At 36.6% G+C, this 264,297-nt stretch overlaps 1 protein-coding gene and 1 pseudogene across 2 annotated transcripts; both read right to left on the bottom strand.

Moving 5' to 3' along the window:
• Positions 1 to 28,888: 28,888 nt before the first annotated feature.
• Positions 28,889 to 217,923, bottom strand: SLC26A7 (solute carrier family 26 member 7). Its single transcript, XM_082601743.1, has 18 exons — positions 217,704 to 217,923; positions 178,481 to 178,591; positions 172,565 to 172,737; positions 126,590 to 126,754; positions 99,456 to 99,608; positions 96,178 to 96,260; positions 93,403 to 93,550; positions 91,276 to 91,389; positions 82,769 to 82,846; positions 81,489 to 81,584; positions 73,658 to 73,764; positions 72,602 to 72,668; positions 67,396 to 67,533; positions 62,471 to 62,519; positions 35,482 to 35,582; positions 30,219 to 30,273; positions 30,033 to 30,136; positions 28,889 to 28,955 (listed from the first exon to the last, which is right to left on the bottom strand). The coding sequence occupies exons 1-18, from the start codon at positions 217,894 to 217,896 to the stop codon at positions 28,920 to 28,922; spliced, it is 1,971 nt and encodes a 656-aa protein (XP_082457869.1). The 5' UTR covers positions 217,897 to 217,923; the 3' UTR covers positions 28,889 to 28,919.
• On the bottom strand, positions 69,560 to 72,432 carry LOC309791802 (serine/threonine-protein phosphatase PP1-gamma catalytic subunit A-like; annotated as a pseudogene). Its single transcript has 2 exons — positions 72,358 to 72,432; positions 69,560 to 70,565 (listed from the first exon to the last, which is right to left on the bottom strand). The product of its transcript is annotated as a serine/threonine-protein phosphatase PP1-gamma catalytic subunit A-like (transcript).
• Positions 217,924 to 264,297: the final 46,374 nt, after the last annotated feature.

Here is a 264,297-nt window from a genome sequence, read left to right on the forward strand (position 1 = left end):
CTCCCATATACTTTAAATTATCTCTAGATTACTTATAATACCTAATACAATGTAGATGCTATGTAAATAGTTGTAAACGCAAGGTAAATTTTGAGTAAATGGTTTCTGGTGCAGGGCAAATTCAAGTTTTGTTTTCTGAAACTTTCTGGAAATTTTTTTTTTTTTGATTTGTGTTTGGTTGAATCTGCAGATGTGGCAACTGAGAATACAAAGGGCATACTGCACAGAACACTACTGAATTAATGGATGACTGTGATGACTTTGTAAAGTGTCCACTTCGCTGAACTATGTTTCCTAGAATTCTCTTTTTTTGGTACATTTCCAGTTGAAGTGGACTGGTGATTCTCTTGCTAGAGATAAGGGAGCAGAATGGAAGTGACAGCTATTTTGTTTTGTGGCCAAATATGTGGAGAATATTCAATATGTTCTTGAGAAGAATATCTATTCTGCTCTTGTTGGGTGGAATATTCTATATATGTCTATTAGGTTCAATTGTCTATAGTGTTGTTGAAGTCCTCTGCTTATTGATCTTCTGTCTGATTGACCTATCCATTATTAAAAGTAGAGTATTGAAATCTATTATTTTTTACTATTTCCCTTTTCAATTCTGTCAGTGTTTACTACATATGGTTGGATGCTTTGCTATTTTGTACATAAGTGTTTATAAGCATTATGTCTTCCTAGTGAATTGATTATATATGATTATATAATGTCCTTCTTTGTATCTTGTAATGGTTTTTGACTTAAAGTTTATTTTGTCTGCTATAAGTATATCCACTCCTACTCTTATTTGGTTACCATTTGTTTGGTATATCTTTTTCCATCCTTTTACTTTCAGCCTTTGTATGCCCTTATATCTAGAGTGAGTCTCTTTTAAACAGCATATATCAATAGACCTTGTTTTTTCACCCATTCATACACTCTATGTCTTTTTTATTGGAGAGTTTAAACCTTTTATATTTGAAGTACCTGGTGATAGGAAAGAAAACCTTGTATTGTCATTTTGTTTATTGTCTTCTGTATGTTGTATAGCTATTTTGTCCCTCTTTCCTCTATTGCTGCCTTTCTTGTGTTTAATTGATTTTTTGTAAAGTCAGACTTTGATTCCTTTCTTGTTTTCTTTTGGGCATCTTCTATAGGTATTTTCTTTGTGGTTACCATCTGGATTATATAAAGCATATTATAGCTAAAACAATCTATTTTAAACTGATAACAGCTTAACTACAGTGACATAACAACTCTACTCCTTTAAATTTTCCCCACTACTTTACATTATCAAAGTCACAAATTACATCTTTTTTATCCATTAACATATTTTTATGGGTACATTTTTATGTTTTTATAATTTAAATTCTATACGTGAACTGAAAATTATGTACCACCACTACAATATTACAGGATTCTGTATTTGTCTATATATTTACCTTTACCAGGAAGATTTATATTTTCACATCCTTTTATGTTCCAGCCTAGGGTCTTTTATTTTAACTTGAAGAACTTCCTTTAGCAACTCTTGTAATGCATGCCTAGCTGTGATGAACTCCCTCAGCCTTTATCTTCGAAGTTCTTTATTTTTACTTAATTTTTGAAGGTCAGTTTTGCCCCATATAGTATTATTGGCCGGCAGGTTTTTTCTTTCAATACTTCAACAATATCATCCCACTCCCTTCTGGCTTGTAATGTTTCTTCTGAGAAATCCTCTAATAATTTATGACTTGTTATATGTAACAAGTCACTTTTATTTTGATGCTTTCAAGATTCTTTGTCTTTAATCGTGTGTCTCATGCATTTATCCTCCTGAGTCAACTCACTGATGGGTACACTGAAAAATGAAATTCCTGGACATATAAACCCAAGAACAAGACCATACTTTCCTAATCAGTTTATTTCCCTAGGAGGCCCTATCTTAACAGCAAGCTGTGAGTTCCTTGAGAGTATCTTCCTTCCTTTTAGCTGACCTAGTTACTGCTCAGTCAATATTTGTTAAATAAGTGAATGAGTAAATGGCAAGCCAGCATCTTTAAATGATTGGTCTATAGTCCAACTCAACAATATGGATCATATTTGGAGGATTTTGAGTTTTTTGAAAGAAGAATCATTTGAAACCAAGGGAGTGTAATGAAACACAGCATAAATAATATTAATCTCTTTATTGTCTTAGAAACATTTTTCTAACATCTTGCTTTCTTTATGAAGACAATTCTCACAAAAATTGTTCAGCATTTGATAATATGGTTGCCCTGATACATTATTCTCAGAAAGAGGTGCTGAACCAGAATATGGCTTTAGCTGTTGTAGGGTGTGATGGCACCCTCTCAAAGTTCTGTGAGCTCTGATCTCCTGTGGGTTGTTCTGTAGAGTCATGGACTTAGAAGTTAGGTCCACGTTGGTGTAGATGTTCTCCTAAGTTTTAATGTGGGTGTTGAATGACTTCTATTTTTTAAAAAGTTCATTTTTCCCCATTTTTGTCCTACACAAATAATATTGGTTGTCAATTAGTTGTCCAAAATATGTCCTCCAAAGTACTCATCCTGGCTCTTCAATACAATTCAATGTAATATCAGGTAATATCAGTAATATCATTGAGTAGATAATACAACCCACTCACTAAGTGAGTTTCTTTAGGTATCATGACCACAGACAAGAGAATTTCTTATTTAACTTCTAAAAATAGTAATAGAAAACAGTGGTTTCTTGGTGATATAATCAACTTAATATCCATAATCTTCAATACAAAACCAGTATTAACTAGAATTATGAATGGATTTTCCAACTTTAGAAAAAAAAATCCAGTGTACATTTTAGAAATCTTGGTCAATTTGGATTAAATGAAATTTATAGATCAGGCTATCTAACTTATCTGGTTTAGCTAGTGTATGCAAAGTAAGTTGATGCAGCTGAATGAATCACAAGCTCAAGCTAATGTTTTTTTGCATCCTTACTAATCAGGCTAGGATTTCTGTTCTATGAATGTAAACACAGAAAGTTCAACAGTTTTGCTAGGGGCATGTTCCAAGTCATGGGAATTAAGTGAAAAGTCATCTTTCACTCCCTTGCTGGACTAAAAACAGACTCAATCCTTAATACTGAGTTTTAGATAATGTGGAATGTGCTGTATTCACAGAGCATATACTTTCTAAGCAACAACGAAGGTCATTATAGGATTGTCGGCCAAGTCCACAATGGTTCTTTGAATAGTGAAAAGTGGTTTTGCATATTATGTCTTGGGATATTTCTTTACTTTTTTCCCCCCCCCAAGAAGATTTTGTGGATTGCGATAATGCTCCACATGCTGATTTTTAGTATGAGATTTACTACTTGATGTGCCAAAGGTGATGGACAATAAAGCAGACAGCTTAAATTAATTTAGAAAGTTTGTGTTTTTCTCTAAGAGAGAAAATATTATATTACTTTAGAAGCCCTTATAAAAGATAGCAGTTGGGAAATTACATAAAACAAAGTTCTTCACTCTTAAAGTTTTAGAATGTAACAATTTTGAATAAAAAAACACAAAACATTGGTTGAGGTTTTGCATTTTAAATTTCTATTACCACAACTCCTATATACCACAAACCCATCTTGCTCTCTTAAATACATCAAAACACCAGTGATTTCTTCTTCACTGTGGTGACTATAAGGCTTCATAACATCAGCCAAAAGAATTTCATGTGAAAATACTCCTCAGCTCCAAATCTGTACAATAGCTTTAGAAAACCTATTTCACTCAAATAATTGTGCAACAACTAAGAAATACTGGAATGTGATTCTCTTCTAATTTCTATAACTTTACGTTTTTGTCCAGTTTTCTGATATTCTGGGTATTTGGCTGTTCATTGAACATGGTAACTCTGCCTAAGGTCACCCAGGGCATTTGAAAACCACAGTACTCATTTGTTAATTATTTTATTTGTTCAACCATTGAACAAATGTTTATTGGACTCATCTTCAAGCTAATCACTGTACTAGCGAACATATCTTTTCCCAAATGCTCCAGGTGCTATTCCTGGGAGGTCTCATCTCCCTCTGACACAAGTGATTCCCTCAGTTTTGCCCAAATCATGCTTCTCTGGCATTCTCAACAGCAGTAAGCCCAAGGATACATGGATAGTTGCTGCTTTCCAGTGGCAATGGATTTTATTATCACTATTAATATATTGCTCACCCAATTGCCCTTCCAGATCCCAAAATATTGCCCACAACTGAACCAAAAGGCATCCCCCTTATCTAAAGAAATCTGTGAAGTCTTATATATTCACTGTGCCCAATTATCCCATGAAGCCAACAATGTGTCCAACGGAAGTTAGACCCTCTCCCTTCCCCAGCTTCAAAAAGACACTTGGCTAACACTCCAGCTTACACCAGAAGAAACACCAGCAAACAGCTATTGCCCTCCTGGGATGGAACTGCCACTGTTAAGATACAAACACAGAAAGTAAAACTTCTGCCCTTGAGGGGCTCAAAGCTTAGCTCAGTCACTGCTGTGTTACTTACCACTGCCCTTGCTTTATACCCTCTCACATATCTAGGTCTAGAGCTTCCTGATGCTCTGACTGGTACTCCCACTTGAGTCTTTTTAGCTCAGCTGATCACTGGAATTTGAACACTTTATCCCAAAGATCTCTTTGGGTAGCAGATCTGATCTCAGACACTTTGGCACCCAGATTGGCAATACAGAATAGATGGACCCATGTGCAGTCGGCCAAGAGAGATACCTGCATGCCTGGCACTAAGGTACCTGAGTTAATGGCACGCTTGTCATGGGCTCTAGGAGTGGCACATAACCCCTAAGCCTTACTAGGCTGAGGATGGGTCACCTGTATCATTCTTCTTTTCCACTTATTCAGTACCTATCAGGACTCAGGCTTAGTCCCAGGAATTTAGCATTCATTAGTACTAATCTCCACGAACAAATTCTTCTACAACATAGGTACAAATAAGCTTTTGTCACCCAAGGACACAAAGCCAAAATTCCAACCTCTTTAGCTTTCTGGTTGTGGTACTAATTCCCTGATGGAATTGATGTGCTACCTTGAAACTAGCCCATTCGGCTGGTACTTGTGTAATCTGCCTGATTCTTACCAATTCCTTTCTCTAAGACAGAAACCTCTTCCCTAATACCCCAAGACATTCTCAAAGACCCTTATATTTGATAGCTTTTATTTGGACAGACTCTATGGGTCCTGATGTTGCAGTTTACCTGGCTGAAAATATCTCCATCATCTGACTGCTTCTGACTTCACCCACTAGGTCTAACTCCTTGGATGATGATGATGATATGAGTGACATGGGAAACCACTAGTTTTCAAAGTATCAGACTCTATATAGGGCCTTTGCATTTAGTAGGTAATTTATTGATCACAAAAATTCTATGATATGGACATTGTCATTTCTGATTTATGAATGAGGCCCAGAAAGTTTAAGCCATTTGCCCAAGTTCTGTGACTAGAAACTGGATTCAAACTCACTGTAGTACTCCAAAATCCATATTCTGACCCTTAGGAAATATTATAATATAGGGCTCCATTTAGAGGATCAATCTCTCTGATTTAGGATGACCCATCAGCCTGATTCTCTGGGACTATCCTGAGTTTAACTGAGAAGTGCCTTTTTTTCTCCGAGGAAACCCCTCAGTCTTGGAAAAGCCAGTACTATTGGCCCCTAGCCTGTGTTAGAAGCCTTAACTTTGGCTCTTCCTCTTTTTGTTTTACTACATGGTCAGGCCTGCAGTAGACCCAATGTAGCATTAGACACGTGAAGGCCACAGTAACTCCTTCCTGGTGTAACTTAGGAAAGATTAGAGGCTTCTAGCCCTCTGACCTCGAGAGTTACCCAATTCTGAGACTGTTTTGAGTTGTGTTGGTAAGGAACTAGGGGAGCATTGGGAAGCAATGTCCTTAACTCACATATTTTTTACTTTGTACTGTTGGCTTGTTTCTCAGTAGTAAACAGAAGAGACAACAATCTTCAGCTGAGCCCAGTTGTCACTCTTGGCAGTCTTAAAATCTGAACCAGTCTTTGGTGAAATGGCCTTACTTACCTTCGTTAGCCCCATTCTCTATCCCATACAAGGCTAGGTTTCTGGAATGTTTTTACCGTGGGAGCTATCTATAGCTTCAGAGCCCCCATGCTCTTGGGATGGATCATGGTTGGATTCCTCCTCAGGTGGGCAGCAGAGGCCCATTTACCATGAAGTTATTGAAGCTTAAGCTTCAAGGTCCTGCACCTGCATGAGTCTTTTCAGAGTCCCTGAGAATGACTTCAGTAACGTATTCACATGATGGAACTTTTTTTAAATAATATTTTTCAAAAGTAAGACATTTTTTAAATAAATTTATTTTATTTATTTTATTTTTGAGTGCATTGGATCTTCACTGCTGCATGCAGGCTTTCTCTAGTTGTGATGAGTGAACGCCATTCTTCATTGTAGTGTGTGGGCTTCTCATTGAGGTAGCCTCTCCTGCTGTGGAGCATGGGCTGTAGGTGTGTGGGCTTCAGTCATTGTTGTTCGTGGGCTCAGTAGTTGTGGCTCACGGGCTGTGGAGTGCAGGCTCAGTAATTGTGGTGCACTGGCTCAGTTGCTCCACGATATGTGGGATCCTCCCGGACCAGGGTTCGAACCTGTGTCCCCTGCATTGGCAGGCAGATTCCCAACCACTGCGCCACCAGGGAAGCCCAAAAGTAAGACATTTTAACCTCAATTTATTAAAACAGGTGTCTCTTTCCATTCCTATGGCTCCTGCGTATATTGTAACTTTGATGGGTGAATTTAGCATAGCTGTGACTATATTTTAGGATCTAGCTAAGGAAAAGGCAAGCTGGGAATATGTTGTATTAAATGAAATTTAGAAGGATGTTTTAGAAAGTTTCAATAAAACAAATGGAAATTACAGATAATTGATTTGACCTTATATTTTGTCTGTTTTAAAATTTACCTATTAAATATGTTTTTTTAACTCAGATTAAAAATTAATGGAGTAAGAAACAGAATAAAAAATATGTACAAGGAAATTAAGACAATGATTCTACAAAGAGAAATGAATTGCAGCACAACAAAAACTCACATAATACCAAAATAAGAATTATTTGTATGAGGGGATCATTTCCAAATAGAAATAATGAATAGACACTGGCTTATTTGAGAATCCAATTAATGAAGATAAGTAAATCATATTAACACATTTGAAGAAAATATTTAAATTGCCTGCTGATTTAACCAATATGAACAATGAGAAAGATAATAAAATACTCAGAATACTACAGTATAACAAGAACACCAGTGACAAATTGGTTAATGCCAATTGTCAATTCAATGGCCACTTGAAAGTGCTCACTGCACAAGAAAACTTGAAATGCCCTGAAATGAGACAGCTAATATATAAAATAAATTTTGATAGAGATTTTCACAACTTTGAAAACTATCCTAAATGTCCACATAACATTATTAATACCAAATCACAAATCTAAAATATTTTCAAAATTACCAACACAAAAATACAATTATTACTCAACCATGCTAAAAGAAATAATAAATTTTCTATGTTTAAAAATTTACACTCACAGTCATCTAGAAGTTCTTGATAAAGAACAACGTTATCATTTAAAAATGCTGGAGAGAAAAGAGATGCCTAATGGAGCAAGGTCTTTTGGGTGATGTGACAGGAGGCACCAAAAGGAAGAAGAGTTGAACAGAAAGCAATGTTGCTTCTTCTGGGATTAAAGACAGGGAGGAAGGTTGGACCAGAGACAGTAAACTTGGAGGTGTGAGCAGGGCCAGCTTCAGGGGCCTGCGACTGTGCGGTGGCAGGGGCTCACCCTCGCAAGGAGCCTATGTTTGTCCACTTTCAAATTCTTAATAATGTTCTCTTTGAACTTACATCTCGTATGTGGAGTCCAATGGGACCATGAAGCACGCACATGAACTGAAAAGGTACGCCTGGCAGCTGTGCGCACACACTCAAGTTCAAGCCCACAGACACAACAGTCAACAGGCAGCCCACTGATATGCATTAAAGCATATCAGGAAGTTATTAGAATATTTCAAAGAGTTCAGAATTTCTGGGTTTGAAAACTGCAAGGCTGTCAAGCAAATGTCCATTAAATTGCCATGGTATAAATTTACATAAAATTAAATTCAGACTTAACACAGAACTGATTTGTATGAAGAGTTAAATCTTTTTAGAAAAATTGTTCCACAAGAATCATCAGCTCTAGATGTACTAAAATTTATATTTCAAAATAATTTGTCAGAAATTTATCTCAATACTGTCATAGCCTATAAAATACTCTTAAGAGATCCCAAATTATCAAAAACTATTTGCAATCTTGCATTGGAAAAGAGCAACTGATGTTGCTTTCAATTATATTGTTTGAAAATGAAGTTGCTGAAAGTAAAAATTGTGCCAAGCTAATTAATGAACTTGTAGAAAAGTGAGCCAGAATAATCTTGTGATTAGAATGTCACATTAATAAAATATTGTCAAGTATTGTATTAGATACAATTATGATACCAAATATATTATTTTTATAATTTGTAAGCTTATGATTTTTTCATCTGTCACTATTACTCCTAATACATACTGCAGTTAATAAAATATTTTTAAAGGAAAAAATTGACATAATTACTGTCATTTGAAGTGGTGATTAAAGAGTATGCAGGGAAAAAATGTTTTAAAAACATTATAGAAGTGGGATTTCCCTGGTGGTCCATTGCTTAATACTCTGTGCTTCCAATGCAGGGGGCACAAGTTCAATCCCTTGTCAGGGGACTAAGATCCTGTGTGCCTCGGGATGTGGGAAAAAAAAATATGGAAGTGAATCCAGAAGTTAATTAACTAAAAATAATATTTTTTTCTACGTTTGGTGGTGTTTGTGATATTTGTCAGTTTTGTTACATTTAAAAAATGTTATTTAACTTTTTTCTCAGTATAAATAAATACTTATTTTTATACCTAATTTCATAATCTTTTCCTGGATTTGAGAGGTCACTTCCCATAGTTTAAGCTCCAGATCCCACAGAGCCTAGACCTGCTTTCTTCTTACTTGCAATGCCTGAGGGCTGTAGATTCAATCAACCAGGCCAGCCTGGGTTATTTCTGTATGCAGAGTCAGAATCCATCTTACGTAACTAGAACTTCCACTTCTTTCTTCAGGCACTAGCCTGAGAATTAAAACTACTCAAAACTTTCCCATTTTAAACACAGAAGATAGTGATTCTCCAAAACGACGTTTTGGAAGTATACTTATTAGTATACAAAAGTGTCCACCACTGCTATTTCCCCCAGTACATTTTAGAGTCTGTTTCTGAAGTTTTGGCTTAAATACTACAGAGCCCCAATAGATGTTCAATCATGTATTAATTATTTGCATGCAGTTAGAGGATTTGACAGTAAGTAAAGTTTTATAAATTTAATCAGTCTGATAGTAGAATCAGCTGGTTTTGCTTTATTTATTGTCACTATGTTACTGTAGTAGCATTACAACTGGAAAAATCTTAAATATGAGATATCAAATATACCCAAATATACTCCACCCTATCCACCTCAGACCATCTGGCCCTTCACTTAACCTAGATTCTACTCATTTATCTATAGCATCAAAGAGTCTGACAAAACTAGATCCTATTGTATAAAAAATTGAGGTGAATTAAATGCATCATAAATCAGTTTACTTAAAATCATTTCAACCTTTTGGGGACTATCTAGTTATTTACTAATATGAACAATCAAGTTTATTTGAAACATCTACCTTATTTATTAGAAACAGCCTAGGCCCAATGACAGTGAAGTTTGTTCAAATTATGACTTATTTCAAATGTATAACTTATGTACAACTTATGATTTCAGAACAACAGAGCAATAAAATGAAAAGGGTACAAGAGCCACACCAGGAAGTGAAAGACTGAATTCCTGAGAATAAATGTTTTAGCACATGAAATTTATATCAGGAAATAAAACTAATATAAACTATTTAAAGCAGTCTTTCGTCTTAAGGCAGCTGAATTTAGACTTTGTGAACACTGGATTAGGAGTCAGTCAGAACTGGGTTTAAAAGCTATCTGACATGGCCAAGTTATTGAGTTAGCTACATCTAACTTCCCTGGTATGTAATAATAATAATACTGACCTTATAAGGATATTGAGAAAAATGTACATAATAGACACCAATAAATGGGAGATATCTTTAACCCTGTTCTAATAAAAGTTATACAATGATTTTTAAAAATAAGAGTGGTGTCTGTATTATCTATGTAAAATAACTTCCATTGTTTATTGTACTTCGTTTACCAATGTACAATTTTTAAATAATTAGGAGAAAAACTTGGATGGCAGGGAGGATCTTTCAAAATATATTTGTCAGGGAGGAATCTCAACCTTATAAGAAGGGAGGGAACAAACTTGCTACCATTCCATAGACACCGAATGTAGATGAGACAGTTTATCACTCACAGCAGAGCACACAGCAGGGACATCAGCATAGTGGTGCCAGATCCCAGGTTCCCAAGTCCCATGGGCAACAGCATGGGCCCAAATGGATACCTAGAGCCAAGGGACAAGCAATCCTTGAGCAAGCAGCAAACAAGCCAGTCCTACTCCACGAGGGAATGAGGCCATTTTGTGGTCATCCGAACCTGCTTAGTGGCCCAAGTGGCTAACTATGAAGACTGCTCAGAATCAGGAGATGGATAAACCTTGCAGTTTATACACATGGCAAGAATATTCAGGGACACTCAGGGCCCCTGGCCAATTGCTTTCCCTGACAATGTTATTTTCAAGAAACAACAATCTTCCTTTGAAGTTAAACACTAACTGGAGATGCTATTGTTTACATAATCTAATTCTGATTCGACCTTTTTACAAATTAAAGTTTATGAAATGATGAAGAAACTTCTTCTCTTCCTACCTGTCTAGAAGTTTAGACTTTAGAATTTAACTGGTATAGTATAGTATAAACTGCTCTTGTAATACAGACTGACCATTTCATTTTGGCTATTGTGTTACCCTTTCTCATCTACACATGTTTTTTTCCAGGTCAGTTTCTTCTTCCATCTTCTACTCAGCAACAGGATGATGTGGTAAATGATGATACAAAAATACAAAAGTCCAATAACAATCCACAAAGCATTAGCAGTTAAAAAACAAGTAGGTTGATTTTAGATTCTCTCATTGCCCCTTCACCTTAGTAAATTGTTGGCAAAGTTACTGTAAGTCTCAGAACAATTTTTAACTTCTACAAAGCAAAAGATGAAAAAAGTATGTAAGATTATGCTAAATATCATTTAACACCATAGATTTTCAAAAGATCAACTGCCTTATATGATGTTAAATATAGTTGAATGTGGTCCCACATCTCTGCACCACTTGCCAAGTTTCCGTCGGATGTGATTTGCAACAACATATTAAACCTCCATAAATAGTCATTATAATGTAAACACTGAACACGCCTTATTGCAGCAGTGAAAGCAGCCTCTCCAAAATATATAAAACAGAAAACAAATCCTTGAATTTCATCTCAGGGCAGAAGGTGGATTTGAATTTGGAAACATGCCAAATGGTAATTTTGGGCACAAATATTTCAGACAAAGCTGATCCATTATGAGTAATAACAGCATATGTTAGTTTCTAAGTCAGTTTATGCATGCCACAGGAAGCACACCCAATTAGTATGTGAGGCCATTTACACTTCAGCAAAGTTCTGAAGAGTAAATCATAACAATGTAGGTATAATCAAATTATACCTTCTATTTTAAATATGCATAAAAATCAGACACAAAAGCAACAATACAGAGAAAAAGAGAATCTTAAATGAATTAAATCAGCAAATTAACTTCTTTTCTTTCTCCTTCTTCTTCTTTTATTATTATTATTATTATTATTATTATTATTATTATTATTATTGTTATTATTTTATTTTCACATAGCCAGCTGCTATGGCTCTTGACAGTTTCCTTTTAGCTAGCTAAACCTCAGAGGATTAAAGAAGACATTTGGCCTTTATGGTCTTCTGTGTCTGAATGTGTATGTCCTGAGGAAAAAAGGAGCTGTGCAAGAAGCTATTAAGCCCCAGTGAGCGAGCACGGTTGTGGAAGACCCGAGTTATGTTCACTGAAACAGATGGCGTGTCCTAGAATTCCCTGAGCTGCCTCAGGCTTTTGCTGGTGTCAACCCTGTGGTAAATGGGTTTTCATAATGAATTTACTGTTAATTTTCACACACACACACACATACACACACACACACACACCATTAGAATCACATTAAAGGGCTGACTAAATGCCACCAATACTCCAAGCATGACTGTCTTTTGTTCATTTGGAAGAAGCTCTGAAGAATCCAGAATCTCAAATCACTCATTCATGATAGCTTGTGGAGAATAGCAGGCCTCCCTATAAGCTGGAGAGGGACAAATACTTTTGGGGGTTCCCAAATCCCACTCACTAGAGCAAAGCTTCTATTTTTTTTCCAGATAATCACAGTAATGATCACTGCTCTCAATACCAAATATAGGGTATCTTATCAAACTAACTTGATTTTAAATTTTTGTTTAGTCATTTCTCTCTAAAATATGTTTTAGCAAATAAAGCAAAACATCTTTGGTTGGAATAAATAATATAAATGTATTAGAGAAACACATATTCCACAGAGACTACCAACTATGTGTGGAATATCTAGAGGATACAATAGCTTAATATAAATGCTCTGAAGGTAAGTATAAAAGCAATAGGGAGAGTCACAGAGACTGACAGAAAGACAGACAGATAAGAGCATTATCAAAAGGGGACACTCGAAGTGAGATCTGTTTTTCAGAAAATAACAAAGCCACTAGTACTGTTAAAAATAATAAAAGACAGTAATCACTTCTGTTGATTGAGCACCCAATATGTTTCAAGCACTCTACTAGATGGTTTTCATACATTACCTTGTTTCTTTCTCATAAAAATGTCAAGAATAAAAGCTAAAAGCATTTGTAAATGCTTCCTTCATGCCAGGCTCTGTTGTCAACACCCACACCATCACCCCCAAGCCATACTGTTGTCCTTTCAATGTTTTAACACTTGAGATTTTTCTTGCAGCTGAGTTTTCCTCTTTGGAGTCCTCTTGTGTCAGCTTCACCTACCCTAAACTTGCTTTTTTGGGGGTTTCTCCCTCTTCTCCATGACTTCTCACTTAAAAATCATCTCCTCTAATAAGCGTTAGGTTCCCAATTGTCTCACTCAATCCCTCCTCTCCCCTCCTCCTTCCCAATCCCTCCTCTCCCCTCTTCCTTCCAGCTGTGTTATTCTCTATCATGGTGGTGACTTGCTTAGTTCCTCAGGGCACTTTCTCAATTTGTAAGTATTTATTTGCCTTATTTTTGTCTTACTGCAGTAAAAGATCTTAAGGTCAGGTTCCAGCTCCTTTTCAGTCACCAGTCAATACACAGCACATAACAAGGAATGTGGTGCATGGTTGGTACTCAATAAACATTCATTAGATGAAAGAATGTGTTAAATGTCTTGCATTAATTATCTCATTTAATGAATGATCTTCCTGTGAGCTTACGGAGGACAATATGCCCTTGCCCACACAACTAATAAATGCCTATGGTAAAATCCAAAGCCAATTCTGTAGGACTTCAGACCATGACCTTATCCATTATATGCCCATTTGACAATCTCACAGATTCATAGAATCAATTTGGGACACATTTAAGATTGTTTCGTGTTTTTTTTTTTTTTTTAATAATCTTTCACAATTTTGGCCAATACACAATCCTTTTCAGTTTTGCTTTACCACTACTGCTCTCAAGTGTTCATCAGCTACATTCAGCTTAGTAGCTCCTCAGCAACTTGGAGTAAAGTAGATCAAGAAAGGAAAAGGCAAGATGTATAGTTTCCACAATATATAGCTCTCGCTGTATACAAGCCCAAGGAATAAAAATCTCACCCTGTTTTAATACCTCAGTATGGGTTAAAGCCACATGAAAGATAAGGGGGCTTTGTTAGATGGGGCTTTGGTTAGAACCTGAAAGGAATCATCGTTCTATTTTACTGAGGTTTCTAACTTTAAGCTACTATGATATATGTTGGGTTTTTTTTTCAAGAGAAAGCAATGAAGTTTCTATGGACTGAATTGTTTCCCCCACCCCACCCCCAAATCATATGTTGAAGCTTTAACTTCCAATGTGATGGTATTTGAAGGTGGGGCCTTTAGGAGGTTTAGGTGAGGTCTAGATGAGTTTAGACGAGGTCTTTAGAGTGGAGCCCTCATGATGGGATTTGTGCCTTTATAAAAAGAGACATCACAGAGCTTGCTTCCTCTTTCTCTCTCTGATGGTAGGCACCAAAGAAAGGCTGTGTGATGACACAGTGAGAAAGCAGACATCAAAACCCCAGAAACTAACACAGTATTGTGAAGCAATTATACTCCAATAAAGATCTATTTTAAAAAAAAGAAACAAACAAACCCAAGGAGAGAGCTCTCACCAGATACCGACCCTTCTGTCACCTTGACCTGGAACGTTCAAGCTCCAGAACTCTGATAAACAAATTCCTACTGTTTAAGCCACCCAGACTGTGGTATTTTGTTATGGCAATCCAAGTTGACTGGGACAGTTTCCACTGCCAAAAGCAAAACCACATATAGTGTGACTACTTGATATTGTTTCCCATACATCATTTATTTGTGACTTTAGGTCATGTCCTTATGCTACTATCTTCCTCATAGTCATTGACCTTTGGGATATTGGGGAAATTTAAAGAAATAGAGACTACTTGCATACTGGCTTCTAAATATTTTTTTTGGTGATATAGCATGTCCCATATTTTTGGAACTGAGCATATTTCTATGCTAGGAAAAAAATTACATAAAATGTCTTCACAAAACCATTAATACACCACAGCATTGTAATATTATCTCATATTTTCTCCCAATCCCATCTTTATTTTATACATATAGGAAAAATGAACATAAGAGATTCTTAAATATATCTTGTCTCCTAGATAGTCTAAGATTTTTATCTCTGAATTTGTCCTTATGCTTTGAAAACTAATGATTTCAAGCTCTATAGCTCCATAACTTTCAGAAAGTAACCCTAGGTATAAACCAATTATACAGAAGGGGAAAAAGCATAAACTAAAGCAAAATTGTGTATAAATCCAGCTAATTTTGCCCTTAGAATAAATAGATACACATGAAGATTAAAACAGAGGAGAAAATGTGGATATTCATGGAATTTTCAAAGAAGAATATTCAGATTCTTGGTCATCTTAACCAGAGTTTAAAAAGATGAACTTTGGGGAAAATTTTCTACATCGTAGCATTGCTTTAAGTATTAAATTATTATAATACTTTAAAGTATTTAAAACAGTGCTGACACAGGAGGTAATCAATAAATGAACATTTATATTTCACCCTTTAACATTTTAGACACACTCCTGTGTGGCTGAACCACACTGACTCCAATTTGTCAGCTCCATCTTCGGCCCCAGTCCTAGCCCCACCCCCTTCCACATGACTGACCTTTAGCCTACTCATAAGTAATGTACCCAAGCCAGATAAGTTCCCTATCAATATTTACTCTGCCTTTATCTGATATGAAAACTGAAGAATGCCTTTTGCTGATGCAGATAGTGGCCATGAGACCCCTGGTGGGGGGTGCAGATGTGTCTCTCCCTAATAGTCAGATTCTACTTTTAGCTTTGACCCCTTTAGATACACCTGTACCCTTTTCAGCACAGAGTGCAGCTGCAAAATGCCTCTGGACCATCGTCAGCCCAATCCTCCTTATATTTAAGTTACCCACAATAATCTTCATAATTGCATTTTATGGAGTTGCCTGCCTCATTTTTTGGTATCAAATTTTCTTCTCATTTGGGAGGGTATTATTCAATATCTTCACCTTCCAACACTCTTATAAAATGAATCAATCAGGTGTATCTTATAACCTAGAAATACAACCAGCTCTTTATATCCTCAATTACTTTGTCACTTTCAATATTGATTTTGCCTCCTCTTAACATTGGTCAAGGTGAAGAAGAGAATAATCTCTGGACATGTTATATTGTTTTATCAACAGTGGCTTGGATTAGTTTTTTTTTTTTAAATTTGTTTCTCCTTGATGTGCCTTTCCACTCCTAATCATGGAAAGAAATAGGATGCTATGTGGATATCCTGACCAAAGAATTTTGCTATGAAATTCATGAGATGGGGCATGTATGGCTGTTAGCATAACTGACACCATCTTGGGCCCTTACAGTTTCTTCTGTCCTTTCACTGACTCTACTCAAGACTGTATTGTGAGTAAATCACTCTCTGTCATCAAGGGCATTGTAGTTAATATATATTGTTTGTTAATCATTAGGATCAAGTAGCCTCTATGGTCTATTAGTCCCCAAACAATGATAAAAAATTTCACTGACATATTCCCAGTGCCCACGAGACTAGTTATCAATTCATAAACTTTGACTTAGGAATGTACATTCTGTTTCCAAACACCCACCTCCATACCCTAGGTTAACTATGAAATTATCCCAATGGCCACTTGGTAGTGTGGAGTGCAGCTGTGAATGCTTCTGGATCATTGTCTGCCTGATCTTGATCTCACTCTGTAAGTTACTCAACTGACCCATTGATTATATGGCTATGATGCTCAGTTTAGTGGGCACTTTTTGTTCCCTCTGTCCTCCAACAAGGTGAGGCAACTAGTTGTTTGGGTCACAGATTGGGAAGTGGGAGTTGTCAGGTCGGGGAGAGGAGAAAATAGAGGCTGGAAGGAGGCTTATTAGTGGGGGCTGGAAGAGAAGTGAGGAAGTGTTGTTGGAGACTAGTAAGAATGCAACTGAGTTACATAGTGGCAGAACAACAGAGAATATTGTCTGCAGGAATTTGAATATAGAAAATGAATTTATGGATCTGGCTAAGGAGAGTGTCAGGTAGCACTGAAAATGCCATTTGGTTTTCGTTTTTGTTTGTAGGTGCATCTTGTAAGGTGAGGGAAAGGAGAGTTGAGTTAAGAGAGAAATGTTCAGTTTGAAAGCAGAATGTAAAGGAGATATAGAAAAGCTAAGAATTGCTTGGTTAAAATATAAAACCAATTCACATTTCCATCCTGTAGAAGATTCTCATGTAAGAGATGATCTATAAATATATATAAATATAAATATCTATTTAAATATGAAGTTATAAAACCCCTTGCTAAGATCTCAGAAAGACTAAAGGTGGTGGCTAGTTGACCCCTAATCAGTCAAAGGTTTTCTAAAAATCAAGTGTGTTGTCCCACAGCAGTTTTAGATGATCAAAGTAGATAGAGATCTGTTCCAAAAAGAATTATTGGGCTTCCCTGGTGGCGCAGTGGTTGAGAGTCTGCCTGCCGATGCAGGGAACACGGGTTCATGCCCCGGTCCGGGAAGATCCCACATGCCACAGAGCGGCTGGGCCTGTGATCCATGGCCACTGAGCCTGCACGTCCGGAGCCTGTGCTCTGCAACAGGAGAGGCCACAACAGTGAGAGGCCCGCATACCACAAAAAAAAAAAAAAAAAAAAAAAAAAGAATTACTTATATCACTTTTGGGGCATGGCATCAACCCCAATAAGATTCATGACAATTTGAAGAGAATGATATTGATGCAAACCCTGCCTCCTTGGACCAAAAGGAATGGAAACAGGAAAAAAAAAGGCCTCTGGAACTTTAACTTTCTGTGAAAAATAATGCAGGCTAAGACAGCTACTCAACTGCAAAAGCAGCTATTTCTATCAAAAAGAGAAGACTTCTTAGACAGCAGAACCAAAAAGTCTGAAGCTGAAGTCAAGATCCAAGAACAATGGATTTGAGAATCACTCCCAGGCTGCAGAACTTGACCCTAATTAAGGAACTTGCCTTGCTCCCAGAGGAGGGAAAGCTGGTGACATGTACCCAATTGTTTTTCAAAATTACAAGAAAATCATGACTGCTATGTGCTTCCCACTATTAGTCTCTTTGTTTTTTTTTCTTAAAGTTTTAAAAAATTTTAGATTCCTTTTATATTTACTGAAAAGCTGCAAAGATAATAAAGAATTCCCATATACTCCTCATCTACTTTCCCAACCTATTAACATTATACACAACCATGAAGCATTTGTCACAACTAAGGAACGAGTATTGTAATTACAATATAGTAATATAGTAATAACACTACTAATAATGAAACTCCACAGTGTTTCATTATTAAATAGTGAACATTTTCACTATTTCCCCCGCTGTCCTAATGTTCTGTTTCAGAATATTTTGCAAGATACCACAGTGCATTCAGTCATCACGACTCTTCTGTTTCCTCTGTGATGGTATCTTAGTCTTTGCATTTGATGACCTTGACAGTTTTCAGGTGTACTCTCAGGTATTTTGAAAATGAACTGGGGGTCTTTGACCCTCTAAGTTTTTCAGGTTTTTTTTAATGGACTAGAACCAGTCGTCTCTCCAAGGAGCTCTGGTTCCTTCTATTGCTTAATAGAATTAGAAAGCAAGATGTGGGTGTTGAATATTCCCATTGCTCCATTCTTACTTTTTTCTGAATAGGAGTGTCTATTATGGTTATTCTGCCCCTCTCTTACCATTGTATACTGCGGTGTGTGCCTGGAAGATCATTTGTATTTCTAGTTCCCAGCTCTTAGAATCAAAAGAAGCTGCACCTGAGGAACTGGACCTGAGGAGCTTCACCCACACAGAACCAGACACTGGTTATGAGATACTGAACTCAAAACCTGATGCTATAATTAGGGTGAGAATTTGGAGTCCTTGGATGTGAGTGAGCATATTTTGCATGTTGAAGGAATGTGAATAATTTGTGTGACCAGAGGTAGACTCTGATACATTGTTTGATGGTTAAAACATTATGCACATCCCTTTGCAAAGTGGCTCTGCCACTCCTCCCATCCAGAGATAAAGTCTATTTCTCCATTCCCTTAAAATTTAACTGGCCTTGTGGTGGAAGAAATGTGGTGGAAGTGACATTTTTTTGAGTTCCTGAGCATAGGCCTTAAGAGCCTTGCACCCGCTGCCTTCATTCTCTTGGAATCCTATGACTTCTCTAGGCTTGTGAAGAAGCCCAGCCATCCATGTGATCCCAGGTGAGCCCAGCCCTCAGCTAACTCACCAGCTGGATGCAGCAACATGAGTGAACCCAGGGGAGCCCAGCAGAATCCAGCCGACAAATAGAATCATGAGAAATGATAATTCACTATGTTTTGTAGTAGTTTGTTAAGAAGAAATGGATAATTAACACAGTACAACTGACTACTAAAAAAAGATCACATTTCTGTTTATCCAATGTGTAAGTTCTATTTACCCAAGCAAGTCAGGGTTTTTGGTAGGCAATAAAATATAGTCAATTGTAATAGCAAGTTAATATCTTAATTTTCTCTTTTCATTTTATAGTATTTTTACTGATGACATATGGAATTAATGCTTTGCTGGAAAAGAGTTTTATCAGTAAAAATTTTGAGAATCGTCACAAATTGGCAAGGTATTTGGAGAATTGAAACTTCTGATTCCCTCTCAGATGTCATCATAGAGACACCTACTTACTCCACTTGAAACTAGAGATTAGTTCTCTGGGAGTCAAGGTTAGGACACTGCAGTGTAATTGTGACTGGAAACTGGCAGGCTTATATTGTTCCATAGAGACAGCAACATTTTCATGAAGAAATTTCTATTTACCTCTCCAGATTTACTTCAAGTTACTGACCTTGTTTATTCTGTCCTAAACACACTGGCCTTCTGAGTCCATTGAAGATAGATGCAAACCTCTTTTCCTTAGTTAATTCCTAGGTTTTTAATATTTTTACATAGTGTTAATTTGGATTGACAGCATTTCATTCATCTCTTCAACAAACACATATTAAACATAACATTTAATGAACCAGGGATACAACAATGATTACTATATAGCTGATGCCTTTAAAATGACACAAATGAAAAGGTATCATGAAATACTGTCAGTGTAACCTTAGAGGAGGGAATGGGTAGGCATCTAATGTAAATTGGGTGAATTGTAATAAAGACTCTAACTCCATTATTTGACTACTGCTGACAGCTTTTAAACCAAACACCTTTCTTTTCCCCTCTGCCCCACATCTGGGCAAACTTATAGGAAGGCTTGAGTGCTTCTTTCTTTGTTATGAGAGGTTCAAGAACACTTTCCCTAGCCACACCCACTAACCACCATAAAAATCTCAAGCTAGTCTCCTTCTCTTGGTCTCTCAAATCATTTTTTTTTTATGAGGGTAGGAGGCCCACCCACTATCCCCAGAAAGCTGATTATGTAAGTAACAAACATTTTCAAACCTTCCTTGTGCCTGTGTGGAACCATCATTCTCAAGCCAAATTTTGAGAAAGGGTAGCCATCTTGTCTCTAAAGAGTGATCACAAAAGAGGTGATCATGAAAGGTAGCCTGCATGATATTTGAATGGCATCTTAAACTGTGTATACTTAACATGTAGGATTATAATTCTCTTTTTACCTATTATGTCTTGCCCGGAAGTAACTAATAATAATAATTTCTTTCCTTAAAGGAAAGAAATTACTCATTCTTGTATCCATATCAACCAGCATGGTACATGGAATGTAATAGATGTTCAAATACTTTTTGAACACATGAATGGTTTTCAGACGCCAAGAGAGAGCACGATTTTAAGGTAGAGAGGGTAGTTGAGAGTATGAAAAGCAAAGAGGATAAATAAGAAGTGTATTAAAAAAGTAGCTACTGAATTTGGGAATTTAGAAGTAAATGATCATGTTTTTTCAGAATACTTTAAAGTGTGATGAGGGCAAAAGTCAGACTGCAAAGGCCAGAGATGGGCAAGTTGAGACAGTAAATGTTGACTACTGTTTTAGCAAATTGGAATAAAGATTATTCAGGCAAGACTGAAGATAAGCAGAGAGAAGAGCCAGAAAAGAAAACATGGCCAGGTGAGGAATTTTTTTTTTTTGAGGAGGGGAATAAGATAACAAAGTTTTTTTGTTTTTGTTTTTTTTTTAATAAACTATGGTTACATCCAGTCAAGCAAAAGAGATTAAGACACTAGAAAGAAGAGTTAATCGATAGATTTGCTGGGAAAGGCAAGATGGAAGTTTTGGATTTTAAAAAAATGAAGCTAAACTAACAAAGAAAGGTAGGGAGGAGAAAATTGCATGTGGCAGATTTGATCTTGATTAGAAGAAAGTATACAACTCAACCAAATATACTCAAACAATGTAAGTACATATGGATATGGATGTGTGTATCTTTTAGGTGGCTAGGATCAGTAGGACATTGAGGGAGAAAATGCATAGTGGCTTCCTAAAGTGGTGGAAACAAGGTTATCTGTGGAAGGCCCTGAGGAATGGGATTTAGAAGGGGAATTAAGGAGGTGGTGATGGTTTAGAACACTGGAAAGTAAGAATGGCAGAATCATTGAGCACAGAGAAGTGAAAGCATTGACAGACAGCACACAAGGCCCACCTTGTGGTAGAGAGTAGGACTTTTCAGGGACACTAATCTGCAGAAATGTGACATTTTCTCAGTCTGTATATACCATAAGAATTGGGATCCAGGATCTCAAGACTATACATATTAGATTCCCCTCCATTTTCACTCAGACTGCAACTAATTTTTCTAACAATTATTATGTCCTGTTTTGCTTTATCCTCTCTCTCCCTCACATTGGTGTTAACCTGGATGGTTTGTCCTGGGCAAGTAAGGCATGGGAAGATGTGCAGAGAGTTCCCCCTCACAGCTCGTCTTGGACTTGGGTTGCAGAACATTGCTATATAACATTCACTTTAGAACAATTTCTGATTTCTTTAAAAAGACAGAAATTAAATAAAGATTGAGATGGAGTCCAAATACATATTTTTATTAATTTTTGGATCTTCTGAACATTTAATGCAATTAAATCAATTACCCATAGAAAGAGAATCACTTTAAAATGTGGATAAGGAATATACTAAGGCAAGAATATTCCAGAAAAATGAAACCTGAAGACATACATTCACACATCTGGCAGTTATTCATAATTGAATATTATTTTCTCTGTAGTTATGATGGTTTACATCAACCCCATTCCCAAACTAAAAGTAGCTGAGTAATATTACTGACACCATCTCTTTATCCTAGCTCCATACGTGCAGAATAAAAGATTTTAATTACAATTCACTCTGGTAGCATTACACAGGAAATTTCAATGAAAGTGCTGAAAGAAAATAATCACCCATGGAGCCTTAGGCTGGAAGGGAAATCTCTCTCTCTCTTTATGAAGTGTTTCTAATAGATATGTGTGAAGAGCAGCTTGGAGGATGAGACCATTTTCTTATATGACTATATCAGTATCTTTCAGAAACAGTATAAATTTGTGAAACAAGGAGGAGACTGAAATTTTCCATGATGAAAGATATTAAATACAAAATCCCTGTCTTAGGAAATTCACACAAGAGTATATGAATAGGGATAGTATGTTTCAGATACTTTCTGACTCTGACAAACTCATATTGATCAAAAGGTATGGTGAATTTGACACAGTCCTTTACCATGTTATGCCCAGTTCTGGTAACTGAAGAATAGCAATGTAGATCCACTATATATCCACAACACACTGTGACTGATGCACAAGCCCAAATAAAACAAGTGGTGAACACATATGTGCCTAAGACTTAGAGTACAGGGCTTCTTTCTAATACCAGACTAAAGAAAGCCTTTGTGACAGTGATTCCAAACTTTAGTGTATAAAATGAAAGTGGATGATTTTTTAAAAAAAAATTCTTATCCACAAAGTCACCCCAAAGAAATTCTGATCCACTAGGTTTGGGGTAGGGTGCTTAAATCTACATATGTAGAAAATACCCATGATGATTCTTGTGCAGATATTATAAGGGTGACATTTTAAACAAGATTTAGGAGAGAGCTGACACCATCATTTTCTTTGTTTTAATTGATTAAGCCTCTACTCTGTTAAGTGAGACCCTCACTACTTCAATCTTTTCATTGGCAGAGTGAAGAGGAGCAATTGAAAAAAAAAAAAGGTTTACACAAGGCAAGAATTGTATGTCAATTCCGTTTTTGGCAGTTACACTGCTATTCTCAAATTTTAATTCCAGAGCCAAAGCCGAAGGCATGGGTCCAAGCTCCAGGAAAAGCTGATATGTGGGAAGAACTGTGTTTGGCTTCCTAAACACCAGTTCCACCACGTCTGTGTCTTTGGAGTGAGGTGAAGGGGTGAGGGCCTGGCCACCCAGTTATGCCTGAGGCACACTGTTCAACCTGTCTCCCAAAGCCACATTGCCATTCTCATCCCTGCCCTCAGCAGCACCCTGAACTCCAAAAGAGATTTTTAACCAGCCTTTCCTCATCAAAATTCATTCTGTGCTTTGTTTTTCTCAGCCCTTGATGACCGTGTCATAAGCTTATCAGATGAACTAGTTCTTCCTAATGCTAACACAATGCATGGCAGGACTTACATGTGTTCTTCCTTTCTTATAATATTTACTCCATCCTAAATAAGTGGCTAATGCTGAGAATCTCAGGCCCCTTGGAAGACTGATGAAGTATATATTTGGACTCAGGAGACAGCTAGATATTCCTAAAATCATAGGGTTTGCCATGCCAACCAACCTCCTCCTCATCTACTCACTACCCGCCTTTATCCTCAGCCTTTCCTCCTCCCCCAAAACCATCTAGTGCCTAGGCATTGCATTCACTGCCCTCTCTTCCCCATACTCTCTCAGGCTTCATTAACCTAAGGAAAGGCACCTTTATTTAAACAATAGATCCCTTGTTACAAATTAAGAAAATAGGGAGCATGGAAGCTTGAGAACTCTGTAGCATATAAATCAAGGTGTAAAGAAGTGTAGAAATAGGGCTGTTAAATATGGAAGTTGATTTGGAAAACATATTACAGTCGAACAGAGTCTGTCTTTCTTTACTTTTCTACCCTCACAAGGCCAGAAGTTGCTTTAAAACAAAGAAGGGAAAAAAGGCAGCTCTAGAAGCAAAGGAAATAAAGATACAATTCTATTTTTTTAATTGAAGCATTTTGTTTTTTTAATGCAACAATTGTTCTTGTTAAGTATAAATTCTTACTGGACTTATTCATTAACCAATTTCTAAATGTGGCCATAAAAACAAGGGGCTCCAAACAGGAAAAAATACTAAATACTTTCTATAATTAGTAGAGAGACTGGTCTTTATTATTTAGGACAGAAAGGAAATATGTTTGACCAAGATAACCCTCCTGTTGCTGGATCAATAGAAAATGAGTGAGGATTTTTACATAATGAGCACTCTGAAAGCCATAATTTCAGAGCACTTAGCTAATTTGTAGTAACCTAGTATTCTTTCCTTCTTAATAAACAAACAAAAGAAAACACAAAGAAACAAACAAAAAAGTGGAAAGCTCTCACTGCAGTTAGCATCAGGACTCTGTTCTGCACCTGTCTCTGTGACAACTGTTAGAATTAAGCATGTCTCTTGTTATTTTCTTTAACAATATGATAGTTAAGGGAAAGCTAACTAATTCAATTCTATCTTCAAAACAGGGTGGCTAATCATTAGAAACCATCACCAGAATATAATGTCTCAGCTTCTGAACAACCACTGGTATACCGCAAACCCATTCTGACCACTTCACATGTTTCATGGACAGAATTTCATTTCAGTAGCCAGGTATGGCTAATAATATCTATACTAACCTACACGTCCTAGCACTGAAATGCTTTAACCAGACAGTTCACAATTATTTCTCATGTTTTTGATGCAAAAACCTCACATTATATTAAATATAAATAAAATTCTAGTAAGCCTAATTTTCAGACATAATAAAGGAATTGTTTAATATATAAGAAATTTATAACTCCCTGCTATGGACTTGTGTCTCCCTAAAATTCATATATTGAAGCCCTAACCTCCAATGTGACTGTATGTGGAGATTGAGCATATAGGGAAGTAATGAAGGTTAAATAAGGTCATAAGGGTGAAACCCTAAGCTTATAGGTTTATAGGATCCTTTAAAAGAGGCAAGAGAACACTCTCTTTCCAACATGTGAAGGACACACCAAGAAAGTAGCTGTCTACTACTAGCTACAAGCCAGAAAAGAAGCTCTCACCAGAAAATTGAATCAGTTGCCACCCTGATCTTTGACTTCCCAACTTACCAAACTTTGAGAAATAAATGTCTATTGTTTAAGCTCACCAGTCTGTGGTATTTTATCATAGTAGTCTGCTAAGACATTCCTGTTATCACCATTCCTGCCACCCTATCTCAGGACACAACACCCACTTTTCTGCCATACTTTCTATCTTCTTTCCTTAGTTTATTCTTATTCTTAGCACATATTATCATTTAACTTATAATAAAGGTATTTAAAGTTTATCCAATTTATTTTGTCTTCCCTTGTTAGAATGTAAGTTCCATGAGGGAAGGGATGTTTTTTCTGCTTTATTCATTGCCATACCTCCAACACCTAGAAGAGTGACTTATCTTCTTGTTCTTTGAGCAGTAACCTTTAAAATTCTGGAGAATATTGAACTCAGCCTAGAAACTCAGGAAAGACAAACAACAGTATATAAATGAAGAACCCAAACAAATTTAAAAAGTAAATTATATATTAATTAAAATTAGAACACAAAGGATTTAAACCTGGTGTAAAAGGATTGTGTAAATGTAGTGTTGCAGCAAAAAGTAACTTTATTATCCTTCCATAAATTGACATACTATACCTTACAATTTTAGGTTTAAATTTTGTAAGAACAAATTACAAAGAATATTTAATCCAGGAATTGTCAACACATTAGACTGTGGTCAGTCTAAGACAGCAAAATGTATTATTTGCTTTACAGGAGGGTAAATAATTTGAAATAATGGACACAAATCCACTTAAGCATAATAGTTACCATATTTCAGTTTATTTCCATGTAAATTTGTTGTTATTTGCTGAGTCAGTGCAAAGGATTATTTAAAAGATAATTAAATGCATTGAAAAATATAAAAATATGTGTGACATATTAGATGATATGATTTTTAACTAAAAATCTTAAGATTGTGCAAGCCTCACTTAACTCCCTATTGAAAATCTGGCAACAAAATCACTGCCAAAAAGCATATTTTACATTGAATTAGATGATCATCCCCCAGAATGCAGAACATGTATTTCTAAGCATATGTATGTTCAAAAACATACTAATATATTTTGGTAACCACTAAATGTCAAACATTATCCATACAGGGTATTAACACATTAATGTTTTCATTAAAAAAGAGAGATTTCTTTCCTCATTACATTACACATTTATACAGTAGAGATCTGTCACATAAATTACTGCAAAGTAATTCAAGTTAGACTTTATAACACTTGAATCATATAATCAGGGGAAAATAACCTTTAAAATGAAAGACAAATGGTAAAATTTAAGGGCATTTAATTTGCATAAATATAATGTTAACAGTCTTTTTCCTGGTTACACACTTTATGGTTAATTTATATATGTCACTCTATTAGGTCCTTAACTGGTCTTATAGGTCAGTTTTAATTTTTCCCAATTTTATTTTACCATAATAAGTAATATGAAAGTAATTTATCATATACAAAAATAAGGTAATCTCATAAAACTAATTCATCATGACTAGAAACAGTCTAGCATCAGTGCCATATTATAGTTCTTCTGTTATTAATGTCTGCTTTGAAATAAACGTTTATGTTTTAGAATCTTGTGTGCCTGAAACTCATATTCAGTTATTGAGCTCTCAAAACTCAATTCCAGGGTTTCCTACAGGTCTAGTCACTGGGATCTTAGTATGCAGGATAAGCCTTAGAACAAAAGGTTATTTATGGTACATGTTTTGGTCTTCCTTTACTTTGAATATAATAACATTTAACACCAAAGTTATTAGCTTTTAAGTTTTATCCATTAGCTGTCTACTATAAACACTGAAATGAATTCAAATACATCTTCTCATACAACTAGGTGTCAGCTTTTTTAATAAAATAGAAGAAACCATCCATTGATTACCTGTAATGATTTTAACGTCATCTACAGTCCATAATCTCTAACAAATTAAAAAATGCCTACAGTACATGCATTTAATAATAAACTAAATTTGCACAGAAATACATTATTTTATACATAACAAAATATATTTCTTTCTTAACTTCCCTTGACCCATGGTTATGTGCCAATGACCAATGGATTAGCGATGGTGAATATTGTCACCATCCACCATTGGAATAATTTAATCAGAAAAGGAGAGTGAAATTCCTTCCTTTAAGGAAATTTTACTTCTAATTATTACTTCCACATTTTCTTGGAACAGTATTTGATGGGAAGAAAAGTTGGCTTCACTCATTTCAATCCAAATTAGTGATGAAAGGATTGAAGCCTCCTGTGGGACAAAAACTACCCTTTGTAGTTCATGTCAATCAGAATTGACATGGCTAAATAAGTTATGAGAATTTGAAATGTTTATTATTCCCCTTTCATTTTATTATATTGTCTGCCTAGGACTCAATGGTAAAAATAAGGGCCATGTGAATGTTTACTACACATTTGCTAGGAACCATTACATCACATGGCAGATATTAGAATTTACTCTTACAGATGTTCTCAAAAACACCTAAATTACCAGTCTTTTAATTTTGTTTTCAAACTACTTCTCAAACTCACTTTAAAGTACTTGGCTTTTTGCTAACTGGTAATTTCTAGAACAGTTAAAATGCCTTAAGACTAAAGCATGCATCTACATCTATCTTTGAAAGTGAGATTTCTTCATAGGTAAATCAAATTGTTAGATAAAAATATGAAACTATATAATTGTATGTGATTGAAAATATATGTAAAAACATGAAAATAATATCTTATACAAGTTAGCCTGGCCTGTGATATTTATTTGTCAATACCCTGTTGGTTTAGTGGGTTTAAAGATAATCACTTACCTAAGCTCCCTTCTAACAAAAGAAAAAAAAAAGCATTCTAAGGAGATCTATCTATCTATAGGGATATAGATAGGTAAATGTATTATATTTTATTGACTATCTCTCTGAAATAGGAAAGTCCCAAACTACTACAGTTAATCCTATATTGGAAAAGTACAAAGCTATTCTACTGGTGATATTTTCTCTTCTAAAAATCGTATTTGTGAAAAAAACATAAAATGTTCAACTTCCACATTCTCTGGCTCCAAAAAATCTAAAGCTGAAAATGGAAATTTTATGAGGTGGGAATGTGGAAATTAGGGCTATAAGGTCTGAAGATCCTAAGCATTTCCAATATTCATAGCAAAACAGACTAATGTCAAGGACATGGTTTCACTGGGATATTATTTATGTTGAAAACATTCCTGAAGACATCCATGCATGGAAAGGTATGGAGAAGAATGGTTTCTAGTTTGTCATTTGTTTTTGTTTGACTTACTTTCTGTGAATTTCATAATCATATTGCATGAAGTAACATTTAAGCTTATTGATATTTAATGGCTTGGTTAAGAAAAATGGCACACTTGCTAAGTTGTTTTTATGTATTAGTTACAGATGATCCTGCATTTTTACAAGTGGCTTGCAAATGTTCTAAATCTCTTATCATATGACAAAGTATTTCTCACTTATACAAATGAACTACAACAAACTGAATTAGCACAAAATACTCTGGTATGAAAAAAGGAAATAAATTCATGTTTACCTTTCAGTACACTAAAACTAAATGCATACTGATTTTTATAAAATAACTATACAATAACCTACAAAGTGAATTTGCTTACTAACAAAGATTAGATAGATTGTTGGCAAACCTTGAGCAGTAGTTATGTGGTTACTAAGTCACATCACACATATTTTAGTAGAGGTCATTTTTAGGATCTACACAACAAAAAATGTTGTGAAAATACTTGAGTGTGGCCTCTTCGAGGCAGTTGCTAAAGAAAAGAGCTGTACTGCAGCAAAAGAGTCTCAGATTTCACTGTGGTCACTGAGTTTGCTCAAATTCTGAAATAGAAGGGGAAGAAATTAGCAATTGCTACTTACTTAACCCTTAAGTTGATATCATAGTCAAAGAACAGTAGTAATGGAAGCAAGCTGTCCATCCAAGATAAGAAAATGGATATTCTCTGAGGCATCAGAGTATACAAGTTTAAAGCTCCAGGTCCTAAGTCAGACTGCTGACTTTGAAACTGGCTCTACCACTTACAAATGGTATAACTTCCCTGGATCTCAGTTTCCTTATTTCTAAAAATAGGTTCAATAATAGTATCTACTTCATGAGGTCGTGGTAAATTTAGTGAAGTAACATAGGTAAAGCTCTTAGCACATTCCTGGAACATAATGAACACACAGTGAATGTTAGGTATATAACAGTAGTAGCAGCAGCAGCAGCAGCAGTAATAACAGTAGTAGAAATGATAATAATAACAATAATGTTATTATTATTATTTTGTAAATACATACTGTTCTAATTGCACATAATAAGAATGACTCAGAGAGATAACAGATGCTGTTCTAGGGATAAGGAAAGGACAAACAATTCAAAATCAAAGAAAAATTATGGGAACTCAAAGTTCTAGGAACAGTTCTAAAACTAACCATACAGCCCGGTATTGGAAGGTAACTTTGACACTTCAAACCATGTGAGTGTTGGGCTCTGCAAATAGTATTTCCAAAGGTGGCAGTATGAGCTTAGAGTAAAGGCTATGAGAGCAGCAAAAAGCTATAAGGCTATATTTAGAGTTTTTGCATTTGACAGAGGTGGATTCCAATTCCCAGGATAGTGGATCCTGGAAGATGCATTTATTTTTATAAGCAAACAGTTTGCACTTAATAGGTGATCACCAAATCCTCTAAGCAGTGATATTGTTGGAAGATCCAAATTATTAAATAGTTCATAACTTGTCCAAAAAAGGAATGAAAAAAATTCCTTTACTTGTAGCAGAGGACTCTGAGGAGGGGCACATTTTAATAGGTTTTTAGATGTCAGTGGGATAATAGGCTAATATTAAAAATGCAAAACCCTTGCATTCTACATTCCAATTTTCTTATAATTCTGGCATGCAAACTTGCTCAACTCACCTTATTTAAGTGGATGTTACCTAGTGCAGCAGATACTGATTCAAAAAAAATTGGTTTCTCTGAATCTAGGTTTCCCCAGTATTTCATTGCTTTTATCAAGGAAGCTATAAGGAAACAGAAGTGATATAAGATTACATGGAGCAGCAGAAGGATTATGTCCAATGTTAGCCAAGGATACTCCCTTACCTGTACAATGGACTAATGATACATCCACACTCTTGTTCTTGCAGTCCGTGTAAACCTGGAAGAATTAAAATAGTACACCCACAATTAATTCAGGATAGCTGGCAGGAAGGAATAAGATGAGCTTCAGAAGGCAGAATTTCTAGTAAAGAAAAAGCCAATGTTTATGATACCACACCACCAGGGGGTGGCATTGTAACACATTCAGGCATAGTCTGACCCACTTCTAAAAGAGATGGTCTTAGCAAAGGAAGATGAACGCCAGCAAGGCATTTACCTTTTTTCTTTCTTTCTTTCTTTCCTTCTTTCTTTCCTTCCTTCCTTCCTTCTTTCTTTCTTTCTTTCTTTCTTTCTTTCTTTCTTTCTTTCTTCTTTTTTTTTAATAGATCTTTATTGGAGTATAATTGCTTCACAATACTGTGTTAGTTTCTGTTGTATAACAACGTGAATCGGCTATATGTATACATATATCCCCATATCCCTTCCCTCTTGCATGTCCCTCTGACCCTCTCTATCTCACCCCTCTAGGTGGTCACAAAGCACGGAGCTGATCTCCTTGTGCTATGCTTCTGCTTCCCACTAGCTATCTATTTTACATTTGGTAGTGTATATATGTCGATGCTACTCTCACTTTGCCCCAGCTTCCCCTTCCCCCTCTGTGTCCTCAAGTCAATTCTCTATGTTTATGTCTTTATTCCTGCCCTGCCACTAGGTTCATCAGTGCCATTTTTTTTTTTTTTAGATTCCATATATATGCGTTAGCATACAGTATTTGTTTTTCTATTTCTGACTTACTTCACTTTGTATGACAGACTCTAGGTCCATCCACCTCACTACAAATAACTCAATTTCATTTCTTTTTATGGCTGAGTAATATTCCATTGTGTATATGTGCCACATCTTCTTTATCCGTTCATCTGTCGATGGACATTTAGGTTGCTTCCATGTCCTGGCATTTACCTTTTATGTAACTAAGTTTTGTTGTTTACATTTTCCATTTTATTTAATAAAAATAAAAACACCACCTTTCCTTCCCTATAAGAATGATATAAAATTGTTTTCAACTATCTTTATTGAAGGTCAAGGACCCATCTGTGAATATGATGAAATTGCTTACCTACTCTTACTTTAATATTTTACAACAATTTGTACATATTCATGGATTCTCTAAACCCCATCCATGGACAGTAAATTGAGAACCTCACTATAATCAAAGCCAAGTTTGATAGCCCAACTTCCATTTTTAGGGTCCACCAAGATGAGAGATCCTGACTAATTTTTGTGGCATACTGCAGGGTCCTGCCTTCTTTAAGTCCTAGAAAATCTCAAGTAGTAACAACCTTACTGAAGTCCCGGATCTTAAATTCACCCAGACCAAAGTCAGCTGACAAAACTCAGTAAATCCAGAAGTTTTAGTAACAGTAGGATGGATTTGGTTACATAATAGTAAAGTGTCATACATATAAAATGTAGAATGCTTCGTTTACAAAACATTTTAAGAGTATGCATGATACACCCAAAAATTTCTCTTATATTCTTCCAGCAATAAGCAGTTATCTCTATGGTAGAAGAATTGTGGTATAATAGGAGACATCACTCTGAGCATAAATAAACAAGCAAATAAACAAATAAATAATACATGGTCTGGGACTTGCTATTGAATAAATGGCTCCTGTTTTTGTAAGTTAAAATGACAATTCAAAGTGATCTGTCAGTGTTTTACTTTTTCTTAAGCTCAATGAAGCACAAACACATTGCTATGGGTGGTTTATTGATGTTGATAAACATATTCTCTAGTTCACTAAGTAGAAGTGTCCTAAGTAGAAGAATATAGAACTCACTCCATTTTCTTCAACCTATAACTCTTAGGAGAATCTTCCTTATACCAAAGTGACTAAGAAAATAATCCAGGGAGTGTTTTGGGGAAGCAGGAAGACACGCATGGCTGAAAGACTCTGTGGCTCTTTAGTCTCGACCCTAGTTCAGGGTGGCAGGAACTAAGAAATAGTATTAGTTGCAGTGATATTATTTAAGAAATGACTTTTGCAAAATGAGAACAAATAGAAGCTAGCATTATTGAGTACTTACTAACTTCTAGAAACTTTTTAGATGCTTTATATACAATATGTCATTTCTAAGCTTCACAACAACTTAAAGTATTTCTACTTCCAGTTTACAAAAAAGCAAACAGATACTTAAACCCAGATCCTAGAACTAGTTATGTGGCTAATATTTGGACCTAGAATTTGTCTATATTTAAAGCTTATGGTCATAACATACATAATAATTTACTGTAACCATGATGAAATAAATTAAATAGTAGTAAGGAAACTAAAAATAACAAATTGATACAAAACTTCTGGTTTTGTATATACAGAAGGGCAAATGTCATTTTCTGCCAATTTAAAAATAAAATGCGTCAGTTGACTTATTCCTTCATTATGCTGTGTAGTATTTTAAAACCATTAAGATGAATTCTTAAAAGTTTCTTTCTCCCCATGCCCAAAACCTAGATTATTTGAATTCCTCTGAATTTTCAACCTTAGATCTTAAACTCACTGACAATAAGTAACCATTTCCTCCTCTTTATTAACACTAAGTACTGATTTGCAATATCTAGAGAGGACAGCTAATAAATACTGGAGTATATTCAAAAACAAATTTTAAATACAATTAAACAAAAAATATACCTACTGACTTTTCTCAGTAAAAGGACAATCTTAGTCTAGTGTTGCTCAAAACATAATCCTTGGACAAACTACATTGTTTAAAATGAATATTCCTGGGCCAGAACCAGGACTCAGAAAACTGCATTTTTTTCCTTCCGGTTTTATTGAGTTATAATTGGCATACATCACTGTATAAGTTTAAGGTACACAGCATAAGGATTTGACATACATACATCATGAAATGATGACCACAATAAGTTTGGTGAACATCCATCATCTAATATAGATACAAAATTAAAGAAATAGAAAAAAGATATATTTCCTCTGATGAGAACTCTCAGAATTTACTCTCTCAACACCTTTCATCTATAACATACAGCAGTGCTCATTCTATTTATCATGTTGTACCTACATCCCTAGTACTTTTTATCTTATAATCAGAAGTTTGTACCTTTTAACTGCCTTCATCCAATTCCCCCTCCCCTCACCCCTTGCCTCTGGTAACCATAAATCTGATCTCTTTTTCTATGAGTTTGTTTGTTTGTTTGCTTTTGGAGTATAATTGACCAACAACGCTGTGTTAGTTCCTGTTACATAACATAATGTTTCAAAATTTCTGTACATTTCAAAATGATCACTCCATCAAAAGGCTGCATCTTAAATAAGCTCCCCAGGTGATCCTTATACACATAGGTTTAACAGTGCTCTTCTAGACCTTCTCAACACAGTAAATAAAAGTGCTGAACACAAGAAGACCTGCAATGATGAGGGACTCGCTGTTTACAGTCAGGATTTATATGCAAGAAAAGTATTGAGGTTGAACCCTATGCCAATTGTGAGAAGTTTTTATGGTGAGCAACAAGAAATTAAAAGCATACTACACGTGGAAAAGGGTGATTTACCAAAAACAGCCACTAGATTTAAGGCCTAGGATATTTAAAATTCAATTCTTTTGCATAATTTATTTCTTTTTTGAATATCTACTAAATCTGAAACAAAATCCACCCCCCATTTTTACAAAATGAATAAACTGAGATCCAGACAGGTTAGACAATTCTCCTAACACCTCCCAGAGGGTGTGATAGATCTGAGACTACACTCTGTCATATAGTAAGCTGCTTCTCTTCACATAGTCCCACCCCATCTTCACAGGAAAGCCAGACTGAAGCTGACCTTTGTATTACCTTGAGTTTGAAAGGTTGGACATTTCAAATTTAAAATATGAATGAATAGAGACAGTTACGCAACACCATGAGAAAGCAATCAAAATCTACAATGTGAGACCTTCTAAGGACTACTGGTTTTAACTCTTTAAAAGTCAATGTCAAATTTTGACTTCTGGCCATGAAGAGTAATTAATATAAAGACTATCCTATCCTCTGTAAATAAGTAGACAAATGGAGAAAATATATAAATTGTTTTCCGGCAATGGGAACAGGCAGCAAAGGACTGAGTTCTCTGAAAGAAAGAAAACAAACGAGGTGAGCTCTCAGATCATCTCAGCGTTCTGCTGCAAAACAGTTTGTGGACCATGACATGATGAGGGGGCACCCAAGCAAAATGCAGCCACTTCACTGAGCTGAGAAGACAGAACTGGCATTCCGGAAGGATTGAGTGGGTGAAATTTATGGGAGAGAGTAATGGAAAGAAGGGAAATATGCAAGGAAAGAGCTCCAGAAATTGCCATAGGTTATGATTAAGTTTTTGGATGGATAAAAAGCCTCACACAGCAGGAGACTCTATGAAGCCAGGGTCAGAGAACCGCTGGGGAGCAAACAGCCAAAGGCGAGGTGAACCATGTTCCACACAGCAGAAGTTAATGGAGGACTGAGGAGAACTGAGAAATAGACATTGCTTGATCCTCAAGATCCTCCCTCATATTTAGGGTATTGAGGAGAGAATAAATGGAAATAAGAAAGGGAGTACATTCCTTGTTGACATAGTATTTACTCAAAAAAAAAGGAGGAAACAATTCCAGAAGTGTCTGAGTTTTACTTGAATTGGCAAAATTAGGTGTTCCATCTAACTAAATGGAGGCTTCAGTTTTAAAGAAATAAAACTTTTATTTTTTGCAACCAGGATCATGGAGATCCCGTGGAGATCATGAGGTAGAGAACACCATTGTCTGAGAGAATGGAGAAAGACCCCTACACTGTGTATTATTTCAGAGACCAGGAATGGTTTCAGGTCAGACTGTACCCATCCACGATGTGAGAGACAACATCCTGCCATCATCAGGCCACTTGCTCATGGAGGGGAATTTTCTCCTTCTTTCTAGAAGCCTAGGAGCTGACTGCCCAGCATCTGCTATACCCATTACATCTCAAGTCTATGTTCTGTTCTAACACCCCACATGAATACCCACCTCTACTCCTCCCACGCCCTCCAGATTCACACACAGCTAGAAACTTCACGGTATCTCCTGAAAAGAAATCTACAGTAGTGGGAGTAATAAAGTCTATGCCCTTTGGGGAGAATGGGTGAGATGAGTATTGAAACAAGCAGGATTAAAACCGCAGAGCTGAGAGAGAGGTTGGTGAAACTCTGTTACTAAAGGGAAGGGAAAGAATCAGTCCAAACACAAGCTGTGCAAATACCTCAACAAGCATGGAGACTCCAGAATAGTCAGAAAAGGTCAATCCACTGCAATCTAGGATTAAATAACACTTCTGATTCAGGCAGGGCTGTGTTGCTTCTTCTGTAGGAGGAACAGAGTTGAGTTAGGGAGAATTCTTAGAGATTTTTACTGTTGATATTGTTGAACATTGGGAAGATTAACGGTGGCCTCGTGTTTAACAAGGTCAATTCCAAACACTTTTAATTTTTACATTTTTCAGTTAATTACTAATTATTTTTGAACTCTTTCATTTTTGAATATTCAAATGTTATCTCAGGTAATTATTACATAACTCAGATAGGAAGATGGGCTAACTTAATTACCAGTATCATTTCACAGATAAACAAACTGAAGCTCAGCAAGTTTAGAAGATTCTGAAAGGAGACCTGGCAAGTTAATGCCAAACACAGCCCAGAATCGAGGCCACTAGACATCCTCAAAGTTCTCTTTGCACAATATCCCACATTTCTTTCATGTGTATGCCCAGAGGTAGAGTCTTATTTTGTGGTGTCTGAAGTTTATACAATTTTCGTGTCACACTAAGGAAAAGATTCCATCTTGGACCTTGTCCCTCAGACTTAGAAGGATTCTGTGTGAGGGGCCTGAAACTTAAGCTTCATTTTGTTCATAGTAACTCTGACTCTGAATTCACCTGGTGGGAATTTTGTTTTTAATTAGGAGTTCATGACCTCTTTTTCACTAATGTCCTCAGGGCCACAGTTTTCTTGTGTGAAATGACATATTTCTAAACAGTGACAGGCCACCACATCTGAGGTCCCTCTAAGGAGTGATAAGGTTCTGAGAGCAAATCATGTAGGCCAAGATTCCCCCACCATTAGTAGGGAGAATTCAAATAAACTCCAATTCATTCATTATTATGAAATTCTCTGAAAATATAAATTTTAATTGGAATACTTTTGCTATTTAAAATGTCCATGGTTTTCCTCTATAGTGGCTACAGAAAAATTGGAATATGGTTGTTTCTCAATTAGCATTGAAGGGAAGTATGAGGGAAAATTGGTATTTTTAAAAACTAAGAAATGCTACAAAGTAATTTTTAATGTATTTTAAGAGTGGTATTCAAGTATAGGATTTGTTTCCAAGTTTCATCTTTAGATGTATATTCATATTTATTAATAGAAATAATAACTATAGAGCATGAGTATGTTCAAGAAATTTTTTGAAATGAAGTGAACCATACAAATGTACAAGATCCTATCCCTTTCTTCTAGGAGTTTATCCTTGAGTGTCAAGGATAATATTGGTAAATAACACATGATTAAAAATGAAAGAGAATGGAAATTTAAAAGAGGAAGAAGTCTCTTTGGAGCAATCAGGGAAGGCTTCACACAAAAGTAAGCTTGAAGGGTATGTTTACTTCCAAAAAGTAGAAACAGGATGGAGTTATAAGCATTCTAATCATATGGACAGCTTTAATTAAACACTAATGATAGTCTAAGATCTCAAAATTTTCCTGCTCCCAGTCAATCAATATTTATTGGGGGCCTACCTCATGCCAGGCACTCTAGTAGTGCCTTCTGTTTCCCTTTTTCTCCCATGAGAAGGAGGGCTGAGGGTAAGTATAGATTCAGGCTATGATACTGGCTCAAAATGGTAAATTAGAAACTCAAACAAAATGAAAAGTGACCACAACTTAGCTCTTCCACTGACCACTCGGTAGTAACAATTATAATTCAATATTTGCCTAACTAAAATAGGACCTAGCCCTATTATGCCAAGGCTCTTATTTATAGATTCAGATATAATGTGTCCTGCTCACTATCAGAGATTGGAGAGAGAGTTTAAGAATACAGGAAAAGGGCCTCCCTGGTGGCGCAGTGGTTGAGAGTCCGCCTGCCGATGCAGGGGATACGGGTTCGTGCCCCGGTCTGGGAGGATCCCATATGCCGCGGAGCGGCTGGGCCCGTGAGCCATGGCTGCTGGGCCTGCGCATCCGGAGCCTGTGCTCCGCAACGGGAGAGGCCACAGCAGTGAGAGGCCCACATACCGCAAAAAGAAAAAAAAAAAAAAAGAATACAGGAAAAATAAAAATATGTATCCTAAGCAAAGGTAAACAGTGGAATGTTGATTGGTATTTATTCCTTTTATCTCCTAGTCTCACAAACACACACACACATGCACACACATACATACACATATAGGTTGGCACTACATTAATTAGTTTAGAGATACATTTATTCCACCTTATAGAATTACAGAGGCAGTATTACTAGATCAATATTAAAAGATTTGTTAAGACATTTGACCAATTATTTGTTTGTGATATGTATTTCCTTGCAAATTTTTTATGATTCATAAATATATTTTTATACAATTTGGAAATATTTTATTGAATTTTCAGAGTATAAGAATCTATAACAATTAAATATCAGATAAGCTTTCCTACAGAAGTTCAATAATTCACAAGATAAACATACATAAAAAATATATAATGGATTAGATATTTCCTTACAAACTTAGATATAAAAAACTTTAGTAACACTAAACGTTTGCAGTGTACCATGGAGTTCAAAATTTGAAGGGTTTGTATGCAAGTCTCCTAAATATATCTGGTTTAGAAAATAAACTGTATATGATTTTTTAAAAGACATTTCAGACCAGCTCTGTTTACATCTTTTAAGAACGTCAATAGTGTACATATCTTTTCAAGCTCTATGTTTAATGAAAACATATTTATACCATGGATATTGGCAAGTGCAACAAATCAGTGCTTTCCCACCATCCCATGCCATAACCTCCACCCCAAGAGTTGTTTGTCAAAGACTTACCAGCACATCACTACGTAAATCTATGTACTCTTGTTAAACAAAGAAAATCATCAGTAATGTTTAAAAATTCAATGGCTTGGATTAAATAAATAACTGAAACCTCTGACATATTTAGCAATAGATCTTAAAATGACAGTGATGTTCTACACACAGCCTGCTGTCTCCACCTCCATCTTGAGTTAAGATGCTGTGCAACTACTTTGAGCTAGAAACTCTGGTCTGAAGGTGCTGGGTTTGAGCTCTGTGCACACTTCACCCTATAAGCCAGTGAAACTAGACAAAGTGCAAAACAAAAGAAAAAAGAAAAGTGGCCTGGAACTGTACTAGCAATATTTTCAAGGTCCTCCTGTATACAATTTGATGAGTTTGGACACATGCAAACACTCATGAAAACATCACCATGATAAAGCTGAAGGTGTCGTTACTGTGATCTGTGGGATGATTCTGCACATGAGCCGGTATTTCTCTTTCCTCTCATCAGACTTGGAGCCGTGTGGCTGGCAGGGTCTTGGTGCTCCAGCCAGGTGTCAGCTCTGTGTCTCTGAGGTGGGAGAGCTGAGTTCAGGACATTGGTCTACTGAGACCTCCCAGCTCCATGTAATATCAACCAACAAAAACTCTCACAGAAATCTCCATCTCAACCCTAAAACCCAGATCCACTCAGCAAACTGTAAGCTACAGCACTGGACAACCTATGCCAAACCACTAGCAAGACAGAAACACAAATCCACCTATTAGCAGAGAGGCTGCCTAAAATCATAATAAGGTCACAGACACTCCCAAAAAAGCCACCGGACACAGTCCTGCCCACCAGAAAGACAAGATCCAGCCACATCCACCAGAACACAGGCATTAGTACCCTCCAGCAGGAAGCCTACACAACCCACTGAACAAACCATAGCCACCAGAGGTAAAGACCAAAAACAATGGGAACTATGAATGTGCATCCTGTGGAAAGGAGACACCAAACACAGTAAGTTAATCAAAATGCAAACACAGAGAAACACACAGCAGATGAAGAAACAAGGTTAAAACACACCAGAAAAATAAATAAATAAATAAATAAATAAATAAATGAGGAAATAGGCAGTATTCCTGAAAAAGAATTCAGAGTAATCATAGTAAAGATGATTCAAAATCTTGTAAATAGAATGCAGAAAACACAAGAAACGCTTAACAAGGACTTATAGAACTAAGAGAAAACAGAAAACAATGAACAACACAATAAATGAAATTAAAAATTCTCTAGAAGTAATCAACAGCAGAATAACTGAAGCAGAAGAATGGATAAGTGACCTGGAAGATAAAAAAAAGGGAAATAACTATTGCAGAGCAGAATAAAGAGAAAAGAATGAAAAGAATTGAGGACAGTCTTAGAGACCTCTGGGACAACATTAAATGCACCAACATTCGAATTATAGGGTTTCCAGAAGAAAAAGAGTAAAAGAAAGACTCTGAGAAAATATTTCAAGATATTATAGTTGAAAATTTCCCTAACATGGGAAAGGAGATAGTCAATCAAGTCCAGGAGGCACAGAGAGTCCCACACAGGATAAATGCAAGGGAAAACACACCAAGACACATATTGATCAAACTATCAAAAATTAAATACAGGGCTTCCCTGGTGGTGCAGTGGTTGAGAGTCCGCCTGCCGACACAGGGGACGTGGGTTCGTGCCCCGGTCTGGGAAGATCCCACATGCCATGGAGCGTTTGGACCCGTGAGCCATGGCCGCTGAGCCTGCACGTCCGGAGCCTGTGCTCTGCAATGGGAGAGGCCACAACAGTGAGAGGCCCGTGTACCGCAAAACAAATAAATAAATAAATAAATACAAAGAAAAAATATTAAAAACAGCAAGAGCAAAAAGCAAATAACATACAGGGGAATCCCCATAAGGTTAACAGCAGACCTTACAGCAGAAACTCTGCAAGCCAGAGGGAGTGCCAGGACATATTTAAAGTGATGAAAGGGAAAAATATACAACCAAGATTACTCTACCCATCAAGGATCTCATTCAGGTTTGATGGAAAAATTAAAAGCTTTACAGACAAGCAAAAGATAAGAGAAGTCAGCACCACCAAACCAGCTTTAAAAGAATAGTTAAAAGAACATTTCTAGGCAGGAAACACAAGAGAGGGAAAAGACCTACAATAACAAACCCAAAACAATTAAAAAATGTTAATAGGAATATACATATCGATAATTACCTTAAATGTAAATGGATAAAATGCTCCCACCAAAAGACAGAGGCTGGCTGAATGGACACAAAAATAAGACCCATATATATGTTGTCTACAAGAGGCCCACTTCAGACTAGGGATGTATACATCCTGAAAGTGAGGGGATGGAAAAAGATATTCCATGCAAATAGAAAATCAAAAGAAAGCTGGAGTAGCAACACTCATATCAGACAAAATAGACTTTAAAATAAAGACTATTACAAGAGACATAGCAGGACACTACATAATGATCAAGGGATCAATCCAGGAAGAAGATATAACAATTGTAAATATTTATGCACCCAACATAGAAGCACCTCAATACATAAAGCAAATGCTAACAGCCATAAAAGGGGAAATCGACAGTAACATAATCATAGTAGGGGACCTTAACACCCCACTTTCACCAATGGACACATCCAAAATGCAAATAAATACGGAAACACAAGCTTTAAATGATACATTAAACAAGATGGACTTAATTGATATTTATAGGACATTCCATGCAAAAACAACAGAATATGCTTTCTTCTCACGTGCTCATGGAACATTCTCCAGGATAGATCATATCTTGGGTCACAAATCAAGCCTTGGTAAATTTAAGAAAATTGAAATTCTATCAAGTGTACTTTCTGACCACAATGCTATAAGACTAGATACCAATTACAGGAAAACATATGTAAATAATACAAACACATGGAGGCTAAATAATACACTATGTAATAACCAAGAGATCACTGAAGAAAACAAAGAGTAAATTAAAAAAAAAAAAACTAGAAACAAATGACAATGAAAACAAACAGATCCAAAACCTATGGGATGCAGCAAAAGCAGTTCTAAGAGGGAAATTTATAGCATTACAATCCTACCTCAAGAAACAAGAAACATCTCAAATAAAAAAACCCCTAACATTACACCTAGAGAAATTAGAGGAAGAAGAAGAACAACAACAACAAAAAAAACCCCAAAGTTGGCAGAAGGAGGAAATCATAAAGAACAGATCATAAATAGATGAAAAAGAAATGAAGGAAACCATAACAAAGATTAATAAAACTAAAAGCTGGTTCTTTGGGAAGATAAATAAAATTGATAAACCATTAGCCAGACTCATCAAGAAAAAAAAAGGGGGGGAGAAGACTAAAACCAATAGAATTTGAAATGAAAAAGGAGAAGTAACAACTGACACTGCAGAAATACCAATGATCATGAGAGATTACTACAAGCAACTATATGCCAATAAAATGGACAACCTGGAAGAAATGGACAATTATTTAGAAAAGCACCACTTCTGAGTGTGTACCAGGAAGAAATAGAAAATATGAACAGACCAATCACAAGCACTGAAATTTAAACTGTGATTAAAAATTTTCCAACAAAAGAAAACCTAGGACAAGATGGCTTCACAGGTGAATTCTCTTAAACATTTAGAGAAGTGCTAACACTTATCCTTCTCAAATCTTCCAAAATATAGCAGAGGGAGGAACACTCCCAAACTCATTCTACAATGCCACCATCACCCTGATACCAAAACCGGACAAAGATGTCACAAAGAAAGAAAACGACAGGCAAATATCACTGATGAACATAGATGCAAAAATCCTCAAGAAAATACTAGCAAACAGAATCCAACAGCACGTTAAAAGGATGATAAACCATGATCAACTGCAGTTTATCCCAGGAATGCAATGATTCTTCACTATATGCAAATCGATCAATGTGATACACCATAGTAACAAACTGGAGGAGAAAAACCATATGATTGTCTCAATAGATGGAGAAAAAACTTTTGACAATATTCAACACCCGTTTATAATAAAAACCTCTGGAAAGTAGGCAAAGATGGAACTTACCTCAACATAATAAAGGCCATATATGCCAAACCACAGCCAACCTTGTTCTCAAAGGTGAAAAATTGAAAACACTTCCTCCAAGATCAGGAATAAGACAAGTGTGTCCATTCTCACTACTATTATTCAACATAGTTTTGGAAGTTTTAGCCACACCCATCAGAGAAGAAAAAAGAAATAAAAGAAATCCAAAGCAGAAAAGAAGTAAAGCTGTCACTGTTTGCAGATGACATGATACTATACATAGAGAATCCTAAAGGTGATACCAGAAAACTTCTAGAGCTAATCAATGAATTTGGTAAAGTAACAGAATACAATGGTAATGTACAGAAATCTCTTGCATTCCTATACATTAATGATGAAAAATCTGAAAGATAAATTAAAGAAACGTTCCCATTTACCACTGCAACAAACAGAATAAAATACCTAGTAATAAACCTACCTAAGGAGACAAAAGACCTGTATGCAGAAAACTATAAGACACTGATGAAAGAAGTTAAGGGTGTTACAAGCAGATGGAGAGATATACTATGTCTTGGATTGGAAGAATCAACATTGCAAAAATAACTATACTACCCAAAGAAATCTACAGATTCAGTGCAATCCCTATCAAAGTACCAATGGCATTTTTCACAGAACTAGAACAAAAAAATTCACAATTTGTATGGAAACACAAAAGACCCCAAATAACCAAAGCAATCTTGAGAAAACAAAAAACAAAAAACAAAAACAAAAAAATAAATGGAGCTGGAGGAATCAGGCTCCCAGAGTTCAGACTATACTACAAAGCTACAGTAATCAAGACCATATGGTACTGGCACAAAAACAGAAATATAGATCAATGGAACAGGATATAAAGTCCAGAGATAAACCCATGCACATATGCTCACCTTAGTTTTGATAAAGGAGGCAAGAATATCGAATGGAGAAAAAACAGCCTCTTAAGTAAGTGGTGCCAGGGAAACTGGACAGCTACATGTAAAATAATTCAATTAAAACACTCCCTAACAGCATACACAAAAATAAACTCAAAATGGATTAAAGACCTAAGTGAAAATCAGACACTCTAAAACTCTTAGAGGAAAACATAGGCTGAACACTGTATGACACAAATCACAGAAATATCCTTTTTGACCCACCTCCTAGAGAAATGGATATAAAAACAAAAATAAACAAATGGGACCTAATGAAACTTAAAAGCTTTTGCACAGCAAACGAATCCAAAACAAGATGAAAAGACAACCCTCAGAATGGGAGAACATTTCTGCAAATGATACAACTGACAAAGGATTAATCTTCAAGATTTACAAACAGCTCATGCAGCTCAATATCAAAAAAACATATAACCAATCCAAAACTTGACAGAACACTTAAATAGACATTTCTCCAAAGAAGGTATACAGATTGCCAACAAACACATGAAAGGATGCTCAACATCACTAATCATCAGAGAAATGTAAATCAAAACTACAATGAGGTATCACCTCACAGCAGTCAGAATAGCCATCATCAAACTATCCAAAACAATAAATGCTGGAGAGGGTATGGAGAAAATGGAACCCTCTTGCACTGCTGGTGGGCATGTAAATTGATACAGCCACTATAGAAAACAGTATGGAGGTTCCTTAAAAAACTAAAATAGAACTACCATAAGACCCAGCAATCCAACTACTGGGCATATACCCTGAGAAAACCATAATTCAAAAAGAGTCATGTATCACAATGTTCATTGCAGCTCTATTTACAATACCAGGACATGGAAGCAACCTAAGTGTCCATTGCCCGATGAATGGATAAAGGAGATGTGGTACATATATACAATGGAATATTACTCAGCCATAAAAATAAAAATGAAATTGAGTTATTTGTATTGAGGTGGATGGACCTAGAGACTGTCATACAGAGTGAAGTCAGAAAGAGAAAAATGAAAACTGTGTGCTAACACACACACACACACACACACACACACACACACACATATATATATATATATATATATATATATATATATATATATATATGGAATCTAACAACAATAGAAAAATGATTCTGAAGAACCTAGGGTCAGGATAGGAATAAAGATGCAGACATAGAGAATGAACTTGAGGAAACAGGGAGGGGGGAGGACAAGCTGGGATGAAGAGAGAGAGTGGCTTAGACTTATATATACTACCAAATATAAAGTAGATAGCTAGTAGGAAACAGCCGCATAGCTCAGGGAGATCAGCTCAGTTCTTTGTGGCCACCTAGAGGGGTGGGATAGGGAGGGTAGGAGGGAGATGCAAGAGGGACAAGATATGTGGATATATGTACATGTATAGCTGATTCACTTTGTTATAAAGCAGAAACTAACACACCATTGTAAAGCAATTATAATCCAATAAAGATGCTTAAAAAAAGACAGTGATGATACAATTTGATAACAAAATTAATGACGTCTTTTTTTACATCTCCTTAAACAGCATTGTTCTTAACAAATGACTTATGTCTTTTATAATATATTACATATTTCAAAATAAGCTAAATCTAAAATCCTTAGTCCAAAAATTATGTAGAAAAAGTTATCATTAATATCTAATCCCCCAACTTATATAAATTATGAATTTTTGAGATCTTTAAGCCTTGTTCTTTATTTACTAGAAAACATAATTGTTATTGGCAATATTTAATATAATTAAATATATATATTCAATATAATCTGAAAAATATTAACAACTATTTTATTTGGAAAATGTCAATGCATTGCTTTTCCTGCAGGAGGTACATAACTTATTACCCATAACTAACCTTATGGCATGCATTCTATCATCCCCATTCCTTAGCAAACCAAACATGGCTAATCAACCATGGTAATTTTTCCACTTAGGTCAAAGAAGACCTCAGAATTTTTATCAATTCAGTGCTGCACAAAGTCACTACTAGTTCATAGGAAATTTACTTGTTGATCTAAACATAATATTCCAGTGGAAAAATTCTGTATATATTATTTGGAGAGATTGATCACTAGATCCAAATGATTAGGAAATGGTGGTTAAAAGGTACAGAAAATTATTTAAGAAATAAGTTTTTTTCTCTTTTCTATCCTATCACATTTATTTCACTTGTAACTTACACTTGCCATTCTCTGCATTTTCTTGCAATTATTTCATTATTTAAGTGATGATAGATTGTTAACTATGAAAATGTTTGGGTTTAATCGATAGAGAAACAAAAATTTTCCTTCCATTGTTTCAGTGTGCTTGCTTTGTCTTTCATTTTTACATTCAAGTTTCCCCTTTTCTGCTCCTTTAATCAAAATGCATGCACATTTTCACATCATCCAAAACAAAATAAAAGAAAATAAAAAAATTGTGCCATGTATTTGTGGATAATCATTTAAGTAAGCTATATTAAGAGAAGCAATTCATGATATTTTTTGTAAATAAAAGACATTCTTAATGACAAAGTTACCATTTCACTCCAATGGAAATTTAAATACAATGGACATTTCTGAAATCTTTCCAAAAATAAGTGAAATTTTCTTTTACATCCTCAGTTCTGCCATTGTGATGATTTTATGGCTATATCCTTGTGTTCTAAGCTTCTAAGTAAATCAACCAATGCAATAAAAATCACATTGTTATAGAAAAGAGTAAAGTGAATGCACAGTTAATATCCTGCCTTATGCAAAATGAGGTAAGCTTGGAGCATGTACAAAGGAGACAACTAATCTGTACCCATGTGGGATGTGGTAAATGATGGGCTTTATCTACAAAAAACAACATTTCAGAAAGAAATTAACAACCAGGTGTGGGTGAGCAATTAACTCCAGACTGTGCAAGCCAGCTCTTTCCTGTGGAATATTCATTAACTCCTTTTATTAAAAAGTATTCATAGTTGCATAATTTAGGAGTGTTTCTTTTATACTTCAAAATGTTCTTGACAGTCTCTGAGTCATTCATAATTTTTTAAAAGAAGGCATTTTCTGTTGATATCAAGTAACTATTGAGAAACAGAGTTACATCTCAAACTTCTCAAGAAAACAAGGATATCAGAAATATTTAGGACAAACCAAAACACTATCTTTGGAAAACATGTGCACATATTATTGAGCATCTCTCTAATTAATTCATTCATTCAAGTAGTCAGTCAATATAGAAGTATTGGGTGCTTAGTCTAGGCATTGTCCTAAGAAATACAATCAGAATGATGGACAAGAGAGATGATGGTCCTTACCCTCAATAGACTCACAACCAAGCTAGGAAACCAGTCAGTTGAACTAGTAATCTGAAGTATTACAAAAGCTGGGAAAGTTATGCAGAAAGTGCTAAGGATGTACAGGGTACACCTGATATTATAGACAGAATAATGACCCCCAATTATGTCCATATCTTAATCCCTAGAACCTGTGGAATATGTTGCCTTACATGGCAAAAGGAATTTTGCAGACTTGATTAAATTAAGGATCCTGAGATGAGCGGATTACCCTGGATTTTTGTGGTGAGGGAGGTCCAATGTAATTATAAGGGTTCTTATGAGAGGGAGGCAGGGGGGTCAGAGTCAGAGAGGAGATGTGGTGATGGAAGAAGAGGTCAGAGAGATATGAAAATGCCAACACTGCTGGCCATGAGCCAAGGAATGTGAATGGCCTCCAGAAATTGAAAAGGACAAGGAAGTAAAAGTGTTCTCCCCTAGAGTCTCCAGACAAAATACAGCTGGTTTGGGGAACAGGAAGTGGGGGGGCGGTTGAGGGAGGGGAGCTAATTTAGGTTTCAGCATTCATGATGACAGAAATCATGCCTGCTTTCTTCATCCTTGAATATACAGCATCTGTCGTTGTGCCTAGGACTCAGAAGATGCCCATTAAATACAAAAATATTTGCTGAGTGAAAAAGGACATGATAATACAGGAATGAAAGGAAGAATGGGACATGTAACCTGAGGTTTGGAGGATAGATTGAAGTTAAGCAGGTAAGAAGGTGGTGGAGGGAGACTTTCAAGATGGCAGAGGAATAAGATGTGGAGATCACCTTCCTCCCCACAAATACATCAGAAATACATCTATATGTGGAACAACTCCTGCTGAACGCTGACAGAAGACCTCAGGCCTCCCAAAAAGCAAGAAACTCCCCTCGTACCTGGGTAGGGCAAAAGAAAAAACAAAAAACAGAGACAAAAGAAAAGGGATGGGACCTGCACCAGGGGGGAGGGAGCTGTGAAGGAGGAAAGGTTTCCACACACTAGGAAGCCCCTTCACGGGCGGAGATTGCGGGTGCCGGAGGGGGGAAGCTTCGGAGCCACGGAGGAGAGCACAGCAACAGGGGTGCAGAGGGCAAAGCAGAGAGACTCCCACACAGAGGATCCGTGCCGACCAGCACTCACCAGCCCGAGAGGCTTGACTGGTCACCTGCCGGGATGGGTGGGGGCTGTAAGCCGAGGCTCAGGCTTCAGAGGTCAGATCCCAGGGAAAGGACTGCAGTTGGCTGCGTGAACACAGCCTGAAGGGAGTTAGTGAGCTATGGCTAGCCAGGAGGGAGTCCGGGAAAAGGTCTGGAACTGTCGAAGAGGCAAGAGACTTTTTCTTGCCTCTTTGTTTCCTGGTGCACGAGGAGAGGGGATTAAGAGTGCTACTTAAAGGAGCTCCAGAGACTGGCGCCAGTGGTGGCTATCAGCGTAGACCACAGAGACAGGCATGAAATGTTAAGACTGCTGCTACAGACACCAAGAAGCCTGTGTGCAAGCACAGGTCATTATCCATACCTCCCTTCCTGGGAGGCTGTGCAGCCCACCACTGCCAGGGTCCCGTGATCCCGGGACAACTTCCTCGGGAGAACACACAGCATGCATCAGGCTACTGCAACGTCACGCTGGCCTCTGCTGCCACAGGCTCGCCCTGCACTCTGTACCCTTCCCTCCCCCCAGCCTAAGTGAACCAGATTACCCTAATCAGCTGCTCCTTTAACCCTGCTCTGTCTGAGCAAAGAACAGCAGCCCTCAGGCGACCTACATGCAGAGGCAGGGCCAAATCCAAAGCTGAATCCCAGGAGCTGCTGGAACAAAGAAGAGAAAGGGAAATCTCTCCCAGGAGCCTCAGGAGCAATGGATTAAATCTCCACAGTCAACTTGATGTACCCTGCATCTCTGGAATACCGGAATAGACAATGAATCATCCCAAATTGAGGAGGTGGACTTTGGAAGCAAGGAGATATATATATATATATATATATATATATATATATATATATATATATATACTTTTTCTCTTTTTGTGAGTGTGTATGCATATGCTTCTGTGTGTGATTTTGTCTGTATAGCTTTGCTTTTACCATTTGACCTAAGGTTCCATCTCTCCATTCTCTTTTTTTTTTTTTTTTTTGTATAGTTTTCAACACGTTATCATTGGTGGATTTGTTTTTTAGTTTGGTTGTTCTCTTGTTTCTTCCTTCCTTTCTTTTTTTAAATTAATTAAAACAATTCATAAATAATTATTTTGTTTTTTATTTTAATAAATTTTTAATTTACTTTAATTTAATTTAATTTTATCTTTTTTTTTCTTTCCTTCTTTTTTTCTCCCTTTTATTTTGAACCGTGTGGATGACAGGCTCTTGGTGCTCCAGCCAGGTATCAGGGATATGCCTCTGAGGTGGGACAGCCAAATTCAGGACATTAGCCCACCAGAAATCTCCCAGCTCCACATAATATCAAATGGTGAAAATATCCCAGAGATCTCCATCTCAACGCCAAGACCCAGCTCCACTTAACGACGAGCAAGCTACAGTGATGGATACCCTATGCCAAACAAATAGCAAGACAGGAACACAACCCCACCCATTAGCAGAGAGGCTGCCTAAAACCATAATAAGGTCATAGACACCCTAAATACATACCACCAGACATGAACATGCCCACCAGAAAGACAATGTCCAGGCTTATCCACCAGAACACAGCCTAAAGCCCCTCCACCAGGAAGCCTACATGATCCCTGAACAAACCTTAGCCACTGGGGGCAGACATGAAAAACAACAGGAACTGTGAACCTTCAGGCTGTGAAAAGGAGACCCCAAACAGTAAGTTAAGCAAAATGAGAAGACAAAGGAACACACAGCAGATGAAGAAGCAAGGTAAAAAACAACCAGACCTAAAAAATGAAGAGAAAATAGGCAGTCTACCTGAAAAAGAATTCAGAATAATGATAGTAAAGGTGATCCAAAATATTGGAAATAGAATGGAAAAAATGCAAGAAACATTTAACAAGGACCTAGAAGAACTAAAGTGCAAACAAACAATGATGAACAACACAATAAATGAAATTAAAAATTCTCTAGAAGGGATCAATAGAAGAATAACTTAGGGAGAAGAACGGATAAGTGACCTGGAAGATAAATAGCTGAAAAAACTACTGCAGAGCAGAATAAAGAAAAAAGAATGAAGAGAATTGAGGATAGTCTCAGAGACTTCTGGGACAATATTAAACACACCAATGTTCGAATTATAGGGGTCCCAGAAGAAGAAGAGAAAAAGAAAGGGAAAGAGAAAATACTTGAAGAGATTATGGTTGAAAACTTCCCTAATATGGTAAAGCAAATAGTTAATCAAGTCCAGGAAGCACAGAGAGTCCCATAAAGGATAAATCCAAGGAGAAACGCACCAAGACACATATTCATCACACTATCAAAAATTAAATACACAGAAAAACTATTAAAAGCAGCAAGGGAAAAACAACAAATAACACACAAGGGAATCCTCATAAGGTTAACAGCTCATCTTTCAGCAGAAACTATACAAGCCAGAAGGGACTGGCAGGACATATTTAAAGTGATGGAAGGGAAAAACCTACAACCAAGACTACTCTATGCAGCAAGGATCTCATTCACATTCAATGCAGAAATTAAAACCTTTAAAGAAAAGCAAAAGCTAAGAGAATTCAGCACCACCAAACCAGCTTTACAACAAATGCTAAAGTACTTCTCTAGGCAGGAGACACAACAGAAGGAAAAGACCTACAATTACAACCTCCAAAAAGTAAGAAAATGGTAATAGGAACATACATATCAGTAACTACTTTAAGAGTAAATGGATTAAATGCTCCAACCAAAAGACATAGACTGGCTGAATGGATACAAAAATAAGACCCATATATATGCGTTCTACAAGAGGCCCACTTCAGACCTAGGGACACAGGCATCCTGAAAGTGAGGGGATGGAAAAAGATATTCCATGCAAATGGAAATCAAAAGAAAGCTGGAGTAGCAATTCTCATATCAGACAAAATGGACTTTAAAACACAGACTATTACAAGAGAAAAGAAGGACACTACAAAATGATCAAAGGATCAATCCAAGAAGAAGATATAACAATTGTAAATATTTATGCACCCAACATAGGAGCACCTCAATATATAAGGCAAATACTAACAGCCATAAAAGGGGAAATCGACAGTAACAGAATCATACTAGGGGAATGTAACACCCCAAATTCACCAATGGACAGATCATCCAAGATGAAAATAAATAAGGAAACACAAGCTTTAAATGATACATTAAACAAGATGAACTTAATTGATATTTATAGGACTTTCCATCCAAAAACACCACAATACACTTCTCAACTGCTCATGAAACATTCTCCAGGATACATCATACCTTGGGTCACAAATCAAGCCTTGGTAAGTTTAAGAAAATTGTAATCATATCAAGTAGCTTTTCTGACCACAATGCTATGAGACTATATATCAATTACAGGAAAATATCTGTAAAAAATACAAACACATGGAGGATAAACAATACACTACTTAATAACCAAGAGATCACTGAAGAAATCAAAGAGGAAATCAAAAAAATATCTAGGAACAAAGGAAAATGAAAACACGATGAGCCAAAACTTAAGGGATGCAGCAAAAGCAGTATTAAGAGGGAAGAGTATAGCAATACAATCCTACCTTAAGAAATAAGAAACATCTCAAATAAACCATCTAAACTTAAACCTAAAGGAATTAGAGAAAGAAGAACAAAAAACCCCCAAAGTTACCAGAAGGAAAGAAACCATAAAGATAAGATCAGAAATAAATAAAAAAGAAATGAAGGAAACTATAGCAAAGCTCAGTAAAACTAAAAGCTCTTTCTCTGAGAAGATAAACAAAATTGATAAACCATTAGCCAGACTCAGCAAGAAAAAAATGGGAGAAGACTCAAATCAATAGAATTAGCAATGAAAAAGGAGAAGTAACAACTGACACTGCAGAAATACCAAGGATCATGACAGATTACTACAAGCAAATATATGCCAATAAAATAAGCAACCTGGAAAAAATGTACAAATTCTTAGAAATACTCAACATTCCTAGACTGAACCAGGAAGAAATAGAAAATATGAACAGACCAATCACAAGAACTGAAATTGAAATTATGATTAAAAATCTTCCAACAAACAAAGGCCCAGGACCAAATGGCTTCACAGGCGAATTCTATCAAACATTTAGAGAAGACACCTATCCTTATAAAACTCTTCCAAAATATGGCAGACGGAGGAACACTCCCAAATACATTCTACGAGGACACCATCACCCTGACACCAAAAGCAGACAAAGATGTCACAAAAATGGAAAACTACCAACCAATATCACTGATTAACATATATGCAAAAAGCCTCAACAAAATACTAGCAAACAGAATGCAACAGCACATTAAAATGATCAAACACCATGACCAAGTGGGGTTTATCCCAGCAATGCAAGCCTTCTACAATATATGCAAATCAATCAATGTGATACACCATATTAACAAACTGAAGGAAAAAAAACATATGATTATCTCAATAGATGCAGAGAAAGCATTCAACAAAATTCAACACCCATTTATAATAAAAACCGTTCAGAAAGTAGGCATAGTGGGAACTTACCTCAACATAATAAACGCCATATATGACAAACCCACAACCAACATTGTCCTCAATGGTGAAAAACTGAAAACATTTCCACTAATATCAGGAACAAGATAAGGTTGCTCACTCTCACCAGTATTATTCAACATAGTTTTGGAAGTTTTAGCCACAGCAATTAGAGAAGAAAAAGAAATAAAAGGAATCCAAATTGGAAAAGAAGAAGTAAAGCTGTCACTGTTTGCAGATGACATGATACTATACATAGAGAATCCTAAAGATGCTACCAGAGGGCTTCCCTGGTGGCGCAGTGGTTGAGAATCTGCCTGCTAATGCAGGGGACATGGGTTCGAGCCCTGGTCTGGGAGGATCCCACATGCCACGGAGCAACTAGGCCCGTGAGCCACAACTACTGAGCCTGCGCGCCTGGAGCCTGTGCTCCTGCAACGGGAGAGGCCGCAATAGTGAGAGGCCTGCGCACCACGATGAAGAGTGGCCCCCACTTGCCACAACTAGAGAAAGCCCTCACACAGAAACGAAGACCCAACACAGCAAAAATAAATAATTTAATTAATAAACTCCTACCAACAACATCTTCTTTAAAAAAAAAAAAAAAAAAAGATGCTACCAGAAAACTACTAGAGCTAATCAATCAATTTGGTAAAGTAGCAGGATACAAAATTAATGCACAGAAATCTCTTTCATTCCTATAAACTAATGATGAAAAATCTGAAGCTGAAATTAAGAATACACTCCCATTTACCATTGCTACATAAAGGATAAAATACCTAGGAATAAACCTACCTACGGAGACAAAGGACCTATATGCAGAAAATCATAAGACACTGAAGAAAGAAATTAAACGTGACACAAATAGATGGAGAAATATACCATGTTCTTGGATTGGAAACATCAACATTGTGAAAATGACTATACTACCCAAAGCAAGGTACAGATTCAATGCAATCCCCGTCAAACTACCACTAGCATTTTTTACAGAACTGGGAGAAACAATTTCACAATTTGTATGGAAATACAAAAGACCCTGAGGAGACAAAGTAATCTTGAGAAAGAAAAATGGAGCTGGAGGAATCAGCACCCTGACTTCAGACTATACTACAAAGTTACAGTAATCAAGACACTATGGTACTGGCACAAAAAACAGAAATATATATCAATGGAACAGGATATAAAGCCCAGAGATAAACTCATGCATATATGGTCAACTTATCTTTGATAATGGAGGCAAGAATATCCAATGGAGAAAAGACAGCCTCTTCAATAAGTGATGCTGGGAACATTGGATAGCTACATGTAAAAGAATGAAATTAGAACACTCCCTAATACAATACACAAAAATAAACTCAAAATCCATTAAAGAACTAACTGTAAAGATAGACACTACCAAACTCTTAGAGGAAAACAGAGGCAGAACACTCTATGACATAAATCACAGCAAGATCCCTATTGACCCACCTACTAGAGGAATGGAAATAAAAACAAAAATAAACAAATGGAACCTAATGAAACTTAAAAGCCTTTGCACAGCAATGAAAAACATGAACAAGATGAGAATACAACCCTCAGAATGGGAGAAAATATTTGCAAATGAAACAACTGACAAAGGATTAATCTCCAAAATTTACAAGCAGCTCATGTAGCTCAATATCAAAAAAACAAACAACCCAATACAAAAATGGGCAGAAGACCTAAAGAGACAATTCTCCGAAGAAGATATACAGATTGCCAACAAACATATGAAAGAATGCTCAACATCATTAATCATTATAGAAATGTAAATCAAAACTGCATTGTGATATCCTCTCACACAGGGCAGAATGGCCATAATCAAAAAATCTACAAACAATAAATGCTGGAGAGGGTGTGGGGAAGCGGGAACCCTCATACATTGTTGGTGGGAATGTAAATAGATAGAGCCACTATGGAGAACAGTATGGAAGTTCCTTAAAAAACTAAAAATAAAACTCCCATATGACCCAGCAATTCCACTACTGAGCATATACCCTGAAAAAAACATAATTCAAAAAGAGTCATGTACCACAATGTTCATTGCAGCTCTATTTACAATAGTGAGGACATGGAAGCAACCTAAGTGTCCATCAGGAGATGAATGGATAAAGAAGATGTGGCACATATATACAATAGAATATTACTCAGCCATAAAAAAATGAAATTGAGTTATTTGTAGTGAGGTGGATGGACCTAGAGTCTGTCATACAGAGTGAAGTAAGTCAGAAAGAGAAAAACAAACACTGTATGCTAACATATATATAGAGAGAATCTAAAAAAAAGAAAAAAAATTGTCTTGAAGAACCTAGGGACTGGATGGGAATAAAGATGCAGACCTACTAGAGAATGGAGTTGAGGACATGGGGAGTGGGAAGGGTAAGTTGGGACAAACTGAGAAGGTGGTAGTGTATATATGGACATATATACACTACGAAATGTAAAATAGATAGCTAGTGGGAAACAGTCACATGGCACATGGAGATCAGCTCGGTGCTTTGTGACCAGATAGAAGGGTGGAATAGGGAAGGTGGGAGGGAGGGAGATGCAAGAGGAAAGAGATATGGGGATATAAGTATATGTATAGCTGATTCACTTTGTTATAAAGCAGAAACTAACACACCATTGTAAACCAATTATACTCCAATATACATGTTAAAAAAGAAGAGAAAAACAGGGAGAAGACTCAAAACAATAGAATTAGAAATGAAAAAGGAGAAGTAACAACTGACACTAAAGAAATGCAAAACATCATGAGAGATTACTACAAACAACTCTATGCCAATAAAATGAACAACCTGGAAGAAATGGACAAATTCTTAGAAAAGCACATCTTTCTGAGACTTAATAAGGAAAAAATAAAAAATATATAAACAGACGAAACACAGGCACTGAAATTGGGACTGTGATTTAAAATATTCCAACAAACAAAAGCCAAGGACCAGATGGCTTCACAGGTGAATTCTACCAAACATTTAAGGAAGAGCTACCACCTGTCCTTCTCAAACTCTTCCAAAGTAGAGCAGAGGGAGGAACACTCCCAAATTTAGTCTATGAGGCCACCATCATCCTCTTACCCAAACCAGAAGATGTCACAAAAAAAGAGTACTACAGTCCAATATCAGTGGTGAATATAGATGCACAAATCCTCAAAATAATAGTAACAAACAGAATCCAACAGCTCATTAATAGGATCATACACCATGGTCATGTGGGGTTTATCCCAGGAATGTAAGGATTCTTCAATAAATGCAAAACAATCAATGTGATACACCATATTAACAAATTGAAGCAGAAAAAAAACATATGATCATCTCAATAGATGCAGAAAAAGATTTTGACAAAATTCAACACCCATTTATGATAAAAGAAAAAAACCCTCCAGAATGTAGGTATAACGGGAACTTACCTCAACATAATAAAGGCCATATATGACAAACCCACACCCAACATATTTCTTAATGGTGAAAGACTAAAACCATTTCCACTAAGATCAGGAAGAAAACAAGGTTGCCCACTCTCACCAGTGTTATTCAACATAATTTTGGAAGTTTTAGCAAGAGCAATCAGAGAAGTAAAAGAAATAAAAGGAATCCAAGTCAGAAAAGAAGAAATAAAGCTGTCACTGTTTGCAGATGACATGATACTATACACAGAGAATCCTAAAGATGCTACCAGAAAAATAGTAGAGGTAATCAATTACTTTGGTAAAGTAGCAGCATACAAAATTAATGCACAGAAATCTCTTGCATTCCTCTACACTAACAATGAAAGATCAGAAAAGGAGATTAAGGAAACACTTCCATTTACCATTGCAAGAAAAAGAATAAAACACCTAGGAATAAACCTACTTAAGAAGACAAAAGACCTGTATGCAGAAAACTAGAAGACACTGATGAAAAAATTAAAGATGATACAAACAGATGGAGAGATATACCATGTATTTGGGTTGGAACAATCAACATTGTGAAAATGACTATACTACCCAAAGCAATCTACAGATTCAATTCCATCCCTATCAAACTACCAATGACATTTTTCGCAGAACTAGAACAGAAAATTTCACAATTTGTATGGAAACAGAAAAGACCCCAAATAGCCAAAGCAATCTTAAGAAGGAAAAACAGAGGTGGAGGAATCAGGCTCACGGACTGCTGACAATATTGCAAAGCTACAGTAATCAAGACAGTATGGTACTGGCCCAAAAACAGAAATATAGATAAATGGAACAGGATAGAAAGCCAAGAGATGAACTCATGCACATATGGTCCCCTTATCTTTGATAAATTAGGCAAGAATATCCAATGGAGAAAAGACAGCCTCTTCAACAAGTGGTGCTGGGAAAACTGGACAGGTATGTGTAAAGAATGATATTAGAAGTCTCCCTAACACCATACACAAAAATAAACTAAAAATGTATTAAAGACTTAAATGTAAGTACAGACACCATCAAACTCTTAGAGGAAAACATAGGCAGAACACTCTATGACATAAATCACAGCAAGATCTTTTTTGACCCACCTCCTAGAGAAATGGAAATAAGAACAAAAATAAACAAATGGGGCCTAATGAAAGTTAAACTCTTTTGCACAGCAAAGGAAATCATATACAAGATGAAAAGACAACTCTCAGAATGGGAGAAAATATCTGCAAATGAAGCAACTGACAAAGGATTAATCTCCAAAATTTACAAGTATCTGATGCAGCTCAATATCAAAAAAACAAACATCCCAATCCAAAATTGGGCAGAAGACCTAAATAGACATTTCTCCAAAGAAGATATACAGAATGTCAACAAACACATGAAAGGATGCTCAATGTCACTAATCATTAGAGTTAGGCAAATCAAAACTACAATGATGTATCACCTCACGCCAGTCAGAATGACCATCAACAAAAAATCTGCAAACAATAAATGCTGGAGAGAGTGTGGGGAAAAGGGAACCCTCTTGCACTGTTGGCGGGCATGTAAATTGATACAGCCACTATGGAAAACAGTATGGAGGTTCCTTAAAAAAACAAAAATAGAACTACCATGCGACCCAGCATTCCCAGTACTGTGCGTATACCCTGAGAAAACCGTAATTCAAAAAGAGTCATGTACCACAATATTCATTGCAGCACTATTTACAATAGCCAGGACATGGAAGCAACCTAAGAGTCCATCGACTGATGAATGGATAAAGATGTGGCACATGTATACAATGGAATATTACTCAGCCATAAAAAGAAACTAAATTGAGTTATTTGTAGTGAGGTAGATGGACTTAGAGATTGTCATACATAGTGAAGTAAGTAAGAAAGAGAAAAATAAATACAATGTGCTAACACATATATATGGAATATAAAAAAAAAAAAAAGCTCTGATGAACCTAGGGGCAGGACAGGAATAAAGATGCAGACATAGATAATGGACTTGAGGACATGGGGAGGGGGAAAGGTAAGCTGGGATAAAGTGAGAGAGTGGCATGTGCTTATATATACTACCAAATATGAAATAGATAACTAGTGGGAAGCAGCCACATAGCACAGGGAGATCAGCTGGGTGCTTTGTGACCAACTAGATGGGTGGGATATGGAAGGTCGGAGGTAGATGCAAGAGGGACTACATATGGGGATATACATATATGTATAAGTGATTCAATTTCTTGTAAAGCAGAAACTAACACACCATTGTAAAGCAAATATACACCAATAAAGATGTTAAAAAAAATAAGGTGGTGGAGATGAACATGAAAAATCACAGTGCTAAGAGAGACGTTGACAGAGTGTCTCTTGGTAATGGCACAATGTGACTAAAGTGTTTTGGAACACACCATACTAAACATGTTAATGGAAGATTTCTTCACATTTGTGTTTTTTTTTTCTTTCAGAGAAATATGATGACTTCCATCTTATTATTTACGTAGTTTATATGTATTTACATATTTTGATTATTCAATCCAATCTTCCTCTTCTGTAAAGATTGTTGGGAGAGGGTATTTTTTATTCTCTTTCCTCTTTCCTACTCCCTTTCCCAGCTAATATCTCCCTTTGCTTTAGTTACTTCCAGATCTCTTCAGTGGTCCCCAAAACTCATGGATGTCTCCTGATGGTCTCCCAGTATCTTAAATTCACCATCTCCTAAAATAAACTTCCCTTTCCTTTTAGCTACCCTCCTGGATTTCCTGTTTATCCCAGTTTGAGCGTTTCAAAGCTTCTAATCATCATTTGTATTGCCCTCTCTCTTCACAAAACACCTAAACAGTGCTGGTTATGTTAATTACATACTGAAATCTCTTTTAAGTCCATCCTCTATCTCCATTTTTGCAAGCTTTCAACCAAAGCAGAGGAAGATGGCACTGTCTGTTACCTCCTTTTCCCTGTATTAGCACCAACCCACCCTTCTTGGTTGTGTTCCTGCAGACTGCATCTGGCTCAGAACTCCCAAAACCCAGCTTTAAGCACCCTTTCCTGTACACATGTCTGTCTTCGACAGGGACTTGAGTTCCTCCTCTTTCCCTAACAAACTGCACAATCCTGAGCAAGTTAGTTATCTATGTCCTCAACATTTTCATCAGTAAAATGAATAGTATCCTATTACCTATTTGAAAATGGAAATATAGTTACCAACTATCTATTTCAGTTATTCAGAACAATGTCCTTTGAAAACTTGGAAATGCTATACAAATATTAGCATTGTAATTTTCATTCACTGACCTTGTGTTCATTGGACAATGAAGGATAATGCAATGGAAATTTAAAATACATTTCTTCCCTTAAAAATCTAGGTAGGAGGAAAATATGGATGAATGAAACAACTTTATAACTATGTAAGTTGATATGTGACTGAGTGAGGCATGTGGTAGTCTCTCCATGTTACTATGATTTCCATCTTACAGCTGAAGACACTGCATTCCAGGCTGCACTTGACTGTATATTCCCCTCTATGGATCTGGCTGACTTCTTTGTCTACTTGATATTGCCAAAGAGTGTGTCCCTTCAATTTACTTTACTTATCTATTAAACCTTGAAGAAAGTATAGTATTTGGATCGGCAAAAAAGTAGATTGTTCTAGAAGGGAGAATATACATAAAGGATCAGATCCAGGGACAATAAAATTAGATGTAGGGGCCATGAACTGATTCATCTGATTGGGATAGAGAACTTGTGTAATGTGTAGTAAAAGGGACGTAAGTTTGAGAAAATAAGGAAGAGTTTTAGGTGTCAAGATGAGAAGTGGGCACTTGATCCTCAGAAGGGAACCTTTATAATCTCTAATGCATAAGAAGCCTTTTTTAAAAAGGTGATTTAAGATTAATGTATCATTACATCACAGAATAGAATAAAGCTGGGATGGCAACTACATCTCAGCTTGTGTGTCAACACCAACCATTTGTAGCAGCTTCTTGCAACTGCCTGTTTAGAAGATTCTCAGGTTACTTTGGTTCATAGGAGGAAGTGCCTTGATTAATTAATTCTGTCTGATGTAAGCATGGGAAACTGGGTATTTTCTATCCATGGAGTAAGACAAAGACTGTCTCATAGCAGAAAAATAAATATGAAAGTCATACTAATTCGTTTTGAATATGATTAAGGACAGAATTAGAGTCACAGAAGTGAAAATGTAAAGGCAATAAAACCAAGAGTTATAGGTTTTACTAGTTAAATTGAGAGAGGAAACCAAGAACATGAGCAGTAAGTGAAACCTGAGGATTTAAAGCACAGGGAAGTGAGAACAGGAGGTTGTCCCTGAAAAAGAGTGAGAGATGGGAGAACCTAGGATACTTTGGAGTGTCAGAAGAGGGGAGAGAAGGAAAATACCAGAAAAAATATTCTGGTCAACCAGTCCTGGCTACTATAAAAGGGCCACTGGCTTTTAAAATTTCACAAGGACACAGCAAAGGTGACCATGCCCATCAGCTACTACCCTGTGCAAAGTGAGCCTGATCTAGTGATGTAGAGGTGAGAATGCCCTTAAAAAGTTTCCAGATTAGCAGAAAAGTGAAACCTTTAAGAAATGATCATTAAATAAGTACAATACCAGTATTATACAAGCGTCCTTTGAAAGCACAATGTAAGAGAAAGTAAATTTGCTACAAAAAGTCAGAATAGACCAGAGAAGCTAACATCTGAGCTGCATCCATGTTGATGTGGGTCATGCAATTAATTAATATATTTATATGGTATTTATTTTATTCTATTCTATATGTTATACATTTATTTAGAATACTTTACATAAAGTAATATAATAGATATTATATGTATTTATTGTAATATGTATTTATATAAACATTCCATATGTTCTTTATCCACTGTACTGTTAATAAATATTTTAGTTGTTTCTGCATTTGGGAGAATTATAAACAAAGCTACTATGAACAATCTTGTATATGTTTCCAGGTACAAATAGTAAAAGATTCCATTTTTATTGTCTTTAGAAGAACAAAAATCAGTATGTCACCTTTTTTTTAAGTTTATATAATGGAATTTGAATTTAATGTTTTCTTTCATCTTTTTATTTTTTCCCAATTAAGTTTATAAGACTCATCTAGTTTTCATTATTGTATATGTATATAGTATAATAAATATATCAAATAAAAATTCAAATGTACAAATATTCCATAGTTATATAGACCTGATAATTTTTTTTTGTTGAAATATGAGCTGATTCCAGATTTGTGTAGTTACAAAAAATACTGTGTGGACATTCTTGTTTATGTAACTTCCTAGAATGTATAACTGGGAGTGGAATTGCTGGTCATATGGTATGGTATCTTCAACTTTATATGACATTGCCCAACTGTTTTCCAAGGTGGTTGTAACAGTTAACACTCCTACTAGCACTGCAAGAAACTTTTTGTTGCTGTACATCCTCACCAATACTTGGTATTGTCAGACTTTTAAAAATATCAATTATACATATATATATAGAGAGACAATGTTATTTATTATGAATTTAATATACATTTCCTCAATAATTATTATAAATCGCAATAGTTAACTTAAGCATATTCTCATATATTTATTGGTATATTTGAAAATGTCTCATTTTGTGAAATGTATGTTCATGTCTCTTGCCCATTTTCCTAACAAGCCATTTGCCATTTTTACTCTTTGATATCCTGGGGAGTGCAATTCTTTCTCCATTTTATTTGTTACAGCTCTCTCCTTTTACTCTGGTTTATCTTTTTATGCTTTATATGATGCCTTTTGGTAAATAAAAGCTCTTGATAATAATCTAGTGAATTTTAATAATAATGTTTAACATTTCTTATATATATTCTATATTATCTTCTAAATTTATATTTGTCTACCACTCCAAGGACTTTGATCCAGCTGGTACTGATTTGGGGTATGGTATGAGATAAAGGTCTAATTTCATTCATTGTGGATACATGATTGTCTCATCATTGTATATTAACAAGACTGTCTTTTACTTACTGCTCTGCAGTGCCACATTTGTCACAAATAAAACACCAATATATGTGAGATTTTTTCCTTACTTCTATGCTCTTTACTCTGTCCTATTGATCTGTTCACTTATCTTTGAACCAGTACCACACTGCACTGATTATTAGAGCTTTATAATACATCTATACATACATAAGAGAACATGCTCTCCCACTTGTTCATATATTTCAACAGTTGTGCCTATTCTTGGCCACTTGAGTTTTTGTACAAAATTTAGAATGAGCTTGTCAATTGCCATTAAAATGTCCTATTGGAATTTTAACTGTGATTCAATTTATATCTATAAATAAATTCGAGAACTGACATCTTTTCAATATCGTACATTCTGATCAGTGAACATTGTATTTCCTTCCATTTTTACAAAAAAATACCATTAATTTGTGTTTCAGGTATTCTTAACGCCTCATAATAAAGTTTTACACCTTCATCTTTTGTAGGTTTATACCTCTTAAATTCACTTCTAAAAGTTTAGGAGGATGAGAGGGAAGAAGAAGAAAAGAAGGAGGAAGGGGGAGGACAGAATAGGAGAGATAAAAGAGAAAGAAGGAGGAAGAGAGAAAAAAGAGAGGAGGATGGAGTAGGCAAAGAGGAGTGAGATGGAGGAAGAGAGAATGGGAGGAGGGAGGAAGAGAAGGTGGAGAGGGGAGGGAGGACGTAGATCGGGAGGAGAGAGGGAGGACAGAAGTAGGAGGCAGAGAGGGAGAAGAAGGGGAAGAAGATTTCATTCTCTGGTCTATATTCAAGTCAGAACACTTAGGGTTTTTTTTAAGCTAACTCACCATTGCAAATGCCATTGGATAGAGAATTGAGCAATGTGTTTTGTTCACACTGAAATGAAAACAAATATAAAGAGAATAACATTATAAAAATTCATTTCTGTCCCTGAAAAAGAACATCAGTCTTTTCTCCATAAATAACAAAACTAGTCTCCAATAATTATTTTTCCTAGCTTTTTTTTCAGAATGATAAATACAACAAACTAAAGTAATAAAATAATTAGTTCTAAGCTTATGGTAGCTCAGTACATAATTTAAATTATCAAGTCAGACTATCTTCTTTAGAACTTTTTCTGCAAGATTAAGTTTGTTTTGATATTTGATCAGGAATTGAACATTTGTACTTGTTTTTCATTGTAGTGTATCCAATCAGAACTTAACTTCATTAACACAGCACTCTCAAAGAGAGACTGCCAACCACATATTTCATATTATACAAAAGTTAGCTGTTCGCTTAATATGATAAATTCTAGGTCCATCCATGTTGCTGCAAATGGCATTATTTTATTCTTTTTTATTTACAAAACAGAAACAGACTCATAGATATGGTAAACAAGTGTATGGTTACCAATGGGGAAAGCATGGGGGAAGGACAAATTAGGATTTGGGGATTAACATATACACACTACTATATATGAAGTATATAACCAACAAGGACCTACTGTGTAGCACAGCGAACTGTACTCAATATTTTGTAATAACCTGTAAGTGAAAAGAATCTGAAAAAAAGATACATATGTTTGTATAACTGAATCACTTTGTTGTAACCTGAAACTAACACAAAATATTATAAATCAACCATACTCCAATAAAAATATTTTTTTAAAGTTAGCTGTTCATCTGAAGCTCCATGAAAATGTTCAAGAAAAAACATTCCTGATTTATGGAAATGCTGGGGAATGAAAATGACTGTATATCCTACAATTAAACTTCTTTGAAATTAAAAGTAATTGATGCCTCTAAAATTAAAACATGCTATGTACTTCTCAAAAATGTGTTATTTTTATTACTGTTAATGATGATAGCAATTGTTATTTCTTGAGTACTTACTATATACCAAGAACTTTACATTAATCATTTAATCCTCAGAATAATCCTGTGAAGTTACTGATCTCATTTTTCATCTGAAAGTTGGAAAATTTCTGAATTTGGAAGACTTCTAAAGATTGAAATGGTTAACTAATTTGACCAAAGTCACAAAGCTAGTAAGAACTGAGTTAAAACCTGAGCTCATGTCTTTCCACTCTGCACCTCATGCTTCAAACTTCTACATTATATTGCTTTTCCCATGAAATCAGATTTCATCTTAGAGGGTGACCACAAAGCATCTATTTTCCCTTCTTAATCCAAGTGGTTCAGCTTATATGTTTTAAGTCTGATTCTGACAGTTATCAAATAATTTTCACCAGGTTATTTTACATTTCTAAGTCTCAACCTTCCTTTTTTGTAACATTCAGGTAAAGTCAGTTACATCATGGGGCTGATGACAATTAAGTTAGATAGCCCACTTAAAGGGACTTGCCCTTGAGAGACAGTCAACAAATGTGCTTCCTTTCCCTCCTCTTAAAATACCTTGTCTGAAATCTCTCCTGCAGAAGAATTTTAAATCAGATACTCCACCCTTGAGAAGGTGGAGAATGACTCCACACTCCTTAAGTACAGGCTGCACATAGTGACTTGCTTTCAAGGACTACAGCATGGAAAGGGGAAAAAAGAGTAACTTTACAGTGAAGAAACCTGACAAATACTATCTCATCCGGGTGATCAGGGTCAACATCAACAGTGATAAATCATGTTTATATTATGTACCCTTGAAACAATGTGATGAAAATGGCACTTCACCTCTATAGTTTTCCTCCTGAAGACCCATATCTCCAGTCCTACCATGAGAAAAATAAGAGATAATTCCACCAGAGGGGCATTCTATAAAATACCTGACCAGTACTACTCAAAACTGTCAAGGCCATCAAAAAAGGGAAAGTCTAAGGAACTATCACAGCCAAGAGAGCCTAAGGAGACAGGACAACTAAATGTAATGTAATATCTTGGCTGGAATTCTGGAGCAGTAAAAGGACATTAGGTAAAACTAAGTAAATCTGAATAAAGCATGGACTATAATTAATGATAATGTACGCATATTGGTTGATCGATTATAATAACTATGTCCCACTAATACAAGAAATTAATAATAGAGGAAACTGTGTGTGGTGTGGGGTATATAAGAACTCCATACTAACTTCTCAATTTTTCTCTATAAATCTAAAACTGTTCCAAAAACTAAAGTCTACTTTAAAAAAAAAACATTGCCTGAGCAAAAGAAAATTTTAGGTAAACAGCAGATTGAAACTTTTCTTGCAAAGTGAGGCCACAAAATGGTGATAATATTATAGTGAATATCTGTAGCCTATATAATAATGAGCATGAATCCATCAAACGCTAGCAGCCTAAGATCCTTCTAAGCTTCCACATTCAGGGAGATATTTAATAGTGATATACAGGAAGTATAGCAGTATAATGATAGAAGTATATCATTACATAACCTAACAGGGGATCCTTTTTCAGTTTATGTTTTGAATAGGATGTAAATCTTCCTTTTCTGGAATGTTTTAAATGCCTTCCCATCACTGCTATCTGTTGAAAATTCAGCTGTCAGAGAAGAGAAGATCAAGTCCCTGGCAGAGCACTCCAGTTCAAGGAACAACTGTAGACTGCTATGTTCAGCCTGATAAAGGTAGGCAAAGCTGCAGCAGAGATTAATTGATGCAGGCTTGTTACTCCAAAACTGAAATTACAATAAGTGCATAGTCCTTAAAATAAGTAGATATCCTAGACAGACAGTGTGTGACAAGGACAATATGAGATGCCCAAAAGAGCATCCATGCTCAAGACTAACCTTTTAAGCATTCTGAATAAAGGTTTACCCCAGGTTCCTCTGAGAGGAGGAATTCCAGAGTGCCATCTGAATCCTTGGTGTGTCCTTTAAAATTCATAATATACAAATATACATACAATATTTGCTTTATTATCATTAGAGTAGAGCTCAGTTTTAACAAATTCTTTCTCACCATCATGAAGTTCTGAGTTAAAGAATCCTTTTGGGTGCCATTATGTACCAAAAACCTAGATTCAATAAGCTCTATTTGATTTTTAGACTCAATTTTCTGAAGTCCCAAGTAGGTAAAATCATATATGTAGAACCTTCTCACAGAAGACTGTGTTAATGAGATTTGCTTCTGAGGTATACTACAAGGCAAACACATGCCAATTTGCAATTTCTGAAAACAAGTTGTAGCAACCTTAATCTTGCAGGAAAATATTCTAAGGAAAATACTATCAACTATCGATAATTTGTTATAAGAATCCTCATGTCAGGTACTCTACTAGAAATGATAAATCCCAGACACTAGTATATTATTCAATAAGTAAATTTAAATTTTGGTAAAATAAGACCACAACTTCTTGTGGGTTAATTAGGTTATTTGACACTCTAGACAGATTTTCCCACAATACTGTTACACATGGTGGTTATAAGCTTAACCTCAGCCACAAGAACCTACCTCTCTCATAATACAGTTTAACACTATGTAAGGTATAGAATGGCTTTGTGATTAAAAACAGGCCTAATATACAACTTGAACAATTAGGAATATATCTCCGCCTTTGGCATAAGAACAAGTTCTTCTCACCCCAAAATCACAGGTGGTAGCTCCTAATATTCCAATGAAAGTGACATCCTAAAGATCATGGTGAGGGGTAAAGAAGGTCTGGAGATATATAGACAGGGGCAGCTTCATGGGCTTTAGCCCTGTGTATAGGGCCCCATACTTAGAAGGGTCTCTCATTTGGCTTAATGCTCTGTTGTCACCATTTTGAAATTCCTAACAATTGTTGAACAAGGAACTTCACATTTTCATTTTAAACTGTGCCCAGCAAATTTCATATCTGATCTTGTATTTAGGACCTCTGTTGTGTGAATCACTATGAGGCCCAGAGGCAGAATCACGAAGCTGCAGAGACAGGAATGTGGAACTAGCTCCTGAGACACCAGAAGTGGAAGGGCCAAGGTCTCCTATGCATCTGACTGACTGGGAGATAGTATATGCCCAAGGATACAAGAGAAAAAAGAGATCTTTGTTATCTAAAATAGTCAAGAAATGCTTCATTGAGAGGGCATTATTTGCACTCAATCAAACTAATGATACTAGTTAAGATTTTATAGTATTGAGTAGGCCAGGCACTATTCTAATTTCTTTGTGTATATTAACTCATTTAATCATCTCTAGTACTGATTAGAAAACTGAAACAGAAGAGATTAAATAACTTGTTTAGGGTCCCACCGTTCCTAAGTGGCTCACCCAGGCAGCTTAGCTCCAAAGTCCATGCTCTTAACATTGCAGAGAGCTTAAGGATTCAAATGATTACAGATAGCTCATTCACATGAACTCATCCTGATGCACATTTGATTTGTTATCTGTGTTAATTGAGATAATTTATGGAGATAAGGAATGATGGCATTTTAAAATAACGTTATAATGATGGCAACAGTTTATATTTCTCTGAGTCATTTACCATATTCTCTTTTAGAGGTAGATCTAACTCTTCTTTCTCTTGGTAAAAATATCCTTTGATTTAAGTGATTTGTCTTATTTATTCTTCCCAGGGTTATAGCACTTAGTACACATGTCCATTAGATATATGCTGGATTAATGAGTAAGTGAACAACTGAACAAATGAATGAACAAAAGTGATTACCTAAAAGCTAACTACAAGAGCCAAATAAAAAGTATAATACAATATAAGGTTTTGTTCAGGAAAAGGTCTCTAAACATTTTTATAACGTATTATATTTACATGATAAAGTTTTTGGGACATAATGATATAAGGTTTTCTGTAGCATGATATTGTAATCATGAAAGAGTTGACCCTACCTTGCTGATTTCATCAAGTGGCTGGTTGCTGGCATTTTCTTTTTGGATTATGTTCATTAGATCAGTATGAAACTTCTTTACATTCAGAAAAACAAGTGGGTTGTTTATTGAGATAATTTTCACCTGCTGCAGGGTTTCCTTTTACAAGAAAAAAAAAAGGAATAGATTCAGAGTTCTGAATGAAATAAATCCTACAATGAATTGAAATCCTACAAGTCCAAATGCCACTCATTTATGGAAGCAGTCTCCTGGCTGGTGTTTTCATTAAAATTTCTTTGGAGAATTTAATATACTATCATACTTCTCAGGGAAAATATGTACCTCCTCTTTATTAAGAAACATTAGTAACCATGAGATAAGTCTGCAGCTTTTCAGAAAAATGGTCCTTATTCCTACTAATTCAGTTTTGGGGAGGCAACAGCCTAGACTATCCAAAGAGTATCATGAAGACTTATCCTCCTAAAAGTACCTCTTCCATTCAGTCTAGAAATTTAAAATTCCTTTACCTAGCCATCAGTATTTTTTAAAATGAAAATATGTCCTAAAGGGTCACTGTCAGTCATTTACCTCATAATGACATAGTCTTTCTTAGGCAGGAATATAACCTTACAAGTGACTGATAGTTCTAACTGAGAGAAAGAAACCAAGAGGTATTATCAGGAAGGTAATTTCACTTTGAGCAGGCCTAGATTACATTGGATTTAGGATGTAGGCAAGACATGAGGAAATGGGGAAGGAAAAATTTCAATACAAAATGTGTCTGCTTTGGTCATTTGCCCAGGTCTTCCTGGCAATATCGTCTTCTCCATGAACTTTGGGGGAGGGATGTGTCTTAGAAACTGAGAGGATGGTAAATTCTATGAAATGATAACTCCTTACCAACTAAGTAAAGCAATATTCCTTCAGACTTGAGTACTCACATAGAGGAGGAGACACATACAGGCAGAGATAGAAAGATAAAAGAAAATATCATATATATGAATTTGGACAATTAGTTTAACCTCTCTTAGATTCCTTGTTTTTTAAAGTAGGTAATTTTTTAAAACAATTCCATCATTTAATAAGTCTGAATTCATTTTTACCACATGGTATTGTACATGGTCAGCTGTTGAAACAGATTTCTTTTAAACAGATCTTAGTTTTTAAAAAGTCATAGATACTGTGAGTTCTGTATAAACTGGTGGATAGTAAGTTAGTTCCTTTGTTTTGACTTATAAGCCTCAATTTCACCACAGAATAAAGAAGGTAGGCCAAAGAAAGCATAATCGGTCACTCATATAGAACAGTATGATTTCTATAATTTGAAGCTTTCTGAATGGACAGGTTCAAGCCTGATATAACTGTAAAAAGATTACTTAATGAAAAGACTATATGGAAATCATACAAAATGTTATTAACTTTAATCAATAGCTTAGACAGCACTATGTTACTAATTGTTATTCAAACTCAAAAACCTGTTTTTGAATCCCCATGAAGGTGGCAGGGGTACACAACCATGCCACCTTGTACTTAGGGCTTTAGGAAAGAGTCACAGACTTTAAAATAATGGCTTTAATTGTCATTTTCAGTATACCACAGGGGAAAGTGTGCTTTAATTAAATATATATACCAGTGATGCTGGTAAGGTTGAAAGTTACTCCTAATTTTGATAGCTATAAAAACTAATTTGTACATGACAAGACAATGAGAGAAAAACAAGCAATTCCTTTGAAACAAACAAACAAAAAAGTTCACAGTGTTTAGTATCCAACAGTATGCATTTTATGACAATAACATACAGATTGAGCACACTAAGTCTCCATATGCTAAAGAAAATGAGCATTTCCATTATTCATGGGCTGTACTGAATTTTTAAAAAAGATCAACTATACACTCACCCCTTACACAGGATAAACTGTCCGGGGCTGTATAGCTTTAGCACCATCACTAAAGTTGTTTGCAAAAGGAACAGAGAACAAAACAAAACAAAACATTTTTTCCTTGGAAGTGGAGAATCTTTCATTTGCTGTTATAACCAGAAAATACCATTCATTAAGTCAAAAATGGAAGAGAGGAGGCCCATAAACACTATTTGAGCAAGCTGACCAATATGCATTTCAGTTTTAAAAATGAAGGATATATAGTATATGTTACAAGTCTCAAGTAGGCAGTGTCAAAATGACATCTATTTCTTTGCTTGCTCTGTGATCATACCCCTTGGAGGTGTTATGGGTCTCATGGTATTTGGTTTCTTTTTCTCTGCAGGATTTAAAATCTGTAAAGAACACATTAGTGTTTCATCCACACTCATCATGGCACCTACATTGTCAAACCCTCCACAACAAGTGGGTGCAGAAAACAGAGTGACCAATTGTCTCTTTGCAAAAAATTTATATCTGTCTTCAACCACTTGATAGGCTCTACATATAAGATCCAAATCATACTTATGGAGAAATTTTGCAACCACTTCTGCACCAAATGTGAAGGGCATGCCTCTGTCATTTTCAACCCAGGCTAAGACATCTTTATCAGTGTCAGACCACAAAAGATCACAAAGAAGACCTTGATCTGGTACATCAATTGGTCAAATAATTCACTGAATCTGCTCCATAGACTGAAGATCCTGGTGATAAACCTCCATGACAGCAGAATATTTTCTCATCCATGATGGCTGCTATCGGTAAACAGTTAAAGCAGTCTGTGACAGTTTTCCATAGTTTAATGTTGTATCTTCTCTTACATTCATCATAAAATCCATAAATTCTATTGATGCTGGCACATTTGTAATTTCCTCTGAGAAGAAAAAAATTCTCGAGATATTTGGTTTTGTAAGGCAGTAAGAGGCAGAGAGTCTCCAATGACTGCTATCCCCTGTCCACATAGTCCCCAAGAATTAGGTAATTGCTTTCCGGCGGGAAAACACCATACTCAAAAAGTAGAAGCAAATCATAGTATTGCCCATGGATATCACCACATATTTTGAGTGGTGCTTCAAGTTCCAGTAGGATAGGCTGACTTTGGAAGATCTCTCCGAACTTTAAGCAAAGTCCTCTGATTTCGTTCTCCTGTAGCTGGACATTCTTACCAGGCTTGGACCCTCTTACTTCCAGCAGCCATTGGATGATGTTGTCGATGTTCACTTTATGTCTTCCATTACATTCCCACCGCCAACCCTCCCGCAGCGGCAACAACTACGGCTAGTGCCTTGGGATTCACGCCTCATTTCCCACACCACCAGCACAGACATGGTGGTGGCAGCGGTGGCAGGGGCTCCCTGCTTCCTCCTTCTCTCCCCACTGGAACCACGAGGGCTAACATAGGTAAATTTTTGAGCTAGATAATGTCAAAAAGTTTCTATAGCTACACAACTGTTTAAACTCTAGAAAGTTAGAAGATTTGCTGCAAGTAAACAATTCAAGTAAACAAAAATGCTTAAGTTACCAAATTAACTTTTAATCAAGAGGAAATCTCTTATAAGCCAAAAATAAAACAATTATTTGGCCTGTCAGGTTTAGTTATGACAAAGACCCACATCTTAAATTGACTCACTAATCACACCACATGTTTGTGCCAATATGCTTTAAGATAATATACTTTTTAAAGATAGGTATTTATTAAGGAACAGAGACTCAAATGGGGCAAGAAAAGAAATTCTCAATAGAGTTGAATTCACTGAGTGAGGAGGGGTCTTCCAAATTGAGAATGAGTGTTTCATGTGAAGAAGGGGTGGGAGCATGCATAAACAGAAGGGAGGAGTGACAGATCACCACTACTTTTGAAGTTAGCTAAAAATTCCACCTAAGAGTTCATATTCAAATCTTTCTCTGTCTTAGTGTTTTCCCTCTTAGTTTTGATACAAAGCATTAAATAACTAGTGAGGTGTAATATTCTAATAAAGTTAAGATTTCCATATGACAGTTATTATTCAGGTAGGTGGCTAGACTGGAACAAATCAAGTTTTAAAGACATGGAGAAATTTCAGCACTTTCATCTTCCTACAAATCCCCTCATTCACTTCCTCACATATTTAGCTTGAGAAGAAGGTATGAATTAGGTAGAATTTATTAGCCAGTGATCTTTAAACTGAAAAATACCAAACTTGAATTCTGTTTCAAAGCTAAGAATGTCAAGGCTATGGTACATGGCTCTATGTGTGGGGTGGATACACTGAGGACTTTAGAGGCCTGAGTCAGTCTGGGACTTTGCATGAGCATTAAATTCCCATGGAAAATTTAAAGGAAGAAAAGAAAGGGATAGGAAAGGAAGGTAGCATTGGTGGAAAACTTGAGCCTGGGACACCTTCAAAGTCTTTGAACTCCAATAGCTCTCTATGAAGCAAATCTTTCCATACTTGTTAAAAAATACAAGCCATTTCCCTAGGTGTCACAGAAGGACTCCTGTTGCTACTTTCTACTTCCAGTCTACTCAGAAATACCCTGACACTGATCCTTCTGAAAGGAGGCCAGTCCTCTCTGTTCTGAGGGCAATCATGAGGTATTAAAACAAGTAAAGATGAAAAATAAAGAAAAAAAAAGTTAGTGAAACATCACAAAGCAGGTTCAAAGTAAGGCCAATTTTTTAATTGACAAAAATTCAAGTTGACATTTTCTTTCTTCACTTTAAACTTGTTTGGGTCATCCTTCAGAATAAGAAGCTACAACTCAAACATAATTGGCCTGCCTAAACATGGATTGAGTGAGACAATTTATATGTTGTTTCCTTAAAATGGTGTCCACTGTGCAAGAAACAAATCCTAGTGACATCAATTACCCTCTGCTAATAAAACAGAGGGTCACTGATTGTGTTAACAAATACCATGACCCCACTTTGTTTTATTCCCTTCCCTATTCCCTATCTTCCTCCATCATTTTATTTGGAATAGACTATTAGTTTAGCTTGACTGTTTTATGTCAACTTAATAATGGAAAAGAGGTTCCCAAATAACTGAACTAGTCTGGACCATGATTATTCTGTGAACTTTACATCTATGAACCATGCTATCCTCTTATCTGCATGGTGACACAAGATTTCTGTTGTTGTTCTATTGATTTGTTGCATGTTGATTGCTATATATAAGGTGGTTATACATGCCACTGAAAGTTCAAACTAATCAAAAATAGAATTTTCATTTTTAAAGTAGTAATTTATCTGCTTCTTATTGATACCTTGAAACTATCTGACCTACAAAAATTATTAATTGCATGAAGGAAAAGGAAACTAAACTTACATCATCCATTTCTGTCTTCACTTTAAATTCCATTTCTTTCATATTTTTTATACTCAGAGTCTTTGCTCTAGAATTAAGGCAGATATAAAATACAATGTCATTTCCAAATTACTACATTAACCATGAAGAAATAAAAAGGATAAGCCATTTTATTTTAGCAATTAGAACATATTTAGAATGGTTTAGATGCTATATCCCATTTGTTCACAAGACACTGGTAAATGTGTATCTCTCTGGGATTCTCAGAAACAGAGACATCTAAATAGAGATTTAAAAATGTAATTTATCTCATCTGGGCTCCCAGCTACCATATCTTCAAGCCAAAGAGGTGGGTTGCTAAAGAAGAGCAATAAGGGAGAAGGCTAGAAAGTATACAGTATTTAAGAAAATCTTGTTTTAGGGTAAAGGAAGTAAAGAGGGAATCAATGGCAAGATCGGACCACATAACAATGAATCTATATATAGAGACTTCATAAAGATAGAACCTATAGAAGTAAAACTTAAAATTTTAAGAATATATTATTTCACAAAGAATTTCAAGGGAAGTATGAGAAGTGAGTAGAAGCATTATCGGATGATGAACATTGGGAAACAAAAAGAATTGATCAAAATATGGAATGGTTTACAGATGTGCACTAAAAAACAAAAAGAATGTGTTCTTTAATAAATTATCTAGAAAAAAGTAGCTAGATTAATAAAGCTTCTGAAAAATTAAATTTTTTGAGGTTATTTAACTTTTCAAATGATTACATTGTTATATGGTTTGTGTCTCATTAAATACTATATCCATTCACTTAAAAAATAGCTCTGTGATGCACTGTATAGTTGTGGGGTTAATTTATTTACTTTAATAGATTTTATATATTCTATTTTATAGTTCTGACAAAATATTTCTCCTCATTAAGACCAGTATTGTTATATATCACAGGTAGATAAAACCTTCTATATAAATAAAACATGAGAGTGTAATACTATCTATTCCACAGAAATAAAAGTAACTGGCAACAGTATATTTGCTGCTGTGTCAGAATAAACAGCATTTAAATAAGATCTTACCTTGGGAAACGACCAATCACAATAGCTATGGTACACAAAACACCAAACAGCAGCCCCACATTGGCAGCAAAGCATATTGTAAATATATATGTACTGACCCATATGCCCTGAAAGAGAAACAGGAAACAAGATATGGGTCCTTTGTTTTCTCATTTTTCTCGTTATTGCTAAATTCCTCACAATCTTGTTCTCTACCATTCCTGTGATGAAATCTCTCAGCAAGAATATATTACTCAAGCAGCGGTAAACAGAAGACCAGGAACACAGCAACAAATCCAGGCCCCAGCGGACTCCCGGTGACAGAGGTTAAGGGAAAGGCAAAGGGAAAAGGAGTATTCTTTTTATATAGATGCTGCTAACCCTTAGTTCAATTCCCAACAAACTTTCTATTTAAGATCTGTAAATAGTTGGTTGATGTGCTTGGTTCAAAAACATTCCATAATTTCCTACTGTTTTCTCATTTGGTCTAATAATATTACAAACAAGTGTTTGTAGATTTTTGGTCATTCTCAGTAATATTCTCTTTTCTGGGATTGCTATAAATAGAACTAAGGTAGTTTATTACTATTGATACATAGGACTCTCAAAGCCTATTGTTAAAATGACTGACTCTAACAGCACGACCAAAGCCACTTTTAGACCAACCACTATAAAAATATTTATACTTTTATTTCACTTCTTGTGAAATTGTGAAAGCTAAAAACTCAAGGCCAACTTAGTTCTTGGGAATATTTCAAAAGATTGCAAGAAAATTCTATTTCTCCTTTAATTGGGATTCCAACAATATTGCAGTTTTGTCTACCACCTGAAATTACAATTTGCAACAGGATACTGTATTATATTGGCAATTCTAAGTTTATTTCTGGCAAAAATAGCTTTAAAAGGAAAATAATTTGTGAAATCCAGAAAGTTATATTTTCTAAACACAAAATTCTGCATTTAGCAAATAGTAGACCAAAAAATTTTCAGACTCTCTCTTTTCTCCCAAATTACCTGCATTACTTTATGCAAGTAATTCTAAGTTGATTTCTTTCTGTCCCAATAGCTGTATTACCATTTTAAAACATTTTTAACAACATAATTCAATTCCATATGCTAATGAAAGACAAATTTCTCTATAATCTGAAAACAGCACAGATTCTTGGAGGGGTATAGTTTTTATTTTTCCAGACAAGTTTGAAACAAATGTTTCTCAAAGCTATTTTATAATTTGAAATTTTTTACTTATCCTTTGTCTGTATTATTTATCTACACTGAGCTTGAGTGGTTCTTAATGTTGAGCTATTTTCAAAGCCTAAGCCCTTGGAAGCAAATGGACAGATGTTTATCTGTAAAATTCCTTTTTGATATAGAAGAAACAAACATTGGGGAATAAACAAGAAACTATATTTTAAGTGTTCTCATGTTAAGATCCATCACCTACAAATGTAATGATGTTAGCACTTATTATTACACCATCCTGTCATCTAATAGGTTAGACACTGAGATGTTTTTCCTCTATTCAGGTGAATGGAGAGTCATTTGAATCTTCTATTTGTACACAGTGTGTTTTTTCCTTCCCAACTTATTACACCAGACTTGACTGTGTACAAAATAAGGCTGCAAATTTTTGATCGTTACTTCAACTTGCCACGATTGCTCTGTTTCTCACTCATCCCCTAATGCTTACTGAACATGCTTGGGTATGGCAGAATAAGACCTCACCAAAAGCTTTATAAGTCCTGTTCCTCCTGGCCAACCTCCATGATTCAATATAACATGGGGAACTGAGGATCCTGGTCCCCACCATTTAAAAAAGCAGAGAGTCTGGAGGCCATGATTCATCAGAGTGACCAAAAATGTTGGTACCTTCTGGTTCTATTTTTAAAGCGAATTTACTCTCCCACAATATCATCTATTGTAAGTTGGGCTTATAATGCTTAGTTATTTTCCATTTATAACTGAAAAAAATATCAAATAGAAATTAGTAACATAGACAAGTAAATAGTTCCACTGGTTAGAATTAAGTCCCAACAGTATTCTGTAACAATTCCTAATAAAGGTCCAAATCCTAGATGTCATAACTATAAGGAATTGGGTTCTTGAAACACTTTTTTTTAAAACCTTAATTTTTGCATTATGCATTCTTACTTGATCTCCTCCCTATTTGGCACTCACAGCCCCTAAACATAAGATAACCCAAAAGTTGGCCTCAAGTAGGGAACACATAAACTCTTCCTTTTGTAGAAAATTTATCAGTGTAAAACACAGTTCAGCAGCTACTCAATCACTTCACTTCTCTGCTCCATCTGTTATGCTGTTTTGATGATTGATCCATATTATTAAATTTCTGTAGGTCTTAATTCTATCTCTACTGTTCAGTTACTCAAACTCAGTTCTAAGTCCATCAGTAAGGCTTCCATTTTGGATCCCTATTTCCTCATTATCTCAAAGAGGGTTTTGATCTACAACTCAAAGTAGAATTATTATTAAACTGTAAAATATTTAAATAAATAACATTTTCTAATTTTTCTTTTTTTAACATCTTTATTGGAGTATAATTGCTTTACAATGTTGTGTCAGTTTCTGCTTTATAACAAAGTGAATCAGCTATACATATACATATATCCCCATATCTCCTCCCTCTTTCCTCTCCCTCCCACCTTCCCTAACCCACCCCTTTAGGTGGTCACAAAGTGCCTAGCTGATCTCCCTGTGCTATGCAGCTGCTTCCCACTAGCTACTTATTTTACATTTGGTAGTGTATATATATCCATGGCACTGTCTCACTTCGTCCCACCTTACCCTCCCCATACTCCGTGTCCTAAAGCCCATTCTCTACATCTGTGTCTTTATTCCTGTCCTGCCCCTAGGTTCTTCAGAACCTTTTTTTTTTTTTTTTTTTTTTTAGATTCCATATATATGTGTTAGCATATGGTATTTGTTTTTCTCTTTCTGACTTACTTCACTCTGTATGACAAACTCTAGGTCCATCCATCTCACTACAAAAAACTCAATTTCATTTCTTTTTATGGCCGAGTAATATTCCATGGTATATATGTGCCACATTTTCTTTCTCCATTCATCTGTGATGACTACTTACATGTTTTCTTAAACTTTCAACCTTCAAACTGCTTTACACATACATACATCTTTGGTAACTTTGCTTCATATTTAGGTATATTCTACCTATTGAGTTATCTGGACACATTCTGTCTACTGGGTGATCTAGCATATATCCACAAAAGTCTGTGCAATATTATCACTACAAATGCTTTGCCCAGATCATATTCCAATAACCCATGGCCTCTCACTGTTGAATTCCTTAACAACTAGAGATACCTGTCCACTTCAACCACAGGAGGCCATTGTCAAGCTAAACCCAACATCGCATTTAATTATCATGTACCTGCTATATCCGTGTCAACTTTCTCAAGATTATTTCCTTCCCAAACCATACTCCCTACTTACTCCAGGTTTTCAACTATTACCTCTATGTAGGAGCTTACAAATTATGAGCCATTAAAGAAGTTTCAAACAGTCTACCAAATACCTTCAAACTCAATGTGTCCAAATGCAAACTCATTAACTTCACCCCCCAAGTCCTCTTCTACTGTTCTCTTTCAGTTATAACACTAATATTCTTCAAGACACTACAATCAGAAACCTTGGAATAATATTCTTCTATTTCTCCTTTTTCATCTACTTGTCCAATCACTTCCAAGTCCTATCAATTATTAATAAAATATATCTCAAATTATGCCCTCTTCTCAATTCACTGATAATGTCCTACTTTGCTATTGTTCCCTTAAACTGTTCTAACAGCCTCCTACTTAACTATCTGCTTTTGTTATCAGCATTGTAAACCATTTGTCATACTGCTGCCAGAATAACCTTTCTAAGTATAGATTTGGATATCAGATTTAGATAGTGTATTAAAATCATTTTTACTTTACTCCCCTCTATTAAACTCCACCCAAAGCAATATAAAAATGAATATATATGGAGGAAAATCCAGCTTTGATGAAACAAGAACATGGTCACACTCCTAACTATAAAATACAATGTAGAGTTGCAAAATTTGTAAGATATCAAGGACACTGGAAGCCAACAAATTTATCCTCAAAGTTTAATCAATTATAGATTTCTCCATGAATGTCACAGTTTTTAAAATTCTATACAATAATCTTCTGATAAGAGCTTTAAGTTCTAGGGGCAATAATGGACCACCAGAGAAGAAGGAAAGGTACCCGTATGGTATCTATTTGATACTATATAAAGAAGAGCAGTAAGATAAAATGCCATTTATATCACTTACAACCTAGCTTCCTAACCAAAGGAGACTGACAGAGATGAAACAAGGTGAAGAAGGTAGAGGAGACAGCTAGTATCAGATCATCAGAGAGCCTGTGATTTATGAGGCTTTATTTCAACTAGAGACAAATCTTCAGATGACACAGTTAAATCAGAGCCATGGGATGTTCCACCTCACTTCCTACCTCCTGCCCTCCCCACATTATTTTTCAGCAAATAGCTACGTCCACTAAAGATGCATCATAACCATAAAGGAATAATAAAGGAACCTATTTATAAAAATTGGAAAAAGAAATAAAGTAACAAAATAGAGACAGAGGATAGGTTTAGGCAATAAAACCTCAGGAAAAAACTCTCAAAAATAGATATGAAGAGTCAAAGAAGAATAACTGGGAAAGAAATTGGATGGAAACAAAAATATTACAGAGATAAAAGCCATATTTAAAATTTACTAAATAGGATAATCACAATAAGAAATACATAATCAGAGATACAGTGAATAGTCCAGAGAAGCCATATGCACACACACAAACACACACATGCACACCCCAAAATAATCACGGGAAAATGTACAGATTTTAAGAAACAAATTAAATTAAAAATACATAATTCATTAAGAGAACAGAACATATATTTTTGAAAAAAATATTCAAAGACATATTAGAAGAAAAATTCTGTATGTAATTCTTGATTCTGAGATCACAAGGATATGTCACTCTCTTAGAAATTTGATACTAACTGTTCAACCACAAGAAATATTCTGACAATATTACCAAACTTTATGAGCAAGAAAGAAACTCACTGATCATCCATTTAGAAAAATAATCTCACATTAAATAGTAAAAAATTATGTTGACCTGTGATTTCTCTGCCTTATCCCTCAGTGTCTGAAGATAATTCAAGCTTAAAACGCCTGGAGGAAAGCATTTTAGACTCAGCCAAAACCTTCCTTCTAGTATAAAAAGAAACATGTTTTCACCATGAAGTAGCTCTGGGAATATAAAACACATGAGCCCTTCTTGGAAAACTGCTTTGTGATAACATACAAAATACAGCTAGAGGAACTGAAATAAATAACTCAGGAATGTGAAACTGTATTTTTTTAAAGACTAAAGGTAACCACCAAATGCATTTAAATAAGCTTCCATATTCTATAATTCAGTGAATGACATCATTTTCTGCCAGTGATGTTCCTAACTGAAAACTTAGGAGCCACTCCAGACTGATGCACTTCATGTGATGAATTGGTGATGAGGGATAACTAATGAAACTGCTTTAGTATTTTTCAACTCTATTCCTTCCTCTTGAATCTCAAGTGTTAGTTGTGGTCCAGGCCTTCCTCATTTATTTGCCTGAATTATTAAAGGAGTGCTTCCAATTGTTGCATACTTCATCAGTTTGATCCATCTTCCTCAAATTACTTATATGACCTTTCTAATACATAAATCTTATTCCTATTACTCCTTTCAGTGATGCCTCACTGCCTTCATGATGAAGTCTAATCTTTGCAGGACGTAAGCAGGCTCTCTCAGTCCAACCCTTTCTTAACTTTCCATCTGTTACTGCTCTCACCTTCATGCTATATGTTCTATCCATCATTTCCTTTAAAAAGCTTTCCCTGACACCTCTCCCCTTCCATTATGGTAATGTGCTCCCCCTTACGTGATTAATGAGTTCCTTAGAAATACCTTTATCATGGGGTTTTCAATAGCTTGTTAAATAAGTTTACATCTTCTCATTTTTCTGTTCCCATGTGCCACCTCACATATATCACCTTAAAAAAGTCATTATCCTCCATCAACCTAGTTAATTTTGGTCTCTTGGACTGCCTGTTCCTTCAAGTCTCAGTTCATATTTCAGCTCTGCTGTAAGTCTTCTGTATTAACCCAGTCCAAATTAAATGTTCCAGCCTTTATTTTTCTCCAGTACTAAGATTTTTTTTTTTTGCTTCCAGGTTATGATGTATCTTGCCTCATATAATAGTTACTGTTTCTGTGCCTGCATCCTGCACAAATATTAGTGTCTAAAGAAGATAAGTACTTATTTATTTATCTCTGAATTCCACATGACACCCACTATTGTACCTTGGTAGAAGCTCAATAATATTGAGACTTAAGAGGAATGTTATCTTTTTTTAACATCTTTATTGGAGTATAATTGCTTTACAATGGTGTGTTAGTTTCTGCTGTATAACAAAGTAAATCAGCTATATGTATACATATATCTCCCTATATCCTTTCCCTCCCACCCTCCCTATCCCACCCCTCTAGGTGGTCACAAAGTACCGAGCTGATCTCCCTGTGTTATGCAGCTGCTTCCCACTAACTATTTATTTTACATTTGGTAGTGTATATATGTCAATGTTACTCTCTCACTTCATTCCAGCTTACCCTTCCCCCTCCCCATGTCCTCAAGTCCATCCTCTATGTCTGCATCTTTATTCCTGTCCTGGCCCTAGGTTCATCAAAACCTTTTTTTCTTTTTTTCTTTTTTTATGATTCCATATATATGTGTTATCATACAGTATTTGTTTTTCTTTTTCTGACTTACTTCACTCAGTATGACAGACTCTAGGTCCATCCACCTCACTACAAATAACTCAATTTCATTTCTTTTTATGGCTGAGTAATATTCCATTGTATATATGCGCCACATCTTCTTTATCCATTCATCTGTCGATTGACCTTTAGGTTGCTTCCATGTCCTGGCTATTGTAAATAGTGCTGCAATGAACATTGTGGTACATTACTCTTTTTAAGAGGAGTATTATTAAAGTACGTGTCAGCATAAGTAATCCTCCAAAGTCTTTCAGAGCAAAGGCTCTGAAGGAGGGAGAATACATAAATAATTGCGTTTCAATATGGTAAATGCCATAATAGAGCTAAACAGAGGCTACTCATGAAATAATTTACCCATATAGGAGAGGGAGACAATTTTGGATGTCCATGCATAGAAACATTTCTCTAGAACAAGTATATTAAACATTTATGTTAGTAAAATTCATATCTTATCATTGTTCAATATAATTTAATCTGTTCCTAGCAATATCCTATTAACATAATGCTCATCTCAATGTAACCCATTTAAAAAACAATTCATGAGACTCTTTGTATTTAGAATGAATATGGTCACTATTAATATGTTTACCCTATATTAATGCAGCATACATTTCTTAGCAATTAATGCTGGTTTTTCATATATGTTATAAATAGTCATATTTCTACTAGCTATTCTTTGATAAACTTCACTTCCAGAATCAATTCATAATGGAAACTGGGAATCCCCAAACCACTCAAGTTAGCTAGCATTTCTTTAAAAGTTCTTAAACACATCAATCAAAATTTGACAGAATTCCATTTCTGTTTCTTATAAAGACATTTTACATTTACATATTTTTATTGAGTTTGAAAAAAGATAGCTTGTAAAATGTAAGTCTCAAATGGCTAAAACCATTTTTTTGCAAATGGAACTATTAAAGTTTATTTTGTAACATGTGTTTAAGCCAAAGATATTAATTTTAGATCAAATTTCTACTTACCCAATCAATTTTATCCACATTCCAATATTTTTTTAAATCTCGAAATTGTATTAGCATTCCCTTCAGTCCCACGACAATAATACTTGCAAGAACACACTACAAATAAGAAATAAGTTGATGAAGATGCAAGATAAAGATTTTAATCTAAATTTAAAAGAATCATGGTATTTTTATGTCTTTGTCTTTGAAGTACTTACTAAAGAAAAGCAATAACCATTTAGAAGACTGAAGTAATATTCATTTTGTTTAGAACTAACCTATTATTGTACTTTAGGAATATAATAGCAATTCTAGAAAATCACAGGGTACATGTTATGGCATTCTAAAAAAAAAAGGAAGAAAGAAAAAGAAAAGTAGTGAATTATAAGGATGAATGTTATAAGGGTGAATGTCCTCTTAACTTTATAATAATTATTCACTACCTTTTGTTTGAAATCTGTTTGTTGCAAAAATTAAATATTTATATAATATATTTCTTTACAATTGTCTTGGGTATCAATTTTCTGGTTTCACCTTAATATATTTATAACTCTCTTGAAAAGTGAACTTGGTTATTGGGAGATCCTCTCATGAAAGTGATCTATTCTTATTACATGAATGAAGAATTAGAACAAGAAACGACTGACACTGTCTCTGGATCTCTGAAGACCAGGATCTTACTCACATCACTCTAGTTCCCCAGGCTTCTGAAAAGCAAGGTAAACATGTGTACTAATATTCTGAGTAACTTTTTATAACCATGCATCAAGGGTGGCAAGATGCATTTTGTTGCCTACTCTCTTGTCCAACATGCATTTTCTAAGAGCACAAATTTCATAAAATTCTTCCAAAGTCTACTTTTTATAACAGATTTCCCTGGTGGTCCAGTGGTTAAGACTCTGTGCTTCCACGGCAGGGGTTGCAGGTTCAATCCCTGGTCAGTAAACTAAGGTCCAGCATGCCACATGGCACAGCCAAAAAAAAAGAAAAAAAAGAATGGTATGTACTTCTTATAACAGAGATTGCCTAGTTCCACCTTCCAAATTAATACAGAATAAATCTAATTCCATGATGTAATTTTTATACAAAAGCCTAAGAATTAGAAAACAACCATGGTACCCTCCCATATCTTCCCCATCAAATGTGGGCTCTTTCTACCTTTCCTCCATTCAGCCATTACTTATGTCACATAAGGTTTCAGATTTAGGATCATTGAGGTTGTTCTTCAAAGAAATTTTTAAAATACAATGATTCTCATTAAAAGTAAAGTTTACAAGTAAATAATAAAAAGCACTACTTACCATGGGCAGCCAGTAAAGCAAGGGTCCTATTACATAGATGACTATCAGGATGAAAATGCAAGATATTAGACAAGCCACCTGTAAAATACAAGACAGACAAAAAAGAAAGCTTGAACTTTCTTATTATTCCAAAGTTATAGGGGGAAAAAGATAATTCTTTGTTCTTCTTGATAAGAAGAAACAAAATGTTGGCACATGATTGTTAAATTAAATAGACAGTCATCTATATTTTGTAGCTGAAGAAGCCCAAATGTGACAGCTAACAAACTGGTGCAATCAAATTAAGTCATCAATGACAAAAAAAAACAATTCTAAACAAAGAAATAGGACACCATCAACTTTTATCACACATCACAACATGGCTTTTTTGTTTGTTTGTGAAGCAAACAAATGACATTTCAGCTAAAAGTCCTTTAGCCTATAGTTGTTCAGCCTGGTCCCCCTTCTCCTAGTTGTTTCCTAGTTGTTTGGGTAATAACTGAATATGCAGCTTAGGGTTTTTCTGTGCTGATGACAAATTTCCACAGAAGCCTTTACTCTCTTCGTTGGAGTCCTTTGTTAATATGAAACAGTTATATGGGATTAAGGAAGCAGTCTCTGCAGTGAAACAGACAATTTTATTAATCCTGAAAAGTCATTAGTATTGTGTTCTAACCAACTCAACTTGTTGACAAAAGGTAATTCAAAACAGCTCACTCCTAGCTATGCTCCACTTAATGGAGAACAAATTTCACATAAGCAAATGCTTATGTCTTAATAGAAACATTTAGCCAAACCGTCAGCTTAACAAGAGGAAAGAAGTCTTTCACAGGACCAAAAAGATACCTAAAATATCTTTATGGAAAAATCAAAGGAAATAAAGCCATTAGTGTGGCTAAAAATAAATATATAAACAAATAATCAATAGCAAGAGCTGGCAAGGACTCAGAGCAACTAGAGATCTCAGACACTACTAGTGGTAATTCAATATGGTACAGCCACTTCAAAAACAGTTTGGCAGCTTCTTATGAAGTTATGTATGACCCAGAAATACCTAAGAGAAAGGAAAACATACACCTATGAAAATACTTACATGTAAATATTTATAGCAGTTTTATTCATAAATACCAAAAACTGTAAATAATTGAATTGTCCACCAATTGGTGAATAGATAAGTTTTGGGACATCCATACAATAGAATACTACTCAACAATAAAAAAGAACAGACTATTGATACATGCAACAGCATGGATGAAACTCAAAACCATTAAACTAAATGAAAGAAGCTTGATACAAGTTCCTTCCATATTTAGTGGAGCTCATCTACAGTACTCCCCAGCATATAAAGGGGGAAAAGTTCTTCTGTGGGAAATAAGTCATTAGAGAACAAAAGATTGTCCATAAAAGAAGTTATAGTACACAAAACTGTCACTAAACTGATTATTTAGGAGTAACTGGTGATGTTACATGATAATAATTTTTAAATAACAAAATATTATGCCTGTAACTCCACTAGACTGGAGAGAGCTAGTTGTCAGAAGGCAGATTACAGGATTCATTCAGATACCCGTGTGACTCAGTATATTCATGTTTATGTGGAAAGAAAAAGACACCAACCACTAAGGCACACTTCATATCAAAAGACAATGGCATGAGGAAGACTTTCAAAGATGGTGGAGGATTAAGATGTGGAGATAACCTTCCTCCCCACAAATACATCAAAAATACATCTACATGTGGAACAACTCCTATAGAACACCTACTGAACGCTGGCAGAAGACCTCAAATTTCCAAAAAGGCAAGAATATCCCCACTTACCTGGGTAGGGCAAAAGAAAAAAGAAAAAAAAAAGAAAAAAGAGAGACAAAGGAACCAGGATGGGACCTGCACCTCTGGGAGGAAGCTGTGAAGCAAGAAAAGTTTCCACACACTAGGAAGCCCCTTCACTGGTGGGGCAGGGGGAGCTTCAGGGTGTCAGAGGAGAGCACAACAGGGTGTGGAGAGCAAAGTGGAGAGATTCCCACACAGAGGATCGGTGCCAACCAGTGGGTGGGGGCTGGGGCTGAGGCTTGGGATTTGCAGGTCAGACCCAGGGAGAGGACTGGTGTTGGCTGCGTGAAGACAGCCTGAAAGGGGCTAGTACACCACAGCTAGCCAGGAGCGAGTCTGAGAAAAAGTCTGGACCTGCTGGAGAGGCAAGAGACCATTGTTTTGGGGTGCACAAGGAGAGGGGCTTCCTGCTCTGTGTGCCTACAGACGTCAGAGCACCGCCTAAGTGAGCTCGAGAGATGGGCGCAAGCCGCGGCTATCATCTCAGACACAAAGGCAGGCACGGACTGCTACTGCTGCTGCCACTGCCACCAAGAGTCCTGTGTGCAACTGCAGATCACTACCCACACCTTCCTGGGAGCCTGTCAGCACACCACTGCCTGGGTCCCATGATCCAGGGCCAACCTCCCTGGGAGAACACACAGCACACCTCAGGCTGTTGCAACCTTACACGGGTCTCTGCCACCACAGGCATTCCCCATATCACAATTGTGACTAGCGTACCCCTCCCTCTCTTCGGCCTGAGTGAGCACGAGAGCCCTAATCAGCCGTTGCTTTAACCTTGTCTTGTCTGGGTGGGGAAGAGACAACTGAGGGCAGCCTACACACAGAGGCAGGGCCAAAACCAAAGCTGAACTGCAGGAGCTGCGCGACAAAAGAAGAGAAAGGGAGATCTCTCTGTGCAGCCTCAGAAGCAGCAGATTACATCCCCACAATTGGCTTGGTAAACCCTGCATCTGTGGAATTCCTGAATAGACAACAAGTGTTCCCAAAATTGAGACTGTGGACTTTGGGGGCAACTGTGGACATGGGGTTTAATTTCTGTGTTTGACTTATTTTTGGTTTTATGTTTATCTTAATTTAGTTTTTAGTGTTTCTTTTCATTTGTGGGTTTGTTTATTGGTTTGGTTGCTCTCTTCCTTTTTTGTTTTCTTCTCTTTTGTGAGTGTGTGTGTGTGTATGTTTCTTTGTGTGATTTGTCTGTTTAGTTTTGCTCTTAAAAAAAAAATAAGCACTTATATAAATACTCAGGGATATAAAACTGGCCAGAAGGAATTTGGGGTTCATGTGATCTAGAAAATATTCAACATTAAGCTGATATCTGGTACTGAGGTGGCTTAAGCTTGTTGATCTAATTAATATAGACATGTCTTTAGTGTCATTAATATTAAGCATAATACTTTATTGTACCTAGGAATGAAATAAGACCTTATTACATCTGTTGCAAGGAAAATAACTTGATAGGATGAAATTTTAAATGTAAATGAGATAAAAGCTTTCAGATAAATGCTATAGGAATAATTATGTTCTGAAAATTATCTAAAATAGTGTCTCCAGATTTTGGTAGCTATTACTTGCCACTTGGTTTTCACTAAAAATTAAGGTTTTTAAGAGTTGGGGACTCTAATTTAAATATATAATTAAAGCTACTAAAATTTTAAAAAAATCTTTCACTATATAATAGGAAAGTGGGACATATGTTTTGAGTAAAAAGGAGTTTTATGCATGGTCAGACTGAGATTATTTTAAACTTAATTAGGTAAATGAATTTTGTTATTAAAGGTAGACTGGTGCAGGACCAGACTTAGCTCCTCTCTGCTAAGAGAACAAGTTTACTTAGAATGATGCTTTTTTTTTTTTTTTTTTTTTTTTTTGCGGTACGCGGGCCTCTCACTGTTGTGGCCTCTCCCGTTGCGGAGCACAGGCTCCGGACGCGCAGGCTCAGCGGCCATGGCTCACGGGCCCAGCCGCTCCGTGGTATGTGGGATCTTCCCGCACCGGGGCACGAACCCGTGTCCCCTGCATCGGCAGGCGGACTCTCAACCACTGCGCCACCAGGGAAGCCCTAGAATGATGCTTTTGATAACATATTTTGTGAACTATCTTGCCATTAACTGAGCTGTATTTGTTCTTAAATATTCTATCTGACCAAATGCTTTTTAAGAAAAAGCTTTTTGATATTTTGGATGAATTTCCTATCAAATTCTAATTAAAGTTCTTTTGACTTCAGCTAGCTTTGGGATGCTTCAGAGGGCCCCCAGAGAGCCTTCCTTATTGCATAGGTTTCACCTGTGGTGGAGCGTTGATTGGGATTTTCCCTTTTGAACTAGCCTTGGTCATTCATTCAGCTTTATCTCCGATGGGGCATTGGTTGGGGTTCTTCCCTTTTAGATTGATGGAATATTGGTTCAGAATCTTCCTTTTTGTGGCTGAGGAACTGTGACCCCGAGAGACTGATTTGATAACAGGACTCGTGTGTGACAACACCAGGGTATCCTTCCTTGCTGCATTGGTTTTGCCTGTGGTGAAGCGTTGGTTGGGATTTTCTTCCTTTTTGGGGGGCCAGGGAACTGTGACCCTAAGGCACTTCAGAGGGAGAATATATATATTAAACTGACTAGAATTGGTTGGCATGCTAAATTACATGGAAAGCATTGTCAAATGAGCAATAAGCATCCTCAGATTATATGGTATGAACAAATGTTATTAAAATAGATTTTCTAAAAATTATACAAAGTTTCTGAAATTTGCATATGTTCTGGTATAATGCTATACTTTTAGTTGTTATCTTAAAATGCTGTATGTCACAACAACTTGGATAAGCTTCTTTGCCAAGAAGAATTCTAATCAGATCTTTATCCTTGCCATTTTAAGACTTTTGTCATTCATAGACAGCTTAGGTGATGATTTGCAAAACTGCCACATCTTCAAGAAGGCTCATAAAAAGGAACTTTTTAAAACAAATATGTTTCTGATAGCCTTTAGATAATACCACTAGACTGGGTAACAAATGACAAATCTGGATGAACTGATTACTTCATCCAGATCAACAGGAATTAATTACATGGGACTGAATGAACTGGTGAATATGATTTATAACTATATGACTTTGGGAAATATACTAGCCTTAACCTTTGTTTTCCAGAATAACCTTTTCTCTTATGTTATGACCTACAAGTTGATAAAGTATATGCTTGTAAACAAAGACAAAACATTTATCTTTTTCTCTCTACCTAATCCTGCCTCAATTTGGCTTCTCCAGTTGGCTCTCCTGTGGACTTGATGGTTTATTGTAACTGGATTACAACCAGTTATACGAAGCATTGTTTTTGCTTATTCTTTGTTTCCAAATTGTTTATGCTTTGTGTCTTCCTGCTGCACTATGACTTTGTCAGTGTTACTGCCTGCATTACTTATATCCTGTTTATTTTATAAGATTGTTGTCTCTTACAGTGTGTAATCAGGCCTCCAACAAAATTGATGATGGTTAAACATACTGAGGAAACAGATCACATTTATGACTTTTATAGAATAATTGTAATAGTATGATTCTAAGTATGGGAAGAAGCAATAAGGGAAAACATTTCTTGGATCATAATAGACTAGAAAGACAGAGGATTCAGAGAATCTTTAATTATCAACAGGTCCTAATCCAGAAATTAACACCTGGAGTGGCATATCAACAAGAACTTTGCCTGACCTGGGATGAGCCTCCCAGTGCTGTGGGACAAAATTTGGTCATGAAATGTCTCCCAAATACTGGTCAAATTCCAGATCAAGAGGAAGATCTGAGAAATTGAATATTTCCATTAGTCTGCCATCTTCTCAGACGCCCATCTTTCTGAATGAAGTCGCTATTCCTTGCCTCAACACCTTGTCTCCCAATTTATTGGCCTGTCGTGTGGTGAGCAGAGCAAGCTTGGACTTGGTAAAAGTATCAGCAAAATTGACTGGCTTTATAATTATCAGATACTTTCATTTTTCATTAATTCTTTCCACACATAGTTATTGAACACCTACTATGTGTTAAGTCTTGGGCTGGACACTGAGGATATGGTGAACCAAAGTAAACATGGGCTGTCTAGGAGCTGAAGTCAAGAGCAGAAGGCAGACATCAATCATATAATCACACTGATGAACACTTAATGTCCAACAGAGCTAAAGTCTCTGAAGAAAAGAACACAGTTGATCCAAAAGTGTCAGTGAGATCTGAAGGATCGGAGGAGTTAACTTAGAGGAGGCAACAACAGAGACAAAAGGAATAGACACTGGAGCCCACGAGGAAGGAGGAGCTGTGACTGGTGAGCTGAGATTGAGGTGGAGAAGAGTCCAAGATGAGGCTGTAGGGGGAAGCACTCAGTTTTGGTAACATAAAGGTCTGAATTCTAAGACCTATGCAAAACCTTTTATAGGCTCTAGGAGGAAGTAACAAGATCATATTTGTATTTTAAAAGATATCTTTCTACAGAAATACTAATAGTGTTTCTGAACAAGAAAGAATCAGTTGGTGAAATAATTGACAAATGCAAGGTGGTTCCCACTGCTACTTTGATTGACTATCATTAGCCTAAAAGTTGAAGGGTTTTAATTCTTCTAGATTAACTTACTGGGTATAAATCTAGCACCTATGAGAGACAGAGTTATTTAATGGAGTGCTTTGTGAAGTCTTGTCACATAGAAAACTGGTTTCACAGCCTATTTAGAACAAAACTTTTAAGACTTGGCTTGCCCAGTGCCTTCTTCAAATCATGTCAGTTATCTCCACGTAAACTTAATAGTTGTAATGCCAAAATGAATACCATGGGAAAGCATCCTCGATTTGGATATGCACATTAAATCAGATTCCTTCTCTGTGCAATTTAATGGGAATTGTTGAGCAGATTAGCGACAATCTCAACAAGCAGAACAGCATGAAAATACTGTGCTGCCAAGCTTTGTTTCCCTGAACCAGTGTTTTGTTAGGTACCTTTTGTTTCTTCTGAAGTCTGATGAATAGAATACCATGCAGAAATGATGAAAGGAAATCTAACACACTCATCCTTGTAAGAAACTAGGTGGAAACCACTATAGAGTCCTAGAATTTTATAGATAGAAGGGTCTCCAGAGTAAGGAATGATACTTGAGTACACTATGTATTAAACATTCAAATTTAGGTTACAAGTATGTGAGAGTTTGCAAAAATGTTTATGCCAATACACATGATGAACTTATGCTTTAAATCACGAACTGTGTAAAAATCAATCAAATTGTCATGTAAAACAATGTTGAATAAGAATTACACATCTTTGATGATGAGTTGTGGCAATAATATGTCAAATTATTATAGATTCAGAATTTGTTGCTGCTTCCCCTCTGCTCCATGGTACGTTCATCAAATTTTATTAGTTAATTTTACACAATATTTTAATGTTCATTTACCCATCTTTCTCTGGCCACTTGCCCCCAACGTCAAGAACCATATCCTTTTCAAATTTACTCTTCTACAACCGCCAAAAAGGACTTAATATAAGGTAAACTCCTAATAAATGTTTAAATTATCACATAAAATGTTTTATAAATTCTCATTCAACTCCAATTTAAAATAAATGTGAATTGTTTTATAATGGTTAGCTGTTAATGTTAATTTATTAAATTAACATATACATGAATTTTCTTGTATAGAACAGTAGTTAAGAATGCAAGATTTGGAGTAGATCTATCTGGGTTCAAATCCCAGCTCTGCCACTTACAAGCTCTGTGACTTGGATAAGTTAGTTTAACCCTCTTTCCCTCAACTTTTTCATGTGGAAACCTAGCATAATAATTACACCTCCTTTATAGAGGTACCTAAAAGATTAAATTAGTTCATTTATATAAAATGTATGGGGCTTCCCTGGTGGCGCAGTGGTTGAGAGTCCGCCTGCCGATGCAGGGGACACGGGTTCGTGCCCCGATCCCGGAGGATCCCACATGCCGTGGAGCGGCTGGGTCCGCGAGCCATGGCCGCGGAGCCTGTGTGTCCGGAGCCTGTGCTCCGCAACGGGAGAGGCCACAGCAGTGAGAGGCCCGCGTACAGCAAAAAAAAAAAAAATGTATGACATGCATATAACTCAATATATGCTTCCACCACCACCACCACCATCATCATCACAGAAACACCTTTATTACTACCATCGACATCTTATCAGTACCAAGCATAATAACTAGTATATAAAAGGTTCTCAAATGTCAAATTGATTTGAGTTCCTAAAAATACATAATTGCTTCTTTAAACCAAAATGTGCACAGACATCGTATTATTCATTTACATACATGTACATCTCTATAGACAGGAATGTCATTGTCAAGGACTGATTTTTCATACAGTTGTTTTCATTTTATTTAAAGGAAGTGAACAAAAATTTTAAAATTTCAAATTGACTGGTTAGATTAGCAAAAAGTACAATCAGAGACACCACTAGAGGGAGCATTTGTTCAAAGATTGACAACAATAAAGCTGCAATTAATACAGGATTTTTTTTTTGTCTGCTCGTTGAATCATTCAGCTTCTCAAGGATCTTTCCTAAGAAAGAGAAGAGATAGAATTCCTTGATACTAGTTTTAAGAAATTGAAGAAGTAAAAATATTCTCAGGACTTTAGAGAGAAGCTCATTCTTCCCATTCTCCAAGGAGAGTAAAGGCCCATCAGTTCTTTTGTCCCTGCTGAAAATAAAAGTTACCTGTGTCTTTGCTCCTGTACTATATAGGACAGCGGTCCTCCCCATGGCAGCAGCACTTGGTATACAGAAGAAAAATGAAGGAATCACATTGCTGAGGCCATGGGCCAAAAATTCCTACAGTAATGATAATAGGAGAATATATCATTTCCTAATCACAATCAAATTTTAGAGACCACAGGTAAAACTTGTCATGGAATGAGACTTATTCTGTATTCTATTTCTGTTCTCTCCACTGGTCATAATTTAACCATTATTTTAAGAATAGCTAACATTTACTGAGTGCTTACAATGAGCCAGAAACTGTTCTAAGCACTTCATTGTTTAATCCTTACAAAAATAACAACCTTATAGGGAAGTACAAGGTATTTATTGTATCTGTTGCCAATTTCTCCACTTTCAGGTCATTAGAATCAAGGTTTTGTTCCCACCACTCCATCAATGACCTCCACAGTGCTAAATCCAATGGTTAATTCCTACCCTACCTGGCCTAAAATTAGCATTTGACACAGTTGCTCACTTCCTCCTCCTTAAAGGCTCCTTCTAGGACCTCTCACCCTCCTGGTTTTCTCCTACCTCCTTGGCCACAACTTCTCAGTCTCCTTTGTGCTTCCTTCTCATCTAACCAATCACAGATATTGGGCCACTTCCCTTTCTACTCTTAACTACCCAAATACACGTTGACAGTCCCCAAATTTATATCTCCAGCCTAGACCACTCTTCTGAAATTCAGACTGACATAACCAATCTGCCACTCAGCATTTTCATTTGGATGGTTAACAGGTATCTCAAACTTACCTAATCAGGCTATGCTCTATATATTTCCACCCTGGTTCTCCCACATCCTTCCCTGTCTCAAGCTCCAGTTGCTTGGGTCAAAAGCTTTAGAGGTAGTCTTGACTACCCCTTTTCCCAGATGGTTTCCACATCCAATGCAGAATTTGTCCCTTTCTCATCTCCTTCACTGCTACATCCTGGTCCAAGTCATCAAGTGTCATTTGGATTATTGCAAAAACCTCCTAATGTTTTTCTGCTTCTGCTGTTGCCAGTAAATAATACAGACAAAAATCCCTGCTCTTACAGACTGGAGTTCTAATGAGGGAATGCTGACAATAAACAAGATGAATATGGAAAGTAAAGCAGAGAAGGGAGTGGAAAATATTGGAATTTAGGATTTTAGCTTACCAAGGAAGGACTCCCTGAGAAGGGAACATTTGAATAAAGGAGGCATGCAGCTACCTGAGGGTACAAAATTCCTGGAAACAAGGACAGCAAGTACAAATGTCCTGAGCTAGAAACATGACTAGTGAACTCAAGGAAAAACAAAGCAGTAAGTGTGGCTACAACTATAAAAGAAATATGAGATCATAGAGGAAAAGGGATGGTGGCAAGGTCAGGTATGGCCTTGTAAGCCTTGGTAATAGGCTTTTAATCTGAGTACTATGGGAAGCCACTGGGAGGTTTTGAGATGAGGAAAGACATGGTCTGCATTATGTACCATTGTATCCCTTGTTCCTAGACCAGTACCTGGTAAATAGTAGTGTTCAATACACATCTGTTGAATGAATAAATCTGCTTTTTTACAGATGACAAAACTGGGGCACAGAAACAATTTCAGAGTGAGATTTAGATATAGGTGCTTTGGCATTCTAAACACTATTCCATAGCTATCTCTAGAGACCTGTGCAGAAATGTAGGGCCACAGGGCTTGAGACAAGAAACTAGCAGAGGTAGATTCAGAAACATGCTCAATAAAATCTACATCCCTTGGTATTCTAAGAATAGACCCTTGCAACCTTTAGTTTTTTTACTAAGAAGAGTAATATTAGTGTTCTTTGTATTTTGAAATCCAAAATTTTAAGTCAGCATGCAATGATAAATACATTTAGATTCTCTCCAAGATGCCCCTCTCTAAAAAACAGAGTGAACTATAACCAATCCAAGAAAGTCAGATTTTCACCTTTCTATGAATGACTTAGATATTTTCTTTTGTTTTCTTCTACCCATTTGTGTTATATACTAAGAAAGTTGTATTTTTCATAAGTTCAACATTTTCAGGATCTGGGAGTACACCGTACAGTGATACAATAGCTATGAAGAGGTGTGGAGAGGAGTTGAGGCGTACTCCACCTGGTTGTCATCAACTGAATATTGGAATTTTTTGGCAGATCCTTGAGCAAGAGCCAGTGAGGCCACATAGCCTACAAGTGCCACTCCAAAAGCTTCAGTGATTACTGCAGAGAGGATGTTCATTGGGGGAGCTCTAGGTGGAGGAATTCTGTTGAAAGAAAGACCATATTGAACTCATCAACTTTCATGTTATTTCTGTAACAACTTGAAGTGAATTCAACTATGACAATGACTCTGAAGTTTATATAGAATACATGAAATATCCTTGAGAAAACCAAGCAACCTTGCCCTTAGAAGCCTTTTGTTTTCAACATTATTTAGCAGAAAAGCAAAATCACAAAGAACACCACAAGGACAGCTCTGTGCATCTAACTGGCATTCACTCCCAGAGAATCAGGTTATAGCACAGAAAATTTGACTCAACAAAAATTTCCTGTATCAGAACAAAAGCAAATCTGGAGCATTCTTTCATTGAATCTTCTTAAACTTTTATTTGGCTGGCATTAGAAACTGTATTTCCTGCCTTGAATACTGCAGTGCTGTATGCAAACACTAGTTTACTGTGAGCTACGATTCTTGAGCTAATCCTTAAATTTTCCATTGAGTTTATAATCTTAATTATGTTTTTTCACATGATTATTTCACAGTACACTTAACTATTGTTAAAAAAGAGACAACAGGCCCACAATGGAGTCACTTGTGCTAAGCCCCATGTAAGCAAACCAAGAATTAATACCTAATTTAAATGCAGTTTCAGCCTTTCCCAGGAATGTAACCTTAGCCAGTCAATCTAGAATTACCTGGTCAGCACTAGCGACATAATTGCCCTTCTGTCTCACATAGGAAAGTGACCTTGCCTGAAACAATCCAATCTTTGCTAGAAACTTCCTTTACCTGCCCTTCCCCTTCTGACTATAAAAGCCTTTCATTTTGTACAGCTCTTCAGGGCTCCTTTTGATTTGCTAGATGGGTTGCTGTTCAGTTAAGGAATTGTTGAACAATGTCAATAAGACCTCTAAATGTACTCAGTTAAATTTTGTTTTTTGACTCTATGTATCACATGTTAAGAAAAATATCTATAAAGTGTCCAGCTACACTCTGTTGCAAAATACAGGACCACAGTTAGCTGTTTCTCAGTCTTAAATAGCTGTTTAAAATATTTCTTCCAACTAATACACAGTCATTGTCTTTTTGAAAACCACTTGAGCCCAGTATCATTGTTTATTTATCCCTGATGATGGTTTGTGACACTTACTTCCCCTCTTAAAAAAAAAAAAAAACACTCTGGGGCAAAAATAGAAGAAAAAGGTAAAATAATTGATGCTGATTTAATACTGAGCATGTAAATTGAATGCTCAGCACTTTCATATTAGCAGTTTTATTTAATTCTCCCCACAATCTCCAGACCAAGTACCACTAATGCAATGTATAGAGGAGAAAACATTTTGAGAAATGTATCTAAACCACAAAATGAATTCAAGCTCAGCTCCATTTCTTATCAATGCCATATTTTTTCTATGATTCTTTAAGAAGATGGGTCTGGAAATGTTACTCAAAATAAAGAAGAATTAGACTGGATGGAGGAGAGGCATGATTTTTTTTTTACCCACCCCCTCAAGTTTATCCCCAAGTCAAATTGATTTGTACAATTACAAGCCCTAAGATATATGATACATAAAAGTGCTACCATTTCAAACTATAAGAACGTTTGTTTCATAAAAAAATTGAGCTTTTCTAATTATTAATAATGATAAACTAAGTTAGAGAAAAAAATAATAAACTAAATTTGAAGGTGAAAAGTAGAGAAGCCTTTAGAAAACACAAGTTGATTCCAATAATCACTATTAGCCTATATCTTTAGCATAAAGGCTAAAGACAGGATTTTTTAAATTATCTTTTTAATCTCTGAGAATTTTTCTACTGTCCCTCCATTTTAATGTAGTTAGAAGCCAAACTTTGGGACTGGAAAATAAAAATATAGAAGACTCAGCAACTCTAACTTTGTCCCAAATTTATAAATATTGGTGAATAGTACAGCCCATTAAAAGAGACAACTCCTTTCTCCCCTAAGATGACTTTATTTTCTTTCAGGCTATATTTGGAACAACATTTTGTCTTTTTAGGGTGAACACTTCTTGTTAATCTTCCTCTTAGTGTCCTGAGGAAGGCTTCAAGACAGGTGGGGAACATGTCCTCGTCTCCACTTCCACCCTCTCTTTCATGATTGTACACCACTCATGCCTATAGGTTTGCTATTTCAGATGATGCTTGTGTATTTTTACTATGTTTTAAGTGAAATAAAAATAGTCATAGGAATATGTAAGTGGAATAGTGAAGACTATATCCTAGAGCATGACTCTAATTTGGAAATTCAATGTCTTGCTTTCTTTTTCAAATAATATTCATGTAATTTCCAAATATTTTACCTGAAGCGATGCTGTATAAAATAGTTATCAACTTCCTAAGTAATTGATAAGCAGTCTGAGTTATTTTTTCTTTATTATGAACTGTTTTTTTCTATCATTGTAAAATAGAAATTAATTGGAATTTTGTCCCATAGAGAGCCTTTGAAAGAAATGAAATTCTTATCCACCTACCCCCAGTTGCTTCCTCCATCAAAAAACAAATGAAAGAAGAAAGAAAGAAGGAAAGAAAGAAAGAAAGAAGAAAGATAGAAGAAAGAAAGAAAGAAAGAAAGAAAGAAAGAAAGAAAGAAAGAAAGAAAGAAAGAAAGAAAGAAAGAAAGAAAGAAAAAATTTAAAAAGATTACATTACCCTTTTGGAATATGACCAACTACTTCTAATCCATATGTGTTTTCCATATTGGTACAATAACAAGTAAATGATGCAGCAATAATCTGTGTGGTTCCATTTGAAAAAAGAAAAAGAAAATTATTCCTGGCTTCTCAAACATCTAAAAACTATTTTAAAAAGTAAACATTGTTCATGTGCCCTATGATTTTCTCGAGTAATATAGCAGTGGCACAGATTTTTAAAGACTAAGAAGAATTTTAAAAATCAAAAAATCCCTCTGGAATTTGACAGCACTTAATTTGCAGTCTCAAAAAATAAATGGCATTACAATAATACAACTTTTCTTATATCCTTCCCAATTGTATCTGATTCTGAAGGGGAGCAGAACACAGACTATAGGAATGTGTGTGTGCATGTGTGCATGCTTGTGTATGTACAGATACCACAATCCAACCTAAATACTTGTCTCTTGTAATATGAAGGGATGCTTTATAACACAGAACGTTTTCCCTCCATTGCAGCAACCACCTAAGAGTCTAAGATGTTGCATCAATATTCCTAATGTAGGTTAGTAATCAATGATGATTTACAGTCTCCTTGAATAATTTTGAGTTTTGCTATTTCTTGAAGTAAAATATCCTAGTTAGTAATGTGTCAGACTTGATACTTTTGAAATTACCTCCCTGGAGTCTCAGGTGCCTGACCCTCAGTTATATGATATAATGATATATAATAAGTGAAACCAAGTGTTTGCAAATATCCATGATCACCTTTAAAATGTATGTTCAGAATTCTGTTCAGCATTTGTTTTTACCAGCCATGCCACCTTAATGTTTTCCATCCATTTTCACATTTTTTTCATTCTTCTGATAATTTAATAGGTGCTGTAAATTTCACATGGTTATCATATCAGTTTGATATAACTATTTATATACTACAGTTTTTTGTTTAAAAGAGACACACTAATTACCTATTTAAAGTACAAATTTACCATATACATGGTCAGAAAAAAGATATAACAGAATCACACTAGCAAAATAAGGAATATCTAACAATGCCCAATAATATTATTTTGTAGGGATTTTTCCTGTGTATTTCTGTTCTCTGTGATGATATTTAACTCAATTTATAGAAGTTTTTAAAACATCGAATAGACTTAAAAAGCAAAAGAGCCTTGAGGATATTTTTTAAAGGCAGCAAAACTCTACAGGTTATACTTTAAACTTTATAAGATATTGTGCTATAATTGTATTTTCTACAGAATATAGTAGTAGTTAAAAGTTCAGACTATTAGGTTGGAATCAGAAGTATTAATGTATTCAAAAATTTCTAAGCCAATTAATACATTTTAATTGTTAATAATTTTCATGAAATATTGTGAGCTGTAAAAGAAAATACACAATAGCTACAAGATGCTGGATCCTTATTGAAAATGGAAGAATACATGGTGTTTAATACACATAGGCAATATTAAAATTAAGTAATCTAAGTCACTAACTTGATCTTTCAGGGTTCTAATCTGGTCATCCTCCAACTGTAGCTCTCCCCATAAAATGGGAGTTTTGTGGGGGCAAAAGGAGATACCCAACTCAAACCTGGACTCCTCTTTCTGGACCACACCCTGAATCGTCAGGAATCTATAATTTCCTGCCTAAATGGCTCCAAGTCTACTTCCAGAATACCTTCCTCAGGTCTATACTTCCAGTGTAGCTCAAGGAAAGGCCAAGGGACAGTTGTGGGGCAAGGGTATCCACAATTATACTTATGAATCCCACTGTAGATGGGATAGACCTGAAGTAGGAAGAGAAGAGGCAGGCCAAGGGACTGGCTTTCCCCTTGCTGCCACATTCTGGCAGAACCCAAAGGATTAGGAGAATTCTCTATTTTAACCTGACTTTCAAGGTAATCACTAAGGTGTTTTAGTCAAGAGAGGAAAATAGAACCTATTTTATTTAACATTTTGATCTACAACTCTTAAGTATTTGGGCCTGTATTATTATTTTTGCCTTAGGTCTTACACATATTAGGGGCAACACTGTATAAGGAGTACCTTTTATTTTTTGTAAGGATAATTCTTACAATTTTTGTATTGAATGAACAACTGTCTTATTCAGTGTTTTATTCAGTATTGAATAAAAGAGTTCAAGATTCTTCTTCCCCAAGGTTATTTTCAATTTCTGGTTTCATGAAACATATAATCAAGCTTCCCAGGATATAATAAGTATTTCTTAATACCTATAGGACTTTGGAATAAAATATGTTTCACAGTTGTCTCCATGAAAACTACTAATAATCATAGTACCCTCCACTTGTCTGGCTTATTTGAAATACACACACATATACAAGCACACACACATTATATCGATTACATATGTTATATGTATCTCTACAAATTATACAAGGCCTAATTATGGAGAGAAGCCTTAGTTATGCAGAAAAAAAGTCATATCCCTCAGAGACAGTTGCCAATGTGCTAGCCTTATACATTTACATAAACCTATACCATTTCAACAGTATGAAGGGATATTTCAATAGGTGAAATTATTTAGACACCACTTATCATATACATGTATATAATCCAAAGACCATTAAAAAACTAAAGCCAATTAATAATAAGTAAGTTAGTAGACTGTGGTTGGCTTAACATTTCATTTTCAATGTAATGCTTTGTTTAGTTAAGAGTTCCAATTAGAGGCACTTAATATTTCAAAATGTATTTTTTAATGCCATAAGCCTTAGGAGCAAAGTACGATTTGTTGCTTTGCCAAGTACAACAACAACAAAAAAATCTTACAGAATCAGCCCTGGCTAGTGAAAATCATGAGTATCCTTTAATAAAGCAAAATTGGGTCAATGAAAACTGTGTCAATAAATTTATCAATCATTAATGGACATTTGTCTGTTGATAATATTTCTATGCATCATACCATACAAATAAAATATCAATAGGATGTGGTATCACTTTTTGTTGCTTTAGAAGAATCATGCCAGAGATCTTTTGGGTCGCATACTTAGACATGTCTCCTTATTTAAAATCTTAAGCTACATGTTTTCTTATTTACCTAAAAAAAATACAAGCATCTGTGAAAATTAAAAACACGTCTGCCTCCTTTTTAAAATTATTGGCTCAACATATTTCCTGTCTTTACATTAATGTATAGCCACGCAAGTTAGCCCTGCTTTAATGAGAGACAGGATTAGCTGTGGCTTACTTTAGACAATAATGTGAGCCTCTGCAGGTTACCCACAGCAACTGCAAGCATTGCAGGGCAGAATGCTAAATGTTGATTCATACTTACCAAGACTAAGTCAATAGGAAGAACAATTTTAATTTTCCTTTTAAACCGTTCATTCAGCTCTTTAACAAGAACAAGCACCACGATGCTCAGCAAGGATAAGAGCAGTGCTTCCAGTTGCACAGACTTGATGTTTTCAAAGACATATGCATAGATCTACAGTAATGAGGAAAAATACAAACAAAATTCAGGATCACCCACAATATATCAAAACTAAAATCTGGCCCCCAAATGAACTCAGTGATGTTTTGCAAAAAATAGCTGAAGGGGTGGGAAGTGGAAAGGTGGGGCATAGAAGGGTAGTCAGTGCTGATACAGAGCAAGGTATAATTCATTTGCATGTAGAAAATTGCTTTGCCCTTGATTCTTCCACCAAACTCAGCGTTTGTTCCTTCCTACATAAGGACACTACTACACTTCCAGCTCCTCCCCAGACACTTATGGGTGGAGATGCTAAAACTCATTAGCTACATGCAGATTCATCATTAAGAGCAAGTGAGGGGACTATAGGATCCCTTGAACCCCACCACTCTTCTTCAAACCCCAGAATCAAAATACACACATACTTTAAATATCAATGGATACATCTGGAAGCTAATAGCTCTGTGTAAGGAGATATCTGTGTTAATCTGTATCTTCCAAATTTTCTCTTACAAAGATATATGACTTGTATAATTTTAAAGGTTTCACATAGGCCTTAAATGCTTATCTTCAAAATGTCTCAACTCCTCCTTTTCTTCGAATATGTTAAATCTGATTTTTATAAACTCATTTCTATTCATCCACAGCTGATTTATTAAGTCTAGTTTCAAGTGATAGAAACTAGTTTTTATTTTAGCATACAGACAATTCTTACAGTAGCCCAAATTGGTGGTGTTCTTTGCCCTCTCTTTTTGGTATCTCAAACATAATTTGACCACAACTAAAAATATTGGATTAAAATACTATATAGACAACATATCAAAAGAATTTATATAGACTATGTTCCTAAGCGTCTCCTAAAATTCTGCTCAGTAGGTTTCCTCATTGAACCCATCTGATCCAGGGATCAGGAACATACCTGGAGTAAATGAGGTACATCAGGTTATCTAACATGGATTCTATATATTGAATATTATCATTAACACTGTAACTCTTTCAAACTAACAAAGAAAATATACTCAGTTAACATGGAGCCTTGTTGGGTGAAAGGGATTGGGGTAATGTAGAATCCAGAATCTCCTTTGTCCACACAGTTAGAAAAAATTTGTTGTGTAATCAAATACATTAAGGAATAATTAGGGGTCAGATAGCTTTACTTGTTACCCTTTTCACAGCATTCTAGTATTCCACACTACTTGGAAAGAAAATCAGGTACTACAATATTATGGTTATCTGAGATGCAGACAATAATTTTCCTCTCTGCCTAAGCTGTGGATAATAACTCTTCACAGAACTCCTATAGCAAGTGAAGAAGCAGGTTCCATTTCTCATAGTTACCCCTTACTCAAAGCCCAGGACAAAAATCCAAAATGCTACTCAAAGAAATATATTCTATAGTGGATGGAGTCAGAGAGATGTCAAGAAAATTTGGTCCAAATACACAGCTTTCTGATGATTTATTATGATCCAAAGATAAAATTGAGACTATCATTCAGATGATTTGCCAAGAATAAAACAAACATCCAAACATTTAAAAATATTTAGAGGATTATTCCTTCTGTTTTATCCATGGTATTAAAAGTATGCCATGAAAGTGCCTGTATAAGAACTCAGAGAAATGTGAAAAACTCGCAAGCCATACCAAATTTGCTGTAATGTGCATTTCTAGAACATGTGTTTGCAGTAATAAAAATAGCCACCCCAGAATGAAAGGAATGAGAAACTCTCCCCCAGGGTTTTTATTGTCTGTCTGAACTAAACTACAATTTGTAGAGCAAATTACATCGCACAAGATGCTCCAGAAGAAGATGGGGGTGGGCAGAGGCTTGTTACAACCAGCACGAAGAACACAATAGAAAAATAGGCTGATGAGGAGTTATACTAATGACTATCATGTGGACCCACATGGAGAAATCACAGCTAAAGATGGCTTGTAGGAGATGGGTGGCATTTGGAGATAGAAATAGGGACAGGGACAGGCATGTGCAAACACACACACACACATGCATACATTTACACATGCTCATTTAATATAGGTCTAGGCCTCCTAAAGATACATTGACATTTCTCATTTCTAATATAAATCGAGTCATTTGGATATGTTATCACACACTACACTTCAGTAGATAAAAATTCCTATTGAAGATCATCATTCATTTCCCAGACCTCAGAGAAGCAATGATAGTTTATATGTGTATAGATAAATAAGTAAACTATTTCATCAGAACTGACCAATCTGTTTTATAAAATAGGAGTTTAGTTCAGTTTGAGACTATAATATTAGTAATTCTTTAAACTGGTCATTTAATATAACTTGACATAAATTGAAAAGTATCAATATATATAAACAAATGCATTTTGAGATATTTCAAAGAATGAAAATAGACTATCCAACATATACATATATTATTTTTTATAATTTTCTTTAGAGAGGAGACTTTTCTGAAGCACTTAATGTACATTTACACACACAAACACATTCATACACACCATTACTTATATAATATGTTTTTATCTGACTTGGACATTCTTAATACATTTTTCATTTCACTGATGGATTCTCAACTCCTAGAATAGTGTCTGGCAGATAGCAGGCACTCAATAAATACTGTTGAAAGAATAAAAGATTTGGTCTAACATAGTAATAGTAAACAATAAATCTGTAAATAGGAATAGATGTTACTTTGAATAAGCAGAATAATGGAAGAACTCACATTCCTCTTTTCTCACTATCAATACTTAGCTATATCATATGAAGGGGATTTGTAGTTATCATTTATTTATTCACTCAACATATATTTTTGATGTTCATTCTGTCTATATTTTTTAATTTTTATTTTATATTAGAGTATAGTTGATTAACAATGTTGTTAGTTTCAGATGTACAGCAAACTGATTCAGTTATACATATGCACGTATCTATTCTTTTTAATATTCATTTCCCATTTAGGTTATTACAGAATATTAAGCAGCATTCCCTATGCTATATGGTAGGTCCCTGTTGGTTATAAATTTTAAATATAACAGTGTGTATAAGTCAATCCCAACCTCCCAATCTATGCCTCCCCCTCTACCTTCCCAACTGATAACCATAAGTTCATTCTCTAATCTGTATGTTTCTGTTTTGTAAATAAGTTCATTTGAATCATTTTTTTTAAGATTCCACATGTAAGTGGTATCATATGATACTTATGTTTCTCTATGAGACTTACTTCACTTAGTATGATAAGCTCCAGGTACATCCATGTTGAGGCAAATGGCAATATTTTATTCTTTTTAATGGCTGAGTCATATTCCATTGTATATGTGTACCACATCTTCTTTATCTTTTCATCTATATATGGACACTTAGGTGGCTTGCATGTCTTGGCTATAGTAAACAACACTGCAATGAATATCGGGGCACATGTATCTTTGCAAACTATGGTTTTCTCTGGATACATGCCCAGGAGTGGGATTGCTGCCTTATATGGTAACTGTATTTTTAGTTTTTTTAGTTTTTTTTTTTAACATCTTTATTGGAGTATAATTGCTTTATAATGGTGTGTTAGTTTCTGCTTTATAACAAAGTGAATCAGTTATACATATACATATGTTCCCATAACTCTTCCCTCCTGTGTCTCCCTCCCTCTCACCCTCCCTATCCCACTCCTCTAGGTGATCACAAAGCACCGAGCTGATCTCCCTGTGCCATGCAGCTGCTTCTCACTAGCTATCTATTTTACATTTGGTAGTGTATATATATCCATGCCACTCTCTCACTTTGTCACAGCTTACCCTTTCCCCTCCCCATATCCTCAAGTCCATTCTCTACTAGGTCTGTGTCTTTATTCCCGTCTTACCCCTAGGTTCTTTATGACCTTTTTTCCCCCCTTATATTCCATATATATGTGTTAGCATACAGTATTTGTTTTTCTCTTTCTGACTTACTTCACTCTGTATGGCAGACTCTAGGTCCATCCACCTCACTACAAATAACTCAATTTCATTTCTTTTTATGGATGAGTAATATTCCATTGTATATATGTGCCACATCTTCTTTATCCATTCATCCAATGATGGACACTTAGGTTGCTTCCATCTCCTAGCTACTGTAATGGAGCTGAAATGAACATTTTGGTACATGACTCTTTTTTTTTTTTTTTTTTTGCCATACGCGGGCCTTTCACTGTTGTGACCTCTCCCGTTGCGGGGCATAGGTTCCGGACCCGCAGGCTCAGCAGCCATGGCTCACGGGCCTAGCCGCTCTGCAGCATGTGAGATCTTCCTGGATCGGGGCACGAACCCATGTCCCCTGCATCGGCAGGCGGACTCTCAACCACTGCGCCACCAGGGAAGCCCTGGTACATGACTCTTTTTAAATTATGGTTTTCTCAGGGTATATGCCCAGGAGTGGGATTGCTGGGTCATATGGTAGTTCTATTCGTAGTTTTTTAAGGACCCTCCATACTGTTCTCCATAGTGGCTGTATCAATTTACACTCCCACCAACAGTGTGGGAGGGTACTTTTTTTCCCACACCCTCTCCATCATTTTTTGTTTGTAGATTTTTTGATGGTGACAATTCTGACTGGTGAGAAGGGATACCACATTGTAGTTTTGATTTGCATTTCTCTAATAATTAGTGATGTTGAGCAAGTTTTCATGTGCTTTTTAGCCATCTGTATATGTCCTTTGGAGAAATGTCTGCTTAGATCTGCCCATTTTTTTATTGGGCTTTTTGTTTTTTTGATATTGAGCTGCATGAGCTCTTTGTATATTTTGGGGATTAATCCCTTGTCGGTCTCATTGTTTGCAAATATTTTCTCCCATCTGTAGGTTGTCTTTTCATTTTTTTAATGGTTTCCTTTGCTGTGCAAAAGTTTTTGAGTTTAATTAGATCCCATTTGTTTATTTTTGTTTTTATTTCCATTACTCTAGGAGACAGATCCAAAAAGATATTGCAGCGATTTATCTCAAAGAATGTTCTGCCTATGTTTTCCTCTAAGAGTTTTATAATATACGGTCTTACATTTAGGTCTTTAATCCATTTTGGATATTTTTATGTATGCTGTTAAAGAATATTCTAATTGCATTTTTTTACATGCAGCTGTTCAGTTTTCCAAACACCACTTATTGAAAAGACTGTGTTTCCTCCATTGTAGGGTCTTGCCTCATTTGTTGTAGATTAATTGACCATAGGTGCATTCGTATATCTCTGGGCTTTCTATCCTGTTCCATTGATCTATATTTCTGTTTTTGTGCCACTACCATACTATTTTGATGATGTAGCTTTGTAGTGGAGTCTGAAGTCAGGGAACCTGACTCCAACAGCTCCAGTTTTCTTTCTCAAGATTGCTTTGGCTATTCATGGTCTTTATGTTTCCATACAAATAGTAAAGTTTTTTTTCTAGTACTGTGAAAAATGCCATTGGTAATTTTATAGGAATTGCATTGAATCTGTAGATAGCCTTGAGTAGTATAGTCATTTTGACAATATTGATTCTTCTAATCAAAGAACATGGTATATCTCTCCATCTGTTTGTGTCATCTTTGATTTCCTTCATCAGCATCTTAAAGTTTTGGAGTACAGGTCTTTTGCCTCCTTAGGTAGGTTTATTTCTAGGTATCTTATTCTTTTTGATATGATGGTAAATCTGATCATTTCTTTAATTTTTCTTTCTGATCTTTCATTGCCAGTGTATAGAAATACAACAAATTTATGTGTATTAATTTTGTATCCTGCAAATTAACTTTACTCATTGATGAGCTCTAGGAGATTTATAGTAGCATTTTTAGGATTTTCTATGTATAGTATCATGTCATCTGCAAACAGTGACAGTTTTACTTCTTCTTTTGCAAATTGGATTCCTTTTATTTCTTTTTCTTCGCTGATTGCCATGGCTAGGACTTCCAAAACTATGTTGAATAAAGGCAAGAGTGAACATCCTTGTCTTGTTCCTGATCTTAGAGGAAATGCTTTTAGCTTTTCACCATTGAGTATGATGTTAGCTGTGGGTTGGTCATATACGGTTTTTATTATTTTGAGGTATGTTTCCCTTATGCCCACTTTTTGGAGAGCTTTTATCATAAATCGCTGTTGAATTTTGTCAAAAGCTTTTTCTGCATCTACTGAGATGATCATATAGTATTTATTCTTCATCGTGTTGATGTGGTGTATCACATTGATTGATTTGTGTGTAGTGAAGAATCCTTGCATCCCTGGGATAAATCACACTTGATCTTGGTGTATGATCCTTTTAATGTATTGTTGGATTCAGACTGCTAGTATTTTGTGGAGGATTTTTCTGTCTATGTTCATCAGTGCTATTGACGTGTAATTTTCTTTTCTTGTGGTATCTTTGCCTGGTTTGGGTGTCAGGGTTATGTTGGTATCATAGAATGAGTTTGGAAGTGTTCCAAACACTGCAATTTTTTGGAATAGTTTCAGAATGATAGGTGTTAACTCTTATCTAAATGTTTGATAGAATTTTCCTGTAAAGCCATCTGGTCCTGGACTTTTGTTTTTTGGAGTTTTTTTTTATCACAGTTTCAATATCAGTACTTGTGATTGGTCTGTTCATATTTTCTATTTCTTCCTGGTTCAGTATTGGAAGGTTGTATCTTTCTAAGAATTTGTCCATTTCTTCTACGTTGTCCACTTTATTGGAATATAGTTGCTTGTAGTAGTCTGTAATGATCCTTTGTATTTCTGTGGTGTCCATTACAACTTCTTTTTCATTTATAATTTTATTGATTTGAGCCCTCTCCCTTTTTACTTGATGAGTGTGGTTAAGGTTTATCATTTTTGTTTATCTTTTCAAATAACCTGCTTATAGTTTCATTGATCTTTTCTATTGTTTTGTTCATCTCTATTTCATTAATTTCTGCTCTCATCTTTATGATTTCTTTCCTCCTACTACCTCTGGGTTTTGTTTGTTCCTCTTTCTCTAGTTGCTTTAGGTGTAAGGTTAGGTTGTTTATTTCAGATTTTTCTTGTTTCCTGAGGTAAGACTGTATTGCTGTGAACTTCCCTCTTAGAACTGCTTTTGTGAAGATGGTGGTGGGGCAGGACACAGAGTTCATGTCTCCCCACAACTAGGACACCTGTCAGACCCTGTTGGGGGACCTCGATGCCCAAAGGGATGGGAGGAACCCCCGAGTGACCAAATAGGATGTGGGGGGAGTGAGGGGGTAGGAGAAGTGGAGGCTGGACAGGACTGGTGCCCCTGAGGGGTGGCTGGGAGAGGAGGGTTTCCCATGCCTGGAGGGACCCTCAAGGGTCTCGGTGGATCACAGGGGAGCATGCCTAGCATTTACCCTGCCCAACTGCACCCCAGGAAGCCTGCAGGGCTCCAGGCTGGGTCCTCCATTCTCTGGGGCCCCCTCTGGCCTCGTGGGTCCTAGGGGCTTGGAGGGAGGGAGAAGGGGGAAGAGAAGGAGAAGCAAACAAGGAGGGGCCCTCTGGGATTGGAGGATCAGGGGAGGTGTGGAGGGCATTTTCCCCACCCTCTTGAGCCCCAGGAATGCTACTGGGCTCCTGGGTCTGGTCCTGCATCCTCTGGGGCCCCCTCCAGACTCATGGGTCCTAGGAGCCTGTGAGGGAGGGAGGTGGGGGGAAGAGTAGGAGAGGCAGATGGTGGGTGGGTGACCTTCTACAACAGGAAGATCAGGGGAGGTGCAGCAGGCCTTTCACCTGCCCACACAGCCCTGAGAATCCTGCCAGACTCCCAGACTGGGTAACCTGCCCTCTGAGGGCCCCTCCAGGCCACGTTGGTCCTAGGGGTGTAGGAGGGAGGTGGGGGAGAGGAAGAGAGGCAGACGGACAGGGGCCGTCTGGGATCTGAGGATCAAGGAAGGAATGGAGGGCACTTCCCACACTCAGTTGGGCCCTGGAAAGCCTGCTGAGTTTTCAGGCCTGGTCCTCTGTCCTTTGAGGCCACCTCCAGCTTCAGGGGTCCTAGGGATGTAGGAGGGAGGGAGGGAGGAAAAGGAAGAGAGGTGGATTGGGGAACCCTCTGGGGCCGGGGAATCAGGCGAAGCACTGCAGGCATTTCCCCCACCCACTCAGGCCCAGTGAGTCTGCTGGGGTCCTGGACCTGGTCCTCCACCCTCCAAGGCCAGAAGCACTTCTGGGCGCCTCGTGCTACACTGAGCTGAAGCCCAACTCCCTAGCCCCTTTAGCCGTGTGTGTCTTAAGCATAGGCTCCGCCCACTACCTAAACCCTGCCCCTTCCTAAGCCCTGGCCCACACAGTGAAAGGCTTTTCTGACTTTTTTTTCTCCTCTTTTTCATTATTGTTTTTCTGTTTTACCTTCCAGTTGTTGTTTCATCTGTATTTTTATTTTTTATCTTTCTAACATATCTGTTATTTTCTAATCTTATTTTATTTTTTACTCTTTGCTATTTTCTGCTCCTTTTTTTCATTTTTTCTCAACCCTGCATGGCTTGAAGGATCTTCAGACATGAGCCAGGTGTTGGGCCAGAGCTCCTGCAGTGAGAGCTCTGAGTCTGAACCATTAGACTAACAGAGAACTTCAGACCACAGGGAATATTCATCAGAGTGAGGTCTCCTGGAGGTCCTCATCTTGGCACTGAGACCCAGCTCTACCCAACAGGCTACACACTCCAGTGCTGGACGCCTCAGGCCAAACAACCAATAAGACAGGAACACAATCCAACCAATCAATAAAAAAATGAGATGACAAAAAAATATGTCACAGATGAAGGAGCAAGGTAAAAACCTACAAGACCAAATAAATGAAGAGGAAATGGGCAAGCTACCTGAAAAAGAATTCAGAGTAATGATAGTAAACATGATCCAGAATCTCAGAAATAGAATGGAGGTATGGATTAAGAAAATAAAATAAATGTTTAACAAAGATTTAGAAGAACTAAAGAACAAACAAACAGAGGCAAACAACACAATAAATGAAAACTACACTAGAAGGAATCAATAACAGAATAACTGAGGGAGAAGAACAAATAAGTGAGCTGGAAGACAGAATGGTGGAAATAACTGCTGAGGAGCAGAATAAAGAAAAAAAGAATAAAAAGAATTGAAGACAATCTCAGAGACTTCTGGGACAACAGTAAACTAACAAATATTCGAATTATAGGGGTCCCAGAAGAAGAAGAGAAAAAGAAAGGGTATGAGAAAATTTTTGAAGGGAAAATAGTGGAAAACTTCCTTAACATGGGAAAGGAAATAATCAAGGCCAGGAAGTGCAGTGAGGCCCATACAGGAAAAACCCCAGGAGAAACACACCAAAACACATATTAATCAAACTAACAAAAATTGAATTCAAAGAAAAATATTAAAAGCAGCAAGGGAAAAGCAAAAAAAAATAAAATAAAATAAGATACAAAGGAATCCCCATAAGGTTATCAGCTGAGTTTTCAGCAGAAACTCTGCAGTTCAGAAGGGAGTGGCAGGGTACACTTAAAGTGATGAAAGAGAAAAAACTACAGTCAAGATTACTCTGTCCAGCAAGGATCTCATTGTGATTTGATGGAGAAATCAAAAGCTTTACAGACAAGCAAAAGCTAAGAGAATTCAGCACCACCAAACCAGTTTCCTTCTTCTTTTTTTTTTTTTTTTTTTTTTTTGCAGTACGTGGGCCTCTCACTCTTGTGGTCTCTCCCATTGTGGAGCACAGGCTCTGGACGCACAGGCTCAGCGGCCACACCTCACGGGCCCAGCCGCTCCGCATCATGTGGGATCCTCCCGGACCGGGGCACGAACCCGCATCCCTTGCATTGGCAGGCAGACTCTCAACCACTGCACCACCAGGAAAGCCCCAAACCAGTTATATAACAAATGCTAAAGGAACTTCTCTAGGCAGGAAACACTAGAGAAGAAAAAAACACCAAAAAACGGGCCTAAAACAATTAAGAAAATGGTAATAGGAACATACATATTGATAATAACCTTGAATGAAAATGGATTAAATGCTTCAACAAAAAGACACAGACTGGCTGAATGGATAGCAAAACAAGATCCACATTTATGCTGCTTATAAGGGACCCATTTCAGACCTAGGGACACATACAGACTGAAAATGTGGGGATGGAAAAGGATATTCCATGCAAATGGAAATCAAAAGAAAGCTGGAGTAGCAATATTCATATCAGACAAAATAGACACTAAAATACTGTTACAAGAGACAAGGAAGGACACTACATAATGATCAAGGGGTCAATCCAAGAAGAAGTTATAATAAATATAAATATTTATGCACCAAACATAGGAGCACCTCAGTACATAAGGCAAATTCTAACAGCCATAAGAAGGGAAATTGACAGTAACACAATAATAGTAGGGGACTTTAACACCCTACTTACACCAATGGACAGATCACCAACACAGACATAAATGAGGAAACACAAGCTTTATATGACACAATAGAACAGATAGATTTAATTGATATTTATAGGACATTCCACCTGAAAGTGGAAGAATATACTTTCTTCTCAAGACCACATGGCACATTCTCCAGGATAGATCACACCTTGGGTCACAAATCAAGCCTCAGGAAATTTAAGAAAATGGAAATTGTATCAAGCATCTTTTCTGACTACATACTGTGAGACTGGCAATCAATTACCAGAAAAAAAAACCTGTAAAAAACACAAATACATGGAGGCTGAAGAGTGCACTACTAAATAACCAAGAGATCACTGAAGAAATTGAAGAAGAATTTTAAAAAAATACATGGAAACAAATGAAAATAAAAACAAGACAACCCAAAACCTATGCAATGCAACGAAAGCAGTTCTAAGACAGAAGTTTATATCAATTCAATCTCACCTCAAGAAACAAGAAAAATCTCAAATAAATAGTTTAACCTTACACCTAAAGCAAGTAGAGAAAGAAGAAGAAAGAAAACCCAAAATCAGTAGAAGGAAAGAAATCATAAAGATCAGAACAGAAATAAATGAAATAGAAATGAAGAAAACAATAGCATAGATAAATAAAATTAAAAGTGGGTTTTTTGAGAAGATAAACAAAATTGATAAACCTTCAGCCACATTCATCAAGAAAAAAAATGGAGAGGACTCAAATCAATAAAATTAGAAATGGAAAAGGAGAAATTACAACAGACAACACATAGAAATAGAAAGGATCATAAGAAACTACTACAAACAACTATATGCAAATAAAATGGACAACCTGGAAGAAATGGACAAATTCTTAGAAAGGTACAATTTTCCAAGACTGAAATGGGAAGAATTAGAAAATATAAACAGACCTATTACAAGTATTGAAATTGAAACTGTGACTAAAAATCTTCCAAAAAACAAAAGTCCAGGACCACATGGCTTCAGATGTGAATTCTATCAAACATTTAGAGAAGAGGTAACACCTATCCTCCTCAAACTCTTCCAAAAGAATTGCAGAGGGAGGAACACTTCAAAGTTCTTTCTACGAAGCTACCATCATGCTGATAGCAAAAGCAGGCAAAGATATAACAAAAAAAGAATATTATAGACTAGTAACACTGATGAACATAGATGCAAAAATCTTGAACAAAATACGAGCAAACAGAATCCAACAACACAGTAAAAGGATCATAGACCATGATGGAGTGGGGTTTATCCCAGGAATGCAAGGATTCTTCAATATACACAAATCAATCAATGTGATACATCATATTAAGAAAATGAAGAATAAAAACCATATGATCATCTCAATAGATGCAGACAAACTTTCAACAAAATTCAACCCCATTTATGATGAAAACTCTCCAGAAAATGGACATAGAGGGAACCTACCTCAACATAATAAAGGCCATATATGACAAACCCACAGCAAGTACCATTCTCAATGGTGAAAAACTGAAAGTATTTACTCTAAGATCAGGAACAAGTCAAGGGTGTCCACTCTCACCACTATTATTCAACATAGTTTTGGAAGTCCTAGCCATGGCAATCAGAGAAGAAAAAGAAATAAAGGAATACAAGTTGGAAAAGAAGAAGTAAAACTGTCACTGTTTGCAGATGACAGGGTACTATACATAGATAATCTTAAAGATGCCACAAGAAAACTACTAGAGCTAATTAACGAATTTGGTAAGGTTGCAGGATACAAAATTAATGCACAGAAATTTCTCACATTCCTATACACTAATAATGAAAAATCAGAAAGATAAATTAAGAAACAATCATATTTACCATTGCAACAAAAAGAATAAAAAAACCTAGGAATAAACCTACATAAGGAGGCAAAAGACCTGTATGCAGCAAACTATAAGACACTGATGAAAGAAATCAAAATGACACCAACAGGTGGAGAAATATATCATGTTCTTGGTTTGGAAGAATCAATATTGTGAAAATGACTATACTACCCAAAGCAATCTACAGATTCAGTGAAATCCCTATCAAACTACCAATAGCATTCTTCACAGAAGTAGAACAAAAAATTTCACAATTTGTATAGAAACACAGAAGACCCCAAATAGCCAAAGCAATATTGAGGGAAAAAAAACAAAAAACAAAAAAACAGAGCTGGAGGAATCAGGCTCCCCAACTTCAAACTATACTACAAAGCTATAGTAATCAAGACAGTATAGTACTGGCACAAAAACAGAAATATAGATCAATGCAACAGGATAGAAAGCCCAGAGATAATCCCACACACTAATGGTCACCTAATTTATGACAAAGGAGGCAAGAACATACAATGGAGAAAAGACATCTTCTTCAGTAAGTGGTCCTGGGAAAACTGGACAGCTACGTGTAAAAGAATGATATTAGAACATTACCTAACACCATACACAAAAATAAACTCCAAATGGATTAAAGACCTAAATGTAAGACTGGATACTTAAAACTCTTAGAGGAAAACATAGTAAAAACACTCTGACATAAACCACAGCAAGATCTTTTTTGACCCACTTCCTATAGTAATGAAAATAAAAATAAACAAATGGGACCTAATGAACCTTAAAAGCTTTTGCTCAGCAAAGGAAACCATAAACAAGCTGAAAAGACAACCCTCAGAATGGGAGAAAATATTTGCAAATGAAGCAACAGACAAAGGATTAATCTCAAAAATATAGAAACAGCTCATGGAGCTCAATACCAAAAAAAAAACAAACAACCCAATCAAAAAATGGGCAGAAGACCTAAATAGACATTTCACCAAAGAAGACATACATATGGCCAAGAGGCAAATGAAAAGATGCTCAACATCACTAATTATTACAGACATGCAAATCAAAACTACAATGAAGTATCACCTAACACTGCTCAGAATGTCCATCATCAAAAAATCTACAAACAATAAAAACTGGAAAGGGTATGGAGAAAAGGGAACCCTTTTGCACTGTTGGTGGGAATGTAAGTTGATACAGCCACTATGAAGATCATTGTGGAGGTTCCTTAAAAAACTAAAAATAGAACTACCATATGACACAGCAATCCCATTACTGGGCATAGACCCTGAGAAAACCATAATCCAAAAAGATACATGTACCACAATGTTCATTGCAGCACTATTTACAATAGCCAGGACATGGAAACAAATTAAATGTCCAACAATAGATGAATGGATGAAGATGATGTGGTACATATATACAATGGAATATTACTCAGCCATAAAAAGGAATGAAAGTGGATCATTTGTAGAGATATGGATGGACCTAGAGTCTGTCACACAGAGTGAAGTAAGCCAGAAAATAAAAACAAATATTGTATATTAATGCATATATGTGGAATATAGAAAAATGGTACAGATAAACTTATTTGTGGGGCAGGAATAGAGATGTAGACATAGAGAATGGACATGTGGACATTGGGGGTAAGGGGAGGGTGGGATGAACTGGGATATTAGGTTTGACATAAATACACTACCATGTGTAAAATAGATAGCTAGTGGGAACCTGCTGTATAGCACAGGGAGCTCAGTTCGGTGCTCTGTGATGACCTAGGTGCATGGGATGGGGAGGTGGGAGGGAAGTCCAAGAGAGAGGGGATATAGGTATACATATAGCTGTTTCACTTCATTGTACAGCAGAAGCTAACACAATATCGTTAAGCAATTTTACTCCAATAAAAATTAAAATTAAAATTAATAAATAAATTAATTTAAAAAAGAATTGCTTTTGCTGCATTCCTTAGGTTTGGGATCATTGTGTTTTCATTGTTATTTGTCTCTAGGTATTTTTTTATTTCTTCTTTGATTTCTTCAGTGATCCATTGGTTGTTCAGTAGCATATTGTTTATCCTCCACGTTTGTGTTTTTCTATAGTTGTTGCCTTGTAGTTGGTTTCTAACTCATAGCATTGTTGTTAGAAAAGATGCTTGATATGATTTCAATTTTATTAAATTTACCATGGCTCGCTTTCTGGCTCAACATTTGATCAATCCTGAAGAATGTTCCATGTGCACTTGAGAAGAATGTGTATTCTGCTGCTTTTGGGTGGAACGTTCTATAAATATCAATAAAGTCCATCTGGTCTAATGTGTCATTTAAGGCCTGTGTTTCCTTATTGATTTTCTGTCTGGATGATCTGTCCATTGATGAGAGTGGGGTGTTAAAGTCCCCCACTATTATTGTGTTTCTGTTGATTTCTCCTTTTATGCCTATTTTATTTGCCTTATATATTGAGGTTCTCCTATGTAGGGTGCACATATACTTACAATTGTTATATCTTCTTCTTGGATTTATCCCTTGATCACTATGTAGTGCCCTTCTTTGTCTCTTGTAACAGTCTTTATTTTAAAGTCTATTTTGTCTGATAAGAGTATTGCCACTCCAGCTTTCTTTTGATTTCCCTTATCATGGAATAACTTTTTCCATCCCCACACTTTCAGTCTCTATGTGTCCCTAGATCTGAACTGGGTCTCTTGTACACAGTATATATATGGGTCTTGTTTTTGTATCCATTCAGCCAGTCTATGTCTTGGTTGGAGCATTTAATCCATTTACATTTAAGAGAATTACCGATTTTGTATATTCTTTTTTTTTTTTTTTTTTTTTTTTTTTTTTGCGGTATGCGGGCTCTCACTGTTGTGGCATCTCCCGTTGTGGAGCACAGGCTCTGGATGCGCAGACTTAGCGGCCATGGCTCACGGCCCCAGCCACTTCATGGCATGTGGGATCTTCCCAGACTGGGGCACAAACCTGTGTCCCCTGCATCAGCAGGCGGACTCAACCACTGCACCACCAGGGAAGCCCCGATTTTGTATATTCTTACTGCTATTTTCTTAATTATTTTGGATTTGTTCTTGTAGGTCTTTTTCTTCCCTTCCTCTTTTGTTCTATTGTGATTTGTTAACAATTTTAGTGCTGTGTTTGGGTTCCTTTTTCTTTTTTGTGTGTGTATCTCTTGTAGATTTTTGGTTTGCAGTTAACATGAGATTTTGATACAGTAGTCTATAAATAAACAAGATTGTTTTAAATTGCTTGTCTTTTATTTTCAAATGCACTTCCAATATCCTGCATTTGTGCTCTTCTCATTGCACAATTGCTGGTTTTGATATATTTGTGTGTGGATGATTTCCTACCTTTACTGTATGTTTGCCTTTACTGGTGTGCTTTTCCATTTGTATTTTTCTTTTCAATAGTTGTGGCCTTTTCTTTTCCACATAGAGAAGTTCCTTTAGCATTTGTTGCAAAGCTGGTCTGGTGGTGATGGATTCTCTTAGCTTTTTCTTTTCTGTAATACTTTTGATTCTCCATCGAATCTGAATGAGAGCCTTGCTGGGTAAAGTATTCTTTGTTGTAAGTTCGTCCCTTTCATCATTTTAAATATATCATGCCACTCCTTTCTGGACTGCAGAGTTTCTGCTGAGAAATCAGCTGATGACCTTATGGGAATTCCCTTGTTTGTTATGTTGCTTTTCCCCTTGATGCTTCTAACATTTTTTCTTTGTTTCTAAGTTTTGTCAGTTTGATTACTCTGTGTCTTGACATGTTCCTCCATGGGTTTTTCCTGCCTGGGACTTTCTGTGCTTCTTGGACTTGGGTGACTGTTTCCTTTCCTATGTTTGGGAAGTTTTCATCTATTATCTCTTCAATTATTTTCTCAGGTCTTTTCTCTCTCTCTTCTCCTTCTGGGACCCCTGCCATGCAAATGTCAGTGACTTTACTGGTTTCCCAGAGGTCTCTTAGACTGTCCTTATTTCTTTTCATTCTTTTTTTTTATTCTCTTCCACAACAGTGATTTCCACCATTCTGTCTTCCAGATCACTTATCCATTCTTCTGCCTCAGTTATCCTGCTATTGATTCCTTCTAATGTATTTTTCATTTCAGTTATTGTATTGTTCATCTCTGTTTGTTTGCTCTTTATTTCTTCTAGCTCTTTGTTAAACATTTCTTATATTTTCTCAATCTGTGCCTCCATTATTCTTCCGAGATCTTGGATAACTTTACTATCATTACTCTGAATTCTTTTTTGGGTAGATTGCCTATCTCCACTTCACTTAGTTGTTCTTCTGGGGTTTTATCTTATTCCTTCATCTGGAACATATTCCTCTGCTAGCTTATTTTGTCTAACTTTCTGTGATTGTGGTTTCCTTCCCACAGGCTGCAGGACTGTAGTTCTTGCTTCTGCTGTCTGTCCCTTGGTGGGTGAGGCTGTCTAACAGACTTGTGCAGACTTCCTGATGGGAGGGACATGTTTCTGCCCACTGGTTTGTGGAACTGGGTCTTGTCCCTCTGGTGAGCAGGGCTGTGTCAAGGTATATGTTTAGCAGGAAGTTGTGGGCTCAAGAAGACTTTAAACACCCTGTCTGATGATGAGTGGGGCTGTGTTGCTGCCCTGTTGGTTGTTTGGCCTGAGGTGTCCCAACACTGGAGCCTACAGGCTGTTGGGAGGGGACCCCTCTTGGTGGAAAAATGGCAGCCTCCAGGAGTGCTCATGCCAGTGAGTACTCCACAGAACTACCACTGCCAATGTATTTGTCCATTCAGTGAGTCACATCCACCCCCTGACTCCACAGGAGACCCTCCAATTCTACCAGCTAGGTCTGAACCTGGCTCTTATGAGGTCACTGCTGTTTTCACCATGTCCTGGTGTACATGAGACCTTGTATGTGCCTTCCAAGAGTGGAGTTTCTGTTTCCCCCAGTCCTGTGGAATTCCTCCAGTCAAACCCTACTGGACTTCAAAGCCAGATTCTCTGGGAGCTCGTCCTCCCATTGCTAGACCCCCAGGTTGGGGAGCCTGATATGGGGCTCAGAACTTTCACTCCTGTGGAAGAACTTTTGTGGTATAATTATTTTCCAGTTTGTGGGTCACCCACCCAATGTGTATGGGATTTGATTTTATCACAATTATGCCCCTCCAACTGTTTCATCGTGGTTTCTCCTTTTACTTTGGATGTAGGATATTCTTTGTGTTAGGTTCCAGCATTTTTTTGTTGATGGTTATTCAGCAGTTAGTTGTGATTTTGATGTTTCTGTAAGGAGAGGTGAGCTAACATCCTAATACTGCACCATCTTTCTGAGGTAGCCCCTGGAAACCTGGATATCCCATCAGGACATGGTTACTGCTATTTTTTGGAGAAGCAATCTCACTCAACATGTTTATTAAGGTTCTACTTGTACAAGACATTGATCTAAATTTTAAACCTATTATTACAGTAAATCTCAAGTAATCCATCTTTGATATATGCTATTTGATCTAAATAATCAGATGTTAAATCACTCTGTTTTTATAAGAATGAAGCCAAATCCAAAGCTAAAAAAACCTCATATTCACGATTTAATTAAGAAAAAAGGAGGCCATACCCTTTAAATAGTTTCCACGGTCATACTCATTCAATAATTTCTCATTGTACAACTGTTACTGAAGTTCTAAAGAAGGCCCTGCATAGAAACACCTGTGCCCAGAGAAAAATAGGTCTGTGTTTCACTAGAGAAACAACAAAGTGATAGTATAACCAACAAAATTTAATAAATCTGACAGTACACTACTTTATAGTAGGTACTAAGTGCTGATCTGAAATCTATGAATCTTAATTCCCAATATATGACTTTGAGTCAGTCATCGACCACAAATCCAGGAATATCTCCAGAAAAATGGTAACATTCATACATGCTTGTTATCATGTGTTCAGACTTTGGTCTGAAAACACATTTGGCATAATCTGTGCATAGACATTTGTCTAAAATCCAGTGACCTGTACCCTTATAGGAGACAGAAGAGGAGCAGACACACACACAGAGGGGAAGGCCATGTGGTGACAGAGGCACAGTTTGGTGTGATGCAGCCACAAGCCAAGGAATGCCTGGAGCTACCAGAAGCTAGAAGACAAGGAATGATTCTCCCCTAGAACCTCCAGAGCATGTGTGGCTTTGGTGGCACCTTGATTTTGGACTTCTGGCCTCTGTAAATGAGGGAATAAATTTTTGTGTGTTGTTACCATGTTTATGGTAATTTATTACAGTAGCCATAGGCTACAAACACAGTTACCAAGTAAAATGCTTCTCACTGCTGAGACCATTCAAAGAGGGTGTTATGGACTCAATTGTGTTTCCCTAAAGTTCATATGTTGAAGCCCAAATCCTCAGTACCTCATAATGTGACTCATAATATTTGGAGACAGGGCCTTTAAAGAGGTAATTAAGTTAAAATGATGTTTTTAGGGTGGGCCCTAATCCAATTTGACTGGTGTCTTTATAAAAAGAAGAGCTTAAGATAGACAGAGAGACACCAGGAAAGCACATGCACAGAGGTGCTACCATGTGAAGAGGCAGGAGGGTGGTCATATACAAGCAAAGGAGAGAAGCCTCAGAGCAAACCAGCTGTACTGGCATCTTGATTTTTGACTTCCAGCATTCAGAACTGTGAGAAAATACATTTCTATTTTTTAAGCCAACCAGTCTATACAGTTTGTCATGGCAGCCCTAACAATACAGAGGATAAAGCGACTCACAGCTGTTGCCTTTGGAGTTCCCTATATACCCTAGTAAATTCCTTCCTCTTCAAGTTAACAAAAATAAAAGTAACAAAGATAAAACACAAAATGAAACTAAACAGAAAGCTTTTAGTAACAGTGACTAAACAATTAGTACCATTAAGAGAGACAGCCAACTGATTAAGCACCTGTCACAGATAAATAGGCATGATGGATAGTTGTGGTAAGGATTTCAACTACAGTGCCTAACAAAGGCAGTATTTAGAATACACTTGTCAGAGCTAGGAAGACCTTAGAAATCAACCAGTTGAATGTACTCATTCTACAGATGTAGAAACCAAGGCTCCAAAGATTTGTAACTTACCTTATCCTAGGAGACTTGGCTTGTGAGTGACAGAGTCAAGACTGTGACTCAGGTTCTCTGAACCCTAGAGCAACACATTCATCAATGCCTCACACAGTATTCTCTTCTTTCAGTCCAGCAAACAATTTTTCCAAACTTCCCTGGTGCTTCCTTTTTCCCTTGGGATATATGGAGGGGAGATGCCACCCTTTGAAAGAGAGACTATCATGGAGCATGGAATCTTTGATTTTGTTTGTTAGTGGTGGGATTCAATGGCAACTATCTGCTTCTCAGACAAACAAGATCTACCCACCTGCTGTCTTGTGACTTTAACACCAGAAGCAGAATCATGTCAATCCAAGGGAAGCAATAATGCCTTCCAACTTTATTCTAAAAACTGTGAGAACAGGAACCATGACTGTTTTTTCTTAACATATACACATTTGGTGAAAGTATACTTGTATCTATACAGTGCATTCACCTTAGTTCCTTCTCTCCACCTAGAATGGAAAGAATTTTTTATATTATCCCTACCACAAACATATGGTGGGAGGGCAGACTGGGATGGAAATAATGGGAGAGATTGTTTAAAATTCATCACTTTCTAGAAGAGTGGGGGAACTAACACTTCCAGGCACTAGGCTAGCCAATTGTTTAAAATTCATCACTTTCTAGAAGAGTGGGGGAACTAACATTTCCAGGCACTTAGGCTAGCCAACTTATATGCAGTGACTCATTTAATTATTCAATTAATATAAGGTGAGCATAATCAATTCTTCACTCTATCACATTATCTGCTTCAATTAGACTGCCTGGTTTCCTTCTTTAACACTATCTGAGATTATCTTGTGCACCAATTTTTCTCCTCTCTTCCTACTCCACATCACCCCTGCCTCAGCATTTCAATAAAACTCCATGAGAACAGGGATGTTATTTCTCAACTATATTCTCATCACCTATGAGGTGGTCAATTAACATCTGTTGAGTAAATCCATTATAGTGGTTCTTAAACTCTTGAATCAAGGATGCACACTAATCTTTTCCCATCCATGTGTAGATTATTCTGTTGAATATTTCTGATTTTGAAGCCTCACATTTAGTTCAACTCTCCCACTTTTCAGATGAAACTGAAGTCTGCTGTGGGCCCTGGCTTTTGTTTTTTAAGGTAGCTTTCACATCCTTGGAGCCTTTAAACATGAGTCACAATTGCCCAGGTACACTCTTTCCCTGCCCCAACTTGCTTTCAACTTGATTATATTTGTCTTTTTTTCTTTTTATGGTTTTTTTTTTTTTTTGGCTGTGCCATGCAGCATTCGGGATCTTAGTTCCCTGCGCAGGGATCAAACCCATGCTTCCTACAGTGGAAGCAACAACTGCTCAGCCAGGAAGTCCCCAACTTAATTATATTTGAATTCTACCTCTAAGCAGATCTAGATTACTGCTCAGGGACCATTAAAACCATTTATGATAATTCCAAAATTGATGTTGGCACAAGTTCTCTCTGTTCTTCAGAATTTGATGTCTCCTATAAACTTTGCCTGCATATCTTTAAACAATTTAGAATGGTTATTGTTAAGATCAAGCTCCCCTAATCCCTCTACTTCCCAAAGTAGCACACACTAATAGAAAAACAAGACTAATATTAAGTTTAAAGCTCAAACATAGTCTGTGTTTTCATGAATACAAACACAACCCCAAAAGGAAGAAAAAAAATACATCATTCTATTATTCTTTACATCATTTTATATGCATATTTCTGATCAATAACTGCTTCTTACACTGGAAATTTATCCCAATAAACTACTGCTTTAAGGGATACATTAAGTTTCCAACCAAAATGTGATCTAAGGGAAGTATGGTATGTTAAACAGCTAGAGACAGCATGGGTGCACAAAACTCACTTGCACCAAACTCACAATCAAGCATGCCAAGGCCCAAGTGGCATCCAGCCATCCCTTGTTTAGAAAACCAAGTTTAATTTGAATTACTTAAGCAACTGGATTTTGTGCTGATGCATTTTTCAGTGAATTGCGGGGGATGGAGAGCTTAGCCCAAGATAATTGAATTGCTAAAATATTTGCCTTCTGATTTAGAATTTTAAAGTAACCTTTGTTACAAATTCCCATATAATTGTTTCATATACAAATTAAACCTGCCACATTTTCTCTCCCCTATATCCCTGATTGATTCAAGCTGCAGATTAACATTCCTTTTCTCTCCCCTTCAATTCATTCTGTCCATTTTTCAGGGTGTATTGAACATCCTCACAATTCACAATAGAAATATCACCATAACTTCAGAGAAAATGTGGGTTGTCATAAACTACCAAAGCATGTTCTTGATTCAGAGATCCCAGAGGGCCTGTGTCTTCAAAGTAGATTTATTCTCCACATATAAGTCTCATTTGTACATATTTAATTGTGATCTCATTCTCTATGGAAGAAAATGTTTCATTGGTTCTGATTTCCTTTTGATGTTTCTATCCCAGTTTGTTAATATTCTTGGTTCCTGCTTTGTAGCCTTCAGAGCTACCCAAACTAGAAAAATGCTTTACTTGTACTTCAGGGATGGGAGTGGGAATGAAATTGCTTTCTGGTTCTGAAACTCTCAATTTTAAAAAAGGAAATAAAAACTTTCCAAAAAAGGTAGGTGAATATATTGCCAAGCTTGCCTTGTGCTCTTGGCTTTAATGTACAGAATTATTTAGAAGAGTTCTTATATAAAGCTATGCCAGTGAAAATAGCTTTGTCAAATTTATCATAGGCTGCTACAGGCTGAGACACTGGTGCCACCTCAAAGAAATTCACATTTGCTAATATGAACTAGTAATTTTTGTTTTATTGTGCCTTTTGGGGGGAATCATCCTTTCTAATAAAAAGATACATCATCATTTCTCAGTATAAAAAATCAATTTTTGTACTGACAAGAATAATTAACATTTTCCCTGTTATTTGTGTGGGACCAGCTATCAGTCAAAAAATTTAAATTTGATAAAAAATTTTATTTGGTCTCGACCTGCTATCTTCCTGCTCTCTGATTGCCTTCTCCAGAAGCTTTTAGTCTTCAAAAATTCACATAGTGAGACGTTTTCTCTAGATTTTGGTTTTACCAATTAGAGAATTTGCCTTCTAATGAGTATTAAAATAAACTTCAAAGTTATTTTTCTTTTTAAAAAAATCTCTCAAAAGGGAACCCTAGTGCACTCTTAGTGGGAATGTAGATTGGTGCAGCCACTATGGAAAACAGTATGGTGGTTTCTCAAAAAAACTAAAAATAGAGCTACCATATGATCCAGCAAGTCCACTTCTGGGTATTAATCCCCCAAAATGAAAATGTTAATTCAAAAAGATACATGTACCCCAATGTTCACAGCAATATTGTTTACAATAGTCAAGATATGGAAGCAATCTAAGTGTTAATCAATAGATGAATGAATAAAGAAGATGTGGTGTATACATATATAACATATATATATGTATGTATATATATATATATATATATATATATATATATATATATATATACACAATGGAATATTACTCAGCCACACACACACACAAAAAAATGAAATTTTGTCATTTGCAACAACATGAATGGATTTGGAGGGTATTATGCTAAGTGAAATAAGTCAGACAGAGAAAAACAAATACTTTATGATGCCACTTATATATGGGGTCTAAAAAATAAAGCTAAAAAATATAACAAAATAGAAAAAATTTAATTTGAGAACACAGGAATAAAATGATTTAACTGGTGAGCCAGGGTCCAAAGACAGAAGCGACTCATAATATTATTGCTTCTGCTTGTTTTACAATATATTGCAGAACTGTTTATAATTTATTAAATGGGTTTATAACTGGTTGGGGGGAGATTGAGCTGAATAGATGGAACTATTTTAAAATAAAATTAAAAACATAGCATTTCTTTACTTCTGATGACTAAGCCTCATTAATAGCAGATACTTTTTATGTTTTATAAATTTTGGACTCATCTTTATTTGTAAGTTGAAAAAAAGATATAATTTTGTTTTATTATTTAGATTTGCTTATCTGATTAACAGTCCTCTAGAGAGGAAAAGGATTAGTATCTATTACTTATATAGCACTTTTTAAAGTGCACTGACATAGAAAACAAACTTATGGTTTCCAAAGGGGAAAGAGAATGGGGGAGGGATAAATTAGGAATCTGGGATTAACAGATAAACACTACTATACATAAAACAGGTAAACAAAAAAGACCTGACTATATAACACAGGGAACTATATTCAATACCTTGTAATAATCTTAATGGAAAAGAATGAAAAATAATCACACCTGAAACAATGTAAATCAACTATAAGTCAAAAAAAAAGGATCTATTGGAAGTCTGTTCTATAATCTGAGAGGGAAGAAATGAGCATGTAACACTAAACTTATCTGATTCAAATTAATCCTTTAAAATGTTCCATGGAAGCAAGAACATCTGCCAACCCTAAGTAACCAAAGAGATAGAGATTTTAGCTAATCAAACTAGAGAATTAGATTCTCTTAGTAGAACAGAATCAGGCATCCACCATGAAGAAGACGCTGTAAAAACCATCACAGTGACAGATGGAAGATACCTCAATATGCAGTGACCTAAGAACAGGATAAAGCCAAAGGCTATATTTTCTCTCAAAGTTGATCAGAAGCACTACTATTACTGAAATTAATTAATGCATATTTTGATTGGCAAATTCTGAATTGTTTTAGGAAATTTGAGTGTTCCAGCTGAGATTATTGGGAGTGGTGACTGGCTCATTGTAAAAGAGTCTCAAATAGTCTAGATGTTAATTTCTGTTCCTAGGAATATCAGTAACATATTCTTTATCCTTCATCAGCCTGAGTAGCTTTCATAAAGGATATAACAGTTTTGAAATCTTAGAAGCAGAAAAAAATCCAAAAATGTGTTAAATCACTCTCCTCTAGGTTCTTTGACCTGATGACCAAGGCCTCTATTTTGTCCTCTGTTCTATACCTCTGTGCTGAGTTCAGCTCTCCTCCTTCACATCCCACCTAAATGATCCATGGGCAAGTTCAGATTTACATTATTATCATCAGATTCTTTTTTAGCCTAACTACACCAAAGCACACCTTCCAAATGTCCCAATGTGACCTATGCATGATGCAAAATCTATTTCTTAATCTAATGTTCAGATCACAATTTTTGACATTGCAATATCAGCATTAATTTTGAAACTTTGGCAAGAACCAAAGCATCATTCTTACCTAGGTGCCTAACAGTGCAGGGCTCTGAGACTTTGAAAAGCAAGAGCAACTTTTCTTTGTTTTCCATCTACACAAAGCATACCAACTTCCACCAAGTGAGTAATGCAAATTTAGTCAGCCATCTAACAATATTTCTAAATCTGATTACATTTCAGTATGAGAACTTACAAAAGACCCCGAAAAGTCACATTACAGTGTCTGATCTACAAGGCAAAGAAAAAGTAGCTTGCAGTTTACCTTCCAAGAAAACAAAATTTAAAAAGTCATACACAAAACACTTCAATGTAGCATTTTATGCACATTGCCACCAGATAAATGAGCTGAAAGACCAAATGTTCTCGTATCCGACTATCTAGCCTCCTTTAGCACAAACAGTGAAAAGAGGAATGATTATTTGTGTAATGTGAATATGACTGAAGTGACCAACTTGTAACCTGCACTCATTTCTTTACACTGCTCATGCAACGACAAGCATGCTGTTCCCAGACAGGAGATCAGGAGAGAATCTAGTACTGATTTGGTTCTGTTGTTGCACACCTGGCATCACCAAAAGTTTTAACTCAGGCAGTCACCTGATAACTTACAGCTATTTTGGTCTACTTTTGTTTGATCTGGAGCTTGGAATTATATTGTTTCCACTTGCAGTTTTAGTGTTCTTGTTTTAGTTTTATGCTTTCTTCTAATGAATGAATCACTGAGCAAGATATTACCTAAATAACAAAAATTCAGAATAAGCTTCCAGCTTTGTGTTGCCAATTACTATCTATTTTAATTACTTTACCAACTAATCAGAGAAACACACAAACAAAAATGATACTGTTTTTCACATAACAAAATGGCAAATTTTAAAAATAGTAATAATCAGAGATGACAATGATGAGAGTAAATATTAATTGGTATAGCTTTTCAGATTGATATTTGGCAAAAATATTTTAATCCAGTGATTCCATAACTAGGAATTGATCTCAAAGAAATCATCAGGGATGCAAACTAGAGCATAGGAATAAAAAAAATCTTCAATGAGCTGTGTATAATTGTGAAATACCACAAACCACCTCAATAACAGGACTTAGATAATTTATTACACTTCTATATATTGAGCTACTATTCAGCCATTCCTTGATTAAGAGCAAGAATATTAAGAATAGGAATACTCTCATTATAAAACATTAATGTAATTCAGTATAGAACATTACATTGTAGGAGACCAGAATATGCCACTCCAAAATAGGCCTCTTTGGTATAAGAATTATTTTTAGCTTATTTTTTTGAGAAACAACAGATACGGGGAACCTCTGAGAACAGTGTAAGTTACCCTTTCATAGAGAAATTTATATTTATATAGAAAAACTTTGTTTGCAAGGGTGACTTCCCCTCAGTACCAGGAAGAAAAACATGACTCTAATTCACAAGAGATTCTTACCAATGGAGAAGGCACCGATTTAAATCTGCATAATAAACCTTACCCATGTTCACTGTATTTTTCATGGTCACCTTCTCATAACGTGATTCCCCCAAATCTTATTCCTTTGTTTTAACTGAAGATGGTATTTAAACCCAAATCCTAGCCTCTTCTTTTGAGTCACTAATCCCGGAGTTTCTCCCATGTGTATATGAAATATACATGCTAATAAACTTGTTTGTTTTTCTCTTGTTAGTCTTTTGTTACAGGAGCCCCAGCTCCTCAAGGATAGAAGGAAAATATACTTTTCCTCCTCTACAATATAAAATTAAATGAAATGAAGTATGGTTGCTCTCAACTTCATTAACAAGACATTGATTTCTTATAAAACTCCAATAGGGGGCTTCCCTGGTGGCACAGTGGTTGAGAGTCCGCCTGTCGATGCAGGCGACATGGGTTCGTGCCCCGGTCCGGGAAGATGCCACATGCCGCGGAGCAGCTGGGCCCGTGATCCATGGCCGCTGAGCCTGCGCATCCAGAGCCTGTGCTCCGCAACGGGAGAGGCCACAACAGGAGAGTCCCGCGTACCGCAAAATAAATAAATAAATAAATAAATAGAAACTCCAATAAGATGTGACTTCCTGAGCAGTCACAGAGGGGAATTATTAGGATAATATGTTGAAACTGGACACATGTTCCTCTCTCAGGTTCAAGTGACTTTTAATAACTGATTGTCTGCTATTGGGACTCCAGACCCCAATTTTGACCAAGCCTCTGATTTGATCTATACCAGGGTTCACAATATGGAAAGAATGTGGTAAGGTGTACTGTTGTTACACTGGGCCACAAGCCTGGTAGATGGCTTCCATTAGAAGTTAGCAACATATCTGGTCACAGAAAAATTCAAGCTATTTTTTTCCAACCATGTTCCCAAATTTTACCATATTTAATTGTTTATTACAAAGAATTGCTCCCCAAATTAGTAGGTTTTACTAATTAGTTTCATACCCTTAATCACATTAAAAATGTCCTAAAAGATTTTATTTAAGCCCAAGTTGCTTTAAAATAGAAAAATCTCAGCATTGTAATTAACCAAATTTTACTATGTGAAACACACACCCAAAATATATGAACAAAGACATACGGAAAAACTCACATAAAAGAATCCAAGTGGTCCAGATATATATGGCATTTTCATTCCCAAGAGATATTTGACTTGTGAAGTCACGACATGGGTGGCAGCCCCAGTTGTCATCGCACTGATCACAGGCTCTGTAAGCAGGAATGTGGCACTACCCAGTTGTAGCACAAACATGGCCACCTAAGAGGACAAAGGAAGATGAAACTTCCCAAGCTTCCTAGAAGGATTAATATCTGACACATTTTCATTTTCAATACACAGACATAGGACACTGATGTGAAATGTGCTCTTTAAATTTTATATATTCAATAGCTTGAGTTTTCTTGAGAACATTACTAGTTTCCAAGATTTCCCAGATGTTTTGGGGTACAATTACAAGTGCTTCAGTTAAAGTTAACACAGTTTTTTTCTGAATATTGACTTTTTTTCTCTTTTCCTCATCATATATGTTACAAAAAAAGGAAATATGTTCAAATCAGTTAATATATGGGGTTCTATGGGGAAAAATAAAATTTGCATTATCATATCTATAATTTTTTAAAAATCTAGGGCTTCCCTGGTGGCGCAGTGGTTGCGAGTCCAACTGCCAATGCAGGGGGCACGAGTTTGTTGCCCTGAGCCAGGAAGATCCCACGTGCCACGGAGTGGCTGGGCCCGTGAGCCATGGCCACTGAGCCTGCGCGTCTGGAGCCTGTGCTTCGCAACGGGAGAGGCCACAACAGTGAGAGGCCCAAGTACCGCAAAAAAAAACAAAAACAAAAATAAATAAATAAAAATCCAAAGGACATGATTCACTACTTTACACCCAGTAGGCTTAAAACTTCAAAAGCATTGAGGAGAAAAAGCCATTTCTTGAGTTTTTGCCAGGTTCTGAGAAATGGAAACCTACTGTTTTGACTAGATACTCTATCAAGTAGCTGTAAAGGGCAAATATGAATAGGAAAACACCACGACTTATGTGTATATGGAGAAGAGCAAAAGACAGAAATAGGTTAAAGGAATATGCCTTAAGAAACCCAGGAATCAGTAGGAAAGTCATTCTCCTTAAACTTTTCCTTTCTGCTCCTAGCATCATGCTCCATTGCAAAACTATTTCATGGCCAGACAAAATAATCTCATCTGAGTAGAAGCTGTGCATTGAGTTCTGCTGGGCAAAAGATGGCAGCAAAAATCAATTCTCTTTTCTCTACTAACTACTAACATTGCAATGATTAGTGTAGAGAAAGAACTTTTAGGAGATGGCCCACTCTTTGACTGAATGCATCCATGTAAACTCAGACATAGAGATTTGCTGTTTTGAAAGTAACATTAAATTACATTCATGAATATCCACACTGGAAAATGAACACAAAGCGAGTCACGCTGATATATCCTCTTAATGTGTTAATTATAATATTTAGGTCAGGTCTTAAAATTCTTGTTGGAAAATAAGATTAACTATTAAAGAAATCAAAGGAAAGAATAACAATGAGATCTCCTTCTATCAAGAGTTCACAGTGATAAAAATGAAAAGTATAAAGTGCTATCTAAGTACCACCAGAGCATACATTGCAAAATATATAATTTCCATCATATCACAATGTCCCTTGGCCAAAAGCAGTAATACTCTAAACTTGTATTAGGGTGGAGTTTTCTGGGCTCAAATCTGAAAACTTAAGTTCTGATTCTGGCTCTACCACATCCTAGTTTTTGTGACTATAGAAAATCTGTTAAAAATTTCCAAGCTTCATGATCTATAAATAATTAGAATGATGTCTGCCCTATTGATATTGCAGAATTGTTGTAAAATGAATGTGAATTAACATATGAAAGACCTTTGAAACCTGTAAAATGTGCAACATATGCGATGTATGTTGAATGTCATAAGGTGCCGTATATATTTACCCAGCATGGAAAACTAGCTACGAGATTTCAAAATGTAGAAAAGGCCACACCATATTTTCCATTTCTGGAGAACATGAACAAATTTATCAGTGCAGAAAGAAATGTATTTGAACTGTTTATATCTATGTGTCAGTTTGTCCAATAGAAATGTCCCAAGGGAAATACCCAATAAATCAATAGTATGGGTACAGTTGGAACACACTGATTCATAGTGTGTTGATCTTCATCCTGAAAACACAATTAGTTAAGAAAAATACTGAACCATTTTTTCCCAAGTATCTTTCTACTAGTTAGTTGCAAATTATGACACTAACTCTTAAAGGCCATGAGGATGAAATTAGCATATTATTGGGGTAAGATGAACTCCAGAGAGTTGGATTTTCGTTTCAGCTAAATGCAGTATACAAGCAATCCAAATCTTTGAAATTGTGAAACCTGTTTGCATATATGGAATTTTATGCATACATGGAATGTTAGAAAGTTCTTATCTGTATGACAATAAATCTTATTTTCATTTATTTTGAGAAGCAAACTCCTTTGGGATGCCTCGTATAGATCATCACCATTTTACTTTCTGGTTTTTATTTGTTTCCTACCCAGCATCTAATTAAAAGGGTTAATGATTTCTCATGTCTGAGAAACAAACATCACCTAACCTGAAGTGATACACCAACAACTTCCAGCTAACCACCATCTTCTAGTAGCAACTTCTTTGTCATTTCCACAACCTGAAAGTTACAAATGGAAGGGTATGGGAAAAATTCAAGATATAAAGAGTTCAACCCTTTCAAATGTTCAAAATATATGTACCTACCTTACAATATAAATCAAAAAGATTTAAAACGTATCCAAAGACTCAAAGTATTTTTGTAATATTCTACTCGTGCAGTTTTATACTTTAAAAAAACTCTTCCCAGCAACAAATAAATTCCTAAAATGGATAATTCTTGACTTTGGAAGTTCAACAAGCCCCTTAAGACCTCATTTCTGATACAAAATATTGTGTATGTAAAGGATGATTGCAAACATGTGAGATTTAGTCAAAGAGAAATTACTTTCTTCTGGATGACAACATTCTCCATAACCCAAAACAATGGCAGACATTTTAAGAAGGAAAAAGAGGAAGAGGAGGAGGGGGAGGGATAGGACAAGGTGGAGAAAGAGAAGAAGGAGAAATTTAAGAACTTCCCTTTCCCCAGCGCCCAAATCTCAACAGTTTATTCACATCAAAATTAGGGATCTAGCATACAGAGGCTGAGGTATACAGGTTGAAGGCAGCAAGTACCTGTGCAACACAGGCTTTGTTAAGAGGTGGCCACAGATGGAACTGTTGTTCTCAAGATTTTTCTGGAATTTAAGTATGTAAAATAAGGATCCTTCTAGAATATTTCGCTTGGAGGCCTAGTGTTTAAATTTTATGCCAATGTTAAACAATTTTTAAGCTAATGACTTAATAAAGAGCTACATCAATGCCTTTTACTAATAATAGGAATGATGATAATTCTAATCTGGCTAGCTAATTCCCAAAAACTTGCCCATGCAACATTTTATGGGAAAATAAATTTCTTACAATATATTTCAGCTGTTTGTAGTAATGTTGATGTTCTGGGCTAATGCTGAAAACCTCTGACACACATTATTAAGGTTCACTAGCATGATACTATTTGGTAATGCTTTTATAAACACCATATGCTCTATATAAATTGAATGTATGTCAGATTTCAGGCCATTTTTTGCACGTGGCCTTCAAGTAGTGAAAAAAGAAAAGAGTGCATAGCAAACAACTATACTACCTAAGTGGATGGAATATTGCATGCATTTCAGGTTTTGTCAGTTTGTCTGCAATCTGGCTCTCCCATTATACCAAATCACTTATTTGTTTGTTCAGTGAATATTTATTGAATGCCTACTAGGGGCAAGACACAAAATTGTTGCAGAATACAGAGATAAAGATATAGCTCACACTTTGAAAGACCTTATAAGCTGAGATGAAATGCTGATGTTGGGAGCAGGAAATGTTAATCAGGAGCATAAAGAACTGTAATGTAGGTGTTAATAGGAAGGTAAGGTCTAAGAAGCTGTTTGAGTGGGAGCTAAAAATCTAAAAGCCCTTTGTTCTCTACTGAGTATGGTATGCAGGTGTGAGGGAGAGAGGTAAATTGCTCGTGATAATAGGAGAACAACTGAGTACTGTGTAGGGATATGGCAGAAAAAACCTCTCTGTGGCAAGAGAACATGAGACAAAACTGTCAGATGGATACCTATGAGGTTATATGCTGTGGAATTCAGAATATAAAGCTCTTCTCTATACTATTCAGTAACAAAAAGGAATGGACTATCAAGCCATGCAAAGACATGGATGAATCTTAAATGAATATTGTAAGCAAATGAAGACAGTCTGGAAAGGCCACATACTGCATGATTCCATTTACATGACATTCTAGAAAAGGCAAAACTATAGAGACAGGAAGCAGATCAGTAGTTGCCAGGGGCTTGGGTGTCGAAAAGTATGTAAAAGGTGAAACATAGGGAACTTTTTAGGATGGTGAAACTATTCTGTATGATACTATAAGGGCGTATATATGACATTAAGCATTTGTCAAAACCCATGAACCTTAATGTGTGCAAATATTTAGAAAATCATTTGGAGGTCAGGAGACCCCAGGATGGAATGTAGAATGTGTCAAAGAATCTAACTGATGACCAATGCATCATTTACTCTCTATATATGTTTTGCCTTTTCTAGAGTGTCACTTAAATGGACTCATACAATATACAGATTTTTCAGACTTGCTAAATGTATGAACAAACCCCACTGAAAGGAATGCAGAAAACGTACTCATGTGAATAACTCTGGAAATTGGTAAAGAATATAAAACCAAAGGCAAAAAAGAAACACTGTACTTGAGTTGATAAAGTTATTTCCCATGGGAGTAGAGGTTAACAATTCTGAAACCACTATAAATATACACCGGAATTGAAAAATCAAGTAAATGGATGGTAGTCAGTGGGAGCAAGGTTTCTCACTATTGCATAAGTTATAGACAAGCAAGGAGAGAAGGCTAGAATGATTAGTATGGGAGGGATAAGAGTTGCAGACATCAGTAGGAAACCCTGTTTAGTTTAACACAGATACAGATGGATACATTTAGAAATATATAGGTATGTTTACATACTTTTGTTGATATACACACATATATGTCCTTGCTGTGTCAGCTGAAAGGGCTTAGAAGCAAACAACACCCCTGTGGCACACCTCACACCCAGATATTAATCTCTAATACCATTGTCCAATGAAAGAAACCAGATCTCCTTAGAAGAATGGCTGGGGATACGGAGGAAGATGGCGGAAGAGTAAGACGCCCCACAGATACATCAGAAATTCATCTACACGTGGAACAACTCCTACAGAACACCTACTGAATGCTGACAGAAGACCTCAGACCCCCCAAAAGGCAAGAAACTCCCCACATACCTGGATAGGGCAAAAGAAAAAAGAATAAACAGAGACAAAAGGATAGGGATGGGACCTGCACCAGTGGGAGGGAGCCGTGAAGGAGGAAAGGTTTCCACACACTAGAAGCCCCTTCGCGGGCGGAGACTGCAGGTGGCGGAGGGGGAAAGCTTCGGAGTAGCCGAGGAGAGCTCAGCAACAGGGGTGCGGAGGGCAAAGCGGAGAGATTCCCGCACAGAGGATCGGTGCCCTCAGGCACTCACCAGCCCAAGAGTCTTGTCTGCTCGGCCGCCGGGGTGGGCGGGGCTGGAAGCTGAGGCTCGGGAAACGGGTTTCGGTTGGAGTGCAGGGAGAGGACTGGGGCTGGCGGCAGGAAGAGAGCCTGAAGGGGTTGGTGTGCAACGGCTAGCCCGGAAGGAGTCCGGGGAAAAAGTCTGGAGCTGCCGAAGGGGCAAGAGTCTTTTTCTTCCCTTTTGTTTCCTGGTGCACGAGGAGAGGCATTAAGAGAGCTGCTTAAAGAAGCTCCAGAGATGGGCGCAAGCTGCGGCTAAAGGCGTGGACCCGGGAGACGGGCGTGGGACGCTGGGACTGCTCCAGCCGCCGCCACAAGGCCTATGTGCGAGCGCAGGTCACTGTCCACCACCCCCCCTTCGGGGGAGCCTGTGCAGCCCGCTACTGCCGGGGTCCCCAGGGACGGCTTCCCCGGGAAAGCACACGGGGCGCCTCGGGCTGGTGCAACATCATGCCGGCCTCTACCGCCACAGGCCCGCCCCACACGGTGTGCCCTTCCCTCCCCTCTGCCTGAGTGAGCCAGAGCCCCTGAATCAGCGGCTCCTTTAAACCCATCCTGTCTGAGCGAAGAACAGATGCCCTCCGGCGACCTATGCGCAGAGGCGGGGCCAGGTCCAAGGCTTAGACCCGGGAGCTGTGAGAGCAGAGAAGAGACAGGGAAATCTCTCTGTGCAGCCTCGGAGGCAGCGGATAAAAGCTCCATGGTCCGCTTGATGTGCCCTGTGTCTGTGGAGTGCATGAATGGACAGCGAATCATCCTAAATTGAGGAGGTGGACTTTGAGGACAAGATTAAAGATTTTTTCCCCTTTTCCTCTTTTTACAACGAATTATCCCAAATTTAAGAGGTGGACTGAGAGCAAGATTTTCGATTTGTTTCCCCCTGTTCTCTTTTTGTGAATGTGTATGTGTATGCTTCTGTGTGAGATTTTCTCTGTATAGCTTTGCTTCCACCATAGGTCCCAGGGTTCTATCCGTCCATTTTTTTTTTTTTTTTTGGTTTTGTTTTTCAAAAATTACTTTTTAATTTTTAATAATGCAACTATATTTTATACTTTATTCTATTTTACTTTATCTTCTCTCTTTCTTTTTTCCTACCTTCCCTTCCTCCCTCCCTCCCTCCACCCCTTTCTTACTTTCTTTCTTTCCTTCCTCCCTCCCTCCCTCCTGTCTGTCCTTCTTTCTTTCCTTCCCCCCTCCCTTCTTCCTTTCACTCTTTCTTTTTCTTCCCTTCCTCCCTCCCTCCTTTCTTCCTTTCTTTCTTTCTTTCTTTCTTTCTTTCTTTCTTTCTTTCTTTCTTTCCATCCTTCCTCCCTCCCTCTCTCCTTTCATTCTTTCTTTCTTCCTTCCTTCCTTTCTTTCCTTCTTCCTTTCTCTCTCTATTTCTTTCTTCTACTAATTCTTTCTTTCTATTTTTCTCCCTTTTATTCTGAGCTGGGTAGATGAAAGGCTCTTGGTGCTGCAGCCAGGAGTCAGTGCTGTGCCTCTGAAGTGGGAGAGCCAACTTCAGGACACGGGTCCACAAGAGACCTCCCAGCTCCACATAATATCAAGTGGCAAAAATCTCCCAGAGATCTCCATCTCAACACCAGAACCCAGCTTCAGTCAACGACCAGCAAGCTACAGTGCTGGTCACCCTATGCCAAGCAACTAGCAAGACAGGAACACAACCCCACCCATTAACAGAGAGGCTGACTAAAAACATAAGGCCACAGGCACCCCAAAACACACCACCAGACGTGGACCTGTCCACCAGAAAGATAAGATCGAGCCTCAACCACCAGAATACAGGCACTAGCCCCCCCACCAGGAAGCCTACAAAACCTACTGAAACAACCTTAGCCACTGGGGACAGAAACCAAAAACAACAGGAACTACGAATCTGCAGCCTGAAAAAAGGAGACCCCAAACACAGTAACATAAGCAAAATGAGAAGACAGAAAAACAAACAGCAGGAGAAGGAGCAAGATAAAAACCTACCAGACCTAACAATGAAGAGCTAATAAGCAGTCTACCTGAAAAAGAATTCAGAATAATGATAGTAAAGATGATCCAAGATTCTATTTCCATGATCGAATATCTTGGAAATAGAATAGACAAAATGCAAGAAACAGTTAACAAGGACCTAGAAGAAATAAAGATGAATCAAGCATCAATTAAAAACACAATAAATGAAATGAAAAATACTCTAGATGGGATCAATAGCAGAATAACTGAGGGAGAAGAACGGATAAGTGAGGTGGAAGGGAAAATAGTGGAAATAACTGATGCAGAGCAAAATAAAGAAAAAAGAATGAAAAGAACAGAGGACAGTCTCAGAGACCTCTGGGACAACATTAAATGCACCAACATTCGAATTATAGGAGTTCCAAAAGAAGAAGAGAAAGAGAAAGGGACTGAGAAAATATTTGAACAGATTATAGTTGAAAACTTCGCTAATATGGGAAAGGAAATAGTTAACCAAGTCCAGGAGGCACAGAGAGTCCCATACAGAATAAATCCAAGGAGAAATACGCCAAGACACATATTAATCAAACTGTCAAAAATTAAACACAAAGAAATCATATTAAAAGCAGCAAGGCAAAAACAACAAATAACACACAAGGGAATCCCCATCAGGATAACAGCTGATCTCTCAGCAGAAACTCTACAAGCCAGAAAGGAGTGGCAGGACATAATTAAAGTGATGAAGGAGAAAAACCTGCAACAAAGATTACTCTACCCAGCAAGGATCTCATTCAGATTTGATGGAAAAATTAAAAAGTTTACAGACAAACAAAAGCTGAGAGAGTTCAGCACCACCAAACCAGCTTTACAACAAATGCTAAAGGAACTTCTCTAGGCAAGAAACACAACAGAAGGAAAAGACCTACAATAACGAACTCAAAACAATTAAGAAAATGGGAATAGGAACATACATATCGAAATGACCTTAACTGTAAATGGACTAAATGCTTCCACCAAAAGACACAGATTGGCTGAATGGATACAAAAACAAGACCCATATATATGCTGTCTACAAGACACCCACTTCAGACCTAGAGACACATACAGATTGAAAGTAAGGGGACGGAAAAAGATATTCCATGCAAATGGAAACGAAAAGAAAGTTGGAGTAGCAATTCTCATATCAGACAAAATAGACTTTAAAATAAAGACTACTAGAAGAGACAAAGAAGGACACTACATAATGATCAAGGGATCGATCCAAGAAGAAGATATAACAATTGTAAATATTTATGCACCCAACATAGGAGCACCTCAATACATAAGGCAAATACTAACAGCCATAAAAGGGGAAATCGACAGTAACACACTCATACTAGGGGACTTTAACACACCACTTTCACCAATGGACAGATCATCCAAAATGAAAATAAATAAAGAAACACAAGCTTTACATGATACATTAAACAAGATGGACTTAATTGATATTTATAGGACATTCCATCCAAAAACAACAGAATACACATTTTTCTCAAGTGCTCATGGAACATTCTCCAGGATAGATCATATCTTGGGTCACAAATCAAGCCTTGGTAAATTTAAGAAAATTGAAATTGTATCAAGTATATTTTCTGACCACAATGCTAAGAGACTAGACATCAATTACAGGAAGAGATCTGTAACAAATAGAAACACATGGAGGCTAAACAATACACTACTCAATAACGAAGTGATCACTGAAGAAATCAAAGAGGAAATAAAAAAATACCTAGAAACAAATGACAATGGAGACACGATGACCCAAAACCTATGGGACACAGGAAAAGCAGTTCTAAAGGGGAAGTTTATAGCAATACAATCCCACCTTAAGAAACAGGAAATATCTCGATTAAACAACCTGACCCTGCACCTAAAGGAATTAGAGAAAGAAGAACAAAAAACCTCCAAAGTTAGTAGAAGGAAAGAAATCATAAAGACCAGATCAGAAATAAATGAAAAAGAAATGAAGGAAACCATAGCAAAGATCAACAAAATTAAAAGCTGGTTCTTTGAGAAGATAAACAAAATTGATAAACCATTAGCCAGACTCATCAAGAAAAACAGGGAGAAGACTCAAATCAATAGAATTAGAAATGAAAAAGGAGAAGTAACAACTGACACTGCAGAAATACAAAAGATCATGAGAGATTGCTACAAGAAACTCTATGCCAATAAAATGGACAACCTGGAAGAAATGGACAAATTCTTAGAAATGCACAACCTGCCAAGACTGAATCAGGAAGAAATAGAAAATATGAATAGACCAATCACAAGCACTGAAATTGAAACTGTGATTAAAAATCTTCCAACAAACAAAAGCCTAGGACCAGATGGCTTCACAGGCGAATTCTATCAAACATTTAGAGAAGAGCTAACACCTATCCTTCTCAAACTCTTCCAAAATATAGCAGAGGGAGGAGGACTCCCAAACTCATTCTACAAGGCCACCATCACCTTGATACCAAAACCAGGCAAGGATGTCACAAAGAAAGAAAACTACAGGCCAATATCACTGATGAACATAGATGCAAAAATCCTCAACAAAATACTAGCAAACAGAATCCAACAGCACATTAAAAGGATCATACACCCTGATCAAGTGGGGTTTATTCCAGGAATGCAAGGATTCTTCAATATATGCAAATCAATCAATGTGATACACCATGTTAACAAACTGAAGAAGAAAAACCATATGATCATCTCAACAGATGCAGAGAAAGCTTTTGACAAAATTCAACACCATTTATGATAAAAACCCTGCAGAAAGTAGGCATAGAGGGAACTTTCCTCAACATAATAAAGGCCATATATAACAAACCCACAGCCAACATCGTCCTCAATGGTGAAAAACTGAAACCATTTCCACTAAGATCAGGAACAAGACAAGGTTGCCCACTCTCACCACTCTTATTCAACCTAGTTTTGGAAGTTTTAGCCACAGCAATCAGAGAAGAAAAGGAAATAAAAGGAATCCAAATTGGAAAAGAAGAAGTAAAGCTGTCACTGTTTGTAGATGACATGATACTATACATAGAGAATCCTAAAGATGCTACCAGAAACCTACTATAGCTAATCAATGAATTTGGTAAAGTAGCATGATACAAAATTAATGCACAGAAATCTCTGGCATTCCTGTACACTAATGATGAAAAATCAGAAAGTGAAATCAAGAAAACACTCCCATGTACCATTGCAACAAAAAGAATAAAATATCTTGGAATAAACCTACCTAAGGAGAAAAAAGCCCTGTATGCAGAAAATTATAAGACACTGATGAAAGAAATTACAGATGATACAAATAGATGGAGAGATATACCATGCTCCTAGATTGGAAGAATCAATATTGTGAAAATGACTCTACTACCCAAAGCAATCTACAGATTCAATGCAATCCCTATCAAACTACCACTGGCATTTTTCACAGAACTAGAACAAAAAATTTCAAAATTTGTTTGGAAAAACAAAAGACCCCGAATAGCCAAAGCAATCTTGAGAATGAAAAACGGATCTTGAGCAATCAGGCTCCCTGACTTCAGACTATACTACAAAGCTACAGTAATCAAGACAGTGTGTTACTGGCACAAAAACAGAAAGATAGATCAATGGAGCAGGATAGAAAGCCCAGAGATAAAACCACGCACATATGGTCAACTTATGTTTGATAGAGGAGGCAGGAATGTACAGTGGAGAAAGGACAACCTCTTCAATAAGTGGTGCTGAGAAAACTGGACAGGGACATGTAAAAGTATGAGATTAGATCACTCCCTAACACCATACACAAAAATAAACTCAAAATGGATTAAAGACCTAAATGTAAGGCCAGACACTATCAAACTCTTAGAGGAAAACATAGGCAGAACACTCTATGACATAAATCACAGCAAGATCCTTTTGGATCCACCTCCTAGAGAAATGGAAATAAAAACAAAGATAAACAAATGGGACCTAATGAAACTGAAAAGCTTTTGCACAGCAAAGGAAACCATAAACAAGACCAAAAGACAACCCTCAGAATGGGAGAAAATATTTGCAAATGAAGCAACTGACAAAGGATTAATCTCCAAAATTTATAAGCAGCTCATGCAGCTCAATAGCAAAAAAACAAACAACCCAATCCAAAAATGGACAGAAGACTTAAATAGGCATTTCTCCAAAGAAGATATACAGACTGCCAACAAACACATGAAAGAATGCTCATCATTAATCATTAGAGAAATGCAAATCCAAACTACCATGAGATATCATCTCACACCAGTCAGAATGGCCATCATCAAGAAATCTAGAAACAATAAATGCTGGAGAGGGTGTGGAGAAAAGGGAACACTCTTGCACTGCTGGTGGGAATGTGAATTGGTACAGCCGCTATGGAGAACAGTATGGAGGTTCCTTAAAAAACTACAAATAGAACTACCATATGACCCAGCAATCCCACTACTGGGCATATACCCTGAGAGAACCATAATTCACAATGACTCATGTACTACAACATTCATTGCAGCTCTATTCACAATAGCCCGGAGATGGAAACAACCCAAGTGTCCATCATCAGATGAATGGATAAAGAAGATGTGGCACATATATACAATGGAATATTACTCAGCCATAAAAGGAAACAAAACTGAGCTATTTGTAATGAGGTGGATAGACCTAGAGTCTGTCATACAGAGTGAAGTAAGTCAGAAAGGGAAAGACAAATACCATATGCTAACACATATATATGGAATTTAAGAAGAAAAAAATGTCATGAAGTACTTGGGGTAAAACAGGAATAGAGACACAGACCTACTGGGGGTGGTCTTGGGGATTTGGGGGGGGCTGTGATGGGGCGGGGGAGAGGCATGGATATGTATACACTGCCGGGCGTGGGGTGGATGGATGGTGAGAGGAGGCTGCGTGGTGCGGGGGGATCGGCTCGGTGCTTTATGTCCACCTGGAGGGGTGGGATGTGGAGGGTGGGAGGGAGGGAGACGCAGGAGGGAGGGGATGTGGGAACAGATGTATATGTATGACTGATTCACTTTGTTGTAAAGCAGAGACTAATAAAAAAAAATGAAGAAGAATGGCTGATTCTCGGACTAGGGTAGGAAGTATACACTATGAGCCTAGATCATCTTGTAGTGCCAGAAAGTGAAAAAAAACTCCAAAATTAAATAACAAACAAATAAGTAAATAAGTGGGAATATATTAAGGAGGGACATAGAAGCCAACTGAAAAAAAGCTCCCAATGTTCAAAGCTAGAACAATCTGAAGAACAACATAAAATAGTACTGAATTATAATCCAAAGGATAAAGTAAACATTCTTGAATCCATACTGATATAAATGATTGATTAAATTTTAAAATGGGAGAGCTGGAAAATTACTGTTCAGAAGAATTCCAGTAATTTATGTAGATAATCCCCACTCTTTATCTTAACTCTCCTTTAACATAACTCTCACATGTTAAGAGTGGGCTGTGCATATTGACTTCTTTCCAAAAACTGCAGTATGGAAAAGTGGAAAATGAGTAACTTAGAGAAACCTAACAAACTAACACTAGTTCAACCAGGTCATCCAGGTTAACATTAAGAGTGATAAGTTATGTTGATAGTCTATACTATTAATAAGATATGATGAGAATATCACTCTGTCTCTCTCATTTTCCTCCCAAAATACCACAACCCCAGTTTAATCATAAGAAAAACATCAGACAAATCCCAATTGAGGGACATTCTAGAGAATACTGACCAGTAGTCCTCACAACTGTCAAGATCATCAAACACAAGAAATGTCTCAGACATTTTCACAGTTAAGAGGAGCCTACCGGGAGACAAGACAACCAAATGTAATGTGGTATATCAGATGGGATCCTGGAACAAAAAAAGAACATTAGGTAAAATTTAAGGAAATCTGATTACCATATATGGACTTTACTTAACAGCAAGGTATCAATCTGATTCATCAGTTGTGACTAATACACCATGCTAATGTAGATATTAATAATAAGGGAAACTGCGGGTAGGTGGGGTATGTGGCAACTGTGTGTACTATCCTTGCAGCTTTACTGAAAATCAAAAATTACTCTAAATCAATATTTGTTTAAAAAAAGAAAGAAAGAAAGAAAAGAAAAGAAAACCTCCTCTACCTCTCTCACAGAGACTTCAGGTAATTCTACATTTCTCCAACATGCATGTGTTGTTTAATATGAATTCCTGAGTTCTGCATACATGGGGACAGGGGAAAAGAGGGACTCTAGAAGCTCCAGGCAGCTGGGTTTCAGAGGCATGATATGTGTAAATAACCACACCAAGACAAGTCTGCACACATATAAAAGAGAGGAATAGAAAACGTGCCACTAGTTTTCAGAAGGAGAATGAAATACTGCTGTACAGGGATAAAATTTTATCTTGACACTTAAGGAATCCAAGAAGAAAGAAGTTATTAGAAAGAATTTCATAAAGAGGGAAGAATATTAGTATAAAGCAGGACAGCATGGGATATGCTTAGAAGACACGACGTTGTTAGTTTAGAAGAACAACTAGCCAAAAGGGAGTAATAAAAAATAAAGCAAGACATTTTGAAGTCAAAGTATGGAGCACCTTAAAAGTAGTGAAAAGAGAGTTTTCCAGGTGTGAGGGACATCATTCTTCCATACATTTATTAAGCACTTAATTTTGCAAACAAGTGTGGTTCAAAACACTGGCTCAAAAATCAGAGCTGTGCTTTGGTAGGATCAATCTGATGATAAAATGTGTAACAACTAGCTGGTTTAAAATGTTAGTATGAGAAGAGTAGCAAGAGGAAAAAGGACCAAAGCAGCTAAACTGGACATAGCAGGAATGGAGAACAGATATGAGACAAATATTGGATTATCCAGTATGCAGACTTATCATATGCTTAGGAAACAAACACAAATTATTTTTATTTGATTTTTTATTGTGGAATATATCAGAAATTCACAGGGCTTAAGAATTATTTTATATGGAATTGCATGTTTGAAGGCAGCCTCATAATCTTTTCAGTTCTCAGAATTTTCTAGGAAAAAAAAAAGCCTCTAAAGCAAGAGGCAGTGAGAATCAGAACTGCTAGGGATGGACAACAATTTGACTCTTCTGCCTTCCATTCTGCCCTAGCTAAAGAAAATGACAAAGATTTAAAATGGGGTGATTGGAGCATGATATTATTAGCCTTGGTGTGTGCATGTGTCTTCTTGTGAGGGATGGAGGGAGAAAATGATAAATTAGAAAAGGTAAAAATAAAATCTCAATTTAATTTTGGTTATTTGACATAGTCATACTACTAGCATTAAATTGATCTTATTCTTATACAAGTTATTCAACTCATGTTTAATCTGTACCAGCTGTTAGAATTATAGAGCTCGACAGTCTCTGTTCTATAGAAACTAACAGTCCAGAGAGACATTCAAGATGGCAGAAGAGTAAGACGTGGAAATAACCTTCCTTCACACAAATACATCAGAAATACATATACATGTAGAACAGTCCTACGGAACACATATTGATGCTGGCAGAAGACCTCAGACTTCCCAAAAGGCAAGAAACTCCCCACATACCTGGGTAGGGCAAGAGAAAAAAAAGAAAAACAGAGACAAAAGAATAGGGATGGGACCTGTACCACTGGGAGGGAGCTGTGAAGGAGGAAAGGTTTCCACACACTAGGAAGACCCTACACTGGCAGAGATGGGGGGGGTGGAGAAGAAGCTTTGGAGCCACATAGGAAGCACAGCAACAGGGGTGAAGAGAGCAAAGCAGAGAGATTCCTGCACAGAGGACCAGTGCCGACCAGCACTCACCAGCCTGAGAACCTTGTCTGCTCACCTACCAGCTGGAACGGGTGGGGGCTGGGAGCTGAGGCTCGGGATTTGGAGGTCAGATCCCAGGGAGAGGACTGGGGTTGGCTGCGTGAACACAGCCAGAAGGGGATTAGTGCACCACAGCTAGCCAGGACGGAGTGAGTCCAGGAAAAAGTCTGGACGTACCTAAGAGGCAAGAGACCATTGTTTCGGGGTGCACGAGGAAAGAGGATTCAGAGCACTGCTTAAAGAAGCTCCAGAGAGAGGCGCAAGTGGCAGCTATCAGCGCAGACACCAGAGATGGGCACAAAACGCTAAGGCGGCTTCTGCAGCCAACAAGAAGACTGTGTGCAAGCACAGGTCACTATCCACACCTCCCAAGAGCCTGTAGAGCCCGCCACTGCCAGGGTCCCGTGATCCAGGGACAACTTCCCTGGGATAATACACAGCACACCTCAGTCTGTTGCAACGTCACGCTTGTCTCTCCCACCATAGGCTTGCCCCACATTCTGTACCCCTCCCTCCCCCACACCTAAGTGAGCCAGAGCCCCCTAATCAGCACCTCCTTTAACTCCGTCCTGTTTGAGCGAAGAACAGATGCCCTCAGGCGACCTACATGCTGAAGCAGAGCCAAATCCAAAGCTGAATCCCAGGAGCAGTGTGAACAAAGAAGAGAAAGGGAAATCTCTCCCAGCAGCCTCAGGAGCAGTAGATTAAATCTCCACAATCAACTTCATGCCCCTGCATCTGTGGAATAACTGAATAGACAACTAATCATGCCAAAATTGAGTTGGTGGACTTTGGGAGCAATGATATATACATTTTTTTTTCATTCTTCTCTTTTTGTGAATGTGTATGTATATGCTTCTTTGTGTGATTTTGTCTGTATAGTTTTACTTTTACCATTTGTCCTAGGGTTTTGTCTGTCCTTTTTTTTTTTTTTTTAAGTATAGTTTTTAGCGCTTGTTATCATTGCTGGACTTGCTTTTTGGTTTGGTTTCTCTCTTCTTTCTTTATTTTATTTTTTCTTTTTTTATTACTTTATGATTTTTTATTTTTAATAATTATTATTTATTTAAATAACTATTTTATTATTTTTTCTTTCTTTCTTTCTTTCTTTCTTTCTTTCTTTCTTTCTTTCTCCATTTTCTTCTTAGCTGTGTGGCTGAGAGGGTCTTGGTGCTCTGGTCAAGTGTCAGTCCTGTGCATCTGAGGTGGGAGAGCTGAGTTCAGGACACTGGTCCACAAAAGACTTCCTGGCTCCATGTAATATCAAATGGTGAAAGCTCTCTGAGAGATCTCCATCTCAAGGCTAAGACCCAGCTCCACTGAACGACTAGCAAGCTACAGTGCTGGACACCCTATGCCAAACAACTAGCAAGACAGGAACACAACACCAACCATTAGCAAAGAAGCTGTCTGAAATCATAAAAAGGTCAGAGACAGCCCAAAACATACCGCCAGACACGGTCCTGCCAACCAGAAAGAAAAGATCCAGCCTCATCCACCAGAACACAGGCACAAGTCCCCTCCACCAGGAAGCCTACACAACCCACTGAACCAGCATTAGCTACTGGGGCAGACACCAAAAACAACGGGAACTATGAACCTGGAAAAGGAAACCCCAAACACAGTAAGTTAAGCAAAAGGAGAAGACAGAGAAACACACAGCAGATGAAGGAGCAAGGTAAAAACACAACAGACCAAACAAATGAAGAGGAAATAGACAGTCTACTGGAAAAGGAATTCAGAGTAATGATAGTAAAGATGATCCAAAATATTGGAAATAGAATGGAAAAAATACAAGAAACGTTTAACAAGGACCTAGAAGAATTAAAGAGCAAACAAACAATGGTGAACAACACAATAAATGAAATTTAAAATTTTCTAGAAGGAATCAATAGCAGAATACATGAAGCAGAAGGGATAAGTGACCTGGAAGATAAAATAGTGGAAATAATTACCTCACAGCAGAATAAAGAAAAAAGAATGACAAGAATTGAGGACAGTCTCAGAGACTTCTGGGACAACATTCAGTGCACCAACATTCGAATTATAGGGGTCCCAGAAGAAGAAGAGAAAAAGAAAGGCACTGAGAAAATATTTAAAGACATTATAGTTGAAAACTTCTCTAATATGGGAAAGGAAACAGTCAGTCAAAAACAGGAGGTGTAGGGAGTCCCATACAGGATAAATCCAAGGAGAAACATGCTAAACAATTATTAATCAAACTATCAAAAATTAAATATAAAGAAAAATATTAAAAGCAGCAAGGGAAAAACAAGAAATAACATACAAGGGAATCCCCATAAGGTTAACAGCTGATCTTTCAGCAGAAACTCTGAAAGCCAGAAGGGAGTGGCAGGACATATTTAAAGTGATGAAAGGGAAAAAAACTACAAACAACATTACTCTAAATGGCAAGGATCTCATTCAGATTTGACAGAGAAATTAAAACATTTACAGATGAGCAAAAGCTAAGAGAATTCAGCACCACAAAATCAGCTTTATAACAAATGCTAAAGAAACTTCTCTAGGCAGGAAACACAAGAGAAGGAAAAGACCTACAATAGCAATCACAAAAAAAATTAAGAAAATGGTAATAGGAACACACATATTGATAACTACCTTAAATGTAAATGGATGAAATGCTCCAACCAAAAGACATAGACTGGCTGAATGGATACAAATACAACAAATACAACATATACAAGACCCGTATATATGCTGTCTACAAGAGACCCACTTCAGACCTAGGGACACATACATCCTGAAAGTGAGGGGATGAAAAAAGATATTCTATGCAGATTATAATCAAAAGAAAACTAGAGTAGCAATTCTCATAACAGACAAAATAGACTTTAAAATAAAGACTATTACAAGAGACAAAGAAGGATACTACATAATGATCAAGGGATCAATCCATGAAGAAGGTATAACAATTGTAAATATTTATGCACCCAACAGAGGAGCACCTCAATACATAAGGTAAATGCTAAGAGACATAAAAGGGGAAATCAACAGTAACAATATCATAGTATAAGGGATTTTAACACCCCACTTTCACCAATGGACAGATCATCCGAAATGGAATAAGGAAACACAGCTTTAAATGATACATTAAACAAGATGGATTTAATTGATAATTATAGGACATTCCATCCAAAAACAACAGAATACACTTTCTTCTCAAGTGCTCATAGAACATTCTCCAGGATAGATCATATCTTGGGTCACAAATCAAGCCTTGGTAAATTTAAGGTAATCGAAATCATATCAATTACCTTTTCTGATGACAACGTTATGAGACTACATATGAATTACAGGAAAAAATCTGTAAAAAATACAAATGCATGGAGGCTAAACTTAACACTACTTAATAACCAAGAGAACAGTGAAGAAATCAAAGAGGAAATCAAAAAATACTTAGAAACAAATTACAATAAAAACACAATGACCCAAAATCTATGGGATATAGCAAAAGCAGTTCTAAGAGGGAAGTTTATAGCAATACGATCCTACCTCAAGAAACAAGAAACATCTCAAATAAAAAACCTAACCATACACGTAAAGTAATTACAGAAGAAGAACAAAAAAACCCCAAAGTTAGCAGAAGGAAAGAAATCATAAAGATAAGATCAGAAATAAATGAAAAAGAAGTGAAGGAAACAATAGGAAAGATCAATAAAACTAAAAGCTGGTTATTTGAGAAGATAAACAAAATTGATAAACCATTAGCCAAAATCATCAAGAAAAAACGGGAAAAGGCTCAAATCAATTGAATTAGAAATGAAAAAGGAGAAGTAACAACTGACACTGCAGAAATGCAAAGGATCATGAGAGATTATTACAATCAACTACATGCCAATAAAATGGATAACCTGGAAGAAATGGACAAATTCTTGGAAAAGCACAACCTTCTGAGACTGAACAAGGAAGAAATAGAAAGTATAAACATACTTATCACAAGCACTTAAATTGAGACTGTGATTTAAAAGCTTCTAAAAAAAGCCCAGGACCAGACGGCTTCTCAGGTGAATTAATGAAACATTTAGAGAAGAGTTAACACCTATCCTTCTGAAAATCTTCCAAAACATAGCAGAGTGTGGGAAACTCCCAAACTCATATTATGAGGCCAAAATCACCCTGGTACCAAAACCAGACAAAGATGTCACAAAGAAAGAGAACTACAGGCTGATATCACTGATGAACATAGATGTAAAAATCCTCAAAAAAATACCAACAAACAGCACATTAAAAGGATCATACATCACAATCAAGTGGGGTTTATCCCAGAAATGCAAGGATTCTTCAATATACACAAATCAATCAATGTGATATACCACATTAAAAAATTGAAGGATAAAACCATAGGATCATCTCAATAGATGGAGAAAAAGCTTTCAACAAAATTCAACACCCATTTATGATAAATACCCTCCAGAAAGTCGGCATAGAGGAAACCTACCTCCACATAATAAAAGCCATATATGACAAACCCACAGCCAATATCTTTCTCAATGGTGAAAAACTGAAACGATTCCCTCTAAGATCAGGAACAAGACAAGGGTTCCCCCTCTCACCACTATTATTCAACATAGTTTTGGAAGTTTCAGCCACAGCAATCACAGAAGAAAAAAGAATAAAATGAATCCAAATCGGGAAAAGAAGAAGTAAAGCTGTCACTGCTTGCACGTAAAATTATACTCTACATACAGCATCCTAAAGGCTCTACCAGAAAACTACTAGAACTAAGCAATGAATTTCGCAAAGTAGCAGGATACAAAATTAATGCACAGGAACCTCTTGCTTTCCTATATACTAATGACGAAAAATCTGAAAGAGAAATTAAGAAAACACTCCCATTTACCACTGTAATGAAAAGAATAAAATACCTAGGAATAAACCTATCTAAGGAGACAAAATACCTGTATGCAGACAACTCTAAGACACTGATGAAAGAATTTAAAGATGATACAAACAGATGGAGAGATATGCCATGTTCTTGGATTGGAAGGATCAACATTGTGAAAATGACTATACTACCCAAAGGCATCTACAGATTCAAGTCCATCCCTATCAAACTACCACTGGCATTTTTCACAGAACTAGAACAAAAACTTTCCAAATTTGTATGCAAACACAAGAGACCCCAAATAGCCAAAGCAATCATGAGAAAGAAAAGTGGAGCTAGAGGAATCAGGCTTCTGGACTTCAGACTATACTACAAAGCTACAGTAATCAAGACAGTATGGTATTGGCACAAAAGCAGAAATATAGATCAATGGAAGAGAATAGAAAGGCCAGAGATAACCCCCCACACACACACACACATATATATATATATATATATATATATATATATATATATATATATATATATATATATATTTATTTATTTCTTTTTTTTTTTTTTTTTTTTTTGTCTTATGCAGGCCTCTCACTGTTGTGGCCTCTCCAATTGCAGAACACAGGATCCGGACACACAGGCCCAGTGGTCATACCTCATGGTCCCAGCCACTCTGCGGCATGGGGAATCTTCCCAGACTGGGGCACGAACCCATGTCCCCTGCATTGGCAGGCATACTCTCAACTACTGTGCCACCAGGGAAGCCCAGGTCACCTTATTTTTGACAAAGGTGTCAAGAATATACAATGGAGAAAAGACAGCCTCTTCAATAAGTGATGCTGGGAAAACTGGACAGCTACATGTAAAATAATGAAATTAGTACACTCTCTAATGCCATACACAAAAATAAACTCAAAATGGATTAAAGACCTTAATGTAAGGCCAGACACTATAAAATTCTTAAAGGGAAACCTAGGCAGAACTCTCTATGACATAAATCACAGCAAGATCCTTTTTGACCCAACTCCTAGAGAAATGGAAATAAAAACAAAAAGAAACAAATGGAACCAAATGAAACTTAAAAGCTTTTGCACAGCAAAGGAAACCATAAACAGGATGAAAAGACAACCCTCAGAATGGGAGAAAATATTTGCAAATGCAGCAAATAACAAAGGATTAATCTCCAAAATTTACTAGCAGTTCATGCAGCTCAATATCAATAAAACAAACAACCCAAACCAAAAATGGGCAGAAACCCTAAATAAACATTTTTCCAGAGAATATTTACAGATTGCCAATAAACACATGAAATAATGCTCAACATCACTAATCATTAGAGAAATGCAAATCAAAACTACAATGAGGTATCACCTCACACCAGTCAGAATGGCCATCATCAAAAAATCTACAAACGTTAAATACTGGAGAGGGTGTGGAGAAAAGGGAAACATCTTCCACTGTTGGTGGGAATGTAAATTGATACAGACACTATGGAGAACAGTATGGAAGTGCCTTAACAAAACTAAAAAATAGAACTACCATACGACTCAGCATTCCCACTACTTGGCATATACCCTGAGAAAGCCATAATTCAAAAAGAGTCATGTACCACAATGTTCATTGTAGCTCTATTTACAATAGCCAGGATATGGAAGCAACTTAAGTGTCCATCAACAGATGAATGGAAAAAGAAGATGTGGCACATATTTACAATGAAATATTACTCAGCCATAAAAAGAAAGAAAATTGAGTTATTTGTAGTGAGGTGGATGGACCTAGAGTCTGTAATAGAGAGTGAAGTAAATCAGAAAGAGAAAAACAAATACCGTACTCTAACACTTACATATGGAATAATAAAAGAAAGAAAGGTTATGAAGAACCTATGGGCAGTACAGGAATAAAGATGCTGACATAGAGAATGGACTTGAGGACACAGGGAGGGGGAAGGATAACCTGGGACAAAGTCAGAGAGTGGCATGGACTTATATATACTACCAACTGTAAAATAGATAGGTAGAGGGATGCAGCTGCTTAGCACAGGGAGATCAGCACAGTGTTATTCAACCACCTAGAGGGGAGGGTGAGAAGGGGATGCAAGAGGGAGGACATATGGTGATATATGTATATGTATAGCTGATTCACTTTGTCATAAAGCAGAAACTAACACACCATTGTAAAGCAATTACTCTCCTATAAAGATGTTAAAAAATTGGTATTTTTAGCTATTGATTCTAAAAAAATAAAAGAAACTAACAGTCCAGAAAGGAAGGTAAATACATGGAAAATAGTTTCTGGTAGATTGAGAAGTACTGTAATGTAAGTTATGAGCAATGTTTCATAGAGAAAGTAAGGATAATCAGTTAAAACCATATTCAGAGATATCAGTGAAGGTTTGTCTGAGATGATTATATTTAAGCTGAGCCCTGAATGACATACAAGTGTTGTCATATAAACGGCGTTAGAAAGGACCTTGAAGGTCTCAAGAATGGCAAGTACACAGATGTACAGCCAAGTCCATTGCCCTACCAGACAAGTCATACCTAGCACACAGACTACTGTTACTCTTAAGGAGATAAAATGTTGGAGCGAACTAGCACAATGCCTGGCCGGAGCAGGTGCTGGACTGAATTTCTTTGCTTCCTTTCTCAGTATTAGTTTAAAAAGCTGTGTAGGGCCTCCCTGGTGGCGCAGTGGTTGAGAGTCCGCCTACCGATGCAGGGGACACAGCTTCATGCCTTGGTCCGGGAAGATCCCACATGCTGCAGAGCGGCTAGACCCCTGAGCCATACACGCTGGGCCTGCACGTCTGGAGCCTATGCTTCGCAACGGGAGAGGCCACAACAGTGAGAGGCCCGCGTACCGCAAAAAAAAAAAAAAAAAAAAAAAAAAAAAGCTGTGTAGCATAGCACTTAAGAGACTGTATACTTGAGTCCAACTCCTACCCACCAATTCCTAACTATGATATTCTAAATAAGTCGCTTAACTTTCAATATGTTCATCAGTATATTGGGAAGTATAATATTATTTATTTCATAAAATGCTGATGGGGATCAAATATATGAATACATGCAGTAAGCTTAGAACAGAGTTTGGCACATAGTAGGATAATAAATATTATTACTGTTTTTAATATGAGGAATTTTCAATCTATAATTTTAAGGATGTTATAATCCTAAATTTATTAAGTGAATTGTTTCTTAGATTTGCCAGGTACAAACAACAGCTGGAAAGATTTAGAGTAAACAGAGTAATGGCTTCCTGTCTGTAATGTTTGTGAACTAGTAAAACATCATCAAAAGGGACTTTAGATTGTCTTCCCCAGCTTTACAAAAGAATAAATTCGATTTTTCTGGAAGGAGTAAGAATGATGTGTTGAATAAGCAGGTTAAATGAGTTAACATCTTAAATCCTTTCCATACTCATGATACTATTATTTAGAAAATACAAAACAATATTTAGTACAAAATCAAAAGTAAATGGAAAATCTCTTATTGGGTCTGCAGCTGGTTTTTATCATTTGTGAAGATGTAAGACTATGTGTTTCCAGAGTGTACCAGTATGATAATAAAAGGCTCTGTCACTAAACACTCCCACCTATGCCACCCCATGCTTGTGCAACTGTTGAACAAAGGAGCCGTATATCCCCACATCCTCCAGGGCAGAAATCTTGTCCTGTGGTTGCTACAGAAAAGTAAAGCTTGGGGAAATTTCCAAAGGTAAATGGATGGGGGACAATCCCAGACTCCTCTAAGTTCTTGGAAAAAGGAATGGACAAAGTGCCCATTATGGAGAATAATAAGAGCTACAGGAAAAGAGAACAATGGTTTTTAAAGTGCCATAATTTTTAATGAGTGTTTGTTTCCCCAACAAAAATGCTTATTGATACTGTCATTTTAAATGGTTCCACCTTGGCTTGAAATTAACACCTCATTGCTATAAGCAAGCAATCAATTCCTCTCTTGGCTGCTAAGGTTTTTTGGCCAGAAAATTTTCTCTTGTTTTGAAAAGTAACAATAATAGTGCAAACTTTTATCAGTAACATTAGTGTTTCTTTGTAAAATGAGACATTTAATGTATCTTATAAATAGATGACAGAAATGGAAATAAAAATATTCCCAGAGCAGTCAGTTCAGTTACAATCAGATAGTGCCTGAGTTCTACTCACAGAGGTCCCTACTGTGTTACAAAACCATTACAATAAAACTAGAAAATCAACAACAATATAGTTACACAGAGGGAAAGAAACCAGACAGAAATAATACAATGGATACATTTTTATAAATCTCTAGAAAATATAAATTAATTGATAGTGCTTAGTGGTTGATGAGAAGGGGATTTCCTAAAGGAGGGAGAAGAAGGTCAAGTGTCAGGGGAATAATTTAAGGGAGTGACAGATATTTTCATTAAATTGATTGTTGTGATGGTTTCATGGGTATATCCATATATCAAAACTTACTCCAAATATGTGGAATTTATACTTTGATAAAGATGTTTTTAAAGAGCCCATAATGTAATCTACAACATAGAAACGTATCATATTACATCACTGTGGTGTAAAAGTACACTTTATACTAGGAACATAAAAGAAATAATAAGGGAGAAGAGAAATAGGAATGATTTATTTTACATGAATGACAATGAATGAGAGGTATTTGAATGCATTATGACTCACATATGTACAGTTTACCTAAAAGGTGATCAAACTACTACAAGGCAACATCTGTTTATTTTGATGAAGGCAACCTACAGTAATGAATGAACCATTTTTTAATGCAAGAAAGATCAAGTAGACAATAATAATAATAATATTAAAGAGGTAACAACATAATCAGTAAGGTAGAACTTATAGCTAGACACTAAGAGACACTTTTTCCCCCAAGTGCTCATGAAACATTCACAAAAATTTATTATATATTAGGTTATAAGGAAAGTGTTAGTAAATTAGAAAATGTAGAGCTATTACAAATAATAATCTCTGACCACAATGCAAGAACAGTTAAAATTATAGACAAAATTGAAAAAAAAAAGCCTCATTCTTTTGGAAATTTAAAACCCTTTTCCTAAATAATTGTTGGGTGAAAGGAGAAATATGAACTGATATCACAAAATTTCTAAAAAACATCAATATTGAAACATAATCATAATCTACAGAAAATATTTCAAGCGATGAGCATAGGAAAATTCATAGTCCTAAATATTTTAATAAATAAAAATTTTTTAAGTTATAATAAATAAATTGAATTCTGAGCTCAAAAAATAAAAAAATAATAAACTAAAAAATAACAAAAGGAAGGAAATAATAAAGATAAAAGCAGAGATACCAAGAGAAAAAAAAAGATCTACTATTTCAAAATCCTGTTATTTAAAAAAATAAAGAATTAACAAAAGAGACAAACCACCAGCTAACTTGTTCATGAAAAAAGGATAAAAGCACAAATATAAAAATAAGATATGACAAAGAGGAAAAATGATTAAAATAAGAGATTATTTAAAAATCATAAGAAACTAAAGACATACATACAAATGAATTTGAAAAGCTACATGAAAAGGATAGTTTTCTACAGAAATTTTCTAGCAAAATTTCAATTGCCAATTTTGACAAATTAGAGATAGAATGCTTAAACTGATCAATTTTTGTAAAAGAAATAGAGTACATTATCAAAGTCACCCCAAAGAGTACCAGGGATCAAATGATTTCAATGGGAGATTCTTTAAAGGAGGATTCTACAAAACCTTCAAAGACTAGATGTTCCAAAAGTGTGATACATTGCTTAAGAGCATTGGAAAAGAATGTTAAGAAGAAAGAAAATAATTGATAACTAGATCTGATAAAGATAGTACAAAAATGAAAACTATACACCAATACCACTGAAGAAGAATAATGCAAAAGTACTAAATAAAAATTTAATAAACAGAATCCAAACCACAATAAGAATAAAATAGAGGTGTGGCCAAGATAGTGTAGTAGGAAAACCCTGAACTCACCTCCTCCTATGGGCACACAATATTACAACTATTTACAGAGCAACTATCTATGAGAACAACATGAAGAGTAGCAGAAATGATGTTCCACAAACAGATATGAAAAGGAAACCACAATGAGATAGGTAGAAGGGGCAGATATGCAGTACAGTCAGGAACCACACCATAGGTACAAAACTCACAAATGGGAGGACAATCACAATTGCATGGGTTCTCCCCAAGAAGTGATGGGTCCTAGTCACACATCAGGCTCCCAAGTCTGGGGGTTTTACACCAAGAAAATGAGCTCCCATAATGTCTAGCTTTAAAGACCAGGAGGACTTGCATACAGGAGAGCCCAGAGAGTTGTAGGAGCATAAACTCCCTTCTTAAAGAGTGTTTGTGAAGTCTCACATGTTCCAAGTCCCAGCATGAAGGCAGTGATTTAAAATGAGACTGGGTTGGATCCAACTGCTGATTTTTGAAAGTCTCCTAGAGAGGCAGGAGGTAACTGGGGACACAGATGCTGGAGTCAGCCATTTTTTGGAGCTTGTTCTACCACAAGGACACTGGTGCTAGCAAGTGACATTTTGAAATCTTCCCTCTAGTCTATTAGTCCTGAGGGAATACTTATCCACCAGTGGGCCAGCACCATCCTGGGCCCATGACAGCTAGCCAACTGGGAATGCAGCCCTGCCCAACCGTGACACTGAACCACCCCAGGATCTCCCAAACTTCATGGCCAGGTATCCCACAACCAATACATGAAGCAGGTTCTTAAAACAACCAGGCCAGTGGCTAGGCCCACGTATGCCCTAAAAGGACCCACACAGCCCATATAGGAGGAAACCTTCAATCATATACCTCTGGTGACCAGAGAGGAGTGTGCTGCTGAGCCCCACATGAAGTCTCCTACATAGTCACTTCTCTAAGATACAGAAACATAACTGACCTAATAGGTGGAAAGAAACACAAGGATTTGGGCAAAATGAGGAGACAGAAGAGTATGTTCCATGAAAGGAGTAAGAAAAAAGCCCAGAAAAAGAACTAAACAAAGTGGAGATAAGCAATCACTTGATAAAGAGTTCAAGGTAATGATCATAAACATGCTCAATGACCTTAGGAGAAGAATGGATGAACACAGTCAGAATTTTAACAAAGAGTTGGAAAACATAAAGATAACCAAAGAGAGATGAATAATAAAATTAATTTAAAATACACTAAAAAAATTCAACAGAATATTAGATGGTACCAAGGAAACGAATTAGTGAACTGGAAGACAGGTTAGGGGAAATCACTCAAGCCAGACAGAGAAAAGAAAAAAAAAAAGGTTTTTTAAAATAAGGAATGGAGAGAGAAAGGGGCAGAGAACTTATTTCAAGAAATAAATAAATTAGAAAATTTCCTAATCTGGGAAAGGAAACAGAAATCCAGGTCCACGAAGCGCAGAGAGCTCCAAACAAGATGAACTTTAAGAGGTTCACACTAAAACACATTATAATTAAAATGTCAAAACGTAAAGAAAGAACTTTAAAAGCAGCAAGAGAAAAGCAACTAGTTATATACAAGGGAACTACCATAGAGCTATCAGCTGACTTTTCAGCAAAAATTTTACAGTCCAGAAGGTAGTGGCATGACATATTCAAAATAATGAAAGGAAAAAAAAATCTATGACCAAGAATACTTTATCCACCAGGGATATTTTTCAGATTTGAAGGAGAGGTGAAGGGTTTTACAGACAAGCAAAAGCTAAAAGAGTTCAGTACCATTAAACTGGCTTTAAAAGAAATGATAAAGATACTTCTCTAAGTGGAAAAGAGAAGACCACACTAGAACTAAGAAAATCACAAAAGTAAAATCTTATTGGTAAAGATAAACATATAGTAAAGACAGTAGATCAACCACTTATGAAGCTATCAGAAAGGTTAAAATACAAAAGTAGTAAAATCCTCTATATCCACAATAAGTAGTTAAGAGATACACAAAACAAAAATATGCAAAATAAGATTTCAAAGAAATTAAGTGTGGGGGGTTATGAGTAAAAATGCAAGGTTCTTCAAATGAATTTGAACTTAAGAGATCATTAACTTGTTATATATGAACCTCATGGTAACCACAAAGCAAAAACTTATAATATATACACACAATAAAGGAGAAAGGAATCCAAGAATAACACTAAATATAGTCATCAAATAACAAGGGAAGAGAGCAAAAGAAGAATAAAAATAACTACAAAAATAATCAGAAAATAACAAAATTGCAATAAGTAGATAACTATCAATAATTATTTTAAAAGTTAATAGACTAAATGCTGCAGTCAAAAATCCACTTCACAGAGTGGCTGGATGGGTTAAAAAAAAAACAAGACTCATATATATGCTGCCTACAAAAGACTTTTCAGAAGTAAAGACACCCACAAACTGAAAGTGAGGAAATGAAATGAGGAAATGAAAGTAAGTAAATGAAAATGAAAAGAAAGGTGAGGTAGCAATATTTATATGAGGAAAAATAGACTTTAAAACAAAGACTGTAATAAGACACAAAGAAGGAAATTACATAATGACAAAGGGATCAATCCAATGAGAAGATATAACAACTTTAAATATATATGCACCTAACATAGAAGCATCTAAATACATAAAGCAAATATTAACAGAAATAAAGAGAGAAATTAACAGTAGCTCAATAATAGTGAGAGACTTTAACAACCCACTTACATCAATAGACAGATCATTCAAACAGAAAATCAATAAGGAAAACTGGCCTTAGATGACACATTAGACCAGATAAACTTAATAGATACATAGAGAACATTCCATCCAAAAGCAGCAGAGTACACATTCTTTTCAAGTGCACATGGAACATTCTCCAGAATAGATCACATGCTAGACCACAAAACATGTCTCACTAAACTTAAGAAGATTGAAATCATATCAAACAGCTTTTCTGGCCACAATGGCATGAGATCAGAAATCAACAAGAAAAAAATGCAAAACCACAAACACGTGGAGGCTAAACAATATGCTACTAAAAAAACAAATTGATCACTGAGAAAATAAAAGAGGCAACCAAAAAATACCTGGACATAAAAAGGAAAAACAATGATCCAAAATCCATGGAATACCAGAAAAGTAACTATAAGAGGGAAGTTTATAGTGATAAAATCCTACCTCAGGAAACAAGGAAAATCTCAAAAACAATCTAATCTGTACATAAAGGAAGTAGAAAAAGAAGAATAAACAAAACTCAAAGTTAGTAGAAAGGAAAAAATCATAAAGATCAGAGCAGAAATAAATGAAACAAGATAAACAAAATTGGGACAAACCTTTAGCCAGATTCACTAAGAAAAAAAGAGAGAGGGCCTAAATAAATAAAATAAATAGAAATAAAAGAGAAGATACAACCAACACCACAGAAATACAAGAGGTCATAGGAAATTACTATGAAGAATTATATGCCCATAAAATGGACAACCTAGAAGAAATCAATAAATTCTCAAAAAGTTCAATCTACCAACTCTAAATCAGGAAGAAATATAAAATATGAACTGACCAATTACCAATAATGAAATTGAATCAGTAATTAAAACAAACAAACAAATAAAAGTCCAGGATCAGACCACTTCATAGGTGAAGTTTACAAAACATTTAAAGAAGAGTTAACACCTGTCCTTCCCAAACTATTCCAAAAAACTGTAGAGGAAGGAACACTTCCAAACTCATTCTATGAGGTCAGCCTTACCCTGATACAAAAACTAGGCAAAGACACCACAAAAAATGGAAATTACAGTACAGTATCACTGATTAAAAATGATGTAAAAATTCTCAACAAAATAATAGCAAACCAAAATCAACAATACAGTAAAAGGATCATATACCATGATCAAGTGGGATTTAACCCATGGATATAAGGATGGTTCAATATCCACAAATCAATCAATGTGATACACCACATTAACAAAATGAAGAATAAAAATCATATGATCATCTCAATAGATGCAGAAAAAGCTTTTCATAAAATTCAACATCCATTTTTTAAAAATCTCAACAAACTAGGTATAAAAGGAACATACCTCAACATAAAAAAGACCATATACACCCCACAACTGACAACATATTCAATGGTGAAAAGCTAAAATCATTTACTATAAGATCAGAAATAATACATGGATACCCACTGTTGCCACTATTATTCAACATAGTATTGGAAGTTCTAACAACAGCAATTAGACAATAAAAAGAAGTAAATGAAACCCAAATTATAAAGGAAGAAGTTGCAAATGACATAATACTGTGTATAGAAAATCCTAAAGACACCACCAAAAACTATTAGAACTAATATAGGAATTCAGTAAAGTTACAGGATAGAAAATTAATATGCAGAAAGCTGCTGTTTGTATACACTAACAATAAACAATCAGAAAGAGAAATTAAGAAAACAATCCCATTTACAATTGCATCAAAAAAGAATAAAATACCTAAGAGTATATCTAACCAAGGTGGTAAAAGGACTGTCCCCTGAAAACTATAAGACTGATGAATGAAATTGAAGATGACACAAAAAAATTGTAAAGATAATACTGTGCTCATAGATTGTAAGAATTAATATTGTTAAAATGATCAGACTACCAAAGGCAATTTACAAATTCAGTCTTTATCAAAGAATCAATGACATTTTTCAAAGAATTAGAACAAGTAATTCTAAAATTTGTATGGAAACACAAAAGACCCAGACTAGCCGAAAAATCTTGAGAAAGAAGAAGAAACCTCGAGGTATCATGCTGCCTGATTTCAAACTATATTACAAAGCTGTAATAATCAAAACAGTATTGTACTGGCACAAAAACAACACATATAGATCAATGAAACAGAATAGAGAACCCAAGACCTCACACTTATATGATTAAGTAATCTACAATGAAGGAAGGAAGACTATATAATGGGGAAAAGATAGACTCTTCAATAAATGATGTTGGGAAAATTGAACAGCTAAATACAAAAGAATCAATCTAGACTATTTTCTCACATCATATATAAAAATAAACTCAAAATGGTTTAAAGATCCAAATGTAAGACCTGAAACTATAAAACTCCTAGAAGAGAACATAGGCAGTGCATTCTTTAACGTCAGCCTTAGCAATATTTTTTTGGATGTCTCCTCAGGCAACAGAAATAAAAGCAAAAATAAACAAATGGAACTACCCCAAATTAAAAAGCTTTAGTATAGCAAAGGAAACTATCAACAAAGCAAAAAGGAAGCCTACTGATGGGAGAAGATATTTGCAAATATATGTCTGATAAGGGTTTTATATCCAAAACATATAAAGAACTCATACAACTCAATATTGATAAACAAACAACCCAACTAAAAAATGGGCAGAGGACCCAAAAAGGCATTTTTCCAAAGAAGACAAACAGATGTCCAACAGACACATGAAAAGATGCTCAACATCACTTATAATCAGGAAAATGCAAATCAAAACTACAATGAGATACCACCTCACACCTGTCAGAATGACTATTATCAAAAAGATAACAAATAACAAGTGTTGGCCAGGGTGTGAAAAAAGGGAATCCACATGAAATGTTGTTGGGAATATAAATTGGTGCAGCTACTGTAGAAAACATTATGGAGGGTCCCCCCAAAATTAAAAATATAATTACCATTTGATCCAGTAATTTCACTTCTGGGAATTCACTTGAAGAAAACAAAAACACTAATTCAAAAAGATATATTCACACTAATGTTCATTGTCACATTATTTGCAATAGCTAAGATATGGAAGCAACCTAAGTGTCCATCAACAGATGAATGGCTAAAGAAGATCTGGTATGTATATACAATGGAATATCACTCAGCCACAAAAGAGAATGAAATCTTGCCACTTGTCACAACATGAATGGATCTAGAGGGTTTATGCTAAGTGAAATAAGTCAGACAGAGAAAGACAAATACCTCATGATCTCACATATATGTGGAGTCTAAAAAGCAAAACAAAGAAAACAAAATAAAAACAGACTTATAGATACAGAGAGCATATGGGTAGTTGCCAGAGGAAGGCACGGTGGGAGGTAGAGAGTGAAAGAGTTTCAGGTGATTAAGAGGTACAAACCTCCAGTTATATAATAACTAAGTCACAGGGATGTGATATATAGCATAAGTAATATGGTCAATAATACTGTAACAACTTTCCATGGGACAAATGGACTAGACTAATCATGGTGATCATTTCATAATGTATACATATGTCAAATCATTATACAGTACAACTGAAACTAATTTAATATTGTACATGAACTATATTTCAATTTTAAAAAAGAATAAAATACGCCATGATCAACAGTATTTATTTGAGCAATATAATGTTGGTTCAATATTAGGGAATCCATTCATATAATATACCACATAATAGATTTAAGAAGAAAAAAATCATATACTTGGCTCTATATATGCTGAAAAAGCCTATAACAATATTCAACACTTTTTCAGATTTCTATTCAAAACACAAAATTATAAAACAATAAATAACTTCTTAACATAATAACATATATAGACTTTATTTTTAAGGCCAGCATCTTAATTGGGATGCTAATGGCATTTTGAGTAAGCTTAAGAGAAAGACAAGATTGCCCACTGTTTCCACTATTATTTAACATTATAATAGATTATAACCTAATGCAATTGGACAAGAGAAATCAAAAATTATATGAATTTGTAAAGAAGTAAAAATATCTCTAGAAAATACTAGTGAATCAATGAACAATAAAATGAACTTAAATAATGAACTCAATAGGGTATCAAGATATATATAAAAATCAATAGCTTTCATAGACACAAACAATAACTAACTAGATGGCATAATGATAAAGAAAACCTCATTTGTAGTAGCAACAAAGATGATTAAATACATAGGAATAAACTTGATAAAAATGTGCAAAACCTACGAGAGGAAACATTCCTGAAAGACACAGAATTATGGTTGAACTAAAGGTAAGACATCCCTGTTATTGCACAGGACAACTCAACATCATAAATATGTCAGTTTAACACAATCCCAATAAAAATATCAACACACTTTTTTATGGAGCTAGACAAGGTGATGCTAAAGTTTATAAGGAAAAACAAACCTATAGGAATAGCAGGAACATACTAAGAAATAAAAACTACAAAGGTGGATTACTGCTGCAAGATATTAAACCATACTATAAGTCTCCATCTCTAGAACAGGGTGGTACTGCCACGAGGATCTTATGTATAGACTAATAGAATAGAAAGTCCTGAGCTAGATCTAAATAAATATGGATATAATGAGGGTTTCATCTTAAAACATGGAAACAAAGATAAGCTTCTTAATAAATGTTGCTGGCATAACTGGCAATCCATGTAGAAAAAAAGATAAAGTTAGATCCATATCTCATGCCACACACAAGAATAAACTCCACACTGATCATGAAAGTAAATGTAAAAGAAAAATTATATATAAACATATATATAATAGAAAATAATTTAATAAATTAATGTGGAAAAATATGGTGAATTCCTCTGTAAACTCAGTGTAGGAAAAAGATTTCTAATGCTGACTCAAAATCTGGGGGCAAAAAAAGAAATAATTCATCAATTTGACTATATAAAATTTTTAATGGCATGGTAAAATAAAGTTAAAGAAGAACTGTCGAATTAGAAGAAAACATTTGCAGCATATGTCGCAGATAAAAGACTAATATCCATAATACATAAAGAACCCATAAAATTTGAGAGGTAAAGGATCAAAACTGTGATAGAAAAATGGGAAAGATATATGAGCAGACAATTCACAAAACTGATATAAACTGTCTTAAACATATGAAAAAGTGTCAAACTTCTCATAATTTAAGAAACACAAATTACCCTTGTAATATAATTTCTCACCTACCTGATTGGCTAAAATTGAAAAGTCTCACAACACATTCTGTTGGTGAGGCTGAGGGAACTCTCATACATTTCCATGGGAATGCAAACTGCTACAACTCCTTTGGAAGGGAATTTGACAATATCTAACAAAGGTACATATACACTGACTTTTTGGATCCAGGAATTCCATTCTAAGACTTCATCTTGAACAGATGCCATTAACATTATGAAAATTCATGTGCACATATATAGCAGCATTGTTTACAATTGCAAAATATTGGAATCAACCAAAATACTCAAATATAGATGTGTTGAATCACTATGATATATCCATATATTTAAGTATTATGCAGTAATAAAAAAGCATGAAGGACCTTTCTATGAGCTGACATGGAATGATTTCTAGGATATGTTGTAAAATAAAGTAAAATACAAAAGAATACTACCTTTCATATGACAAAATGTGGCAAATAAGAAAATACACATGTATCTTCTCATTGTGCAATAAGAAAAACTAGAAGTATAAACCTGGAATGAATGAGATGGGTTACCCCCAGAAGGTGAGTGAGACTAGGATAGAAAGGATGAGGATATCGGGGTGAAGTGTGAGGAGACTGAAATTCTCTGAGTGTGCCTTCTTTTAAAATGCCCTCTTGATATAATCATAATTAAAATCAACAAATGTCAGACTCAATTATTTTTTTAATCACAAAATTTTTACCTGGCATAACATTTGCTATTTCTTAGGTTTCAGATTCCTGAACTAATATAGGCATATCTCATTTTATTGTACTTTGCAAATACTGTGTTTCTTTTAAAAATTGAAGATAATGTGGCAACCCTACATCAAGCAAGTCTGTGCCATTTTTACAACAGCTTTTGCTCAATTCGTCTTGCTGTGTCACATTTTGGTAATTCTCTCAATATTTCAAAAATTGTCATTATTATTATATTTGTTATGGTGATCTGTGATCAGCGATCTTTGATGTTACTGTCACAAGCCTCTGAAGGTTCAGGTGATGGTTAGCATTTTTTAAGCAATAAAGTATTAAATTAATGTATGTAATTGCTTTTCTAGACATAATACTATTTAACACTTAATAGACTATAATATGCTGTAAACATAACCTATATTTGTACTTGGAAACCAAAAACTTTGTGACTTGTTTTATTGCAATATTCACTTGAGGACCTGGATCCAAAAGATCCAACAGACCATAGGGTTTTTGTTGACAACAGACAGATGGCTTTGGAGGTCAAATAAAGTCCAGCCATTTGTTTAAAAATTGGCTAAAATATAGGTCACATGTCCAGGATCAGAGCTAATGACAAAGGAAAGCAGATGCTTGATGAAGTTACAAGACAAAATATGTTAACTCTGGATCAGATCTTACATGTAATAAAAGGCTATGAAAACCAAACTATTTTTACTATCTTTGATAATATCCTGTTTTAATCTTGTGAGTCTATGGAGTTTCATTCTGGGAAATGAGACATTTATTTTTATGTTGCTAGAATTCTGGCATTTACATTTATATTTTATTATCATTTAAATTCTTAATCCAGGAATCAACCTAAATGTCTATTTACAGATTAATAGATAAAGAAGTTGTGGTACATATATACAATGGAATACAACTCAGCCATAAAAAGGAACAAAATTGGGTTATTTGTAGAGACGTGGATGGATCTAGAGACTGTCATACGGAGTGAAGTAAGTCAGAAAGAGAAAAACAAATATCGTATATTAATGCATATACGTGCAATATACAAAAATAGTTCAGATGAACCAGTTTGCAAGGTAGAAATAGAGACACAGATGTAGAGAACAAATGTACGGAAACCAAGGGGGGAAAGTGGCAGCAGGGGGGTGGTAGTGTGATGAATTGGGAGATTGAGATTGACATATATACACTAATATGTATAAAATGGATAACTACTAAGAACCTGCTGTTTAAAAAAATAAATTAAATAAAATTCAAAAAATAAATAAATACATTCTTAATCCAAATTGTCTATATAATAGCAAAATACCTGGTAATTGTTTTAAATTCACAGAAAATAGTTAAAATGAGAATAAGCAGAGGTTGCTGGATCTTATTGCTAATTATATATGCTCTTAGACTTTTAAAAAATACTATTATATACCTAAAACTACTTGCTCCATCCATGCTGAATGGAATAAGAGAAGGTCCAAACCTAAGAAAAATCATAAATTCAAAGAGAAATATGAATGGAAAACAATGGGACAATAAGAAGTAGTGATAATATCTTTGCTGTGTTAACACAGAGATTTTTATTTTAAATGAACATAAATTAAGGAAAATCTATACCAAATCTATGGCAACATATCCAAGTCTGAATCACCAGTTCACATGGCTGATTATTTCTGAGATGGACACGGATAATAGATTCATGAACGGGAGTCTCACATAGACCAAGCTAGGAGGAAAAGGCCACTAACTTTGCTTTTGCAAGTCTCAGTAATAGGCTGACATCATTCATGTCATGTTAAAAATGAATAGCAAATGTTATAAGGTACACAGGCAATAGGTTTGTATTTCATGAAAGCATAGACTCAGCCACAGAATATATCTATTGGCCTCTAGTCTGATAATCTCCTAGGTAAAGCTACCACTCAGATGATCTGTTTTCTGAGGAACTGTGAATGCTGGAGTTCTTTGTCTTACATCCTTAATTCTTCTATCCTTTTTACATAGCTAGAAGACAATGTAACTCTAAGAATTTTAATGTTTCTTTCCCTCTAGGTTATATTTTTCTTCCTACCATATAATTACAGGCAATCATCAACCATTTTTCTCTTCTTGTAATTTACACCATCTTTGACATTGTAAATAAATACTGTAATACTGTAAAATAGAGCCTCTAGCAACCCAGAAAACAGCCACCAAGGAAGTTAATGTATACCTAAGCCAGTTTAAAATGAGAGAGTAAGCCAAAATGGCTATCAAGTAGGCAACCCATGTCTAATAGTCAGTACTTGCCTACATTTATTTTATTTTCACTTCTGAGTTATCTAATATTGACAACTGATTAAAAACAGTAAATTACATGGTTTGAATTTTTTTTATCTTCTAAATTTATTTATTTATTTATTTTTGGCTGTGTTGGGTCTTTGCTGCTGTGTGAGGGCTTTCTCTAGTTGCAGCGAGTGGGGGCTACCCTTCATTGCAGTGCCTGAGCTTCTCATTGTGGCAGTTTCTCTTGTTGCAGAGCATAGGCTGTAGGCGTGTGGGCTACAGTAGTTGTGGCGTGTGGGCTACAGTAGTTGTGGCATGTGGGCTCAGTAGTTGTGGCTTGTGGGCTCTAGAGTGCAGGCTCAGTAGTTGTGTCACATGGGATTAGTTGCTCTGTGGCATGTGAGATCTTCCCAGGCAAGGGCTCGAACCTGTGTCCCCTGCATTGGCAAGTGGATTCTTAACCACTGAATGACCAGGGAAGCCCCCATAGTCTGATATTTTGAAGAAACAGAGAGACTAGAGCAGATCTGGCAACAACAAACATGCTTGATGCTGAAAGGGGCAAAGACTGGTACAGATCTGAATACCAAACCCTCACACCAGCAAGCCTATGGCACAAACTAAATACCATTTGTTAACTGATATAGACAGTAAAATCATAAGATATGAAAATTGGGAAGGATCCTAGCAATCTAGACATGTCTCCTTCCCATTGTAGGAATTTCTCCTACATTATCCTATGGTGATGATCTGATCCCTGTGTGAATACAAGGACTACTTCATTGCCTTACAAGGAAGCCCATTCCCTTAAAAAAAAAAAAAAGCATTTTTTTAGGAAGTTCGTTCTTGAAAAGTCAAGAACTCCTTCCCTGTAACTTCCATTTATTGATTTTAATTCATTTATTCAACAGGCACTTATAAAGAACTACTCTATTTAATAGGCAATATTTTCATAAAGATAAAACGCATCTGCCCTTTATCCATGTAGAGAGACAAACCCATGAACAAGAATAAAAATAAAGCAACAGAGTAAGTGGCCAAGACGGGGGAGTTCGGAGACCCTGAGCTCACCTCCTCCCACAGGCACATCCCAAATTATAACTATATACGGAGCAACTATTGATGAGAAAGACTGGAAGACTAGCAGAAAAGATCTTCTACAACTAAAACTATAATGAAGGAATGACAATGAGATGAGTAGATGTGTGGAAACACAGTATAGTTGAGACTCACACCCCTAGTAGGTGACCCACAAACAGGAGGATAATTACAATTGCAGAGGTTCTCCATAAGGAGTGAGGGGTCTCAGTCCCACATCATGTTCCCTAGCCTGGAAAGAAGAGCACCAAGAATGTTTGGCTTTGAAGGTCACGGGGGCTTGTTTTGGGGAGACCCAAAGGACTGTGGAAATATAAACTCCACTCTTAAAGAGCACAAACAAAACCTCACACACTCTGGAACCTAGGGCAGAAGCAGTTATTTGAAAGAACCCTGGGTTGGACACATTTGCTAACCCTGGAGAGCCTCCTGTAGAGGCAGGAGGTAACTGGGACTCACCCTGGAGACATAGACACTAGTTGCAGCCACTTTAGGGAGCTCATTCTACCATGAGGACACTGGTGCTGACAAAGGACATTTTGGAATCCTCCCTCTAGCTTATTAGCACTGGGACCCAGCCCCACCCACCAGCCTGTAGGCACCAGTACTAAGATGCCTCAGGCCAAGCAGCTAATCAGGCAGGGACACAGTCCCTACCACCAGCAGCACTGCTGCATTAAGACCCTATGAGCCCATAGCCACTGTGGGACAGGTCCTACCCACCAGACAGCTGACACACCCATGCAACCATACTATCCTGAGGCCACACCCCCATGCCTCACAGCCAGAAATAGGAACCCAGCCCCACCCACCAGTAGACCAACATCAACTCTGGAAAACTCAGGGTCCTGAAGCCAGAGACCCTGGGGCCCAGCTCTGCCCACCAGTGAGCAGGCACCAGCCCTAGGACCCACTGAGCCCTGGCATCCATTAGTGGGCCAGTACACCAACGCCAGATACCCAGGGCCCTGCAGCCAGAGACCCTGGGAACAAGCTCCACCCACCAGTGGGCCCACACTAGCCTCAAGAACTGGCTTCAACCACCAGTGGGTGGACACCAGCCCAGGACCACCATGACCCTGCAGCTTGCAATGTCATGATGCAGCCCACTCACCAGCAGACCAATGCCAGCACTGAGACACCTTGGGCACCTCAGCCAGCCACCCCAGGAAACTGCCCCACCCATCAGAAGGTTGATACCAGTTTTGGACACCCCAGACCCCCTGCCAACAGTGTCAGGAACAGGTTCTGTCCAGCAGTGAGAAAACTCCAGCTCTGGAACCCTTAGGGCCCTGTAGCCAGAGACCCCAGGACCTGGCTTCACCCACCAGTGAACTAGCACTAGCCACTGGACCCCCAGAGACAAGACCCCACCTACCAGGAGGCTGACACCAGCTTTGGGAAACCCCAGACACTGCAGTCAGTCACGTCAGGAACTGACCCCACCCACTAGCAGGACAACACCACATCCAAGATTATTGAGCCCAAAACCACCCACCTCAGAACCCAGCTCCACATACCAGTAGGCCAGCACTAGCTCTGGGACCACCTGGGGCTTTGCAAACAGCCACATCATTAACAGGCCCTGCCCACCTGCAGCAGGCACTTTTCCCGAAAGGCAGGGCCTAGCAACCAAACTGGACAGACCACCTACAGTAGTCAGTCTGCAAAAATAGAAGGATGCATACAACTCAATAAGGGGCACACCTAACAATATATAGAACTGGTGATCAGAGAGTAGTGTGCTGCTGGGACAGATAGGACATCTCCTACAAAAAGCAACTTCTCCAAGGTCAGGAAACATAGCCAACCTACCAAATACATAGAAATAAAAATAACAAATTAGGCAAATAGAGGTAACAGAGGAATATATTCCAAATGAAGGAACAATAAAAAAAAAAAAAGTAAAGTGGAGATATGTAACCTCCCAAATAAAGCTTAAAGGTAATGATCATAAAGATTCTCAGACAACTCAGGAGAAGATTGCATGAAAAGAGTAAGAAGGTAGAAGATTTTTAGCAAAGAGTTAGAAAATATAAAGAAGAACCAAACAGATGAAGAATACAGTAACTGAAATAAAAAACACACTAGAAGGAATCAACAGTAATTAGAAGAATGGATTCGGAAGCTGGATGACAGAGCAGTGGAATTTACTGAAACTGAACAGAAAAAAGAATAAAAAGAAATGAGGACAGTTAAAGAGACCTCTGGGACAACATCAAGCATACTAACATTCATATTTTAAGGGTCCCAGAAGAAGAGAGAAAGGGGCAGAGAACTTATTTGAAGAAATAAAGGCTGAAAATATCCCTAACCTGGAAAAGGAAACAGACATCCAGGTCCAGGAAACACAGAGAGTTCCAAACAAGATGAACCAAAATAGGTTCACACAAAGGCACATTAAAATAACAATGTCAAAAATTAAACATAAAGAGAAAATATTAAAATAAGTAAGGGAAAGGAAGCTGGTTATGTAAAAGAGACTTCCCATAAGGCTATCAGCTGACTTTTTGGCAGAAATTATACAAGCCACAGGGAGTGGCATGATAAATTAAAGTGATGAAGGAGAAAACCTTACAACCAAGAATACTCTACCTGGCAAGACTGTCATTCAGATTTGATGAAGAGATGAAAAGTTTTAAAGACAGGCAAAAACTAAAAGAGTTAAACACCACCAAAGCAGCTTTACAAGAAATGTTAAAGGGACTTCCCCAAGTGAAAAAGACCACTAGATATATAAAAATTGAGAAAGAAAAAAATCTCATTGGTTAGGGCAAATACATAATGAAGGTAGTAAATCAACCACATATAAAGCTAGTTGGGAGGTTTAAAGACCAAAGTAGTAAAATGATCTAAACCACCATAAGTAGTTAAGGGATATTTTTTTTTAATTGTAAAATATGAAACATTAAATGTGGGTTGGGGGATGCAGGACTGTTAGAATGCATTTGAACTTAAGAAATGAACAACCCCAAATAATCACATATACATATAGAGATTGCTATACATAAACTTCATAGTAACCACAAACCAAAAACCTATAATAGATACACACTTAATAAAAGGGAAAGGAATCCGAAGGTAACACTAATCATAGTTATCAGATCACAAAGGAAGAGAACAAAAGAAGAATAAAGGAGCAAAAAACAACCACAAAACGATCAGAAAACAATTAACAAAATGGCACTAAGTAGAAAAATATTAATAATTACTTTGAAAGTCAAAGGACTGAATGCCCCAATCAAAAATCCACTCCACAAAGAGTCACTGAATGGATAAAAAAACAAGACCCATATATATGCTTTCTACAAAAGACTCATTTCAGAAATAAAGACACCTGCAAACTGAAAGTGGGTGTTGGGAAAAGTTATTCCATGCAAATGAAAATGAAAAGAAAGATGAGGTAGCAATATTTATATGAGTCAAAATAGACTTTAAAACAAAGACTGAAATAAGAGACAAAAAAGGACATTACATAATGATAAAAGGATCAATCCATGAAGATATAACAACTGTAAATATATGTGCACTCAACATAGGAACAACTAAATTACTAGAGCCAATATTAGCAGACATAAAGAAAGAAATTGACAGTAACACAATAATAGTGGGAGACTTTAACATCCCACTTAAATCAATGAATAGATCATCTAGACAGAAAATCAAAGAGTGGCCTTAAATGATGCATTATACCAAATGGACTTACTAGTCATATATAGAACGTTCTGTCCAAAAGCAGATGAATATACATTCTTTTCAAGTGTACATTGAACTATATTCAGGATAGATCCCATGCTAGACCACAAAGCAAGTTTCTGTTAATTTAAGAAAACTGAAATCATTTAAAGCATCATTTCCGAACACATTTTGAGACTAGAAATTAATTACAAGAAAAAAACTGCAACAACACAAACTCATGGAATCTAAACAGTATTCTACTAAGCAAAGTTTAAAAATCAAAGAGGAAAAAATCAAAATTAAAATAAAAAAATATCAGAAGATTAATGGAAATGAAAAGACAAGGATCCAAAATTCTATGGGAAGCAGAAAAGGCAGTACTAAGAGGGGACTTTAGAGTGATACAAGCTTACCTCTGGAAACAAGAAAAATCTCAAATAAGCAACCTAACCTGATACTTAAAGGAACCAGAAAAAGAAGAGCAAACAAAACACAAAGTCAGCAGAAGGAAAAAAATTATAAAGATCAGAAAGGATATAAATTAAATGGAGGCTAAAAAAAAAAATTGAAATGGTCAATGAAACCAAAAGCTTGTTCTTTGAAAAGATAAAGTATCATAAAAGATTACTAAGAAAAACTATATGCCAATAAAATGGACAACCAAGAAGAAATGGACAAATTCTTAGAAATGTACACTCTCCCAAGATTATACCAAGAAGAAGTAGAAAATACAAAGAGACCAAATACCAGTAATGAAATTGAATCCATTAAAAAAACAAACAAACAAACAAAGTACCAACAAACAAAAGTCCAGGACCAAACAGCTTCACAGGTGAATTCTAGCAAACATTTAGAGAAGAGTTAACATTTATCCCTCTCAAACTACTCCAAAAAATTGCAGAGGAAATAGTGCTTTCAAACTCATTCTATAAGACCAGCATCACCTTGAAACCAAAACCAAAGGTATCACACTAAAAAGAAAATGACAGGCCAATAGAACTGATGAACATAGATATAAAAATCATCAACATAATATTTACGAACCCAGTTCAATGATACAGTAAAAGGATGATACAGCATGATCAAGTGGGATTTATCCCAAGGATGTAAGGATGGCTCAATATTTGCAAATCCATTGATGTGATACACCACATAAACAAAGTGAAGAATAAAAATTGTGATCATGTCAATAGATACAGAGAAAGCTTTTCATAAAATTCAACACCCATTTTTGATCAAAACTCTCATCAAACTGGGAATAGAGGGACATACATCAACATAATAAAGACCCTATATACCCCACAGCTAACATCACATTCAATGGTGAAAAGCTGAAAGCATTTACTCTAAGATCTGAAATAAGACAAGGATGCCTACTCTCACCACTTTTATTTAACATAGCATTATAAGTCATAGTCACAACAATCAGACAAGAAAAAAGTTAGTAATTCAAATTGGAAAGAAATAAATAGAACTGTCACTGTTTGTCCATGACATGATAAAATACATAGAAAATCCTAATGACACCACCGAAAAACTACAAAGAATTCTGTAAAGTTCCAAGATTAAAAATTAATATACAGAAATCTGTTATATATTTCTATGCACTAACAATGAGTGATCATAAAGAGAAATTAAGAAAACAATCCCATTTACAATTGCATCAAAAAGAATAAAATACCAAGGAATAAATCTAACTAATGATGTAAAAAACCTGTACTCAGAAAACTATAAGACACTGATGAAAAAGTTGAAGATGACACAAACAGGGACTTCCCTGGTGGCACAGTGGGTAAGGTGCCACACTCCCAATGCAGGTGGGCCGGGTTCAATCCCTGGTCAGGTAACTAGATCCCACATGCATGCCACAACTAAGAGTCCTCATGCCACAACCAAGGAGCCCATGAACTGCAACTAAGGATCTCACCTACCACAATCAAGACCCAGTGCAACCAAATATATAATAAATAAATATTTTTTTAAATGACACAACCAGATAAAAAGATATACCATGTTCATAGATTGGAATAATTAATATTGTTAAAATGACATACTATCCAAGGCAACCTACAGATTCATTGCAATCTGTATCAAAATCCCAATGGCATGCATTTTTCACAGAACTAGAGCAAATGATCCTAAAATTTATATGGAACCACAAAAGACCTCTAATACCTAAAGCAATCTTGAGAAAAAAGAACAAAGCTGGAGTTATCACACTCCCAATTTCAAACTATACTATGAAGCTACAGTATTCAAAACAGTATGTTACTGGCACAAAAACAGACACATAGATTAATGGAACAGAATAGAGAGCCCAGAAATGAACCCACACTTATATGGCCAATTAACCTACAACAAAGGAAGCAAGAATATACAATGGGGAAAAGACAGCCTCTTCAATAAATGGGGTTGGGAAAACTGGACAGCTACAAGCAAAAGAATTAAACTGGACTATTCTCTCACACTATGCATAAAAATTAACTCAAAATAGATTAAAGAGTTAAATGTAAGACCTGAAATCATAAAACTCTAGAAACAGGCATTATGTTCTTTGGTTCTGTTTTTCTTTTTTTAATTAAAAAAAAAAATTCAGGTAGTATGCTGTTTGACATTGGTCTTAGTAATACTTTTATTGGATATATTTCCTCAGACAAGGGAAACAAAAGCAAAAACAAACAAATGGGATTCATCAAACTAAAAAGTTTTGTACAGTGAAGGAATCTATGAACAAAACAAAAAAGGTCACCTACTGAATGGGAGAAGATATTGCAAACAGTATATCTGATAATGGTTTAATGTCCCAAAAAATATTAAAAAACTCCTAGAACTCAACATCAAAAAACAACATGCAACCCAACTAAAAACTGGGTAGAGGATCTGAACAGACATTTTTCCAAAGAAGACATACATTTGGTCAAAAGGCACATGAAAAGATGTTCAACATCATTAATCATAAGGGAAATGCAAATCAAAACCACAATGAAATATCACCTCACACCTGTCAGAATGACCATTATCAAAAAGACAACAAATAACTAGTGCTGGTGAGGACGTAGAGAGAAGGGAACACTGGTGCACTATTTGTGGGAATGTAAATAAGTGCAGCCACTATGGAATACATTAGGGAGGGTCCTCAAAAAATTAAAAATAGAAATACAGTATTATCCAGCACTTCTACTCCTGGGTATTTATTCAAAGAAAATGAAAACACTAATTAGAAAAGATATATGCACCTCTATGTTTATTGCAACATTATTTATAATAGCCAAGATATGGAAGCAACCTAAATGCCCATCAGTAGAAGAATGAATAAAGAAGATGTGGTCTATGTATACAATGAAATATTACTCAACCATATAAATAATGAAATCTTGCCATCTGCAACAACATGGATGGACCTAGAGGGTATTATGCTAAGTAAAATGTCAGACAGGAAAGACAAATACTGTATGATTTCAATTATATATGGAATCTAAAAAACAAAACAATAAATAAACATAACAAAACAGAAGTAGAAATATAGAGAGAACAAATAGGTGGTTGCCAGAGAGAGGTGGGTGGGGAAAGGAAAGAAATAGGTGAAAGAAAATAGAAGTACAAACTTCCAGTTGCAAAACAAATGAGTCACAGGTATGAAATACACAGTGTGGGGAATATAGTCAATAATTATGTCATATCTTTGTATGGTGACAAATCTTAACTAGACTTATTATGGTGATTATTTTGAAATATATAGCCATATGAATCACTATATTATGTAACTATAAGATAAATAAGTACAATGTGATAAATGTAATTAATACTGCTGTATGTTATACATGGAAGTTGTTAAGAGGGTAAATCCTAAGTGTTCTCAGTACAAGAAAAAATACCTTTTTTCTATTTCTTTAATTTTGTATCTATATGAGATGATGGATGTTCATTAAACTTAAATTCCATGATGTATGTATGTCAAATCATTATGCTGTACACCTTAAGCTTATATAGTGCTGTATGTCAATTATCTCAATAAAACTGAAAGAAAAATTCAATTGGCAAGAAAAGTTGAGTTTAATAAATAAACCACCAATTGCCTTTTCTTTGCTACTGTCTCCCTTTCTTTATTCCCAAGTTTCAGTATACTTACCTGAATCACACCTCCCAAGAAGGAAACAGCTGCAGCAACACCAATCCTTTGCATCTCAAAGTCAGATAAGCCCAGCACACTTGTGTTACTCTGTGTGGTAAGGTTCTGACTGTTCAGAGGGACAAGCCGTTCCACTGCATTAGCTGATATTAAGGATGTCAAGGCAAAGGTGCCTAAAGCGGGTAGGGGGGGATCTTCTGTTAGTAACAGACTCAAGAAACATTATTGGATTCCACCATTAAAGTTGAACCCATGTTGTAAAACCAAAACAGATCTATTAGAAGCACTCTCCTCTGCACCCCCACTATTCCACCCTTCACTCCATGGAATAAACAGAAACTCACCTTTTTATATACACATTTCTTCCACATACAGCCATGCCATCTACTTGCTATTCCCTCCTAGGCCATACATTTTCCTACCTCTCTGCAGACCTACATAGAGAATGTCCTCAGAACAGGGATTAAGATCATGGTGTGGATTTGAATCCACCTCCTCCATTTATCACTATCACGATTTAGAGCACATTACTTTGAGTCTAAAATGCCTCATCCATAAAATGCAGGTAATAATCCCTATGTTTTAGAGTTTGAGGATAATATAAATGAGATAATAAATATGAAGGCCTCAATAGGCTCGGTGGAAAATATGACTCTTTGCTGAATCTGGAGCTCATTGACTGAAATTCTTGCTCCTCCAATCTACTTATGAAAACATCCTTGTCTTTCCTGGTCTGGCTCAGATTCCATATTCAACATAGATCCATCCCAGATCCCCCAGTCCAGGTTAAATATTTCTATTCCCTGCACTCTCATAACAGAGTACACCTTTATTATAGTATAAAAACAACATGCTGTGGCCCATAAAATGATGAAACATACCATTTCTGTCTACTGTAAATAGGTAAGTTTCAAAGGTATTTCCCAGGAATTGTCCTGGCCTCACACAAATGCAGGACCATTTTCAGTGTGTTCCCCTCTTCCTGCCAAGAGTTCTGATGCTCTTATCTTGGCACAGCATGTCTGAGAATGTAGCCACACCGGCAGGGAAATGTCATTTCCCAAAGAGAGGGTTCAGCAATTTTGGATTAAAGAAACAAATTGCAGCATGGTAAAAACATTCCCCTAACCCTTTACCTAAAGACCTTACTTTGCCCCAGGTCATAAATGACACTGTGTAAAAAAGGGCCTGCCACAAGATGTAGACATTCTCAACAAATGGTATGCAGCCTCATAGGGCAAGAGAGCCAAGTCAGACAGAAACAAGGTCTCAGTGGAAAGCCGACACAGACAATCCTTTGGTTTTACAGGATAAGCGAGGCAGTATGTGCTGTGATTCAGAATAGTATGGTGATTGTGGTCTCCAATAAACCTCACCTTAAATCTCAGTACCGCCATCTCGATCTCTTTATCTAAAGACAGAAAGCATTCCTCACCCAATGGGGTTGTGATGAGACTTAAATGAAATAATGTATTATACCACATATCACAATATATTTCATGTAGCTGACACCTAAAAAAGGTAATTCTTAATAAGATTAAAACCAGAATGTTATGTTATAGTCTGTTATTCAATGTTCACTCTTCCACTGAATTGATGGTATATAAATACATAGAGCAAGTTGAATAAAGTTCTCTTAGGGAGCTAAGTCATTCTCAATAAATCATCGATAAATATCAACTGTCATGATCACTGTTCTCCTCATAAAGTACTAAATTAAGAACACATCAAGGACCAAATATATATAATGATTAGAGACAAGATTCTGACATCAAGGATGGGCAATGCCAAATAAGGAATATTTGCCATAGGATCTGCCCTTGCCTTATTTTTTCAAGATATGCTACAACAGAATTTCTCAAAGTCTGATATTCCTGAAAGTAAAGAAGTGTGTATTTTGGCCTTTAAATCTAGAACATAGAGCAAAATGGTTTGTACAAAAGAACTGAGAACAGAAATGATCTAGAGTTAATTTTTGAGTTTAGGCCTAGCTTTCCTAAGACTTGAAAGAAGATAAGAAGGAATTGAATGGTAAGAGAGAACAGCCATCAAAAATGTTTTGTTGAGAAAAGAAAAGTGAGTCTCACCTGTGTGTGTCACATCCCAAGAACTTCTCTAAAGAGAGACATTGCCAACAATGGATATGGGGTTACTTACTGTGCCAACATGGTTATGGCAGTATTGCCTCTTTTCAAAGGAGGACACTTTGCTGTCTCTGAGACAGTTGAGAACAGTCAAGGATGTTGAGGCTGCTGGTGACTATATGACGGTGTTGTGAATGACATTTTACCTTCTCTATCTTATTGGTCTTGCTTTGTCTTTATGTCCTCCCTACTATTCCTCTGCTCTTTCCTTCAATTTCTCAACTTTTCATTCTGGTTAGGCTTTAAACCTACTAGTGGTACCCTTAAATACAACTAAACCCATCTAGTAGCTTAAGAGTGGGTGGCAAGACCTAATAGGAAGTGAATTGGGGCCTCAGAATTGGACAAGTCTAAGTTCAAATTCCTGGTCAAGTTACCTAACCTCTCTCAGCTTGCTTATTTGTAAGATGATGATAAAATATCTAGCTACAAAATCTGGGTAGAGATTAAGTGATATTTCATATATAAAAACATCTGTCACAATTCCTACCACATTTGGTAAATAATTGTTTGCTTCTTTTCTTTTGTTCTACAGAGTATTCTATTGTCTCCCTAATCTTTTCTCTAAATTAATGAACATATTTTTCTCTTTAAAACTTTTTTCTCTAATTTAGAAGATAATTATATCCTACAAATTGTCACATATGGGTTATCTTCAACAATTTTGTTTCCACTGGATTGATACCCAAGTTTCTATTCTTTTCCTTTTTATTCTAAGATATGTTCTTTGCAATTCACAAGAAGCAATCAATTATTTATTCTTTTTTAAAATATATATGTATTTTAAATTAAAATAAGAAAATTGTGCTGTTAAAAATACAGCACATTTGGTGTCTTTATATTATAGCTTTTGAATTATTTGTTTTTAAAGATACCTCAAGCATTATTTATTATTGCATTTAGTAATTCATTATTGCATTCTAATTACCTGAGTTGGAGGGAAAATCCCAGTTAATGTGATTTTTCTTTATGAAAGCAACATCAATCTCTTAATAGTAAAATGGAAGTAGGCATTCCCCCACACATATATACACCAAAATAAAGTACAATAATATTATTTAAAAGAAAAATATGTTCTCTATACTAAATGTTTGCAGAAAATTTAGGTTGGTTCCTATAATTAAGATCATAGGAAGGTCAAAAAAAATTAGTTTGTATATTTCTCCTGATACATATATTATATTTAATATTATTAAATTTGTTAAATACAGAGCCTTATGCAAGTGGTAATGTGTATATATATAAATATAATACCATGAGAAAAAGGATCACTTCTTTACTGATTCTAAAGAATTCTAAATCTGTTGGGATAAAAAGAGAAATGAGGAGGTTCAGCTGGCTCTGTCTTTTGGAGAAGTGCTTATGCAGAAATAAAATGCCTTAAGCATTTATTGTGCTATACATTATCTATAATAAAGCCTGTAAATTATATGTATTTTGAAATGTATATTATTTACCTAATAGACTACAAGATTCCTATAGCTGTTAATAATATTTGTTAAATACAAAGTTTTATATAAATGGCAATTTCAAAACCATGTCACCAGTAAAATGTTTATGATTCCTTAGGAAATAAAGTGGTTTATGTAAATACATACTTAGGTATATCAAGTTAAGTATTTTTGACTTCTTAAAGTAATTATGGTCTATTGGGAAATATGTTTTACCTTTTCTTTTAGCCTTTGTTTAACAGAGGAGATGTTTTGAGTTCAGCTCTAAAAATAATCTGCTTTTTCTTGCTAATAACATATTTAAATGTTTTGAAGAATGAAAATAAATTTCCCTAGGAAATTAGGGAGCAGGAAATTTTGAATATAATAGGCTTCAAGAACTTCTAATTCATTATTGTGCTTTTCTCCCTTTACATCAACACAAAAGGAAACTGCATTCTTGAGCAGCTGGTTGTAAAGAGGAAAAGCTTGGGCTTCAGATTTGGCCACACCTGGGTTGTAATCCATGCACCTGCAACTTAATCTGTGCTCTCACAGAAAACTTTATGAAATTAAGAGGTGTTTTTAACCTAAATATGAAAATAATGATGTCTATTTAAAATAATTGTATTAAGATAAAATAACATATGTAAAGCTCTTAATAAAGCATCTAATAAATAGTACACCTAAGGTTCTCAAATTTAAGTACATATATACACATACATGTGTAGATAGATAGATATGTTTTTTAAAAAAAAAACTGGAGATTGTGTGAAAATGCTGATTTGGATTGAATAGATCTGAAGTGAGAGCAAAATTTTGCATTTCTAACAAGATTCCACATAAAACTGATCCTGCTGTTTCGTGGACCATATTTTAGGTAACAGTGTTGTAAATGTCTGATAATTGTTGATTCTATCCTCCATGACAAAGTTGATTATATAAGAAGCCAAATTTACATAAATAAGACATTATTTTATGGGTTAATTTCTGCATGAGACAATGCATGTATCAATGTGGTAGGCAGAATTATGGCCTTCCAAATGTACCCACATCCTGTAAATATCTTATGTTACATGTCAAAGGGTAATTAATGTTGCAGATGGAATTAAGGTTGTTAATAAACTGCCCTTCAGATAAGGAAATTATCCTGGATTGTCCAGGGGTACCCAGTGTAATCACATGCGTCCTTTAAACATGGAGGATGGAAGCAAAAGATCAAAATCAGAAAGAGATTTCCCTGCTGGCTCTGAAAATGAAGCATTTGAGCCAAGAATTCAGGAAGCCTCTAGAAGCTGGAAAAGTTAAGAAAACCAAATTGTTCTCTAGAACCTCCAGAAAGAAATGCAGCTCTACTGACATCTCAATTTTAGCCCTGTGGGCCTCATTTCAAGCTTCTGATCTCTAAAACTATGGGATAATAAATTTTTCTTGCAGGAAATAAAGTTTCCTCAATAACACAAACTGACCACTAAAGAAATAGACACAAAATGGTATTACTTGCTTATAGACTGATATCTTGCATAAACAAAATGGATAAAAATGCCTCTATGGATATTTCCTCTTGAGTACTTTTATTATTATTACCATAATCTTTAATATTAAGGTATCATTTCTGTAATGATAGCAGCTTTTATTAATTTTTATGTAGCAAGTAATAAATTAGACACTTGTACATCAATTATCTCATCAATACAATCATGATTTTTTTGACATTTTACTATCAAGAAAGCAGAAAATAGACCTTTAAAACTTTGCCCAAGCTCATGCAGATAGCAAACACCAAATGTGACACACATCCAGGTCTATCTAACTTCCAAGCCCTTGTTTTTAACCAGGCTGTTCTATTATCAGATTACTTGTTCACATTTTATTTGGTAATGAAATGCTAGGTAATGTAAGAGATATACTAATTAGAGGGCATTGTAGAACCTAGCTTGGAAGAAACTTAAAAGATTGTTTAATCTAAATATTAATTACATGGAAAATAATTTGCAATATTTGAGTAACTAAATATTATAGTCTTTTCCTCAGAGTGCTTATTTTCATTTCATTGTAAATTCAGAACATTTATCCTTCTCTTACAGTCTTTTAACAACTTAAAAATGAACAGAATCTTTAACAATAACCTTGGTTACATAGTAATATAGCAATAAATCACAGTATGTGTTGAGGCACAGAAAGTTAAATGTCTTGCCCTAATATTTGCTGATAATATTGACCCTAATATGTTCAGTAGTAAAGTAAGAATTACATTGGAAATATAATCAGTAACAAATGATCACTTCTGAGTCCCCTTCATTAGTAATATGAGAAACATAAGCATAGACAGAAATGATTACCTGTGGCAACATGACGTCCCATTCCAAATATGGCATAAATGATGGCAGGAAACAGAGACCCATACAAACCAAACACGGGGTGCACAGATGAGAGAATAGCAAAGGCCAGCCCTGTGAAGAAGAACCAGGGTAAGTAGGACCATCTTATAACCCCAAGATACAGTCCATTACAAAGTAGAAGGGGTATTGGTTTATTTAATGATGAAAGGAATAATGATTTCATTATTCTACTTGCTCAGTGAAAGACTAGCATCATTGTCCTAAATAACAGAAAATTCACTCATTAGCTCATATCTACATTTCAATTATAAAACCATTCTTTTTGACCTACTACTTTTTACTTGATTACAGATATGGCTACAAGAAGACATTAGCTCAGAGTGTCTTCCTGGTAAAAGTGAGAATCATTTTCTCATGTTCATTCTATTCACACAGTAGCATCTGTGAGATAGGCAGAACTAGTAGCAATACCACTGACAAATAAGAAGCCTGACGTGAAAGGTAATTAAGGCTGGGGCAAAAAGGATGCACACATTCAAAGGTGCCTCGTTGGCTGGCTAGCTGGCTGGCCTAAGATTGTGTATCCCCGTGTTGGGCCAGTGTGTGAATCCATGCATGTCTCATAACTGGACCCCAGCCTGTATTCAGGTACAATTTCTTAGAGTGAAAAAAAAATCAACTTCGTTTATTCAAAGAATAAGTAATGTGTACCTTAAAACTGTTCATTTTTGTTCTCCTTAGATACTACTGCCTGCACAGTTTGTTTGTCACAGGCACATAGAAAATTTTCCTAGACATGTCTAAATTACCACTAGCCATTTAAACGTGACCAAAATGTGCATGAGTATAAATTGATTAAAGTGATCTTGTTTGCCACTGATCCTTGGCATTAAACAGCTAGTTCTGAGGCAGGAGATAGATGGGCCCCAGGATACATATTTACAACTTGCCCGCCTGTTTACATTCCTTGGGGAGAGAAAAAGATGAGCTTCAGGCTGGACACTTACAACTAGCTTCCTGTTTACATTTCCTGAGACAGGAGATAGGTGGGCTCCAGGTTAGATATTTATAACCAGCCTCCTGTTTGCACTTTGAAATAGAAATAACAACAGAACAGGGTAAATAGCTAGGCTTTGTCTCCTGAGGACACTCTAAGGTAACAGTCATGGCAGGAACAGAGAGGGGCTAAACCCTGTATGAGTAAAGATCAAGAGGTCATGCATTTCCCATCCTTGGGGCAAGGGAGACACTGCACATGTGCAGAAAGGCTCAAAAAGGAGGGGGCACCACCCCATAATATGTGACGCTAAGGCCACCCCTGGGCTGAAATCCATTTTGGAAAAAAGTTGGGCATGCATATTGGGAAGCGTCCTACAGCAGGTCAGGTGTGGAAGAAGAAACCAGATAATTGGCCAAAGGTAAACAAAAACCCTGAAGAACTGCCCTATATAAGTGACTTAACCACCTCTTTACCGCTCTCCTCTTTAGGGAGGAAGCCCACACCCTTTCTCTCTGGGTATGCGTCTCTGCCTTGCTTCTATCTTAACTAAACAATTTCTTTGTGTTCTATCCCACTTGTTCTGCTATGTCTCTAATAATAAACTTTGTACCTGTTTTTACAGTTTTTGCCTCCATGAGAAATGCATTTTTCACTGGGGGCGAGAGCCGAGGAAAAATAACTTCTAGACTCTAGCCCTTGATGGTCTGGTGGCTAAAGTTCCTGGTTTTCATCCAGGCTACCCAGGTTCAATTCCTTGGCAGAGAATTAAGCCACCACTCACTGCTGCCTCTCCAAGATCAGTTCAGCTAGGTTCTAATAATCTGTTCAAGTTTACACGGTTTAATGATAGCCATTTGATTGAGCATAATGGACTTGACAAGCTACAAAAAGATTTGAGGAAGGAGCTGGCATTAGAACCTAGATTACTTGAACATTAGGCCAGTTAATTATTCACACTATGGAGCCTGACAATCTGGTTCCCATATCAGTACTTTTTACTGTTTAACTTTTACCATTTTAAAGTTAAGTTTAATCTCTTTAAAATAAATAAACTCTAGTTTTACATCAAATATTTTGTTTCAAGAAGTACAAGATATTTCAGTTAAAATTAAAATACATGAAAGATCTACCAATAACCAGTCCCTTCTTCAGTGTTAAAAACCTGCTTGGGTTGCTTGTTTGCTGAAAATGTATTCCTAAAAGTCTGGTGAAGACAAATAAAAAGTTGTTATAGAAGAGTCAGTGGCAGAGGCTGCTCTAGAATTTCACACAGGCAGGATGAGAGGCAGCAGTCTTGCTGTTGAGAAAGGTTGTGTGAAAGCGCAGGTCTCCAAGCCAGGTTAGCATTATAAAGCTAAACTTTCCCCCACCTCAATAACAAACACCTCCTGGCATTTATTATAGTGTAAGCAACTGTGTAAGAACATTATGTGCATTAAATCAGTCATATGGAAAGCTAAAAAGCAACTTTTTCTCATCCATTTTCAGAATGAGTTACCTGATAAAAATTATCTATCAAGAGACAGAAATACAGAGTGCTTCCAAGTAAGAAAAAATGTTGCCCACATTTCAGATCACCCAGATCTACTAAATCAGTGATGGGGGGAAAGGGAAATATGCATGTGGCATATTTAACAAAAGCACCTTGGCTGAATTGCATGGACACTAAATTCTGAGAGATGTGGTAAATACCAACAGAATCAAGTTTGCCGGAAATACACTATTTGGCTACATTTCTACTCCACCTGCAACAGCAAACATAAATACAAAACTAGAAGCAGCTGGATTCTCTCCTCTTGCCTTGTGAATAGGTGCTTTTTGTTTGCTTTATTACAAAACTCATCTCTCTCTCTCTCTCTCTCTCTCTCTCTCTCTCTCTCTCTCTCTTTCTCTCTCTTTGTTCATTCCGTGAAGTCTATAAAAAATTAGTTCAAAAACAGAATTTCTTTGGATCTCATATTCCTATCAAATTAAAATAGGAACAATCATGGAAAACATTTCTAACTGCAATCTTTAAAAGATCTCTAGACCTATACATGCAAAATATCACTTCAGAAGATTTTACAAGAACGATCTCAAAGACCAGACATCATGTAGACACTTCCTTAATCTCAAATGACACTGATACTGAGCTTTCACATTAAGCAAGTATTGTACACTCTCAGTGAGAATCTACTTCTCTGCTAATATGACAATGAACAATGGCCAAAAGGAAGGAATGAACTAATTCAGAAATACAATGGTTTAAAATTTCAAGTACCCCTTCCATAGATAAAAACTAAAAAACCCAAACCACCCTCCCATACTCACCTCCAAAAAGGAGAGGAAACTGCATAAAGTTTTCTTTCTTTGGCTCATTTATTATTCTGGTTCATACTGTAACCAACATACATATTTTCATACAAACTAAAATATGTTAAATCCTCCAAAAATAATGAAAATACTAACTAGTTAGAGTCACTTACAAATTAGTAGAATTATCTACACTTTTCTCCATGTTTAATAAAACAGGGTGTTCAATTCAATCAGAGCAGAATTAGAACTCTCTATTACTTTTGGGGAAAATTGCTGCAAATACTGATAGGTCTTTGTATTGTTTAATCTCAGATAAGAGCAAAAGCAACACAACAAACAAAAGTATAGAAGAATAAAAACAAAATGGGGGGCTTCCCTGGTGGCGCAGTGGTTGGGAATCTGCCTGCCGATGCAAGGGACACGGGTTTGAGCCCTGGTCTGGGAAGATCCCACATGCCGCGGAGCAACTAAGCCCGTGAGCCACGGCTTCTGAGCCTGCGCGTCTGGAGCCTGTGCTCCGCAATGGGAGAGGCCGCGATGGTGAGGGGCCCGGGCACAGCGATGGTGAGGGGCCCAGGCACAGTGATGGAGAGTGGCCCCCGCTCGCTGCAACTGGAGAGGGCCCTCGCACAGAAACAAAGACTCAACACAGCCAAAAATAAATAAATAAATAAATAAATAAATAAATTTATTTAAAAAAAAAAAAAGGGTATTAGGTCAAAGGGTGCCAAAAGGGAACAGAGGAGGAATGAGAGGAGAAACGGAGAGAGAGAGAGAGAGAGAGATTGATTGATTGGAGGAGAAAACCCATAATGAGATCTTTAGATAGCTGATTATTTTTAAAAATCAAAAATCATGTATTGGTAATGCAAGTCTGATATACCCACTAAGAATGGTCACTAGAAGACTTTGAAAGATGCAATTTTTAAGAAAACATGTTTTATAGGTGTGATAGCGGTTATTAAAGTAGAAGAGACTCCATATTCCCCTGTCAATATTATCAGCAGTTTCAGGGCTTATGAACACTCCGCACCTTTTGAGGGACCCTGAGTGTGAAGTTGGACATTTACCACTGGCACCCCTTGCCCCTCCAACACAGGCTACAGTGAAAATGGCTTCCCTAGACAGAGTGTCTGACCTCTGCCAAGGAAGAACACAAAAGCAGGTAGTTAGCTCACTCTTCCTCTGCACTTACGACAATCTCTTGGCTGAGATTGTTAGAAAGTGACCAATCACTGCTAGTGAGAATGAGAACTGTTTATCACAGAGATGATATTTTATATTTTAAGATACATATTTTTATTTCAGCTTCAGACCAGTGTTATTTGGATTTGTATGATAGCAATTATTTAGAAAATTAAAGAAAACTGGAACTGCAAAAGATCATGTCTAGAAATTGAATAGTGTATCTGAAGTTGTTAATTGGTGCTGGAATTACATATAGAGAGCTGCTCTATTGGGGACTTTATATTTTCTTGGCTTAGTGACCTCACTTCTTTATTGAGAGCCCAAGCAGCTAAGACTCAGAAGCACTGGTTTATTCCCCTCAAGCATGAATACAAGAACAGCAGTATTTCATAGACTGTAGCATTTAGTTATGGAGCTTCAAATACTACCCAGAAAACTACAGTTACCACAACTCAATGAAACAACTATTCCAGTAGAATTCACTGCTCCCAGAATGTCAATCCTTTTCATGAAACACCTGTGGGCTTTCTTAGGGGTTGAACTGTTCCCCACTCTGATTCATATGTTGAAATCCTAATTCCTAGCCCCTCAGAATATGACCTTATTTGGAAATAGGGTCATTGCAGATGTAATTGTGTAGGATTCAGTCATCCCAGAATACAGTGGGTTTATAATCCAATATGACTGATAAAAGAATGACATGTGAATAAACATAAGCACACAGAAAGAATGCCATACAAAGATTAAGGCAGAAATCAGGATAATGATTCTGCGTGCCAAGAACACCAAAAGTTGCCAGCAAACCACCAGAAGCTAGGGGAGTGGCACATTAACAAATTCTCCCTCACAGCTCTCAGAAGAAATCAACTCTGCTCATACCTCGATTTTAGAATTCTAGCCTCCAGAACTGTAGGGCAATAAATTTCTGTTGTTTAAGTCACCCAGATTATGGTATTTTGTTACAGGACCCCTAGCAAACATACAAGTATTAGTTTTTGGAGGGAGAAGAAAGTAAGAGGTCATTCGATGCTGTGGTGTTCAATCTCACATTCTGAACAGGACTGAAACACTTATCCTTAAAAAAAAAATTAAATAATATTACGAACTTTGAACTTCCAATTGATAATCCCTAAATATATATAATATCATTAAAAATTTGTATTTTGAATCATCTAAAATAACATCTATGCAATTTAGCTCCTAAATAATGAGTGTCTAGAAATTAAGTTGCTAAATGTTAAAGATAGTCTTCTGAAGACTGCTTACTCAAAACTCAGAAGTGAAAGGTAAAGTCACATTCAATCTCTATTATACATGGTACCATCAGTAGAAGTTGTGTTGGCAGGAGTCTCAAGGGCACTATTCTTAGTACTCAGCTTCTATAACTTTAAGGAAATGGAGCTTACTGAGTGTCTAAAGCAAATGTGAGTAAATTTGGGCCAACCACATTTGGAAGAGTGGTCAGTCTTTCAAGGCTCTGTAGAACTGAGTTTCTACAACAAGTAACTTCTTCCACAAGAAGTAATACAAGTTAATTGTCTCATTAGTTTCTCCAATTTCTAGTACACAAGAAAGAAAATAGTTGTAAAAATACTAAGAAAGCTGAACCCATGCTGACCTGCTTAAGCAAAGCCCTTACAGGCTCTTGGCCTCTGCAGCCTGCCCACATCTAACCTCACCTGCTGCTAGATCATTCAGTAGGCTTGTGTAAATTAGAAAAAGGGACCCCCTGTTAGATGATCTAACCAAACTTATTTGTGAACAATGACTGAGGAAATGCCACTCTCCAAAAACCACTGATAGCTTCCCCCTATCTTCTACAAAAATAGGAAGCTTTGGTCAATTCTGAAAATGTTCATTTCTCAAAATCATGTTAAAGCACTGGATTCATGTTTTGGAAGTTGCCAAAGAGAAACCAAACAATGATTTTCAATTCTAAATGTTGAGCTCACAGGTGAATTACGCATTTGGCTATAGTAAAAGAGGAGATATTTATTTTAAAACCAAAGATAAGATTTTTATCCTAATAAGTCAGACTACATGATAAACATAGCATTATCCCACCAGAGTGCATCCCTGTGCACAATCACAAGGGATCTAAGCTAGATCCAGGGAAGAGTCCACCATCATTGAAGAGCTTCCTATGCATTCCTGTTCACATTTGGGAGGGGGCAGCTCAGTGGTGTGGCACCAACATCTCTGGCCCTGACCCAGCCTCTAACCAAGGTGCACACACTAGGGAAAAAGTAAAATCAGCATGGAAGTGCAGCCCCAAGCCCTCAGGCCATAGCTACCTCCCACCTCCACTTCAAACCAAGGTGGAGACTGCCATCACACTCGAGAAACCCAACTTTGCTACTGCTCTAGCCCCTCAGGCCCCAAACCCAATTGGACAGTGATGACCACTGAGCATAGTAGAAGTCTGACTTGCACCTAGCTCTGGCTCAAGCCCTTCCAATCCAGACCACCCACTAAGATGGTGGCTGCCAGCACAGTGGAAGAAGAGCTCACGATCACTTCAGATACAGTTCTCCCACCAAAGACACGGGCACATGCAGACTACATAGGGATGCTCATACACAAGGATATTGGGAACATGCAGACTTCATAAGGATGCCTTCAAGATCAGGATAGGTAAGTGTTTCACATCATTTCATAGAGTCAGAGAAAGTTAAACAAATTAAGAAGACAGAAGAATATGTTTCATATGAAAAAATAAGAAAAAAGTCCTGAAGAAAACCTAATGAAACAGAGATAATTTACCTAATAAAGAGTTCAAAGCAATACTAATAAGAATGCTAACTGAACTGGAGAAAAGAACAGATTAACATAATGAGAATTTTAACAAAGAACTGGAAAATATTAAAAAGAACCAGTCAGAGCTAAAGAAAAAATAACTGAAATTAAAAATACACTGGAGGGAATTAATAGCAGATTAGGTGATACAGAAAAGTGCATAAGTAATCTGTAATACAGAATAAAGGAATTCACACAGTCAGGAAAGCAAAACAAAAAACAAATTAAAAATAATGAGGACAGTTTAAGAGACCTCTGGTACAACATCAATCATACTAACATTCACATTATAGGGGTCCCAGAAGGAGAAGAGAGAGAGAAAAGAGTTCAAAAAACATTTGATGAAATTATGACTAAAAATTGAAGAATTAAACAGACGTCCAGGTACAGGAAGAACAGAGAGTCTCAAATAAGATGAAGTTAAAGAGACCCACAAAAAGATATATCATAACTAAAATGGCAAAAGGTAAAGATTTAAAGACAGCAAAAGGAAAAAAAGAGTCACATACAAGGGAAACCTCAGAAGACTAAAAGCTGATTTTTCAGCAGCAACTGCAGGCCAGAAGGGAGTGGTGTAATATAATTAAAGTCCAGAAAAAAAAAAAAAAAGTACAACCTAGGATACTGTCTCCAGCAAGGTTATCGATCAAAACTGAAGAAGCTATAACTTCTTAGAGAAGCAAAAAATCAAAGAGTTCATCAATACTAAATTGACCTGACAAGAAGTGTTAAAGGGTCTTCTTTAAGTGAAAAAGAAAAAGCTACAACAACAAAAAAGAAATTACAGGAGAGGGAAAATTCCACTGGTAAAGGAAAATTTAAAGACTGTGGTTCAACGATTGAAATAAGCTAGTACAAATGTTAAAGACAAAAATTGAAAAGTCAGCTATGATTACAATAAACAGTTAAGAGATCAACATGAAGATGTAAAATATGACATCAAAAACACAAAGCACTGTTGTGGGGGAGGAAAAATGTATGGAACTTTTAGAATGTGTTTAAGTTAAGTAAGTATCAGTTTAAAATAAGTAGATATAGTTATAGTTCAATATATATGAACTCCATGGTAACCAGAAATCAAAAACTTACAATAGATATACAAAAACTAGAGAGAAAGGAACATAAACATAACACTAAAGAAAATCATCAAACCACAAGTGAAGATACTAAAAGAAGAAAAGAACAGAGAAGAACTACAAGAAAACAGATAACAAAATGGCAGTAAGTATATAACAAACAATCAATTTAAATGTCAATGTACTAAATGTACTAACCAAAAGACATAAGGTGGCTGATTTTATAAAACAAAACCAAAAACAGCATTCTATATGCTTCCTACAGGAGATTCACTTCAGACCTAAGAAACACACAGACTGAAACTAAGGGGATGGAAAATGATATTCCATGCAACAGAAAATGAAAAGAAAGCTTGGGTAGCACTATTCATATCAAAGTAAACTTTAAAACAAAGTTTATAATAAAAGACAATGAAGGACATTATATAATAACAAATCAAAAAGATGATACAATATTCACAAACATATATGCACCTAATGTAAGAGCACGTAAATATATAAAGCAAATATAACAGACACAAGGAGAAATTGACAGTAACACAATAATAGCAGGGGACTTTAACACCCCACATACATCAATGGGCAGATCATCCGGACAGAAAAATCAATAAGGAAAGAGTGGCCTTAAATAACACAGTAGACCAGTTGGACTTAATAGATATCTACAGTACATTCAATCCCAAAACAGCAGAATACACATTCTTTTCAAGTGCACATGGAATTTCCTCAGCATAGATCATATGATAGGCCAGAAAACACGTCTCAACAACCTTAAGAGGATAGAAATTATATCAAGCATATTTTCCAACTACAATGGTGTGAAACTAGAAATCAATTACAGAAAGAAAAATGGAAAAACACAAACATGGGGAGACTAAACAACATGCTACTAAAAAACCAATGGATCAATGAAGAAATCAAAGTGGGAACCAGAAAATACCTTGAGATGAATGAAAATGAAAACACAAATTTCCAAAGTCTACAAGACACAGTAAAAGCAGTTCTAAGAGAAGTTTATAGTGATTAATCCCTACCTCAAGAAATAAGAAAAATCTCAAATAAACAACCTAATCTACCATCTAAAGGAATTAGAAAAAGAAAAACAAAAAAAAAAGCCCCAAAGTAAGCAGCAAGAAGGGAATAGGAAAGATCAGAGAGGAAATAAATAGAGATGAAAAAAGCAACAGAACAAAAAATCAATGAAACCAAGACCTGGTTTTTGAAAGGATAAACAAAATTAATAAACCTTCAGCCAGGCTCATAAGAAGAAAAGAGAGGAATTAGAAAAAGAACAAACAAGCGCAAAGTCAACAGAAGAAAGGAAATAATAAAGACCAGAGAATAAATAAATAAAATAGAGATCAAAAAGGCAATAGAATAGATCAAAGAAAATAAGAACTGGTTTTTTGAAAGGATAAACAAAATTAATAAATCTTTAGCCAGGCTCACTAAGAAGAAAAGAGAGGACGCTAGTAAACAAACTAAGAAATGAAAGAGGAGAAATAACAACCAATACCACAGAGACACAAAAAACTGTAAGAGAATAATATAAACAGTTATATACCAACAAATTAGACAACCTAGAAGAAATGGTCAAATTTCTAGAAACATACAACCTACGAAGACTGAATCAAGAAGAAACAGACAATCTGAACAGACTGATTGCTAGAACTGAAGTTGAATTTGTAATAAAAAATTTCCAGCAAAAAAAGTGCAGGACTGGACTGCTTCACAGGGAAATTCTACCAAAATATAAAGAAGAGCAAATACATATCCTTCTCAAACTATTCAAAAAACTGGAGAGGATAGAACACTCCCAAATTCATTCTATAAGGCCCAATTACCCTGACACCAAAACCAGACACTAAAAAAGAGAAAAGAAAATTACAGGTCAATATCTTTGATGAATATAAATGCAAAAATCTTCAACAAAATGTTAGCAAACCGAATCCAACGGTATAGAAAAAGATCATAAATGATGATCAACTTGGATTTATCCCAGGGATGCAAGGATGGTTCAACATCTGCAAATCAATCAGTGTGATACATCATATTAACAAAAGGAAGGATAAATATTATGTGACCATCTCAATAGACACAGAAAGAGCATTTGACAAAAATTCAACATTGATTCATGATGAAAACTCTCATCAAAGTTGGTATAGAGAGAACATATCTCAACAAATAAGGTTATTTATGACAAACACACAGCTAACATCATACTCAATGGTGAAAAGCTAAAAGCCTTTCCTCTATTTTCAGGATAAGACAAGGATGCCCACTCTCTCACTTTTATTTAACATAGTATTGGAAGTCCTAGCCACAGAAATCAGACAAGAAAAATAAATAAAAGGCATCCAATTTGGAAGGGAAGAAGTAAAACTATCACTATTTGCAGAATGGCAGGACCCTTTATATAAAAAACCCTAAAGTCTCCACCAAAAACTACTAAAACTAATATATAAATTTAGAAAAGTTGCAGGATACAAGATTAACATACAGAAATCTGTTGCTTTTCTATACACTAATAATGAACTCACAGAAAGAGAAATTAAGAAAAAAATCCCATTTAAAATCACATCAAAAATAATAAAATACCTAGGAATACACTTAGCCAATGAGGTGAAAGACCTGTACACTGAAAACTATAAAACATGAAGGAAATTGAAGATGATAGAAAGAAATGAAAAGATATCCTGTGCTCTTGGATTGGAAGAATTAATATTGTTAAAATGGCCATACTACCTAAAGTAATTTACAGATTCAATGTAATCCATATCAAAATACCTATGACATTTTTTAAAACTAAAACAAATAATCCTAAAATTTGTATGGAACCACCAAAGACCCCAAATAGTCAAAGCAATCTTGAGAAAAAAGAACAAAGTTGGAAGTATCATGCTCCCTGACTTCAGAATATACTACAAAGACACTGTAATCAAAACAGTATGTTACTGGCACATAAACAGACACATAGATCAATGGAAGAGAATAGAGAGACCAGAAATAAAGCCACACACACATGGTCAATTAATCTATGATCAAAATGTACAATGGGGAAAAGACAGTCTCTTCAAAAATTGGCAATGGAGAAAATAGACAGCTACTGTAAAAAATGAAGTTAGAACATTTTCTCACACCATGTACAAAAATAAATTCAAAATGGATTAAAGACCTAAATGTAAGACCAGAAACCATAAAATTCCTAGAAGAACATAGGCAGCATGCTCTTTGACATAAGTCTTAGAATATTTTTTTTGGATCTGTCACTTCAGGCAAGGAAAACAAAAGTAAAAATAAACAAATGGGACCTAATTAAACTTAAAAGCTTTTGCACAGCAAAAAAAAACCATCGACAAAATGAAAAGACAACCTAATAAATGGGAGAAGATATTTACAAATATGTCTGATAAGGGGTTAATATCCAAAATATAGAAATAGGTCATACAACTCAACAATAACAAAAAAAATAAATAAATAAACACCCAATTTTAAAATGGACAGAAGACCTGAATAGACATTCTTCCATAGAAGACATACAGATGACCAACAGGCACATGAAAAGATATTCAACATCACTAAGCATTAGGAAAATGTAAATCAAAACAACAATGCGCTATCACCCCCACACCTGTCAGAATGGCTATAGTCAAAAAACAACGAATAATAAATTTTGGTGAGGATATGGAGAAAAGGAACCTTAGTTCACTGTTAGTAGGAATGTAAATTGGTACAGCCACTATGGAAACCAATATGGAGGTTCCTTAAAAAATTAAAAATAGAACCACAATATGATCCAGCAACTTCACTCCTTGGTATATATCCAAAGAAAATGAAAACACTAATTAGAAAACATATATACACCCAATGTTCATAGCAACATTATTTTTATAGTAGCCAAGATATGGAAGCAAACTAAGTGCCCATCAACAGAAGAATATAAAAAGAAGTGGTATATATACAGAATGGAATATTACCCATTAAAAAGAATGAAATCTGGACCTAGAGGGTATTATGATTAGTGAAGTCAGTCAGATAGAGAAAGACAAATACTACATGATCTCACTTATATGTGGAATCTAAAAAATAAAATGAATAAATATAATAAAATAGAAACAGACTCATAGATACAGAGAACAAAGTAGTGGTCACCAGTGGGGAGAGGGGTAGTAAGAGGGACAAGACAGGGGAAGTGGATTAAGAGATGCAAAGTACTAGATACTGTGGACAAAGAATTTTGCCTGCCATATCAGTAAACAAAAGATGTTGCAGCCATCAGGCCATCAGCCACTGCAGCTGCCATTCCCGAAGGTGCATCAAGGAGAAAAAATAGGACACTGGCTCTAAACAGTTAAGGTGCATATCAAAGGAATAATTTCATTAAGGCCAGACTCTTGCATCTTCCCATACATAGAAAAGTGTTAAATTCAATAGCTTGAGATGTCCTTTTTTTTTTTTTTTTCAAAAACTCCTATATATCCTGCTCCTCCCATCCCCTTTGAAACAGTCCCTCAGAGCTATCTGAGAGGCTGTCTCCTGGGCTTTAGTCCTCAGTAAGTATGCTGAGTAAGTCATAATTCTCAACTTTTAGGTTGTGCATTTTTTTTGGTCAACACTATAAAATAAATAAGATACAAGGATATAATGTACAACACGGGAAATATAACCAATATTTTATAATAACTTTAAATGGAATATAACCTATAAAAATATCAAATCATTATGTTGTACACCTGAAACTAATATAATGTTGTAAATCAACTATACTTCAATAAATAAATAAATAAATATTTTTAAAAAATCATAGCATTATCCAAAAAACACCCCCTCATTAAACGTATTTCATATGAATAAAAGTTAGCCATTGACAAAAACTTATTTCTTAGAAAGTCTGGGTGTTAGTAGTGGAAATGACAGAGTGATATCTTGAATACTGAGCATCAGAGGTATTTTTGTATGCTTCTCAGAACTTATTCTGAGCCTAGAATTGCTAAAAATTTATGCACTTAAAAGTTCTCAGGGACTTCCCTGATGGTCCAGTGGTTAAGACTTTGCCTCCCAATGCAGGGGGGGCAGGTTTAATCCCTAGTTGGGGAACTAAGATCCCACGTTCCTCGTGGCCAAAAAATCAAAACATAAAACAGAAGCAATATCGCAACAAATTCAATAAAGACTTCTAAAAAAATGGTCCACATCAAAAAAAAATTTTTTTTTAAGTTCTCATTGCAAGGAATAAGGGCTAAGTACCAATAATTCCATAAATAAAAGAAAGAGTTTAGAATTGGAGAAAATACTAACAATGAGACCCAGCAAAAGGAAATGAAAGATTAAATCCTGTGCTGCATTCCTTAATCGCTGACTTAAGGTTCATATGGAAGGCAAGGTGAACCTGAGACACTTTTCTAGGTTAACAATTAGAAAGAAGGAGGTAACTTAAGGAAATATGAAGGTATCGTGCAATTCTCTTCTCCTTCCCTCCAACTCTGCCTCCCTCTCTCCCTCCTTTTTCCTCCTAACCTTCTTCTCTTTCTCTGTTTTTAAACTAGTTTTATATTTTCTCTGATTCAGAGGAGGTGGTGGAAATATTTGGAATCTCTTAACATTGGAACAGGGGAAGATAAAAATCTTGAGTCACTACAAATGGCCTATCAGCTACACATTTCATTTCTTCTTCAAATGAAGTTATTTGTCCCAGGAATAGAGGCAAACTTGATGCATTTATAAATCTGATAATGAAAGCTAATTTTGGATATGTGCCCACACACACACATACAAAGTCAGGAGCTGCACACCGTGTGGAATGCTTCTGGGCAGGTTACTGACAGACTGAACAAAGGACATTCCGTGTGCTACACAGGCCACTTACTTTTAGCTCCTCCAGAGAAGTGGGCCTAGACATACCCTTACTCGATACATGGATTCTGTTTGGAAAAACCTCTGACACCTTAGAAATCAAAGTTAATTACTTACTGCTGACTCCTACATGTTGCTGAGACTATGCACTTCTCAATTCTAGATAGGGTATATAAACTTTATAGGGTAAATAACCTTTAGAGTGTAGACAAAAAGGACATGTGTTCCACGTTGATCAAGTTGCCCACCATAGCTTTAGGCTAACTGAACTTTTCTTGAGTCAGATTTTACTAATAAAGTGATACATGTATAGAACTTCAAAGCCTCAGTGTTTCTGTTCTTCCTATGCTCCCATAGGATGAAATCCTTGTCTACAACATGGGAACAATGTCACTCACCTGCCTCAGTGTTTGAACAGGCCATTAGCTCCTGTTACTGTAAGATGTTTGCTATGTTTTAGCCACCCAACTCCATTCTCCCTTCTTTCATTAGCAACACACCAATTTCCTTCAAGAAGTCACTGTTTCCACCTGAAGTACATGGGCTGAGAATAAAGGAATTGACCTCTACCCCAAATCTAGACATGGCCACATGACTCAGCCCAGCCAATAAGAGGTTTGCACTCCCCTCACCATAATATCTGGTTTAGAGAAGGGCACAGGATGCATGTATGTTCAGTGAAATCTCATTATGTTTTTATTGGAACTGTTAGATGAATACATAGTTACATAAGAATTACATTGGAATGTATACCTGATGCTGTGTATTACGATACTTTATGTGCTGATTAAACATGGAAATGACCTGAATGTCCATCAGTATGAAGATGGTTAATAAATTCTGGTACAATGATGTTATGGAATATTATGCAGCTGTTAAAAAGACTGAATTAGAACCATAGCCATTAATCTGGAGAGATGTCCACTATATATTGTTAGACATGACAGGGTTCAGACATATTTTTTTGTATATAATTTACATAAAAATCCAAGAACAAGGCTACTGGTGTTTCTTATATATCTTTGAAAGATATTTTTTCACCTTGTACAATGAATTCATAAACCTATACAATTTGTGTGTGTGTGTGTGTGTGGTACGTGGGCCTCTCACTATTGTGGCCTCTCCTGTTGTGGAGCACAGGTTCCGGACGTGCAGGCTTGGCAGCCATGGCTCACGGGCCCAGCTGCTCCACGGCATGTGGGATCCTCCCAGACCGGGGCACGAACCCGTGTCCCCTGCATCAGCAGGTGGACTCTCAGCCATTGCACCACCAGGGAAGCCCTACAATTTAATTTTTGGTATAGAATTTTTAAAGCAATCTGAACATTATCATGAATGTTATAGAAGCCTTTAGAAGATTTTTTTCTAATGGAAACAAGGTAATGAAATTTCCTTTTTAAGTGATCAATGTAACAGTTATATGGAAGACACACTAGATTGGTGGAAAAAAAGAACAGTTAGGAAGTTACTGCTGATATCCAGGTAGTCACAGTAGAGAAAAAGACACCATTTCTCTAGGAAATATAGTTCCATCATATATAAATAGATGTTACTCAGACACATTTAAAAAAACAAATCAGTTCCATTGCCCTTGGCTTTAGCAGAGAACACTTTCTTCCTAGAACATGTCAGAGGTCTAAAGTTGATTGATTAAATATGAGCAGGAAATGACAGGAACCTCCTAAAAGACAACTAAAGTCCTGGATTAAGTCACTCAAAGAGAGTGGTCAGATTAGAGTAAGATGAGCAGAAGGCTGGAGGCCTTGGTCAACATCAGAATTCAAGGAGTGAAGGAATTGTCAGATGCATAGAAAAAGAACTAGAAGAAAAGAGTATAAAAAAACCAGGGACAGGCATCTGCAGCAACTCCACAGAAATGGTATTCATGAAAAAGAGCAGAAGTGTCTGTTGAATTGATAATACAGGGCTCTGGTGACCTTAAGAAGAGCACTTCTTGGGGAATCGAGGGTGTAGGAACCAAGTGGGAGCAGTTTAAGAAATAGATATGAGTGGAGGGAGAGGAGTCAGGAAACATGAACTAGTCTTTGAAAAACCTTGTTTCTGAAGAGAGGAGAGGGAAAGGCTTGGGGCCAAATGAGGACATGGGATAAGAAAAGTTGTTTGTTTATTTTTTTTATTAGTTTTCAGGTAGGATAAACGAGCACAGGAGTGATCCAGGTTTTGTGAGCCCTAAATCCTATATATCATAGGGGCTTCCTAGAAAAAAGATAAAATTACAATATAAAATTAATTACAAAGGCAATGTATTTAAAATGAGAAATCACAACAAATTATAAATTTTAAAACGCTGGCAAATTCCATGATCAAATATCCAGAAAAAAATATAATGTTTTTATTAACTATTTGCCTGATATACCTGTATAATACATTTTCCCCTTACAATTTTAGGTTGTATATTCAATGATTTTTGCAATATTTTCTATAGATAGAATAGAAAGATAATTTTGGCTTTCCTCTTGCATATCAGATATTTCTAATACATTTCAGTGTGGTTGGTGCTGCCTGTTTCTTGTAGCTCTGCAAAGGCTGTCTGACTTCATGTGGTGCAATCTGACAGCTCCTCTTTTTCTCATACTCTAGGGTTTCCCTGTTAACACTTGCTCTGGGATTCAACTGTTAATGCCCAGACTCACCTATGCAAACTCAGAGGAGCACTGAGAGGTGAGCCTTTGACCAATGAGAGAGTGAGCAGTCCATGTTTCCTCTTTTCTCCCCACTGAAAGATGGTTTGGAGGTACAGTTGATACCTACTCAGGGGTATGCTCCAGTGATAGAGCCATCTGCCTCCCTTAGAAGCAGCCAGCCCTGTAACAGGCATTCTCTGCCCCCTGTCCCTCACTTCTGCTCTTTGGGCTTACCCTCCCTAATAATAAAGTAGTACATAAGCCCTCTGTCTCAGGCTCTAATTTCTGGGGAATCAGAGTAAAGTATATTTAAGTTCATTTTTCATATTAATAGATTAGAAAGTTTTATTTTAGCTTTATAACTAGTTAAAAATATCATGTGAAATTCAAACTGTCAAACTGAAAACCTCTATTAGAATTCTTGGTAACTATAAAATTTCAAGGCATTTCAAGTTTTCTTATGCAAAACTTAAATATTATTTGAAAATTACAGACAATTAACCAGGTCATGACAATGTCCTTTATACAGTGCCATACAATGAGCTTTATTTGATCTGCATCAAGTCAGGTTTTTGTGGCAACTTACTCTTAATCAGACCCCAAAAATATCTGCAGCCACTCCAAAGCCACCAGACATAAGAAGCATGGGGGCTTCCCTGGTGGTGCAGTGGTTGAGAGTCCACCTGCCGATGCAGGGGACACGGGTTTGTGCCCTGGTCTGGGAAGATCCCACATGTCATGGAGTGGCTAGGCCCATGAGCCATGGCCACTGAGCCTGTGCGTCCGGAGCCTGTGCTCCACAATGGGAGAGGCCACAACAGTGAGAGGACTGCGTACCACAAAAAAAAAAAAAAAAAAAAAAAAAAAGCATGATTCAAGGGAAGTTGAGTTGGGAAAAGAGAGTACTCTTAATTTCTGTTAAAATATCTTTGGAAATTCTACAAAAATATATGACCATGTGAAGACAATTGACCTTGGAAGTGGCACATGCAAATAGAGATGAAGTACTGAACAAGATATGTATTGAGCATGTAAATATAAGTGTGCTATGTTTCATACATGAATTATCAAGGGCAATGGAAGAACGATTAGCTTCCACTTGAGAGGGGTATTTGGGAGATAATGCCCTTAAATGAGAGAATCAGCTTTTAAGAAAGGCAAACAGGATGTCTTGTGAAAATTCTGAAAGTTCAGTTATTCCCTAAGTAAGAGTGGTTCCTCCTGCTACACTGTTGGTGGGAATATAAGTTGGTACAACCACTATAGAAAACAGTATGGAGGTTCCTCAGAAAACTAAAAATAGAATTACCATATGATCCAGCAATCCCACTCCTGGGCATATACCCAGACTAAACTATAAGTTAAAAAGATACATGCACACATACATTCATAGCAGCATGATTCACGATAGCCAAGACGTGGAAACAACCTAAATATCCATCAACAAATGAATGGATAAAGAAAATGTGATATATATATATATATATATATATATATATATATATATATATATATATATACACACACAATGGAATACTACTCAGTCATAAAATAATGAAATAATTCCATTTGCAGCAACATGGATGCAACTAGAGATTATCATAATAAGTGAAATAAGTCAGAAAGAGAAAGGCAAATACCATACAATATCACTTATATGTGGAATCTAAAATATGACACGAATGAACCTACCTACAAAACAGAAACAGAATTACGGACATAGAGACCAGACTGGTGGTTGCTAAGGGGGAGAGGATTGGGGGAGGGACAGAGTGGGAGGTTGGGGTTAGCAGAGGTAAACTATTATACATAGAATGGATAAACCACAAGGTCCTACTGTATAGCACAGAGAACTATATTCAATATCCTATGATAAACCATAATGGAAAAGTATATTAAAAATGTATATATGTATATAATTGAATCACTTTGTTGTAGAGCAGTAATTAACACAACGTTGTAAATCAACTATACTTTGATTAAAAAAAAAAGTGGTTCCTGTGGGTGCCTTAGTAAAGGCTTGCTGTGAAGCTATCAGTGGAAGTGCAAGCCAGGGAGGAGGACACACATGGCAGTGTCAGAGGGAAAGATGACTAAGAAAGGGCCTGATTTCATGTGGTGACCAATGATGACATGAAACAGAGACAAATGTGCAAGTATATACTTAATTATACATGACATATGCCATTTTTCTGTCTCTTCTTACCATATTTATATTGGACTCTTAAGACCTCCTGATTAGAAAGAGAAAGAGACTACCATAATGGTTCCTGGTTTTCCTGGTCTTGAAGTAGGTCAATCCGAAGAACTTTTTCCTTGTCACTCTCATCTTTTAATATTTTTAATGAAAGAGATATTACTTATATATTGTCAAACTTCTAATTTTCAAAGAAATAAAAAGAAGTAATCTCTTAGCTTTAGTGTTACAATTATATAAGTAAATATCAGACCATGAATGTAAGCAGACTGGGCAGACCAGTGCAGAGAGCTGCAGTCAGGCTGGCAGTCCCTTGTCACAAGATGCAGCCTTAAAGAAGGAGGCAGCTTGGCCACACAAGATGGTGCCAGGGCAATGATGATGATGCTTCTCTCTGTGCAGTGCCATCCTCTGGCAATACCCCAGTTTAATGAAAATGGTCATGGACCTATAGGATACAAATAACTATTAAAATGTTCTTTTACTCAATCATGGATATAAACGTTGGTTCATGTGCCTAGAGACCCAAACAGAATGATGCAATGAACTTAAAATGCTAATTAGGCTACATGGCATCTCTTCCCACTCCCTTTAGGATTTGTTTGTTTTCATTTGTTTCTATTTTACCTGGGTAGATGGGGCAGGAAGTAAAGGACAATGAGACAGAGATGTGTATATTCATGCAAAGACTACCTCCAGATGTTAAATGATGTCTGTCTAACAATTGACATTTGTAGTAGCTAAGATTTGGAGAGAAAGGTTCAAAGTATCTGTCCTTGGCAAATTTGGGAGGGTGCCCTTGACATTTTTTAAGAGACCTAGAATTTCTCTAATTTACTTGTTTTGAAAGATTTTTTGTGACTTCCCTGGTGATGCAGTGGTTAAGAATCTGCCTGCCAATGCAGGAGACACGGGTTCGACCCCCAGTCCAGGAAGATCCCACATGCCATGAAGCAACTAAGCCTGTGCACCACAACTACTGAGCCTGCACTCTAGAGCCCGCACGCCACAACTACTGAGCACATACACCGCAACTACTGAAGCCCACACACTCTAGGGCCCACGTCCCACAAATACTGAACTTGTGTGCTACAACTACTGAAGCCCGCACGCCTAGAGCAAGTGTCCCACAACAAGAGCAGTCACCACAATGAGAAGCCCTCACACTGCAACAAAGAGTAGCCTCTGCTCACCACAACTAGAGAAACCCAGTGTGCAGCAACAGAGACCCAATGCAGCCAAAAATTTTAAAAAAAGGAAAGATTTCTTGCAAACTGATATTTTCCACCTTCTTACCCTCCTCTTATCTTCAAGTAGCAGATTTAAAACCTAGAGGTAAAAAATATCTGCCTAGAATTATACACCTACTATGTGCCAGGCACTTGAGATAAATCAATTAACAACCCATGTAAAAATCCCCACCTCCATGGAGTTTACATCTCATGAGAAATAGAAGATGGTAACAATAATAACATTAAAATAAGTCTTTATGGAATACTTCTTTTGTACTAGATTCTGCCCTGAGTTCTTTATTTTCTTTCCTTTACTCTTCAAAGCAATTCTGTGTACTAAGTATTATTATCCCCATTGTACACATAGGAAGACTTAACCTTAGAGCAGCTAAAGCACTTGTCCAAGTGATGTATCTGGAATTCAAAAGTGAGGTTTTTGACTGTTAGCCTACAAGTACTCATAAAGCTCTTACTATGTATCCAAATCCACTTATTAAATCCCATGAGAGATTTAAAGGAACATGAAATATGAACTATAAGGTCCTTGCCTAAAACAAACATTACCTAACATTAAACAATTATATGTGCAGTTTATAGAACAATCAGTGTAGTCAAAGTTTAGAGAAGATAGAGAAATTATGAGAGACATAATCACAGAAACTTTTATTGGAAGATTATAATTTAAGTGTGGGTTGAAGGATAGACAGAATTTTTACAAGTTTTTTCCACAAATTGCCCACATTCCTGAAGAGTTGTGAAGCACTTTGTTCTGGTACAACTGATTTCGTCATTAAGAATATTTTCCAGGGCCTTTTGTTGAATTTTACATTTTTCATTTCTAAGCATTATTGCTTTAATCCTGGAAACACTATTTTTCATATATACATTTTACACTGTCAACCATACCTTTCTTAAAGATCTTATCCATTGGCTTACAGAGCACCATGATGTTCATGGACCATGTCTTCTCATTCCTCTTTGCCAGCTCCTCAGCCACTTAAATATCAGTGTCTCTCAGGGCTTATTCCATTCTGATTCCTCTTTTTATTGTACACATTAATCATGATTATCCCATCCATTCCCATGACATTAGTCATAGGATCTTAATAAATATATCTTAATAATATGCCTTCTAAACTCCAGATCCAGACATACATCAACTAGTGATCCCACAGGTGGGGGAGGAGTCAAGTTGGCAGAACAGAAGGACACAGAATTTGTCGCTTCTCACAAGTTCATCAAAAACACATTTACGAATGGAACAATTCCCACAGAGCTCCTGATGAACAGTAGCGGTAGACTTCAGACGCCTAAAAGAATGAAAGAAAGAAGAAAAAAGAAAAGAGGAATCAAAAAAAGAGATGAGCAACCCTGGTGGGAAGCTGAAGGTGAACAGAGATCCCCACATTAAAGAAGATTCCCTCATGGAGGGGAAATCAGCTGGGACAAAAGAGGAACTTCGGGGGATCAAAGGAGAATGCAGCAGATGGTCTGTGGAAGGCAAGACAAGGTAAGAACTGCATGCATGATCTATACTGCAGCTCTGTGCATTCCAGCCTAAATCGTGAGTTGCCTGTTGCAAAGGGGAACTGGGTGCTGGAAAGAGGGGTTTGGAGTGCAAACCCAGGGAGAGGACAGTTCTTGGCTGTGAAAAGACAGCCCAAAGGGACAGGAGCAAGGGGCGCCACAACCAGGAAAGTCTGTGGAAAAAACATGGCACACCATAGCAAGGCATCATTGTCAAATGGTGTGCAAGGGGCGGAGCCGCCATTATAACCCTCTTCCCTACCCGCCGGCTTCTTCAGCCTCTGCGGGCATTGGGAGGGGGTCCTACCTGAGTGGGCCTGCCCGTCCCTCTGGGCAGGGTCGCCTCTGCCTGCATAAGCTCTGGGGCCCTGAGCACTGCTCACCCGAAAATCTCCTTGGGAGTCAGCCCTGGGCACCCTTGCCTGGGATGAGAGTCCACCAAAGCTGGCAGGGTCAGAGGGCTTTAGCGTGGGGTTGGAAGAACGGACCCAGGGAGACAAACGCAGTTGGCTACATGGATACATGGAAGGTACAGGAGTAGGGGATGTGCAGCCAGGAATGCCCCTAGAGGAAGCAAGGTCTGCCGGGAAGGTGAGGTGCCATTGTTGAGAGGCGTGAAAGGGGCGGGGCTGACAATGTTCTCATACACCAGCTCCTGCCACTGCATCTACTGGGAGTACCCAAGTGTGCTCCAAGCAGCCACTGCTTTTGCTCCCACTCACCTGGGCAAGGATCAGATGCCTTAGGGTGGCACACACACAGAGGTGGGATTAAAACAAAAACTGAGACTAAGGGGGGTGAAACCAAGGAAGAGAAACACAAATCTTTCTAGGCAGCAGCACAAGCTGTGAATTAAATCCCCAAGATAGTCTGGGTAAATCCTGCATTTGTGAAATACCTGAATAGACAAATGTTTCAAAATCTGAGACAAGTCTAGCCTTTGCAGCACTGGAATTTGGGCCAGATCAGTCTGAGCTGGCCCCACAGTGTCCACAGTAGGTCCAGACCTACATAGAGGTATTGGAAGTCCTCCTGGGGATGTGGATCCAGGAAAATATTCTTAGTACTAATATTTCTTTGTTGGTTTGTTTCATTTTGTTCACTTGTTGGTGTTGCTGCTTTTATTATTTTTTACCCTTTATTGTTTATTTTCTACTTTTTAAAAAAATTTATCTTATGTTATTTTCTTAATATATATAATGTTTTTATTTTTATATTTTTCCTTTAATTTTTTTGTTGCTCTGTGGCTTTTGTCTTGTTTTTGCTCTTCATTTTATATATTTTCCCCCTTTTTTAAAATTGCTTTAAAGTGTATATTCTACGTTTTATTTGTTTTGTTGTTGTTGATGTTGTTTGCTTGCCCTTGTTTCTGTTTTATTTTTCATTCTTTGTTTCCATTAGTATAATCCTTATTGACTGTTCTTATATCAGAATTCTCTTGTTTTGTTGTCTGTTCCCTTGTTTTTTTTTTCTTTTCTGTGTGTGTGTGTGTGTGTGTGTGTGCGTGTGTGTTGTGTTGTCGATGCTACTGTTTGTTTGCTGCTGTTCTTGTTATTTGCCCTGAGCTTTGTTTGTCTGTTTTTGTTTTGTTTTGTTGTTATTGTTTGGGTTTTTTGTTTTTCTTTTTTCCTTTTCTCTATTTTTTGTCAGGCCACACTGTGCAGCTTGCAGGCTCTTGGTTCCCCAACCAGGGGTCAGGCCTGGGCCTCCTGGGTGGGAACATAGAATCCAGGATGTTGGAACACCAGAGAATTCCTGGGCCCAGAGAATATTAATCAGTGTGCACATTCCTGAAGGTATCCACATCCACACGAAGACCTGACCCCACACAACTGCCTGCAGGGTCCAGTGCTAAACACCTCACACCAAACAATCAGCAAGACAGGAACACAGCCCCACCCATCAGTAGACAAGTTGCCTAAAGTTGTACTAAGCTCTCAGACACCCCAAAACACACCACCTGACATAATCCTGCCCATCAGAAGGAAAATACTCAACTCCATCCAACAGAGTGCAGGCACCAGGCCCTCCCGCCAGGAAGCCTATACAAGCCCCTGGACCAAACTCAATCAACAGTGGTCAGTCCACAGAAACAAGAGGAACTATGACCCTACAGCCTGCAGATAGAAGACAATAAACACAATTGGTTAGACAAAATGAAATGACAGAGAAATACACTGCAGACAAAGGAGCAAGGTAAAATCCCACAAGAACAAATAAATGAAGAGGAAATAGGCAAGGTATCTGAAAAAGAATTCAGCTAATGATAATAAAGATGTTCCAAGATCTAGGAAATAGAATGGAGAAAATACAATAAACGTTTAACAAGGACCTAGAAGAACTAAAAATCTATCAGTGATGAACAACACAATAATTGAAATGAAAAATACCCAAGAATGAATCAACAGCAGAATAACTGAGGCAGAAGAATGAATAAGTGAGCTGAAAGATAGAATGGTGGAGTTAAACAGAATAAAGAAAAAAGAATGAAAAGAATTGAGGACAGTCTCAGAGAATCTGGGACAACATCAAATGCACCAACATTAGGTTTATAGGAGTTCCAAAAGAAGAAGAGAAAAAGAAAGGGACTGAGAAAATATTTCAAGAGATTAGAGTTGAAAACTTCCCTAATATGGGAAAGGAAATAGTCAATCAAGTGCAGGAAGTGCAGAGAGTTCCACACAGGATAAATCCAAGGAGAAACATGCCAAGACACATATTAATCAAGCTAACAAAAATTAAATACAAAGAAAAATATTAAAAGCAGCAAGGGAAAAGCAACAAATAACCTACAAGGGGATCCCCAAAAAGTTATCAGGTGATCTTTCAGCAGAAACTTTGCAGGCCAGAAGGGAATGGCAGGACATATTTAAAGTGATGAAAGGGATAAACCTACAACCAAGATTACTCTCCCCAGCAAGGATCTCATTCAGAATCGACAGAGAAATCAAAATCTTTACAGACAAGCAAAAGTTAAGGGAATTCAGCACCACCAAACCAGCATTACAACAAACGCTAAAGGAACTTCTCTAGGTGGGAAACACAAGAAAAGAAAAAGACCTACAAGAATAAACCCAAAACAATTATGAAAATGGTAACAGGAATATACATATCAATAATTACCTTAAATGTGAATAGATTAAATGTTCCAACCAAAAAAAACAGACTGCTGAATGGATACAAAAACAAGACCCATATATATGCTGTCTACAAGAGACCTATTTCAGACCTAGGGACACATACAGACTGGAAATGGATGGGATGGAAAAATATATTCCATGAAAATGGGAATCAGAAGAAAGTTGGAGTAGCAATACTCAGACAAGATAGACTTTAAAATAAAGACTATTACAAGAGACAAGGAAGGACACTACATAATGATCAAAGGATCAATCCAAGAAGATATAGCAATTGTAAATACCTATGCTTCCAACATAGGAGCACCTCAATATATAAGGCAAATGCTAACAGCCATAAAAGAAGAAATTGACAGTAACAATAATAGTGAGGGACTTTAACACCCTGCTTACACCAATGGACAGATCATCCAAACAGAAAATAAATAAGGAAACACAAGGTTTCCTTGTGTACTTTTTTCTCAAGTGCACATGGAACATTCTCCAGGATAGATCACATCTTGGGTCACAAATCAAGCCTTGGTAAATTTTAGAAAATTGAAATCATATCAAGCATCTTTTCTGACCAAAACACTATGAGATTAGAAATCAATTACAAGAGATACCACAGGCACTCACATAGCAAATCCAAAATGAAAATTATTTATTAATTATTTATTTTGATCCCTCCCACAACAAATTCTGCTATAACAACAAAACAATATGCATTAAAAACAAAACAAACAGACAGAAATGCTGGTAGTTCCTTGTTTACTTATGCCCTGTCTCAGAAAATGGCATTGTCACCCAAATTGTCACCCAATTCAGAAACCTAGAAGTTATCAAAAATGTCATCTTCTCTTTTTCACCCTCACATTGCAGAGCACATTGATCACCTTATCTATTCCATTTAATACTGGTGGATTCTGTCTCTCCTACTGCTCTTAATGCTGCCTTTCTCTGTTCATACCACCATTTTTTTCTTTCCTTAACAGGATTTCTCCTAATTAGTCTTTCCTAACTAGTTTCTTGCCTCTGTCAAGTATGTAATGTAAGCTGCTGCCAGAGTGATTATTCTATAACACAAAGTTTTGTCACTCCTTGATATCCTTCAAGATCCATCAATGTGCTCCATTACCCTGGAAAATAAACCCAAACACTTTTTCCATGTTACTCAAGAAGACTTTTATGATATGGACTCTGCTAACCTCTCCAGCTACAACTCACACCAAGTTAGATTATTGACAAGTATTTAAACAAGCTATGTTCTTTTATTCTTCTTAACACTGCATATTTTTCTTCTTTCTATAGTGCCCTTTATCCATGGGCTACCTGGGAAACTTGTATTAGCCTTCAAGATTCAGTTAAAGTATAATTTCCTCTTGAAACTTTCCCTGACTACCAATCTCATCCCCACTCTAGGAAGAGTTGATAATGTTATTAGTGCTATTGCTGTACCTTATACAGTCTTCATTTGTACAACCTACCAAAATTATTATAATCACCTGCTCTTGTATCCAGGTCTCCAATTATATTGTGAGATCTGTTGCTAAGGAAGCTAATAAGAATTAATTCCATTTGTTAGTAAACTAGTGTGCATCAAACAAAGTACTGGTATCTCTTTCATGGGGCTCCAATAAACAAAGAAAGAGGCCTAGGAATAAAATGATACATTTACCCAAAGCTATGAAGAGTATGAGAAGAAAAACAAAGGATCAAAGCAAAGAAATGTCCTGATTATCAGGTGGATGAAGGCATAAGCGAGGTTAAGTGGTCAAGAAGATTATAAAGAGGTCAGGAAATGAGGTTAATAAGCAGTGCATTGCAGAACCTAGTACCAACTCAAGGGTGCTGTATGCTAGATTTTTTAGGAGATGCTGACCACATAGAGCATGACTGGGAGCTTCAAGGCTTCTCACAGGTCCTGACTGTCTTTCCCCTTGAATAATTTAAGTAAAGTTGAACAGGAACTTTACCATGGCATATTTTATTGGGTTTTTTTGTTTTTGTTTTTGATTTTTGTCCTTTGAGGACCAAGTTTATATAGCACTCCTCTAAACCACACACTAGGCCCAGGATCAGCAGAGGATAAGAACTTTCCTCCACTCTTTACATTAACTGCTGGCTAATGTTTTCTTCCCTATTTCTCTTTGCCAGCTTGGTGCATCTTCTCACTACCTCCTATGGGCTCAGGCCCACCTACCAAAATTTGAGGCCTGCTCATGTCCTGGATAGAAAATTAGAAAAGACTATGAGATCTATCCATGCTTCTGGGTCCCTAGACTGTAATTGAAAACTTTTTACCTAGAATCTTGGACCCAGGTACTAATCCTGAGTTGCTCTTATACTTTGCCTGAGCTTCTGACACTTTACTTTTCAGTTTTACCTTTTGTGTTTTGGTCCCACTTGTTGACACCCAGGTGCTAAACTTTACACTCACAGGCTGAGTTTGTATGCCTTAGCTAACCTCCCTGGACCTGACCTCAATTCAACCTTCTCAGATATCTTGATTCCATCCACCTCTCTCTAGTTACAGTGCCACAACCTCAGCTCAAGTAGTAGAGCAGATGTCCTCAGACTCCTCTCCACCACCTTCCACTTCCCCCACCCAAGAGGAGGACTGCTAATAGGAGGGGTGAAAATAGAACACCGAGGAAGACAGATTTCTTGATGGGAAAGGCTATGTCCACATTTGTATGTTTTTGCACTTGTACTATTTCTTCATCCATGCTACTGATATGATAAAAAAGACCAGGGCCTGCCTCAAGGTCAGCTCTGATACATCTCTTTTCTTTCTACAAGCACATCCAACTCTTATCTTTACAAGAAAAAAGGAAATAGCTCTTCAACCTCCAGCCTAAATTGTTTTGCTCCACTCCAGGTTTGCTAGATCTATGGTTTAAAACATTAATTCAGCTAATAAAGTAGGATACATTTCCTAAATGTTACCTGTGTATATAGTTCCCTTGAGATCCTCTCCAGAGAAAGAGTGCTTGGCAGGACTTGATTTCTTAAAATTCCATTTCATACAATACCATGTACCTTTAGGTAAGCAAATCTTGCCAATTTTGTAAGACTGTCACTTTGTTCTCTATGTTGATCCAGTTTTTACAACCAAATATTCATTTCATGTCGTTATATAGATAGGATTGTACTACGCTTCACTTTTCTTAATAAAAACACAGAAATCTTTGGCAGCTCCCTAGGTTATACAATCTACTCAGAAAGTGGCTGAAACCAATACTCTACAAACTTTCATTAAGAAAATCTTCCCACCCTTATGTACCCACACCAGAATATCTTCAAGGTTGAAATAACAAGATCATATTCTCATATACTTTTGTACAAATTTCTGAGGAAGGAAAAAATAATAAGGCCCTTGTGGGCTGGATTGTTGTCTTTTTCTTCTCTCTTTCCAAGAACATAGCAAAGGACTATTTTTTCAAGTATTTTTTAAAATAGAAATGAATAAAGAACCCTAGGAAGACAGATTAGTATTCTTGAAAACAAAATAATTAAGTGGTAGTAGGCACTTCCAAGAATTATATATAAGAAATCAAACACAAACTGTGTGGATAATGATAAAAGTTATTTCCCTCTGGCAACTGGTTTATGGTGGTCTTAGCACTGTTATTAACAAACCACAATATAATCAGCTGTCTGGTTCACAGCATCAGTGGGCTCAAGGTTAAGTGATATTACAACTGGATCTCTCAGGGTAAATTTACGTATATCCAAGAAACACAACTGTATGAAACAAAATTCCTATAGAAGTACATTCTCTTTGTTCACAGACAAGTATTGTTAATCAAAGATCATTGGTTCTAGTCACTAGAGGGGTTAAGGCAAAATCCATCATGTTTTCATACTGTAGCTTATTGCACAAGTGAGATCTCACAAGAGTGAAAATAATTACCATGATCAAAAAGCTTCATGATCAGCAGACCTACAAGCTTAAATATTAGAAACATTAAGAGATTAAAAGTTTCCATGGGGAGATTAGCCACAGGAAAGCTTTACCCCATCATCTCAATTATGATTTTTTACTATCAAGAAACATTTGAGCACCTACTATGTGCCAAATGCATTGATAAGAGATAAAAGTGTTTTCTAGGACTCAGGACATTCATTGCTAAAACCAGGATGATTGGTCATCCTAGATGGTAAACAGTCCCTGCCACCAAGGAACTTATAGCTTAGAAGAAAAATCAAATATAAGTCAAAAACAAATGTGACAAAGTTAAGTGGATAAGAGAGGGTACTCTGGGAAAACAAAATATAGGTATCTATCAAGCATCTTCTGAAAGCCCATAGTTCTCAACCCTAGCTGCTCATTTTACTTTATTTTTTATCATTAGTTGAGGAAGCTGAGGTGCAGAACATTAAATGATTTGCCCTAAATTCCTCAGAGATTTTGATTTAATTGGCATAGGGCTTGCTTGGGCATGGGTATATTCTTTTAAGTGCTGAAAGAGATTATAATATACAGCCAAGGTTCAGAACTACAGAGCTAAACCCAGCCTGAAATGTGTTAAGATATAATCAGGTGAAGGAGGCCAGGGGAGAAAGATTATCCATTTAAGAGGAAGCAGTATGTGCAAATGTCCTGAGGCAAAACAAGCTTGATCCTTTAGAACACTAAAAGCAGTTCAGTGTAACCAGAACATAGGATGAATGTAAGGAGAGATGTACATGAGATCCAGATATTGAAGGGCCTTGAAAAAACATTTTCAGAAGTTCATGCCTGTGTAAAGAGAGAAAAGCTGGATATTTATAGTTTGCTTTTTATATAAAACAACTTGTTTTTCTGAAGGCTTTGATAGGTTTGGACAATCAAAGTGTCTTTGAGTTGAGTTTGAGAACATCCTAGTCTAGATCTGAAGAGGATGAATAACAGGAGTGAAGCGGTATTAATGTAAAAGGATAGAGATTGTTGGGGAATATGACAAATTGCAAAGTCCATGCCTACGTAAAGGGTGCAGGCACCGGTCAACTTCAGCCTATTGTCTCCGTTCAGGAATATTAGCCCTTTGCTGTTAGATGATTAGATTTAAATGAGGAAAAAACTCTCAGTTTTAAAATGAAGTCTTCTAATATTTATATGTTGTCTCCCAACATTATACAAGCCAATAAAAATGCACCTGCGGTTTCAGTTCCAGGAAAGTATTTGGAGTTCCAGGGAGCCAAGATGGAAGGGATGAGAAGGAAAACAGTAAGGGAAAGAGAGAGAGGCCAGTGAGATGGTGTGAAGCAAGGATGCTATGAAGAGTAAAATAGCAAATTAAAAAGCCATTTGCAATGGCACAGCTGAAGAAATTTAAGACAAAGATACCCACTGTATCACTCAATTTTTTTGTGTAGTTTGAAAATAGATAAAAGAGGGACAAAATTATAAATGAGAAGACATTCTAACTGGCAAGAAATGAATAATGGTGACTTTTTATTAAGATAGGAGCATGGACTCAAGAGTTAGAAAGACACACATTTAAACACTTCCTATGCTTTATAGAAACTGTATTACCTTGCAATACAAGCAAACTAATCAGCCTTCCTTCATCTGTAAAATATAAATAATATCAAACTCTTGGTTTATTATGAATATTCAATGATATAGCGTGCAGTGAATGTTTAGCACAGTTTGTGGCACATTTTAACCATTTAACAAATGTAATATCTACTATTACCAGGGAGGTTGCCACAAGGACAATGGGCATTCAGATACATTAGAGAGACATTAAAAGGAAAGAATTTATAAAACTTGAATAACTGAATATGGCTGAAGGGGGAAAAGGCAGTAAAGATCCCCACTAGACTTCTGGCACAGACAACTGAATAGATGAGGGTGACTTTCAGTATAATAAAGAATAGAGGATAAGGACTATTTTCCCCTTTTATTTCTCCCTAGCTTTTAGTAAACTCTCATACAGACATTTTACCCTGTGTCACCTCTGCCACATGGTAAAAGCTATTGTCCGTTGATGCTCAGGCCAGTATTAAAGCACATCTCTCCTTCCTCCCACACCCTAAGCTAGTGTAGCAGGGGGTATGACAGGCCCTCAAGGGAAAGAACAGGAGCTCTGGTAAAGGTACTTCTTCCCATTGGCACAGCCCTCTTCCCCTCTCAACCAGAATCTCTGGGTTTTATTTTATCAAGGAAGGTGACATGTCATCATGTGATGGGGCAGCCTGAGGGGCTGTTGTGCATTGTGCTGCTCAGTTCATTCCCAGTCCCACTCAGGTTATGTCTGTTATACACAAAGCAAACTGGAGAACAGAAAGCAGTGAGGGATGAAAGATGGAGCCCAGCAGATTTACATTTCAACCCCTCTTAGCAGTACTAGAATTGAGGGCAAGTCACCCAAGGTTCTCAACCTCAAACTCCTCTTCTCATGAAAAGGACTGTAAAGTATGAAATATCTATCTTGCTGGGTTTTATAAAATTAGAGACTATTTGTGTAACACATTTAAATTGTAATAACCCTCAAATGTGTAGTTAAGGTGATTAGAAGTAACCCAACTTAAACCTAATTAACAACAACCAAAAAAGTGTTTGCACATGCAAGTGAAAAGTCAGAAGTGTACTAGCTATCATCAGTACTCAGTTTCTCTCTGCTATGCCCTTTGCTGGGTTGGCTTCATTTTCAGGCTTTGGAGGCCCAGGGAAGTTGTAGAGGCACATCATCCTTACTGTGAGTAGTCTCAGCACCAAGGAAGATGTCTTTTCCTTTCTTCCTGAAAGGTTCCACACATGTCCTAGGATCCAGAGTGATTGGACCTTTCAGGTCATTTGTATTGCCATCACCATTTTAAAATAAGAAATGACTGGTTTGTTGTGTTGTAAACCCCCTTGTGCCTAGGGGGGAAATGATCACCATTGAACTAATCACTGGCCAGGTGTATGGAATTGTGCTAATTATCAAGATTTGAGCCACAAGTCTTCATCTGGACCAACAATTGTCTGGATGCAGCTCTCAACACTGATGCACATTAGAATATGGGACAATTTAAAAAAGAAGAAACACAATGCCTCCATGTCTGGAAACTACTCCCAGGAAAGCTGATTTAATTGTTTGTCACACGGCCCAGGTACCAATGTTCTTTTAGGCCCCAAGGTGGTTCCAGTGGGCCCCAAACTTGAGAATCCTGGTTGAGGGATACTTATTTTACTGATCATCCTAGAGCCAAAATTAGAATCTCACCTGAACCATGTATACCAAAAATGGAAGAGGGGCTGTTCCTCAAAACAAATCCAAAGCATAATTACTAAAAGAAGCAAGGATGGATCCTAGCTGGCAAAAAGAGAAGTCTATTACTATATAGGTCACACACCTTATCTTCACAACCGCTACATATCTGTTTGTTGCAAACCTTCCCAAGTTTTCAACAGTCTAAAATGGAAGGTCATGGTTCTTCCATGTGAACAGGTCTAAATATTATAGGGAGTATTATTCTAAGTGAAGAAATATATAAATAGCCTTTTAATATATAAATCACCACTAATTTACATTTAAGAAAAAAAGGAAAGCAGAAGTGCTGAATGAAGCCTAGAGCTATGGGTAAGAGCATGTGTCATGGGATGAGGGGAAATGGAGAAGTGAAAAGCCAGCAGAGTGTGCCTAGCTCCTGTGTACATGTTTATGGAGGTCAGGGAAAGTATAATTTAGATTTATTTAGCAATACTTGGCTGCCATTTTTCCTGGAGAAAAGTTACTAGATATAATAAATCATTATAATCTCTCTACATTATAATCTACATGTTTATAGTGATTAAGGGGGTTAGGTTAGAGATATGTAGCTAAGGCTAGGATTCTTAACCCTCAGGGCTGAGACCTTGCAGGGAAAAATTCTCAGATAAGCCTTTAATTTTCAAAGTGCAGTATGCTTCAGGAATTTCCACTTATCATTCCATGTGTCACTAAGCTGCCCTCAGGAGTGCAATGAAGATCAGCTTCCACACATTTTGGTGCCAGTAATGCCACAAGTTCTACATAATTATAAGAAACATACACCCTTTGTCTGTGGCTCAGAACACTGTGGTTTGAACATCAGGCAACACTATGGCAGCATAAAATTTTCATGGTTTGGCAACAAAAATTCTAGGTGATCCCTTGGAATGCAAGTCAAAACATTCTCATATTCCTCCTCAGTGTATTAGGTACTTATATGGCAAGTCATGCATTTTAGGTCTCCACCCTGTCTCAGTGCTTGAGTTTCCAGACTGGAAAAGAAAAGAAAATATTTCCTGCAAGTGGTAATTCAGGGTAGAATGTGAACTAAATACTCTAGAGTCATACTGCTTAACTTGCCAACCATGTTAGTGACGTGTTTAAGTCAATGACATTCTCTAGAATGTTTGTTCACCTTCAAACTACATTCTGTAGTGAGGTCCTACTAGATGTCAGTTAAAGAACATTGTGGTAGATGCCAGTTATAATGGATTTCACCTGATGTTAGTATTGAGTTCTCCCAAATGTTTTTAATATTTTAAAAGACACAAATCATTTCTAAGAAATATTTGAACATGGTGAAAGAATGTCCTAAAATTCCTTTTCCTTTATTCTTTGAAATGAGCACACATACACATATTTATTTACCTCGGGGAGTAAATATCTACTTTGAGGACTCCTTTAGCAGTCTGGTATAGCCTATGAACCCCTTCCTAGAATACTTTCTTAACATAAGTAACAGAAAATACATAGAATTATAAAGAAATGAAGTACTCACGCTCTCCCTGGCCGGGCCTAAGCCACGCCAGACTAGGGACAGACGTTCCTGCCCCTCGCCTCCTGCCACCCCAGCCCCGTCGAGGGGTGTGTGGAAGGGAGGGGTGTGGCCTCCAGCCCTGACCCTCAGTCTCCCGTCCCCTGCCTCATGGCCTCGGGGTAGCTGTGGTCCTCTGACGCAGCAGACACTCTCACTTTGTCTCCTTGGCGTGTGCCTCGCCAGCGGTTCTCCCCGAGGTGCGGGTGGGGGGGGGTTCCCGCCTGGGGGGGTCCCGCCCCGCGCTGCGCGCCCCTGTCGGTGCCTGAGCGTGCCTCTCCGGGCCCTCTGTGGTGCCCCTGGAGCGCTCCAGGTCGTCCCTCAGGTGTCTGAGGCCAAGCGGTGGTGTCGTTTCCCTTTCCCAGTGCGCTCCTCTGGTCCCCGCCACGGTGGTGTGTCCTGTGAGCAGCTCTTTTGGGGGGTTCAAGACGGTAAGAGAGGCGTGCCTGTTCCCCCCGCCACCTCGGTGGAGCTAGGTGCCACCTCGTCGTGGTCGTCCTCTTGTGGTGTGCCCTGGGGAGACTGACTTTGGCCGGTCGAACGCCACGTGTGCCCCTTTGTGGGGATCACAGACGGGCGTCGGGGCGATCGTGGTGGGCCAGGGCCTGCGAGAGGGGAGGCTGTCACGCTTCTCGGGCGTGCTCGCCCCCTTCAAGAGCCCGAGCCCCAGCCCTGACCGTGAACGCTCCTGTGGGCCGTGCGCTTACCCATACTGCAGCAGCGCCCCCCTCCTCCGCCCAGTCAAGGACTGGCAGCTCGTGGAGCGCCTCCATGGGCCCGAAGGGAAGATGATGGGTAGGGGACGACGCGCCCTCGGTGAGAAAGCCTTCTCTAGCGATCCGAGAGGGAGCCTTGGGTACCGGACCCCCCAGCTGCTGCCCCTCCCAAGCGCAGTGGCCACTGTGGCGAGTGCCAGAGCACGTGGGCAGAACCCCTGGCCTTCCCTGGATGGGTGCACCTGCTTGTGGTGGGGCCCAGCGCCTGCTCTTTGAAAAAGAAAAAAAGAAAAAAAAATAGAAAGAAAAAAAATTAAAAACGAAAACTAAAAAAGAAATGAAGTATATTAGAATATATTAATGCAAGTTCACAGACCTGAAAGTTGTGCGGATTTAAGTTAAGAGCCTAGTCTTACGTATTCTCTCTTAAAGGTTTTATTCAAGAATGAGTTCAAGGCATTTCAACAAAACATGTTAGAAGGTGTCTTGGCAGGGGATACAAATTCAGGCACTCATAGGGATAGGCAGATAATAGGGATACTAGGAGGAAGGGTGGGAGCAGATGTGTGAATGGTGGAAACTGTAGCAAAATACAAAGCACATGCCCTGTCCACAGGGGGAGCCAGCAGGTTTTTACCACATGGGGACATGAGCCCCTTAGGGCCATGTATTTCCCTTTTTCAAGAGAAGCCAGGCACCTAGATTTTCATATGAACTATACAGATGGGTTAATGTTGGTTGGAGAAAAAATTAAACACTGGGATGAAGGAAACACAGACAAATCTTTTACCAGATTTGTCTGGTGGGCTATAAGTTTATAAATTCAGGAAAGTAAAGGAAATTGGAAGAAATTAATTACTCACATTGTTATGTAATTTTACTATCGATATCTTTATTACATTTATTTTGAAAACATAAGAATTAATTTAAATTTAATTTCCTTCCTAGAGTGGCAGCATTTTACCATAGAACAATCAGAGGCTTCAGGAGCTAAATTGTTTATTTAATGATATGGAGAAACATTTACTGAAAACCTATGTCGATGCACCAGGTACAAGTCGGCAAAAATATAAAGATTAAGACATTCTTTCCAAAGCTTACCCACCAGTGCCTAAAGAGTTGTACCAAAAGATTACAATACAATCTGTTAAGGCCTATCATAGAGATATGTAAAAAGTACAAAGAGAGTAGGAGGTAAGAAAACATACATCTTTCCCAGGAGATTGGGAGGGATTCTCAGAGGAAAGATCTCTTTGAGTAGAACTTTGCATTAAGGGGCCCAGATTGTTAATGATCTAATAGATTATTCTGAAGAATCGGGCTTTTATCCTAGAGGAAACAGAGGGTCACTGAAGAATTCTGAACAGGGAATTAATGTTTAGATTTTTATGATCATTCCAGCTACAGTATGGAATGGCCTATAGGAGGAGATAGAGTAGAGAATGAAGACCCACAAGATGATGATTTCAGTAGGTCAGTGAACTAGGGCAGTAGCCGGGAACTAGTTTGGAAAGATATTTAAGGAATAGAAACAACAGAGCCTGGTGGTTGATTGTACACTAGATGGTAGAGTAGCAAAAGAGAGGGGAGTGTTGAGAATGACTTGAGACTCTGTGAGAGTAGTCTGGTACCAAGGTGAGAACATAGTCCCTGGAGCCAGACCACTTGGGTTAAAATCCTATCTCTTCTAACTCATTTACTGTGTGACTTTAAGCAAGTTATTTATTCTCTGTAAGCCTCAGTTTTGTATATATGTCAAGTGTTCTTTTGTGTCTAAAAATTACTGTTATTATTATTTATTACTATAATTCTGGTTAGGATGGTGGTATTATTCAGTTTGTTTCTTTTAGAAGACTAGCATTGCATTTGAAGTGTTTTTAGGAGATTCTAGGTTTGTATAGTTGAATACATGGATCTCGGGTTGAGAAGAAAGTTTCAGTAGTACAGTGAAGGTGTTTAGAGCCTCTGATGCAGATGAAATAGCCTAAGGCATTGATTTTCAGAGAAGAAGGCCCAGGATTTGAATCTCCAGGACACTAATGTTTAATGGGTAGATAGAGTAGGAAGCAAAATCTTCAAAGGCTCATAACAAGAGGAGGCCAGAGAGGTAGCAGAATGTAAACAGAAGAGCAGTGTCTAAAACCCAAGAGAAGAAATGGTTTTAGAAAGGCTATAGTCAACACAGAAAATACTACAGAGGAATCAATTATGATGATGACTGACAAGTGTCTACATTTAACAACTAGGAAATCTTTAATAAAGTAATTTAAAATGGCTCCTTGGTACTTGACATATAGAAAAGGCTCAAATGTTAGTTTCCTTTTACCTTAATTTTAAATGCATTTCTAGAAAAAGAAGAATTAAAAACAACTACTGGATTGAATTATATAATTTTTTGTATTTGTAGGTTAAAAAACATTGAATTCAACAATATCATGTAATTCAACTATGTTGAATAACTGAAAAGCTGCTTAAAAGACTGACAGAGTAAAATCAGATCTTTGTTTCTATTGTTTACATTATGATGCAAGGGCAAAAATTACCCCTTCTTTCTTCTAATTTTTCCTAAAGAAATGGAGTTGATAATGATTGCCAATACTGTACTCACATGAATAGCAAGTAATGATATCTAAGTGCCTTCCTTACTCCATGTTCTACTGTAGTTATTTCCCTTGTGACTCTGCCTTTGAGCCTAAAAACTACAGGGGTGAAACCAAAATGCAAAGGTAATTTAAAGGAAAGGATATTTGCACCTTTCCAAAGAAATGCCTTCTATTACTAATAACATTGGTATTATGAAAAAGTCTATAGTTATTTTGGCAGTGTAGAATATAAAGCATAAAGTGTCGAGTGTTAGCTTTGGAATCAAGTCCTGACTCTACCACTTATCAGGCATGAAGTCCAGGGAAAATTATTTACTTGTCTAAGCCTCCACTTTCTCATATGGAAAATGGAGGACTGTTATCGTTTGGGATTTTGTTGGGATAGGGTAAGATAATGTATATAAGGGATTTATAACAATGCCCCTTACAACAAATGGTAGCTTATGATATTTACCCATAGTGGGTGAGCATGAGAAAGTTTGTGAGAATTGTTTTTAAAGTACTTTTAGAAGGATTAGTCTGTCCATACACCAACAAAAACCTTTAAGTTCTTTCTAGCAGTGTAGCCTTCCTTGCCCAATCACTGGGAGCCTTCCAAGAGAACCAAGAGCCAGATCCATAACTTCCAAGACACAAGGGCTGAGTAAGCTTTGTGCTTCTCATCAGTCGGGGGCTGGCTAACATATTTCTTCATAACCAGTGAAATGCATGACTCATAAAACAAAACCCCTCAATATTTATATCCAAAGAAAACCCATACAATTAACTACCAAAGACACATAAATGATAATGCTAATGATGTATCACAGGTATCTTTATCGTATCCCCAAATTTTCTCATTAACCTGATATTTAACAAAGATGAAAAATATTTAGTTTTAGAAATATATTTTTCTTTCACTTTACAATAAATTAAAGCAAAATAAATTTATAAAATATACTGAAACTATCTGGTGAAAATGTCCTTGTAAGCTCATCACCTTAGTTTCAAAGTCCATGGTCGTGTCTCATTTCGAATTTAAAATTCAATAAATACAACCCTAAAAAATGCCTTAACCTGCTATTTACTTTGCATTTTTATGAAAGACTACTATGCTTTGCTTTTGGCAAAATGGTCATTAAAAATATAATAGAAGACTATTCAGGGAAATGGAATCCCAGAAAGTATGATAGTATTATGGATCTTAAAGTAAAGCCACCAGTGCAGATGTTCCTAATCATACTAAAAACAGAAACACATAAACCAGTTTGTTCCAGCTACAGAATAATTCAATTAGAAAAGTGCTTATAATTTAACGGTATGAATAATAGTTCAAGCCAGGGAGGTAGTAAAACTGCAAAAAAATATAAACCTACAGAGTCTGTGCCAAGGAATATTTTACAAATTCTCAAGGCTGAAAAAATCAGTTCCTTTTCTTGCTACAGGTAGAAAATTATTACCTGAATTAATTTTTTAAAATGCAATGAATATATCTTTCAGGAAAATACACATACAAAAAACACATACATGCTCATACACTGTATGCACACTAGTTACCTAAGAGCTTTCACCAAGAGAAACATCTATCTAAATCCAGAATATCATTTATAATCTGCTTTGGGAAAGTTAAAATCAGACTTCTCACCAGTTTAAATTTCGTATAGAGAAAAAAACAGCATGTAATGTGATACAGAATTAAATCGGCATGTGAAAACGTAAGCTCTAAGGACACACAGGATTCTCTCTGCAAATAATGAATGATCTTGGCAAAGAGCCTCCTTTATGTACAGAAAGGTCTACTCCTTGCTTATAGCAACTCTCAAGACTACAAAGGTAATTGTATGCTGCTAATTAGGTTTACAAATGACTTGTTCAAGCCAGGAGATACTTTATAGCTTGATTCAGCTTAAGTAGGAAGCTGTATCAACAAGGTCAAACTATAAAAACTCATCCTCCCACAATTACTGAAATTATTGATCTTTACTCATATAGTATGAATTTTAACATTGCAAATATATAATGCCATTAAAAATTGGTTTGATGCTTATTAGGTATCAAAAATAGCAAAAAAAAAAAAGACAACTAGGAAAACATTTGTATACAGATATTCAATGTGTTTATTCCCCCAAAGTTAATTAAAATACATTTTCATTAGTAGATCTTAGGTCACAATACTCTTCCAAGAAAGCAAAGTGATATCTATTCTGCATAAAACAGGAAAATCAAATGCAGTACATTACCTTGTGTCACCTGTTGAACTGCCAGCATTATCCCAGACACAGTGTCTGGAAGCAAGTTTTCTTTCAGATTGTAATGTGTTGCCCATTCCAAAATAGGTAGCCGCCTTCTACACCACTGTTTAAAGTCTTCACAATGGGGCATATGCATCTTGCTCCAGAGCACACTTTTCTTTTTTCTCTTTGCCCCTGTCATTTTCAGATTACCTCTTGTAGAAGTAAACTTCCTTAAACAAGAAAAAAATCGTTGCAGAACACCTCCTTTCAATGCCAGGCTCCAACTCGTCTGTGGTTTACAATGTCAAAGCAATCCAGGAAATAAATCAATAAAAGAAAGAGGGAGAGAGACAGCACTTAAATATATGCAGCCAGGCTGTATGTGTTATTATGGTACAGCTAATTATGCTAGATGAAAGATATAGATTAAAACCTTGAATTCTTATTTGAATGAGATGGAGAAATGGTCCCTGTTAGTATAATATTTTTCTCATCTTGGAAAAGTAATTCAGTGTTAAGTTGGTGTAGAGTTCTGTTGCCAGTAATTCCCCTTATATTCACTGTAGTCTTATGCTTTGGCTTAAATCCCAGCAGCTAATGAGGTAGTTCTGGGCATGTGTTGGAAGTGGGCTGGGTTATGCTAATGAACCCAGGAAGCATTTAGCTATTCCCGTCTCTCCCTACAAGCTATGCAAAACCATAAAATTGCCAGAGAGGTTTGCCATGCGAAATGTATTCAGAGAATCTAGATTTACTTCTTGGGGAGTGTATATTTTCAATATATCAAACAACTACCAGTTCTAAAACATTCCAAAACGTAAGAGGCATTGCTAAATGTCTTTATTTATTTATTTATTTATTTTGCCTGGGAGACGAGGTTTTCATTCATACAGAAACATTCAGACAGCCACTGCCCAGTCTGGGAACAGAATAGCCAGTTCTCATAAACAAACTGAAATTTCATTTCATGGGCTAAGAAAATATGCATACAATGAACAATTATTTGTGGCAACAGTTCTTTCCTGTCTCTGAATTGTTCATTCAGTTTTCTCTATTTTTCCAATTATATAATCCTCACACTCGTGCTCTTGTAATTGAAATTTCTGAGGAATGACATATGGTTCATACTACTGTTTGAAATGTCCCCAATATTTTTTTATGATTCTGGCCTCTTTTCACATGACTTTTGGGGGTTTCTCTATTTTAAAAAGGATGTTACATTTTAAAATGTAACAGTCAAGCTGTCAAAGACCTTTATTTTATGATTGTAAGGCCCAGCCCCCAGAATAAAAAGCCTGCATTTATGAGCTGTGCCATTCAAATTAAACCAAAAAGCCAATATATTAACTAAAATTGTGAAGCTAAGGAAAAGAATACCATGTATAGAGTTTGCTGGAGCCCTTTTAATGCCTATTTGTCCAGAGAGTAGAGATCAGTTTTCTGGAAGTCTGTAGAATAACGAAGTACTTGGACACCTTGGCTACCTCCAAGGTTCCCTGCTGTACTTTTTCCCATTGTTTATAAATTAAGGTGAAGATCTACTCTCTCAGTCTTCCAAAAATGACATCACTGGCTTTCTATCTGTGCAAAAATACCTCTCTTTTTATAAATCCAATGAATCCTAAATATGTAGTGATGTATGTACACTTTATTCACGTGTACAGAATAGAATTTGCTTTGTGCTTTTCCAATTGTTTACATATGTTACATTTATGAACCTTTCATTAATTTAGATTTGGAGTCCCATCAGAGACTCAGTTGTAGTATTTTAGCCCTATTCTTCTGGTGTCAGAGGTAGACTCATCAGATAAGGAAATCCACATTTAATAGAGATGTTATGTTGTTTTTTCTTCACAAATAGCAAGCTAACTTTGTTTTATATACTCTACTCATTACATAAACAAAGAAATCCAGAAGCTATACATAAACTGAATATTATTACTTTTATAATCAAAATAAAGAGTAAAGATTTTTTTTCTAAACATATCTAGGTGAAAAATTCAAATCCATGTTAATGAGAAGAATAATTGGAAGCTTAAATACTGAAATCACCAATCAGCAGCTATGATTTGTGTAATTTCAATCATGTAAAAAAAATTGTGTTCAATGTTAGTAATAAAGAATTCACATGAATAGAATTTTTAGAATTGAAGATGAATCTATATAGAAATATCTAATCATATTAGTGCCAGCAATTGCTCTAAAACATCCTAAGACCAGGAGGGAAAAGAAATTAGTTTGATAAAATAGTTCTGTAGTCTCTCAATAAAAGAAATAAAACTCCTAAAAGTTACAGTAAATCTTTCCTAAAAATATTTTTTTAAAGTATAAATCTGGAATTACAACTCCAGGTTTTCTTCCAACTCCATGTGATTAGACATTATTTAAAACATGCCAAAATCTCACTCCAAAGCATGGTATCAAGAGTAGGATTGATTGATTATAATCAGCAATACCAAAATACCTTTGTGAAAAAATTTATTCACACCCACGAGACTCTTAGAGCACTTTACCCAGCCCATAAAATTCAAGAGTAAACATATTTATTCAAAAGTTTCAGTGGCTAAAATTAGCTTAAAGTTCAGTACTACATGTCATCTATATAAGATATCTCTTCCCAAGTGTCCAGGTAACACCTATACAAATAAAAAGTTGAACTTTTCTTCCACCTCCCATGTAGAATAACAGAAAAATTCTTTTTCCTAAAATATTTTGATCACATCCCTGACATGTTAGAGCTTCCAGTGATTTCCAATACTACACTTAAACTCATTAGCACAAGCATGTGACCCTTTCTCCACATCTCTATCCCTCCTCTAACTACATATCGTCTATTTAAATTGGCAAATATTTATTGATCAATCACATTTTGCTAGACTGTGGGAAATGTGATAGAAGGATGGGGAAGGGGAAAATATTGTCTATTTTCTAGGGGTTATATAATGAAGGAAATAGAAAAAGGCAGAATAGGATAAACTAACAATCAAGTCACACAATGAGTGTTATGAGAGCTCAAAGGATAGAGAGTTGCATTCCCAGTGAGAAAAAAGGCTTCCCACCTTGCCTAGACCCTGTGTTCTAGCAGGTTAGTATACTTGCTATCTACTGCACACTGACTCTTCAGTTTATCTCTATACTAATTTCCCTAGTTCCATGGTTTTTTCCTTGTCTAAACATTTACTCAATACTTACCTCTTCCATGAAAATTTCCCTGGCTTTCCCACAGTTCTGTTCTTGCTGAACACCCAAGATCCAGGTAACCAGGCTATTCATGGGTATACAGCTATAGTCATTTTCACTGTCTATTTATTTTCTTCCTCGAAATTTATTGCATGTGATTTTAACCAGTCTGGCTCATGAGACTGTAAATTCCTTGTGAGTAGGGATTATTCACATAACTTGCTTTGCCTCTTTCCTCAGGACCTAATGGAAGGTTCTGCAGACATAGGATCTACTTAGTAAGTATTAACATATGAATGTCCCTACTCTTGAAATTACCGAAGAGTCATTTAATCTATCTCAGCCTAGTTTCCAGACTGTGCTGCTAAAGAATCAGGAAAATAAGTAGAGATAGAAAGTGAGTTAGAGATAGTAGTGGGAAAAATAAGGAGAGATTCTGTTTTTACTTGCTCAACCTCTGCCTATTCTTTCATAATATAAGGAAAATCCTATCTTTTTCAACACGATTCCTTTTTTCTTATATTATAGAATATGAAGAATGTAGAGAGGAAAAACTAGAGTAAATGCAGAAGAAGAAAGAGATGAGACAAAAGAGAGAAAACCTCATGGACAGGAGTTTCAGAGAGAGTTTTAGAGGGTTAGTGTGTGACAGGAAAATTGCTCTGGAGCAATTATGAAAAAAGAGGGAACTGAGCCAGGGACAAATGAAGAAAAATGTTAAAGAAAAACATTTTAAGAAAAGTTATGCACTATAAACTGGATCACATTTAATAGTTTTTGAGAAACACTAGTAAAGACTGAAATTCTTCTCACATTACTTTTTATTGTGACATTATGTTTTTTGAATGTGGTCTATGTGGAGATCAGAACACCTAAAGCAGTGATTTATATTCACATTACACTTAGAAATGTAGACTCATAACTATTAGAGGGCATTAACTCCAAACTCAAGCCTACTTCAGGAAGTTGATCTACAACATTCCTAATAAGAGGACATTGCAAAAGTTACCCATCTGAGTAGGTAAGTAGTAGCTGAAACTGAATCCATATTCTACTAAGTCATGTAACTGACATAGTGATACATCAACACAGAGGGAGCAACTTTAATTAACTCATCCACTAGATATGGTACCTTTTTCACAATTTACCTAAAATGTCATATAGGCTAGCCTAGCCCTGAATCCAATCTATGTTTTAATTCTTCTAGTGATTGTAATTGACAAGCTTAGAAAAATATCTTTTTCCAATTTTCAGACATTCTAATTGTTAGAACATTTTTTCCTATTAATAATTGAGCCAAGATCTGCTATTTAAAATACCCACTTTTGACCAAAGGACAGATAGCAGAAGCAAGAATAACTACAGTCCCACAGCCTGTGGAACGAAAACCACAATCACAGAAAGATAGACGAAATTAAAAGGCAAAGGACTATGTCACAGATGAAGGAACAAGATAAAACCCCAGAAAACAACTAAATGAAGTGGAGATAAGAAAACGTCCAGAAAAAGAATTCAGAATAATGATAGGGAGATGATCCAGGACCTCAGAAAAAGAATGGATGCAAAAATTGAGAAGATGCAAGAAATGTTTAACAAAGACTTAGAAGAATTAAAGAACAAACAGGGATGAACAATACAATAACTGAAATGAAAACTACACTAGAAGGAATCGATAGCAGAATAACTGAGACAAAAGAATGGATAAGTGACCTGGAAGACAGAATGGTGGAAATAACTGCTACAGAACAGAATAAAGAAAAAAGAATGAAAAGAAATGAAGACAGCCTAAGAGACATCTGGGACAACATTTAATGCATCAACATTCACGTTATAGGGGTCCCAGAAGGAGGAGAGAGAGAAAGGACCAGAGAAAATATTTGAAGAGAATTATAGTTGAAAACTTCCCTAACATGGGAAAGGAAATAGCCACCCAAGTCCAGGAAGGGCAGAGTGTCCCAGGCAGCATAAACCCAAGGAGAAATGCACCAAGATACATAGTAATCAAATTGAGAAAAAATAAAGTCAAGGGGAAAATGACAAAATACATACAAGGGAACTCCTAAAAGGTAATCAGCTGATTTCTCAGCAAAAACTCTGCAAGCCAGAAGGGAGTGGTATGATGTATTTAAAGTGAAGAAAGGGAAGAACCTACAACTAAGATTACTCTACACAGCAAGGATCTCATTCAGATTCGACAGAGATATAAAAAGCTTTACAGACAAGCAAAAGCTAAAAGAATTCAGCACCACCAAACCAGCTCTACAACAAATGCCAAAGGAACTTCTCTAAGTGAGAAACACAAGAGGAGAGAAGGACCTACAAAAACGAAAACAAAACAATTAAGAAAATGGTAATAGGATCATACATATCAATAATTACCTAAAGTACAAATGCATTAAATGCTCCAAACAAAAGACACAGACTGGCTGAATGGATACAAAAACAAGACCCGTATATATGCTGCCTACAAGAGACCCATTTCAGACCTACCGACACATACAGACTGAAAGTGAGGGGATGGAAAAATATATTCCATGCAAACAGAAATCAAAAGAAAGCTGGAGTAGCAATACTCATATCAGATAAAATAGACTTTAAAATAAAGAATGTTACAAGAGACAAGGAAGGACACTATGCAATGATCAAGAAATCAATCCAAGAAGATATAACAGTCATAAATATTTGTGCACCCAACATAGGAGCACCTCAATACATAAGCCAAGTGTTAACAGCCATAAAAGGTGAAATCGACAGTAACACAATAATACTGGGGGATTTTCACACCTCACTTATGCCAATGGACAGATCATCCAGACAGCAAATTAATAAGGAAACACAAGCTTTAAATGACACAATAGACCACATAGGTGTAATCAATATAAATAGGACATTCCATCAAAAACAGCAGATTACACTTTCTTATCAAGTGTACATGGAACATTCTCCAGGATATATCACCTCTTGGGTCACAAATCAAGCCTCAGTAAATTTAAGAAAAGTGAAATCAAATCAAGCATCTTTTCTGACCACAACACTATAAGATTAGAAATCAATTACAGGAAAAAAGTGTCAAAAACCACAAACACATGGAGGCTAAACAATACGCTACTAAAGAGCCAAGAGATCACTGAAGAAATCAAAGAGGAAGTCAAAAAATACCTAGAGACAAATGTCAATGAAAACACAGCCATCCAAAACCTATGGATGCAGCAAAAGCAGTTTTAACAGGGAAGTTTACAGCAATACAATCCTACTCAAGAAACAAGAAAAATCTCAAATAAACAATCTAACATTGCACCTAAAGGAACTAGAGAAAGAAGAACTAACAGAACCGTAAGTTAGTAGAAGGAAAGAAATCATAAAGATCAGAGCAGAAATAAATTAAATAGAAAGAAAAGAAAACAATAGCAAAGATCAATAAAACTAAAAGGTGGCTCTTTGAGAAAATAAACAAAATTGATACACCTTTAGCCAGACTCATCAAGAAAGAAGGAGTGGACTCAAATCAATAAAATTAGAAATGAAAAAGGAGAAGTTACAACAGACACCATAGATATACAAAACATCATAAGAGACAATTACAAGCAACTAATGCCGATAAAATGGACAACCTGGAAGAAATGGACAAATTCTTAGAAAGGTATAACCTTCCAGAACTGAACCAGGAAGAACTAAAAAATATGAACAGAACAATCACAAGTAATGAAATTGAAACTGTGATTAAAAATTTTCCAACAAACAAAAGTCCAGGACCAGATGGATTCACAGACGAATTCTATCAAACATTTAGAGAAGACCTAATACTTATCCTTCTCAAACTCTTCCAAAATATAGCAGAAGGAGGAACACTCCCAAACTCATTCTATGAGGCCACCATCACTCTGATACCAAAACCAGACAAAGATAACAAAAAAAGAAATCTACAGACCAATATCACTGATGAACATAGATGCAAAAATCCTCAACAAGGGCTTCCCTGGTGGCGCAGTGGTTGAGAGTCCGCCTGCCGATGTAGAGGACACGGGTTCATGCCCCGGTCCGGGAATATCCCACATGCCACGGAGCGGCTGGGCCCGTGAGCCATGGCTGCTGAGCCTGTGCGTCCGGAGCCTGTGCTCCGCAACGGGAGAGGCCACAGCAGTGAGAGGCCTACATACCGCAACAAAAAAAAAAAAAAAAAAAAAATCCTCAACAAAATTCTAGCAAACAGAATCCAACAGCACATTAAAAGGATCATACACCATGATCAAATGCAGTTTATCCCAGGAAAGCAAGGATTCTTCAATATATGCAGGTCAATCAATGTGATACATGATATTAACAAATTGAAGGATAAAAACCATATGATAATCTCATGCAGAAAAAGCTTTTGATGCAGAAAAGGCTTTGGAAAAATTCAACATTCATTTATGATAAACATTCTCTAGAAAGTACACATAGAGGGAACTTACCTCAACATGATAAAGGCCATTTATGGCAAACCCACAACAAACGTCATTCTCAGTGGTGAAAAACTGAAACCATTTCCTCTAAGATCAGGAACAAGATGCAGATGACATGATACTATACATAGAAAATCCTAAGGATGTCACCAGAAAACTACTAGAGCTAATCAATGAATTTGGTAAAGTTGCAGGATACAAAATTAATGCACAGAAATCTCTTGCATTCCTATACACTAACAACAAAAGAACAGAAAGAGAAATTAAGGAAACAATCCCATTTACCATTGCAACAAAAAGAATAAAATACCTAGGAATAAACCTACCTAAGGAGGTAAAAACCTGTACTCAGAAAATTATAAGACACTGATGAAAGAAATCAAAGATGACACAAATATATGGAGAGATATACCACGTTCTTGGATTTGAAGAATCAATATTGTGAAAATGACTATAGTGCCTAAAGCAATCTACAGATTCAATGCAATCCCTATCAAATTACCAATGGTATTTTTTACAAAACTAGAACAAAAAATCTTAAAATCTGTATGGAGACACAAAAGACCCTGAATAGCCAAAGCAATCTTGAGAAAAAAAAAAAAAATGGAGCTGGAGGAATCAGACTCCCTGACTTCACACTATACCACACAATATGCTATTGGGACAAAAACAGAAATATAGGTCAATGGAACATGATAGAACCCCAAGAGATAAACCCACGAACCTATGCTCAACTAAGCTATGACAAAAGAGGCAAGGATACACAGTGGAGAAAAGACAGTCTCTTCGATAAGTGCTGCTGGGAACACTAGACAGCTATATGTAAAAAATGAAATTAGAACACTCCCCAACACCATACACAAAAATAAACTCAAAATGGATTAAAAACCTAGATTAAGACTGGACACTATAAAGAACTTTTTTGACCCACCTCCTAGAGTAGTAGAAATAAAAACAGAAATAAACAAATGGGAACTAATGAAACTTTAAAGCATTTGCACAGCAAAGAAAAGTATAAACAAGATGAAAAGAAAACCCTCTTAATGGGAAAAAATGTTTGCAAACAAATCAATGGACAAAGGGTTAATCTCCAAAATATATAAACAGCTCATGCAGCTCAAGATAAAAAACAACAAAAACCTAATGAAAAAAATTGGTGGAAGACCTAAATAGTCATTTCTCTAAAGAAGATATACAGATGGCCAAGATGCACATGAAAAGCTGCTTAACATCACTAATTATTAGAGAAATGCAAATCAAAACTAAAGTGAGGTATCATCTCACACCAGTCAGAATGGCCATCATCAAATAATCTACAAACAACAAATACTGGAGACGGTGTGGAGAAAAGGGAACCCTCTTGCACTGTTGGTGGGAATGTAAATTGATACAGCCACTATGGAGAACAGTATGAAGATTCCTTCAAAAACTAAAAATAGAATTACCATATGACCCAGCAATCCCACTACTGGGCATATACCCAGGGAAAACCATAATTCAAAAAGACACATGCACCCCAATGTTCACTGCAGCACTATTTACAATAGCCAGGTCATGGAAGCAATCTAAATGTCCATAGACAGACACATGGATAAAAAAGATGTGGTACATATATACAATGGAATACACTCAGCCATAAAAGGAACGAAATTGAGTCATTTGTAGTGACGTGTATGGACCTAGAGACTATCATACAGAGTGAAGTAAGTCAGAAAGAGGAAAACAAATATCATATATTAATGCATATATGTGGAATCGAGAAAAATGGTACAGATGAATTGATTTGCAAGACAGAAATAGAGACACAGATGTACAGAACAAACATATGGACACCAATGGGGAAACACGGGAGTGGGATGAATTGGGAGATTTGGGTTGACATATATACACTAATATGTATAAAATAGATAACTAATAATAACCTGCATCAAAAAATCTACCAACAATAAATGCTGGAGAGGGTGTACAGAAAAGGATACCCTCTTGCGCTGTTGGTGGGAATGTAAATTGATACAGCCACTATGGAGAACAGTATGTATGTTCCTTAAAAATCTAAAAATAGAACTACCATATGACACAGTAGTCCCAGTACTGGGTATATACCCTGAGAAGACCATAATTTAAAAAGATTCATGTACCACAATGTTTATTGCAGCTCTATTTACAATAGCCAGGACATGGAAGCAACCTAAGTGTCTATTGACAGATGAATGGGTAAAGAAGATGTGGCACATATATACAATGGAATATTACTCAGCCATAAAAAGAAACGAAATATTGAGTTATTTGTAGTGAGGTGCATGAACCTAGAGACTGTGATACACAGTGAAGTAAGTCAGAAAGAGACAAACAAATACCATATGCTAACACATATATGGAATCTAAAAAAAAAAAAAAAAAAAAAAAAACAAGCTTCTGAAGAACCTAGGGGAAGGACAGGAATAAAGATGCAGTTGTAGAGAATGGACTTGAGGACACAGGGATGGGGAAGGGTAAGCTGGAACGAAGTGAGAGAGTGGCATGAACATATATACACTACCAAATGTAAAATAGATAGCTAGTGGGAAGCAGCTGCATAACACAGGGAGATCAGCTCGGTGCTTTAGGTGGTCACCTAGACGGGTAGGATAGGGAGGGTGGGAGGGAGATGCAAGAGGGAGGAGATATGGGGATATATGTACATGTATAACTGATTCACTTTTTTATAAAGCAGAAACTAGCACACCATTGTAAAGCAATTATACTCCAATAAATATATTTAAAATAATAATAATAATAACCTTCTCCATAGCACAGGGAACTCCACTTTGCTGTATAGTAGAAACTAACACAGCATCATAAAAACAACTATACCCCAATAAAAAATTTTAAAATAAAATACAATACCCACCCTTTAGTCTTTATACTAATCCCTGTGACACATAACAACCTCTTAGGACTAATTCATTTAGTGCTATCCCAGAAAAGCTCTGATGCTTTTATGGTGCTGTTCATTTTAGAAAAACTGCTACATTTAAATGTGGATGCACATATATGTCAGTTACAGTCCTTAACAGTGCAGTTAATATTTTACTCATGATAGGACAACCAGTAAAGCAAAATGAGCACAATCCTGTGCTTTCAGTGTTGATTGTTAACGTAACTTACTTTGCTCTCTTTGGATTAAATAACACTTTACAATCTGTTTCTTTAACATGTTTTTTCTTCTGCCATTAGTTTATGTTCTGTGACTTATTTTGCCTCATAATAGGCGTCAAAAGGAAATAGCTCTAGTGAAGTAAAAAAAATGGCTAGGGTAAAGAACCACTTGTACTTTCAAATGTATGTTTTACCAGGATCCAAGGCATTTTCAAAGAGAAAGGAGGGAAGGATGGGGGGAGAGGAGGTAGGAAGGGAAGACAGAAGGTGTTTTGGACTGCAGGTTTGTGTCCCCCCGGTATTTTTATGTTGAAACCCTAACAACCAGTGAGATGGTATTAGAAGGTGGGGCTTTTGTGAAGTCATTAGTTTTATACAAGGTCTTGAGGGTGGAGACCATGATGGGATTAGTGTGTTTATAAGAAGAGAAAGAGACTAGAGCTTGCTCTCTCAGCTACGTGAAGATACAGCAAGGAACTGGCAATCTACAAGCCAGGAAGAGGTCCTCACCAGATCTAGAATTTCCTGGTGTCTTGATCTTGGGCTTCCAAGTCTTCAGAAATGTGAGAAATAACTGTCTGTTGTTTAAGCCACCCAGTCTATGATATTTTTGTTATAGCAGACTGAACTGAAAAAGAAAGGAAGGAAGGAAAGAAGGAAGGAAGAAAGGAAGGAAGGAAAGGAGGGAGAAAAAGGAAGGAAAAAATAAAGAACAGCAGTTCACTGAGGATTAGTAAAAGCTCCTTCTCATTTCTGACCAACAGTTGATAAACAGTAAGTAAAATAAACTATGGCTGGGGACACAGCATGACTTGAAAAGATCTGATGATACCAAGAAGGAATTATCCCATACAGTGCTAGAAATTCACTTCCTGGGCTTCCCTGGTGGCACAGTGGTTGGGAGTCCGCCTGCTGGTTCAGGGGACATGGGTTCACGCCCCGGTCTGGGAGGATCCCACATGCCACGGAGTGGCTAGGCCCGTGAGCCATGGCCACTGGGCCTGCGTGTCCGGAGCCCGTGCTCCGCAACGGGAGAGGCCACAGCAGTGAGAGGCCTGCGTACCGCAAAAAAAATAAAAAATAAAAATAAAAATAAAAATAAAAGAAAGAAAAAAGAAATTCACTTCCTTAGAAGTGCATGATTATGGACCTATGACTGTTGCTTCAGCTGTCCTATTTCTAGGAACAATAACACTCATGCTGAAGGAAATATGTGTAAATATTTATATGTCCTTGTATTTAATGTGGATTTCTTATAGGCAGTATAGAGTTGCATCTTGTTTTGTAATCCAGTGTCACAATCTCTGCCTTATTTGGAGTATTTATACTATTTATATGTAACGTGGTTACTGATATGGTTGGGTTTAAATCTATCAATTTGTCATTTTTTCTATATTTATCTCACCAGTTCTTCATTTTTTCCTTTTATTACCATCTTTTTGGATTATTTGTATGATTCCATTTTACTCCTTTGTTGGTTTATTAACTATAACTTATTTTGATGATTGCTTTAGAGTATATAATGTACATCTTTAACTATTAAAGACTATCTTCAAATGATAGCATACCACTTCACATTTAGTATAAGGACATTACAACTGCATACTTCCATTTTCCTTTGTACTACAGTTGTCATACACTTATGTCTACATGTGTTATAACCCCAAAATAAAATATATTATTTTTTTGCTTTAAAGTTGCATATCTTTAAAAGATATTAAAATAATTTTAAAAGTCTTTTATATTTACCTGCAGAGTTACCATTCCACTACTCTTCATTTTTCGTTGGATAGTTCCAGATTTTGATTTGGTATGCTTTTCCTGCCTGCAGTACTTACTTTAACATTTCTACTAGTGCACGTTTGCTGGATAAATTATTTATATATCTGAAAAATGTTTGATCTTCCCTTTGTTTTTTTGTTTGTTTGTTTGTTTTTAATTGATTTTATTGGAGTATAGTTGCTTTACAATATTGTGTTAGCTTCTACTGCACAGCAAAATGAATCAGCCATACATATACATATATACCCTCCCTTATGTATTTCCTTCCCATTTCTCTCCCACTACAGTGCATTAAGTAGAGTTCCCTGTGCTATAGATTATGTTCTCATCAGTTTTCTATTTTATATATAATCTCAAGAGTGTATATGTGTCAATCCCAATCTCCCAATTCTCCCAACCCACCCCTTTCCCCCTTGGTATCTATACATTTTTTCTCTACGTCTGTGTCTCTATTCCTGCTGGGTAAATAAGGTCATCTATAACATTTCTCTAGATTCCACATATATGCATTAATATACAATATTTGTTTCTCTTTCTGACTTACTTCACTCTGTAAGACACTCTCTAGTTCCATCCATGTCTCTACAAATGACCCGATTTCATTAATTTTTATGGCTGAGTAATATTACATTATATATATGTACCACATCTTCTTCATCCGTCCCTCTGTTGATGGACATTTAGGTCGCTTCCATGTCCTGACTATTGTAAATAGTGCTGCTATGAACATTGGGGTGCATGTGTCTTTATTAATTATGGTTTTCTCTGGGTGTATGCCCAGTGGTGGTATTCCTGGGTCATATGGTGGTTCTACTTTTACTTTTATATGGAACCTAAAAACTGTTTTCCATAGTGGTTGTATCAATTTACATTCCCACCAACAGTGCAAGAGGGTTCCCTTTACTCCACACCCTCTCCAGCATTTATTGTTTGTAGATTATTTTATGATGGCCATTCTGACCAGTGTGAGGTGATGTCTCACTGAAGTTTTGATTTGCATTTCTCTAATAATTAGTGTACTTGAGCAACTTTTCATGTGTTTCTTGACCATCTGTATGTCTTCTTTGAAGAAATGTATATTTAGGTCTTCTGTCAGTTTTTGATTGGGTTGTTTGTTTTTTGATATTGAGCTACATGAGCTGTTTATATATTTTGGAGATTAATCCTTTGTCAGTTGTTTCATTTACAAATATTTTCTCCCATTCTGAGGGATGTCTGTTCTGTTCCTCTTGTTTATGGTTTCCTTTGTTGTGCAAAAGTTTTTAAGTATAATTAGGTCTCATTTGTTTATTTTTGTTATATTCATTTATCTAAGAGGTGGGTCAAAAAAGATCTTGTTGCAATTTGCAATTTATGTCAAAGAGTGTTCTGCCTATGTTTTCCTCTAAGAGTTTTATTGTGTCTATCCTTACATTTAGGTTTTTAATCCATTTTGAGTTTATTTTTGTGTATGGTTTTAGGGAGTGTTCCAATTTCATTACTCTACATGTAGCTGTCCAGTTTTCCCAGCACCACTTATTGAAGAGGCTGTCTTTTCTCCATTGTGTGTTTTTGCCTCCATTGTCATAAATTAGGTGACCATAGGTGTATGGCTTCATCTCTGAACTTTCTATCCTGTTCCACTGATCTATATTTCTGTGTTTGTGCCAGTACCATACTGTTTTGATTACTGTAACTTTGTAGTATAGTCTGAAGTCAGAGAGCCTTATTCCTCAACTTCGATTTTTCTTTCTCAAGATTATTTTGGCTATTTGGGTCTTTTGTGTTTCCATACAAATGGTAAAATCTTTTGTTCTACTTCTGTGAAAAATCCCATTGGTAATTTTATAGGGATTACACAGGGAGGAAAAAGTAAGAAATACAAACACATGGAGGCTAAACAACATGCTAGTAAAGAACCAAGAGATCACTGAAGAAATCAAAGAGGAAATCAAAAAATACCTTGAGACAAATGACAATGAAAACATGACAACCCAAAACCTATGGGATACAGCAAAAGCAGTTCTAAGAGGGAAGTTTATAACAATCCATCCTACCTCAAGAAACAATAAAAATCTCAAATAAGCAACCTAATATTACACTAAAGCAACTAGAGAAAGCAGAACTAACAAAACCCAAAGTTAGTAGAAGGAAAGAAATCATAAAGATAAGAGTAGAAATAAATTGAATAGAAATGAAGAAAACAGTTGCAGAGGTCAATAAAATTAAAAGCTGGATCTTTGAGAAGATAAACAAAATTAATAAACCTTTGGCCAGATGTATTAAGAAAAAAAGGGAGAGGGCTCAAATCAATAAAATTAGGAATGGAAAGAGAGAACTTACAACTGACACCACAGAAATACAAAGGATTATAAGAGCAACTATATGTCAATAAAAATGGACAACCTGGAAGAAATGGAAAAATTCTTGGAAAGGTATAACTTTCCAAGACTGAACCAGGAAGAAATAGGAAATATGAACGTAACAATCAAAAGTACTGAAATTGAAACTGTGATTAAAAATCTTTCAACAAAGTCCAGAACCATATGGCTTCAGAGGTGAAGTCTATCAAACATTTGGAGAAGAGCTAACACTTATCCTTCTCAAACTCTTCCAAAAATTTGCAGAGAGTGGAACACTCCTAAGCTCATTCTACAAGAGCACCATCACCCTGATATCAAAACCAGACAAAGATACTACAAAAAAAGAAAACTACAGGTTAATATCACTGATGAACATAGATGCAAAAATCCTCAACAAAACACTAGCAAACAGAATACAACAGCATATTAAAATGATTATAACCATGATCAAGTGGGATTTATCCCAAGGATGCAAGGATTCTTCAATATACACAAATCAATCAATATGATACACCATATTAACAAATTGAAGAATAAAAACCATATGATCATCTCAATAGATGCAGAAAAATATTTTGACAAAATTCAACACCTATTTTTGATAAAAACTCTCCAGAAAGTGGGCATAGAGGCAACCTACTTCAACATAATAAAGTCCTTAAATGGCAAACCCACAGCAAAGATTATTCTCAATGGTGAAAAACTGAAAGCATTTCCTCTAAGATCAGGAACAAGTCAAGGGTGTCCACTCTCACCAATATTATTCAACATAGATAGGAAGTCCTAGCCACAGTAATCAGAGGAGAAAAATAAAATAAAATAATACAAATCGGAAAAGACGAAGTAAAACTGTCACTGTTTGCAGATGACATGACACTATACGTAGAAAATTCTAAAGATGCCACTAGAAAACTACTAGAGTTAATCAACGAATTTAGTAAAGCTGCAGGATACAAAATTAATACACATAAATCTGTTGCATTTCTATACACTAACAACAAAAGATCAGAAATAGAAATTAAGGAAACAATCCCATTTACCATTGTAACAAAAAGAATAAAATACCTAGGAATAATCCTACCTAAGGAGGTAAAAGACCTGTAAGCAGAAAACTATAAGATACTGATGAAGGAAATCAAAGTTGACACAAATAGATGGAGAGACATACCATGTTCTTGGATTGGAAGAATCAGTGTTGTGAAAATGATTATACTACACAAAGCAATCTACAGATTCATTACCTTTGTTTTTGAAAGATATTTCCATTAGGTGTAGAATTCTAGGTTGGAAGGGTTTTTTTTGTGTGTGGTTATTGTCATTTTCTTTTTGTTTTAGTGCTTTAAAGACATTGCTCCACTGTTATCTAGCTTACATTGTTTCCAACAAGGAATTTTTTTGCCATCTTTATTGTTCTTCTGTACATGTTTCCTTTTTTCTCTAGAGGGTTTTAAGATTTTCTCTTTAGGTCATCTTAAAGCACTGAGTTGATCTCCCTGTGCTATGCTGCTACTTCCCACTAGTTAACTATTTTACATTTGGTAGTGTATGTATCTCGATGCTACTCTCACTTCATTTGGGATAGGGAGGGTGGGAGGGAGGTGCAAGAGGGAGGGAATATGGGGATATATGTATGCATATGGCTGATTCACTTTGTTGTACACCAGAAACTAACACAGTATTGTGAAGCAATTATACTCCAATAAATATCTATTCTAATTTTTTTTAAAAAAATGATTTTTATTTACCATTGGTTTAAAGCAATTTCATTATGCTGTACCTTGGTGTTTCTTCCTTCCAACATATTTTGCTATTATTTATTTATTTGTGCTTGGTGTTTGTTGAGCTTCTTAGATCTGTGAGTTTACAGTTTTTAACACTTTTGGAAAATGTCTAGCAATTATCTACCGAAATATTTTCTATCCTACTTCCTTTGGAAACTCCAAATAAATATATATTAGGCTACTTGATGTCATAACACAGTTTAATGTTGCTTTGTGTATTTTTTAAGTCATGTTTATCTTTCATTTTGAGTAGTTTTTATTACTATGTCTTCAGTTTCACTAATTTTTTACTCTTCCATGTCTAATCTACTGTTAATTCCATCCATCTTTTTTTTTCATCTCAAAAGTTAAAAGCTAAACCTGAATTATACTGATAGGTGGGACAAGAGCAACATTTATTCCCACTATTGTGGCAGAACTCTTTGCCACTTGATGCTCTGTGGACTATGGAATTTTCACTCTGGGTAATGGAAACATGAACCTTGTGTGAGTCCCTGGGATTTCTCCTTCTAATCATTATCCCAGTGTCTGTAAATTCCCTACACTTCTGTGCTAATCTTTACTTGGCTTAACACTATGCACATGTGCAGATTTCTGGGGCTCTCTCTCTGGCACTGTGCCATGTGAAATCTAGCTGCTTCAGCCTCTCCAGACTTCCAGGTCCTTCTCTTCAACTTAGGGAGACTGTCTCCTCCTGGATTTTCCTCCACCTTCATACTCTGCTGCACAATGGCCTGGAAACTCTCCTAGCAGTAAATTGGGACAATCACTGAGCTCATTTCATTTGTTTCCAACATCTCCAAGATTATTTTCTTTTGTTGCCCGATGCCCAAAATCTCGACAATATTGTTTCATATTTTGTCAGGTTCTTATTTGTTTCAGGCAGGAAGATAAATGTTCCTGCAACTCCATTCTAGCTGGAAATTATCATATAATATGACTTTAATTAATTTATTTATTTATACATGAAGAAGGATTTTTTTTTAATTTGGTTGTACAGGGTCTTAGTTGCAGCAGGTAGGCTTCTTAGTTGTGGCATGCAAACTTTTAGTTGTGGTGTGCATATGAGATCTAGTTCCCTGACCAGGGATTGAACCCGGGCCCCCTGCATTAGGAGTGCAGAGTCTTAACCACTGTGCCACCAGGCCAGGGAGGTCCCCATGTAATATGACTTTAAAATTGTCCATCATTATGATCACCCTCCTCATGATTTGCTACAGCTTGCCGATTTTCCTTTTAGTATGTGATACTAAAATTTAACAGTGCTTAGCTGTGTTCTGGCTTGAAAAGTGTAAACAATACCATACAATTAAACTCTTTTTCAAAACCTACTCTGTTAAGTGATATATTCTCCATCTTTTATTATGTAGGAGCCTTTTTATAGAAATCTAAGCACCAAGTTTTATATTAAACCTTACCTGATATATTGAATCTGGTCAATTAATTCGTTGTGACAAAATCTTTCTGAATCTGATCTAGTCATTATTAATACTGATAATTATGTACTTCACTTAAACATATTAGCCATTCCTCCAAACATTGTTACCTGTATTATTAGTCAGCTCAGGCTGCCATAATAAAATACCATACACTGGATAGCTGAAACCACAGGAATTTATTTCACACAGTTGTGGAGACTGTGAAGTATAAGATCAAGGAGCTGGCCAATTTGGTTCCTGATGAGGGCCTTCTTCCTGGCTTGCAAAGAGCCACATTCTCACTTTGTCTTCATATAGCAGAGAGAAAGCAGAAGTACCTCATGACATGACCTAAAACTAATTATCTCCTAAAGGCCTCATCTCCAAATACCATCATATTGGGGGTTAGGACTTTAACATATGAATTATGGGAGACATAACACGGTCCATAGCATTACCCCAAAATTGATGAAGCATGTCATATAAGTCCTTATTCAAATCAATAAATAAGAAAACCGAGATACATCTACTAGACTCTGTCCTTCAGACTGAAATTTATTTAGTAGGAATTGAGAACAGTCAGTCAAATAGAATGTTTTTTTCATCTTGTCCACAAAGTTATCTGAAGAATTCATATCAAACTTATTACTGAAATCAAATATGTCTTCAGTAGTCATGTAATTTTTCAGTTTAGTACTTCTATTAAAAGAGATAATAGAGTTTGTCTAATAACTTCATTAGATTTTCCCTCTGGGTACAGAGTCTCACCTACAAGGTATCATAATAACAGAGAAAAAAAATCGACTCTGGGGTTGCTGTGTTACTCAGAAGAAGAATGTCTAAAATACTCCATACAGCCTATATTTCTGCAAAGGGATCATCAAAAAAGCAAGTTTCCCCAACACTTTCAAACAGTGTTTGATTTATGCAATTACTTTTAGTGGAAATTCAATATTAACACGGATCATGTAGTGTTACCTCATTAGGTCTTAAGTCTTAAAGTTGAAATAGTACCTAGAGGTGACTCCTAATGAAGAAGATTCAAGCAGTGTGAAAAGATTTTTATAGCATTCCTGAGAAATGGTCACTCAGCTTTTTATGCAGGAAATAGGGAGCTAGTCTAAGATTCAGGACTGATAATTACTCTTAGGGTCTCACTTGCAACAAGAAGTATTTTTATCAAAAGATAATTATTGTGTATAAGAAATATGAGTAAACTTACAAAACTGAAAAATAACCAAATGCCTATATATATATATATATATATATATATATATATATATATATATATATATACCAAAAATTAAAACCCAAGTTTCTACTTATTCCATTGCTTTTACATTCCGTGGTCAGCTTCCATGGTTTTCCATACTTTGTGCCAAGGAGCAATAGGGCAAAAAGTAGAACACCTGCACTTTGATAAGAATTCAGAAGCCATTTATTCTTTCCAAGTTTTAATTTTTCTGATTACTACATAATCAAATTACTATTATAAAATAGAAAGTTTTGTAAACTATAGAAATGGTGGTGTTAAAAAAAATATATGTTCCATGATCACACTGTTGATTAAAATTTTGATATAGTTTGTTCCACTTTTTTCTATGAAATATTTTTCTTTACATAGTTGAGACAATACGGTACACATAACTTTTTTTTTATTTCACTGAACATTATAAACCTTTGCTATATCATGAAAAACTCTTAGAGAACACCATTTTTTTCATGAGTGCACAATATTCCCTCATAAAGATGTACCAAAGTTTACATAACCAACTTCCTAGGAATAGATACTTTGGTTCTTCTAGTTTTGTGGAGTTTTTTTTTTTTTTTTTCAAATAACACTAGGATACACATCTTACTAATCATGTCATTTTTTTTTTTTTGGTGGATATTGTTCTCATGCTCCAATGAGGCTTTTTGGACTAACATCATACGACAGCCAAGATGTATAAGAAACTCATCTTCTGAGTTGTCTTATTGGGACACTCTTCAACATGTTACATATTGACTTCCACAATACTTAAGGATGTCTAGTTTTCTGGATCAATTGACTTCCCAGTGGGAATTTAGAGCACTTATGCTTAGAATTTCCTGGGAACTTGAAGCCATGAAACATATTTTTCTTTTGAGTTAGTTTTTTCTTGCTGGTTTACATTCTATACTTAATGACATAATTCAAATATGGGTTGTTATCACTAAGGTCTTATTACCAAAATGTACATAATAATATTCAGAAATTCTCAGTGCTCAAGCTTATTTGTCCCCATAGGAAGTCAAATTGGGTGACTAAGTATAACTCAGACAGTGGAGCCAAATAAAAAATAGAAATATTTATCATTTATTGGAAGGTGTAGACAAATACTCAAATAATTTTAGCTTATTGAAAATTCAAATATTTGAGGTGCTTTTTAGGCCTTCCATAAAGCATTTTTTTCACTTCAAGAAGTAGCATGTAGGGAATAGTACCAGAGTTCTCATTCTTCCAATTAATTAGTGGTATACCTGAAATTTACAAGTTGCAAGAAGTTGCCAGATATATATTGCACATAGATTACAATGATATTTTGTACCATATTCACTATATATTTGGCAGGAAAAAAAAACATATACTAGAGGAGATAAACCAAGCCCAGGGAACATTACTTTTTATTCACGTCAAAAGGAGAACAAGAATAAAGAAATAGTTGAAGTGCTGTACTACGAAACCAGATAATCAACCAGCACATTGGCGAACAAAGCTAAAATTCCATGCCAACTTTTCAAGGTCTTTGAGGGGAGCATTTAGATAAGTAGAGTACCAAGGACAATGTCTGGCATATGGGTAAAGCACTGATAAATGTTAGTTGTTGACACCTATAAATTTTTTTCATTAGTTTCTAAGACGATTTGAATAATGTATTTCAATAGTTTGAACTGACTTTTTAATATGCCTTAATGCATTGAAAGCATAAAGTAAGAAAACCATATATGTCTTACTTCCCATCATTATTCAGTTAGAATGGAATATTTTCTTCTTCTGGGATGAACAATCTTATCCAGTTTATATTTTTGGCAAACCAGCCTACTTAGTTTCCAAATAGAATAACAACCCAAATCTACTTCTATCTGCCTTGCTTGAAATGAAAATTCTAACTTGGACTATGACATTATTTATCCTCAAAAAGAAAATGGTCACGTATCCCTGTTTAGTTTGAATATCTGCATGTCAACTCCATTCTTCCTTTTCGGACTCTAACCTTCATCATGTCCTCAAGGTGATCCTGAAATGCCTAAACTCTTGACTTTATCTTCTGGTATTTATACCTTCTACATTCTGAAAATGATTAACAAAAAGGCCATCCATATCCTGGGACAAACAGATGAATTAGTTCTTCAACTGAATTACTGAAATGAGTTCAGAAGAATTCTGAAGCAGTGCATCCATGCTCAGCAAGAAAGTTTGCATAAATCTCTTAGTGATATATGCCATGGTTATTGGTGGGAGTGTAAACTTAACATTATTTCTCTAGCCGTTATTAATCTAAATCAATTCTTTATGAGAGCCAGGAGAAATATTTTCATCTATAAACTGCTTTTAACAAATTGACTGGGGGGTCTCAACCCAATCTATAAAAACAAGGTTTTACTGTACCTAGAAACTTAAAACTCATGTGAAGTAAGAAGTGATGAATATGCTTAGTAGCACATAGTATTTATGCCTGTCAATTCTTTCAGCTGTCTATAGAGAAGGGATTACTTTTAGTGGACAGCCTATTAACCTGTACTTAAAAGAAAAACTCCACTTAATTAAATTTATACTCCAAGAGTCTCCAATCCAATGAACAGTCTTATTATTTGAAGCCACTGTTTAAATTGGTTGCTTTAAAAATTACACTGGATGATCAGAATGTTTTCTGATACATCTCCATGGATTATTCATTCCCAAGAAAGTCCCAAGAATGAGGGAGAATTATACTTCAGGAGACTTAACATAATTAGGATTGTAAAACCAAGAACAATAGCTTTTAAAATTCAAGGTCTAAACTTCCTTTCTGGAATTGATTTCTGAGATTAGGAATAAGGTAGATTGTATGTATTATCTTTCTCACATTCTAATCAGCATCTTAAGCAGATAAAACAGTGAATGTAGTGAAAGTACCTATATCACATTAAGCAACAAAGCAATTTCTGAATCTGATGACCCATTTCAGGTATAGGAGAAAAGAATTACTTTCATATCTAACCTCCATTCTCATGGACTAGAAGATCACTGTCAAATATTGACCAGCTGAAAGCAGAGAGATTATCAACTTATTCATAAGTCCAGAAAAAAGAACCCCACCACAGAATATGCCTTTTACTTCTGGCAGTCCCAGGATAATAATCAGTTAGGGGGATGAAGGTGAGAAAGATGAAATGCAATTCCTTTACTGTCAATCTTAAATCCTTTTGAAGAATCCTCTTCCTTTTGATGATAATGTAATCAGATTGAAAATCAAAAGGAATAGAGAGATGCAAGAATGTAGCAGAGGTAGAAGCCATATAATACAGCAGAAAAATTGGAGGCCAAAAAATGTCAAAGAGGAATGTTTTTATGTTACTGAGTATATTATATGGTGATGTCATTACTACAATGGAGATACAATTCTCATTCTACAATGAGAATCTGAGAATCTGTCACAAGAAGAAGGTGATGATTCATCCATGAGAAAAAATACAGAGAGACTAAAATAAAGAATTAGAGATGGAACACCATCAAATAGAGAGGAAAAAAAAGAAAGACAAGGGCTTAGAAAAGTATGGAATTTAGCAATTAGAAAGCTGTTGAATGAGTTTGGGGAGAAAAGTTTTATTACCAGTTGCAGTTGTTTGAAGAGTAAATGGGTGATAAGAAAATAGGGTCTGCTCTTTGAAGAAGTATAACCAAAGAGGGTACAGAAGAAGCTTGAGGGTTTTTTGAGGTACAAATCTCTAACCACTTTTATAGAGGGGAAAAAGACATGGTAGTGAGAAAAACAGTGAAAATGAGACAGGCATGATGATAACAAATGGAGCAAGTCTGAAGAGAAGCAGGAAGCAAAAGAATAAAGGATACAGATCATAGGATCATCCTCTAAAGGGACAAATATATATTGCTCAGGAATGGAGGGTGAAATAGTGAAGGGAGAGAGTCCAAGATAGAAAGGGAGAAAATTGAGTGAGTTTTGTTAAACTGCCCCAAATTAACTGAAATAATAGATAAGGTAATGTTGACAGATTTAGCAAATTAAAATACAGGAGACCTACTTAAATTTGCATTTCAGATAAATAAGAAATAATTTTTATTTTTAATATAGATATGCCCCATGCAATATTGGGGACATACTTATACAAAAAATGTATATGTTTATTGTGTACCAGAAATACAGATTTTTGTATGGGACATACTTATGCTAAGAAATCATTTATCTGAAACACAAATTTAAATGGGAATCCTGTGTTTTATCTAGCAATCCTAAATTAAGGTTTCCTCCTGTGAATAAAAATATTAGTAGGTATACCAAATAGACCCAGAGTTTTTTCACAGATATGAGTCTCCAAGAACTTTTTAAAAACTTTTTTAAAAGTGCTTTGTGATGACCTAGATGAGTGGGATGAGTGGGATGGGGGTGGATGGGAGGGAGGTCCAAGAGAGAGGGGATATATGTATACATATAGCTGATTCACTCCGTTGTACAAAAGAAACAACATTGTAAAGCAACTATATGCCAATAAAAAAAAAGTAATGGAAAGGAAACTCTATTATGTTTATGTTAAACTCACCCTACTATTTTTCCATAGGCCCTCTTATTTTGATATAGACAACTTGATTGGAAATATATACCATCACAGAGCTCAGGTTGCAGCCTATCACTAAGCTTGTGTGTGACTAAAGGGGCCAGAGAAGCCGTCATACAATGTTTGAATTTCAGTTCTGCCACTTCTTAGATTTGTAATCTCCTACAACTTTGATTGAGAGGAGGATTAAATTAAGTACAAAGCACAAAGATCATCACAGAGTTGATAAATTTTAGACATTGGTCTGGTGGTATATGGTACTAGGAGTAGCAGCAGCAGTAGCAGAACTTAGTATTTTGTTTTATTATAAGCATGTGTATATTTTATATAATAGATAGTACTGTCAGAACTATTTGTAATAATGCTGATGATCAGTATTAGTCCAATTTCAGGCTAATATAAACAATAGTGCTTCCTGCATAACTTGTGTAGCTAATGGAGCTTCCTGTACTAACTTGGTGAAGCAACAGTGTCACCTAGTGGTTGTCAACAACGAACGATTACGAACACCTGGATAAAGGTTGCTAGGGCATAATCTGCACAGAACTTAACAAATTTATGTAAGTGATGACTGATGGTAATTGATATTTTCCATAATATATTATATCAAAGTCGTCTCACTTGCATTAAAATGATGCACACACTACCCACAGAAGGATATTGGCTATCTGCTGCTTTTACATACCTTCATCTAACAGTCTAACATACTTTGTTAAAGAAACAAATTCCTGCTGCCCAGGATGTTTTAATTATACAATCACTCATAGTTTTTGAACTTCTTACAGCATCTCCTAACTCTACTATTCCCTGAAAACCTCAGCAGAAGGGGAGGAGATGGTGGGGAGAACTGGAAATATGAAGCTTGAGGCCTACTTAATTACCAGCTTCAAATTTATTTTCCTTCTATTCAGGTTAGAGCTTTCTCTTTTCTTTTGCATACAGTCAAGAGGATCTATGATTTTCTTTGGGAAAAGAAAAGATGTTGCTTTTCTAAAACTCAAACTGAGATATAAATATTCAATTACAAATTTTGTTTCTATATTAGCTGGGGACCAGTGTCTACTCCAGTTATATTTTATAGCTTCTGTCCTGAGGGCCTCTCAAGGAGATAAGAGATTATCTCTTAGGGTTATGTATGTAAGTAAAATTTTTAAGAAGTAATGAATAATGTAGCTTGTGATCACCTCCAAAAATGTCAAGAGATGGGCTTCCCTGGTGGCGCAGTGGTTGAGAGTCCGCCTGCCGATGCAGGGGACACGGGTTCGTGCCCCGATCCCGGAAGATCCCACATGCCGCGGAGCGGCTGGGCCCGCGAGCCGTGGCCGCGGAGCCTGTGTGTCCGGAGCCTGTGCTCCGCAACGGGAGAGGCCACAGCAGTGAGAGGCCCGCGTACAGCAAAAAAAAAAAAAAAAAAAAATGTCAAGAGAAATTAAGAATCCCAAGTAGCCTTTGGGGGAGATTTTACTCTGACCCTACTTAATCTACTTCTTATATGAGACTATTATAGAAGTCCCAAACCAGAATCCCATGGACTAGTGGTCAACAGATAGTTAAACTAAGTAAACATTGCATTAAAACTGGTAATATATCAACTCAGATATGACTCAAGACTTATTAATCAATGACTACTAGAAATATTTCCTGAGTTTGTGAGAAATACACACACACACACACACACACACACACATTTCAAACATCCATTAGGAATCATTCATTTTGAAGAACCAAACTTTCTTAGATATATATTTTAAATCCCCAAAGATTCTTAATTATCAAAATATTTCTGTGGCTCCCAGACTTTTCACAGTTCTTTCTTCCCCAGACTCCATCCAAAAGCTTTCATAAATATTTCATGACTGACATTGTTTCACAATGTTCCTGGACTGGTGGGAATTATGACTTTCTCTTTTTCTCCTGATAAGAATGAGTAAAAATATTCACATGGATAATTTATTAGAAAGAACATGCCACAGTCCCTAAAACCAGTCTTAAACATGAGCAAAAATCCTGTAAGATTTCTTTCCATCTGCTCTAATTGTTCCTTCTCCTCTTGATGGTTATTTTTAGGACTTAAGGAGACTAAGCTATCAATACCAGAGGTAGATAGCTTAGATAAAATTCTACCATGCAGAAATCCCAGGTATAGCAACAAGGCCAGAGCACTTCATCCCATAAAAACCTCCAACTCCAGCATACCTGGGAAACCACCTCACTAATTCATGTCACGTCTATTTTCAGGACATCAATGACTGCTACTAGAAGAAAAGCTAAATCTGAAGTAACAGGAGATATCACAAAATCCCCTTGAACTAATTTATGAGCCAGTCAAGGAAAAGAATGGCATGCTCTCCTTGAATGTATGTACTGCTTATCTGAATATGTCTGAGAAAACCAAGTAGCAATACGATGGCTGTTTTTCCATAACATGTGTATTCATTGAATAAGACTGTTTTCAATCATGATCACTTACCATCTGAAAACAATACAGGGTCTCATTCAGGTTTAGCTGTCTTATTTAAAAGCACCAAACACTTAAAAATTAACTTCTCAATTCCTTCACTAGAATTGAGAATGGGCCAGGTATTTTATGCAGATGAAAAGAAGGCAAAGATATGTGCCCTTCACTGCTAAGTCTCTCTGCAACATTTTCATAAATAACAGAGGAGCCACCCAATTTTAATCGATGCAAGAACTATGACATATACGTGTGTGTATACATACATATATAACTGCTTTAGTAATGACAATGATAAGCAACTATTCTACTTCATAATCTACTTCTTAAGGAATCTATAAGAATTTCCTAATACACAAACCAACTAATGAAGATTTTGGGGAGCCACCATGAAAAAATAACAGGTTTAAAACTTTCAGCAAGAATTTTTTAATAAATTTATTATAAGGCCAACAGATTTTATTAAAACCAATTAATTTATAAGCTAGTGATCTCCAAAATATATTCTTGACCAACATTCCATACCTATAAGGATGGTGGTCACACTGTGAAGAGAAAAAAAAATACTCTGAAAATTTCAGAGAACTGAGAATTACAGGCATACCTCTTTTTATTGTTTCACTTTATTGCACTTCACAGGTATTGCATTTTTCACAAATTGAAGGTTAATGGCAACCCTGTGTTGAACAAATCTATCAGCACCATTTTTTCTAATAGCATTTGCTCACTTCATGTCTCGGTGTCACATTTTGGTAATTGCAATACTTCAAACTTTTTCATTATTATTATATTTGTCATGGTGATCAGTGATCTTTGATGTTACTGTCAGACTCACTGAAAGTTCAGGTGTTGGTTAGCATTTTTTAGCAATAAAGTATTTTTTAATTAAGGCATGTACTTTTTTTTTTAGAAATAATGCTATTGCACACTTAATAGACTATAGTCTGGTGTAAACATAACTTTTGTTTCTTTTTTATTGAGTTATAGTTGACGTACAATATTATACAAATTTTAGGTGTACAACTTAGTGATTCACAATTTTGAAAGGTTATATTCTACTTATGGTTACTATAAAATATTGGCTATATTTCTTGTGTTGTATTATATATCCTTGTAACTTATTTATCTTATACGTACATAGCAGTTTGTACCTCTTAATCCTCTACCCCTATTTTGCCCCTCCCCCATTCCCTCTCCCCATGGATAACCACTAGTTTGTTCTCTATAACTGTCACTCTGTTTCTGTTTTGTTATATTCACTCACCTGTTTTATTTTTTAGATTCCACATATAAGTGATATACAGTATTTTTCTTTCTCTGTCTGATTTATTTCACTAAGTTTAATACCCTTCATGTCCATCCATGTTGTTGCAAATGGCAAAATTACATTCTTTTTTATGTCTGATTAATATTCCATTGTATGTATATACTACATCTTCCTTATCCATTCATCTGTTGATGGACACTTAGGATGCTTCCATATCTTGGCAATTGTAAATAATGTTGCTATGGACATTGCGGTACATGTATCTTTTCAAATTAGTGTTTTTGTGGGTTTTTTTTTTTTGATAAATACTCAAGTGTGGAATTGCTGGGTCATATGATAGTTTAAATTTTTTAGTTTTTTGAGAAACTTCCATAATGTTTTCCATAATGGACACACCAAGTTACATTCCCAACAACAGTGTATGAGAATTCCCTTTTCTCCACATCCTTGCCAAAATTTATTTGTGGTCTTTTTGATGATAGCCATTCTGACAGGTGTGAGGTCACCTGTGGTTTTAATTTTCATTTCTCTGATGATTAGTCATTTTGAGTATCCTTTCATGTGCCTGTTGGCCATCTGTATGTCTTCTTTAGAAAAATGTCTATTCAGGTCTTCTGCCCATTTTTTAATCAAGTTGTTTGTTTTTGATGTTGAGTTGTACAAGCTGTTTATAAATTTTGGTTAACTCCTTATTAGTCATATCATTTGCAAATATTTTCTCCCATTCAACAGTTGTCTTTTTGTTTTGTCAATGGTTTCCTCTGCTGTGCAAAAGCTTATATGATTAGGTCCCATGTGTTTATTTTTGCTTTTGTTTCCTTTGCTTTAGGAGACAGATTCAAAAAAAAATATTGCTATAATTTACATCAGAGAACCAAAAATTTTTGGTTCTCTGACATAAATTGTCTAGAACCAAAAATATCTCCAAGGTATGCCTATATGTATACCAGTTGAAAAGAAATTAAACTAAGTTAAATATGAAAATGAATTTCAGATTCACAGCAAAATTAAATCCATTCTTTTCATTGTCCCAGTCTTCTATATCTGTCATCTAATCTATTTGGAATAAGGAGATGTTTCTGAAAACTCAAATTTAGAATACCATCCTTAAGGATGTTGGAGAAGAAAAGAGATAAAGGACAGAGTAAAAGAGGGTCACAGGGCTAAAAGGCAATAACTTCACTTAAGTGTTTAAAGAACAGCATTTGTGTATCAGCAAGGAAATTAAAGAGATATGTTGTAGAAATTCTGGTTTTCTGGAAGACTCTATGGGCAAGGTATAGGCATAGTTGAAATAAAACACATTGAACTAAGCAGGGAGCTAAGAGTTTAGGCTTTTCCACTGATACACTGTATGATTTTGAACAAGTTACTTTACCTTCTCAGGTTTCAGAAACATATTTGTTTGAAAAGCAAGATGTCAGGTTATATACCCCTCTCCCATGTTTTCTGAGGGAAAAGCTGCCTACTGTTTTTCCACACTGTCTCTTCAGTGATCAACTTCTTTATTCCTTTTTCTCTTTACATTTCCTCTTCTTTCCTTCTGGGGCTCACTCTGCTTTATGGTGCTTTACAGTCCCCTTAATGAAAGGGTCAATCTGATGAGTCTTAACTAGGTTAAAATAAATTATTCTTTGTTTCAGGGTTGCTTCTTCATCAGACTCTCAAAAGCATACTTAAAAAGCAAAATTTAAATACAATCAATCAGTCATGAAAGCATCTTGCAAATCCAGGGCGTTCTCCACCAACTTGGGAATATTCCCAATATACTTCAGCTCTCCCAATGAGCACTGAGCAGCATTCTTGGTTAGAGTTGTCAGACCTTAATTTGTCAGTAATCACCAGGTTTAGAAATGCATAGCCCTTCTTGGAACCACAGGACCAAAAAAAAATTCAAGAGATCACCTCGTTCAATCATCTGTATTGTCTAAACGTTTTTCCCCCTAGAAAAATCAACATTTTATATACATTGAAGCTACACAGAGTTGTATCATAAGCCTGCTAGGCATAGGCAGTGCCTGATATTTTATATAATACTTAGAGTCCTGTGAGTGTTAATTCAACAAATACTAGCACCACAAAATAAACAAATTTAGCATGCCTGGCAACATCTTCACTACTTTCCCCCCTCCTTGTCACCTACTCAAGCATTCTGGCACTATGGTTTCCCCATGCCAAACCACTGTGATTTCCTTAGATGCTTCTGAAATTCAGCAAGACATTCTCAACTAGAACCGATTATGGGACATACACCCTGGAAAATATATCCATACTAAGCAAATAGGAATCCCCTTAGCATTGTAAGAAAAACAGTACAGTGGAAAACTAATTTTCTAACAAATAATTCATTTCATGAGATGAGAAGTTTGGACTTAGTGGTAAGATAACTGGTATGTGTTACATGAAAGATTCTCTCACTTTCTCTAAATACCTCTCTAAAAATATAATGTATCAGAATTCTAGTTCATAACACAGATCCTCATTTGAACAAAAATACAAATAACATATTACGAACAGATTCGCTTGGTTAGATAACCTCTGAAAGTGCTTAAATTGAAAGAATTTAATTCCATGAATGTTTCTATCAGGTAGGTACTCACATACTTTTAAAATATATCCAGGAGAGTTAAGATGGTGGAGGAGTAGGAGGATGTGGAGTTCATCTTTTTCCACGGATGCATCAGGAATACACCTATAGATGCAACAATACTCACAGAACACTGACTGAACATTAGCAGAAGACCGTGGACAAAGGAAAGGACTCTAAAGACCCCTGCATAACTGGGCAGGACAAGAAAAAGAAGGGAGAAGGAGGAGGAGAGGAATCAGGATGGGATCTGCACCCTGGCACAGGGGAGCTAAAGCAGCGGACAGATTCCCGAATTTGAGGAAACCTCCTTCTGATAGGGAAATCTATTGGGACAGAAGGGAAGCATTTGAGGCTGCTGGAAGAGGGTGAAGCAGCCGATCTGTGGCAGACGTGACAGAGTGAGAACTACACAGATGGTCCGTACCACAGCCGTATGTACCCTGGACTGACATGTGTGTTCACAGGTGTGCAAGGGGGCTGGGAGCTGGAGAGTTGGGATTGGAGAAAAGGCCCACGGTGAGAACTGCTGTTGGCTGTGGGGAGACAGACTGAGGGGATGGGAGGGAGGAAATCCATAGCAAGGAATGTCTATGGAGGAAGGCTGGACTGCCATGGAAGCAGACACTACTGCTGAGTCCCACGCAGGGAGAGGAACCACTATTGTAGCCTCTCTCTCCCCACACACCAGTGCCTGCTTGGACAATAAAAGAAGCCCTCTCAGGGCTGACCCTCACACGCCAGCTTCAGGGCAATAAAAACAACCCCCTCAGGGCTGGTCCTCATGCACTTATGCCAGGAGCTAGAAAAGACCCTCACTAGGGCCATATCTCTTGTGCCTGTGGCCACTGGCTTCTCTGAACATTTGGTGTGTCCCAGGGCTTCTGTGATCCAAGCAGTCATACCACCTCTGCACCCTGTTCTCACTGGGGCAGACCCAAGGTCTCCAAGGCAGCCTCAGGACCAGACTCCTCTGGGTGGACCACATGCTGAGGCAGGGATAAAACCAAAGCTGAACCCCAGGGATGGGGCGACTAAAGAAGAGGATCAAAAATCTTTCCATGAGCTTCACAAGCTGCAGATTAAATCCCCACAATCAACTAGGTAGACCCTGTGTCTATGTAATATCTGAGCAGACAGTGAGTATTCCCACAAGTGAAAACAGTCTATCTCTGGAAGCTGAGGACTTTGGAGGCAAGTACACGCAGGAATTGGGCCCTATCAGAGTCTGAATGGTCCTCAGAGGACCCACATCAGGTCCAGAGACCAGCCCAGTGGCAGAGGAGGGCCTCTTGGGGAGACAGAAGTGGGCTGTGTCTCACAGTGTATGCAAGGACACTTACAGCTGAGACTCAGGGAAACATAATTATTACTATTCTTTTTAATATGTTTTGACTCATTCTGCTGTTGGTTATGGCTTTTTTTGTTTGTTGTTTTGCTTTTTTAATTTAGTCTTTTGGGATCTTTGTGTTTTGTAACATCATTTTTATTTTTTTTAATATATATTCTATTTTTACTTTACTTTTCTGTTGTTCTGTGTTCTTTTCCCTTATTTTTTTTCTTCTTCTTTTTCTTTAACATAATTTTTATACTTCCATTTCTACTTTGGTTTTGTGTTGTTCTGTGTTTCTTCCCTTTTTTAAAATTTTAATTATTTTTATCAATTTGTTCTGTTTCTGTGCTTTATTCTTCAGTGGGTACACACACTGCTTTGGTTTTGTTTTTTAGGTTTTGTGTTCTTGATATTTTTTATTTTAATTGTTTGATTTCACTCATGGGTTCTTCTGTTTGTCTGGTTGTTCTCTTGCTTTTTGTTTTATTTGGTCCTATTTTTTTTTCTTTTGTATGTGTGTGTGTTTCCTTGTTTCTGTTTTTGTTTGTTTGATTTTGTTTCTACCATTTGTCTGGGGTTTTGTTTGTCATTTTTTTTCTTTAATATTATATATATATTTTTTTCTTTTTGTGGTATGCGGGCCTCTCACTGTTGTGGCCTCCCCCGTTGCGGAGCACAGGCTCCGGATGCGCAGGCCCAGCGGCCATGGCTCACGGGCCCAGCCGCTCCGCGGCATATGGGATCCTCACAGACCGGGGCACGAACCCGTATCCCCTGCATTGGCAGGCGGACTCTCAACCACTGCGCCACCAGGGAGGCCCTAATATTATATTTTTTTAATTTCTATTTCTATGTTGCTTTTCTGTTGTTTGGTTTTCTTTCCACTTTTTCTTTTTCTTTTCTTTTATCATTTTTCTCAGTTTGTTTTGTTTCTTTGCTTCATTCTTCACTTGGCACTCTGCTTTGGTTTTGTTTTGTGGTTTTGTCTTTTTGTTAGTTTTCTTTTTAATTGTTTGATTTCATTCTTGGGTTCTTTTGTTTGTCTGTTCTCTTGCTTTTTGTTTTATTTGATTCTTTTTTATTTCTTTTGTGTGTGTGTGTGTTTCCTTGTTTCTGTTTTTGTTTGTTTGATTTTACTTTTTACCATTTTTCTGGGGTTCTGTTAGTCTTTAAAAAAATTATTTTTAATCCCCTTTATTGCCAGGACAAGCAAATTGTGAGGCCTTGGTTCCCCGACCAGAAGTTGGGCCTGAGGCTCTGGGGTGGGAGCACCAAGTCCAGGACGTTGGACCACTAGAGAACTCCAGGCCCCAGGGAAAGAGCTCACATGGAGGCCACTATCTGAACCCAAGACCCAGCTCCACTGAACTGCCTGCAGCTCCCAGTGCTGGGAGCCTCATAACAAACAACAAACAGGACAGGAACACAAACCCATCCATCAGCATACAGATGACCTAAAGTCACACTAAGCTCACAGACATCCCAAAACACAACCTGACAGGGCCCTTATCAGAGGTAAAAGACTCAGTTCTACCCCCCAGAATGCAGGCACCAGTCCCTCCTATCGGGTAGCCTACACAAGCCACTGGACCAACCTCACCACCAGGGGCAGAGAACAGAAGCAAGAGGAACTACAACCCTGCAGCCTAGGGAAAGGAGACCTCAAATACTATAAATTAGACAAAATGAGAAAATAGAGAAATATCTTGCAGGCAAAGCAGCAAGATAAAAACCCACAAAACCAAATAAATGAAGAGGAAATAGGCAAACTACCTGAAAAAGAACTCAGAGTAATGACAGTAAACATGATCCAAATCTCGAAAATAGAATAGAGAAAATACAAGAAACGTTTAACAAAGACCTAAAAAAACTAAAGAGCAAACAAACAGTAATGAACAACATAATAACTGAAATTTAAAATACTCTAGAAGGAATCAATAGCAGAATAACTGAGGAAGAAGACTGGATAAGTGAACTGGAAGATAAAATAGTGGAAATAACTGCCACCGAGTGGAATAAAGAACAAAGAATGAAAAGAATGCAGCACAGGCTCAGAGACCTCTGGGACAACATTAAGCAAACCAACGTTCAAATTATAAGTGTCCCAGAAGAAGAAGATAAAAAGAAAGGGTCTGAGAAAATATTTGAAGAGATTATAGTCAAAAACTTCCCCAACATGGGAAAGGAAATAGTCAAGTCCAGGAAGTACAGAGAGTCCCATAAAGGATAAACCAAAGGAGAAACACGCAGAGACACACATTAATCAAACTAACAAACATTAAACACAGAAAAAATATTAAAAGCAGTAAGGAAAAAGCAACAAATAACATATAAGGGAATCCCTCTAAGGTTAACAGCTGATCTTTCAGCAGAAACTCTATAGGCCAGAAGAGGGTGGCAGGATATATTTAAAGTGATGAAAGGGAAAACCTACAACCAAGATTATCCAGCAATAATCTCATTCATATTCGATGAAAAAATCAAAAGCTTTATAGACAAGCAAAAGTTAAGAGAATTCAGCACCACCAAACCAGCATTACAACAAATGCTAAAGGAACTTCTCTAGGAAGGAAAAACAAGAGAAAGAAAACACCTATGAAAACAAACGCAAAACAATTAACAAAATGATAATACAAAAATGTATATCAATAATGACCTTAAATGTACAAGGATTAAATGCTCCAACCAAAAGACACAGACTGGCTGAATGGACAAAAAAAGACCCATATACATGCTGTCTACAAGAGACCCACGTTGGACCTAGGGACATATACAGGCTGAAAGTGAGGGGATGGAAAAAGATATTCCAGGCAAATGGAAATCAAAAGAAAGCTGGAGTACCAATTCTCATATCACACAAAATACACTTTAAAATAAAGACTATTACAAGAGACAAGGGAGGACACTACCTAATGATCAAGGGATCAATCCAAGAAGAGGTAACAATTGTAAATATTCATGCACCCAACATAGGAGAACCTCAATACATAAGGCAAATGATGACAGCCATAAAAAGGGAAATAGACACTAACGCAATAATAGTAGGGGACTTTAACACCCCTCTTACACCAATGGACAGATCATCCAAAATGAAAATAAATAAGGAAACACAAGCTTTAAATGACACATTAGACCATATGGACTTAACAGATATTTATAGGACATCCATCCAAAAACAATAGAATACACATTCTTCTCAAGTGCACATGAACATTCTTCAGTATAAATTACATCTTGGGTCACAAATCAACCCTCGTTAAGTTTTTAAAAATTGAAATCATGTCAAGCATCTTTTCTGACCACAATGCTATGAGGCTAGATATCAATTACAGGAAAAAAGAAACTAAAAAATAAAAACACACAAAGGCCAAACAATACTAAATAACCAAGAGATCAATGAAGAAATCAAAGAAGAAATTAAAAAAAATACCTAGAAACAAATGATAATGAAAACCTATGGGATGCAGCAAAAGCTAAGAAGGAAGTTTATAACAATACAATACTGGGACCCTGGGAAGATGACGGAAGAGTAAGGCACGGAGATCACCTTCCTCCCCACAGATACATCAGAAATTCATCTACACATGGAACAACTCCTACAGAACACCTACTGAACGCTGACAGAAGACCTCAGACCCCCCAAAAGGCAAGAAACTACCCACATACCTGGGTAGGGAAAAAGAAAAAAAGAATAAACAGAGACAAAAGGATAGGGATGGGACCTGCACCAGTGGGAGGGAGCCGTGAAGGAGGAAAGGTTTCCACACACTAGAAGCCCCTTCACGGGCGGAGACTGCAGGTGGCAGAGGGGGAAAGCTTCGGAGTAGCGGAGGAGAGCTCAGCAACAGGGGTGTGGAGGGCAAAGCCGAGAGATTCCGGCACAGAGGATCGGTGCCCTCAGGCACGCACCAGCCTGAGAGACTTGTCTGCTCGGCCTCCGGGGCGGGCGGGGCTGGGAGCTGAGGTTCGGGTATCGGCTTTCAGTCGGAGCGCAGGGAGAGGACTGGGGCTGGCGGCAGGAAGAGAGCCTGAGGGGGTTAGTGCACCACGGCTAGCCCGGAGGAAGTCCGGGGAAAGGGTCTGGAGCTGCCGAAGAGGCAAGAGGCTTTTTCTTCCCTTTTGTTTCCTGGTGCGCGATGAGAGGGCATTAAGAGGGCTGCTTTGGGAAGTGCCGGAGACGGGCGCGAGCCGCAGCTAAAGGCGCGGACACCGGAGACGGGCGTGGGACGCTGGGGCTGCTGCTGCTGCCGCTGCCGCGGGGCCTGTGTGAGAGCGCGGGTCACTGTCCGCCCCGCCTTCCGGGGGGCCTGTGCACCCCGCCACTGCCGGGGTCCCGGAACCCGGGGACAGCTTTCCCAGGAAAGCGCACGGAGCGCCTCGGTCTAGTGCAACGTCACGCCGGCCTCTGCCGCTGTGGGCCTGCCCCACACTGCACGCCCCTCCCTCCCCTCTGCCTGAGTGAGCCAGAGCCCCCGAATCAGCGGCTCCTTTAAACCCGTCCTGTCTGAGCGAAGAACGGATGCCCTCCGGCGACCTAAGCGCAGAGGCGGGGCCAGGTCCAAGGCTGAGACCCGGGAGCTGTGAGAGCAGAGAAGAGACAGGGAAATCTCTCTGTGCAGCCTTGGAGGCAGTGGATTAAAGCTCCACGGTCCACTTGATGTGCCCTGCGTCTGTGGAGTGCATGAATGGACAGCGAATCATCCCAAATGGAGGAAGTGGACTTTGAGGACAAGATTTAAGACTTTCCCCCCTTTTCCTCTTTTTACAACGAATTATCCCAAATTAAGGAGGTGGACTTAGCAAGATTTCAGACTTCTCACCATTTTCCTCTTTTTACAATGAAGTATCCCAAATTGAGGAGGTGGACTTGGAGAGCAAGATTTTTGATTTTTCCCCCTGCTCTCTTTTTGTGAATGTGTATGTGTATTCTTCTGTGTAAGATTCTCTCTGTATAGCTTTGCTTCCACCATATGTCCCAGGGTTCTATCTGTCCGTTTTTTTCTCAATAATTACTTTTTAATTTTAATAACGCTACTATATTTCATAATTGATTCTATTTTACTTTACCTGCTCTTTCTTTTTTTCCTAGCTTCCCTTCCTCCCTCCCTCCCTCTGCTCCTCCTTTCCTTCTTTCTCTCTTTCTTTCCTTCCTCCCTCCCTTCTTCCTTTCACTCTTTCTTTTTCTTTCCTTCCTCCCTCCCTCCCTCCCTCCTGTCTTTCTTTCCTTCCTCCCTCCCTCCCACCCCTCTTCATTTCACTTTCTTTTTCTTTCCTTCCTCCCTCCCTCCTGTCTTTCTTTTTCTTTCTTTCTTTCTTTCTTTCTTTCTTTCTTTCTTTCTTTCCTTCCTTCCTTCCTCCCTCCCTCCTTTCTTTCTTTCTTCCTTCCTCCCTTCCTTCCTTCCTTTCTTTCCTTATTCCTTTCTTTCTCTCTCTCTTTCTTTCTTCTACTAATTCTTTCTTTCTACCTTTTCTCCCTTTTATTCTGACCCGGGTAGATGAAAGGCTCTTGGTGCTGCAGCCAGGAGTCAGTGCTGTGCCTCTGAAGTGGGAGAGCCAACTTCAGGACACGGGTCCACAAGAGACCTCCCAGCTCCACATAATATCAAGCAGCGAAAATCTCCCAGAGATCTCCATCTCAACACCAGCACCCAGCTTCAGTCAACGACCAGAAAACTACAGTGCTGGTCACCCTATACCAAGCAACTAGCAAGGCAGGAACACAACACCACCGATTAACAGAGAGGCTGCCTAAAAATATAATAATGCCACAGGCACCCCAAAACACACCACCAGATGTGGACCTGTCCACCAGAAAGACAAGATCGAGCCTCAACCACCAGAACACAGGCTCTAGTCCCCCCCACCAGGAAGCATACACAAGCTACTGAAACAACCTTAGCCACTGGGGACAGACACCAAAAACAATAGGAACTACGAATCTGCAGCCTGCAAAAAGGAGACCCCAAACACAGTAAAATAAGCAAAATGAGAAGACAGAAAAACACACAACAGGTGAAGGAGCAAGGTAAAAACCTACCAGACCTAACAAATGAAGAGGTAAGAGGGAGTCTACCTGAAAAAAAAATCAGAATAATGATAGTAAAGATGATCCAAGATTCTAGTTCCAAGATCCAAAATCTTGGAAATAGAATAGACAAAATGCAAGAAACAGTTAACAAGGACCTAGAAGAACTAAAGATGAATCAAGCATCAATTAAAAACACAATAAATGAAATGAAAAATACTCTAGATGGGATCAATAGCAGAATAACTGAGGCAGAAGAATGGATAAGTGAGGTGGATGATAAAATAGTGGAAATAACTGATGCAGAGCAAAATAAAGAAAAAAGAATGAAAAGAACAGAGGACAGTCTCAGAGACCTCTGGGACAACATTAAATGCACCAACATTCGAATTATAGGGGTTCCAGAAGAAAAAGAGAAAAAGAAAGGGACTGAGAAAATATTTGAAGAGATTATAGTTGAAAACTTCCCTAATATGGGAAAGGAAATAGTTAATCAAGTCCAGGAGGCACAGAGAGTCCCATACAGAATAAATCCAAGGAGAAATACGCCAAGACACATATTAATCAAACTGTCAAAAATTAAACACAAAGAAATCATATTAAAAGCAGCAAGGGAAAAAAAAACAAATAACACACAAGGGAATCCCCATCAGGTTAACAGCTGATCTCTCAGCAGAAACTCTACAAGCCAGAAGGGAGTGGCAGGACATAATTAAAGTGATGAAGGAGAGAAACCTGCAACCAAGATTACTCTACCCAGCAAGGATCTCATTCAGATTTGATGGAGAAATTAAAACGTTTACAGACAAGCAAAAGCTGAGAGAGTTCAGCACCACCAAACCAGCTTTACAACAAATGCTAAAGGAACTCCTCTAGGCAAGAAACACAACAGAAGGAATATACCTACAATAACGAACCCAAAGCAATTAAGGAAATGGGAATAGGAACATACATATCAATAATTACCTTAAATGTAAATGGACTAAATGCTCCCACCAAAAGACACAGATTGGCTGAATGGATACAAAAACAAGACCCATATATATGCTGTCTACAAGAGACCCACTTCAGACCTAGAGACACATACAGATTGAAAGTAAGGGGATGGAAAAAGATATTCCATGCAAATGGAAACCAAAAGAAAGCTGGAGTAGCAATTATTATATCAGACAAAATAGACTTTAAAATAAAGACTACTAGAAGAGACAAAGAAGGACACTACATAGTGATCAAGGGATCGATCCAAGAAGAAGATATAACAACTATAAATATTTATGCACCCAACATAGGAGCACCTCAATACATAAGGCAAATAGTAACAGCCATAAAAGGGGAAATCGACAGTAACACACTCATACTAGGGGACTTTAACACCCCACTTTCACCAATGGACAGATCATCCAAAATGAAAATAAATAAGGAAACACAAGCTTTAAATGATACATTAAACAAGATGGACTTAATTGATATTTATAGGACATTCCATCCAAAAACAAAAGAATACACATTTTTCTCAAGTGCTCATGGAACATTCTCTAGGACAGATCATATCTTGGGTCACAAATCAAGCCTTGGTAAATTTAAGAATATTGAAATTGTATCAGGTATCTTTTCTGACCACAGTGCTATGAGACTACACATCAATTACAGGAAAAGATCTGTAAAAAATACAAACACATGGAGGCTAAACAATACACTACTCAATAACGAAGTGATCACTGAAGAAATCAAAGAGGAAATAAAAATATACCTAGAAACAAATGACAATGGAGACACGATGACCCAAAACCTATGGGACGCAGGAAAAGCAGCTCTAAGGGGGAAGTTTATAGCAATACAATCCCACCTTAAGAAACAGGAAACATCTCGAGCAAACAACCTGACCCTGCACCTAAAGCAATTAGAGAAAGAAGAACAAAAAACCCCCAAAGCTAGCAGAAGGAAAGAAATCATAAAGATCAGATCAGCAATAAATGAAAAAGAAATGAAGGAAATGACAGCAAAGATCAAGAAAACTAAAAGCTGGTTCTTTGAGAAGATAAACACAATAGAAAAACCATTAGCCAGACTCATCAAGAAAAACAGGGAGAAGACTCAAATCAATAGAATTAGAAATGAAAAAGGAGAAGTAACAACTGACACTGAAGAAATTCAAAAGATCATGAGAGATTACTACAAGCAACTCTATGCCAATAAAATGGACCACATGGAAGAAATGGACAAATTCTTAGAAATGCACAACTTGCCAAGACTGAATCAGGAAGAAATAGAAAATATGAATAGACCAATCACAAGCACTGAAATTGAAACTGTGATTAAAAATCTTCCAACAAACAAAAGCCCAGGACCAGATGGCTTCACAGGCGAATTCTGTCAAACATTTAGAGAAGAACTAACACCCATCCTTCTCAAACGCTTCCAAACAATTTCAGAGGAAGGAACACTCCCAAACTCATTCTACGAGGCCACCATCACCTTGATAACAAAACCAGGCAAGGATGTCCTAAAGAAAGAAAACTACAGGCCAATATCACTGATGAATATAGATGTAAAAATCCTCAACAAAATACTAGCAAACAGAATCCAACAGCACATTAAAACGATCATACACCGTGATCAAGTGGGGTTTATTCCAGGAATGCAAGGATTCTTCAATATACACAAGTCAATCAACGTGATACAACATATTAACAAGTTGAAAGAGAAAAACCATATAATCATCTCAATAGATGCAGAGAAAGCTTTCAACAAAATTCAACACCATTTATGATAAAAACCCTGCAGAAAGTAGGCACAGAGGGAACTTTCCTCTACATAATAAAGGCCATATATGACAAATCCACAGCCAACATTGTCCTCAATGGTGAAAAACTGAAACCATTTCCACTAAGATCAGGAACAAGACAAGGCTGCCCACTCTCACCACTCTTATTCAACTTAGTTTTGGAAGTTTTAGCCACAGCAATCAGAGAAGAAAAGGAAATAAAAGGAATCCAGATTGGAAAAGAAGTAAAGCTGTCACTGTTTGCAGATGACATGATACTATACATAGAGAATCCTAAAGATGCTACCAGAAACCTACTAGAGCTAATCAATGAATTTGCTAAAGTAGCAGGATACAAAATTAATGCACAGAAATCTCTGGCATTCCTGTACACTAATGATGAAACATCTGAAAATGAAATCAAGAAAACTCTCCCATTTACCATTGCAACAAAAAGAATAAAATATCTAGGAATAAACCAACCTAAGGAGACAAAAGACCTGTATGCTGAAAATTATAAGACACTGATGAAAGAAATTAAAGATGATACAAATAGATGGAGAGATATACCATGCTCGTGGATAGAAAGAATCAATATTTTGAAAATGACTCTACTACTGAAAGCAATCTACAGATTCAATGCAATCCCTATCAAACTACCACTGGCATTTTTCACAGAACTAGAACAAAAAATTTCAATTTTTTTTTGGAAAAACAAAAGACCCCGAATAGCCAAAGCAATCTTGAGAACGAAAACGGAGCTGGAGGAATCAGGCTCCCTGACTTCAGACTATACTACAAAGCTTCAGTAATCAAGACAGTATGGTACTGGCACAAAAACAGAAAGATAGATCCATGGAACAGGATAGAAAGCCCAGAGATAAACCCATGCACATATGGTCAACTTATGTTTGATAAAGGAGGCAGGAATGTACAGTTGAGAAAGGACAGCCTCTTCAATAAGTGGTGCTGGGAATACAGGACAGGGACATGGAAAAGTATGAGATTAGATCATTCCCTAACACCATACCCAAAAATAAGCTCAAAATGGATTAAAGACCTAAATGTAAGGCCAGACACTATCAAACTCTTAGAGGAAAACATAGGCAGAACACTCTATGACATAAATCACAGCAAGATCCTTTTGGACCCACCTCCTAGAGAAATGGAAATAAAAACAAAGATAAACAAATGGGACCTAATGAAACTTCACAGCTTTTGCACAGCAAAGGAAACCATAAACAAGACCAAAAGACAACCCTCAGAATGGGAGAAAATATTTGCAAATGAAGCAAATGACAAAGGATTAATCTCCAAAATTTATAAGCAGCTCATGCAGCTCAATAGCAAAAAAAAAAAAAAAAAAAAAAACCCAATCCAAAAATGGGAAGAAGACTTAAATAGGTATTTCTCCAAAGAAGATATACAGACTGCCAACAAACACATGAAAGAATGCTCAACATCATTAATCATTAGAGAAATGCAAATCCAAACTACAATGAGATATTATTTCACACCAGTCAGAATGGCCATCATCAAGAAATCTAGAAACAATAAATGCTGGAGAGGGTGTGGAGAAAAGGGAACACTCTTGCACTGCTGGTGGGAATGTGAATTGGTACAGCCACTATGGAGAACGGTATGGAGGTTCCTTAGAAAACTAAAAATAGAACTACCATATGACCCAGCAATCCCACTACTAGGCATATACCCTGAGAAAACCATAATTCAGAAAGAGACATGTACCAAAATGTTCATTGCAGCTCTATTCACAATAGCCTGGAGCTGGAAACAGCCTAAGTGTCCATCATCGGATGAATGGATAAAGAAGATGTGGCATATATATACAATGGAATATTACTCAGCCATTAAAAGAAACGAAACTGAGCTATTTGTAATGAGGTGGATAGACCTAGAGTCTGTCATACAGAGTGAAGTAAGTCAGAAAGAGAAAGACAAATACCGTATGCTAACACATATATATGGAATTAAAAAAAAATGTCATGAAGAACCTAGGGGTAAAACGGGAATAAAGACACAGACCTACTTGAGAATGGACTTGAGGATATGGGGAGGGGGAAGGGTAAGCTGTGACAAAGCGAAAGAGAGTCATGGTCATATATACACTACCAAACGTAAGGTAGATAGATAGTGGGAAGCAGCCGCAGAGCACAGGGAGATCAACTCGGTGCTTTGTGACCGCCTGGAGGGGTGGAATGGGGAGGGTGGTAGTGAGGGAGATGCATGAGGGAAGGGATGTGGGAACAGATGTATATGTATGACTGATTCACTTTGTTATAAAGCAGAAACTAAAAAAAAAATACAATACTACCTCAAGAAACAAGAAAAATCTCAAATAAACAATCTAACCTTACACTTAAAGCAAATAGAGAAACAAGAACAAAAAACCTTGAAGTTAGCAGAAGGAAAGGAATCATAAATATCAGATCAGAAATGAATGAAAAAGAAATGGATCAGATCAGAAATAAATGGAGGAAACAATAGCAAAGTTCAATGAAACTAAAAGCTGGTTCTTTGCAAAGATAAACAAAGTTGATAAACCATTAGCCAGACTCATCAGGAAAATAAAGGGAAAAGACTCAAATCAATAAAATTAGAAATGAAAAAGGAGAAGTAACAACTGACACCACAGAAATACAAAGGATCATGAGAGACTACTACAAGGAACTATATGCCAATAAAATGGACAACCTGGAAGAAATGGACAAATTCTTAGAAAAGTACAACCTTCCAAGACTGAACCAGGACTAATTAGAAAATATGAACAGGACAATCACAAGCACTGAAATTGAAACTGTGATTTAAAGTCTTCCAACAAAGGAAAGCCCAGGATGAGATGGCTTCACATGTGAATTCCATCAAACATTTAAAGAAGACCTAACACCTATCCTTCTCAGTATCTTCCAAACTATAACAGAAGGAGGAACACTCCCAAACTCATTCTGAGGTCACCATCACGCTGATAACAAAACCAGATACAGATGTCACAAAAAAAGAAAACTACAAACCAATATCACTGAAGAGCATAGATGTAAAAACCCTCAACAAAATACTAGCAAACAGAATCCAGCAGCACATTAAAACTATCATACACCATGATCAAGTGAGGATTATTCCAGGAATGCATGGATTCTTCAATATATGCAAATCAATCAATGTGATACACCATATTAACAGACTGAAGGATAAAAACCATATGATGATTTCAATCGATGCAGAAAAAGCTTTCAACAAAATTCAACACCCATTTATGATAAAAACTCTCCAGAAAGTGGGCAAAGAGGGAACGTACTTCAACATGATAAAGGCCATATATGACAAACCCACAGCAAACATCATTCTCAATGGTGAAAAACTGAAAGCATTTCCTCTAAGATCTGGAACAAGTCAAGGGTGCCCACTCTTGCCACTATTATTGAACATAGTTTTGGAAGTCCTAGCCACAGCAATCAGAAAAGAAACAGAAATAAAAGGAATCCAAACTGGAAAAGAAGTAAAGCTGTACTGTTTGCAGATGACATGATATTATACATAGAAAACCCAAAAGATGCCACCAGAAAACTACTAGAACTAATCAGTGAATTTGGTAAGGTAGCAGGATACAAAATTACTGCAGAGAAATCTCATGCATTCCTATACACTAAAAATGAAATATCAGAAAGAAATTAAGGAAACACTCCCATTTACCATTGCAAGAAAATAATAAAATACCTAGGAATAAAGCTACATAAGGAGGAAAAGAACTGTATGCAGAAAACTGTAAGACACTGATGAAAGAAATCAAAGGTGATACAAACAGATGGAGAGATATACCATGTTCTTGGATTGGAAGAATCAATATTGTGAAAATGACTATACTACCCAAAGCAATTGACAGATTCAATGCAATCCCTATCAAATTACCAATGGCAATTTTCACAGAACTAGAACAAAAAATTTACAATTTGTATGGAAACACAAAAGACCCCGAATAGCCAAGTCAATCCTGAGAAACAAAAACAGAGACGGAGGAATCAGGCTCCCTGACTTCAGACTATAATACAAAGTTACAGTAATCAAGACAGTATGGTGCTGGCACAAAAACAGAAATATAGATCAATGGAAAAGGATAGAAAGCCCAGAGATGAACCCATACACATATGGTCATCTTATCTTTGATAAAGGAGACAAGAATATACAATGGAGAAAAGATAGCCTCTTCAATAAGTGGTGCTGGGAAAAATGGATGCTATATGTAAAAGAATGAAATTAGAACACTTCCTAACACCATACCCCAAAATAAACTCAAAATTGATTAAAGACCTAAATGTAAGGCCAGACCCTATAAAATATAAAACTCTTAGAGGAAAACATAGGCAGAACACTCTATGACATTAATCACAACAAGGTCCTTTTTGACCCACTTCCTAGAGTAATGGAAATTTTAAAAAAGTAAACAAATGGGACTTAATGAAACTTAAAATCTTTTGCGCAGCTTAGGAAACTATAAACAAGATGAAAAGACAACCCTTAGAATGGGAGAAAATACTTGCAAAGGAATCAATGGACAAAAGATTAATGTTCAAATATACAAACAGCTCATGCAGCTCAATATAAAAAAAAAATTACCCAATCCAAAAATTGGCAGAAGACCTAAATAGACATTTCCCTAAAGAAGATACAGATTGCCAGCAAACACATGAAAAGATGCTTGGCATCACTAATCATTAGAGAAACACAAATCAAAACCACAATGAGGTATCACCTCATACCGGTCGGAATGGCCATCATCAAAAAATCTACCAACAGTAAATGGTGGAGAGGGTGTGGAGAAAATGAACCCTCTTGCACTGTTGGTGGGAATGTAAATTGATACAGCCACTATGGAGAACAGTATGGATGTTCCTTAAAAAAACTAAAATTAGAACTACCATATGACCCAGCAATCACACTACTGGGCATATACCCTGAGAAAACCATAATTCAAAAAGACTCATGTACCACAATATTCATTGTAGCACTATTTACAATGGCCAGGACATGGAAGCACCTAAACGTCCATTGACAGATGAATGGATAAAGAAGATGTGGCACATTTATACAATGGAATATTACTCAGCCATAAAAAGGAATGAAATTGAGTTATTTGTAGTGAGGTGGATGGGTCTAGAGACTGTCATACAGAGTGAAGTGTCAGAAAGAGAAAAACAAATACCATATGCTAACACATATATATGTAATCTATAAATATGGTACTGTTGAACTTAGTGGCAGGGCATGAATAAAGACACAGAATCTAAAATCCTGCCTTCTGAAGCAGCTTTGTTCTTTTAGCTTTTGTAGCTCACTGATCCACCACCAACCCCCATGTTTACTTATAGTGTTGCCATCTTCACTCACTCCAATGCTGTACCTAGAAACAGGGCACATGTCCTGGACTCCCTTCCACCATAGGGGACTTCTCTGGACCCTCAGAATACCCAATGAGTGGGATGATAATTATTTAAAAGTCTCCTCATTAATCCTGGTGTGCCAGGTCTGGTCTAGGTCTCAAGGGCCCTCTTGAACTCCAATAGCTTCAATAGCCTTCATGAGATATGGAGCCCTGTGGCTTACAGAAGGCTCCCAAAGTTCCATCAGGAAGTGTGCAGAAAATCTGTACAGGGACTTTCACTGTGCCAAGAAGCAAAACAATTCTTTAGCAAGTGCAGGAGACTTCAAGCCATTTATTATCTCACAGCTGCAGTTTAGAAAATAACCTACACAACAAGGATCATGCAAAGAGCTATTTTATGAAAAAATTCCAATGAGGGTTCCAAGTGTTTATTTTAGAGATTTTAGAAGCCTTATTCAGCAATAAATAAATAAATAAATAAAAAGTTAAATCTACCTTCATTTAAAACCTTCTCAGTAATCTCCATTAATATGATAGTATAAAAGAAAACAATGTTTTTCAACATAAATTTCAAAAAGAGCAAATATCCTTAATGGCTTATTGCTTTGATTATAGAAAAACTATTATCAGTACTTTAGCTAGATCTGTTGATTTTTTTAGAAATAAATTTATTTACTTATTTAATTTTGGCTATGTTGTGTCTTCACTGTTGCATGGGCTTTCTCTAGTTGTGGTGAGCGAGCGCCACTCTTCGTTTTGGTGCACATGTTTCTCATTGCAGTGTCCTCTCTTGCTGTGGAGCATGGGCTCTAGGCTCCCCGGCTCTAGATTGCAGGCTCAGTAGTTGTGGCACAGAGGCTTAGTTGCTCCGTGGCTTGTGGGATCTTCGTGGACC

Source organism: Mesoplodon mirus (genome assembly GCF_964341445.2).
Source record: "Mesoplodon mirus genome assembly, chromosome: 16".
In the NCBI taxonomy this organism is placed as follows: domain Eukaryota; kingdom Metazoa; phylum Chordata; class Mammalia; order Artiodactyla; family Ziphiidae; genus Mesoplodon; species Mesoplodon mirus.

Bases quoted from the DNA above. Each gene is read 5' to 3' on its own strand.
- SLC26A7 (XM_082601743.1), bottom strand. From the start codon at position 217,896: ATGACAGGGGCAAAGAGAAAAAAGAAAAGTGTGCTCTGGAGCAAGATG. The intron at 67,534-72,601 runs GTAAGTTTAGTT...TTCTTGTAAAAG, and splicing joins TGAAGACAGAAATGGATGAT to GAAACCCTGCAGCAGGTGAA. The intron at 30,274-35,481 runs GTATTTGCACAG...TAATTCTTCCAG, and splicing joins GAGTCTCCATGCTTGTTGAG to GTTTACACGGACTGCAAGAA.